At 44.0% G+C, this 244,598-nt stretch overlaps 6 protein-coding genes and 15 non-coding genes across 22 annotated transcripts; 2 read left to right on the forward strand and 19 right to left on the reverse strand.

Annotated features, from left to right (window-relative positions):
* Window positions 1-103,276: 103,276 nt before the first annotated feature.
* MRPS14 (mitochondrial ribosomal protein S14) lies at window positions 103,277-105,188 on the forward strand. The gene is made up of 3 exons (XM_072126889.1): window positions 103,277-103,431; window positions 104,589-104,756; window positions 104,894-105,188. The coding sequence occupies exons 1-3, from the start codon at window positions 103,387-103,389 to the stop codon at window positions 105,074-105,076; spliced, it is 396 nt and encodes a 131-aa protein (XP_071982990.1). The 5' UTR covers window positions 103,277-103,386; the 3' UTR covers window positions 105,077-105,188.
* A 2,882-nt stretch (window positions 105,189-108,070) lies between these two features.
* Window positions 108,071-115,773, reverse strand: CACYBP (calcyclin binding protein). Its single transcript, XM_072127673.1, has 6 exons — window positions 115,586-115,773; window positions 112,614-112,824; window positions 110,352-110,448; window positions 110,024-110,123; window positions 109,529-109,623; window positions 108,071-108,562 (listed from the first exon to the last, which is right to left on the reverse strand). Exons 1-6 carry the CDS (start codon window positions 115,604-115,606, stop codon window positions 108,400-108,402), a joined length of 687 nt encoding a protein of 228 aa, XP_071983774.1. The 5' UTR covers window positions 115,607-115,773; the 3' UTR covers window positions 108,071-108,399.
* A 10,165-nt stretch (window positions 115,774-125,938) lies between these two features.
* Window positions 125,939-126,014, reverse strand: LOC140105302 (small nucleolar RNA SNORD47). The gene has a single exon (XR_011850540.1). It is a non-coding gene; the product is annotated as a small nucleolar RNA SNORD47 (small nucleolar RNA).
* A 326-nt stretch (window positions 126,015-126,340) lies between these two features.
* On the reverse strand, window positions 126,341-126,421 carry LOC140105311 (small nucleolar RNA snR60/Z15/Z230/Z193/J17). The gene has a single exon (XR_011850548.1). It is a non-coding gene; the product is annotated as a small nucleolar RNA snR60/Z15/Z230/Z193/J17 (small nucleolar RNA).
* An 843-nt stretch (window positions 126,422-127,264) lies between these two features.
* LOC140105295 (small nucleolar RNA SNORD79) lies at window positions 127,265-127,337 on the reverse strand. Its single transcript, XR_011850534.1, has one exon. It is a non-coding gene; the product is annotated as a small nucleolar RNA SNORD79 (small nucleolar RNA).
* A 907-nt stretch (window positions 127,338-128,244) lies between these two features.
* Window positions 128,245-128,319, reverse strand: LOC140105304 (small nucleolar RNA SNORD47). The gene has a single exon (XR_011850542.1). It is a non-coding gene; the product is annotated as a small nucleolar RNA SNORD47 (small nucleolar RNA).
* A 145-nt stretch (window positions 128,320-128,464) lies between these two features.
* LOC140105325 (small nucleolar RNA SNORD78) lies at window positions 128,465-128,524 on the reverse strand. The gene has a single exon (XR_011850561.1). It is a non-coding gene; the product is annotated as a small nucleolar RNA SNORD78 (small nucleolar RNA).
* Window positions 128,525-129,285: 761 nt separating this feature from the next.
* Window positions 129,286-129,369, reverse strand: LOC140105306 (small nucleolar RNA snR60/Z15/Z230/Z193/J17). Its single transcript, XR_011850544.1, has one exon. It is a non-coding gene; the product is annotated as a small nucleolar RNA snR60/Z15/Z230/Z193/J17 (small nucleolar RNA).
* Window positions 129,370-129,596: 227 nt separating this feature from the next.
* LOC140105309 (small nucleolar RNA snR60/Z15/Z230/Z193/J17) lies at window positions 129,597-129,679 on the reverse strand. The gene has a single exon (XR_011850546.1). It is a non-coding gene; the product is annotated as a small nucleolar RNA snR60/Z15/Z230/Z193/J17 (small nucleolar RNA).
* A 415-nt stretch (window positions 129,680-130,094) lies between these two features.
* On the reverse strand, window positions 130,095-130,176 carry LOC140105294 (small nucleolar RNA SNORD79). Its single transcript, XR_011850533.1, has one exon. It is a non-coding gene; the product is annotated as a small nucleolar RNA SNORD79 (small nucleolar RNA).
* A 1,383-nt stretch (window positions 130,177-131,559) lies between these two features.
* LOC140105305 (small nucleolar RNA SNORD74) lies at window positions 131,560-131,640 on the reverse strand. Its single transcript, XR_011850543.1, has one exon. It is a non-coding gene; the product is annotated as a small nucleolar RNA SNORD74 (small nucleolar RNA).
* Window positions 131,641-163,710: 32,070 nt separating this feature from the next.
* On the reverse strand, window positions 163,711-163,785 carry LOC140105303 (small nucleolar RNA SNORD47). Its single transcript, XR_011850541.1, has one exon. It is a non-coding gene; the product is annotated as a small nucleolar RNA SNORD47 (small nucleolar RNA).
* A 1,536-nt stretch (window positions 163,786-165,321) lies between these two features.
* Window positions 165,322-165,405, reverse strand: LOC140105307 (small nucleolar RNA snR60/Z15/Z230/Z193/J17). Its single transcript, XR_011850545.1, has one exon. It is a non-coding gene; the product is annotated as a small nucleolar RNA snR60/Z15/Z230/Z193/J17 (small nucleolar RNA).
* A 222-nt stretch (window positions 165,406-165,627) lies between these two features.
* LOC140105313 (small nucleolar RNA snR60/Z15/Z230/Z193/J17) lies at window positions 165,628-165,708 on the reverse strand. The gene has a single exon (XR_011850550.1). It is a non-coding gene; the product is annotated as a small nucleolar RNA snR60/Z15/Z230/Z193/J17 (small nucleolar RNA).
* A 1,596-nt stretch (window positions 165,709-167,304) lies between these two features.
* LOC140105292 (small nucleolar RNA SNORD79) lies at window positions 167,305-167,386 on the reverse strand. Its single transcript, XR_011850531.1, has one exon. It is a non-coding gene; the product is annotated as a small nucleolar RNA SNORD79 (small nucleolar RNA).
* Window positions 167,387-171,350: 3,964 nt separating this feature from the next.
* On the reverse strand, window positions 171,351-171,431 carry LOC140105312 (small nucleolar RNA snR60/Z15/Z230/Z193/J17). The gene has a single exon (XR_011850549.1). It is a non-coding gene; the product is annotated as a small nucleolar RNA snR60/Z15/Z230/Z193/J17 (small nucleolar RNA).
* Window positions 171,432-171,512: 81 nt separating this feature from the next.
* LOC140103701 (uncharacterized) lies at window positions 171,513-174,737 on the reverse strand. The gene is made up of 2 exons (XM_072126893.1): window positions 172,791-174,737; window positions 171,513-172,550 (listed from the first exon to the last, which is right to left on the reverse strand). The coding sequence occupies exons 1-2, from the start codon at window positions 174,703-174,705 to the stop codon at window positions 171,835-171,837; spliced, it is 2,631 nt and encodes an 876-aa protein (XP_071982994.1). The 5' UTR covers window positions 174,706-174,737; the 3' UTR covers window positions 171,513-171,834.
* A 3,445-nt stretch (window positions 174,738-178,182) lies between these two features.
* On the reverse strand, window positions 178,183-178,264 carry LOC140105293 (small nucleolar RNA SNORD79). Its single transcript, XR_011850532.1, has one exon. It is a non-coding gene; the product is annotated as a small nucleolar RNA SNORD79 (small nucleolar RNA).
* Window positions 178,265-181,237: 2,973 nt separating this feature from the next.
* ZBTB37 (zinc finger and BTB domain containing 37) lies at window positions 181,238-203,850 on the forward strand. Of its 2 annotated transcripts, XR_011850355.1 has the most exons (5): window positions 181,238-181,326; window positions 187,271-188,226; window positions 188,554-188,653; window positions 189,785-201,765; window positions 201,801-203,850. XR_011850355.1 is itself a non-coding variant. In XM_072128107.1 (4 exons), exons 2-4 carry the CDS (start codon window positions 187,298-187,300, stop codon window positions 190,310-190,312), a joined length of 1,557 nt encoding a protein of 518 aa, XP_071984208.1. In that variant the 5' UTR covers window positions 181,238-181,326; window positions 187,271-187,297; the 3' UTR covers window positions 190,313-203,850. The 2 variants fall into 2 exon arrangements, 1 of the variants encoding a protein (XP_071984208.1); XM_072128107.1 differs by having other exon boundaries at window positions 189,785-203,850.
* Window positions 203,851-206,636: 2,786 nt separating this feature from the next.
* LOC140105114 (antithrombin-III-like) lies at window positions 206,637-217,898 on the reverse strand. Its single transcript, XM_072129022.1, has 7 exons — window positions 217,770-217,898; window positions 211,430-211,809; window positions 210,017-210,232; window positions 209,600-209,737; window positions 209,093-209,489; window positions 207,228-207,292; window positions 206,637-206,954 (listed from the first exon to the last, which is right to left on the reverse strand). Exons 2-7 carry the CDS (start codon window positions 211,799-211,801, stop codon window positions 206,772-206,774), a joined length of 1,371 nt encoding a protein of 456 aa, XP_071985123.1. The 5' UTR covers window positions 211,802-211,809; window positions 217,770-217,898; the 3' UTR covers window positions 206,637-206,771.
* A 5,895-nt stretch (window positions 217,899-223,793) lies between these two features.
* Window positions 223,794-232,296, reverse strand: LOC140105112 (antithrombin-III-like). Its single transcript, XM_072129021.1, has 7 exons — window positions 232,190-232,296; window positions 229,822-230,201; window positions 228,752-228,967; window positions 228,356-228,493; window positions 227,445-227,841; window positions 224,876-224,940; window positions 223,794-224,111 (listed from the first exon to the last, which is right to left on the reverse strand). Exons 2-7 carry the CDS (start codon window positions 230,191-230,193, stop codon window positions 223,929-223,931), a joined length of 1,371 nt encoding a protein of 456 aa, XP_071985122.1. The 5' UTR covers window positions 230,194-230,201; window positions 232,190-232,296; the 3' UTR covers window positions 223,794-223,928.
* Between the last annotated feature and the right edge of the window lie 12,302 nt (window positions 232,297-244,598).

The following is a 244,598-nucleotide window of genomic DNA, read 5'->3' on the forward strand; positions in this document are numbered from 1 at the left end:
AGGGGACCCATATGGTGTCACTTTCCCATATGAGAAGACTAGTTCTCTAAACCATACATTATACTCAGGGGCCTGGCACAGACTTTGCACTGTGCTTTCAAGTTATGCCACTGGTGATAGGTAAGACTGACCATGTGTGTCCACTTCAGCACATTTATTGAGGTGGATGTAGAAAGGTTTTTCAATAGTAACAGCAGGTGGTGCTGTTCTAACATTATTTCTAGAATATCTTGGATAATAATAATTATTGGTTAGTTTTAAAGAGAACCTACCACCACGAATCTACCTATTAAGGTAGATCGGGTGGTAGGTGGATCAATAGGATGTGAGGATAGCCCTTTTAAGGGCTATTCCTCACGTCCCCGCACTTTTTGATAACTTTTAGTAACTGGGGCGTGGAGTAGCCGCAGCTGGGGCTACACGGCACGGCTACTCCATGCCCCAGAAGCATCTTTACTCCTCCTACCCACAATCTTCAGCCCTCGTCCAACGAACCTGCCGCCTGCGCAAGCGTAGGAGGAGTAAAGATGCTACTGGGGCGTGGAGAAGCCGCGCCGTGTAGCCTCAGCTGCGGCTACTCCACACCCCAGTAGCCGCATAACAAAATTTGCATATAAAGCTAATAAAAGTTAGCAAAAAGTGCGGGGACGTGAGGATTAGCCCTTAAAAGGGCTAATTCTTATGTCCTATTGATCCACCTACCACCCATTCTACCTTTATAGGTAGATTTGTGGTGGTAGGTTCCCTTTAACTATATATAAGCGCATTCATGATAGCAGACTATGCCGCTGCTTTGAGGTCTGTGTAGGTCCTACAATGGGGAATTATCATTGTATTTATGCAAGTTGTTGGAGTTGCAAAATGTTTTTAACAAATCACCAGGGGAGATGCATATTATTTTTTACTATGGAGTCCTATGATATCTTTGTATGTCCTAAACTATATATAATATAGTAAAATATAGTAATGTAATAAACTACACCAAATACAGGCAGTCCCCGGGTTACGTACAGGATAGGTTCTGTAGGATTGTTCTTAAGTTGAATTTGTATGCAAGTCGGAACTGGTATATTTCATAATTGTAACCCCAGCCAAAAATTTTTTGATCTCTGTGACAATTGGATTTTAAAAATGTTGGTTTGTCATAAGAACCAGGATGAACAATAAAGTTTAATTGCAGACACATTTGGTAACTGTTACAGCTGTTTATTGTAGTCTGGGACTTGGGGGTCATTCACATGGACGTATGGGGGACATATATACGGCTGCAACCTTGCGGTCGTAAATACATCCCCCATAGACAGCAAAAGGCACACGGAGCGATACGGTGCCATATCACTCCGTACACGGGGAAAAGTTAGTACATGTCATACCTTTCCCCGTGTGCACAGCCGTGTGCCGTGCATCTCTTTGGAGCGCGGTGGGGTCACTCCTCCTCCTCTCCATCGCGGCGGACGTGTGTCCTCCTGGCTACAGCCGGACGGGAACATGTTCGCGTGAATGTAGCTTAAAGTACAGGAAATTACCAAAATCCAGAGGGCTGTTTCTAACTAGAGGTCGCCTGTAAGTCAAGTGTTCTTAAGTTGAGGACCTCCTCTATACTATGGGAAAGGATAGTGCTTCTACCTAAGTTTTCTGGCATAGAAGCGCTGAAATAATAGTCATTTCCTGCACACTGCAACTACGACTAAATCTCCTGATGTATTCGCTGTGGCTGTGGGACTTTACCATACACCGGTGCTATGTGATTAATCTCCCCCTATATCTTTATTAACTTCAGTAGGATATATTGGGGGAGATTGTAAAACCACAATAGAAGACATTTCTTCTTGACCAGGACTGCAGTGAAATAAAATTGCCTCCTCTGGCCTGTCGAATCCATTGTTTTAAGGAAAACAAATTGATCTTGAGAAAACACAACTTACTAGTGATGCCTATGGTGCTGAAACAGGAGAGTTCTTCACATGTGATGTTGGTTCAGGTGGATGGGAACACACATAAAGTTACAGTAACTGTGTAACATCATGGTGGAGCAGTGACGTTATATGAGTATATAGCACAGGTTGCAGGAGGCACACCATGCAGACTATATACAAAACACAAAATCTCCTGACAGCTTTGTCTTCATCAGTCGTCATCTGCTTGTGTCTCTGACAGTACAAAGAACATTAGGTGAGATTTTCACTTTAACCGCCCGACCCTCTCATTGCTTTTTCATACTTCTTCCTGTAAATTATGTCCAGATGCTAGTAAAATTCATTTATAGGTGGTGACAAGTGGCACTGAGATGGCGCTTGTCACTGTAATGTGTCACTTCCATCTGGCGGAAGCATCTGAGAAGTGATGATGTTTCCCTCTTCAATCCAGACAAAATTTAAAATGATCCTCCATTTGGTAATAAAGCATGACAATGCCACATTTGTCTAAAGGTTGTGTGTGGTACTGAAGCTCAACCCCGTCTACTTGACATAGGAGAGCTGCAATACCAGACACCACCACTCAGCAGTTATTGGCAGTGTCTTTGGTTGAAAGCCAACATGTGTTTTTTTATGTAGATTGGGTGACCGCCTCACCCAAGGCAGTGCCACAAGGACTCATAAATGGTGGGTTTGGACAACACTGACATTTTTAAAAAAAATGTTTGAATGCTTGAGGACTAATATTTGAAGATTATTGGGGTTACTTAGTGTCTGGACCTGACTTCTACAAAATTACTAATATAAGATTACCTGAAAAGTGCTGAAGAGAACAGTTATGGTATTTAATAAGGTTTATGCCACCAGTAGAGGGAGCTAACAAGAGGTGGATATCAGAATATCAGAGTTATGATTAATTCTGGAACTAGATTTAAAGGGGTTTTACAGGCCAGAAAAAGACCCTGATAGACCAGAGCAGCAGCGGTGTTATGATTCTCACTACTAATTTCGTCTTTTCCGGCACAGAAAGGCAAATAGAGGCAATGTTGGAGGAATTGGGGGACAAAGAAGGAGGGCATGTTGAGCAAGTAAGAAGGTGAGTTAGTGGGAAAGTTAGATTCCTAGGGATATAAGATATCAAAATGTAACCATTCTTTGACCACTATTGCACATATATATGAGTGCCCCATTACAACCCAAGACCACCAAGGATGCAGACTGTTACTCATATTAACGATACAAGACCATCAGAAATATTACAGGGAAATTACTCAACCACCATATAAAACAATATAGAATGTAGTTCAGTAAGCGAAAGCATGGATGATGCCGAGTAGAAATGTTAGGTGCAGTAGTCCTAAGATGAAAGTCCTAGTAGTCCTAGATGAAAGAATGATGATGTAGACACCAGGAGCAGGAGTGTGCAGATACACAGAGCCATGTGAGATCTATAAAGCCGCCTGTTTATGAGCACTTCTGGATAACACAAATACCAGTGTTTACGAGACTCCTCCAGACCTCCACCGCCATGTGTTTCATGGCACAGGGGCAGCAGGGATGAAGTAGAATTTAGGATCTGACTTTCTTTCTTAAGTGTCTCAGAGGGGAAGATTCCATAATTATATGTAGAAGACAATTTCAAGCGATTCATACCATAAATACATTTTATAGGACAAGCCATTTGTAAGACCCCGTGTTTCAGATAAGGTTGGAGACCACAGAATGGTTCATGGCCTACAGCTATCAGTGTAAAATAACCGGATATTTGTTTGTATCTTTTTATTTTCGGTAAGGCCGCACATGTTTTACCAATTAGACCTTAATGTTACGGTCACCCTTTTATCAGCGCAGCCGGAAGATGCATCGTCTCTACATCAGAAGAACTTGTGGTGGAACCATAAAATCTAGGAAGTTCTCCTAAAACCTCTTATATATGGTGTGACGTGCAAATTACAGTCACGGTACCAAGAAGCATTGGATTTATGGATTTAACATACAATTTAATACAGGATAATCTGTAATATCAGTGATAAAATACTGGTTAAAATAGATGGAACCCTTCGAGAGGTTTTTCACCTATGAACACTTATACTAGAGTCTGGTTGCTGGAGGGCCAAGCACTGGGACCCCAACATAATGGGGCACATTTACTAAAGATCCGTCGGACGCATTTCCGTCAGGTTTCACAATTTTTCCCCATTTGTCCTGAATTGCCCCAGGTTTTTGGTGCACGTGATTGGATTGTGGCGCATCAGCACCGGCTTGCAAACACATGCGACATAAATCGGGGGGAGTGGACGTCGGACAACGCAACTGATTCGGACAAACCACGGAACTCCGGCGGACCTCAGCGGGGGAAGCGACACATGCAGGAAATTGGACGCACAATCTTAGTGAATTGCAGCAACTCCGAATCGTTGTCGGACATTTTGGATCGGCGGCGTCAACGGTACGGGTAAGTAAATGTGCCCCAATGTGAGCCCATAATTGTCCCTGAGAACTTCATCTGAATGGAGAACTGTGTTGATGCCTGACAAGAACTCAATTCACTTCTGTGGGACTTCCAGAACAGCCATCTCCTACAGACTCATAGAAGTCCACATAAATCAAGAACGTTACTACTTCTGTGGCCTCCAGAAATAGACAAGACTCGTAGGCCACAGAACTAGCCAAGACTCATAGAAGAGTATAAAATGAAGGTGAAATATGAAAACAAGCATTTCATTGACATTGACCACAGGCGGCAGGTTCCTGCTCTTATGATTGTTGGGGGTCATGGCATTGGAAGCCCCAGCTTTCTGACAATAGGGTTGATGATATGGAGGGTACACACTCCATCTTTATAGGACCTGTAGATGTCCATGTGGGATCTCTCACTAGTAACATAAACATCAGTAAATATTAATAATGCCTATAGTGCATTATACCATAAGAAATACTGTAACCCCTAGTATCGAGTTATTCCATCAGAGTCCACTGCAAATGGTTTGATCTCCTTTGGGCCAATTATTATGTTTCAGGAAGCAGGTCTGTTCTGGTGGGCCACTCTGACCACATACAGTATGCAGTAGATGTAAAGTCATAAATGTTAAAGGGGTTGTCCATGATTATATATTGGGAACTTATCCTTATGCTAGGCCAACAAAATCTGATCAATAAGACATTGGACTAATCATCTCTTTGGACAGTACACAGAGCGTGAAGTAGTTGGCACTCTGTGTAGTGGCAGGTAATTGTAAGTGCAGACTCGGACTCCATTCTAATCAATAAGAACCACGTCTGTAGTTATGGCTTCCAACTACTACACAGACCATGGAGCCGACTGCTTCCTGGGCTCTGTTATGCCGAGTTGAGAGTTGATCGGTGCCGTGGCCGGTGTCGCTTCCTTTATTGATCCGATCCTAGTGACCTACCTGAAAGATACACCATCAATATAGAAATCCTAGACAAGCCCTTTAAGTGGATAGCCGTGGTATAGGTGAGATTCACTACTCAAAGAATTTCCAGCTACATCTCAGCTTTATGCTGTTTGTTTAACACTAGGGGGCTGTACATATACAGAATTAGCATGAATATTATGTTAGAAATCTTTATTATTCAGACACTTTTCATGGAATAATCAGCCTCTTGTATTTCTTTTTGGTAACTTTCCTCTCCAAGGTAAATTGCTAAGTGTTTTAACAATGCCCCCTGTAGGCCGGCACAGGGCAAAGGGTTCCTTTCCCCTATTTATTAGAACAGCCCCTGGCACGGCTATGGCTTATTTTGGCCATCAGAGAAGCTGGAAGCTTTGTTGTTTCAGTAAATCACCTAGGAGAATGGGGCCTACTCTCTTTCCATCGCATTCGGTGAATAATAATGGTAGGAGATTGGGATTGCTGTGCCTCAAACAGTAAATAAAACCAGAGCCAAATCTCCAGCAGGCATACAAGACATGATGTCATAAAGTGTAGGCAGGCAGCCAGACCTACTGGGCTCTAAAGCCATGCTGGGATACTTGATAAATATATGACTGACCGAGCAAAGGTCAAACTTTCAACCGCAGGATACTGAATTTCCCCCACAGACAAGTTGAGCGGGATTTCACTTTGTGACTTTTTTTTGTGATCATAGTTTATGTCGAGAAGGTATCACTTAACATTCTGCATATGTTGGGAGAGATGTGGTGCAAGAGGCAGTAATAGATTATGTAACATTGTTTCTGAAAGTCGGGAGGTTTTCTTTGTGGATACGTGTAGGTTCATGTAAAAAGGAAAAAAAGAATTTATGGATGTCTTAAAGAAAACCTCAGAACTCAATGATAAAGTTCCTAAAGTTAAGTCTTAAAGGGGTTTACCAAGTTTGATTGTTATCTCCTATCTAGAGCATGGCAGATAACAATCTGATCGATGTGGAACAAACTGCTGGAACCTCCACCGATCATAAAAACGATCCCCCACCGGTCAGATAAGTTAAGATATAGTTAAAGGGGTATTCTCATCTGGGAATTGATATTTGATTTAAGTCATCTCCCCTATACATACATTTCTTCAATTGGATGTTATTTAAAAAAAAGTTTACATGTGTGAAGATAACTTCCCATAAATGTAGCCACATTGGCTCTTAGAAAGGAGATTGTTGTCCTTGGATACAACCACCTCTGCAAATAGCTTTTGCATATGAAATGTCTGGGAGTAATGAACAGTGAATCTAACCGGACACCTCAATATTGCATGTCTGGCCACTGCTGGAAGAGTGTGGTGGTGGTGGTCGTATCTAAGGACAACTATCTTGTTTGTAAGGGACAACATGGCAACATTTATGGGAAATTGTCTTTCTTCACACAGGTAAATTATTTTTAACAATTTGAAATTGAATTATATATATATATATATATATATATATATATAATTTTTTTTTTTTTTTTTAAATTTTTTTTTTTTTTTATTTATGTGAACTGCCTGGCCAAGATATCTGGGTTCGGTTGATGATGTCCTTTTGGGGTGGGGCCAGCCGATTCATGTTTGGCCAACCAGCATGTACCTTATATACTCGAGTATAAGCCTAGTTTTTCAGCACAAAATTTGTGCTCAAAAACCCTAACTCGGCTTATACTCGAGTCAACTAAAAACATAAAGACAAAACTCACCTTTCTGACGTCACCCATAGGTCCTCTTCTGTCTGAGACAGTCTGAGACAGAAGAGGACCTATGGGGGACGTCGGAAAGATTATTTTTTCCTACTACAGGGGCTGGGCAGGCTGTATGCTACAGGGGCTGGCAGACTATATACTGGGAGGCTGTAACCAATGCATTTCCCACCCTCGGCTTATACTCGAGTCAATAGGTTTTCCCAGTTTTTTGTGTTGAAATTAGGGGTCTCGGCTTATATACGGGTCGGCTTATACTCGAGTATATACGGTATATATATTTGTATTGTTTGTTCAATAGGTATGCTATAATTAAATCATCTTTAGCCCGAAACCTGTGAGCTACAACAGATGGCAACACAAACTTGTCTACTTTTTAACACATACTAACTAGAGATGAGCGAACATACTCGTCCGAGCTTGATGCTCGTTCGAGCATTAGCGTACTCGAAACTGCTCGTTGCTCGGTATTCTCATCTGGGAATTGACATTTGATTTAAGTCATCTCCCCTATACATACATTTCTTCAATTGGATGTTATTTAAAAAAAGTTTACATGTGTGAAGATAACTTCCCATAAATGGAGCCACATTGGCTCTTAGAAAGGAGATTGTTGTCCTTGGATACAACCACCTCTGCAAATAGCTTTTGCATATGAAATGTCTGGAAGTAATGAACAGTGAATCTAACCGGACACCTCAATATTGCATGTCTGGCCACTGCTGGAAGAGTGTGGTGGTGGTGGTCGTATCTAAGGACAACTATCTTGTTTGTAAGGGACAACATGGCAACATTTATGGGAAATTGTCTTTCTTCACACAGGTAAATTATTTTTAACAATTTGAAATTGAATTATATATATATATATATATATATATATATATATATATATATATATATATATATATTTTTTTTTTTTTTTTAATTTTTTTTTTTTTTTATTTATGTGAACTGCCTGGCCAAGATATCTGGGTTCGGTTGATGATGTCCTTTTGGGGTGGGGCCAGCCGATTCATGTTTGGCCAACCAGCATGTACCTTAAATACTCGAGTATAAGCCTAGTTTTTCAGCACAAAATTTGTGCTCAAAAACCCTAACTCGGCTTATACTCGAGTCAACTAAAAACATAAAGACAAAACTCACCTTTCTGACGTCACCCATAGGTCCTCTTCTGTCTGAGACAGTCTGAGACAGAAGAGGACCTATGGGGGACGTCGGAAAGATTATTTTTTCCTACTACAGGGGCTGGGCAGCCTGTATGCTACAGGGGCTGGCAGACTATATACTGGGAGGCTGTAACCAATGCATTTCCAACCCTCGGCTTATACTCGAGTCAATAGGTTTTCCCAGTTTTTTGTGTTGAAATTAGGGGTCTCGGCTTATATACGGGTCGGCTTATACTCGAGTATATACGGTATATATATTTGTATTGTTTGTTCAATAGGTATGCTATAATTAAATCATCTTTAGCCCGAAACCTGTGAGCTACAACAGATGGCAACACAAACTTGTCTACTTTTTAACACATACTAACTAGAGATGAGCGAACATACTCGTCCGAGCTTGATGCTCGTTCGAGCATTAGCGTACTCGAAACTGCTCGTTGCTCGGACGAATACTTCGCCCGCTCGAGAAAATGGCAGCTCCCGCCGTTTTGCTTTTTGGCGGCCAGAAACAGAGCCAATCACAAGCCAGGAGACTCTGCACTCCACCCAGCATGACGTGGTACCCTTACACGTCGATAGCAGTGGTTGGCTGGTCAGATCAGGTGACCCTGGGATAGACTAGCCGCTGCCCGCGCTGCTCGGATCATTCTGTGTCTGGATGCCGCTAGGGAGAGAGCTGCTGCTGGTCAGGGACAGCGTTAGGGTGCTAGTAGATTACTGTTAGGCAGGAGTGATTCTCCAAGAACCCAACAGCCCTTCTTAGGGCTACAATAACGTTATACTTTTTTCTTTTTTTGTTTGCTTGTGGCTGGGCTTGCTGGCACTAGTAGTGCAGCTAGTACCATATTGTGAGGAATTTGCAGGGGGACTTGCTACCGTTGTGTTTAGCTCTTAGTGACACACATATCCACCCCAAAGGAGAATCCAAACGGCTTACTTACGCCTACAATAGTGTTATATATATTTTATTTCTGGTTGATCTGCTGGTGGCTGTCCTTGCTGCAGTGCATATACTAGCCAATTGTGAGGAATTTGGAGTGAGACTTGCGACCGCTGTGTTTAGTGCTTAGTGACGCACATATCCATCGCAAAGACTGAAGTGGGAAAATTTATTAGGGGTTGGATTTCAATTAGGCACAGTCTGCCATTTCCTTTTTATTTTCCTTTTATTTTTTCATAACTCAGCATCATCTCATCAGTGTGCTTTCATACTTAGCTAGAAAATAGCCATAGCAATAGGATAGCATTGTTTGGTTTTAAAAACTAAAAAACACAAAAAAAAACTAAAAAAACTAAAAAAAACACAAAAAACAGTTAAAAAAAAAATTAAAGTTATATAACTTTCATTTTCAAAATGTTTAACCCGAGGGCTAGGGGTAGAGGACGAGGGCGGGGACGTGGGCGTCCATCTACTGCAGGGGTCAGAGGCCGTGGTCCTGGGTGGAGTGAGACACCACCTGCTGATGAGGGAGCAGGGGAACGCCGCAGAGCTACACTCCCTAGGTTCATCATGTCTGAAGTTACTGGGACTCGTGGTAGAGCACTGTTGAGGCCAGAACAGTGCGAACAGGTGATGTCGTGGATTGCCGACAATGCTTCGAGCAATTTGTCCACCAGTCAGTCTTCCACGCAGTCCACCCATGTCACCGAAATCGGCACTCCTCCAGCTCCTGCACCTCAGCCTCCTCCCCCCCAGTCTGCCCCCTCCCAGGAAAATTTGGCATTTGAACCGGCATACTCTGAGGAACTGTTTTCTGGACCCTTCCCACAGTCACAAACCACTTGTCCGGTTGCTGCTGAGCAATTTTCCGATGCCCAGGTTTTCCACCAGTCGCAGTCTGTGGGTGATGATGACCTTCTTGACGTAGTGGAAGAAGTGTGTAAAGAGGTGTCCGACGATGAGGAGACACGGTTGTCAGACAGTGGTGAAGTTGTTGTCAGGGCAGGAAGTCCGAGGGGGGAGCAGACTGAGGGATCGGAGGATGATGAGGTGACAGACCCAAGCTGGGTTGAGAGGCCGGGTGAACACAGTGCTTCTGAGACGGAGGAGAGTCCTATAGCAGAACAGGTTGGAAGAGGCAGTGGTGGGGCCAGACGGAGAGGCAGGGCCAGAGCAGGTGCATCAGCGCCAAATGTGTCACGTAGTGAAGCTCCCGTGGCGAGGGCTCCCGCGGCGAGGGCTAGATTTTCAGAAGTGTGGAGGTTCTTTAAGGAAACATCGGATGACCGACGGACTGTGGTGTGCAACGTTTGCCAAACCAGGATCAGCAGGGGTTCCACCACTACTAGCTTAACTACCACCAGTATGCGCAGGCATATGAATGCTAAACACCCGAATCAGTGGCACCAAGCCCGTTCACCTCCGGCCGTGCACACCACTGCTCCTTCCCCTGTGTCAGCTGATAGTCAGCCCCCTGCCCAGGACCCTGGCACAAAAACCCCATCGTCGCCTCCACGATCCTCCACAGCATCCACCAGCGTTCAGCTCTCCATACCCCAGACGCTGGAGCGGAAAAGAAAATATAGTGCAACCCACCCGCACCCCCAAGCCCTTAATGTCCACATCTCCAGATTGCTTAGCCTGGAGATGCTGCCCTATAGGCTAGTAGAGACCGAGGCCTTTCGCAACCTCATGGCGGAGGCCGCCCCTCGGTATTCGGTCCCCAGCCGCCACTACTTTTCCCGATGTTCCGTCCCAGCCCTGCACCAGCACGTGTCAGACAACATCATCCGTGCCCTGACCAACGCCGTTTCTGACAAGGTCCACCTGACCACGGACACGTGGACGAGTGCTGCCGGGCAGGGCCACTATATATCGCTGACGGCACATTGGGTTAACTTGGTGGAGGCTGGGACCGAGTCTGACCCTGGGGCTGGTCATATACTGCCGACGCCGAGGATTGCGGGGCCTACCTCGGTCCAGGTCTCAAAGGCCTACTATGCCTCCTTCTCCTCCCACCCCTCCTCCACCTCCTCCTCCGAACTACCATCCGTGGGCATGGCGCCATCAGTCGCTAGCTCTAGGCACAGCAGCAGTGCCGTCGCTAAGCGACAGCAGGCGGTGCTCAAACTGCTGAGCCTAGGCGATAAAAGACACACCGCCCAAGAACTATTACAGGGCATCACGGCGCAGACTGATCTGTGGCTGGCACCGCTGAACCTGAAGCCAGGCATGGTTGTGTGTGACAACGGCCGTAACCTGGTGGCGGCTCTGCAACTCGGCAGACTGACACATGTGCCGCCTCCAACTGCCCGCTCACCGACTGTTGTGCGACGTGCCCACGAGGTGGAATTCAACATTAACCATGTTATCCAGAGTTTACCAGCAGCGCAGAGCGATTGTAGACTGCCAGATGTCAACTTCCACCAGAACTGGTAGTCAGGTCAGTCAGCTTCCTCAAGTCTACAATGAGGAGTGGACGTGGATGTCTGATATCTGTCAGGTGCTGAGTAACTTTGAGGAGTCAACACAGATGGTCAGTGGCGATGCCGCCATCATCAGCCTCACCATCCCGCTGCTTGGCCTGTTGAAAAACTCTCTGATCAGCATGAAGTCGGAAGCTTTGCGCTCGTCACAAGAGACGGGGGAAGAAGATTCCCTTGTTGATAGCCAAAGCACCCTCAGGTCTGTTTCTCAGCGCATATCGGAGGAGGTGGAGGAGGATGAGGAGGAAGAGGAGGAGAATGTTGGCGAGACACAAGAGGGGAGCATTGCTCAGACCTTCACTGTTCAGCGTGTATGGGCAGAAGAAGAGGAGTTGGAGGAGTTGGAGGAGGAGGAAATGGGCAGTCAGGCAGTGAGGTGAGTGAATTCTTACGCGTTGGTACTCTGGCGCATATGGCAGATTTCATGCTAGGCTACCTATCCCGTGACCCTCGCGTTCAAAGAATTTATTCCAGCACCGATTACTGGGTATTCACTCTCCTGGACCCACGGTACAAGCAAAATCTTTCCACTCTCATCCCTGGAGAGGAAAGGAGTGTGAGAATGCATGAATACCAGCAGGCCCTGGTGCACAAGCCGAAACAGTATTTCCCTTCTGACAGCGCTAGCGGCAGAGTGCGTAGTTCTGCGGGACAAGTAGCGAGGGAGAGTAGGCGAGCAGGCAGCTTGTCCAGCACTGGCAAGGGTACGCTTTACAAGGCTTTTGCCAGCTTTATGTTACCCCAGCAAGACACTGTCACCTGTCCCCAGTCTCGGCAGAGTAGGGCTGATCTTTACAGAAAGATGGTGAGGGAGTACGTAGCTGACCATACCATCGTCCTAAATGATCACACAGCTCCCTACAACTACTGGGTTTCAAAGCTGGACATGTGGCACGAACTGGCGCTGTACGCCTTGGAGGTTCTTGCCTGCCCTGCCGCTAGCGTCTTGTCCGAGCGGGTTTTCAGTGCAGCTGGTGGCATCATCACCGATAAGCGTACACGCCTGTCGACTGACAGCGCTGACAGGCTGACGCTTATTAAGATGAATAAAGCCTGGATTTCTCATAATTTCCAATCTCCACCAGGTGAAGGAAGCTCAACCTGAATAATTTATGCACTCCTCCTCCTCCTCCTCATTTTCCTCCTTCTCCTCCTCTTTGTACACTAAAGCAGAGGAAACTGGCTATTTTTTGACAGGGCCCACTGGCTCTAGCTATAGTACTTTATGCATGTAATTTTTCTGGAGGGCCACCTACCCGGTCCTCTGTTTTAAACAATTTTTGGGAGTGCCACATACAGGCACTCAATCTATTCAATTTTTCTGGAGGGCCACCTACCTGCTCCTCTGGTTTGAAAACTTTTTTGGACTGCCACATACAGGCACTCAATCTATTCAATTTTTCTGGAGGGCCACCTACCTGCTCCTCTGGTTTGAAAACTTTTTTGGACTGCCACATACAGGCACTCAATCTATTCCATTTTTCTGGAGGGCCACCTACCTGCTCCTCTGGTTTGAAAACTTTTTTGGACTGCCACATACAGGCACTCAATCTATTCCATTTTTCTGGAGGGCCACCTACCTGCTCCTCTGGTTTGAAAACTTTTTTGGACTGCCACATACAGGCACTATCCAAATTAAATTGTCTCCATAGCAGCCTCCACACTTTGTCTCCATTGCTACCTCCAAAAGTCGTCCATATAGCTGCCTCCATACATCGTCCCCTTATCAAACGAGGTGTGTCAGGCAGAAATTTGGGTTGTTTTCATGGATTCCACATCAAAGTTGTTAACTTTGTCGCCACCCTGCTGTGTTATCCACAAAATATACTGGCAAACTTTTATGATTAACCGATATTATTTCAGCGCTTCTTGCGCATCTGTTTACATTCCCCTCACCCGCCATATCCCAAACTTATAAGAACGCTACTACACTTAACTTGGTGCAGGCTGGGACCGAGTCTGACCCTGGGGCTGGTCATATACTGCCGACGCCAAGGATTGCGGGGCCTACCTCGGTCCAGGTCTCAAAGGCCTACTATACCTCCTCCTCCTCCCACCCCTCCTCCACCTCCTCCTCCTCCGAATTACCATCCGTGGCCATGGCGCCATCAGTCGGTAGCTCTAGGCACAGCAGCAGTGCCGTCGCTAAGCGACAGCAGGCGGTGCTCAAACTGCTGAGCCTAGGCGATAAAAGGCACACCGCCCAAGAGCTATTACAGGGCATTCCACATCAAACTTGTTAACTTTGTCGCCACCCTGCTGTGTAATCCACAAAATATACTGGCAAACTTTTATCATTTACCGATATTATTTCAGCGCTTCTTGCGCATCTGTTTACATTCCCCTCACCCGCCATATCCCAAACTTATAAGAACGCTACTACACTTGATCTTATACAAAAGGTTCTTAGAAGTGCTGTTTGGGGAGTAGCCTAGAGACAGGGGCTTGGATTGGCGAAAGCTCGCCTGGCTGCAGAGCGCCAGCTCCATCACAAGATCCAACTAACATAGTTTTAACTGCAGCACCTTTAATCTACTACTAGTTCACTGCCTCCATAATAATAATAATAATAATCTTTATTTATATAGCGCCATCATATTCCGTAGCGCTTTACAAATCATAGGAAACAAATACAAATGTAATGTAACAGAGCACAACATTTGTATGGAACAACAGGAGTGAGGTCCCTGCTCGCCAGAGCTTACGGTTTATGAAGATGATGGGGTAACACGAGGTAAAAGAATATTTAATGGTCAAGCCATTCTTCTTAGGGAATAGAACAAAATATAATAAATGGAATTGCTGTCGCTTGAACCACTCAGCCGTCATCTTATATACCAGGTCCAGGGTGAATGGGACTGCAGAGAAGTCTGGTGCCTGTTGGTTGCTGGATAACAGATGGGAGGACGACACAGGACGGGTTAGTAGAAGAGTTAAAACTTCATGCAGTTAATGAGTGTTATAGGCTTGCCTAAAGAAATGGGTTTTAAGAGCACGTTTGAAACTTTGGAGGTTAGGTATTAGTCTGATAGTCCGGGGCAGAGCATTCCATAGAATTGGTGCAGCTCTAGAGAAGTCTTGGAGACGCGAGTGGGAGGTCCGCACTAGGGTAGAGGTTAATCTAAGATCACTGGCGGATCTAAGAGCACGGGTTGGGCGATAGACTGAGATAAGAGAGGAGAGGTAGGGGGGTGCAGCATTATACAGAGCTTTATGAATGAGGGTTATTATTTTAAACTGTATTCGAAAGGAGACTGGCAGCCAGTGCAGCGACTGGCATGAACTGTAAGCATACATGGTCCCCTTATCAAACGAGCTGTGTCAGGCAGAATTTTGGGTTGTTTTCATGGCTTCCACAACAAACTTGTTAACTTTGTCGCCACCCTGCTGTGTAATCCACAAAAAATACTGGCAAACTTTTATCATTTACCGATATTATTTCAGCGCTTCTTGCGCATCTGTTTACATTCCCCTCACCCGCCATATCCCAAACTTATAAGAACGCTACTACACTTGATCTTATACAAAAGGTTCTTAGAAGTGCTGTTTGGGGAGTAGCCTAGAGACAGGGGCTTGGATTGGCGAAAGCTCGCCTGGCAGCGGAGCGCCAGCTCCATGCCAAGATCCAACTAACATAGTTTTAACTGCAGCACCTTTAATCTACTACTAGTTCACTGCCTCCATACATGGTCCCCTTATCAAACGAGCTGTGTCAGGCAGAATTTTGGGTTGTTTTCATGGCTTCCATGTTAACTTTGTCGCCACCCTGCTGTGTAATCCACAAAATATACTGGCAAACTTTTATCATGTACCGATATTATTTGAGCGCTTCTTGCTCACCTCCTTTGGTTCCTCTCTGCCACCCATTGGTTTGAAGCCTGAGTCCATTTAGGGTATGTCGCCATGACACTCTCTAGCCTGCTGCCGCTGCCTCTGCATGCCGTCCCCTATAGTGTCAGGGTCAATTATTGGATGTTTTAGATGCTATCTAGCTTCATTCTGTCACTCTGTCATGGCCATGCTTTTGCCCATAATTTTGGCATAATGGTGCGATTATGCAGCCTCAGAGGCATCCATGCATGCTGCCCCTACTGTTTCCTGTCCATTTCCGTGGTGTTTCCATCCTTTTCTGAGGTTCCCAGGTGTTTGGCCAAGCTTCCCTGTGCAGAGCCTTGGTCCCCTTGAAAAATGCTCGAGTCTCCCATTGACTTCAATGGGGCTCGTTATTCGAGAAAATCGGGAATCGGGAAAATCGGGAAAAGTTCGTCTCGAATAACGAGTACCCGAGCATTTTAGTGCTCGCTCATCTCTAATACTAACTAATAAGATTTTTAATTTTTACATGAGAAATAGATTATGTAACATTGATTCTGAAGGATATGTGTACATTAATGTAAAAAGGAAAAAGAATTCATGGATGTCTTAAAAGAAAACCTCAGAACTCAATGATAATGTTCTTAAAATTAAGTCTTAAAGGGATTAAGCAAGTTTGATTGTTATCTTCCAACTACAGCAATCAGATCAATGGGGAACCAACTTCTGGGACCTCCACCGAACATGAGAACGATCCCCCACTGGTCAGATAAGTCAAGATACAGTTATGTCTTATACGGGTTGTACAAAGTCAATTATTATATCCATTATTAACAGAATAGTAAATAACAATCTGACTATTGAGGGTTCTCAACCGATACCAGGAACGGATGGATGTCCCACTCTTCCTGGAGACATAGGTGGAGCAAGCTGATCGATTCAATTTGAAGGGAGCCTCAAAAATCCATAAGTCTCCTCATGCCTACACGGTGGCCTTAATTGGCAGTCTCCATAAGGAGAACTCTTTCTTCCTGACCCTAGTCACAAGCCTCTCACTTAGCTAAACCAGTTCCCTACACTGTACTGAGGAGACCCAACCAGGTCGAAACAGCGCTGTCTACAGTTGGGAATCTGTTCCTTCTGGAATAGATCTACTGGTTTCGTTTTAATCCTGAATCATGTCATAAGGCTACTTGGAGGTCATACTTGATGTCAAGGGAGCTGCCTTACAAATTAATTTAGGAGAGGTGTGGTTTTCCTTATCGCATCCTGGAATCACCCAAGTGGAGCGTCCATGGCTATAAGACTCCACACGCCTACATGGTGGCCTTAATTGGCAAAGTCTCTGTAAGGCGAACTCTTCCCGACTTCCCGACCCTGACACTCTTATAGACAGTGAGTAAGAATGTAGGAGGTAACTGAACCCTGTGCTTCACAATTTCCACCGCTCCCAGGATAATGGAGCATGCTCGAAATGAATCCATGTCATCGTGATTGATCAGATTTGATTGATGACAGATTTGATTGTTATGCCCTATTGTGTGAATAACAATTAAACTAGGAAAACCCCTTTAAATTAAATCTACCACCAGAATGAAGGATTGTAATCCACACTTACACTTCGTTATTTTAGCTTGCTATGCCCTTGTTTTTACAAAAAAAAGTAAAAAAATAAGTGAATGAATCCTAGGGGCTCAAGGCTCAATTTAATCATTATAGATTGTTTTTTTTTTAAAACAAGGGCATAAGAAGCTAAAAGGAGAGCAGGTCCTAGCAGAGGGGGCCCACACCAGTATGTGAGTGTGCTTGGTTTATAATCCTTCATCCTGGTGGTAGATTTCCTCTAAGCTGGACATACACATTGGGGGTCATTTACTAAGGGCCCGATTCGCGTTTTCCCGACGTGTTACCCGAATATTTCCGATTTGCGCCGATTGTACCTGAATTGCCCCGGGATTTTGGCGCACACGATCGGATTGTGGCACATCGGCACCCGCATGCACGCGACAGAAATCGGGGGGCGTGGCCGAATGAAAACCCGACGGATTCGGAAAAACCGCCGCATTTAAAAAAGGAAAGCGAAGCTTGCACTCACCTTCATCCAGGATAGGATCGTGAACTTCAGTGCATTTCAGGGAACTTCAGCGCAGCAGCGCCACCTGGTGGACGTCAGAGGAACTGCCTTAATGAATCCCGGCCAGACCCGAATACAGCGCAGAGAACATCCCGCTGGATCGCGAACGGACCGGGTAAGTAAATCTGCCCCATTATATTATATTAAGATCTGTGAATGACATTGGCAGACCTGGACTTAGACTAATCAAGTTGCCTTCTTACCCTGGTGGGCCAATGTTACTGTTATTACCAGGTATGTGTCCGAGAATGGGGGTCTGGGGGTCTAGGGCTGTCACCCTTACTCTTACTCTGCATTCGTTTTGCAATAATAGAGACATTGCAGATATAATAACGTTAAATCATGGGACTGGAGATGAGTTACTTCAAATCCCGGAAATTTTTGTGCTGACTTGGTTCCCAGCATTGAAAGCTTAACTTGTAAAACTAGTGAGACTATATGATTATATATTATAATAACCATCACATTTTTTTACAGCCGCGATAAAACATGAATTAATCAATCCAATATTTATTACAACCATTCAAAAATCTACTTTCTTTTCTGGAAACTGGAAATTATTTAAGTTATCTTGCGGCTTTAAATGACCATAAGGTCAATGTTTCACCCCATAAATAAAAGCTGCAGCTTCCCAGCTTCAAATTCTAACAACCTGTCCCTGAGCTCCTCCTCTAAAGAGGGGAAAATCCATCAATACCCTCCCCCTGAAGGCCCACTGCCTCTGTGTTGTCTGCCTATAAGGTAGGTTTGCCTCTGGTTAAAGGGCATCTACCACCAGAAAGAAAGACTGCATGCAAATGAGCCTCAGGGGCTCCGTGTTCCATTGGTGTCAATGGAGCCTGGGGCCCCTCAGGCTCATTTACATACAATCTTTCATCCTGGTGGTAGATGTCTTTTAACTTCCTGTATGCGTCATGACAATACAGGAACTAGGAGGGGTCAATCACAGTAAGTGCAGCACGGATTGGGCATGACAGTAGCAAAGGGAAGAGTAGATGACCTCATTATTTCTGCTTTTTAAAGCCCATTTACATCGTATTATTTCTACTGGATAACCAATTTAAGGCTAGCCTGGCATCTAATGCTTAGCCCGGGGATAAAACTTGTTGCCAAACATATATGAAGTTTTTCCGGCTCTTGTTGTTTTGTGTTATACTCTACATTGTTTTGCTGTGACCCTGATCTTTTGACAGTACCTCACCTCCATATTAGTTTTTAAATTGATCTGTCTGACCTCACCTAGTTGTCTGTCTTGTGTCTGTTGTTTGTCTGCCGTTCTGTTCTTCATACTTACCAGTGTAGGGCATGCCGCTAAGTTGTCAATTGTGTTTAATGCAGGGCGGGAAGGTAGGCAGGGGCAGTTGTCGAAAGCACAGGGCTCAAATTTCTTCCCTGTCTTGATATTTCCGTTTCTTAGATTCTGGTTTTGAAACTGGACATATAAATTACCAACTGAACTTTCGAACTTCAAAGACTATTGAGGAAATCAAAACCCTTCACATCCTTAGACTACCAGGAAAATTAGTTATTGCATGGTTTCCTGTTCACTTATAAAATTGGGGGTTCTGTTACGCTCTTCTGTAATTTTAATAAATGCATTTATTGTGGAAAAAAACCAAGGCCTGTTGCACTATTTTTTTGGTTATTTGTGCAGTAAAAGTATACAAGGAAAAGAGGGTTTTCTAAACTATTGAATATATAGCAATGATTTTATTGGAGTCTCATAATTTATCCAGGAAACATGTCTCGCTCTAGACATAGCAGGAGTTCTGCGACATATTGTTACTGTTATCAGTATGACGGAAATTACATTTCATATTCTTACTCTACACGCAAGAGATTCCATGCCAAACCATGCTAAATGCACGCAAGACACTGAACTGGAGGCTCAGCATCAGATCTCTCCATACGTAAAGCAGGATTCATTGGATCAAATGGTAAACTAATAAGTACTGCAGTGCTGTATGCATCACATCTGAGGATCTCATTCTAAAGAGACATTCTTCCTCTTAACTATATACACTGGAGATCAAAATTAGAGAACAAGATGGATATACTACCTTATAAGTATCCGACTTAATGCCCCTGCCATTTTGTTTTGCCAAACTGAAGAGGCTCATCTCTGGCTTTGTTTGGGGTGCCACCGACCCCTGCATATCGTATAATGTTTTGACTAGACTCAAGGTATATGGGGGAGTTGGTCTCCCAGATATGCTCCTTTATCATAAAGCGTCACTGCTGGCATGTTCAGTTGATACAATGACCGGCTCCTTCTCTAGGCTTTGGACCTCCTTGGAGGCCTCTCTCAATCTCCATCCTCTAATGATGTCCCTTTGGACAAACCCCAAGGTGTGACATAGCCCCTTGATGTTTTCACCGCTGCTGACTAATTTGGATGTAACTTGGCACAAATATGAGCTAACTACTATCCCGGGACCGTTCTCACCTATCTCACGTAACCCTTTCTGCCCTCTGTCACACTCAGATCCATTGACTTTTCAACTGCAGGTTGACGGAGTTATACAGGTTAGATATGCTCTCGAGGGTAGGCACTTCGATACTCTTGAATCTTGGTTCCCAACAGAGATGAAGGGGATTAGATGCAATGGGGCACATTTACTAAGGGTCCGAACACCGCATTTTCAATGGGTTTCGCAACTTTTTCCTGTTTTGCGCTGAATTGCCCTGGTTTTTGGTGCACACGAATGGATTGTGGTGCATCAGCGCTGGCTGGCATGCGACACAAATCGGGGGGGGGGGGTGGACGTCGGACAACCCGACTGATTCGGACAAACCGCAGAATTTAAAAACCAAAATGTGTCGCAAGATCAGCACTCACATGCCCTGGGAAGAAGAAGGTGAACTCCGGCGGACCTCAGCGGGGGAAGCGACACATGCAGGAAATTGGACGCACGATCTTAGTAAATAGCAGCACACCCGAATTCTAGTCGGACAATGCACCGCAGGGATCTTGACGGGACGGGTAAGTGAATGTGCCCCTATATGTCTAATCAGCTGAGGTAAAGTCACTCAGGCCCATACGAACACTTATTAGGGAATTGACACCATTAGAACACCACACCAACACCTCGCCATTTGATTTCAGTGATCCGCGGGTGGTTGTTGGACAAAAGGACAGTGACTTCTGACGTTCGTTATTAAGTGGCCTGGGAACGAGAATTTAAAAATATATACTCCAGAAGAGTGGGATAAGACGTTTACATTAACCCATAAGCTCTCCATCTCAGCGCAAATATAAGAAACAAACTTTAAAATCCTCTCCAGATGGTACCGAACTCCAGAGAAAATACATAAAATGTTTCCCTCAACTCCAGCGATGTGCTAGCGGTGCGGTTGAGGCTGTAGGGTGCTTTTTTTTACATGGTCGATCAAGATTTACATGATTTTGCACTAGCGGTTATAACCACTATTTCCGAGTGGCAGTAAAAGGCACAAAAAAACCCTCTTTTTTTACACCAAAAGTCAATGATAAATAACCCCCATAGACTTCTATGGAGAGACCATGCCGCAAAAACATAAACACATAAGGACATGTTCTACACGTTAAAAATACGGTAATCATATCGATAGCAGTATCTCATATTAAAGTCAATGGGGCCGTTTTTTAGATGCAAATAAAACTTGAACTTAAGGGAATAATTTTTGGGGAAAAGCATATATTTGAATTCCCTTTTTAAAGGTTCATCCAAATTGCACTGTTGAAAATTTTCTTGTGTTCTCTGATATCAGCCATTACAGGTTGAAGAGAGACCTCCAATCATTTTGTCAGTTTAAATGAAATATCAGAGCTCCATCCATTACTGATCATCTGCTCCTTGCAGGGTCCGTCCTCTATATTATATTGCTTTGATGTATAGAACTGTATATTACTGGCTGTGATTAGAAGCCAAAACCCCAAATTCCATCAGACGGTGTAACTATAGCAACATATCTATCCGTATACACAAAGCACTTGGGAGGCGTCCATCAGCACCCGGAGGAGGTTAGAAGGTAAGTATGTCCAGTACAGTAACAGATGTAGTGTTCAGGGAAGGGTAGAACCAGGGCTAGGAAAACACAAAGTGGGATGTTGATACTTTTATACTATAGTTAATATCCCACACATCAACACATTCATATCGAATGTTATAGAAAAACACTGCACCAACTATTCCCTTGGAAACATAACCCACGCACAATAACCTCCCTACATTTCAAGTTAAAATGCCATAAATCATAAAGCAAATTGTTCTTTGTCCTTACAGGGAATTTATCTTTTTTATCTATTCACTTTTTACCAGGTCTTCTGCTTTATAACATGCTTCCTGCATAGAGAACACTATGCTCAGCTCCTCCTGCTCTATACCATGCTGTCTACAGATAGGGCACTATGTACAATCTGCTCTATAGCATGCAGTTTACACATGGGACCCTACAAACAAACCATGCAGCTTCTCCTGCTCTATAACATGTTACCTATATATAGGACACAATGCATAAAGACCAAAGAACTTGGTGCTCACAGATAATTGTCCAAATCTTTTATTTAATCCAAGTAGTAAAAGTGAACATGCCAAGCACCTACAGAACTATGGGCTGTTTTGCACATCTGTGCTTCCTCTGGCTCCAGTTACACTCCTGCTCATGGCCGGCGCCAGCACCCGGCTTACCCGGGCAAGTGCCGGGGCCCCAGAGGTCCCAGAGGGGCCCACGGCACAAACTGGCAACATAAGTAAACTCAATTACATCGGCATACTTGTTGCCGATGTAATTGAGATAAGCGCTGCACTCACACTGCCGGCGCGGCTGACAGGGGGCGGCACCGCAAGCGGACCCACACAAAACATAATAGCATTGGCGAGGAAGATGTATTTCTGCCGCGGAGCTTCTAATACTGGACGGTGCCGACGTGATGACGTAACGCCGCCAGCGTCCCTGCTGCTGCACAGTAGACGCTGCTGTCACTCGGAAGATGTAGCAGATGAAGCGAGCTGCCCTTGAGGTAAGTTAGCGTTTATAATTTTTTTCTGGCCACCAATAATGTGTATTTTATTAATTAATGGAGCCTGTGTCTGTGTAGGGGTGGGGGGTATATTAATTCATGGGGTGCGGTGGTATATTAATTAATTGAGCCTGGAGTGGGGGGTGTATATAAATTAATGGATCCTAGGGGAGGTGTATATTAATTAATGGAGCCTGGGGGGGGGGGGTATATTAATTAATGGAGCCTGGGGGGGGATGTATATTAATTAATGGAGCCTGGGGGGGGGGTATATTAATTAATGGAGCCTGGGGGATGTATATTAATTAATGGAGCCTGGGGGGATGTATATTAATTAATGGAGCCTGGGGGGGATGTATATTAATTAATGGAGCCTGGGGGGGATGTATATTAATAAATGGAGCCTGGGGGGATGTATATTAATTAATGGAGCCTGGAGGGTATATTAATTACTGTATTCTGGCTGGGGGGGGGATGTATATTAATTAATGGAGCCTGGGGGGTTGTATATTAATGGAGCCTGGGGGGTTGTATATTAACGGAGCATGGGGGGCTGTATATTAATGGAGCATGGGGGGCTGTATATTAATTAATGGAGCCTGGGGGATGTATATTAATTAATGGAGCCTGGGGGGGATGTATATTAATTAATGGAGCCTGGGGGGGGATGTATATTAATTAATAGAGCCTGGAGGGTATATTAATTACTGTATTCTGGCTGGGGGGGTGGGTGTGTATTAATTAATGGAGCCTGGGGGGCTGTATATTAACGGAGCATGGGGGGCTGTATATTAATATTGGTATCTAAAGGTTCTACGTTTTTAATGCCACCACATGAGTTCACTGCTAAGGGGCCCAGTGAGGCGCTGTCGCCCAGGGGCCCACTGAAACCTGGAGCCGGCCCTGCTCCTGCTCTATAACATATGGCCTGTAGATAGGACACTACTTACAATCTGCTTAACTTCTCCTGGTGTAAAACAGGCTGCCTGTATATAGGACACATTGTAAAATATGCTCAGGTTTTCCTGCTCTATAATGTGCTGCCTGCAGAAAGGACATCATGTACAATCTGCAGAACTCCTCCTGCTCTATAACATGCTGCCTGCAGATAGGACACTCTGTGCAACAGGCTTATCTCCTCCTACTCTATAACATGCTGCCTGTAGATAGGACACTATGCAAAATCTGCTCAGCTTCTCCTGCTCTATAATATGTTACCTGCAGATAGGACAATGGGGCAGATTTACTTACCTGGTCCATTCGCGATCCAGCGGCGCGTCCTGTGCGGTGGATTCGGGTTCTGCCAGGATTCACTAAGGCAGTTCCTCCGACGTCCACCAGGTGTCGCTGCTGCGCTGAATGCACTGGAGTTCACCAAGCCGGGCCAAGGGAAGATAAGCGCGTGTCCAGCGCCACTTTTTTTTAAAAAAATGCGGCGTGTTTTTCCGAATCCGTCGGGGTTTTTTACGGCCCGGCCCAAGACACAGCCCCCCCCCCTTCCGATTTCCGTCGTGTGCATGCCGGCGACGATGCGCCACAATCCGATCGCGTGCGCCAAAATCCCTGGGCCATTCAGGGAAAATCGGTGCAAAATTTGCGTAACCCGCCGGAAAACCGCGAATCGGGCCCTTAGTAAATGACCCCTACTGTGTACAATATCTAATATAGTGATGTGTTGTTCGCGAACAAGCTGGCTCTAGGAGCCGTCTCTTGTTCATGAACGACGGGAGCCAGCTCCCATCAGTAAGACGATGGCTCACTTAACCCCGCCCCTAAATTTCTCACCACGCCCCCTTTAACCAGATACACTCAGGTCAAACGTGGACTGGCCTGCGGCTCCCTATTATACATGTAATAGGGAGCCGTTCAGGAGCCAGAAGAGCCAGAGAGTAGAGCCAGCTCACTAACAAGAGCCGTAATTCCCATCACTTATATCTTCAGCTCTTCCAACTCTATAAAATGCTGCCTGCAGATAGGACACTATGGGGCTTATTAACTAAGGGTCCACGGATTGCATTTCCGTCAGACTGTTCATGTGTTTCGAGATTTGCGCCACTGGGACAGGGATTTAGAAGTGGATTGTGTCACACGCGATCAAATTTTCGCGGAGCTGCGCCGGCTTTCATGCGGCAGAAATCGGGGGGGCAGGCCGTCGGACAATCTGACTGATTCAGACTGAGCATGGGATTTTATATTCAAATTGTGTCGCAAGACAATGCACTTACATACACCGGGAAGAAGAAGGTGAACTCCAGCGGACCTGAGCGGGGAAGTGACACATGGAGGATATCGGGCGCACAATCTTAGTGAAACGCGGCATAGTGCATTGTCATCAGACAATGCACTTTGGGTGAACTCCGTTGACTGACAATCTGGTCAGCTCCTCCTGCTCTATAACATGCCACTTGCAGATAGGACACTATGTAATATCTGCTTAGCTCCTCCTGCTCTATAACATGCTGCCTGCAAATAGAACACTATATGGAATCTGCTCAGCTTCTCTTGCTCTATAACATGCTGCCTAAAGGTAGGATACTGTGTAAAATATGCTCAGCTTCTCCTGCTCTTTTACAAGTGTCCTGCAGATACGATTCATTCTGGTAATATCAGGAATATATGATACCGTGGAATGAAGGGGGGGGATACTGCTTTTTGGTTTTTGTTTAAAATGATGAATGCTCCAGCATGTGTTTAGCGGTTGGGACACATATCCAGCTGATACGAGGGTCTTTAGGTAGGATGCACCTGTGCATTCACATGTAGCACTTGCCCCGCTGTGGGGTCTGTTCCACTGCGGAGCTCTGGACGTCTGCCAATCCTTCCCTGCTCTATAGGAAGCTTCTGCAACCATCGAGTTATATGACTAATTTGATGAACGTGTATAAATGCGACCCAACATGGCAGAGCGAGTTTTAGCCTGTTATGGCCATTATTAAAGGATTATGACAATTTAAGCAAATGGATTGCCCCTTGGGGGGGTAAAAAACGGACTGAATAAGACATTTCAAGTGCAGCCCTGGGACGCGTGATATAATGGAAAATAGAAAGTCATCAATCGTCTTGCGTTCCGACCCTCGTTATAACGTTCTTTTGATGCTGGATTTAAAATGGAGATTGTAATAAGTGATGATTTCTGATATAATACATTGCAGCTGCACAGAGTTCCCACTTCTCTGAATGTTACCCCCCAGAGTTCTCGAAAAGGAGGAATTCAAGTTTAATTGACTTAAGGCACACTTGAAGCAACATGGTGCCTCCATGCAACCAGGCACATCAATAGGTCCACACCCACCCGGAGGCACGCGGCTGGTCCTGATCAAATGCCCATTATCTGCTTGGAAATACAGAAGGCGGCCAGACCTTTTAACCCCATGAGAATGGTTAATGATCCCCAGCCCAAACCTCACGAATGTCACAGTTCTGATAAAATCCCTTTCAAGTCCTGTTTAGGAAACAGATGCTTTTGCAATCACGGGTCATCTGCGGTATGAGGTGTATGTCCGTCATCTTTCGCACACATCTGTATCCCATATAGGGACGATCCTATTATAACTTAATCCGAATATCATTGGATTAACACTCAACAATCAAGGGAGCAAATTTCAGGCGGCCGCAAACGAGATTGCATATATTATGCATTATTTATCATCGGCTGTCACCGTTTTATCAGCGGATACGACATACTGTCACTCGGCTAAGGAGAGTGCATGCTGGAAATGTGTTGGATAAGAAGACGTGTCTGCATTGTAATATCAATCTACGGTAAAGAAATAACACAATTCAATGTAACATTTCATAGAAAATATTGGCGCACATTTACTTACCCGGTCCTGTCGCGATCCCCGAGGTGCGTTGTCTGACCAGGATGAAGTCCGGTGTGATTCACTAAGATCGTGCGTCCGATATCCTGCATGTGTCGCTTCCTCGCTGAGGTCCGCCGGAGTTCACCTTCTTCTTCCCGGTGTATGTAAGTGCAATTGACACAATTTGAATTTTAAATCCCGCGCTTAGTCCACGCCCCCAGATTTGTATCGCATGAAAGTCGGCGCAATTGTGCCAAAATACGATCGCGTGCGTCAAAAACTCCTGTTAAATGCGGCGCAAATCGGAAATAGTCGGGAGACCTGACGGAAATGCGGTGTGCGGACCCTTAGTAAATGTGCCCCATTGTGTTAACCATTCACCCTAGCTAAAACCGTAGAAACTTTAAGAGAACCTATCACCAGGAATGTCATTTTTATCTGGTGAAAGGTTCCAATAACGTGTGCTATGCTGATTTTAAAAATGCCTTTGTCAGCAGGCTGAATCATTTCAGTACAGTATAAAACTTTATTTGACATTACCTGGCTCCCTGCCAGCAGTATGTGGTGAGTCCCAGGGCAGGAGAATGTATGTGTCTCCTCAGGGGCGTAACTACAGCGGTAGCAGCCATAGCAGCCACTATGGGGCCCGCAGTGTCAAGGGGCTCCGTCATCCGACCTGACACAATAAATAATGGAGGATGTGCACCATTATATCTATATTGTACTGCACATTGTCCAGCATAATATGTAGATAACATATACTATGATGTATATATGCAGTATCTGTGATGTGTATATGGTGTCTGTATACACTGTGTGTGAGTATGTTGCATATGGCACTGTATATATATGTATGCACATAAGTGTATTTATATGTGATTGTAACTTGCATGTGTGAGTATGGGAATGGGGGCCCTATCTCTCCTAGTTACGCCACTGTGTCTCCTCATACATTCCTCCTCTCCTCCTCACCATCCCCCTCTGGATGGGGATGTGTGGAGGAGAGGAGACTGACAAAAGCACTCGCAGGCTTCCCCTGCCCCGCCCCCTAACTCACCACACGCTGCTGGCAGGGAGCCAAATAATGTGAAATGAAGTTTTATATAGTACTGAAATGATTCCGAATGTTGACAAAAGCATTTTTAAAATCAGTTGGCAGCTGTCACCAGCTAAAAATGAAATCCATGGTGACAGGCAGCCTTAAGCACATAAGGGATCATTTTTAGAAGACCATATTCTACTATAGATCCATATTAAAAGAATAACAGTCATATTTTTGTCCATCACTACTTTCTGTATCTCTCCACAAGTGGTCTTTGGCTCTTGGACAACTCTGATGATAATTCTTTTCACTCCTCTGTTTGAAGTCTTGTGGTGAGAACTTGATCATCACTGGTTTATAGTAAAATTGTGTCCTTTCCACTCCTGATCATGGTTCCAGCAGTGCTTACTGGGGCCTTCAGTAATTTAGGAATTCTTCTGTAACCAATGTCATCAGTATGCTCTGCCCTTCATGAGATGTTTCTTGTGCGGTGCCTTGGTAATGAGACACCTTTTTTTAAGCCATCAACTGAACAAGCTGATATTATTTTTAACTCAGTGCCAGGATTGCTTTCTAATTACTAAGAGATTAGTCAGAAATATATTTACTTGACACATTCAATATTTATTTCACTTTCTGTATATTTACACAACTCACAAAAAGTTTGGGATATTTGGCTTGTGGTTGAAATTTCAAGATAAACCTAAAGTGCACTATAACCTTTATAGGTTATCTTCTTTAAAGGGAACCTGTCACCACATTTTCACAAATACAGCTAGTGACAGGTATAGCTAGTGACAGGTATAGGTATAGAGCGCTATTAACTAACTGACACCCTTCTTTAACCCTTTAACGACCCGTGACGTAATAGCACGTCAGGGGTCGGCTGCAGATGCATGGAGACGGCTCACTACACTTTGCTGCTGGCGGCTTCAAAAAGATGGTGGCGCATGGGCACCGCCATCTTAGTGATGATCCTTGCTCCCCTTGACGTCATCAAGGAATGGCGATCGGTTGCCATGTCAGTCTCGGGGCTTCCAAAGACCTGAGGCTATCTCGTTTTAACCCATTGATTACAATGTGCAATTAACACATTGGGGCAGATTTACTTACCCAGTCCATTCGCGATCCAGCGATGCGTTCTCTGTGGTGGATTCGGGTCTTCCGGCGATTCACTAAGGCAGTTCCTCCGACGTCCACCAGGTGTTGCTGCTGCGCTGAATGCACTGGAGTTCACCAAGCCGGGCCGAGTGAAGGTGAGCGCGAGTCCAGCGACACTTTTTTTTTTTTTAAATGCGGCGGTTTCTCCGAATCCGTCAGGTTTTTGTTCAGCCACGCCCCCCAGATTTCCGTCGCGTGCGTACCGGCGCCGATGCGCCACAATCCGATCGCGTGTGCCAAAAACCCGGGGCAATTCAGGGAAAATCGGCGCAAATCGGAAATATTCGGGTAACATGTCGGGAAAACGTGAATCGGGCCCTTAGTAAATGACCCCCATTGTAATGAATGAGGAGGAAAGTTCAGATATACTACCATACTGTAGTATGGCAGTATATGGTAGGATCAATCAGATAACCTAAGGTTAAAGTACCCTAGGGGGTATGAAAAATAGTAAAAATTTAAAAAAAAGTTTAAAAAAATAAAATTATAATAAAATAACCCCCCTTTCCCTAGAACTGATATAAATGATAAACAATCATAAACAATTTAGGTATCACCGCGTACAAAAATGCCCGATCAAAATACAATAGTGTTTTTTCACTGCTTTTAACTCCGTAGCAGAAAATAGCGCCCAAAGTAAAAAATGGCACTTTTTTGCCATTTTGAAAAATATAAAAAATTCAATAAAAAGTGATCAGAAGGTTGTACACTCCTTAAAATGGTAGCATTGAAAGCATCACCAAAAGTCACAAAAATTTACACCACCCACCACTCCGTACACCAAAGTATGAAAAAGTTATTAGCGCCAGAAAAAAAAATTTTGTTTAGGAGGTTTTCATTTTTGTAAACCTATACAAATTTGTTATCCCCATAAGGAAACGGCGCAAATGTGTTTTTTTAACCAATTTCACTGCATCTGGAATTTCTTTTCAGCTTCTCAGTGCATGGCATGGAATATTAAATACCATCACTATGAAGTGCAATTTGTTACGCAGAAAATAAGCCCCCGCCCCATCTCCTCCTCCCTTGCCTCTTCTCGGGATGCCATGTTACCAGAGTGACATCATCACACGTCCTTTAGCCTCATAAAATTAGCAAACTGTACATCATGCATACATCTGATCACATGATCACTGCATGCCGAATGGAATTCTACTCCTCCCTATCCTCCATGGATTGTGTCCTACAGCCAATCTGACATCTGGTGGGAAAAGACCCTCTTTTTAATCGTCAGGACCTGCTGATTGTGCTCAGGATGCAACCCCACACCCTCCTGCAGTTGATACTGCCTGAGGCAAGAGACTCAACTTGCGTCATGGCAGGTGCACCCTTGCCCCAGAATCTCAATAACCCCAGGATCACCCTTCAAGAATAGTCAAATAACGCCTCAATAGACTTGCGAACACCATGAGATGTCATTGATGCTCAAGGCCACATGACTAATTATTGTGACATTGACATTTTTGTAGGGATATACCCACCACTGTTGTTGGCTTTCTTGAGATGGGGAAATCACCATTACATGTTTCTATTTACATGTCCTACTCTTATGACACAATATCATTTGCAGCATGAATTTTTCATATTTTTCATAAATTTCACCCAAAAGCCAAATAACCCTATTTTTTTGTATTTGTATTTTTGATCATTTTATACGTTTTGCACTTTATTTATCCCACATGCTTTATTCTATACAGGCAGTCCCCTACTTAAGGACACCCAACTTACAGACAACCCCTAGTTACAGACAGACCTCTCTTTCCTCTGAAATTTCTGCTAAAGCTTGCTGGATACTTTACTTTAGTCACAGACTGCAATGATCAGCTGTAAGGTGTCTGTAATGAAGCTTTATTGATAATCCTTGGTCCCATTGTAGCAAAAAAAAAACTTTGAAAATTCAATTGTCATTGGGACAAAAAAAATTTTTGGTCTGGAGTTACAATTATTAAATATACAGTTCCAACTTACATACAAATTCAACTTAAGAGCCTGTACTGGTTTTATAGGAGATTTGCTTCCCAAAAATGTTCCTAATAAGCCAGAATAGATGAGAACTGTATTCTATAAATATAGGGGCACATTTACTAAGGGTCCGTCGGATGCATTTCCATCAGGTTTCCAGAATTTTTCCGTTTTGCGCTGAATTTCCCCTGGGTTTTTGGCGCACGCGATCGGATTGTGGCGCATCGGTGCCGGCTTTTCGGACAAACCACAGAATATAAAAATGAAATTGTGTCGCAAGATCAGCACTTACATGCACCGGGAAGAAGATGGTGAACTCCTGCGGACCTGAGCAGGGAAGCGTCACATGCAGAAAATTGGACGCACAATCTTAGTGAATCGCGGCAGCTCCGAATCCTCGTTGGACATTCCGGATCGGCTGCGTCAACGGGACGGGTAAGTAAATTGCCCCTTAATTTAAAAAGAAATCTGCTTAGGAAACAAAATCGCCTCTGATTTTCTAACATTATCGGAAAGCAGATATATGAGAACAGTAACATGTAATGTATAGCAGCCGCTTACACTTCCTTTTAATGATCGCAGAAGACGGTGCTTAAAGAAAAAGCTGCCATTGTAAAATATACCGTAGATGTCCTTATGGTGGGAAGCGCAAATAAGTTACAAATTCCTTGACAAGGCCCCAATACATAAGTTTGCAATATATCATATCTGTCATAATACAGTGACCCCACAGACAAAATGACTTTTGCATAATTATTTAAAAATCCTGAAAAGTCAGGATCGTTACGGTGGTATTTTTTGGCTTTGATGTTTCCCGCTTTGATGTTTCCCCCTATCATTCTTTTAACTATGCCCTTCCTATAGATATCACCGTCACTGCACATGTGTTGTAAGACAGTATAGGAACAGCAAAGAGACACCCAGGATAATGTACAGTATCACAGAGAATAGATGGAATCCTATACATCAAAGATGGAAGATCAATATGGCTTCTCTTGCAAATACCAAAAAAAATTAGTTGTTTGGGCGGCACCCTGGCTTAGTGGTTAGCATTACAGCCTTGCAGCGCTGGAGGTCTATGTTCAAGACCCAGGGTCAACATCTGCAAAGAGTTTGTATGTTATCTCCATGTTTGCGTGGGTTTCCTCCGGGTCCTCCAGTTTCCTCCCACACTCCAAAACATACAGGTAGGTTGATTAAATTGTGAGCTTCATTGGGGACTGATTTGGCAAGTTCTGTGCAGTGCTACGTAATCTGTGTGCGCTATATAAATAAAAATGTTATTATTATTAAAGATATAGGTGTGGTCTTTTCATGTCCATCTTTCTTATAGTTGTGTAAATCAGCATAGAAGTCCAGTGTTATTATTAAAGGGGTTGGCCACTGCTGTACATAGGTTGCCCATGTAGCTTTACTACTTTGTTGATAATCTTTGAACTTTCATTAAAGGAAATCTACCATTTATTTTTAAGCATTGTGAATTAAACATACCTTGAGAATGCTGTAGCTCCACTGATGTAGAATCATATCTTGTTTAATCTCTGATCCCAGTGTTTTTGCTCAAAAAACTATTATAAAATTCAGGACCTTGGGAAAGCTGGTGCATTCTGGCTGCTGTGTTTCACTGAGTTTCCTGAACTGTCCAGACAGGACTAATCAACCTGAGCCGGATGACTCATACACAGCAGCTGGGGGATGTTCCATTGATTGATTACTTCTGCCTGTCAGGGACAACGCAGTAAATACATAATTCTCTGGAGCAGTGCATAATTAATGCAAGAAGAGAAGTGCCGGGGCAGCCACTGGAGTGACAGAGCCTCAATATCATAATTTTATAATTGCTTTTTCAACAAAACGATTCAGTTCAGGTATTAAACAAGATATGTTTCTGCATAAGTGTAGCTGCAGCATTCTCAAGGTATGTTTGGTTCACAATGCATAAAAGCAAATAGTAGATTTCCTTTAAGTGATTCAGCATTTCTGCTACTTATCTTTGTACTGTGTGCAGACCCTTCGTGATTCTTTCTTTACTTCTCTGAGCGCTGCTGAAAAGTAGGAGCTGTAGTACAAGAGTTATGACTCATCCTGCTCCCTCCCTCCCGCTTCTTTTCTTGTCTCTGTCAGTGTGGGTGGACTGTTAGAAGAAAGACACAATGGTTGACTGGAGCAGAGACAGAGGAGGTAGCTGTGTGAAAACATGGGACCAGGTACCAGGGAAAGGCTGCACCTTTCAAAGGAGTCAAAGACACAAGCACATATACATGCAGCAACATATCTAATAAAGGATAATTATTAAAAATTGCCCAACCCTTTTAATGGAAAGGGAGAGAGTGGGCAAATAAATGGACAAGGAATAAGCGAGAGGAATAAGCCATTGACAGATTATTCCATAAAAGGTTTGTCCAGGGTTGGAAAAAACATAAAGACAGATGTGATTCAATTTGTGGAAGAAAGAAGCCTTGTACATATATGTAGTGTCTTTTCCAGCATACTGGTACTGATGGCCTATCGTGGTGCTGGAATCAGCACAGAGAACAGAGATGAAAGCACAGCTCCATTTGTTGCGTAGTGGCCGGCCCTGGGAATTGCAGCTTAACTGTTACCCATGTATTTCTATTGAAGCCGTCTCCAGCTGGGTTCCTGAATATTGGACCTTCGTATCCTAATGCTCATAAACATACTGGGTAACCCCTTTAAATTGGTTTGCGCGGTTAGGCCGCGGACACACGTGGCGTTTTGAACCCGTTTTTGGGCCATTTTTAAGCAGTCCGTTAAAAGACGTATGCGTTTTTGGAAAACGCATCCGTTTTGACCCATTTTAATTAAGATAATTGGTAAAACCAGTCAAAAACGCATGCGTTTGTTGACTGCTTAAAAATGGCCCAAAAACAGGTTCAAAACGCCACGTGTGCCGCCGGGCCTTATATGCTGCCAATTAATGATTGAAAGAAACAGATCAGTTCCAATATATTTTATATAAGCTGAGAAAGTATGTGCTTGTAGTGTTTGAGGGGTCAGACTACAAAGTTTGTTTGTTGTCTGTTTCCCTGGATACATAGAGATCTGCACAACAGCTATAGATATTTAAAACTATTGTCTAACCTTATAAGTTACAAAGAAAACTTGTTGGAAGCAGCTGTCACTATGTTACGGACAGTTTTTAAAGGCACTTGACAAGGAGGTTGTTCCAAACGCCCTGAAGAACTCAGCACAGATCTTCTATGGATATACTGGCTCTATTCCTCCTGTCACTTTATGTAATCCCAGGCAGAATAGATGATGCTGATATCATTACTTCCAGTACTACTTATTCTTATTCCTGCTGAAGATTTCTTGGCTATGTGTTTGGGGTCATTGCCCTTTTCTTAACACTTTGATTTAGTAAACTTTTTGTACCGTGGATTCTATTTTGTTTCCTGCAAGCAGGGCAGCCATCAGGAAATTCGGGGCCCCATACAGCAAAAGTGTCTGGGCCCCAACACACCCCAAAACCGAACAAGCCTCCTGCCCCCCGCAGTGACCTTTCACAAACAGGGTTTGAGGCCTGTTGCTACGACAAGGCACACTCTTCTGGTAGATTGCCAATAGGAGTCATACTTTTGGTCAAGTATATTTATTATAGTGCAAATATGGCATCAAAAACTAAAGCATGGTGAACAGTAAACATATAAAAGTGTTTAACAGACAACATATAACAAATATAACATTATAAAGTGCAATTGCTAGGGCCGCCACTATCTTTTAATGTTTTAATAAAGAATTGTGTTAATTACCAGTGGGGGTGCTCCAGTGCACCTAAGGGCTCTTTACGTCACCCTGCCACCAGTCCTGAGGTAATCTGAAGTCCTGGTACCTGTGCCTGCTCAGCAACCTCTGTGAATCACTGCATAAGGGTCAGGACTTCATATTTCCTCAGAACCAATGGGAAGGAAAAGAAGGAGCGTTCATTGCATGCCCCAAGGAAACCTAAAGTCCCAGCACCTGCACACTGATTCACAGAGGCTGCTGAGCAGGCACAGGTATCGGGATTTCGGATCACCGCAGTCCGCAGGACTGGCCGCTGGGTGACATAAGGAGCCCTTAGGTGCACTGGAGCACTCCCACTGCTCCTAAGCTGGTAATTAACATAATTCTTTATAAAAGCATTAAAGGATAACCATAGAGGCCATTTTGATGGAACTTACAGTGCTGAAGTCAGGGTCATCAGGTGCATAGCATGATACCTTCAGGTACTATGCTGTGCACCTGGTGCTCGATTCCCTTTAAACAAGGGATATATATAAAGACAAAATACTCATGTACCACACTATAAAAATAACTTTATTAGATGCATGCATCTATAAGTGTGTAGTCACAAGAATGCCAATAAATAAGCATCAGCATTCAATGGATAAAGTAAATGCAACTCGTACTGCCTCTATTATAGAGGAATAATGCTTCTATTTTAAGAGCACACAACTTAATACTGCCATATATGTACACTAAAAACATACTACAATACCTTCTCTGATAAACAAGAATGTAACTACCATAGTACTGCCCCCTATGTACAAGAATATAACTACTATAATACTGCTCCCTATGTACAAGAATATAACTACTATAATACTGCCCCCTATGTACAAGAATATAACTACTATAATACTGACCCCTATGTACAAGAATATAACTACTATAATACTGACCCCTATGTACAGGGATATAACTACTATAATACTGACCCCTATGTACAGGGATATAACTACTATAATACTGCCCCCTATGTACAGGAATATAACTACTGTAATACTGCCCCCTATGTACAAGGATATAACTACTATAATACTGCCCTCTATGTACAGGAATATAACTACTATAATACTGACCCCTATGTACAAGGATATAACTACTATAATACTGCCCCCTATGTACAAGAATATAACTACTATAATACTGACCCCTATGTACAAGGATATAACTACTATAATACTGCCCCCTATGTACAGGAATATAACTACTATAATACTGCCCCCTATGTACAGGAATATAACTACTATAATACTGTCCCCTATGTACAGGAATATAACTACTATAATACTGCCCCCTATGTACAAGAATATAACTACTATAATACTGCCCCTATGTACAGGAATATAACTACTATAATACTGCCCCCCATGTACAAGAATATAACTACTATAATACTGCCCCCTATGTACAAGAATATAACTACTATAATACTACCCCCTATGTACAAGAATATAACTACTATAATACTGCCCCCCATGTACAAGAATATAACTACTATAATACTGCCCCCTATGTACAAGAATATAACTACTACAATACTGCCCCCTATGTACAAGAATATAACTACTATAAAACTGCCTCCTATGTACAAGAATATAACTACTATAATACTGCCTCCTATGTACAAGCATATAACTACTATAATACTGCCCCCTATGTACAAGAATATAACTACTATAATACTGCCCCCCATGTACAAGAATATAACTACTATAATACTGCCCCCTATGTACAAGAATATAACTACTACAATACTGCCCCCTATGTACAAGAATATAACTACTATAAAACTGCCTCCTATGTACAAGAATATAACTACTATAATACTGCCTCCTATGTACAAGCATATAACTACTATAAAACTGCCTCCTATGTACAAGAATATAACTACTATAATACTGCCTCCTATGTACAAGCATATAACTACTATAATACTACATATATACACAGAAGTGAACATGCAAAAAATCAGTATTTATCATATACAGCTACAGAAAACACATGAGATCCTCACCTATTGCATCCAGTGACATCAGGTGACGTCTCCTCGGATTGTTCTCGTTCCTCTTCTCCATTAGTTCCACCATCACCTTGTCTCTTCCTCCACGTACACAGAATTCCTGCAGAGTTTACCACACAGACGTCTTATGTTCTGCACTTTCCCATTGTCCCTTCTTCTGCTACCACCAATACTGTGCCCCAAATACTGTAATAGAGCCCCCTGAAATATTAGTACCACACAAATAGTGCCCCATAATGTAACACACTGTAATGGTAAGGGTAATTTATTTCTTCTTTCTCTCCTACCCCAGACATAGAATGAATGGCCCCAGCCTACCCCAGACATATAATAAATGCCCCTGCCTACCCCAGACATATAATAAATGCCCCCTGCCTACCCCAGACATATAATAAATGCCCCCTGCCTACCCCAGACATAGAATGAATGGCCCCAGCCTACCCCAGACATATAATAAATGCCCCCTGCCTACCCCAGACATAGAATGAATGGCCCCTGCCTACCCCAGACATATAATAAATGCCCCTGCCTACCCCAGACATAGAATGAATGGCCCCAGCCTACCCCAGACACAGAATGAATGGCCCCAGCCTACCCCAGACACAGAATGAATGGCCCCAGCCTACCCCAGACACAGAATGAATGGCCCCTGCCCACCCCAGACATAGAAGTAATGGCCCCAGCCCGCCCCAGACATATAATTAATGCCCCCCTGCCCGAGACATAGAATTAATGCCCACTGCCAGCCCTAGATATACAATAATGCCCCCCCAGACACATAAATAATGCCCCCTGCCAGCCCCAGATATAGAATAATGCCTCCCACCATATAAATAATGCCCCCCTGCCAGCCCCAGATATAGAATGCCCCCTGCCAGCCCCAGATACAGAATAATGCCCCCCCCTGTCCCAGACACATAAATAATGCCCCCTGCCAGCCCCAGATATAGAATAATGCCCCCCGTCATATAATTAATGCCCCCTGCGGGCCCCAGATACAGAATAATATCCGCAAGCCGCCCCCCCCCTGACATATAAATAATGCCCCCTGCAAGCCCCATATATAGAATGCCCCCCGTCATATAATTAATGCCCCATGCGGGCCCCAGATACAGAATGTGTCCCCCCCTGCCCCAGACACATAAATAATGCCCCTGCCAGCCCCAGATATAGAATACCCCCCGTCATATAATTAATGCCCCCTGCGGGCCCAAGATACAGAATAATGCCCCCCCCCCCCCTGCCCCAGACATAAAATTAATGTCCCCTTTCTATAATTAAAAAAAAAATACATAATACTCACCCCTTTGGCGCAGGTTTCTTCCTGTCCTCGGTCTTCTGTGGCTTGGTGTAGAGGCTCAGGATAGTGACGTCACTGCCCCGCGCCTCCACACCAAGCCGCGGAGCTGCAGGGAGGGCCGGAGCTGACATGGTAAGTGCCAGCCTCCTCCACGCTACACAGGTTGCGCAATGACGTCGATTGCGCAACCTGTGTAGCTGCCTGTATACACAGACGCAGAAGCAGCGGTGCTGCGCTGCGTCTGTGTACTGATTAATAGTACCTGCATCGAACGATCGTACGATGCAGGTACTATACATTAAATCAAAAATTGTAAGGAGGGAGTGCGGGCGGCCCGGATCAGCGCCGGCCCGGCCCCAGACCGGCCCAGGACCGACCGGCCGCACCTGTGTGCAGCACAGACCGCACAGTCTGCGGCCCACCGGCCGGGCCCCCGGGCCCCCCCCCCCTAGTGTCTTAGAGTCCGGGCCCCATAGGGCAGTACCAGTTGTACTGCCCTATCGGCGGCCCTGCCTGCAAGTAAGGGAAATCCATTCAAAAATTAACCAGTTGTTTTCTTAAGTGCAGCACTTGTACCAAATTGACAGCTTGTGACTTATTGGGGGAGATTCAGGGACGGTTCCAGGTTGCAGTAGGCCCCTGGACGACAATGCATCAGTGGCCCCCTTTGCTGTCATACGGCAGCATTATAAATTCAGAAACTAAACAGACTCCTATTCCCTAAAATGTTCCCTAGATTATCATACCAAACAGCCCCCTTCATGGGTATTTTATATAAAGTCCCCCTCAACCCCTATGAATTCATTAGATACAGCCCCCTCATCCACATAAATTCCTTACTTACAGCCTTATGTGTGCCTCCCCAGCAGCTCTGGGCCCCGACACTTGTCTGGGTCCGGTTCATTAACGTGTTTCAGGCTCCAACAGTGCAGAGCTGAGCGCCACTAGTCTTGTGATAATGAATCTGGAAAGACGAATTCTACTTTTAGACCTTTCTTTTAGCTATTCTAAACTGTTTTTTTGGCGGACAGGCTAATTTCCATACAACCACGCCCCCTTTATAGAAAACCACGCCAGCACTGCCAGACTAGTCAGAAGACGGTCAAAAAATGGTCTAAAAGCCTTCATAAATGTGCCATCTTAGAAGGCATCTTAGACAGATTTTTTTTGCACAAAACGTCATCAGGCGCAGAAGCCATCATCAATTCCCCCTATTGTGACATTGCTACAAACAGGACAAATATTATAAAGGATACCTACCACCTGGATGAAGAATTGTAAACCATGCACACTGACATACTGGTGTGTGCCCCCTCTGGTAAGATATGTTCTTCTTTTATCTTCTTATGGCCTGGTTTTAAGAAAAAAAAAGGCTTTAGGGGCTCCAGGCTTCATTAACACTTTCGGAGCCTAGAGCTACTTAAACTCGTTTGCATAATTTTAAAAGCCTTTTTTTTGTAAACACCAGGGAATAAGAAGATGTCACGGGTGTCCCTGCGATCCATGCCTCGGATCGCAGACACACCTGTGTCCCTCTCCGGGATACTGCCCCGTCCCCTGGCCCGCACTCACCTCTCCAAGCTCCTGCTCCCTTCCCGGCTATGCCGCACGCGCGTCCCCGCTCCCTAGGGTGCTTGCGATTTGGCACTCGAAGATTTAAAGGGCCATCGCACCTCTGATTGCCGCTGGCACTTCTTGGTTTCCCATAAAGACCGGCTGCTCCCATCAACCCCTGCAGGGTCTTTGAGATCATAGCCTTAGTGAAAGTCTCCCTGCGCTGCTCCTTTTTCCTGTTCCCATTCCCACTCTGCCTTGATCTCCAGTTGTGACCCCGGACTTGACCTCTGACCCTGCATCTCTGCCGCCTGCCCTGACTGCCTGCCTGTGCCTGACTCATAGAATGCCCGCTGATTCTGTACTTCGACCTTGGCTGCCACGGCGGGCCAGTTGCACCTGTGGAACGACCGGTCGCCCCACACCACAGCAAGACCATCCTGCTTTGCGGCTCTAGTGAAGACCAGGTACCACTTAGATTCCGGTCCCAGGTGTCGGCTAGTACCACCTCCCGCGGTGGTCCAGGGGGTTTACTGACCCCGAGCCTTGACAGAAAATAAAAGAAAACGGATCTTGCCACACACACCAGTACGTCAGTGTGCTTGGTTTACTATCCTTCATCCTGGTGGTACATGTCTTTTAAGTCGCTTTTTTAACCCTGTGTTTGCCAAGTTACTGTTTTGGCAACAAAAGTCCCCAAAGTATATCTTATCCATTAGCCGGAGGCGATAGCACGTCTGTGCTGCAGTAGATACTGTATGCCTCATGTTTTCAAAAGCATATAAAACCTTTTTTAGAGACATCACAAGCGATGTGCTAACATCAAAGTGATGCTGTCATTCAGAAGGAGAGGAATTTCCCAACTCTAGACAGGCAACTGTGTAAATTGGAGGTTTGCTCTAGTGTGGCTCCAGCAGCACGCTCAGAGTAGAGATTACAGTCATCTTTTTACTAGGATTATCTGACAGTCTAACAAATTCTGCCGAACCTCCTTATGATTGAAGCCACATGCTCGGAGATGCAAACAGATGAAGCCTCAGATCATAAATAAAAAAGAATCTGCGGACACAGATGGAGCTGGAGATTGGAGAAAAGCAGGGAGTTATCATGGAAATGCAGATTTTAGTAAAATAGCCAAAGGAAAAAAAAAAATCTGCAGGATGCCCCATAGTGAGTCCCTATGTAATCTTCCTTTATTGCTGCACAAGCCTTTCTTCTTGGCCATCACCTTGATCTTCACATGTGTCCCTCACTACCATGGGGATGGAAATAATTCCCCAAAGGAATGCTTTAAATGACTCTGCAAAGGCTACACTGATTGACATAGTGTTAAGCTTACATTATCCATGGCTGCAAACAAAAAAAATAAATAAAGACGCTACTGCCGGCCAGTTCTAATTTTATGCAAAGTCGCATGAAGGTGCAAATAAATCACTGCTTATGTGATAAAATAACAACTTAAAACAAACTCACCTCTTATAGGGGATCTACTAGCAGTTTTAACCATACAAAGCTGCAGGCAGTAATAGTTATTGTCCATTCAAAAAAATATTTAATCCAGCTCCATGAAACAAATCCAACTTTATTTAACGTAATTCATAACATCCAACAGAACCACACGTAAAACCAATGAGTTTATTAAGAGTTCTTTGTGTTCCTGAAACGCGTAGGTTTAACCTGTGCTTCTATTGGATGTCATGAATTATGTTAAATAAAGTTGGATTTGTTTTAAGGAGCTGAATCAAATCTGTTTCAAATGGATATACATACATGTACAGCGAGGGGATCCATGTTCAAATTCAACCCAGCTGTGAAAAGTTTGAATGCAGAGATCAAATAACCCAACAGCCTAAGGAGACTCCCCCAGTGCTCTCCAGTATGCTCATTTTTCACAGTCCTGCTGCCACTAACTACCCAAACAAAGTTATGATTACAAATATCTCCAGAATCAATACCTAACACTGTTTTATATGGTCATAACACTCACATTAAAGGATATATTTCAGGAGTTTTGACCATACAAAGCTCCAAAAGGTGTTAAGCAGTTCCCTGAAGATCTGTGTAAGCATTCCTTTGTATATTGCTATTATTGTTGTTATTATTATTGTTAGTATTATTATTATGTATGTTGTTAGTAGTGACCGGACTGTGAAAAGTGAAGTTATAATTCAGCTCGGTAGCTCTCTGGGTGGGTCTTTCAGCCTGAAGAGCTTTCTGCTTCCTAAACTGCGCTGCTCCACAGCCCCATGCTCTCTTCTAGGGCAGGAGCTCTATCAGGATTTTGGTTGGATAGTACAGTCACTCGGAGCAGAGAGGAGGAGCTGTGGAATTACAGGATTACTGGAGTAATCTCCAGGATTACTGGAGATTCCGGATTCCCGGAGTGGTCATGGAGAGTGCTCCTCAGGAATTGGGTCACTAGCCTGGTAACAGATGCAGGCTGGGATGGAGCTGTGTCCAGTTTGGAACCTGCAGCTTTTATCCTGGGTTTAGCTGAGTGTTAGTGCTGATGGTGCACAGACACTGTTTCTCTCCTCTGTGACTGGATGTGCTCTATAGTGTGAGCTGAGGCCTAGGAGGCCTGTGGTAAGAGCAAGTGCTGTAAGATCTCTCTGGTAAGAGAGCTGGGTTCCAAAAGACTGACCTTCTGGAACTGACCTAGCCCCTCCCTGTTCAGGGGGCTTTTTATTACCCTGGTCAGGTGGTGGCTTACTCTCCAATCACACTCCAGTGTACATGGTGCAATAGAATTGGTTGACAGAATTACATCCACTTAACCCTTGCCTGTTCAGGCAGAATCTACAGCTGCTGATTACCTAGTACCCAGTGGTAAAACTTACTGGAAGGTTCATGACTCCCTCTGACAGATCCTAACCTGGAGAGGGCGTTGTTCGGAACTACTCCTCTGTCCATATATTGGCAGGGGTGATGCATATATCTCTAGACAAGACTGATCTGTACCTCCAGGTCATATCCGAGGCCTACATGGCAGTCAGACCACTTTAGTTATCTCTCAGTTCTCTCAACAGGACCCAATTACAGAAAGTGCCTTTTTCCAGTTCTCTTAGGGGTCCCCCATCTAATTTTACACATGTACTAGGCTAATGTCAATTCGCACACAAAGCCTAAATACGGAATTTACAGGCAGCGTTGACGTATCCTGATATATTGAAGCCATCTTCAGGTTCCCTGGACATAATTTTTTAGATTGAATGCTTCCATCTTGTGCTCTACAACCTACAACTGTAAACAGTGCACAAGGACTTGTACTCTTGCACTCGTACAGCTGGATTTACGACATTTCCAACCTAAACTTACCCTTCGCCTCTTCCCCTGTAGATGACATATGGCTTTAGTCATCGGGTTTATTGACCTTCTGCTGCAAATCTTGTATGAGACAGTGTTATGTTTCCGATGATTTGCTATCCGTACATTTTCATATTTTCATATTACAAAAACAAAGAAGCTGCTGAGATGGTGCTCCTGAGGGCGGCTATCCGTAAGAATCGAGAGTATACGGCATATTTTACAGCTTCAGGAAGATCAAAGGGGGTTAATGTTTTACATCTTTACTTCCCAGGTGTCCACTAACAATATAACCTACAAATACAGTGACTACAGGCGGTCCCCTACTTTAGGACACCTGACTTACAGAAGACCCCTAGTTAAAGACGGACCCCTCTGCCCTATATGACCTCTGGTGACGTCTTTGGATGTTACTATAGTCCCAGATTGCAATGATCAGCTGTAAAGTGTCCGTAATGAAGCTTTATTGATAATCCTTCCTCCCTTTACAGCAAAAAATTTTGAAACTCCAATTGTCACTGGGGCAAAAAAAAAAAATGTGTCTAGAACTACAATTATAAATTATACAGTTTCAACTTACATACAAATTCAACTTAAGAACAAACCTATGGACCCTATCTTGTACGTAACCCGGGGACTACCTGTACTACAGAACCTCGTCCGGTGATAAGCCCTCGCCCCATCTCACAACTAAATTCTGTGTCATCTAAAGTGTAAGCTGGGGTCCTCCCGTTTCCGGGAGGGGACAGGGACTGATTTGGAAAGCTGAGTGCAGCGCTGCGTAATCTGTGTGCCCTATATAAATAAAGGAATTATTGTTATATCTCGCCATAAAAAACGTGCGCCAACATGTGCCCACCATATCCCCAGTAAGGGATAACTACATGCTCCACAAAGCTGCCAAACTTTTCTCCAATTCAAGCCATATGCCTCTATAGGTGGCTGTCATCAGCCCATCATAAGTACCAGACATATGGTTTTCATTGCTGTTAGATACATTCCTACCATGATTGTCCATATTTTCTACTATTGTCCATATTCTGGGTACTCCTCTGTGATCCCAACAGCAGGTACCCCAGACTGATTGTAGGAGTAAACGGGACTGTGTATGTGTGAGATTGAAATGCATCAGCGTTACTACGGCAAGGGTTACACTATGGTCTGCTTCTATGAAGAGGTGAGCAGGTGCCTGGATGGAGGAGCAGCTGTGGATATTGTGTCCTTGGACTTTGCAAAGGCATTTGACACTGTCCCTCATAGACGCCTGATGGGTAAAATTAGGGCTATTGGTTTGGCAGAAATCATTTGCAATTGGATTGCAAACTGGCTAAAGGATCGTATCCAGAGGGTTGTGGTTATGAGTTATGAGTGGTGTACCCCAGGGTTCTGTGCTTGGCCCACTACTATTTAATATATTTATTAATGATATAGAGGTAGGAATTAATAGCACTGTGTCTATTTTTGCAGATGACACCAAACTGTGTAGTGTAATACAGTCTATGGAGGATGTTAATAGGCTTCAGGGTGACTTGGACAAACTGAGTGTTTGGTCATCCACTTGGCAAATGAGGTTCAATGTGGATAAATGTAATGTTATGCACCTGGGGGCCAATAATCCAAAGGCAAAATATGTACTTGGGGGAGTAAATCTGGGAGAGTCCCTTGTTGAGAAGGACCTGGGGGTGCTAGTAGATCATAAATTGAGTAACAGCATGCAATGTCAAGCAGCTGCCTCTAAAGCCAGTAGGATCTTGTCATGTATCAAAAGTGGTATGGACTCTCGTGATAGGGATGTAATATTACCACTATACAAGGCATTGGTTCGGCCTCACCTGGAATATGCTGTCCAGTTCTGGGCACCCGTCCATAAAAAGGATGCCCTGGAGCTGGAGAGGGTTCAACGTAGAGCCACAAAAATGATAAGGGGTATGAAGGGTCTCAGTTATGAGGAAAGATTAAAATAACTAGATTTATTTAGTCTGGAAAAGAGACGACTACGAGGGGACACGATTAATTTATATAAATATATGAATGGTCCATACAAAAAATATGGTGGTAAGTTGTTTCAGATTAAATCAAATCAAAAGACGAGGGGGCACTGTCTCCATCTGGAGAAAACAAGGTTTAATCACCAGAGGCGGCAGGGCTTTTTTACTATGAGAACTGTCAATCTGTGGAATAGCAGAGCTCAGGCGCTGGTCACAGCAGAGACAGAGGAGAGCTTCAAGAAGGGTCTAGATGCCTTTTTAAACCTAAATAACATTGATGGTTATGTTATATAGAATTGTTTCCCCTAAATCCCTTCCTCATCCAATTCCTTCCCTTCCTTGGTTGAACTTGATGGACAAGTGTCTTTTTTCAACCGTATAAACTATATATATACTATATAATTGATGCAACAATGACGCAATAATTGTGTAATTGTAAACCCCTCCATTTAACTGTGATGCCGATCAGATTGTACATAGCATGTTATAGAGCAGGAGGAGCTGAGCAGATTGTACATAGTGTCCTATCTGCAGGCAGAATGTTATAGAGCAGGATGATCTGAGTAGATTGTACATAGTGTTCTATCTGCAGGCAGCATGTTATAAAGCATGAGGAGCTGGGCATATTGTACATAGTGTCCTATCTGCAGGCAGAATGTTATAGAGCAGGATGATCTGAGTAGATTGTATATAGTGTCCTATCTGCAGGCAGCATGTTATAGAGCAGGGGGAGCTGAGCAGATTGTACATAGTGTCCTATCTGCAGGCAGAATGTTATAGAGCAGGATGATCTGAGTAGATTGTACATAGTGTTCTATCTGCAGGCAGCATGTTATAAAGCATGAGGAGCTGGGCATATTGTACATAGTGGGGCAGATTTACTTACCCGGCCCATTCACGATCCAGCGGCGCGTTCTCTGAGGTGGATTCGGGTCCGGCCGGGATTTATTAAGGTAGTTCCTCCGATGCCCACCAGGTGTCGCTGTTGCGCTGAAGTGCATCGGAACGCACTGGAATACACCGAGCCGGGCTGAATGAAGGTAATTTTCGCGACACATTTTTTTTTTAAATACGGCGGTTTCTCCGAATCCATCGGGTTTTCGTTCGGCCAGCCCCCCGATTTCCGTCATGTGCATGCCGGCGCCGATGCGCCACAATCCGATCGCGTGCGCCAAAATCCCGGGGCAATTCAGGGAAAATCGGCGCAAATCGGAAATATTCGGGTAACACGTCGGGAAACCGCGAATCGGGCCCTTAGTAAATGACCCCCATTCTCTTCTCTGCATGCTGCATGTTATGGAGCAGGAAGAGCTGAGTAGCTTGTACATAGTGTTCTATCTGCAGGCAGAATGTTATAGAGCAGGAGGAGCTGAGCAGATTGTACACAGTCTCCTCTCTGCATGCTGCATGTTATAGAGCAGGAAGAGCTGAGTAGATTGTACATAATGGGGGTCATTTACTAAGGGCCCGATTCGCGTTTTCCCGACGTGTTACCCGAATATTTCCGACTTGTGCCGATTTTCCCTGTATTGCCCCGGGTTTTTGGCGCACGCGATCGGATTGTGGCGCATCAGCGCCGGCATGCACGCAACGGAAATCGGGGGGCGTGGCCAAACGATAACCCGACGGATTCGGAGAAACCGCCGCATTTAAAAAAAAAGTGTCGCGGGACACGCACTTACCTTCATCAAGTATAGGATGGTGCACTCTGGCGGACCTCGGGGAACTTCAGTGCAGCATCGACATCTGGTGGACGTCGGAGGAACTGCCTTAGTGAATCGCCGGAAGACCCGAATCCACCGCACAGAACGGGCCGCTGGATCGCGAATGGGCCGGGTAAGTAAATCTGCCCCAATGTCCTATCTGCAGGCAGCATGTTATAGATCAGGAGGAGCTGTGTAAGTGGTTATTTAGATTAGTGAGAAAATATTTAGAATAATCAGTGATTTACATTTTTCTTTGAATGCACACTCATAGATAGAACCACCCACTGGACTCCTTAGCACAAAATAAGTAAATTTAAATGAATAGATGATAAATAGATTACATATTTTCCTAAATACTTCTGCAGTATAACATTCTGCCTGTACAATATGCAGCATTCTAATGTGATGAGCACCCACGGAGTAACAACTCACACACACATACATACATATATACTGTCTATATATGTATAAAATCTTTACACAGTCCAGCACAATACACCTCATGCTTCTACCACTCATTACGGGCAGGTAAGTGTCTCTTCTTGCAGGAGATATCAGCCACTTGAGCAGAACTTATATGGTTGTTTCTCTCCCCGGAAAGCTGCTGCTTGACAACTAAATACAGCAGCTCTCATTCCTGAAGTTGTAACACTTTGTGCCTCCACGATGTGATTTGGCAGCTGTGGATGAAAAATGTTCTACTTGTTCATTTTAACAAAAAAAAAAAAAAAAAAAAAAAATTCTATATTGTTTTCCTCTCAGCGGCAACCTCTCCAAACGGCTGCTTGGTTACGGGCCTTGATCCGGTGCCAGCTTGGCCCCCTAACTTTCCCAGCAGTTACATGGAGCTGGAGATTGAAATCTTTTGCTCATACTGAACTGATTTAGAATCAGAAGAAGTGGGTATTTGTCTATTTCCTCCCCTCTGTCCATTATTAGCCCCGGGGCAGATAACAGGTCACATGGAAAGACCTTGTCGGCAAGTTTTAAGAGCTGAAATTCTATCCGTGTCACCGAGGGCTTTGTAGTGGAAGTTCCTGTGTGTGATGCATAGCCATTAACGTTTGCATCATGACCGACCTTAATAAAATTATGATGAGGTCTTCCTCTCCTTCTGACAGAATATAAATTTTCGGTCTAATTGCAGGTTCCTTTGTATCCAGGCCCGGAGATTGCTCAGCCCTTTCATTGTTGGGGCCTACAATCGCGGTGCCCTGAACAATGAATACTAATGGGGATGGCGTCTTACAGAAGAGCGCTGAGCAATTTTAGGAGATAAATGACAAGGTGTCTATGATGGATTGGTTGATGATTAAACGGTTGGCAGAGGACGAGGCGTTCCACAAAAGCAGAATTCACAGCGGCAAAAAGTGACATAATTACGGAGACGCCATAGCCCACACGCGACAAAGATTAATGTTTGCATGAAAGGACAGGTAAATGGGTGATCTTGTTTTATGTCATGGATATTTGCCTTTGAAAGTCCACCAGCACCCAAATCAACCAAAAGTAAAAGAGGCACTTAAAGGGGCACTCCAGTCACAGCTAATTCATTGGATAATACATGGTGCAGGGCCTGAAGGGAGGAGCAGGACTCATTTTTATTGTATTTCTAGAACCTAGAGTCCTGCTCCTCCCATCAGGCGCTGCACAAGGTATAATTCAAGGAATCCACAGGGACTGGATTGTTCTTTTAAAGGGGTCATATCACGTTTGATTGTTATGCCCTTTCCACAGCAAGTAGATGACAAGCTGATCGTTGAGGGTCCAACAGTTGGGACCCCCAGCGATAAGGAAAACGGATCCTCACTGATAACAAGAACGGATCTCAATAATGGATGGGTTAACTATGTGTCCTGCCTGTCTATTCAATACTAAGAGCAGGGGCGTAACTTGAGGGGGTGCAGAGGTTGTGATCGCACCTGGGCCCAAGAGGTTTAGGGGGCCCTTATGGTGTCACTTTCCCATATGAGAAGACTATTACTATAAACCATACATTATAGTTAGGGGCCTGGCACAGACTCTGCACTGGGGCCCATCAGCTTCTGGTTACGCCACTGAATATGAGACCATTGGAAATTGCTGAGTACATTTCCGGAGAATCTCAAGCCCTCTCATAGAATGGGAGGAAGTGCCGGACAGAGCCAAGTGCTGTGCTGTGGATAGAGGATGACAATCAAACTTGGTACAACCAATTTCATAAGCCTTCTTTCCCAGTGATCTATCATTTTGGAGAAAATAGAATGCTTATCTTTATGCAAATTAGCTTCACAGTGCACTGGGGGTGGAGTTGTGCCTCTTGGTGCACCCATTTTGCACCTTATTTCTATTTGGGGTATGCAACACCAGGTGCAGCCCAGTCCATAGTGCACCAATGATCTCATTTACAGCAATTTAAAAATTTATGTTTCCTGTTTTTTTTTGTAGGATTATTTGGGAGCTGGAAGATTCCCTTTAAAAAGGAACTTAAGTTAAAACTATATGACTGGTGAAGCATTCTCATTTATAATAATAGTAAAAAAAAATGACCTTGTCAACCCCTATAATAAGACTCCTCCACCTGCCATGAGATTGTGGTTTTCTGATTTGCTTTGCTTTGAAATTGATGGACATCTCCAATATTACAACGGTGGGGGTCCGACTCCAATGAGTTGAAGGTTGAAGGTTTCTTGCATTGTTTGCCAGACACATGTCCAAACCCTTAGTGACTGCGGCTGTGTTTTGTATTCCATCTTTACTACATTACTAAAAATATGGAGCATAGCTGTACGAAGCACTGTAAACAATGAAGGGCATGGGACACCTAAAGAAACAATATAGACCCTTCAAAAAGATGATTGGCTAAAAAGGGCTATCCTTACATACGTTACATGCACCCACCACCGGATCTACCCTAATAGGTAGATTCGTAGTGGTAGGTTTCCTTTAAAGATGCACCAAATTTATGAAACCATTCTTAAATTTGGCAACGCAGTCTTCGGTAGAATTAATTTTTAAAAAGTGATATAAGTGGTGATACTGGAGGCATTTATTGGGGATTTTTTTTTAGCGTTAATGGCACAAACCATTAGCTTGGTAAAAAATATTTTAACTTCTGCAGGGCTAAATTATTGGCACAAAGTGGGGTTATTCCCTGACACCACTTAAAAAAGAGAGGAGTAACTATTACAGGGAAAGAGCAGGGACAGGGGCATCTATGCACGTTTTCATAAGAAAACTGGCGTAAAAGATGACTGAAATCTATGCTGCCCCCTATGTGCACTTCTCCTTAAATGATATATGTCCCCTAGAGTTTGCATCAGCTCTTATGCCCGTAAACAAGTTAGAAATAAAATATTGAACTGATTAGGAGGGAATAAGAAACCCAGAAGCTTTACATTCCCTATAGAAACATAATTCCTTATTTCTAAATACACGAGAAGCAAGAAAACGCGATTATGCACTTAAAGTGACAGCATTACCCCCAGTATATTAAGAGTTTATTACACTCCTCATAATAAATGTGTCCGCTGCCGTCTAGGCAACTGTATATCTATCAGCCAGACACCTATGTATATGGCAGTTTTATATCCTCATTTTAGATGTCCTATGGGTTAATTTAGAAATATCTATCAGAACCGACAAATAATCCTTCCTCACTTATTCCATAATAAGTAACATACATGGCGGCCCCATACTCCCCCATATCTCTACATACAGGCTACGCATTACCCATAAAGCTGTCCCATCCTCTCTCACATATCATAATTACAATGTAACTTTATACGGATTTACTTCTATAATTCATCCCTGATACATTTATATTCCCTTTATGGAAAAAAAATATCTGTCATTCTATTATAACCCTTTGCTGAACTTTGCGGGGCGCAGCGTCTATTGAAGCATCTTAGGTTCCTGAACCTTTGAAAGCTTCTTATCAGGATTATTAAGACTTTAACTTTGACCTTTCCCTGGTAATAACAGTTTAAAGGCAACACTTGGACACTGGACACATCTACTGACTATAAGGAGGGCTTTGTAATGTAAACATTTTTTACCTCTAAGCCCCCCCCCCCCCAAGTGGCCTGGATAACTCACCTCCTGAACCTAAACAAATGAAAAAGTTTGCTCTAATAAACTATACAAGTAGAGGGTATATGGAGGCACAATAGGTACAATGTAGACCATGCAATTAGTAAATGTTTGCAGTTGGTTGTGGTCTGATTAGACACTGGAATTTGTCCGAGAAGGTGTCCTCCCCAAATACTTCTACAACTCTATAAAAAGTTTACTTTTTTACTGTGTACTTAGATCTTTGACTTAAATCTACCATATATATTCGAGTATAAGCCTAGTTTTTCAGCACAAAAAAATGCGCTGAAACCCCATACTCGAGTAAAAAAAAATATAGGTTTTACCGGGTTTTGTGGTAAGCTTAGGGGCCTCGGCTTATACTTGGGTCAGCTTATACTCGAGTATATACGGTACTTAACAGCCCCTGTAATATCTAACCAGAAGCTCATTACTGCCCTTACTCAGAGCAGAGGAGCTCTGCTGTGTCCAGTGAAGAGATCTCACCCCCCAGTGCTCCATGTCCAGCTACAATCCTGGAATATAAATGCATTTTTTTTTTCTTAACTACTAACAGCACACTCAAAGGTACAGTTACAAGATAACCAAAAGTGTTTCAGAAGCCTGTAGTTGTTTTTCAACTGGAGCAGGCTAAAGGCTCCCACCCGCTGTTCACCAATACTCCGGGCTGTGGTGGAAGGGTTGATGGTCGCTAGACCCCATGACTGGAGTAAGTGCAATACATTTCTATACCTTATAGCTGCTCCAGCTCCTTGTGAAGTTTTCCAAAATGACTAAAAAACACCTTTAAGTTGAAGACATTAAAGAAAACTGTCAGTACCATCCCCTATCCTCCCATGTCTGTACTGCTATACATTCTCTTACATGTAGCCTGTGTTATTTCTCAAAACTGCTCCCAACCTTTAATACAATTTAGAAGCCTTTAAATCATGTCATGCACGGGGCACATTTCTCTGTTGTTACAGTGTTCAGACCAAAGTTGGGTTACAGCTACATTTGGTCTTAATACAGAATTCGGGAGCTGAAATCCTTTGAAGTTCAGCATTTGTTTTGAATCGTATAAAGGCTGATGTGTCAGGAAGGAAGAAGCGATGGGACCAGTTATCCAGGTCTTAACCTCTTAACCGGCTGTAGTGGTTCACGTAAGCAATAAACGAGATATCATCCTCATAAATTATATGTTATGTCGAAAGAAGACAAAAAACCTGGGAAAATCTGTATTTCTGTAATGTAGAAACTGAAGAGGCTGCATCCCAAAAATTGAATTTATCTTTAACCTATAACAAAATAGTTTAACCTATGGACGTTAGTGTAAAAGAGTCAAAATCTTTTAGTAATTTGCAAATTAGGTCAAAACAAGGCAAATCCTTAACGCTTAGTAAAATTTCGATGAAGATAAAAATATGAAATTTTTTTTTTCTCCGGCAGACAAATAATTTTTGGCAAAAGAAGAGTCATCCTGGATTACCTGGATGAATTGTAAGTTGTGGACCAAGGAAAGGGAGTGGTCCTTTTTTTTTTTTTAAAGGGGCATCAGGAGGAGGGCCTGATGACAAAAGATGGGTCCTTTGTGGCAGTACCAATGATGTAGGCGATGTAGGAGCTGATGACGTAGGGGCAGGCTCGAAGATGTTGTGGGCAGGGTACAGCATCGGCTTCTCTTTACTTCTGGAGACTTCCCTCAAAACGATGTTAATGCATGTCATTTATTTGAAGCATTTCTAATGTGCAAATTTTGTATCTGTTGCTCACTTGATCATTTTTGTTTTTTTTCCAGTGTATATGGTGTCCATATCCCAGTCCTGAAACTCTATAAGGTAGAAGCTCACTTTTATATAATCAGACCAACCAAACCCTTTAAGTATACAGTGTTTTCTAAATGCACACTTTATTTTATCCCAATCTGTCTTGTCGCCTTAGGTTCTCTCATACCCTTATCTAAAAGGACCAGAGGTCACTCACATACTCAACCACTTAAGCACACAAGTCTGTAAGACACCCAAATATCTTGATCATGATGGCGTCACAGTTAAAATGTCTGCCCATCAATTATCATGTATTATGCACCGTTACTGTATCACTGAAAATTGTGACCTAAAAGGGGCAATCCCTTTTTGTCAAAAGCATTGGAGACCTTTGATGATCTGGTGGCATCTTAAGTGATTATTGTCCTACAGAACCAAAACAGGAGAATTCAAGTATTACTGTATATGTTGTTTACTGAAAAACCAAGATGTGTTTGGTACACTCTTTGTAGCTACCTTCTGTTTTAGTATGTGTAAAAAAGCCCCTTTAAATTATCAAACACAATTCTTCAGATATCACTCAAAAAATCAAAGGAAACCGTGTTCACGTTCTCAATGACATTTTGCAATCTGGGGGAATAAAGGTATGTTTTCGAGGAAAATAGATATCTCAAGCTAAAGACTAACATGTGCCAAGACCTCTTGAGTCCCGAGAAAACCAGGACACATGGGAGCCATACATCTTAAAAGTGTTCTGTACAGCCATCAATGATGGCAATGCACACCTGGACCCAGAGGTCATTGTATCCAAAAAAAACAAGGAATTTAGGAGAACCTTTTTATTTATCACACAGAGAGTATTGCTATAAAATGTTCATTTTAATGGTAAATTAACCCCTATAGCTTTTGAGTTATTATGACGTGTCCTTCTTTATTGTGAACTGATGTTAACTCATAAACTGGTTTATAATTACCTAAGAAATTATGGGAAGTCCTTTAACCTGCATAACACTACTACTCTAATAAATAGTAGTGCTATGCAGGTCAAGGGACTTCCAATAATTTCTTAGGTAACTAGCTGATGCCTAATCATTTAGTAAATAAAATGTCAAATGAGCAAATCCTAATTGCATTTATATAACTCACAGAACCATAAAATATTTTTACCTAAAGTTGGGCTGGTTAACTAAATGCACCAATTTGAGCAAAACAGGACTTGCTAAAAGCTCTGTTCTTCATGTTGGGTTCAGACAAGGTTAAAGGGGTTTTCCCACAAAGAAAAGTTAGGCCTTATTCACGGGATAGGGCCTAACTTGCGGTTGAGTGGAGGTCTCAGTGCTGAGACCCGAGCAGATCACAAAAACGAGGGGTCTGACGGACCCCTTGCCGATCCTCAGACTAATGGAGTAGACAGCCATTCATGACCATTCTGCTCCATTAATCTCTATGGAGCTGACAGAAATTGCCGAGGGCCGTGCTCAATAGAGACTATTCTGATACTGATGACGCATCCTTCTGATAATTAAGATTTTTGGCCTAAACACCTCCTTAAAGGGAGTCTAACACCTCCCAAGAAATTGAATTTGTTGTAGAATTCCCCCGGTGTCCAAGTACTGGAGCAAATGACACAACTCTTTCAACTGGGGAGGTTGAAAGCCGAAAAGGCCAAATCCAAGCTAACGGGGAAGTTGTTCAGGAGATGGAAAGGTTTCTTGGCACACCATGTTTCCCCCCCAAGACAGGACAGTATCTTTCATCCATTTACTCTTACACAATGGTATCTACTGGAACAACTAAGGTGCACACTCAGAAACTGGGGCCTACCTGGATAGGGAGATGAAAGGGCCAAGGGCAGCTGATTGCATGGAAGGGAGGGAAGACACCTAGTGATCTAAGATAAGGGGACCAGAATAGCTATAGACAACCAGAAGTAATTTTAACGGACATATTCTTATTTTTTACTTTTATTATAGGAATTCCCATTGTAATTTGTATGCAAATTAGGCCCCCAGAGCACTACTATTCCTGCCTGGACCACTACCCTCTCCATAAGGTATGCTGAAGATTTGTCTTATGAGAAGAATTGGGTGATACTGGAAGAAGGCAAAAGTGATATAAAAGGAATAGCAGATTGTCAAGCACTGGGGACACAATCTTAGGGAACCAACTGCCTCATTAGCATATGGATTAAAATGGGAATATCTTCGAAATGGCATTTTCAAAAGATATCATAAAGCTATGATGGAAATGACTGCTTCAACTGCCTACTTTGCCCAATAAACATACATACTTATCTTCCCTAAGCTTTGAATGTGTGATTTATGGGATAGTAATTAAAAAGACATAAGCTATTTACAGTGTATCCTCCATATTATATGATACATCTAGTACAATTGAGAGGATTATTACAAAAAAGCCTTTTGCTCTTTCTATGGAATATTTTTGAGACACAAATGGATCCAGGAGTCCACCTTTTATGTGTAACGCTCCTTCTGCATCCACTTCTGGTTTTGGTTTAGGAAACACTACATTAAAAACTGCTACAAAAAAGCTGAGTGTGAAAATACACATATATAGGAAGTTGTGGATATTAAAAAAAAAACTTGATTTAATGCGGTCAAGGTTCAGCAAAGGTTAAGATTCCCAACCTGGAAAGGCCAAGCAATGATGGGAAAAGGAGACATTGCCTGCATGTTTTAGATTATTATGGTCTTACCCCTTGCTGTACACATATTATATATAGTCTGGTATAAGAACACATGTATATGAGACGATGCACTGTGGGCAGTCAGACACAATCCTATGTCTAGCCCATGATTTGCAGACTGGCCATGTTGCATTGTCCTATATTTTTGCATAGACCTTAGTTTATTCACTTCTCTCAAACATGACTTAATTAAACATTAAAGGGTTTATCCAGGGTTTGAAAAACATGGCTGCTTTCCTCCAGCTCCTCTCCTGACCATGGGTAGTGCATGGTATTTCAACTAAGCTTAACCCATTTCTAAGCACCTGAGCTGAAATACCAGGACAAACTATGGGCAGCTGTGAGAAGGAGGAAAGCAACCATGTTTTACAACCCCCAATAACCCCCCTAAATGTATCATAGTAAATTAGAAACTGGAAAAACACTGACCGGAATGGTGACAAAAGCTTATTGGGCATATTGGGGGGGAATTATTATTCACTTTCTGCCATTTTTCTATTTTTTGTTTCTGCACCTTGTGCGCCATATACATTTTATGTCTGTGCCACAATTTGGCTTCTTTTTGGACATCACACCTTTTTTTTGTCACTCAATTTAGGAGTAGCTATTAAATCCCAGCACTTTTAGTTTCCTGGCACTCCTTTGACACATTTGCACAAAATTTAGACGAGCAAAAAAAAAAAAGTCTCCCAACTTCTAAACCCCTTCATGAATGTGTTGTCACATTTCTGATACTCATTTATTCTTAGGTCAAATTCACACGAACGTATGCCCAGCCATAGCCGGGTAGACATATGTTAGGGGTGCTGGAGAGGAGGAGGGGTGACCCCTCCCCTCTCCACAGTGATCCATTGCACATGGCGCCGTAACATGGGGAGAGATAGGACATGTCCTATATTTTCCCAGTGTACAGAGCAGAACGGTGCCACATGTGTGCGGCACCGTATCGCTCCGTGCTCCACTGCCGTCTATGGGGGACGGATGTACGACCATAAGCTTGAGGCCGCACATACATCCCTAATACAATCATGTGAATTTGGCCTTAAGGTGCCCCAAATAAATTAAGGCCGTGCGCCACCACAGAGGAAATCACCACTAAACTTGGGCACCAAAAACAAACACCTAGTTCCATAAATAATGAATGCCCCCCTATTATATCTTTGTAGATGGTTTATGTATTTTATAGTAGGCTATATTCGTATTTGATGATAATTCTAGGGGTTTTCTGCAAAGCATTTTGGTGCTTTCGCGGCATCACCATTGTCATGTTCCCTTTCCCTCCCCTTACTATATGACTTGTTATTTTCTTTTTCTCGTTGTTGCCATTTTGTGTTTCGGTGTAGATTATTTACAATACAACTTAAAAGGGTTGTCCACTTTCAGCAAATAATTGATATTGTTTGAGTAATAAAAAGTTAAACTATTTCCCAATATAATTCTGTATCAATTCCTCCGGGTTATCTAGATCTCTGCTTGCTGTATGTCTATGGGAAGCTTCATTCTTTACTTCCAGTGGATAGAAACCGATCCCTGGTCATGTGATGTCACACAGATGCAGGGCTCATTTGTATCAGAGCTGTGTGATATAACGAGCCGTGCACCTGTGTGACATCACATGACCATGAACAGATTTCTATCCCCTGGAAGTAAACTATGAAGCTCCCCGTAGACGGACAGAAAGCAGTGATATAGAAAACCATGAGGAATTGATACAGAAAGTATATTTTGGAAAATAATGTTTCATATCAATTACTTGATGAAAGTGGAAAATCTCTATAAGAAGTTTTCCTAAATATTTCTTCAGGTTCGAATCCGCCTTTGCCTTTGGATCAAAAAATTGGATCAAAAACCTTCTGTTAAAGCCTCCTTAGATCAGATACATTTCGTGAATAGTTTCTGGAAGTATTTGGAATTTTTCTAGAACGTGCTGGTGAATTGCGAGCCAGATCCTTACTTATAACTTGTACTTTGTGGATGAAACCCCCATGTGTGGACACATAAAAAACAATAGAGATTTCAGCACTGCATGAGGTTTTATGTCCCTTTAATATGTGTTAACCACATCCATGCAGTCTTGCATGTTTACTGTGTACCAGCCCGGATTTCAATGGAACATATTGTTCTGCAAGCAAACATTCATATAAAATCCCCAACACATTTGGGATGCATTTCCTCATTCTCTATCGGTTAATATAAGATGCCTTTGAACCACATCTGTCTGGGACTTTCTTAAGAATTCCTTTTCAATGTTTATTTTTTTGCTCCTTATGTCTACCCCTCACCTACATTAAAGTCAGCAAGCTGTTTCAATCATAGATGAGGATGGGACAGTTTGGACATCGCTCTGTTTGATCTAAAGGATGACTTGCTCTAGAAAGTCTCTGGGTATTCAGCCGGTCATCAAAGACATACAGAGAAGAAACACTTGGGATAAATTAGTACTCCCGTTCCTGTAAATTTGGTACTTCATGCAGAGAATACCTCTTCAGTCTGTGTCTGCTTTGAAGAATGAAAAGTTCGGATGTGGTTGCAACTATTAAGAACGTCCATTCTGGGCGATAGATGGGACCTGATTTCTTGGAACCCAGAGGATCCACGGAACAATGCACTAGACACTAGTAACAGAGTTGCTTGGGTGCGAAGTAGCCGCAGATCTCACAGTAGCACAGTCCTAGTGTAGACCTCATCCACACCTTGTCCAGGGCCAGCATGCTGAAGCAAGAAGAGGGGAAAGCTGCACTCCTGGTGCAGGTGACAGGTCCCGGCAGGTGGTAAGGTGGTGGCATATGATGTTAGCGGCTTAGTCTGGGATTCACACTGGAATTGGAGAAGATAAAAGAACTGGCTGTGCAGTATTCCATTCTGATGGCAAGCAGACAGTTCCAATAGGCTATCTGAATTGCAATAAGTAGTCCTTTTGATTCTAGGAACCAATTCTGAGAAGCCTGAACCAGTGGTCAGCTACGCTGTCTCAATCTCCAGGTAGCCGAAGTGGGTCTAACAATATCAGCATTGTTAGTTCTGCCAGGGACATGTAACTAAAGACATTGGGGGTCATTTACTAAGGGCCCGATTCGCGTTTTCCCGACGTGTTACCCGAATATTTCCAATTTGCGCCAATAGTACCTGAATTGCCCCGGGATTTTGGCGCACGCGATCGGATTGTGGCGCATCGGCGTTGGCATGCACGCGACGGAAATCGGGGGGCGTGGCCGAACGAAAACCCGACATATTCAGAAAAACCGTAGCATTTAATAACCGAAAATGTGTCGCTTGGGAAGCGCTTACCTTCACCTGGTCCGACTCGGTGTATTCCGGCGCGATCAGATGCATTTCAGCGCAGCAGCGCCACCTGGTGGACGGCGGAGGAACTGCCATCATAAATCCCGTCCGGACCCGAATCCTGTTCAGAGAACGCGCCGCTGGATCGCGAATGGGCCGGGTAAGTAAATCTGCCCCATTGACCTGAGTCAAAGACAAAGACCCCAGAGCTTTACTTGTATTTATACATATAAGGTACTGGAAGGTTCCAAGAGGCTAGCCAATAGCCTGCTTTACCTCAGAAGAAGATTATTATTATTATTGTTTATTGATAGAGCACCATTAATTCCATGGTGCTGTACAATCAATATGGGGTTTGCATACATTACATTAAGACAAGAACAAATGCAAGTACAAGACAAGACAAGTGCAAAAACTACAGTGATTAGGCAACGCGGGACAAGGACCCTGCTCATGGGGACTCACAGTATATGCGGGGAGGGTAGATGGAGACAGTAGGTGAAGGAGCAGAGCAGTGTAGTTACTGCGTTTTGAGTTCCAGAGTGTACAAGATGCACAGGAGAAATACTGTAACAAAATTTGCAATAAGATCAACAAACATATTAATCCTTTAGTAGCAAACCAGAATAGGAAGATAGTGCTCACTAGCATACCTATTACTAATACTATTTGGTACTGTTGTACCATTATGCAGCCTACCAGGAGAATTTGTAGTAAATCTTCATCAGGTAAAGTTGAGTTAGGGTCTCTACACAGCTGGATCTCTGAGTTATAGTAGCACAGTAGGGTGATCAGTTCTTCAGTAATTCCAGACTTCAATTTAATAATGACCCAATTTGGAACATTACACCTGCCCCATACAAATAGGACTTCCGACTTGCATGCTGTACAGAGTTATAAACTTGCCGGGTATCTAGGGATCTATAGAGCAAGTTGAGGGGCGTGGACTAATGTTTGTGACCAGGGGGACATCATCACAGGTCCTTTAGCCTCTTAACATTAGCAAATTGGACCCCTTGCACATATCTGACCACATAATCATCACAGCATGCCTGCATGGACTTCTACTCCTCTCCATGCAGGTTGTGATTTCATGTGATATAATATGCTGTGATGAGATATATACTTGGTGTACAGTTTGCTGATGTTAGAAGGCTAAAGAACCCGCAATGATATCATCCTGGTCACTTGACATTACTGCTGTATGCAGAAAAAACATGGGTAGGAGCTGCTGGATTCAGCTTGAGAAGGCCACGCCCACTTTGACTCGTTATAGACATCCTTGGATACCAGGGAAAATTATTATGTTAAATATATTGGATTCTGAGGGGAACAAATTTTAGCTAAAAGAAGGGTGTCAGTTAGTTACAAGTCTTCTATGGGAACCGGCCACTAGCTGTGTATGTGAAAAATGTGGTGACAGGTTCCCTTTAAATAGTGTAATGGCTTGTTTGAAAACCAATGACAAACGCAAAAGAGTTAAATATTTGAGCACAATAAGTTGACATCTACTTGTATTACTCAAGTTCTGGAAACAATGATGACATTGTAGGATCCAGGTTACAGAATCTATAAAATACCGGCTATTTGATGGCGGGGGTCTCATAATTTCTGTCCTAAGAGAATAAAATATAAATCTTATAGATGAAATGAGACATAGCAAGAATGTCTTCCTGTTGCACAAAACATCCTAAGCCCTGCAAAATAAGGAGAATAGTTTCCATCTATAACTCCAGAGCAAATACAGTCACCAAAGAGTCCCGGGGAGCCCACAACACGCCAATATGTTGCTCCTGTATTTCCCTACAATAGCTAGAGTATATACAGTATTATCTGAATCAGAAGAATTGTGAAAAATATTAGATCAGAAGAGATTGTACACTTTAACCCACTGACGTCAATTACAATAGGACAAGACCATGTGGGAAGGGTTTGCTGCATTTTGTATAAATGATGTATGTGACCATAATCTAAAGCAAATTTAGGCAGAATAAGATCTTTTGGCCATTAGTATGGAGCACCATAAATGAAATGACCAGAGGTGATCCAGACCCCCTGGGGCATGTGTGTTAAAGTTCATCGACATTTAATCAAAATTGGAGAGACTTTCCAGGGTCCCATAAGAGTCATAAAATCTCTTGGACCCCATGGTATGATCCTATATCAACAAGAATATTTGTCACTGTATGTGCCAGTCTCATCCTGAAATAGGTGTGTGGGCCGGGTCCAGAGCTGCTGGGGGGCCCACATAAGGCTGTACATAAGGAATCCATGGGTATGAGGGGGGCTGTACCTAATGAATCCCTAGGGGGGGGTGAGGGGGCTTTATATAGAATAACCATGAGGCGGCTGTTTGGGGTGATAAACTAGGGAATATTTTAGGGAAAAGGAGACTCTTAGTTTAATTTAATGCCGCCACCACCACCACTGTAAAGGAGCCCACTGAGGTTCTGACCCCCAGGGGCCGACCGAAACCTGGGGTGGACCCGAGTTTTGACTGACACATTGGGGCTCATTTACTTACCCGGTCCTGTCGCGATCCAGCGGTGCATTCTCGCAACTAAGGTTGTGCGCCCGATGTCCACCAGGTGTCGCTGCTGCGCTCCGCCGGAGTTCACCTTCTTCTCTTCGGTACATGTAAGGGCCGGCGATTCGGCCCCTTAGTAATTGAGCCCCATTAAGTGACTATTTCACAAAAGGAGGAATGTCAAGTTGAAAAACAGGCGTGGCCAGGGGCGGATTAAAGGACATCTGATGGTAGATGTCCCAAACGTCTTTCAGGGGATGACCTCGCTTTTGTTATCTCCCAGTAGATTGGCATTCTTTTAAAAAACATCTGAAAAATAATTCAATGATATAATTCAAAAATATTCAAATGAGCCGGTGGAACTCCGGGCAGCATCACCTGAGTGCCTTTTGGCACCACCACCTGCTAATATATGCCGCCCCCTAAGTGGGAATCCTGGTTTTGCCCACCAATCATGTCGTCAGCAGATTGGCGGGTGGGACCAGGCTGCCATGAGCACGCAGGGGGCAGCATATTTCAGCAGGTGGTGGAGCAGATTGGATGCTCGGGTGATGTAGATCGGAGCGCCACCGGCTCATTTGAATGTTTTTATACAGTGCTTGTCCTAGGAGATGGCATAACGAGGTTATCCCCTGACAGATGTAAAGAGCAAGTAAGTTTGTAAACAATAGGGAAAAAGCAGCACTCCAAAAGACCACACCGGTGCTGTCCAATTAAAGGCTAGTCTTTATTACCAATCAGTAGGGTACATCATATGGATAAACAACAGAATGGATTGACGCGTTTTGACGCTATTGCGTCTTCATCATAATCCCAGATGGATTAAAGACTAGCCTTTTATTGGACAAGCACCGGTGTGGTCTTTTGCAGTGCCGCTTTTTACCTACTGTTTGCATTACTGTGGTCGTGGAGTCGAGGACCTGGCAGCGTGCACCACCACAAGGATTTACTGTTTGGAGGCTACGACGGGTGATTGGGTGCGTGAACCAGATACACTTTTTTCTCTTTTTGCAGAGCAAGTAAGTTTGGGACATCTACCATTAAATCTGATATGGTACTAGAATCAGCTTCTTGAGGAATGGAGGATGCGTCCCTTCTGCTGCTTTCACTCTGGACTTTCAGGACCTGTGGAGGACCTTTACATGTGTATTGACAGCAGGAACAGATGCATGAGGATTTCATGGGTGAAGGTTCTCTGTTTAAGATTTGGTGGGTGGTTTGGGTAACCATAGGCCTCTAGAAACCACCTATATTATAATCCACTACTGGACATGGTAAGTATAAAAGGGGGCATGATCTGGACACAAAATTTTGTGCACAGCTCTGTGTTCCGATATTCTTCTTTCATATCTGAAAACCTTGGTCTTAAATTGTGTGTAGTAACTATATAGATTTGTGACGGTCCCAGAAGGAGATCTAGTTTACTAATAGTCCTCCCCTAATATAGTGGTTAAGGCTGTACCAAATTTTTAATGAATAACCAGAGCAGGGCGTTTGATTGTTGGAAGAATGTGGTAGTTCACTTCTGGGCAGTTTTATGTGAAATATTTACCATATAAGGGAAGGTTAATGCTTGGGAGTCCAGACCTACCAAATAGCACATGTAACTGCGTGATATCAGGTCTTCTAAACCTAATGTAGTCCATTCCTCCAGAGACCATATGTTCACCATAAGTGATCTAAAGAAATGGTTGGGAGAAGATGATGTGGAAATTCCCGAAGATGGAGGCAGATTGTTTGAGCTGTATTTCTGTCTTTAAGATACTTTATAAAAAATATTTGAGGTATCACTAAATGCCCAATACAGTTTTTTTAATAGATTTCTAGAGGTGTTGGATGAGGCCACTGCAAGCCAAATGCATTGATGCCTGATGGACTAACTGCGGTTTTACTGTATAGAAATATTTCTATAGGCAGCACATGGACAGACACTGTAAGAGCAGACATCTTCCAAGCTAAAAATTGTTCTCCAAGTGCTTAAGGACACAGTCTATTGTAGATACCCTCCATCCTTCCCATCTCTAAACCTCTGAGCCGAAGGTTTGTACAAGGCTTTCCTCAGCTTAGGAAGAACCTGTCTTACTTCTGGTTTCCATCCTGCTTGGTATGCCAGTGTCCACCAAGGATCCATAATCATGGTTGCAACCCGTTCTATAAGGAAAATCCAGGGTTGTCTCCCCTGAGCTGTCCAAGCCAGAAGGCTTGGCCAAATAGAGGCACATACAAATATATCATCTCTCTGTGGGGTCCTGGCACCCAAAAGTTATTTGTACACCTAGGTGTCATTTTCTGTTTGGCACAGAAAGGGAATATTGACCAGTTGTTTCCTACTGCTTAGGGTAGGTAGCGCAATTAAGCAGGGTTAGCTGGGAAGGAGTTTAGTGTCAGGGCCCACTGTCTTTGTCTGTCCATTTCAAGACCCTGCATAACAAGTAGTAGGGAAGATTCCTAACTTTGAACCATTCGGGAAATATTTCTCCTTTTACACACTAGGCCCTTGTGCAGTAGGACATGCAAGGTGGGGGGGGCAATAAGGTTTTAATGTACATCCAACTAAACAACCATCTGGGTCCACCTGGTTGGTTTTCTACCTCATCTTTTTTATAACCAGGATGAGATCTACCTCAACTCCAAATGTAACAGTAGCATGGATGGTATTTTATCCACATCTCTCTTCCAGCAGCCACCACTATCACACTAATTCATAGATAGATAATAGAGGTGCTACATTTGTTTATGTGTACAAACACCTACCCCCCGGGGGGGAGATAATCACCATAACAATTCACTGGGGCACATTTACTTACCCGGTCCCACAGAGTTCATGAAAGTGTATTGTCCGACGATAACGCACTGTGCCGCGATTCACTAAGATCGTACATCCGATATCCTGCATGTGTCGCTTCTCCGCTCAGGTCCGCCGGAGTTCACCTTCTTCCTCCTGGTGCATGTAAGTGCATTGTCTTGTGACACAAATTGAAAATTAAATCCCGCGCTCAGCCCGAATCAGTGGGATCGTCCGACGGCCCGCCCCCCGATTTCTGTCACATGAAAGCCGCCGCTGCTGCACCACAATCCGATCACGTACTGCAAAAAGCCAGCGCAAACCCCTGTTAAATATCTCTCAAAGCTGCGCTAATCCCGAAAACCGTGAACAGTCCGACGAAAGTGCGATCCACGACCCTTAGTAAATAAGCCCCATTATATTCAGAAAGATAGCACAAATGATAAGTATAAAACCCCTTTTCAGGTATCTTCAAAAGATACTTCATTGGAAAGGATCGTTCCCGTCCCGCGGCCATAAATATCGTATTATGATTAAAAATGGAATCTTCAGCTGCCAGACAAATATCTGAGATTTGGGCAGCAGTAGGCACTGCCAGGCTGTTCATCATATTACTGATTTCCATCTACAGTCACACAACATAAAGCAGTCTTCATATCCTCTCTGTACACTTCATTTCATAGACAACAACCTTATCGGCAAACTTTACATTTGCAGCCTCTCTCTGCACATTCATTTCATGCAACATCGGCTATCACATTATATCTATAAACCATTGTATTTCCATGACAGCTCCCAACACAAATACAGAGGGTGTTCAATATAAGACTCCGCTCTAGTGTAGACAAGCTGCCACTCACCCGGCATTACATCCGCCAATGCAAATTATCCTTCCAGTACAACTTACTGATCGCTCAACAAATTGTGATGTTAAAAAATGTTCATTATGTTAATATTATTTCTTTCATGGCGTCTTCTGTCATGCACAACTAGCACATATTCCAACATATTCAAGACCTATTTGTAATTTTTTCCTCCTTTAGAGGAATGGTCCACTTTCAGTAAATAAAAGATATTGGGGCACATTTACTATGGGTCCGCGGACCATATATCTATTGGGTTTCATGTGACACAAATCGGGGCAACAACCCGACTGATTCGGACTGAGGGCGGGATTTTAAATTCAAACTGTGTCGCAAGACATGCACTTACATGCACCAGAAAGAAGATGCTAAACTCTCTCGGACCTGAGCGGGGAAGCGACACATGCAGGATATCGGGCGCACGATCTTGGTGATCGCGACGGATTTCATCCTCGTCGGACAGTCCGGATCAGGGATCGCGACAGGACCGGGGAAGGAAATAGTGCCCCATTGTTTATACAGTGTAATGAAAAGTTATACAATTCTCCAATCTACTTTCTGTATCAATTTCTCGATCTCAATAGGAAGCTTCATTGTTTACTTCCTGTGGATAAATTTCGGTCCCTGGTTATGTGACGTCACACAGGTGCACAACTTATGAAATCACACAGCTCTTATTACTCTCTGTAATACTTACGTGCACCTGTGTGACATCACATGACCAGGGATACAAGGAGTCGTGCACCTGTGTGCCATGACATGACCAGGGATATAAGGAGTCGTACACCTGTGTGACATCACAAGACCAGGGACATAAGGAGTTGTGCTCTTGTGTGACATCACATGACCAGGGATATATGGAGTCATGCACCTGTGTGAAATCACATTAACAGGGATATAAGGAGTTGTGCACCTGTGTGACATCACAAGACCAGGCATAAGAGGAGTTGTGCACTTGAGTGACATCACATGACCAGGGATATATGGAGTCACGCACCTGTGTGACATCACAAGACCAAGGATATAAGGAGTTGTGTACCTGTGTGACATCACAAGACCAAGGATATAATGAGTTGTGCACCTGTGTGACATCACAAGACCAAGAATATAAGGAGTCGTGCACCTGTGTGACATCACAAGACCAAGGATATAAGGAGTTGTAAACATGAGTGACATCACATTACCAGGAATATAACAAGTTTTGCACTTGTCTGAGAACTATTATTTACAAAAAAAGGTCCCTAGGGACCTCACTGAGACCCATTGGTCTAAAACGTAACTTTTAATATATTTGAAGCTCTTAAAAAGTATTTTTTGGATTGTTGAAACCTATTTCAAGACATACACAATAAAATTCTACAAATCCATGGTGTACAGTGTATTATTTGTGTACAAATCCCAAATGAGAGGAGTTTAGTGTTGTGTCAGTACACTACAGAAGAGAGAGCTCCAGGGGTCATTCGTGAGTAGATACTGGCTGTGCGTTCAATCAGTGATGTTTTTGTTAATTCTGCAACATAGTTGCTTTAATTAGTCTGGCAATATGCTCTCATTGGCTGACTTCCAGGTAGCGATGCACTAGTCTATAGAAACACTGGAGTTCTACCTATCTATAATTAATGCCGCTCCTCACTCTCTAACGATTATTGGATATAGATACTTGTCCCTATACACCATATCAATGCTGTCTAAAATTTGACTGATAGCCCCCCCGACATGTTTCGCCAAGCTGTTGGCGTCCTCAGGGGTGCCGGGGCTATATGTGAGTGTTGGGAATCAGGTGTCGGGCTATAAAGACTCCGTTTGTGATGTCAGAAAAGCCCGACTTTTCCTGGATAGGTCATCCACGGGGTTTATAGAACTTGGTCCAATAGGTGATACCTAACCAAGGTATGCAGAGGAGCGATTGGATTGTAGTACTTACGTCCTAGTTTGTGCGCCGTGCATGTGGTCCGACTTTGCTTCTTTTCACCAACCGGGTAGTAGTACCGCGCTTGCGCTAGTACTTATGAATCCGTCCGTAAGGAAGTCCAGGTGCGCATGCGCCTGGACTTAGATTTGTCCATTGTATGGGTCGAGAAAGCGCATGCGCCTGTACTTAGACTGAAAGGCCCTACATCGGGCTGTCTCAAGTGTTTACTTGGAAACTTAGTTTCTTTACGCCGGATGGTAAGTATTGGGCATCTGTATCCGCATGTTAGAATGTACTCGATGTGGATCAGGTCGTTCATAAGGTCGATCCGATCCATATCCAATCTTATCAGTAGAAATCGTTATGTTTAATTTGGACCAATGTCTATAATAATACGATATAGAATAATTATAATTCTCAGTTGACCCCATTAAGGATGAAAGGAATTCCAACAAGACATTTATCTCAATAGGTTAACCCAAAGGTGAACCCCTCGTTTAGACCATTGGGGCTCAATGAATTCAATCGGTCTATCCATCTCGCCTCCAGTTGTAACAGGCGTTTGTCCACATTTCCTCGGCGAGGACCCATTTTGATTTGATCTATGGCCCAAAACTTAAGGTGATTTTTGTCGCCTTGGTGTGTTGACCTGATATGTTTAGCCAATGTTGTGTCCTTATTCGTACGAACTGTACTAAGGTGTGCAGATATTCGTCGTCTCAGTTCTTGTGTGGTCTTACCCACATATAATTTGGGGCAGGCACACTGTGCTATATAGACCACACAAGTACTTTTGCAATTTAAAAATTTGTTCACAGTGAATGTCCTACCGTCCACTGTGAACTGTTTGGTTTTAATCATATACTTGCAAAAGCTGCAATCTCCACATGGGTAGGAACCCATCGTAGGGGATAGCCAAGTCTTCTTTACAGGATTTTGGGTGGAGAAATGACTGTGAACTAATTTGTCCCTAAGGTTCGGGCCACGGCGGTATGTGATATTTGGATATTTACTTATAACACTGGTAAGTTCGTCGTCGGCCTGTAGGACGGGCCAGTATCTCTTCAGGATGTTTAAGACATCATCAGCATAAGCATCATATGTGCCTATGCATCTGATCAAATGGTCTTTCTTATCCTTCTCATTCTTGTCCATAATGAGGGTGTCCCTATCCATCAGTTTTGCCCTACGGTAAGCCCGCTTGAGGGTTCGTTTAGGGTAGCCCTTCTCAATAAACCGATCATAGAGGAGTTTACTCTCTCGCTCGAAATCTGTTTCATTGGAACAGTTCCGTCTGGCCCTAAGGTACTGGCCCACTGGGATGCCACTCTTCAGTGCCTTGGGGTGCCAACTTTTCCAGTTAAGGAGACTGTTTGTGGCAGTTGGTTTCCGGAAGATAGTGGTATTTACTGTGCCCTCCAAGTTTATACTCACCGTGAGGTCCAAAAAATTAATGTGCGAGGCATGGAATTCAGGTGTGAATCTTATGCCTATGGTGTTCTGATTCACTTGTTCAACAAATTTGTTAAAGATGTCCTCATCCCCATCCCAAAGGATGAGGACATCATCTATAAACCTTCCCCAAAAAAGGATGTGTTTAGTAAATAAAGTGTTTTGTTCAGTGAAAACATGTTCCGCCTCCCACCAACCTAAAAAAAGGTTGGCATAGGTAGGTGCACAAATTGTATCCATTGCGGTACCCTTCACCTGATGGTAAAGGGTACCGCCAAACAAAAAGTAATTGTTAGTAAGGAGGAACTCAAGTAAAGTGAGAGTGAACTTACTGTGATCAAGAAATTGTGTACCTTTGGTGTCCAGAAAACGTTTAACTGCCTGAAGGCCTAAATGATGTTGAATGTTTGAATACAGGCTTTCTACATCCAAACTGGCCAAATGTGTACCAGAGTTTACAGTGATATTTTGGAGTTTTAAGATGACATCCTTCGTGTCCCTTAAATAAGAGGGGAGAGTTGTTACAAATGGTCTTAATATTATGTCCACATATTCACTAATACCCTGTGTGAGGTTATCCGTCCCTGACACTATAGGGCGTCCTGGAATTGGTGTGGTTCTTTTATGGACTTTTGGTAAGGCATAAAACGTGGAAAGGGTTGGTTTTTGGTTTAAAAGATATTTATACTCGTCTTTCGAGATATAATTTTCTTCCAAGGCCCTATCCAGTATTTCCTTCAATTCTAGTAAAAAGTCTGTAGTGGGGTCCTTTGGTAAGATCTTGTAGGTTTCTTGGTCGCTTAATAGTCGTTTGACCATCTCTACATATTGATCTTAGTCCATTACCACAGTATTACCCCCTTTATCAGAGGGCTTTATAACCAAGTTGTTATTGGATTGTAAGTTCACCAGTGCCCTTTGTTCCTGTTGGTCGAGGTTAGATGCTATATGTCTCTTGTGTGGGCGGATTTTTTTAATGTCCTTGGTCACTAGTTGTACAAATGTGTCTACCATGTGAAACTGTGCAAATGGGGGTGTCATTTTAGAGGTTGGTTTCAAAGTTGTAAGTGGTGGGTTAATTCCCTGAGGGGGGCAGTAGTTTTCATCTTCTAAATCTTGGAGTATCTGTATTGCTCTCTCATCGCATCTAGCCATGTCTAATTCTGCATTTTTCTCCTTCATGAAATGTTTATGCAGGGCTAATTTTCTTGCAAACAAGTTTATGTCTTTAACCCAAAGGAAACTATCAAAGGAGGGTACTGGAGTGAATGATAAACCCTTTCTGAGAAGACTTAGTTCAAAATAGTCCAATTCGTACGAAGACAGATTAATTACCAGTTTGTCTCCATTATTTATGGCTTTTAGGTTGTCTCCTGAGTTAGAATGACTCACTTCCCGTTGAAACCCCATTTTTCGCGGTCCCGAAGCTGCATGTTCGGGGCCGTTGATGCTAAAAAAGAGATCTTTGGTATTAGGTTTGTATTTAAGACCATTGGGGTAGGTAGATTTAGAGAGTACCGTATATACTCGAGTATAAGCCGACCCAAGTATAAGCCGAGACCCCTAATTTCAACACAAAAAACTGGGAAAACCTATTGACTCGAGTATAAGCCGAGGGAGGGAAATGCATTGGTTACAGCCTCCCAGTATATAGTCTGCCAGCCCCTGTAGCATACAGCCTGCCCAACCCCTGTAGCATACAGCCTGCCCAGCCCCTGTAGTAGGAAAAAAAATAACACTGTACTCATCTTTCCGACGTCCCCCATAGGTCCTCTTCTGTCTCAGATTGTCTCAGACAGAAGAGGACCTATGGGTGACGAAAGGTGAGTTTTGTCTTTATGTTTTTAGTTGACTCGAGTATAAGCCGAATTAGGGTTTTTGAGCACAAATTTCGTGCTGAAAAACTAGGCTTATACTCAAGTATATAAGGTAATCCCCCAGGGGCCCACTGTCGGGGTAGTAGTATACATTTGACTGGGTTGAAGTTCCAAAGGAGTCGGTGCTCCAGATGGAATCTGAGGAGTCGTGTTTGTCCCATTTTGTGGGGTCCTTAAATGGATTGTTGGTACTAGTGAGGATACTGAAGAGGTGCCCATAGAGGATGAGCCTTGTGATGGATAGGTAGGTGTTTGCCATTGATCTGGTCTTTCGCTGTATTGTTTGGGAGATCTTTTAGGTTTTTGTCCTACTTTACGATTAGAATATTTGCGTTTCGTACTGTTTCCCTTTCTGTACGTATTTTGGTCAGATTGTTTGTTCTCTGAAGACGAAAGGTCTGATTCCGATTGATCAGTGTGTGTCGTAGGATGTCATCTTAAAACTCTGGTACACATTTGGCCAGTTTGGATGTAGAAAGCCTGTATTCAAACATTCAACATCATTTAGGCCTTCAGGCAGTTAAACGTTTTCTGGACACCAAAGGTACACAATTTCTTGATCACAGTAAGTTCACTCTCACTTTACTTGAGTTCCTCCTTACTCACAATTACTTTTTGTTTGGCGGTACCCTTTACCATCAGGTGAAGGGTACCGCAATGGATACAATTTGTGCACCTACCTATGCCAACCTTTTTTTAGGTTGGTGGGAGGCGGAACATGTTTTCACTGAACAAAACACTTTATTTACTAAACACATCCTTTTTTGGGGAAGGTTTATAGATGATGTCCTCATCCTTTGGGATGGGGATGAGGACATCTTTAACAAATTTGTTGAACAAGTGAATCAGAACACCATAGGCATAAGATTCACACCTGAATTCCATGCCTCGCACATTAATTTTTTGGACCTCACGGTGAGTATAAACTTGGAGGGCACAGTAAATACCACTATCTTCCGGAAACCAACTGCCACAAACAGTCTCCTTAACTGGAAAAGTTGGCACCCCAAGGCACTGAAGAGTGGCATCCCAGTGGGCCAGTACCTTAGGGCCAGACGGAACTGTTCCAATGAAACAGATTTCGAGCGAGAGAGTAAACTCCTCTATGATCGGTTTATTGAGAAGGGCTACCCTAAACGAACCCTCAAGCGGGCTTACCGTAGGGCAAAACTGATGGATAGGGACACCCTCATTATGGACAAGAATGAGAAGGATAAGAAAGACCATTTGATCAGATGCATAGGCACATATGATGCTTATGCTGATGATGTCTTAAACATCCTGAAGAGATACTGGCCCGTCCTACAGGCCGACGACGAACTTACCAGTGTTATAAGTAAATATCCAAATATCACATACCGCCGTGGCCCGAACCTTAGGGACAAATTAGTTCACAGTCATTTCTCCACCCAAAATCCTGTAAAGAAGACTTGGCTATCCCCTACGATGGGTTCCTACCCATGTGGAGATTGCAGCTTTTGCAAGTATATGATTAAAACCAAACAGTTCACAGTGGACGGTAGGACATTCACTGTGAACAAATTTTTAAATTGCAAAAGTACTTGTGTGGTCTATATAGCACAGTGTGCCTGCCCCAAATTATATGTGGGTAAGACCACACAAGAACTGAGACGACGAATATCTGCACACCTTAGTACAGTTCGTACGAATAAGGACACAACATTGGCTAAACATATCAGGTCAACACACCAAGGCGACAAAAATCACCTTAAGTTTTGGGCCATAGATCAAATCAAAATGGGTCCTCGCCGAGGAAATGTGGACAAACGCCTGTTACAACTGGAGGCGAGATGGATAGACCGATTGAATTCATTGAGCCCCAATGGTCTAAACGAGGGGTTCACCTTTGGGTTAACCTATTGAGATAAATGTCTTGTTGGAATTCCTTTCATCCTTAATGGGGTCAACTGAGAATTATAATTATTCTATATCGTACTCTTATTATAGACATTGGTCCAAATTAAACATAACGATTTCTACTGATAAGATTGGATATGGATCGGATCGACCTTATGAACGACCTGATCCACATCGAGTACATTCTAACATGCGGATACAGATGCCCAATACTTACCATCCGGCGTAAAGAAACTAAGTTTCCAAGTAAACACTTGAGACAGCCCGATGTAGGGCCTTTCAGTCTAAGTACAGGCGCATGCGCTTTCTCGACCCATACAATGGACAAATCTAAGTCCAGGCGCATGCGCACCTGGACTTCCTTACGGACGGATTCATAAGTACTAGCGCAAGCGCGGTACTACTACCCGGTTGGTGAAAAGAAGCAAAGTCGGACCACATGCACGGCGCACAAACTAGGACGTAAGTACTACAATCCAATCGCTCCTCTGCATACCTTGGTTAGGTATCACCTATTGGACCAAGTTCTATAAACCCCGTGGATGACCTATCCAGGAAAAGTCGGGCTTTTCTGACATCACAAACGGAGTCTTTATAGCCCGACACCTGATTCCCAACACTCACATATAGCCCCGGCACCCCTGAGGACGCCAACAGCTTGACGAAACATGTCGGGGGGGCTATCAGTCAAATTTTAGACAGCATTGATATGGTGTATAGGGACAAGTATCTATATCCAATAATCGTTAGAGAGTGAGGAGCGGCATTAATTATAGATAGGTAGAACTCCAGTGTTTCTATAGACTAGTGCATCGCTACCTGGAAGTCAGCCAATGAGAGCATATTGCCAGACTAATTAAAGCAACTATGTTGCAGAATTAACAAAAACATCACTGATTGAACGCACAGCCAGTATCTACTCACGAATGACCCCTGGAGCTCTCTCTTCTGTAGTGTACTGACACAACACTAAACTCCTCTCATTTGGGATTTGTACACAAATAATACACTGTACACCATGGATTTGTAGAATTTTATTGTGTATGTCTTGAAATAGGTTTCAACAATCCAAAAAAAACTTTTTAAGAGCTTCAAATATATTAAAAGTTACGTTTTAGACCAATGGGTCTCAGTGAGGTCCCTAGGGACCTTTTTTTGTAAATAACCAAGCTATGTGTACGGACCCAGTCACATAATGAATCCACGTTCAGCATCTACTGTCTGAGAACTAAGTATCCTTTAGAACTCTGTGTTGTGTAGTTCACAACTAGAGATGAGCGAGTATACTCGTCTGAGCTTGATGCTCGTTCGAGTATTAGAGTGCTCGGAACGGCTCGTTGCTCGGACGAGTATTTTCCCTGCTTGGGATCGAGCATTTAATTAAGAAAAGACAGTGAAGAACAGTGAAGAATACAATTAAAACAGTGAACACAGTGAACACAGGATAATTTAAGTGAAGAACACAGTGAAAGAACACAGTGAAGAACACATTGCAGATGTTCGGAACATCTGCTCACTTAGCCGAAGACACGAGCGCCGACGCTGGATCAGGCATGCAGGAGCGGAGGCTGAAGTGGAGCGGGGCTGGAGCGGGCATGGAGGAGCGAGCGGGCATCACCCAGCAGGTATGGAGGAGCGGAGCGGGGGCTGGAGCGGGCATGGAGGATTGGAGCGGGCATGGAGGAGCGGGCATCACGGAGCGAAGCGGGGCTGGAGCAGGCATGGAGGATCGCAGCGGGCATGGAGGAGCGGGCATGGAGGAGCCGAGCGGGGCTGGAGTGGACATGGAGGATCGAAGCGGGGCTGGAGCGGGCATGGAGGAGCAGAGCAGGCATGGAGGAGCGGGCATCACGGAGCGGGGCTGGAGCAGGCATGTAGGATCGTTGTGGGCATGGAGGAGCCGGCATCACGGAGCGGGGCTGGAGCGGGCACAGAGGAGCGGAGCGGGCATCACCTGAGCGGGTATGGAGGAGCGGAGCGGTGACTGGAGCGGGCATGGAGGATCAGAGCGGGCATGGAGGCAGCGGGCATCACGGAGCGGGGCTGGAGCAGGCATGGAGGATCGGAGCGGGGCTGGAGCGGGCATGGAGGAGCGGGCATCAAAGAGCGGAGCGGGGCTGGCCCGGGCATGGAGGATCGGAGCAGGGCTGGAGCAGGCATGAAGGATCAGGGCTGGAGCGGGCATGGAGGAGCAGAGCGGGGCTGGAGCGGGCATGGAGGATCGGAAAGGGCATGGAGGAGCGGGCATCCGGAGCGGAGCAGGCGGAGCGGGGCTGGAGCGGGCATGGAGGATCGGAGCGGGGGCTGAAGCGGAGGCTGGAGCGGAGCGGGGCTGGAGCAGGGCCAACAGCACAGAAAGAACACAGTGAAGAACAGATTGCAGATGTTCCGAACATCTGCTAACTTATCGGAAGACACGCGTGCCAAGGGTGTTCTTCACAATAGTATGTGAAGAACAATATGTGTGAAGAACACGTTGCAGATGTATGGAAACATCTGCAATGTGTTCTTCACTGTGTTCTTTCAATGAAAACATCTGCAAACATCTGCAATGTGTTCTTCAGTGTTTTTTCAATCTGTTCTTTCAGTGAAAAATGCTCAAGTCTCCCATTGACTTCAATGGGGCTCGTTATTTGAGACAAGCACTCGAGCATCGGGAAAAGTTTGTCGCTCAGTCCAAATCAGCCGGATCATCCAATGTCCCCCCCCCCCCATTTCTGTCGCATGAAAGCCAGCACATTTTTTTGCATTTTTTACTTTTTTTATTTTTTGATTATTATTTAAGAGATTTTTTAAATTAATGTAACTTTTTAGCTCACCTGCGCCCAACATGATGTGAGGATTTTACTTGATAGAATGATTTTATTAATAGCATTTTTTAAAGTAATTTTTCCAATTATTTCTTTTATGAAGAAGTAAAATTGTGTAAACCTTTACCAAAATAAATAATTCTGTACAGTGTCAACCATTACCATTTGCCAGAGACAGAGCCTGCATGTACTTTTGCGGTCCCCTGAACCGTGGCACCTAGAAACACAATCTGGTGACCTTTTAAAGGACATCTACCATCAGAACAGTTGATGGTAGATGTTTATACTCACCTCGCCGTTCTGTGCCGAGGTGCAGTAATCTTGTTTTAGTATGCCTGAGCAGGTCACCATTTCATAGAAATAACCATTTTAAAATATCTGATTAGCAATTATGAATGGCCCTGGCCTGGCAGGCTCCGCCCACACAGTGGTCACCGGCTCTCCCTCTGCAATTCTCACACTAGGGTAGTGTGGTGGCTCAGTGGTTAGCATTACAGCCTTGCAGCGCTGGGATCCTGGGTTCAAGTCCCATCCAAGTCAACATCTGCAAAGAGTTTGTATGTTCTCTCTGTGTTTGTGTGGGTTTCCTCCAGATCCTCTGATTTCTTCCCATACTCCAAAACATACTGGTAGGTTGATTAGATTGTGAGCCCCATTGGGGACAGGGACTGATTTGGCAAGTTCTGTACAGCGCTGCATAATCTGTGTGCACTGTGTACGGACCACCCCTTCAATTGTCTTTTTAGCTAAATGCGTCAGAACAAAGTCAATCAATGCAAAATCATGTAATTAATTATTTTATAGACGGCGGCAGCATGTGCGTTTTGTTACGGCGCGGTACAGAATGCGTACATTAAATACATCCAGTCTACCCAAACCACCAGCAGAAACATTTCTTCTAATAAATGGAAAATTCATTACTGAATGGACGTCCTGTACATATAGATGTGAGCGGAGCGGTGATTGCATCCAGATACAAACAAGAGTCGTATAATCCGGGATACGTAAGGAAGCCGACATTTGAGGTTTCTGTCTATTGTATATTTACAAAGCACTTGGCTGCTTTAATCACTTTCCAAGGACATATAAGCGCTTTTCAATTACTCTAATACAACAAAATATGGAAATCTTTAATATGTTCGCCCTTTCTGCAGGACGGATTATTTTAGCGTGATTTATCCTTTTTCAGATGGTTTCTATTAGGGTCACAGAATATTATTCTAGTCATTTTTCATCTATTGTCCTGTCCATTCTAAACCCAAAGCAAAAATTGGGGTGGAACAAATTTGCCACTAATCTTTCATATTTTGTATAATGTCCCCTATACTAGTTTAAAGTGATTTCCGTTATTTTGTAGCATGTTATTTTAAGGTCAAACATTTGGTGTTGATAAATTTTATAAAATATATTTTTTTCAGGTACAGAGCTCCGAATCATTGGCATAAATAGGTTTTCAGGGGGAAAACTTCATGGTTACAGCATTCGATCTGAGCCAATGTCTGGCCTCAGTGGAGTGAATTTGTGCATTGTGTGGATAACAAGACTTATGGCAACTGGAGTTTATTCATTGAGGTCTACATAGAGGTCACCTGTAAATAAGCTGTGACATCATCTATTGTCAGTAGTGATGTAATGATGGGTCAGTGTTATTTATATAGAGGTCATTGTACAGGGAGGAGGAGGAGATAAGCTGTGACATCATCTATTGTCAGTAGTGATGTAATGATGGGTCAGTGTTATTTATATAGAGGTCATTGTACAGGGAGGAGGAGGAGATAAGCTGTGACATCATCTATTGTCAGTAGTGATGTAATGATGGGTCAGTGTTATTTATATAGAGGTCATTGTACAGGGAGGAGGAGGGGATAAGCTGTGACATCATCTATTGTCAGTAGTGATGTAATGATGGGTCAGTGTTATCTATATAGAGGTCATTGTACAGGGAGGGGGAGGAGATAAGCTGTGACATCATCTATTGTCAGTAGTGATGTAATGATGGGTCAGTGATATCTTTATAGAGGTCATTGTACAGGGAGGGGGAGGAGATAAACTGTGACATCATCTATTGTCAGTAGTGATGTAATGATGGGTCAGTATTATCTATATAGAGGGGAGGGGGAGGAGATAAGCTGTGACATCATCTATTGTCAGTAGTGATGTAATGATCGGTCAGTGTTATGTATATAGAGGTCATTGTACAGGGAGGGGGAGGAGATAAGCTGTGACATCATCTATTGGCAGTAGTGATGTAATGATGGGTCAGTGTTATCTGTATAGAGGTCATTGTACAGGGAGGGGGAGGAGATAAGCTGTGACATCATCTATTGTCAGTAGTGATGTAATGATGGATCAGTGTTATCTATATAGAGGTCATTGTGCATGGAGGAGGAGGAGATAAGCTGTGACATCATCTATTGTTAGTAGTGATGTAATAATGGGTCAGTGTTATCTATATAGAGGTCATTGTACAGGGAGGGGGAGGAGATAAGCTGTGACATCATCTATTGTCAGTAGTGTTGTAATGATGGGTCAGTGGTATCTATATAGAGATCATTGTACAGGGGAGCGGGAGGAGATAAGCTGTGACATCATCTATTATCAGTAGTGATGTAATGATGGGTCAGTGTTATTTATATAGAGGTCATTGTACAGGGAGGAGGAGGAGATAAGCTGTGACATCATCTATTGTCAGTAGTGATGTAATGATGGGTCAGTGTTATTTATATAGAGGTCATTGTACAGGGAGGAGGAGGGGATAAGCTGTGACACCATCTATTGTCAGTAGTGATGTAATGATGGGTCAGTGTTATCTATATAGAGGTCATTGTACAGGGAGGGGGAGGAGATAAGCTGTGACATCATCTATTGTCAGTAGTGATGTAATGATGGGTCAGTGATATCTTTATAGAGGTCATTGTACAGGGAGGGGGAGGAGATAAACTGTGACATCATCTATTGTCAGTAGTGATGTAATGATGGGTCAGTATTATCTATATAGAGGGGAGGGGGAGGAGATAAGCTGTGACATCATCTATTGTCAGTAGTGATGTAATGATCGGTCAGTGTTATGTATATAGAGGTCATTGTACAGGGAGGGGGAGGAGATAAGCTGTGACATCATCTATTGGCAGTAGTGATGTAATGATGGGTCAGTGTTATCTGTATAGAGGTCATTGTACAGGGAGGGGGAGGAGATAAGCTGTGACATCATCTATTGTCAGTAGTGATGTAATGATGGATCAGTGTTATCTATATAGAGGTCATTGTGCATGGAGGAGGAGGAGATAAGCTGTGACATCATCTATTGTTAGTAGTGATGTAATAATGGGTCAGTGTTATCTATATAGAGGTCATTGTACAGGGAGGGGGAGGAGATAAGCTGTGACATCATCTATTGTCAGTAGTGTTGTAATGATGGGTCAGTGGTATCTATATAGAGATCATTGTACAGGGGAGCGGGAGGAGATAAGCTGTGACATCATCTATTATCAGTAGTGATGTAATGATGGGTCAGTGTTATCTATATAGAGGTCATTGTACAGGGAGGGGGAGGAGATAAGCTGTGACATCATCTATTGTCAGTAGTGATGTAATGACGGGTCAGTGTTATCTATATAGAGGGCATTGTACAGGGAGGGGGAGGAGGTAAGCTGTGACATCATCTATTGTCAGTAGTGATGTAATGATGGGTCAGTGTTATCTATATAGAGGTCATTGTACATGGAGGGGAGGAGATAAGCTGTGACATAACCATTTGTCAGTAGTGATGTAATGATGGGTAAGTATTATCTATATAGAGGTCATTGTACAGGGAGGGGGAGGAGATAAGCTGTGACATCATCTATTGTCAGTAGTGATGTAATGACGGGTCAGTGTTATCTATATAGAGGTCATTGTACAGGAAGGGGGGGGAATAAGCTGTGACATCATCTATTGTCAGTAGTGATGTAATGATGGGTCAGTGTTATCTATATAGAGGTCATTGTACAGGGAGGGGGCGGAGATAAGCTGTGACATCATCTATTGTCAGTAGTGATATAATGATGGGTCAGTGTTATCTATATAGAGGTCATTGTACAGGGAGGAGGAGGAGATAAGCTGTGACATCATCTATTGTCAGTAGTGATGTAATGATGGGTCAGTGTTATCTATATAGAGGGAAGGAGATAAGCTGTGACATCATCTATTGTCAGTAGTGATGTAATGATTGGCCAGTGTTATCTATATAAATTACATTGTACAGGGAGGAGGAGGAGATAAGCTGTGACATCATCTATTGTCAGTAGTGATGTAATGATGGGTCAGTGTTATCTATATAGAGGTCATTGTACAGGGAGGGGGCGGAGATAAGCTGTGACATCATCTATTGTCAGTAGTGATATAATGATGGGTCAGTGTTATCTATATAGAGGTCATTGTACAGGGAGGAGGAGGAGATAAGCTGTGACATCATCTATTGTCAGTAGTGATGTAATGATGGGTCAGTGTTATCTATATAAAGGGAAGGAGATAAGCTGTGACATCATCTATTGTCAGTAGTGATGTAATGATTGGCCAGTGTTATCTATATAAATTACATTGTACAGGGAGGAGGAGGAGATAAGCTGTGACATCATCTATTCTCAGTAGTAATAATGCATCAGCGTTTTAACTAGAAACTTAAGTTTCGGTACATATTTCTGTCTGACAACACCTTCCCTTTAAAGCCCAGTCAACTTCAATTGCAGGATTTGTGTAGGAAAGTTTTTTGACTTGTGAGGGACAGTACATCCAGTGTAACATTAATATCACATTACATAGAAGCATAATATTTCATAAGTTCATAAATTCCGCTGATACAGAGGCCGATGTAATGCAGTCGTATAAAAAATCCATTCATCTTCAGTGTTTATCCATCACTCCCCTTTCTCCTGTTTAGTTACAGCTCAGAGGAGAAAAAAATCTGTAATAATACAATGGTTGAAGGATAATCCAGAGGCTAAATAACAGCATGTTTTCTTTTCCATTATTGATTCAATTAAAGTGCACATTTCTCCAGGCCTGCGGACAGATCACACTTTGAACCATGTAATCGTTTAGAGCCTCGCGCTATTATTTCTAGATCAAAGAGTTGAGGTTGTTGCACAAGACACCAAGTCTCTAGCACGTAATTTATTTCTTTGGATCTTACCCTTAACAAAGAATTCGATTGGAGAAGAAGCATGAAAAGTGCCAGATCTGACGTACGACGCGGACCCTCCTGGCGATATACATGAAACAATTACTATTAGAAAGTACAACGTTCTGAAGGCGGACTTCATCATAGGAACATTCCATTGATTCCATAAAGGAGATAACATCAAAGTCAATCTTAGTCTGAGACATGAAAGCTGAGTTTGGTCTGAAGTTTGGGTTTTCTAACATCCTTCATTTTCAAAAACCAGATTGTAAGAAATTTAGTCTGGATCGCACTAATGAATTTGTGGTCTCAAGGAGAAGAGGTAGGAACAAGTCCCCTTAACTGGTGTAATGTCCACTAACACTAAGACATGGAAAGGATAATTATTGTATGTTGTGTGTATGTTGTCTACAGGAGTTTTGACCATATAGTGTAAGATGTTGGCCCTGGACATCTGTGTAACCATGAATTTATATTCCATGACTATCGCTAGACTGCACTGGTGTATGAGATCTCTGGGTACAGCCCCTCCCCTCTATTCTGACTACAGGAAGTGGCAGGCGTCTGGTTAAATATTACAGCAAAGAGGCAATGCAGAGAGCAAAAAATTCAGCAACACAAGAACATGACGCACTGGCTACTGGGGCAGGTGCTGTGGTTATTGCTACTGTATGGGCATACCTCTGACAGGGGTGTAACTACAGCGGTAGCAGCCATAGCAGCTGCTATGGGGCTGACAGTATCATGGGTGCCCCGGCATCTGGGGTGTTTGGTGTGAATATGCTGTATTTGTGTATTTGTGATGTGTATATGCTCTAAATGTGTATGCGTAGGTGATGTGTATATGCTGTATGTCTGTGTATATGGTGTGTATACACTGTATGTATATTTTTTACGAGGTATGGGGGCCCCATTCAGAAGTTCACTCTGGGGCCCTACCTCTCCTAGTTACGCCACTGACCTCTGATCTCTAAAGGAACAACAGAACAATATTAAATTTGTAATAAGAAGGTGAAATAGATGATAAAATGAGGAACCTAACATTTTTGTGTTAGTTCTGGCTGGTAGAAGCTGCCATATCCTCCAGATGGAAGAAGAAGATGAAAGAGAATTTCTCCGACCAAAAAGGAATACTCACAATTCTAGACTCAGAACACAGCACCAAGCTTTGTTTCACTTCTGTTTTCAAGTATTTATGTACTTGTAGATGTCTATATGACAGGACCTCGGGTGGCTGGCAGGACCTCGGATGGCTGGCAGGACCTCGGATGGCTACCGCCACAGGAACACTGGACCGCCACAGCATTTCAGGACCGCCACAGGATGCCAGGACTGCCACAGGATACCAGGACCGCCACAGATAACAGGACCGCCACAGGATACCAGGACTGCCACAGGATACCAGGACCACCACAGGATAACAGGACCACCACAGATAACAGGACCGCCACAGGATAATAGGACCGCCACAGGATTACAGGACCGCAGGAACACCACAGGAACACGGGAACACCACAGGAACACAGAGGCATCTGGAAACGCTCAGGACTTTCTCTTCAGCAGAATGACCTGTAAGATCCGGCAGGGGATGCTGGGAGTTTCCAGAGTATATAGCAGAGCCAGGATGCTAGCGCCAATTAGGAAGACGCAGGCCCTTTAAATTCCTGGAGAGTGTGCGCGCGTGCGCCCTAGCAGCGGGAACGCGGGACCTAGTTGGAGCAGGTGTGACGGCCCAGACAGAACCACAGCCTGGAGCCTAAAGAGGTAAGTACAGGCCGGGGACGGGGCAACACATACAGGGGAGCATGGTTGCACCCGCGATCCGAGACATGGATCGCGGGGTCACCTGTGACAACCAACATGCAAAGATAGGTCCTAGCATTTTCTCAAAATGCATAGGACATCAGGTTATTATATATATATATATATATACACTTACCGGCCACTTTATTAGGTACACCATGCTAGTAACGGGTTGGACCCCCTTTTGCCTTCAGAACTGCCTCAATTCTTCGTGGCATAGATTCAACAAGGTGCTGGAAGCATTCCTCAGAGATTTTGGTCCATATTGACATGATGGCATCACACAGTTGCCGCAGATTTGTCGGCTGCACATCCATGATGCGAATCTCCCGTTCCACCACATCCCAAAGATGCTCTATTGGATTGAGATCTGGTGACTGTGGAGGCCATTTGAGTCCAGTGACCTCATTGTCATGTTCAAGAAACCAGTCTGAGATGATTCCAGCTTTATGACATGGCGCATTATCCTGCTGAAAGTAGCCATCAGATGTTGGGTACATTATGTGGTCATAAAGGGATGGACATGGTCAGCAACAATACTCAGGTAGGCTGTGGCGTTGCAACGATGCTCAGTTGGTACCAAGGGGCCCAAAGAGTGCCAAGAAAATATTCCCCACACCATGACACCACCACCACCAGCTTGAACCGTTGATACAAGGCAGGATGGATCCATGCTTTCATGTTGTTGACGCCAAATTCTGACCCTACCATCCGAATATCGCAGCACAAATCGAGACTCATCAGACCAGGCAACGTTTTTCCAATCTTCTACTGTCCATTTACGATGAGCTTGTGCAAATTGTAGCCTCAGTTTCCTGTTCTTAGCTGAAAGGAGTGGCACCCGGTGTGGTCTTCTGCTGCTGTAGCCCATCTGCCTCAAAGTTCGACGTACTGTGCATTCAGAGATGCTCTTCTGCCTACCTTGGTTGTAACGGGTGGCGATTTGAGTCACTGTTGCCTTTCTATCAGCTTGAACCAGTCTGCCCATTCTCCTCTGACCTCTGGTATCAACAAGGCATTTCTGCCCACAGAACTGCCGCTCACTGGATGTTTTTTCTTTTTCGGACCATTCTCTGTAAACCCTAGAGATGGTTGTGCGTGAAAATCCCAGTAGATCAGCAGTTTCTGAAATACTCAGACCAGCCCTTCTGGCACCAACAACCATGGCACGTTCAAAGGCCTCAAATCACCTTTCTACCCCATACTGATGCTCGGTTTGAACTGCAGGAGATTGTCTTGACCATGTCTACATGCCTAAATGCACTGAGTTGCCGCCATATGATTGGCTGATTAGAAATTAAGTGTTAACGAGCAGTTGTCAGGTGTACCTAATAAAGTGGCCGGTGAGTTTATATATATAGGCAGTCCCCGGGTTACGTATAAAATAGGTTCCGTAGGTTTGATCATTGCAGCCTGGGACTATAGTAAAGCACCCAGAGAGCTTCACCAGAGGTCACAGTGGGCAGAGGGGTTCGTTTGTAACTAGGGGTCATCTGTAAGTCGGGTGTCCTTATGTAGGGAACTGTCTGTATATACACACACATAGGTAGCCCTACCATAAGCCTAGGTAGTATGAGAGAAAGTGTATGGGTAGAACAAAGCAGAGGTAGAATAAAGAACCCTGAATGTTCCTAGAAACAGGAGGTAACATCCACTATGAGTCAGTGAGGAATCTTGTCCATATGCGCTGACCACCCACGATAAGGAAACTTCACAGCTACAAAGCTGCCGAGGCCTGTGGGGTGTTACATTCTGTGCCACATACCATGCAGATTAAAAAACAGGATACACACACTTTCTAAGCTTATAGGGTAACAGCAATACAACTTTTTATTTTATTGTATGTTTTTACTTTTTTGCTCATTACAAATTATGATATTTTTAAATATAAACAAATCACAGTAATTTGGGCAATTTATAGAATAGGTTTGAAGTCAAGACATATCACATTGGAAAGCACCTAAAAATCAAGTCCTCAGGCTGGGGTTTATGCATGGTGTCAGGATTCAGGGGTAGTGGACCCACTGAACCACTGCGGTTAATGACGTAAGCCGACACATGGGATCGGAGTCTAATTGGTTCCCGGTTTTCACCATAGCCTGCCGCAAAGTGGGTTGGACTTGCTGCGGCGTGGTACCACCAGGTCGTTCCACAGGCGTGACTTTGTCCACAGTGGTGGCCAAGGCGAGGTACAGAGTTGTGAGGCAGAATTGTAGTCAGGAACAGGCAGGAGGTCAAGACAAGCAGCATAGGATCAAGGTTAGAGGCATAGCAAGAGGTCAGGGCAGGCAGCAAAGGAATGTAGTCTGGAACAGAACCGGGGGTCACAACAGGAAATCTCAATACAAGCAAGGAGCATACAGGAAAGCTTTCTCAATGGCACGAGGCACAAAGATCCAACAGGGGACATGGGAAGGGGCCGCGAATATAACAGGGAAGAAGGCCGGCCAGTGCCAATTATCGGTGCGCTGGCACTAGGAGGCGGGGAGACCGCGAGGAGACCGCCGGTGAATGTGGAGAGGTAAGCAGGCCTGTTGCAGGGAAGAGGGGGCACTTGGAGGCACACGGGTGCGCCTGCAACCCGGGATATGGGTCGCAGGAGCAACCGTGACACATGGTTGCCTGTAGCAGTACAGGTTGCATATATGGTCGGGTCCATCCCTACTGACACGGTGCTTTACCAGGCACAGTCTGCAGCGTCTCCTGAGATCTTCATCTTGCCAAATTCATGTGATAGACAGAGTAATTGCCTGCAGACTGAAATTTGCGATTCAAAGATGGCCGGACACAAGATGATGTTCTGTCTTCTAATAGACAATGCGGATGAGGTAATAAGAGGTTGGCAGATTTCATGTCAATACAAACCAAGTTCAATCATCTGAATTGTTTTGCCCAGCTTTAAAATTCTGCAGTAATAAGTTACTACTGGGAGAAGTTGTCATGATGTTCTGGATGGTGTGGAGCAGAATCATCGACGAGTTGCCACTTTTACCTAAGTCTGATTGGTAATGTAGTCACTGGGAAACCATCTAGTTTGTGAAACAGCTAATATGATGCCTAATATGATGTACAAAATGTAATTTTGGCAGGACTGCTTTCTGATTATAAGCCGGCAGCAAGCTGAACTGTTGTTACATCTTATTTCAATTGGAGGTGTCAATCGTTGAGTATAGGGGAGGTGCAGTAGCAGGCACAGCCCCGCCTCTAGTGCCCAAGAAGCTAATTTACATAAAAATAAAAATTGTATTTTCTCTAAAACTGAAAATAACTGGGAAGTAGGGACAGTATTTCTATAAAGTTTGTAAGGAACCTTAATGCAGTTTTTAATTTCCAGCTTAACTCAAATTGAAGACCATATTCTTAAAGGGGTTGTCTGGAGGTCGAAAAACATGGCTGCTTTCTTCCAAAAGCAGCACCACAACTGACTACGTTTACACGTTTGTGCTGGTATTGCAAATCGTCACTGGCAAACTAGATTACCCATATCCAGACACATATATTGTGTGTTTAAAACGTAACTTTTATTTTTAGGCTCTTAGTAGTGCCAAAATTAATGGCAAAATAGGGTGCTCAAACAAACGCAATAATTAAAAACACAGTGTCACACATACTCATAGTTGTGGCCAGGCTAGGTGAACTAATGATGTGTCAATAGCGGTACTATATATAGTTGTTGTACTTGTGGCTGTACTATCTGAGTCGCCGCAAGGTATCCCTCTCTGATTAGTAACACTCACTCCTGTGTAGATAACAGTTGCTTATGAAAAGGTGACAGTCACTTATTTTACACCTGTGTCGTAGCTAGAGGTCAGGTATGTGACGACCTCTACGGCAGGTGTATAGGAGGTATTACAAATCGGAGTACTTATTGTATATGATGGCAACTGTGCCAACTCAGGATTACTATCGCAGACTGGGAGCTAATCCTAATACTGTGTTGATATCTAGTAAAGAATCACAGCTGCAGACTGTGAATATATATTTCCATTCATCCACACTGTAGTACCAGAATACCCCCAGAACTCTATTTGGACACACTCAGCAGACTCAGTCACAGCCCATTTTGTAATTGGTTATATAGCACACATACACACTTGAATCCCTGGTGAACTAAACTGTACGTATATAGCCCTGGCTACCTAGAGAGTGAGACACTGCTAGTTAAAAAGTAGACTATATTAGCCCCCCGACATGTTTCGCCAGGTATACTGGCTTCATCAGGGGTCTGGGCTAATAATGAACGCGGCGAGATACCGCCGAGTATATAAGGACTAAGTCCCTCCCATTGAGTACAACGCTAGCCAATGAGGATAGAGAGTAGAGATCGACCTCCCATCCAGTGAGACGTAATAGGCTTGTTCCTATTCTAAATCATTATAGGCTTATCCCTATGAGTGACCAATAGGCGTGTGGGCAGGGAAGCCCATGTCTGCCGTGTAGCGAGGAGGGAAAGTCGGCACGCCCACTAGGTGGGCGGGTCCCATCATGTCACATGTCTATTAGCGCGGTCAGCTGACCAATAGCTGTTTATGTCATGTGATCGCGTCATGTGATGGATCTCCGCGCATGTCATCTGACTTACACTCATTCCATAGAAGATATCGATGTTACACAAATGGGATTACGCTGGTAAGCTTCTGTCCACTTCATTTGTGAATACAGAATAATGCATGGGGATGAGTGAGAACGTGTGGCGCTATAGTGGCAAAATTTTATGGAGTATATAAAGTGAATGCGGCAAAGCCTAATTCTATATGGGGATCAGTGAAATATTGAAATTGCTAGAATTATATTCCACAAATTTATGGAATATATCTTACAATAGGCATGTCATATCAGGTTGTACATAAAGAGTATTGTTTACATTGGGCTCCCATACAGTGTATTCAAATGCCTATATGTTAATATGGTATAATAAGAATATATGTAGCAACATATGGGGGATATCTAACCTATATTTGATGGAGTATATGGTGGGGAGAGGGAATTATCTTACGCCTATGCTAACAAAAACTGTCAAAAGAGGATCGCTAGAACTATCAACCCATATAGGCATGGTCTGTATTGGAGAGAATCACCACGGATAGCAATGGGGTAAGACATAGTAATACTCCAAGAAGAAGTGTATTAATAGAAAGTATGGTAGTCCAATATCAATAAAGGGAGAGAGCTAAGACCTAAGGTTTGAGCAAAACTGGTATGACATATATGAAAGGTTATAGCTATAGGATAGTAATATTAATGCATATTGTACTTACAAGTAGGCTACAAAGGTAAAACCTTCATTTAGGCCTATCGGGCTCAGGGATTTGAGGCGATGTATCCATCTAGCCTCTAATTGTAAAAGTTTCTGATCAATATTACCCTGACGTGGTCCTATGTGAACCCGATCAATAGCCCAGAATCTAAGAGTATTGGCTTGTCCTCCATGGTGGAGTCTTATATGCCTCGAAATTGGAGTGTCTTTGCCTGTCGTAATCGAGCTTATGTGACTGGAGATTCTTCGTCTCAGTTGCTGTATAGTTTTACCAACATACAAGCGTGGGCAAGTACATTGGGCCACATACACAACCGCTGTGCTCTTGCAGTTAAAAAAGTGCCTGATGTGAAGAACCTCGTTGTTGGCTGGATTCAAAAATGTCTTGGTTTTAGGCATTAGGTGACAGAAGGAGCAGGAACCGCACGGATAAGATCCGGTAGTTGATTTCTTAGATTCCTGGGTTGAAGGTGGAGCTTCCATGAAATGACTGTGTACGAGGACATTCCGTAAATTGGGGCCCCTACGATACGTAATCGTTGGTCTATCAGCTAGTCTCTCCTTCAGGTCCGGATCCGCGGTAAGTATTGGCCAGTATCTGTGGAAAATCTTTTTAATGGTGTCCGCATATGCATCATAGGTACCAATGCATCTGATAATTTGCTGGGTAACTTGTGGCCTCTTATTTTGGAACAGAGTATTCCTCTCCGTGCCTTTAGCTCGAGAAAAGGCCCTGTATAGACATTTTTTGGGGTAACCCCTATTGCGAAATCTCCTATATAGATTATCACATTCCTTCCTAAAGGAGATGTCGTCGGAGCAATTCCTACGGGCTCTCAGGTATTGCCCAATGGGTATCCCTGATTTTAGAGGTGGAGGGTGCCAGCTCTGCCATTCAAGAAGATTGTTGGTGGAGGAAGGTTTCCGAAAAATGTCAGTCCTAAGGAAGCCTTGTGGGTCTATGTAAAGGGTCAAGTCCAAGAAATTAATTTGGCTCTCATGGATTTCTGAAGTAAACTTCATCCCTATATGGTTGTGATTTAGCTGGTCGACAAAGTCACAAAAAAGTGATTTTTCGCCTTCCCAAAGGATCAGTACGTCGTCGATATACCTGCCCCAGTATAAAATATACTGGGTGTAGTGGGATAGTTCGTCAGAGAACACAGTGGTATCCTCCCACCAACCAAGAAAGAGGTTCGCATATGAGGGCGCACAAGTCGCCCCCATTGCGGTCCCTCTAACCTGGTGGTAGAAGGATCCCTTAAATAAAAAATAATTCCTGGTAAGTATGAAATGTAGGAGTTTCAATAGAAATTTGTTGTGTTCCCTAAACTGCACTCCCTTCGTGTTCAGGAAGTATTCCACAGCTTTTAGCCCCAGATCGTGGTCAATGTTACTATACAGTGACTCCACGTCGAGACTGGCTATCATGGTCTGTGGGGTCAGTGTCAATTCCTGAACTTTCATGATGGTATCTTTCGTGTCTTGTAAAAAGGAAGGGAGCGCGGACACAAAAGGCTGCAGCATTCTATCGACATATTCACTGCAGGATTGTGTAAGGCAATCACACCCCGACACGATTGGTCTGCCTGGAATGGGCAGGCGTCCTTTGTGCACCTTAGGTAGGGCGTAGAATGTCGCAATCGTGGGGTGTGCCTTAAAAAGGGCCTTATATTCATCAATACTAAGCAGATTATCCGTAACTGCGTCTGTTAATAATTTATTTAGTTCTTTCACATACTCTTGTGTGGGGTCCGTCTTAAGAACTTCGTAGGTATGTCTATCCGACAGAAGTCTATAGACCATATCTACGTAATCTTTTGTGTCCATGATAACTGTGTTGCCCCCCTTATATGAGGGTTTCACTGTTAGGTCAAAGTCCGCTCTTAATTCCTCCATAGCCGCAATTTCTTCCGTACTAAGATTATGGAACTGTTGTTTTTTATCCATTTTTAATTTTTCAATGTCGTTGGTAACCAGTTGCACAAAGGTTTCAATATTACGATATTTAGAGAATGAGGGGGTATGTTTAGATCGTGGTTTCATATCAGTGAATGGTGCCCTCGCTGGGGGGGGGCCCGAATGATTTTCTTCCTCCAGAGTGAGCAAAGCTTCTAGTGCTTGTGTCTCTCTTTGTTTGAGTCTCTTTTTGTCCGTGTCTTCTTCTTTGTGCATTTTGTGAAGAGCAAGCTTGCGTGCAAATAGGTTCACATCTTTGATCCATAAAAATTTGTCGCTCAAAGGTGTAGGCGTGAATGTGAGGCCTTTTTGTAGGAGCGAAATAGTGGGAGGTGCTAGTGTTTTCGAAGAAAGATTAATGATAAGATTGTTAGGGGGGTTTGATACAGCGGGGCTAATCATTTCCCGTTGTATCCCCATTTCTCTCGGTCCCTCAGTTGTATGTTCGGGACCTGTGCTCCTAAAAAAGGAGAAGGAAGAGACACATTGGTTAAGTGCGGTAGAATCGAGGTCTGTGTGTTGGGAGGGGGTGGTTGAACTGGAGGGGCAATCGTGCGTTGTGGTTCCGTAATTCTCCTGAAATCCATATTTTTGGATAATATGTTCGTAGTGTTGGGAGGGTATTGTTGAGTAACTGATGGTGATGGAGAGAAGGAAGTGGATGGCTGTGTACCAGTGATTGTGCTGGTGAACACTGGGGAATTGTTTGTACCCGTACATTGTGCTATCTGATTGCTGGGGAGATTATCTCTATTTTTTGTAGTTCTCTTATTGCGAGGAGATCTACGATTCTTATAGTTTTTGCGTTTGGTCCCTCCTGTATGAGGAGATTGAGCTATGGTTGGGTCTTCTGTACTGGAAAAGTCGGATTCAGAGATATCTGTATAGAGTGGTCTAGGAGTGTAGCTTTTATTGCGCTTCTGATTAGTTCCCTGTCGGTACACTTGACCTGTTTCAAAGTCTTTTCTGTCCCTCAGGTATTTTTGATGCTTCTTCTCTTTTATGTCTTTAACAAGGGTGTCTATGTATTTCTGAAGTTTATTTTCTAGACTCACAAAGTCCGGATGTTGGTTAAATGTTTGTATCTCCTGTATTTCCTTTTGTAATTTATCCTGTAGTTTAAGGAGATGGTTTTTTTCATATGCATGTAGATATTCTATCATGCGTAAGGAATTATCCGTTAGAACGGTCTGCCATCCTCTTAAAAATTCAGGATCACCCTGATGTGAATTGGGGTTTATCTGTATTCGGAGACCCCTGTATACCAATTTTTGACTTAAATAGGTTTCGAAGCTCACAACTTCCCAACTTGCTCTGATATATTGTTTATAGGTTTTATATATATCGTTAAACGCTAGATGGATATTACTTTGACTTATGGGTAGGTCCTCCGTAGAGAACACTTGAATGGCTTGTTGGGTTATGCTTTCCAAGTTCAGAGCTTGTGATAGGAATCCTGCCATAACATATAGCCAATTTGGCAAGATAAGACACTCCAATAAGAGATAGGATAACTGGGCTATTGGGTACTGCTATTGCCAAGACAATAGGAAATAGCAAAGAAGGGTTACAATCTCAATATGCATGCAAATATCTACACTCCCGACGAGGGAGGGAAGAATATCATGAAGGAGCAGTGCTCCAGGGTCCAAAAAATGGGGATTAAACCCCTAGCTAGCGAATATAATACAAAAACCAAAGGACCTTATGTGTCGGCAGGGATGTGAGACTCAATGATATTTACAAATTTGCCACTGGCAAACTAGATTACCCATATCCAGACACATATATTGTGTGTTTAAAACGTAACTTTTATTTTTAGGCTCTTAGTAGTGCCAAAATTAATGGCAAAATAGGGTGCTTTCGAGGCATATAAGACTCCACCATGGAGGACAAGCCAATACTCTTAGATTCTGGGCTATTGATCGGGTTCACATAGGACCACGTCAGGGTAATATTGATCAGAAACTTTTACAATTAGAGGCTAGATGGATACATCGCCTCAAATCCCTGAGCCCGATAGGCCTAAATGAAGGTTTTACCTTTGTAGCCTACTTGTAAGTACAATATGCATTAATATTACTATCCTATAGCTATAACCTTTCATATATGTCATACCAGTTTTGCTCAAACCTTAGGTCTTAGCTCTCTCCCTTTATTGATATTGGACTACCATACTTTCTATTAATACACTTCTTCTTGGAGTATTACTATGTCTTACCCCATTGCTATCCGTGGTGATTCTCTCCAATACAGACCATGCCTATATGGGTTGATAGTTCTAGCGATCCTCTTTTGACAGTTTTTGTTAGCATAGGCGTAAGATAATTCCCTCTCCCCACCATATACTCCATCAAATATAGGTTAGATATCCCCCATATGTTGCTACATATATTCTTATTATACCATATTAACATATAGGCATTTGAATACACTGTATGGGAGCCCAATGTAAACAATACTCTTTATGTACAACCTGATATGACATGCCTATTGTAAGATATATTCCATAAATTTGTGGAATATAATTCTAGCAATTTCAATATTTCACTGATCCCCATATAGAATTAGGCTTTGCCGCATTCACTTTATATACTCCATAAAATTTTGCCACTATAGCGCCACACGTTCTCACTCATCCCCATGCATTATTCTGTATTCACAAATGAAGTGGACAGAAGCTTACCAGCGTAATCCCATTTGTGTAACATCGATATCTTCTATGGAATGAGTGTAAGTCAGATGACATGCGCGGAGATCCATCACATGACGCGATCACATGACATAAACAGCTATTGGTCAGCTGACCGCGCTAATAGACATGTGACATGATGGGACCCGCCCACCTAGTGGGCGTGCCGACTTTCCCTCCTCGCTACACGGCAGACATGGGCTTCCCTGCCCACACGCCTATTGGTCACTCATAGGGATAAGCCTATAATGATTTAGAATAGGAACAAGCCTATTACGTCTCACTGGATGGGAGGTCGATCTCTACTCTCTATCCTCATTGGCTAGCGTTGTACTCAATGGGAGGGACTTAGTCCTTATATACTCGGCGGTATCTCGCCGCGTTCATTATTAGCCCAGACCCCTGATGAAGCCAGTATACCTGGCGAAACATGTCGGGGGGCTAATATAGTCTACTTTTTAACTAGCAGTGTCTCACTCTCTAGGTAGCCAGGGCTATATACGTACAGTTTAGTTCACCAGGGATTCAAGTGTGTATGTGTGCTATATAACCAATTACAAAATGGGCTGTGACTGAGTCTGCTGAGTGTGTCCAAATAGAGTTCTGGGGGTATTCTGGTACTACAGTGTGGATGAATGGAAATATATATTCACAGTCTGCAGCTGTGATTCTTTACTAGATATCAACACAGTATTAGGATTAGCTCCCAGTCTGCGATAGTAATCCTGAGTTGGCACAGTTGCCATCATATACAATAAGTACTCCGATTTGTAATACCTCCTATACACCTGCCGTAGAGGTCGTCACATACCTGACCTCTAGCTACGACACAGGTGTAAAATAAGTGACTGTCACCTTTTCATAAGCAACTGTTATCTACACAGGAGTGAGTGTTACTAATCAGAGAGGGATACCTTGCGGCGACTCAGATAGTACAGCCACAAGTACAACAACTATATATAGTACCGCTATTGACACATCATTAGTTCACCTAGCCTGGCCACAACTATGAGTATGTGTGACACTGTGTTTTTAATTATTGCGTTTGTTTGAGCACCCTATTTTGCCATTAATTTTGGCACTACTAAGAGCCTAAAAATAAAAGTTACGTTTTAAACACACAATATATGTGTCTGGATATGGGTAATCTAGTTTGCCAGTGGCAAATTTGTAAATATCATTGAGTCTCACATCCCTGCCGACACATAAGGTCCTTTGGTTTTTGTAAGGTATTGCAAATCAGCTCCATTTATCTATATGTTGCAATACCGCTTCAAACCATGGTCAGGTGTGGCGCTGTTTTTAGAAGAAAGCAGCCATTATTTTTCAACCTTTAAGTCTATTAATATCTGCATGACACAAGATACAACCCCATCTCTGATGTAAAGTCTAGAATCCTTGCCGCCATTAAAATCCATCAAACAATTCTCAAAAACCAGTACTAAATGAATACAGCTCTCCTCTAGTACATTACCTGTCACACGTCCATTACATAAGATTTAGGTCATCTCTAATATCTGTGATGGGTTGGACAGTCCTTGTTCTGATGTTACTACAACACAGATTTGATGTAGTTACTGTACTGAATCTTTGGAACAAAGATTAGACCTTTCAGTCTCTATATAAGATATGAGATTATGGCTAATCGTCCCTGACCCTATAGCATCATTGTTCAGTAACCCATCATATCTGTCTCTGCAATCTGTCTCCCCAATTTTTATTGTGAGTTAATATTTTATATCAAAATGCAGCGTTGAATGTGACCATCAATGTACAAATATTAGAGGTAGTAAGAAAAATTTGGATCCATAATCTCGTTCCAATTTAAATTCCATTGGGAAGGATTTTATCTCCAGTTCTCTCTTAACCATCAAAGGATTATTATATAGGCTGTTTGGGTGGTAGCCCAGGGCCCGAGCCTTCTAGGGGGCCACCCAATCCACCCACCAAATTTTATACTGAGAATGACCTTCACCCATGAGATCCTCATACATCTGTTCCTGCTCTCATTATACAAGTACGCAAGAGCCATTTCAGGACCTTTGAAGGTCCTCCAAAAGTCCTGAAAAGCCAGATTGAAAGCAGAAGAAGGGACACATCCTCCATTCTCCAAGAAGCTGATTCTAGTACCAGATGTAGGAAGTGATCCCAGACTTGTAGGGGCTATAATATTCATACAGCCCAGGGCCCATGGCAGTCTTAATCCACCCCGGCTCTTGACTTATTGGGGCAGATTTACTTACCCGGTCCAGTCACGATCCAGCGGCGCGTGTTCTCCGACGCTGATTCAGGTTCTGCCGGGATTCACTAAGGTCATGCGCCCAATGTCCACCACGTGTCGCTGCTGCACTGAAGTCCGCCGGAGTTCACCTTCTCCATCTCGGTGTATGTGAGTGCTATTCTTGCGACACAAATTCCTTTTTTAAATTCTGCGGTTTTTCCGAATCTGGCGGGTTTTCCGGCGGCCACGCCCCCCCCCCCCCCCCATTTCTGTCGTGTGAAAGCCGGCGCTGATGCGCCACAATCCGATCAAGTGCTCCAAAATCCCGGGGCAATTCGCCGCAAATCGGAAATATTCGGGAAACCCATCAAAAATGCACAATTCGGACTCTAAGTAAATGAGCCCCATTGACTTGCAGAAATCTATGAATGGTAAAAAAAAAATTAACTAAGGATCTACTGGTTTTAAAGGAAACCTACCACTTGAAGTGGCAGGTATAAGGGGGAACTACCGAGCACCAGCTGAGGGTGAGCTGGTGCCGGAGCTTAGTTTTGTTAGTGTTTTAAACCGCAGCATCGCGGTTTAAAACACTTTTTAAACTTTATGGCCGAAGCTGCTTCGGCGCAGGGAGGTACTCGCTCGGCGCACCATGCTCCTTCACTTCCTATGTAGCCGCGGGCACGGTTGCGCGCATGGTGCCCCTAGCGCGTACCTCCCTGCGCCGAAGCAGCTTCGGCCATAAAGTTTAAAAAGTGTTTTAAACCGCGATGCTGCGGTTTAAAACACTAACAAAACTAAGCACCGGCACCAGCTCACCCTGAGCTGGTGCTCGGTATGTCCTTCTTATACCTGCCACTTCAAGTGGTATGTTTCCTTTAAATATTCCTAAGCACCTCCAGGGGCTAAGTAATCCGTTACCAGTGCTGTGCGTCTGAACCCCAGTAATGTAGATATGTGGATGGTTAATCCTATATTCACTAATATGGGACTACTGCAAGAAATCAGCAGTAAATTATGGCAAAATTATGGTTAAAAACCATATGCAAAGCCACATAAAAAAATGAACCAACCATAACAGAAATCTGCATGAAATATATGCATCAAACCCTATTTTCTGCGGATTTACATGTGGTATTTGTATATGACAGGCCGCCACGTGTGCAGTTAGCCTATGGCAGCTATGTTCCGCACCTTTATGGAAGCGAAGGCATCACTGGTCTGTCATGTGCACTAAGGCTCCATTCACATGAAACACTTTAGGTGACTTTTAGGCCCGTTCCACACTTGCGAGTGTGATGCGATGAACTCGCATCACACTCGCAACGCAAGCTGCCGGGAACGCACGGCCCGAACGCTGCACCGCGGGAGTGAACTCAGCATCTAAGAAATGGATTACAATCAGTCAGTACTTCTCCCCTTTAAAGGGGGTAACAATTATTGGCACAACCCTAAAATACTTTGAAACGCTAAGATTAAGAAATTCCAAATTACTTTATTATATTGTATTATACAGTAGTAACTTTTTAAAAACTGTTTAACTACTAGTGCGCCTAAATACACAGGACTGCCTGGTACACAGCACCATCTAGTGGCACATACATGTATAGCATCTTCTAGGACACTGAATCCAATTGTACATAATACTTTATATAGACAGAGGTCCCCAACCGCCGGTCCGCGGACCAGGACCGGGCCGTTGGGGTCTATCAGCCGGTCCGCGCAGGGGGCCGCGGCTCTGCTCCCCCCGTTGAGTTGTCGGCTCAGGCTCCAGGCCAAGGCCTCGTCCACAGGGAGCATCCCCGAGCTGATGCCATTGTTGCACCTCACACAACACACGGGGCCCCGGGAGCGCCCGCGGGTGAACTGCTGCCTCCCCACTGGCTACAAGACGTGACCGCTGTGCTGTGCCGCTACTGCCGCGGGGGCTTGTGGGTAGCACCGCGCACTCCCACGTCCTCTCAGTTGGCTCCGGGGACAGATGGCGCCCACAACCCGCCGCGTCTCCTCCTGCACGGGGTGGGGGAGCAGCTGAGGGAGGGGAGGCTGCCTCTACACACAACCTCACCCCACCCTGCCTCCACTACTACTGCGGCACCCCATGTCACCTGCCGCAGGTGCTGTCACACACACTGGCTGATAACAGCGGGCAATAGCTGACTAGCTACATGCCAAGCTCTCTGCCATCAGCAGCATAGCCTGCACCCCTCATATATCCCCCCATACACTATAACCTATAGATGAAGGCTGTGACCTTGGGGTCAGGGTAATGTCACATATATTGACCTTCTATGAGAAGCTGCAGGTCGCTGAGCACTTCTCACTGCATCTTATGTCACCTCTTGTTTGGCTCAGTTCACACTAGAAGGCAAGTGCTGGTCACTAATGGGTGAAATCTTCTGCAGTCACATGCACTGATGACCCCCCCACCCATAGGATCCTTTGTATAATGTATGGGTGCGACAACCATAGCCCCATAGATCACAGTATATACCCTGGAGACCACCTGCCAGGCTGTGTCATGTCCACTGATGGCCCATGCAGGGATACAACATAAGAGAGGTGAGGGTAAGCAGCTGATCGGTGAGGGTCCAGCTGCTAAAATGGAACTCCCTAAAAATCTGGAGAACGTGGGGTCTTGTTCTTACTAATGGTTGAGAATGTGGCCTCTATGAGAGTGTGAGAATTTTTATAGAATGTAGCTCACACAGAAATGTGAACCTGTTCAAGCTGATGTTTTATGAGTTATGAGTCAGTACGGGACCCCCTCTCTCCAGAATGCTGGGGGGCAAACAGTCGGACCTTCACCAATCACATCATTCTCACCTGTCCTGTAAATAGGGAATAACAATCAAACTTTATACAATCACTTTACACTGGTTTCACATTGAAACCTTTTTTTTAATCAATGATTTTTTCACAGAACCCATTTTGCCCTATGGACACACACAGATTGGTTTTCTCTTCCTGGACTCAGTGATTTGTCACTGATATCTTACTGACCCATTCCTTTCAATGGGCTTTTTTAACACTTCAGTTTTTTTTCCTCTGATCCAGTGTTGTCAGTGAACACAAAAAGAACAAGTGAAAAAAAACTGATGTGTGAAAAAGCCCATTGAAATGGGTCACTAAGGCATCAGTGGCAAATCATTGTCCAGGAAGAGAAAACCAATGTGAATGTGTCCATAAGCCAAATGAGTTCAGTGTAAAATCCCTGATGTGAAAAAATCCACCCTAACACAGCAAAACTGCAGCTCAACTCCCCCTGGGACCTAGCATCATAAGGGTGCGTTCACACGTTCCTTGGCGGTATTCTGTATGCATTTTATACTACATGGCGATACGCTGTATGCATTTTGCATTGCTTTATTTTTACACCAAACCGATATGATGGATCTGGTCCGGACACTCCCTGATATCTTATATTATAAGCTCCACCCCTCCATAACCCCACCCCATATGACCAAAGCCCCGTCCCCACCCCACCGGGCCATGGAAAACTGGTCTAGCTTAAAGCCGGTCCCTGGTGCAAAAAAGGTTGGGGACCTCTGATATAGAGGATTCAGTTGTGGACACTCTGGACCCCGTAGCAGCTATTATGGTTGATACCCCTGTGGTTATACTCCAACTATGGGGGCGTTACCAGAGCCCATCTATGCTGTAGCTTCACTGGCTCTTACACTGTACAGGAGCACTTTCTACTCCCCTACTGTGTGAGATTACAGCAGGCAGAGGGAGAGGAAAGTGATGAGGTAGCAGTGGGAGGGGCAGATGGATAATAATTACAATTACCATTGCTGACTGCATCTATAATTAAGTGTCCTTAGTTTATCTGGTATGAATTTGAAGGTAGATTTTCTTTAAATTGTTGGCTAGACAGTTCTGGGTGATGATGAAGGGTGGGCCCATTATTTGGCCATTATTTTATCTGCTGGGCCCAAGAAACCCCATTCCAACACTGAGCAAAAAGTTTGGCTTTACCCTGGATTCATGGTAGAATTTTTTTTCTAACTTTATTTCTATGTGAAAGCATCTGAGGATATTTACTTAGTTAGCGGGTTTAAAAAAAAGTTCAATCAGAGAATGCATAGACAGTCCCGAGGAGAGACAATAATGATATTTTACCGTAAAAAGACATTGAAGTCATTTTTGATGTCTTAGACAGACCCTGCTATGAAATGCTCCAGAGCTCGGCTATTCTCCAGATCAAACCTTTTGTTCACAAAAAGGAACTTTGAGGTTTGAGATCAGACTATCCTACAAAGTACAGATTTCCAGCAGGTTCCTGAGATTGGTGGTATAGGCACAACCTAATCTTCAGATACCCAGGTAATTCCATGTTTTACATTGTAGAAAACACTGTACTGTCAAAATTGTAGACAGGAATAGGAAGTGAACCCATTGGGGCAGATTTACTTACCCGTTCCATTCGCGATCCAGCGGCGCCTTCTCTGCGGTGGATTCGGGTCCGGACGGGATTCACTAAGGCAGTTCCTCCGCCGTCCACCAGGTGGCGCTGCTGCGCTGAAAAGCATCAGAACGCGTTGGAGTTCACCGGCTCGGGCTGAGTGAAGGTAAGTGCAAGCTCCGCGACAGATTTTCCGTTTTTAAATGCAGCGTTTTTTCCGAATACGTCGGGTTTTCGTTCGGCCACGCCCCCCGATTTCCGTTGCGCGCATGCCGGCGTCGATGCACCACAATCCGATCGCGTGCGCCAAAATCCCGGGGCAATTCAGGGAAAATCGGTGCAAATCGGAAATATTCGGGTAACATGTCGGGAAAACGCGAATCGGGCCCTTAGTAAATGACCCCCATTGTGATAAATGGAGGATGGTGCTCCGAATCTACTTCCCTATTTAAAAACCTCAATGGTTGTTAATTCAGCCGTGACCACAGAAAGTGCATGCGGTCAAACTGTGCCAAATTATACACCTTCCATGCAGACTCATCAAGCAGCTTTGCTTTATTAACTATTACCATAGAGGTGGTGTAATCGATGGCGTTTGGGCTGGAGAAATTTGCAGTGAATTAGTTAATGATAGGTTCCCGGATGCTGCACAGCGAGTCATATTATCTCACAATCATTATCTGTGCGATTACAGTTAATTAAACTTACAGTCTCCCTATAGAAAACTCTTCAGTTTTATCTGGTTGCTTAATGAATGTCTGTGTTTTTTCTATCTAATTGTCCTATAATCATCAAATCAAACTTGAAATGGTTTTGTTTCACACAAGAATGCGTCATCTCCATCAACAAATATTAATATGTTTCACTCTAGAAAATTATCTCCTAAACGGATCTCTGGCAATTATAAATGAGACAATACTATTCTGCAGACACAAAATGCATTAGCTCGGATAGTGTGTACACAAGTAGGGAACGGGTAGCAGATCAGCACAAAGTCAAAAAAATAAACACTGCAAAATGCATGTTAAAGGGGACTTCTGGGTGATGAATATTCAGGACCTTCACGATAGGATATCAAGGTTTGAGTCTAATATTTAGCACCCCAGACCTGTCAGCTGACAGCAGATGCACCAGCTAAGGAAGTAGAGGCAGCTAAGCTGTAGTACACCAGTTTGTTTGCAGAACGGAGGTTTGTTCTCTTTCTTAAAGGAAATCTATCAGCAGAATCTATCATGATAAAACAATGATACTAAGGGCTCATTCAGACTGCCAGGTGCTCACCTGGACCGCATCCCGGGCGAGCATAGGGCCGGGTGGAGGAGGTGGGAGGGTTTAGCACTCTTCACCCCTTCACCCTCTGTCAGCAGACAAGCGGACGGGCCGCAAATCTACCAAACTAAAGGCCAAGTTCTATACTTTGCGGCACGTCACCCAACTTGGTGATGGTGTGGTGACATTGTGAGCTCACCGCACCATCACTATTAGACATAGAAGTCTATGGGGGCTGTAATATAGTCGCAAATCATGCAACCACATCAATACCCCCTAAACATAAGCCCTGAAGGGTGCCCCCGACTGTATAAGGCTGCTGCTGCTCAGTCCCTCCCATAGCTGAGCCTTTATAGGGCAGGCACTGGGCCTGCACTTCCTCTTGCCCGCGCCATCTTCAAGCTGTCCCTCCCTCCCTCCCTACTGTTACTTGGTTTTTGTTTTTTGATGTTTTCGGTTTTCAGTGATCATCTCAAGTCACAGCTGACGGAAAATGTGAATTGATGTGGATTTTGCCCGGAAGTCGAAGTGCTGATTCGGGAGTCCGGTTGAGCAAACCGCTTCGGGCAGCGATGGTTTACAAAGAGATGGATGAAAATTGGGGTTAATTTTTTAAAAGTATTAAGTAATAATTGTTTTCGGAGATCATCTCAAGTCACAGCTGAAGGAATATGAGAATTGATGTGGAATTTGCCCGGAAGTCGAAGTACTAATTCGGAAGTCCGGTTGAGCAAACCGCTTCGGGCAGCTATGGTTTTCAAAAGAGACGGACGGAGATTGTGGTTAATTTTGAGTATTAAAGTAATAATGGTTTTCGGTGATCATCTCAAGTCACAGCTGGCGGAAAAAAGAATTGATGTGGATTTTTTCGGAAGTCGAAGTGTTGGTTCGGGAGTCCGGATGAACAAACCACTTCGGCAGCTATGGTTTCCAAAGAAACGAACAGAGATTGCGGTTGATTTTGAGAATATTAAAATAATAATAATTGTTTATCAGCAATAAATAGCTGTGACCTTTTCTGCCCAACAGGAGCCTCGTGTCATCATTTCTTAGTTATGTTTAGTTATAAATGGTTTATGGGGTTAATGTTACGGGTAGGATTATGTATCTTTACTAAAGTGCCTTAATGTGGAGTTAAATGGGTAATGTTTACTACCTCCCAGTCTTCATGTGCTACTGCAGGTTAGTAGGACAGTGTATTCAGTAGCATTTATACAGCATATGTTGATAATGTCCTATCTTGTATAAATATGAGAGAAAATACAAATCGTGGTTTAAAACTTAGCTTTTACTGAATTTGTTTAAGAGTGAACAAGCAGTAATCTGGCTTATAAGAAATTATGTCGACGCACGGTTGCCCATCTGAAAAAAATAGGAAAAGACAAAGCAAGTGTGAGCTGAGTGGCTTCCTTCTTAAAGTTAAGGTGTATTGATATGGCTTAGAGTGAAAAGGGAAGCTCACCTCCGTGGGCTGCACATCTTGATATGTAGCAGGTTAGGGTCTATACTCAAGTATCCGAGGTTTCCTCGGTGGAGGTGCCAAAGAACAAGAGGTCAGTGGGATAATTATGGGCACCCTATGTCCATATAGAGTATAGAAAGAGAAAATGAAAAGAGAAGGAAACAAGGTGTTGTAACTAGAGGCATGGGAGGCAAAGGTCAGGCATGACTGTCACTCTCCCTGTTAATGCCCTGAATTCAATTTCTTGTATACCCTGTTAGCCTAAACTCGGGGTTGTGGCCCTAATTGACCACGAACCCCGACTGGAACCTTACCCTAGTCTTCTGGCCCTGTTATTGGACCTAGTCTAGGGGTATCGTCCCAGTCAATTCAGTGTGTACAGACGGTATAGTAGATGTTCCGTATGTACAAAAAGTGTATTGGATGATCCTTATGGCACGTCTGACTGTAGGTTTACCAACCAATTTGTTTCCTCACTAGGGAAATCACCACATTACCACTATAACGCAAGGGATTTTTGTATCACCCTAGCACCAACTACCAGTATAGTGCAAGGTAAGAAAATACACTGTATATTACATAATATCACTTTTTGCATACTGTTTGTAGGTTACACATACCTGAACATATACCAGTTACATTGTTTACCATATTTTTCCCATTAGGGTGCTTCCAATGCGGACCTTATTATCCCCTGATGAGCCCAAAAGGGTGAAACAGGCCCTGTCGGGATTTGGTTGCGCAATTGCCCTTTGGATATACCCCTTGCCATAAGGATCATCCAATACACTTTTTGTACATACGGAACATCTACTATACCGTCTGTACACACTGAATTGACTGGGACGATACCCCTAGACTAGGTCCAATAACAGGGCCAGAAGACTAGGGTAAGGTTCCAGTCGGGGTTCGTGGTCAATTAGGGCCACAACCCCGAGTTTAGGCTAACAGGGTATACTAGAAATTGAAGTCAGGGCATTAACAGGGAGAGTGACAGTCATGCCTGACCTTTGCCTCCCATGCCTCTAGTTACAACACCTTGTTTCCTTCTCTTTTCATTTTCTCTTTCTATACTCTATATGGACATAGGGTGCCCATAATTATCCCACTGACCTCTTGTTCTTTGGCATCTCCACCGAGGAAACCTCGGATACTTGAGTATAGACCCTAACCTGCTACATATCAAGATGTGCAGCCCACGGAGGTGAGCTTCCCTTTTCACTCTAAGCCATATCAATACACCTTAACTTTAAGAAGGAAGCCACTCAGCTCACACTTGCTTTGTCTTTTCCTATTTTTTTCAGATGGGCAACCGTGCGTCGACATAATTTCTTATAAGCCAGATTACTGCTTGTTCACTCTTAAACAAATTCAGTAAAAGCTAAGTTTTAAACCACGATTTGTATTTTCTTGGATAATTCATAGTGGGTTTAACCGTTTCTACCAAGCATTTTGGGTTGAAACACTTTTGGATACTCTTGTATAAATATGGAAGACTCCCAGTTGTGAGGGCAGCTTAAAGGAAATCTACCATCAAAATCCATCATTATAAACCAGGGTACCTTACTCATAGATCCAGACAGCGTGACTATGGTAATCTTCTTATATACATTATCAATGGTCTCCATCCTTACAAAATAAACGTTTTAAATTATGCTAATGAGTCCGAAGGGCTCTGGGGGATGTTTCCGTGCTGCAGCTTCACAGGGTGTTACAATGTGCAAAGCAGGTCTCCCTTCCCCTTGCACTTTCTGCTGCTAGATTAAACAGGCAGAGGAAGGAGGCAGAGAGCAGGGAAAGGTGAAGCATGTTCTGCTGATTGTTTAGTACAAGAACAGCAGCATTTAGAAGAAAAAAAAGTTTTTTTGAATATTCAAATAAACCTGAAGTGCTTTGCAGAGCACCTGTAAGCTTGTCTGTCGTCTGGCAGGGGATCAGTCAACTAGTTGATTGTAAAGCAACTGTACTTTTCTGAAATTTGGCAAAAGCACCTTTGGAATATTTATGTAATGGGCATTGGGAACCTGTTCTTGTTGAAAAATAGTCATACTGACAGGTTCCCTTCAAGGTACAAGGCTCCCAACTATAAATGATGCCACCGATGAAGTATGTTATAACTGTAAGGTTAATCCAGCGACAAAGGTGACCTCCACTACATTTCTAGTTGCGTATAGTGTTACCTGTCCCAAATCTCAGTCAATGAAGCCAATTTACATTGCCAATCAAAACCGCAATTCACAAGACTCCAAACAATCAATGGTAAATAATGAAACTATGGCTGATCTTGATTCTTTACCGCCATAATAATCCGATAATGGAAATACAACTTGTAGTAGGACTAAACGGGTGAAGTTCAATTTCCTGAAAAAGTTTTATAGGGGAGAAGCTCAGCAGTCGCGTACAGTGTATTTTCATGTCACCTGGGCAGGTTACAGGAGACCTGTAAGGCCAAATTCACACAACATCTACTGGATTTTGAGATTGTCATCCCTATATTGCATCAGAAAACTTTGGGTTGAGCTTCAGTGTTTTCTTCTGCATTTTAACATAGTATTTGTATATATTGCGTTATTAATGGCCTAAGGTTTGTGGGGAAAAACATACTTTTAAGAAATTATTTGTGTAGGTACACGTTATATACAGCGGCAGAATACTTTCTATGTAAAATACACACTAAATATGGACAGTCTGTCATCTGTATCATAATTTATGTGGTTATTTTCATAATTAACAGTGATCTGCTATTTATTTGTGTTAAAACTACAACTCCCAGCATGCCTCAACAATGTGCGGCTGTCAAAGGCATGCTGGGAGTTGTAGTTTTACCAGACGTGGAGTCTCCTAGGTTGTAAATCGCTGTAAATTTGTAGTTATCGTCCTTCAGAGATGTGTGAGGTTTGTCATGTATTAGTGCGGTGCTGTGTAGTTACATCCAGCAGCAGTCATACAGAAGGCGGCTCCTGGAATAGCTACAAGGACGCGCTACTGTCAGGAACAATAAAGCTACGAGCGTTTGAACTGACAGCGGGGACAAGATGGCAGCGTCCGTTCTGGGATCAGTGCTGCGCAGCGCCCGGCAGGTTAGTGGAAGGACAGAGGGAGAGTCATGCATCGTGATATACAGGGGCAGGAGGACAATGTGTGGATGGTTATGTATCATGATATACAGGGGTGAAGCTGTAGCTTGTCTTACCAACCTGGTCGGTGCCCTGGTCAGTCCCTTCCGCAGGGTGAAAGTGCCTTGATCAGTGCCCTCTGCAGGGTGAGGGTGCCCGCCGCAAGGTAAGGGTGCCCTGGTCAGTGCCCTCTGCAGGGTGCCCGCCGCAGGGTAAGGGTGCCCTGGTCAGTGCCCTCTACAGGGTGAGGGTGCCCGCCGCAGGGTAAGGGTGCCCTGGTCAGTGCCCTCTGCAGGGTGAGGGTGCCCTGGTCAGTGCCCTCTGCAGGGTGAGGGTGCCCGCCACAGGGTAAGGGTGCCCTGGTCAGTGCCCTCTGCAGGGTGAGGGTGCCCGCCACAGGGTAAGGGTGCCCTCTGCAGGGTGAGGGTGCCCGCCACAGGGTAAGGGTGCCCTGGTCAGTGCCCTCTGCAGGGTGAGGGTGCCCGCCACAGGGTAAGGGTGCCCTGGTCAGTGCCCTCTGCAGGGTGAGGGTGCCCGCCACAGGGTAAGGGTGCCCTGGTCAGTGCCCTCCGCAGGGTGAGGGTGCCCGCCACAGGGTAAGGGTGCCCTGGTCAGTGCCCTCCGCAGGGTGAGGGTGCCCTGGTCAGTGCCCTCTGCGTTAGTGGTGCCCTGCGCTATGTGATGGCCCTCTCCTTTGTGGGGCCTCCTGTAGCACTGCCCTGGTATTGCCCTGTACACTTTACCAACACCTCCTTAGTTAGCAATTCCTTACTGTAACAATGCCACCCGCACAGTAATGTTGACGTGCCACAGTTAGGACTCCTCTACACAATTAGGATGCCAGCAGTTATTGTGATATGACAGTAGCACCCAAGGAAAACTTGTTTGTTATTGTCTTTGCTGGCGGCAGGATATATAAGCCACAACCCCTCCAGACTACAGGCCGTTATACTGCATCTCGTGTCACAGCCCCCGGATGGGAGAGCAGGGTCACTGAAACAAAAATTACTAATTGACTTTTTTCCATTATTGTGCAGATGTTCAAATAGAAGTCAGTGTAATAAAGCAGAGTATGTCTTACTTATGTCCTGTTATGATTATTTTTGCTTAACCCTATGCAGTTGCTCTCGTTCTCCCCGGTCACCTGTTCAAACCAAGTAAGATGTTACTATGTGGACTGGAGGATGTTGCGAGATGTGAAGAGGAGGAAGATGGCCTTTGAATATGCAGATGAGCGGCTGAGGATCAATGCCCTGCGGAAAAACAACATTCTCCCTAAGGAACTACGGGTAGGATATGGCTAAAAACTTGTTGCTCATGGGGGTGCACATTGTTCTGAATTCAATGACCTGTTCTAAGGATCGGATGTCAGAATGTTAACAAAGAAAGGAGTTTCTGGGACTAACTCTTCCTTCTTGTTTTGCAGGAAGTGGCAGATAAAGAGATTGCGGCGCTACCAGTGGACAGTTGTCCTGTACGGATCCGCAACCGTTGCGTCCTTACCTCCCGACCGCGCGGCGTGAAGAGGAGATGGCGCCTAAGTAGAATTGTATTCCGCCATTTAGCTGATCACAATCAGATGTCTGGTATTCAAAGGGCCATGTGGTAGACAGCGGGATACAAAGTTATTAATTCCTGAATTCTATTGTCTACAATACATCCTGAAAACCATTGTCTTTTTTTATATTGTGTGCATGTTAAATGTAAGTCGCTCTTCAATAGCTGTGCTCTGTGTTGTTTCATTTTCTTTCAAGTGGTAACTAAGTTTCCCATTTAGCCCAGTGTCTCACAAGCGATTTTGTTCAATCTTACATGTTTCATGGGCCTACCAAAAAAACTGAGGCAAACGCTGAGCATTTGGACTCCTGCTCGTGTGCAACAGCCTTATGCCTCATTCACACGATCATATAGGAGTCCCTGATCCAGCCACATCATTTGCGGCCAGATCTTGGCCCCCATATAGGTCTATGGCACCCAATCTCACCACACTGTGACCACTCGGCTTTAAATAGAGAGGAGGCGATGAGTGCTAACTCCCCCTCCCATCGTGTGCTACCCCTGGGATCTGGTCCAGGCGAGCACACTGCTGTGTGAATGAGGCCTTAGAGACAAAACCATCTATATTAGTTGCACTGTGAAAGAAGGGGCAAACTGCTTGCACAGGTATTTGTGTCCATGCCGGATGTGTCGCACGTGACCCTTTTGTGGCGTGCTACATGCAACACAAATTTCTGCAGTGAAGGGGGCTTTCTGGTCTGGCCTGCCGCCAGCACCCGGGCAAGTGCTGGAGGGGCCCACTTGGGCCCCCAGATCAATTGTACCAGTATCACTTCAAGACACTGGTACAAATGATCACCATCCGGCTTGATTACTTTTCTGCCTCTATGCTGCGCTCCCGACAAGAAGCACAATCCAAAACTCACCTTTCCTCGTTCCCCCAAAGCGGCGCTCTGCACTGTATGTGACGGCTCTGAAGCCGGCGCACATCATAACATCAGATCACGTGTGTCGGCGCGTACACCAGGCACATGCCGAAGAAAGATGGCGGCTGCAGGTGCTGCTTCGGGGAAACGAGGAAAGGGGAGTTATTTTTCTTTCCCGGAGGTGGGGCAGTGTGTCCACAGGGGGAGGGGGGGGCAGTATGGCTACTGGAGGGCGACCCACGAAGGGGCCCACTAAGGCTCTGTCGCCCATGGGTCCACTAAAACCTGGAGTCAGTGCTTAGTTGGACCATGTGCCAGATTTAACAAGCAAAGCCCTAGAGAATTGTGTCGCACTCCCTATGTTAAAGGTGCACCAAATAAAAAAGTGCTGCAGGGCAGGGAGTGCCAGATTTATGAAAACGTGCACCATGAATCTGGCGCCTCCTGCACACTACACAGGCAAACTGCACATAGTACAGACTGCACTGTTCTTAGTAAATGTGCCGCATTGTTTTCATAACATGAGTAAAGAATCACGGAGACAGAGTTGATGAGGGGGGTATGGAAAGGGCTCTGCTACTTCCTTTTCCGGACCTGCACCCAACTATCAGAATCCAGAAAGTGGGCCCTTCTTGGACCCCAGGACAACACTTAGAATGTAAGTGATATCCTTCTCATGGGGACCCCTCATTGTATGAAGCAGATCCCATCTGAAACTGGACGTAGCGGTTATTTTTTTTTTTTATTAAAGTAAATCTACCAATTAAAAATCCATAATTATAATCCAGGGACGCTTACTTATAGATCCAGGAACCGCGACTGTTACTCATATGTTATCCATGGCCTCCTATTTTCTAAAATCAACTTTTACAATACATTTTCAAATTATAATTTCATAATTATAATCAACTCTGGGAGGGAGTGGTGATATCACAGACCCTCAGAGCTGTAGCTTTACCCTCATCCTGCACTTCCTGCTGCAAGATTACACAGGCAGTCGGAGAAAGCAGAGGGTTGGCAAGACATGTTCTGCTCATTGTAACAGTCAGTAAATCTGCAACATGGTGGGACTCATTAGCATAATTATAAAAGTTGATTTGAAAAGGAAGGCAGCCAGGGATAGCAAATATAGATCCAGACAGCGTTTGAGTAAGTGTCCCTGGTTTATCATGATAGATTTTGATTTTGCAGATTTACTTTTTTCTGGGAGTCTTCAATATTCATACATTATCAACGTATGGCAATAGAGAACCTTCCTGTGTAAATGGATGCTACGGAATACACTGTCCTACTAGCCTGCAGTAGCAGATGAAGGGCTTATTCAGGCATGTCCACAAAAACTGCGGATGTGTGATCTCCGTGTGCAGTCACACATGTGATGTCGATGTGCTGACCGCACATGGATGGCATCAGTGTGACCTCCATTTTTGTGTTTTTTTTTTAATCCATTGACAGTTCGTGGTCCGTTTGCAAGAAAAACTAAATAGCGCTATTTTTTTCTCACTGTCAACACATCCATGAAAAAGAATGGACATGTGAACAGACATACAGAAATCAATGGGTCAGTATTTGAGACATGAAAAAAAAACGTAAAGCATCTGGACATCAAATCCGTGCAATGTTGGCCATGTATGGTACTACCACAACACAATGGGGCTCATTTACTTACCCGGTTTCCCGCGGCATGTTGTCTGACGTGCAAGTGCTTGATCTTGCGTCACATTTCATTTTTTAAATTCCGCATTTTTTCTGAATCCATTGGGTTGTCAGATGGCCACGCCCCTGATTTCTGTTGCGTGAAAGCCGGCACATGTGCCAAAATCCCGGCGGAATTTGCGCAAAACGGAAAAATTCGGGAAACCCGATGAAAGTGCGGCCGCGGAGCCCTTAGTAAATGAGCCCCATTTATCAAAACTAGCACTGCTCCAGAAGTCTAGCCCATTATTTTTTTACACTTAGTTCATGCTGCAGAATTGTGCTGCACGTCAGTAATAAATTTGGCGCAAACTCAGACTAAGGAGTAACAGTCCCTTTCGGTGCATTTTTTTCTGTCTTGTCGGACGCAGAGCAGCCGCGAGACAAAACTGGCGCAGACATTATAAATACATGTACAAGAAGTCTGCATGTTCTTTTCAGTGCAGAAGACTCTGGTAAAACACAAAACGACTAATACAATGACATATTTGGCAGAGTTTATTATACAACAAAAGAAAAGACATGTACAAATATTTCGAAACAAAATAATAAATTCCAGACAAAATATCTGCAGTTAGATCCCAGAAGGCTCGTGTTACAGTAGAAACGTGCACCCTGACCGCAATGGCGGGAGGGTTGGTTTTAGGATTCATAGTCCAATCAGAAGGGGCTGTAGAGCAGCACCAGGTGCATGCTGGGAAGTTGCAGGATTGTAAACAATGGATTCTGTAGAGATCAACTCTACTGCATGTAAAGCGATGCCTGTCCCTGTACTATGAAATTGTATAAGGCGAAGGGGCGGGAGCTTCTCCCTTCAGAAATCCATGTCGCCCTTCAACTGTTTCTCCCGAGATTCCGCCCAGGCTTTATTCAATGTTCTCTTCATCTCATCATCTCCTTCATCGTAGATCTTCTTCAGGACATTCATTAGACCGGCACTGGGGTCTTCTGCTGCGTCAGGTTCAAGGGATGGTTTGCTTAAAAAAATAAATAAAGTTAATTTATTCTTAAAATATAAGGAGATTGGTGGGGAAACTAAAACACACAATACAAGTAGTGATCAGGATATACATTGTAGCTAATGTCTGCTCTCATCAGATCTTTCTCTCCGTTTTCTTCTACCCATGATGTACCAGGAAAGTATCACAAGTGTAGCTACAGACTGTACTATCTCTGCCTGCTGGGAGGACAGTGCTATGACCCATTTCACTGCAGGCGGTCCCCTACTTAAGAACACCAGACTTACAGAAGACCCCTAGTTACAAACGGACCTCTGGTAATTGGTAGTTTACTGTACTTTAGTCTTAGGCTACAATAATCAGCTATAACAGTTATCACAGGTGTCTGAAATTAAGCTTTATTATTAATCCTGGTTCTTATGACAATCCAACATTTTTAAAATCCAATTATCACAGAGACCAAAAAAAATTTGTCTGGAGTTACAATGATAAAATATACAGTTCCGACTTACATACAAATTCAATTTAAGAACAATCCTACAGAACCTATCCTGTAGGTAACCCGGGGACTGCCTGTATATGCTACAAATCTAAGAGATCCGTGTTCAGCTAGGAAGATTCCCTGTCCTCTCCATCATTGTAGTAGTAGCCTCTCTGATCATCATCATTACTGTGATAGGAGTCTGTGCTGTCCCCTGTGAGGTACATTCCACAAAGTTTCATCAGGAAGACAGATTAAGACCTCTGGATGTTACCAAAAGGCGGTCAATATGACATTACATCTCCTAACTGAAACGATGGATCCCCACTTTATGTTATCGTCAAGCATGGAACAAACAATGGGAAGTGCAATGACAGTATTGGAGTAAACAGAATGGTCGCTAAAATCTATGAAAAACAGAGCGCTTCTAGTTCATAGATATAAGCCCCATGGCGCCTGGTACTCTTATCAATTGTGAAGATTCCATAAATATCACTACTCACTCTTTTTCCTTTGTTTGCTTCTCCACCTGCGTCAGATAGTCCCATTTGCTTTCAGATCTCTTTTTCAGCATGACAAGTACAGTGTCAGTCTTCACCTGCCAAGGAAGCCAGCACTGAGGTTAAGTCTCTGATCACTGGGACCCACAGTCAAAGCAAGAACATGGATCCCCAAGACCCATGTGAATGGGGAAGTAGTGTGGGGTGCTGAAAAGTACTTTCCCTTGTAAAGTTTTAAGAAAAAAGCCGCCTTCATGTGACTTCCCTGTGTCCCGATAGCTTCTGGCGGATGGAGGGGACTGGGCAACCATCCCTTCCGTTATAGCCACAGTGGTCGGAGGAGCGTGGGGATGCCCAAATGGCTTTACAGAAACTTTACCAGGATAAGTACTGTATGGGTAACCCTATTAGGGTCTTTTATGTACAATAGTAAAGTTTTGTGATAGTGGCCAACCCCTTTAAATCAAGGTTTGCAGCTTTTAAGAATCCTGAACTCACTTTTCTTGAGCTGTTCTCAGGCACGATGGGTTTCAGCAAGTTGTTCACAGTCATGGAGTGATTCTTCCCATTCAGATCCTTCACAAATAATTCAAAAGACCTGCAAAAAGGCAGAAAACAAATAGTCTAAATATCCAATGATAAAAGCCACATACTACACACGGATCCCCAGTCATATTATACAGGTGGGGAAGCCGCTAACTTACCCCACCCTACAGCAATAACATGATACAAGAAGACTTATATATTCATTCTTACAATGCAGTATTTATCCATACCGGTATATAACCAACCTCAAACACACAGTATATGAGAGCCCCACACCTACCGTTCTGTGAACTGCACTTGTACATTATCAATGGGGATATTCTGAACTCCTTTCAAGGTTATGTACATTTTCACAAACTTGTCTGATTGATCCCACCCTGCATAAGAAGAAGACGGTGGTTAGGGTCTTACAAGCCATAAAACATTAGCACAGTAAGTTAAATTAAGATCAGGAAAGGATCCTAAAGAAATATTAGATTTTCTAGCCTCTGAAGACTGCATCAAAGCAGCAGCTGTCATCTAAGCTCCTGTTACATTTGCAATATCTATATATCTATATATATATATCTATATATCTATCTATACATCTATATATATATCTATACATATATATCTATATATCTATCTATACATCTATATATATATCTATCTGATCACATGATATCACAGCAGCCTCCATAGAGGGTGGGGAAGAGTAGAAGTCCATGGAGGCATGCTGTGATTTCATGTGATCAGATACATACATAGGGTAGACATTGCAAACTGTGTAAAGGACCTTAGATGACAGCACTCTGGTCACTGGAAATCCTTAAAAGAGGCATTGGACATAGGGATGAGTAGAAGGGAGGGGCCAGTTAAGCATGACACGCCCACTCTGATGCAAGGCATTATAACAAAGTTGATTTATGGAGTTGTAAGGTAAAAAAATTTTTTTTAGCTAAAACGGGGTTAATAGGGCTCTATGGGAACCGGTTACTAGACGTATTTGTGAAAATGTGCTGACAGGTTTTCTTTAGATACAGATGGGGTCTAATTATTTGGTGATCTTATAATGAGGGTCTGCAAGTCTACCACGACTGCCCTATAGTGAAATGGTCCATTCTATTAGCTTTTCTAGGACTTCTGCTTTCAGGATGGACCGTCCTGAAAAGTTTACTTAGTAGAAGGATGTTAATGGAAATTTGCAACCCGCTTTCTGTTCATTTCCAGGGGTCCCTAATAGGGCTGTGGAGTCATGAAAAAATGGACCAATTCCACTAACATATAATTATTATACAAATTTCGAGATTTCCTTTAAATGTCTATTCTATTCCTGATCAGGGCCAGGCTGGAGCAACAATTATTGATCCAAGGGCCACACCATCACACTGCTCAACTTTAAGGGGAAGCACAAAATACAACACAAATGCCAACCCACAAATGATAAATGCCACAGTACAGCAATAAATACCACCCAGCCACCAGATACTACATTCAGCGCAGTGCAGAATAGTGCATACAGTACTGGAGACCACATAGTAGTTTTATGCTCTGGGGGTCTCCAGTATTTTAAGCCTGCTAATACTGCAGGCCCCCATATAATAACAACACTGGAGACCCTATGGAAGACAATACTGGTGACCCCAGAGCATAAAACTAGTAATACTGGAGACCCTAGAGCAGACAAATATTGGAGACCCCATAGAAGAGAACACTGGAGACCCCTAGAGCATAAAACTAATAAAACTGAAGACCCTAGAGCAGATAAAAAATTAAATCCTCTCCTTTCCTGGCTCCTTTTCTTCCCTCCATGTGCTGCTCTGGACCGGGGACAGTACAGTACAGCTGACAAGTACTTACCACTCCTGGGTCTTGACATCAATGCATACAAGCAGTGTCAGGATTCAGGACACACACTGGAGCGACAGAAGAGGACCTGGGAATAGTGAGGACTTCTCAGATGCACTCACCGCTACTCAGCCTTCTGGACCGCTGAAAACTTCCATTAGTTACATGTTACATCAGTTATGGAAGTGCTCATTGGACTCTAACTGTCAGTAGGGCACGGACTGCAACTCTGGTTTGAGAGGCTGCATGAGGCCTGTTTATCACTGTCCCCCCTTTCAGTTGAGATAGATGTGGCTGCACTTTATGTACATGCTCAGTAGTAAACCTCCTCTACTATAGATTACAGGCACTGGGAAGGATTGTCTGCATTTATCTCAAGCACTGCTAGCGTGACCAGAAAAACAGGACTGTGGAGTCGGAGACCATTTTGTTGGAGCTGGAGTCAGAGCTGAAGTTCAGGGAAATTGAGGAGTCGGACGTTTGGCTTACCGATTCCGCAGCCCTAGACCCAACAGTCTGAACCCCAAAAACTAGACACTTCATTAAATGTCCTTAATTATAAATGCCTTCAATGCACAGTGTACAAAGGACATGGCAATTTGTGAAGACCATGTGAGATTCCCTTTCTGCCTGAAAGGTATTGGGAAATGGAGTCACCAAGAGGTTCTGCAGGAGCCCGCAATACATGGTCTGTATACAGTGCACCCATACTTACCGTAATTGTTAATTTTCACTGTGTAAGTGCTGGCCATGGGAGGGACGATGGCCGACGGCTTCTGAACATCCGTAGACTCTCCCACCTGTTGCTGCTGCCTGTTGGCAATTTCTGTCTCTAGTTTGCGCTGCTCCACAGTCAGCACATCTTGGACTCTCCTCCTGGTGGCCTTCTCCAGCAGCTGCTTCACTTCTTCTAGATCCTTCTGGAGCTAAATGTGAAAACATCACATGAAATTTAGAAAATCAAGTCCCCACTGTGCACAATCTGTATACTCCTATATGTCATCCATTGTCATCCTGCAGAAGTGTCGGGGAGCAGCAAATGGATCAAAGCAGTCGGGGAGAGGGGAGAAGTTTTTAGCAATTTTATTGCCAGGAAAACCCTCTTAAAGGTAGCAATGACCATACAAAGTTGAACACTGTGTTAGGTATTATAACTGGAGATCCAGTAACCAAACTATCGTGTGTCGTTAGTAGCAGCAGGACTGTGAACAGTGTACGTTTATATTCCAGTTTGTAGGGAGTGTCCTCACACTGTTGTGTTTTTCGCATTTAAATATTAATATCTTACCAGGAGCCTCCTACTGCTCTTACACAGAGCAAAGAGGAGGAGCTGTGCTGTTCTCAGTGGAGAGATCTCATACCACAGTGCTATAAGTCCATATACAAACCTAGGATAATGCATTTTTCACAGTCCTGCTGCTACTAACATCACACAGAAAGGTAATAAAAAAATATAAATAAATTCATTTTGTACCGTGTTAGCCAGTTCAAGAAATTCCTGTTGCTTTTGATAGGTCAAATAAAGTCACCTTCTAGAGATTGTGATACCTTTTAATGGGTAACTGAAATATAAGATGTTACCATTAAAGGTACCACAATCTCAAGAAGGTCACTTAAATCGACCATGAAAAAAGCAAAGGTATGGCAACACAGATCTCCAGGGCATATTCCTACTTCCCCTCGCTGTAGTATTGAAGTAATGAGGAACTGGGGGGTTTGGGACCCCCTGTGCAATGACTGGTAAAGGGACAAATAATGCATATAGGGGTTTTGCTTGAACATCCTAAGAGTATTCCGGATTTCCAGGCCCACCTGCATTATCTGCAATGAAGGTGCCACGGGATATAGAACCTATGCCCAACCGTATGTCACCTAGTATCCAGGCTAGAGGTGGCCAGACAGGGTCCTAGAGCCTCCTGTGTTATTTACACTTTTCCCCAATAAATGGTCACTCAACAGAAGTTATTAGACCAATAAAATGGTTTGTTTTGGTAGGCTCTGCACTAGGTATAATTCAATGAATCAGCTATTAAAGGGAACCTGCCACCACATTTTCAACTGTAGACAGCGCTGTACAATGGTTGGGTCTCTTCAGTACAGCTTAAAGGGGTTGTCCGAGAGTTCTGAAAAAAAAACTATAAGTGGTTGTGAGGGCGCTGCTTAAAAAAATAAAGTCCTACTTATCTTCCGGTGCCCGCCGGAGCAGCGCTGCATTCTGTTTCCGGCCGGCCGTGGCCGGGCACGCCTATCCGTCCCTATTCACAGCATTGTGTATGGGGGCCGGAAGGTTGTCTGGTCCGACCGGAAGCTTAATCCAGATACCGGAGGACACCGGAAGGTAAGTACATCTTTATTGTTTTAAGCAGCCCGCTCCCGGCCACCTATTGTTTTTTTAAGAACTCGGACAACCCCTTTAAGGAACTGGTTTCCTACACTGTACTGAAGAGATGCAACCAGGTTGAAACAGCGCTGTCTACAGTTGGGAGTCTGTTCCTTCTGGAATAGATCTACTGGTTTGGCTTAATCCCACATCATATATTAGACTTCTGGTAGGTCATGCTTGGTGTTAAAGGGGCTGCCTTTCAATGTAGCAAAAGGAGGCATTGTTTTCCTTATCCCCACCTGGGAAAATGTATTTGCATATTTACCACATTTTCACATAGACAGCAAGTGTCAGGTTCCCATAGAGTCTTATTAACTAACTGACACCCTTCTTTTAGCTAAAAATCGTTTCCCTCACCTCCCCATAAATGAACTTTATCTTATATTACCCGGCATCAGAGGGGGGGTGTCCTGCTCAGCTAGCCCCTCCTCCTACTCCTCCCCACGCCACATAGAGTGTGAAGACACCAGAGTGATGTCATCTAAATTCCTGTTACATACATGGGGTAAACATTGCAAATATAACAGGACTGTAGATGACATCACCCTGGTCATATGACATGAAGTGCCTATTGATGTAACAGTTCTCTCTCAATGTCCCATACAGCAGCATGTCCTAGCAGTGAGACCTGTCAATCAGGAACAAGGAGGCAGGGCAGTGCAAGTAAAATTTGCTATTCAGAACTCACTTAGTGTCCTTAGACTTAAGAGTTGCTTATAACTTTACAAACTGATTTAACATTTCAGCCATGGGAAGGAACCATTTAGGGATAAGGGCAACGCTTTATAAATCATAGTTTTAATTAAGTATTTCTCCACGGGACATCACTGCCTCTAACATCACAGGAGACATCCAAGACTGACGCTCTACTAGACAGTGGATGAGATGCTGGAGATACCTCAGCGCTGAGCTCAGCAGTCTTATAACACTACTTTAGCATTGTGACCCCAATTCTCCAGCTTGCTGGGAGTCTATTTTGATGACTGTAGGGGGTCCCAGCTGTTGGATCTGCACTGACCAGATTGTAATCCCCTAGTCTGTGGATATAGGGATAACTTGCAAACTTGATCCAACCCTTTTAAGGAAATGTATCCATTAAATGGGCTACCCATTGGGCAAAATCAGTTATGTATCATTCAGCCCTTGCTATGTAGCGGGTCTTCTACCTATGACACCCTACAGGACATATATTTCTATAAGATAACAGAATGACAGCCCGTGTGAGGATCATGTGTCCAGCTCCTTCTTATATAAGAGCGCTGTGACGGCCATGCTAGAAAATTGGACTCCCGCGGCTTCCTTACCTCGAGCAGAGCGGAATCCATAGCGGCAAAGGCGATCTAGTGTGGGAGACCCCGAACGATGAATGAACGGCAGCAGGATGCACAGCACTCTGGAACCTTCCTCAGCTGACCGTGACGTCACGAACCAACCTACTAGTGGGAGTTATTTTGACCCTTCTAGAAAATACCAGATCGTCGGTATAATCGCGGCCATTTTTCCGAAGATCAAAAACCACAACGAAGTAACACGAGAGGACACAGAAAAATGGCGCCAAAAGGAAAAAGGAGTTGAGCCGAACCTCTAGTGTTTACCGCGCAGACGGCCTGGTCACGTGATCGTGATAAGGCTAGCGGGTTAGTGCGGCGATAGTTTTAGTCAATGTGCACGCGCAACCGAACTTGCGTGCTCGTATTACCGCACTGTGTGAATCTCATCCTATGTTTCACACACGAAATATAGAAAAATAATTATCAATAAATATTACTAACACCGAAAATTAGAGGGGTTTTACAGGATACATGACGGTTTCTTCAAGAGCCACACCCGTGCCCATATTGTGTGTGCCATTGCACCTCCGCCCTATTCACTATAATAGAGCTAAACTGCATTACTAGACAAATCTTATGGGCATGAGTGGTGCTGTGTTTCAAGGACAGTACCCTGATCTAGGACACCCATCTAAGGACATTCCACTTTCGTTTTTTTTCTACAATATTTTTTAGAAAGTGTTTTTTATGATTTGGTGCCAAAATCTAGGTTTAATGGGCGATATTTATCGAGGCTTTTACACTAGTTTTCTGGCAAACAAGCCATGAAATAATCGCAATGCCTAGCGAACAAACACGCATTTCGATTGTTGCCCGTTTAACACCTCAATGCCAAGTGGGTGTGGAGTGGAGGTACACGGGGGGGAGGGGGGGGGGGTAGTATATTCACTATAGCCTGCGACCATTCAAGCCTGAACAGTCACTAGCAATAGCGCAATCCTACGCAAGCGCTAACAGATTCCAAATACATCACGAGGCCAGAGCCACATGATGTATCCAGCAATACCAGAGCATATGTGTCCCCCAAAGAATGGTGCAAATCTGCATCTAAACTCCCATCTAAAGAGGTTGTACCAATTTTACATGTTATATATACAATAAGGGATAACAAGCTGAGCAGTGACTGCCCCCAATCACAAGAATCAGATCCCTCACTAATGGGTGGTGTAGCAGGACAAGTATGCATCCTGCTGCTTTGGGGACAACAGGATCCCTGTTCTAGATCACACCAGACCCTGGTAGATCTATCCAAATATGTGAACTTATAACAACTCTTAAAAGAAACCTGCAAATCAGACCAATATTCAAGTAAATTTTCTTTTAATTACACTCAAATAGAGATGAGCGAGCACTAAAATGCTCGGGTACTCGTTATTCGAGACGAACTTTTCCCGATGCTCGAGTGCTCGTCTCGAATAACGAGCCCCATTGAAGTCAATGGGAGACTCGAGCATTTTTCAAGGGGACCAAGGCTCTGCACAGGGAAGCTTGGCCAAACACCTGGGAACCTCAGAAAAGGATGGAAACACCACGGAAATGGACAGGAAACAGCAGGGGCAGCATGCATGGATGCCTCTGAGGCTGCTTAATCGCACCATTATGCCAAAATTATGGGCAACAGCATGGCCATGACAGAGTGACAGAATGAAGCTAGATAGCATCTAAAACATCCAATAATTGACCCTGACACTATAGGGGACGGCATGCAGAGGCAGCGGCAGCAGCGGCAGGCTAGAGAGTGGCATGGCGACATACCCTAAATGGACTCAGGCTTCAAACCAATGGGTGGCAGAGAGGAACCAAAGGAGGTGAGCAAGAAGCGCTCAAATAATATCGCTACATGATAAAAGTTTGCCAGTATATTTTGTGGATTACACAGCAGGGTGGCGACAAAGTTAACAAGTTTGATGTGGAAGCCATGAAAACAACCCAAAATTCTGCCTGACACAGCTCGTTTGATAAGGGGACCATGTATGGAGGCAGTGAACTAGTAGTAGATTAAAGGTGCTGCAGTTAAAACTATGTTAGTTGGATCTTGGCATGGAGCTGGCGCTCCGCTGCCAGGCGAGCTTTCGCCAATCCAAGCCCCTGTCTCTAGGCTACTCCCCAAACAACACTTCTAAGAACCTTTTGTATAAGATCAAGTGTAGTAGCGTTCTTATAAGTTTGGGATATGGCGGGTGAGGGGAGTGTAAACAGATGCGCAAGAAGCGCTGAAATAATATCGGTAAATGATAAAAGTTTGCAAGTATATTTTGGGGATTACACAGCAGGGTGGCGACAAAGTTAACAAGTTTGATGTGGAATGCCCTGTAATAGCTCTTGGGCGGTGTGCCTTTTATCGCCTAGGCTCAGCAGTTTGAGCACCGCCTGCTGTCGCTTAGCGACGGCACTGCTGCTGTGCCTAGAGCTAGCGACTGATGGCGCCATGGCCACGGATGGTAATTCGGAGGAGAAGGAGGTGGATGAGGGGTGGGAGGAGGAGGAGGTATAGTAGGCCTTTGAGACCTGGACCGAGGTAGGCCCCGCAATCCTCGGCGTCGGCAGTATATGACCAGCCCCAGGGTCAGACTCGGTCCCAGCCTGCACCAAGTTAAGTGTAGTAGCGTTCTTATAAGTTTGGGATATGGCGGATGAGGGGAATGTAAACAGATGCGCAAGAAGCGCTGAAATAATATCCCTAAATGGTAAAAGTTTGCCAGTATATTTTGTGGATAACACAGCAGGGTGGCGACAAAGTTAACAACTTTGATGTGGAATCCATGAAAACAACCCAAATTTGTGCCTGACACACCTCGTTTGATAAGGGGACGATGTATGGAGGCAGCTATATGGACGACTTTTGGAGGTAGCAATGGAGACAACGTGTGGAGGCTGCTATGGAGACAATTTAATTTGGATAGTGCCTGTATGTGGCAGTCCAAAAAAGTTTTCAAACCAGAGGAGCAGGTAGGTGGCCCTCCAGAAAAATTGAATAGATTGAGTGCCTGTATGTGGCACTCCCAAAAATTGTTTAAAACAGAGGACCGGGTAGGTGGGCCTCCAGAAAAATTAAATGCATAAAGTACTATAGCTAGAGCCAGTGGGCCCTGTCAAAAAATAGCCAGTTTCCTCTGCTTTAGTGTAGAAAGAGGAGGAGAAGGAGGAAAATGAGGAGGAGGAGGAGTGCATAAATTATTCAGGTTGAGCTTCCTTCACCTGGTGGAGATTGGAAATTATGAGAAATCCAGGCTTTATTCATCTTAATAAGCGTCAGCCTGTCAGCGCTGTCAGTCGACAGGCGTGTACGCTTATCGGTGATGATGCCACCAGCTGCACTGAAAACCCGCTCGGACAAGACGCTAGCGGCAGGGCAGGCAAGAACCTCCAAGGCGTACAGCGCCAGTTCGTGCCACATGTCCAGCTTTGAAACCCAGTAGTTGTAGGGAGCTGTGTGATCATTTAGGACGATGGTATGGTCAGCTACGTACTCCCTCACCATCTTTCTGTAAAGATCAGCCCTACTCTGCCGAGACTGGGGACAGGTGACAGTGTCTTGCTGGGGTGACATAAAGCTGGCAAAAGCCTTGTAAAGCGTACCCTTGCCAGTGCTGGACAAGCTGCCTGCTCGCCTACTCTCCCTCGCTACTTGTCCCGCAGAACTACGCACTCTGCCGCTAGCGCTGTCAGAAGGGAAATACTGTTTCAGCTTGTGCACCAGGGCCTGCTGGTATTCATGCATTCTCACACTCCTTTCCTCTCCAGGGATGAGAGTGGAAAGATTTTGCTTGTACCGTGGGTCCAGGAGAGTGAATACCCAGTAATCGGTGCTGGAATAAATTCTTTGAACGCGAGGGTCACGGGATAGGCAGCCTAGCATGAAATCTGCCATATGCGCCAGAGTCCCAACGCGCAAGAATTCACTCCCCTCACTGGCCTGACTGTCCATTTCCTCCTCCTCCAACTCCTCTTCTTCTGGCCATACACGCTGAACAGTGAAGGTCTGAGCAATGCTCCCCTCTTGTGTCTCGCCAACATTCTCCTCCTCTTCCTCCTCATCCTCCTCCACCTCCTCCGATATGCGCTGAGAAACAGACCTAAGGGTGCTTTGGGTATCAACAAGGGAATCTTCTTCCCCTGTCTCTTGTGACGAGCGCAAAGCTTCCGACTTCATGCTGATCAGAGAGTTTTTCAACAGGCCAAGCAGCGGGACGGTGAGGCTGATGATGGCGGCATCGCCACTGACCATCTGTGTTGACTCCTCAAAGTTACTCAGCACCTGACAGATATCAGACATCCACGTCCACTCCTCATTGTAGACTTGAGGAAGCTGACTGACCTGACTACCAGTTCTGGTGGAAGTTGACATCTGGCAGTCTACAATCGCTCTGCGCTGCTGGTAAACTCTGGATAACATGGTCAGTGTTGAATTCCACCTCGTGGGCACGTCGCACAACAGTCGGTGAGCTTGCAGTTGGAGGCGGCGCTGCGCTGCCCTGAGAGTGGCAGCATCTGTGCTGGACTTCCTGAAATGCGCACAGATGCGGCGCACCTTCGTGAGCAAATCTGACAGATTGGGGTATGTCTTGAGGAAACGCTGAACTATCAGATTTAACACATGGGCCAGGCATGGCACATGTGTCAGTCTGCCGAGTTGCAGAGCCGCCACCAGGTTACGGCCGTTGTCACACACAACCATGCCTGGCTTCAGGTTCAGCGGTGCCAGCCACAGATCAGTCTGCGCCGTGATGCCCTGTAATAGTTCTTGGGCGGTGTGCCTTTTATCGCCTAGGCTCAGCAGTTTGAGCACCGCCTGCTGTCGCTTAGCGACGGCACTGCTGCTGTGCCTAGAGCTAGCGACTGATGGCGCCATGCCCACGGATGGTAGTTCGGAGGAGGAGGTGGAGGAGGGGTGGGAGGAGGATGAGGCATAGTAGGCCTTTGAGACCTGGACCGAGGTAGGCTCCGCAATCCTCGGCGTCGGCAGTATATGACCAGCCCCAGGGTCAGACTCGGTCCCAGCCTCCACCAAGTTAACCCAATGTGCCGTCAGCGATATATAGTGGCCCTGCCCGGCAGCACTCGTCCACGTGTCCGTGGTCAGGTGGACCTTGTCAGAAACGGCGTTGGTCAGGGCACGGATGATGTTGTCTGACACGTGCTGGTGCAGGGCTGGGACGGCACATCGGGAAAAGTAGTGGCGGCTGGGGACCGAATACCGAGGGGCGGCCGCCGCCATGAGGTTGCGAAAGGCCTCGGTCTCTACTAGCCTATAGGGCAGCATCTCCAGGCTAAGCAATCTGGAGATGTGGACATTAAGGGCTTGGGCGTGCGGGTGGGTTGCACTATATTTTCTTTTCCGCTCCAGCGTCTGGGGTATGGAGAGCTGAACGCTGGTGGATGCTGTGGAGGATCGTGGAGGCGACGATGGGGTTTTTGTGCCAGGGTCCTGGGCAGGGGGCTGACTATCAGCTGACACAGGGGAAGGAGCAGTGGTGTGCACGGCCGGAGGTGAACGGGCTTGGTGCCACTGAGTGGGGTGTTTAGCATTCATATGCCTGCGCATACTGGTGGTAGTTAAGCTAGTAGTGGTGGAACCCCTGCTGATCCTGGTTTGGCAAAGGTTGCACACCACAGTCCGTCGGTCATCCGGTGTTTCCTTAAAGAACCTCCAGACTTCTGAAAATCTAGCCCTCACCGCGGGAGACCTCGCCACGGGAGCTTCACTACGTGACACATTTGGCGCTGATGCACCAGCTCTGGCCCTGCCTCTCCGTCTGGCCCCACCACTGCCTCTTCCAACCTGTTCTGGTCGAGGACTCTCCTCCGTCTCAGAATCACTGTGTTCACCCGGCCTCTCAACCCAGCTTGGGTCTGTCACCTCATCATCCTCCGATCCCTCAGTCTGCTCCCCCCTCGGACTTCCTGCCCTGACAACAACTTCACCACTGTCTGACAACCGTGTCTCCTCATCGTCGGACACCTCTTTACACACTTCTTCCACTACGTCAAGAAGGTCATCATCACCCACAGACTGCGACTGGTGGAAAACCTGGGCATCGGAAAATTGCTCAGCAGCAACCGGACAAGTGGTTTGTGACTGTGGGAAGGGTCCAGAAAACAGTTCCTCAGAGTATGCCGGTTCAAATGCCAAATTTTCCTGGGAGGGGGCAGACTGGGGGGGAGGAGGCTGAGGTGCAGGAGCTGGAGGAGTGGCGATTTCGGTGACATGGGTGGACTGCGTGGAAGACTGACTGGTGGACAAATTGCTCGAAGCATTGTCGGCAATCCACGACATCACCTGTTCGCACTGTTCTGGCCTCAACAGTGCTCTACCACGAGTCCCAGTAACTTCAGACATGAACCTAGGGAGTGTAGCTCTGCGGCGTTCCCCTGCTCCCTCATAAGCAGGTGGTGTCTCACCCCGCCTAGGACCATGGCCTCTGACCCCTGCAGTAGTTGGACGCCCACGTCCCCGCCCTCGTCCTCTACCCCTAGCCCTCGGGTTAAACATTTTGAAAATGAGAGTTATAACTTTTTTTTTTTTTACTTTTTTTTGTGGTTTTTAGTTTTTAAAACCAAACGATGCTATCCTATTGCTATGGCTATTTTCTAGCCAAGTATGAAAGCACACTACTATGCCAGATGAGATGACGCTGAGTTATGAAAAAATAAACGTAAAATAAAAAGAAACTGCCAGACTGTGCCTAATTGAAATCCAACCCCTAATAAATTATCCCACTTCGGTCTTTGCGATGGATATATGCGTCACTAAGCGCTAAACACAGCGGTCGCAAGTCTTCCTCACAATTGGCTAGTATATGCAATGCAGCAAGGACAGCCACCAGCAGATCAACCAGAAATAAAATATATATAACGCTATTGTAGGCGTAAGTAAGCCGTTTGGATTCTCCTTTGGCTATTTTCTAGCCAAGTATGAAAGCACACTGATGAGATGACGCTGAGTTATGAAAAAATAAACGTAAAATAAAAAGGAAATGGCAGACTGTGCCTTATTGAAATCCAACCCCTAATAAATTATCTCCCTAGTGGCATCCAGACACAGAATGATCCGAGCAGCGCGGGCAGCGGCTAGTCTATCCCAGGGTCACCTGATCTGGCCAGCCAACCACTGCTATCGATGTGTAAGGGTACCACGTCATGCTGGGTGGAGTGCAGAGTCTCCTGGCTTGTGATTGGCTCCGTTTCTGGCCGCCAAAAAGCAAAACGGCGGGAGCTGCCATTTTCTCGAGCGGGCGAAGTATTAGTCTGAGCAGTTTCGAGTACGCTAATGCTCGAACGAGCATCAAGCTCGGACGAGTATGTTCGCTCATCTCTACACTCAAACCTTTGAGATAGGGCAGACCCACACTCATTGAAGCCAGTGGAAAAGAGCCAATTTCATTTATTTATACTTTTTGACATTTGTTTTCCCACTGATCTCCTTGAAAAAAAAAATCATTTACTACTGATCAGTTCAAAAACTGATTTGTGAAAAGCCAATTGAAAAGAAATGGTTCTTAAGGAATCAATGAAAAAGCACTGAAGCCAGGAGAAAAAAAAAATAAAATCTGTGCCCTCAGAATGGCTTCAATGAAAAACTGGTGTGAACAAAAAAAAAAAAAAATAAAAAGCCATTGTGAGTTTGCCCATAGACTGAATATGGAAATAAAATTTTGCATTAGCCCCGTTGTGACGGGGACATTGGTGCCTAAATGTGTAGATGTACAGTTGTGCACCTTTTTTAAAATGACAAAATCTTTGGAAATAAAATTTCAAAGCAATTTATTTTGTTTGAAAGTTAAGATTTTTTTAATTAGCAAATCTGAACTCAAAGTTACAGAATTTTACAGCATCATTTCATCATCCTCTCCCCAAGATCAGCTTACAGAAGTCCATGCACCCTCTGCATTTATAGCCAAATCTTTCCTAGGCTTTTGCCTTCAGCCAACAGGCTGGAGAGAGCACATTTCCAACACCTACAGGACCATGGTCCCCGTGTAATTAAACAGGACATTTTTCCTGATTTCAAAGAAGCCAGATCCTCATTTAGGATTTTCATCAGGAAGGACACATTTGAGTGCAGCAGCTATGGGATACAATTGCTGCTTAATGACTTATGGAATATCCTGCTGAATGAACCCTATAAAACAAGCCCCAGAGATAATACATGGGCTTTAAAGAACATTTATTGAAAAAAAAAAAATAAAAAAAAAAATGCATGCTTGCATATTTGGGAGTAGGAGTGTCAGTTTACACCATTTCAGTATGATTACATTCTAGATTTTAACTCTTAATAGGCCTCATTTATGTGAAGTGGTCAAAAAGCTCTGAGTATCCACACAGGAAAACCTTTGAAATTTTTGGTAGAGTAAAACTGCAGCAAATACAGGTTCCAGGATAAAGTAATCAGTTAAACTACAAAAAGGGTCTGATGAATTCAGAAGAGGAAGCTGCAGCATTCTCATATACATTAGTGACAGTGTCACGCTTGGGGGTCCATCACTTGCTTTGCTTTTTATAGGACAAGCATATGTGAACAGCAACTTTCACATAACCCAGGGACTGCCTGTATTTTATGTACTAGATAAGAACAAGCCTACAGAAGCAAAGATAAATTTGTATGAGAAACAAAACTGTATATTTTAGAATTGTATCCCCATTTTTTTGTCTGAGAATTGGATTTTAAGTGTTGGGTTATCATAAGAACCAGGATTAATAAACCTTAATTGCAGACCTGTGATAACTGTTATAGCTGATTGTAGCCTAAGGATAAAGTGCTGCAAATTACCAACATCCAGAGGGCTGTTTGTAACTAAGGTTTGTCCAAGTCTTTAGTTCACTGTTCTTAATTAGGGGACTGCCTGTAGTATCCCAATTACTGAGGGCTTACACATAATCAGGGTCATCATATTTCATAGAAAAAGCCCTTACGAACACAATTCGTATATATTGTATTGTGCAGTGATTACAATGAGATTGTGTCCAGTTAATATTTGACACAAGTTACTCAGTAAAACTAATTTCATGTGCAATTGCACACATGCAGTTCAAACCAAATTTAACCAAAATGGTTAAGGGAAATTTCAGGTTTCTTCAATTGAAGACCCAAAGGAAGATCCAAGTTCCAGACACATGTGAGCCAGTTGTTACATCAAGAAGCACAAGGACAGCTTTAGGTTATAAATAAGCCATTTATTACAACTTTGACACTTTGTTCCAACTTTCTCCTTTAATCCAGATGGCCATAAATCTTCAGTTTCTGAAAACAAGAGATGCCAGTTAGTAAATATCCAGAAAATTTTGCAATGCCCAGCCAATTATATGGGGATGTCAGTCCTTTAAGATGTCATCTCTAGCTCAGTGAGAGAGTTCAATGTGATCATCATCATTCAAACCCATTAAATACAAAATTTGGCAAGAATAGACTAATGACTTACCATAGGAGTATATAGATCTTGCCCTTGTTGTTCATATGTGTGCTACACTACAAAAGAAAAAAAATTTGGTCAGCCAAATAATCCTATACATAATCCTCGTGGGGAGATATAGCAAACTGTTTATGCCAGAAAAGAGCTGTATCGGATATGCTGTGGGCCACATTTGCATGCACTAGACCATTTTAAACAGTTTTCCAACTTGCTTAAAGAGTATTGCAGTCTTGCAGGAAATGGCCCATGAGCCTCAAATTCATTGTGGTGCTGCATATTAGCCCAACCTAAGGTGGTCCAAGCACAACCCCCCACCTCATACTTTAAACTATAACTAATAGCTGACACATTAATACATCTCCCCGAATTAAGTTGTTGCACAACACAACTTAAAGGAAACCTACCACTTGTAGTGGCAGGTTTCTGATGGAAAGACCAGGCACCAGCTCAGGCTGAGCTGGTGCCGGAGCTTGTTTTTGTTAGCGTTTTAAACCGCGGTATCGCGGTTTAAAACACTTTTTAAACTTCATACCCGGCGCAGGGAGGTACGCACTTGGCGCTCCTTCACTTCCTATGTAGCCACGTGCACGGTAAGCGCGTATCTCCCTGCGCCGGCTATAAAGTTTAAAAAGTGTTTTAAACCGCGGTTTAAAACACTAACAAAAATAAGCTCCGGCACCAGCTCACCCTGAGCTGGTGCCCGGTCTTTCCATCAGAAACCTGCCACTGCAAGTGTTAGGTTTCCTTTAAAGGGTTGCAGAAAAGTTACTTCACCAACCGATTATAACTTGCTTCAAAGTAATGCAGCAATGAAGCTGTAGCACATGTGCGCCCACCCAAATTTTACCTGTTCACAATATGCAAGTCAACCCCTTTAAGCAAGGCTAACAAGGTTTAACCTGAGCAATCTCACTATAGCCTCAGAAAAAATATGGAACGGATAAAGGTGTTATCAGTTTAGTTCATATGGCAGAATATTTTCCTCATTGGCTGTAGGAGTGTTGACTTAACATCTGTTGTGATACTGCCAAGTAGTCTGCATCTTCATTACAGACCAGTAACTGAGCTACAATACCACTAGCCTCTAACCAAGTCAAGTTGTACTTACCAAGACATGAATGCAGTGCCCTCAAGCAAGCCAGTCAGATTACTATGGAAGGAAAACCAAAAATTTATGAAAATTAAGATCAAGTCACAGCAATGCTACAGGTTCAGTAACAAGCTTGTGGTTTCCCCATTAGAAAGCCCTTCTCTTGTCTATATGCCCATACAAGCAGACCTAGTGGTCAACTAGTTGGCCTACTTTGAGAAAAGTCACAAGATGCATCAGATAGGAGCGAAAGACAAATCATTTGTTCATCACCAGTCAGATGAACTATGAAATCATCACGTGATCCTGTGCTGTACAAGCCCTTTAGGCATGTTCTCAATGCAAGCCCATTAAATTTTAGTAAAAACCCAAGTACTACCAAACCACCAAGTGGGTAGGTGACAGATTCAAGAGGAAAGGATCAATTAAGTTCTATGTCACACATACTACCTTAGGGCACATTCACATGGCCATCTGCGGGGACGTACATGCGTACATAGACTGCAATAGCAGTGCAGATACGGTGCCACACGTGTGGCACTGATCCAGCCTGCACACTGCAAAGAGCATGCTGTATCTTTTGGCTTGTGTGGCCGTGCGCCGCTATTCTCTTTGGAGGGAGGAGGGGTCAGCACCTCAGCACACCCCCGCTGCGGGCATCCCGCGTGTGAATGGACCCTTAAGCCGATGGCAAGATGTACTCACCTGGATATCAAGTGTCCAGGATTGTGGAGTAAACCAATCAATCAATAGAAAGATGAGATCTGTAGACAGAAGTAAAAGGATTACATAATAGAACAATTAACTGGAATCTGAATAGAAACTGCAAGTACATGTCAAGCATAGCTGAAAGTCAGATAGAGCTAATACCAAAACCTCCATGGGAAAGTCAAGGTGGTTGAAGCATCATCATGTAACAGTATAAGATTTGACTGTCCATGCAGAGTCCTTGAGTTACAGAACTCTAGGAAAAGTCACATCAGTAGTTACTGCAATCTGGAGACCACCCCCTCCATTATACCTGGGGTATATGCAAAAATTCAAATTGGAATCTCACCTTATGGATTGCATCTCCAGCAATGACTGCCCCTACAAGATTTAAAGGAGATTAGTACATTGTAAAAGACACAAGCTTAGTAATGATAGAAGATGCACCGTCAGTAATAAAGGTCATCTTTCATTCTTATTCAGAGAGATTCCCATTGATTATTAAATCATCACAGGGTCAGGTAAAGATCTGCAGATAATTCTATGTACTCACACAAGTGATCTTCATTCTGTAAAATAAAACAAAAACACATTTTAGAGACCTCATGCAATTAAACACATGGGTATAGCATCCAAGGTGGTCAATAGAAAGGAGTCACATGAAGTTTTGTAGCAGTTGCACACTCCAAGGCATTGACGCATGCAACTACAGGGATAATTGTCTTGGAGACATGCGCTTCATCAGCACTTCTGGAGGTCACACTACACACTGTCCAAGACTGCTGAGAACTGTTCAGCGGTACAACCCATTTTAAGGGTTTTCCCCCCCAAAGTAGTTGGGCCTAACCCACAAATCACGAGTACAGTGGCCCGACAGGGTCCTTCACAATCCAAGTCAGCTCCATGAGATTTCTGGAGGAGAGGTGGCGGGGGGGGGGGGGGGGGAAGCCATCTGCCACTCTGGGTCTGAAGGAGTTACCTCCGACCCCTCGTTCTTGTGATCTTAGGGAGGTTGCATCATTGATAACAATCAGCAAGTTAGGGCCCAACTTTGGTGGGAAAACCCTTTATTCAGGAATTGAGCCATGAAGACTGGCTGCGTGACAAGTCAAAGCTTAGACCAGAGCCCAAAGCAGCAGTTTTAAAAACGCTTAATTACACTTATAAAAGTTGCCATCAGCTAACAGCAATTTTGTTTTAGCATGTAAAATCCAGGCGACCAGATCCTTAGTGCAAGGCCAACTTGGCTCAATAGCAAAGTGGTTTTCAAGACTACATCCAGTAAGCATGCAGGTTTCTAAAGTGTGTAGCCCGAGTGCAGTCTTACCTAGTCCAGAGTCCATGAGATTCTGAGCTGTGAAGATTAAAAGGGCAAGGATTACAATTCAACAAATAACTGTAGACTATATTTGTCATTGTGGAAGGTGCTCAGAAAATATAGGAACGGTTCTAGTTGTAATCATCCTGATCATTTGGCAGAATCAATTTCATCACTGCAACCACACAACAACAAGTGCCATTAATTTCACCATACCCAGACTTACCAGCTTTAGCCATGTGGTACGTTCATTTATTAACCTAAAACAAGAGAAATTGGTCAGTGGTGCCAGTTATACTACACCTATACATGAACGGTTCAGGGGTCAGGTCAGTATTAAACTTAGTCCACACATAATTTCAGGTCAGACATTTGGAGCATCACAAATAACCCCAATATTGAGTTCTAGATTAGTGGATGAGACATTGTACATGCAGATGCATTAAACCCAAGGCTACATCACAGCCCTATTTGTAGGAAAGGCTGGGACTTCCCAGTCGGCTGGAAGTTTACACAACTACATAGCTGCGCCATTGCAGGCAGATACCAAAGTTTAGGGTTTTAAACCCATGAACAAGACTTGATCTTAATCTACAGGATATTAGCAATTACTGCACATGAACTTTATCGAAAAGGGAGTAGTTTAATATCTTGTGTATTGAGGTCAAGTCTAGCTCATAGAACTCCCATTTAGTTTTATGAGAAGTTTACTCACCAGGTCCCTCAGGCAAGATGTTCCACATGCAGGTCCTGAAATCAGGAAGATTGAAGGTTTAGTTATTTAGAATTTGGATAAACACATGAGAACAATTCTGGTTACTGTTCTCTTTAAGATGCAGCTAGAGACCTTGAAGCAAAGTTTCTAAACCAGCTTCTATACTTTGTAATAACCAATAAACAGGTTTTAAAGGGGTTTTCCCACAAACACAAGTTACACCCCATCATCACACCCAGCCAGTTCCAGCGGCTTCATCGAGATTAATGGAGCAGAACAGTTATGTGGCCTTCTACTCCATTACTCTGGTGATGTATGTGGGACCTCCACTAATCAGCAAGTTGGACCTGTCCTGTGGTTAGCGCCGTGTTTGTGGGAAAACTCCTTCAAGGGATTTTGCTCTTGACTCATTTATCCCCCATTGTTAGTCACAGGAAACATCAGATAGGAGCGAAAGACAAATCAATTGTTCATCACCACCAGTCAGATGAACTATGAAATCATCATATGATCCTGTGCTGAACATCTACAGAAACCTTTAGCCTCCACATAAGTGCCTGCTACTACCTACTGAAGCAGCATGTTCTCAAGTCCCATCATATTAATGACTGAATAGACAGAATACTTACCGAATGGAGTAACAAGTGATGGAATTCTTATTTCCCCAGAATCACCTTAGGGGAAAGAAAAAAAAACCCATTACAATAGATTCACCAGCTCATAATGTTATGGTATATTTAGTGACGACACATCAGATAGAAGCGAAAGACATAATTATTGTTCAACACTGTTCATCTGCTGAACTATGAAGTCATCATTGTGTCTTAAGATTTATAGCTAAGGAATGTTTAATTATTGTTACACATCTTGATGGCAAGTAGCCTAGAGTGATATCTTAAGTTAACAGGAAACTTTACTTGTTCCCTTGCTACAGTGGCTGCACATTTGACATTAGTGTTCTGTTTTGTCTGTCAAATTAATTCTGTCCTGTCTAGTTGAATTAATAGCAGCTTTTTAACAAACGAAAATATGTACAGCCATCAACCAATGCAACAGTTAGTTCCACCGCCTATGCAGCAAGATTATGGGGAAAGTCTATCACAAGCACCAAAAGCATGTAGACACCAACCTTCAGGTACACGATCCACCATCTTTGGTTACAGCTGCCATCCTTCCCCTAGGAAACAAGATAAGGACATAACTACACAGTCCACACTCCAGTACCCCAAATCATTTTACTCCTCTGTATCAGTATGAAGGCTATCCCTCATTCTTTTTCAGAGAGATTCCCATTGATTTGTTAATAGATCATCATATACAGTAAAATGAGAAGTTCATACATCATGATCAGCAAGCTTACCTGTATCGCTGACACATGCAGGAGTGTATAATCTAGAAGGAAAGAACACACAATGTTACAATATTGAAGTATCTGTTAACAGTCAAGCAGATTGTTGACTAATGCCTCAGAATGAAGTATTGGTGGTAGCCATCTCGTCATCCAGACAGTCAAGAGTAGCAAATAGGAGTCATCAGCGGCATTAGATCTGAATGGAGTGCGACACTGCTGATACCACAGGATGCACAAGTCCCACAGTATTCCTTAGATTCATGACTCATCTCAAGCAGTCAGACCCTCCAGGAAAGCAATTGTGACCCTTTTAGAGACCAAGTGCCTAAACTAAAAGCCAAAGCCATGCATTTTAAAGTGCAAACAAGGCAATTGAAGCAGCAATTTACTGCTCCCTGCTCTGTCATTACTTGATAACAACTGCATCCCAGTGAAAATTATTAGAAACGAGGACAAATTAATGGCCTCCTGGACAGGAACTACAATGATAATCCAGATCTGTCAACACCCTTTTCATCCTTCTGTAGTTTCAGGCAAGCACTGTCACTTTAAAAATGGCACTAAGCATAGCAAGTCCTGGGCTGTATGAAGATAACTGTTATCTTCTGGTGATGCCCACAGAGGGCATCTCATAGGTTCCCCACCACTATAAGGACAAGCCAGTTTTGAAGATCCCACACCAATCAGATTTGACATGTGATCTTGCAAACTGGAGTAAAGTGCAACATTTATTAAAATGTTTTAATAATTCTTTATGTAGCGCAAACAGATTACGCAGCGCAGAACTTGCCAATCAGTCCTCGTCTCCAATGGGGCTCACAATCTAATCAACCTCTGAGTGTGGGAGGAAACCAGAGGACACCCGAGGAAACCCACGCAAACATGGAGAGAACATACAAACTCTGCAGATGTTGAGCCTGGGACTTGAACCCAGGTCCCCAGTGCTGTAATGCTAACCACTAAGACACCATGCTGTTTTAAGCCATTTCAAGGCTACATGCCCAAAACATGTAGCAAACTTTTCTACACATGTCCTTAGTTACTAAAATGAAGTTTTGGAAAGATACAGCCATGTTTCTGAACGCCCTAGACAACCCCTTTAAAAAAGGAACCATTACTATAACAGATGTAATGACAAAATTCAACTTACATTGAGAAGTCTTGAATCCATTTCTATAGATGGGCTCCTAAAAACAAAAGAAAATTGTAAACCTCAATACTTGACAGTGACAGAAAATGAGGCCCTGCCATGACACCCCAAAAAATAAATTCAGGGGTGTATTTTGCAAATGCAAAAAAAAAAAACATGCATTAGTGGAAGCACTGTAAGCTATACACAAATTATAGCTGTCACAAGAGCCTGATCAGAGTGTTGGGATTTCATCATTCTGTATCTGATGTCCCTACCAACACTACTATCATCATAGTCAGGCAAGTCATAGGAAAGGCAAAAATCAGAGTTAGCTGTAAAGTTTATTCCCAATAATAAGAAACCAAATATTCTAGACATTAGCCATTGCAGAGAGCAAAGCATGGCCGCAGTATACAGCGGGCACAGGCGCAATCCAGCAGCATCCACTGCAAGTACAAGTGAGATGCAGCACCACAAGGATTGCACGTGTAGAAAAGGACAAAATGAGTAAAGTTGTAAGAATATTGAACGCTTTAGCGTCCCGCAGCTCCCACTCCCAGCGACCACTCACCTCCGAGAGCAGAGAGAAGGACGAAGAGGAACATACAGCGTGCGGCAGCGGCTTATATACGGCGCCGAACACCCGGATATGACGTCTTTGCGTAGCAGAACCTGGGGGAGGAGTACGTGGCCTCTCCGAAATCTACCGATGGGCGTTTCCTTTTTCCGGAATTGTCGCCCGCACGCTGTAAAGGCGCCATGTTTTTGGTTAGAAAAGGCGAAAAACATTTTTAAAACTGTCCCGAATTCATCAAATAAGACTCAAAAGTTATGACTATTATGTCGAACCAGACATATATATTTCCCTGCTCCAAACTGGCAATCATTGCTTGTTTACACATGTAGGGCTAGTGTACTGGGGGTTAACTTCGGCTCAATCGCATATGCATTTTTATAGAAACGCAAGCAAGCCGTAAGGCCGCGGTCACACGATCCGCTAGGCGTCCGTTCATAACGCGACGCTAGCGCACAGGGGGCGGTCCTCGGCCCGACCGCACATGCTTTAACAGGGATGTTAACGCATGTGTGTTCGGGCCGAGGACCGCCCCCTGTGCGCTAGCGTCGCGTTATGAACGGACGCCTAGCGGATCGTGTGACCGCGGCCTAACCAGAACCCCCCCCCCCCTTCCTTTTTGCATTTTCATTTTTCACTCCCCACCTTCAAAAATCTGTAACCTTTTAATTTTTCCATGTACAGAGCTCTGTTTGGGCTTGTTTTCTGCGTAACAAATTGCACTTCATAATGACAGTATTTATTATTCCATGCCGTGTACTGGGAAGAGGGCAAAAAATTCAGATAGCAGTGAAAATGATGAAAAACCACATTTGCGCCGTTTTCTTGTGGGCTTGGATTTTACAGCTTTCACTGAGGGCCCCAAATCACATGTCTATTTTATTCTGTGGTTCGGTACGATCACAAGGATACCAAATTTGTATAGGTTTTATAATGTTTTCATAAAAAATTAAAACCTTCTTTACAAAAAAATAAAAATTCTTCATTTTGCCATGTTCTGGCACTATTAACTTTTTTATACTTCAGTGCACGGAGCTGTGGGTGGTGGGGCCCGCCCCAAGTACAATAGCCCTACACTTGTAAACGCAGCGCTAGCGGTACCTTTGACCACACCCCGAGGGCGCGTTCATAGCGCGACGCTAGCACACAGGGGGTGGGGCTCTGGGCGATCGCATATGCGTTTCCAGAGAAAGGGTGCGTTCACACATTGCACGTTTTGAAACGCATTACAACAGCTGAGAAGAGTTACCTGATTGCTGTCAACAAAATTTATGCGTTAGGCCCCTTCCACACTTGCGTTGCAGATCACGTCAGAGTCTGATCAGGCTGCGATCAGGGTTTGGTCAGTGAAAAGTTGACAATTTGCATCAGAGTTCAATTAGTTTTCACTCAGTGCGCGTTCACACGTTGCATTTTGTCCTGCGTTTTCATTGCGTTTGAAAAGCATTACAACAGCTGAGGAGAGGTGATTTACCTACTTCCATTACTGTATACATTTGATAACGCAATGTTAACATATCTGTTAACAAAATACATATGTTAACACATTGTTAACACATATGTTAACATTGTGTTTACTATGCTTTTTGTAAACAGAAACATTAACAGTAATGTAATTAGGCAAATCACCTCATCGCAGCTGTTGTAATGCGTTTTAAAACAGCGCATTGTTTGAACGCGCCCTTACAGCACGTTCACACTTTGGGTTTTGATTGCGTTTTCATTGCGTTTGAAACACATCACAAAAGCTGATGAGAGTTAATTTGCCTAATTACATTACCATTTACGTTTGTTAACACAATGTTAATGCATGCGTTAACGTGTTGTTAATGCATACGTTAACATCGTGTTTACGATGCGTTTTGTAAACGGAAATGTTAACAGTGATGTAATTAGGCAAATCACCTATCCTCAGCTGTTGTATATGCGTTTCAAACGCAATGAAAACGCCCTCAGGCCGGCGCCACACAGGGCGCTTTGTCTGCGCTTGCAAACGCAAACGCAGACAAAGTCGCGCCCACCGGGGCGGTCCTCGGCCCGATCGCATCGGCGTTTCTATGGAAACGCCTGCGATCGGGAACGAGCCGCCGGTGTTTCGCGTTAAATTAACGCAAAACACCGGCGGCTCGTTCCCGATCGCAGGCGTTTCCATAGAAACGCCGATGCGATCGGGCCGAGGACCGCCCCGGTGGGCGCGACTTTGTCTGCGTTTGCAAACGCAGACAAAGCGCCCTGTGTGGCGCCGGCCTCAGAGTTTGTTCAGTGTCTTAGTTTTTCACGCGAAGATAACACGTGTGAAAAGGACTCAGGACTAAGCTCTATCTTTTCTATGGCCATTGATGTGTGAAATTGAAGTGTGTCTCCTCCTCCCCCTGTATGTGCGGGCCTGCTGTTCTGTGCATACGAGTAGCTGCGCGCCAAAGATTTTTGGTAGGAGAAAAGAGGCTACTGGAGCATGGAGTAGCCGCGACGTGTAGCCTCATATCCAGCTACTCCACGCCCCGGTAGCCGCATAAGAAAATTTACATATCTGCCTAATAAAACTTATCAAAAAAGTGTGGGGACGTGAGGTTTAGCCCTTAAAAGGTCTATCCTCACATCCTATTCATCCACCTACCACCCGATCTACCTTTATAGGTAGATTCGTGGTGGTAGGTTCCCTTTAAAGGAAACCTACCACTTCCAAATAGTACTTGTAAGCTTCAAATACCGTGCACCACCTCAGGGTGAGCTGGTGCCGGAGCATATCTTCGATATTTTCATAAACCATTGTAATTGTAAGGTGTTAAGGGACCAAGTTGTCAAGCCACAGAATTCCCTTTAGCAGCGATAGTTATCCAGACCCGTCTCAGGGCCATCTACCCGGCGACCAACAGACCAAACGCAGATGAGCTACAGAAGTCAATCCACGGGGACCAAATCATAGTATATCTCGAAATCTGGAGGTCTGCCAGATGCTCCATGGATCTCATCTCCTCCATCCTCATTATGTTATTCAGTACCTCAACCCACTTAGCTCTGGTAGGGCTCATTGTAGATTTCTGTAACCTAGGAATAATTTGTTTCATAGCCGTAATGCAGTAATACAAGGCAAACACCGCTTCCCATAAGTCCCAGACAAGACCACCATGGATCCCCCCTCCCTGCTTTACATCTCCAGCAGATGTCTGAAGTATTGGGGAACATCCCCATGTAACTTCGCAGGGGTGCGGTACCACCTAGTGACTATCTTAAAAAGTTTGTTTCCTGTATCTGGCAGACAGAGCTTATGTGTCAGGATAAATGCTTTATCCCACTCCTCAGGGAGACATGTGCGATTTAGCTCCTTTTCCCAAACCCTGCGGTAAGGTACATCAGATTTCTTTGTCCTGTCTCCTAGCAGCCATCCGTAGATCATAGAAATTCAGGGCCCGTTCACACGTTTTGGTTGCGTTTTCATTGCGTTTGAAACACATATACAACAGCTGTGAGGTAATTTGCCTAATTACATTACCGTTTACGTTTGTTAACACTTTGTTAACACATGCATTAACATCGCGTTTACTATGCGTTTTGTAAACGGAATTCGTTAACAGTGATGTAATTAGGCAAATCACCTCTCCTCAGCTGTTGTATATGCGCTTCAAACGCAATGAAAACGCAGGTCAAAACGCAACGTGTGAACGCGCCCTAAATGTCAGGGTACAGAAGTTGTCGATAGTAAGTGTTCTGTGGAGGTTGCAGCTAAACCCCTTAATGGGGCCCAAAGATTGCTACTCAAATTAAAGGCTTTATCCAATGAACCACTTGCTCGCTTTGAACCCTGTAATTTCTGCCTTGGGGTCGGGGACACCATCATGGATGTTCAAAAAGTAAATGAAAGTATATAAACCTGTACCCTGATAACTTAACCCCTTAAAGGGCACCTACCACCACGAATCTACCTATAAAGGTAGATCGGGTGGTAGGTGGATGTATGGGACGTGAGGATAGCCCTTTTTAGGGCGCTGTCCCACGTTGCGTTCGCAAACGCAGGCGCATTCAAAACCGCGCCCACCGGGGCGGTCCGCGGTCCGATCGCATCGGCGTTTCTATGGAAACGCCTGCGATCGGGAACGCAAAACACCGGCGGCTCGTACCCGATCGCAGGCGTTTCCATAGAAACGCCGATGCGATCGGACCGCGGACCGCCCCGGTGGGCGCGGTTTTGAATGCGTCTGCGTTTGCGAACGCAACGTGGGACAGCGCCCTTAGAGCTAATCCTCACGTCCCCGCTAGCATACCATAAACTTTATTGCCCTAATATGTTAATTTAATTAAGCGGCTACCGGGGCGTGGAGTAGCCGGACACGAGGCTACACGGCGCGGCTACTCCACGCCCCAGTAGCTGCTTTCCCCCGCCTACCCTGTGATCTTCGGCGCGCAGCTCCTGGCAGCTGCGCGCCCTCGTCCGAGAAGCCGGAGTTCTGCGCATGCGCAGTAACTCCGGCCTCGTTCCCGAGATCGCGCATCTTGGCCGGAGTTACTGCGCATGCGCAGAACTCCGGCTTCTCGGACGAGGGCGCGCAGCTGCCAGGAGCTGCGCGCCGAAGATCACAGGGTAGGCGGGGGAAAGCAGCTACTGGGGCGTGGAGTAGCCGCGCCGTGTAGCCTCATGTCCGGCTACTCCACGCCCCGGTAGCCGCTTAATTAAATTAACATATTAGGGCAATAAAGTTTATGGTATGCTAGCGGGGACGTGAGGATTAGCTCTAAAAAGGGCTATCCTCACGTCCCATACATCCACCTACCACCCGATCTACCTTTATAGGTAGATTCGTGGTGGTAGGTTCCCTTTAAGGACGCAGCCATTTTGTAGCTTAAGGCTCAGACCGATTTTTTGGATTCTGACTTGCTTCGCTTTATATGGTTATAACTTTTGAACACTGTTACTTATCAAAGCGATTCTGAGATTGTTTTTTCCCCACATGTTGTACTTCATTTTAGTGGTAACTTTTGGCAGATAAGTTTTGCGTTTATTTACAAAAAAAAAGAAAATATGATACATTTTTTGAAAAATTTGCCATTTTCGTAATTCTAAATCATTGCGTTTTCAGGCAGATAGATTTACCACCTAAATAAGTTGCTGAATAACATTTCCCATTTGTCTACTTTACATTTTCATAATTTCTGAAATGTCTGGATAATTTATTTTGATGTCACGCGGCTTACAAATAGAATATCGCTTTTCCGGATTTTCAGAATTGACTATTTTGGGGATAAATACAGTTTTGAATGAAATTTTACATATTTAGCATCAAAACCCCCTATATAATCTACCCATTTTCAAATCTGCACCCCTCAAGCTATCAGAAACAGCTTTTACGAAGATTGTTAACCCCTTGAGATCTTCATAGTAATTGAATCAAAATGGAGGTGAAATTTAGAATGGGCAAATTTTGTCAGTTATACGTTCATTTAGCCCTAAAATTTACACATTTCCAAAATATAAAAAGAGAAAACCCACCATACAATTTGTTCTGCAATTTCTCCTGAGTACAAAGACCCCCCACATGTGGCTGTGACTTGTTTTATGGGGACACAGCGAGGCGCAGAAGGGAAGGAGGGCGCTGCAGCTGCCAGGATTTTAGTTTCCTCATTGGCCCCTTTTGAAGGCTATAAAATTTTTGCTTTTTCGTTATTGGGGCCATGTGACGGCATTTTTTTTGCGGGACGAGATGCTTTTTCCATTGTTACCATTTTGGGGTTAGTATCACCTATTGTTGAAAATTTAGGAACTTTTTTTGAGGGCAGGAGTAGAAAAGCATCAATTCTGTACTGGATTTTTTACTTTTTTTTTTTTGGTGTTCACCGTATAGACTAATAATCCTGTTATCTTTATTCTATGGGTCGATACGATTACGGGGATACCAGACATGAATATATTTTCTTACGTTTTACTAAATTTGTCAAACAAAACCCTAATGTGGGGAAAAATCTATCATTTATGTATTGCCGTCTTCCAAGTGGCATAACATTGTTACTTTTTTGGCTACGGAGCTGGTTGATGGCTTGTTTTTTGCGGGACATGTTGTACTTTGCACCAGCATCATGTCTGAGTACATATGGTTTTTTGATCGCATTTTATAGCATTTTTTGTGGGATTGAAAAGGTAAAAATCATAATTTTTGGAGGGTTTATAACAGTTTTTTTTTACGGCGTTTATCGTGGGGGTTCAATAATAATTTACTTTTATTCTACGGGTTGTTACGGACGCGGTGATACTATATATGTGGGGTTTGTGTTATGATTTAGACTTTTTTTTAGTTATATGTCTCTTTATATGTTTTGGGGGTTTGGGGCATTTTTAGTGATTTATGACTTTATTTTTTTATTGAAAAACTTTTTTTTTTAACTTTTTCACTTTTATACCATGGGACATGAAGAAGCAATCATCTGATTGCTTCTTCATGATAATATTCTGCAATACTGATGTATTGCAGAGTATTATCAGTGTCAGCCTATACACTTGCATAGGCTGGCACTGTGCCAGTAAGATGACGTCACAGACGCCATCTTACCGGCAATTCTTGCAAGTAACTCTGGGGTCCAGATCGGACCCCAGAGTTGCTATAGCAACGATCGGCGCCCCCCGAAAATGGTTCGGGGGGGCCGATCGTGGGGGAAAGACCCCCCAGATGCATGTTAGATGCCGCGGTCGCGCTGACCGCGGCATTTAACGGGTTAAGCACCCGCAATCGGAGACAACTCCGATCGCGGGTGTTACACTGGGGTGCCGGCTATTAGTTACAGCCGGCACCCCGTGTTTCCCGATGCCGGTTCGGCTCTGATTCAGAGCCGAGCCGGCATAAGCGCCGTGGCGGATATATCCGCCACTGAGCGCTAAGTCACTGCGCTCCGTGGCGGATATATCCGCCACGGAGCGTGAAGGGGTTAAACACATTGTCAGCTCATAGAACTAGATGGATCATAATGTGTCTGTTTAGAAAGTCCCCGCCCACACCCTGGGAATTTACCTTGATCATCATTTAGTGAAATTGTACAGTAAGGGGTTAAAATCATCTTTGTGTAAACATCAATAGGGGATAAACATTTGAGAATTTTCTTTTGTGGGAAATACTAAATTACTTAGAGAACACAAGGCATCATGGGATCTGAGGGCAAACAAGCTAGCCTCAGGTTAAGGGCATAGACTGACAGATATCTGTCTTCAACCACTTCACCTCTATAGAGAAAGATTTTTGTCAAACGCTTTAACAGAAAAGGACAAGCCGCACAGTAGGTCTCGTTCAGTGATTTTAAAGGAATTGCTTATAATAATTTGGTAAAATCATTGTAACTTTATCACGTATGCGGTGAAAGCATAACTGTAAACACCAACGCAAAAGAGCGACAGTGGTCACATGTGCCGGAAGCATTGCATTCATAACACAATGGAGGGTATAGCTTAGCCTTATCACACAATACAATTATCGCATTATCGCATGCAATTGGTAACCAGCCCCTGATGTATTGTTTCATTTATGAACACAATGCTAGTGGCATATGTCACCATGGCCTAAGGGGGCTGTCAGTGCTTACTTGTACAGTTTTTAAACTCATGCGTTTTTGTAGGTTTTCCATGCATTTGGTTTTAACCTGTTTCACAGCTGCTTACACTTCCAGAAAAACAGATGCAAGCCAGCCACATGATAAACATGAAAAACCGCATGTGCAACAACCCTGCCAATGCATATGGCTGGCTGGTGTTGTGAAAGTGTCCCTCTCCTTAGGGTGTTACCACACATGGCGTTTTGAAACAGTTTGTCCGTTTATTGCGCAAATTCAGAAAGCCTGTCAAAACCGGATGTTTTCAAAACCAATGCGTTTAACGGATTGCTTAGAAATGGACAAAAACTGTTTCAAAACGCCATGTGTAGCATCACCCTTATCAGGAGCTGTCTAGTGAGCCTGCACAACTCCTCCAGGGACTCCAACATTAAAACACGTGGCATTTTTGGGCCGTTTTTCATCAGTCTGTTGAAAAACATGGTTTTTAAAAATTCATCTTTTTGAAGAGGCATCAGTTTTTCCAATCATAATTGGAAAAACTGATGCATTTTAAAAGGACTGTCATGGTGAGGGCGCCGCCACCTCGTCACGTGACTTGGGGTGCAACTGTATGGGTTAATTTAGCCTACTCAAACTTGCACTCACCTTTCACTCAGGACACAAATTGAGCATAAATCACACCTCATACAGCTCCAGCACCAGAACCGCTGCCACCACTTATTGCATTTAGGGCACATTCACATGGCCGTCTGCGGGGACGATTTTCCGTATTTTCAGAATTGACTATTTTGGGGATAAATACTGTTTGAAATTAAATTTTACATATTTAGCATCAAAACCCCCTATATAACCACCCATTTTCAAATCTGCACCCCAGAAACAGCATTTACAAAGATTGTTAACCCCTTGAGATCTTCATAGTAATTGAATCAAAATGGCGGTGAAATTTAGAATGGTCAAATTTTGTCGGTTATACGTTCATTTAGCCCTAAAATTTACACATTTCCAAAAGAGAAAACCCACCATAAAATTTGTTCTACAATTTCTACAGCGACCCCCCACACGTGGCCGTTACTTGTGTTATGGGGGCACAGCGAGGCGCAGAAGGGAAGAAGCACCCTGCAGCTGCCAGGATTTTAGTTTCCTCATTGCCTCCTTTTGAAGGCTATAAAATTTTTGCTTTTCCGTTATTTGGGCCATGTGATGGCATTTTTTTGCGGGACGAGATGCTTTTTCCAGTGTTACCATTTTGGGGTTGGTATCACCTATTGTTGAAAATTTAGGAACTTTTTTTTGAGGTCATGAGTAGAAAACCATCAATTCTGTACTGGATTTTTTTTTTTTTCGTGTTCACCGTATAGCCTAATAATAACGTTATCTTTATTCTATGGGTCGATACGATTACGGGGATACCAGACATGAATATTTTTACTTATGTTTTACTAAATTTGCCAAATAAAACCCTAATGTGGGGAAAAATCTATCATTTTTGCATCGCCGTCTTTTAAGTGGCATAACATTGTTACGTTTTTGGCTACAGAGCTGGTTGATGGCTTGTTTTTTGCAACAATATCATTCTGGAGTACATATGTTTTGTTGATCACTTTTTATTGCATTTTTAGTGGGATATAATACGTAAAATCATAATTTTTGGCGGGTTTAACTTTTTTTACGGCTTTCATCATATGGGTTCAATAGTTATTTAGTTTTATTCTATGGATTGTTACGGACGCGGTGATACTATATGTGGGGTTTGTGTTATGATTTAGACTTTTTTGAGCATTATATGTCTCTTTATATGTTTTGGGGCTTATGGGCATTTTTAGTGATTTATAAAGTAATTTTTTATTGAAAAACATTTTGTACATTTTTTTACATGATCCACCATGGGATATGAACAAGCAATCATCTGATTGCTTGTTCTTGATAATACTCTGCAATACTAATGTATTGCAGGTTATTAGCAGTGCCAGCCTATGCAAATGCATAGGCTGACACTTTGCCTTTAAGATGATGTCACAGATGCCTTCTTAAAGGCAATGCCTTCAGGCTTCTCTGGGGTCCCGGCCGATCGTGGGATAAAGACCCCCAGAAGGCATGTTAAATGCTGCGGTCGCATTGACCGCGGCATTTAACGGGTTAAACACCCGCGATCGGAGCCCACTCCGACCACGGGTGTTAGCCGGGGATGTCAGCGGTAGATTACCGCTGACATCCCGCAGCTAACTATGCCGGTTCGGCTGCTGTACACCGCTGAACCGGCATAGTCTCTGCGCCGTAGCTGTACTGCGCTGAGCGCTATTCGCGGGACTCAGCGCAGTACAGCTACGGCACAGAGCGCTAAGGGGTTATACAGTTCTTAGTTTCCAAATCCCTAGATGCAGGGGTGGGGGTAGGTGCAGAGAAAAGGTGACCAAATGGCTTTTGAGGTCACCACAGAACATTCTGCGGGTCAGAGTTTCAGGTTGTAAGGATCTCCAGGATGTTGTAAAGGAGGCCTGGACGCTTCAATAGATGCCACATTTCAACAAAGTTTGTAATTGCCCTGTAGTTAAACCAACCTTATACATTCACAATAAATATCTCCTTGACAGACTGCATAAGAACAGCCCCAAACCACCCTTGGGCTGGTGCCACACGTAGCGCTTTGTCTGCGCTTGCAAACGCAGACAAGGTTGCCCCCACCGGGGTGGGCCTCTGCCTGATCGCATCTGCATTTCTATGGAAACGCCTGCGATCGAGAATGAGCTGCCGGTGTTTCGCGTTAAATTAACACAAAACAACGGCGGCTCGTTCCTGATCGCAAGCGTTTCCATAGAAATGCCGATGCGATCGGGCCGAGGCCCACCCTGGTGGGCGCGACTTTATTTGCGTTTGCAAGCGCAGACAAAGCGCCACGTGTGGCGCCGGCAGGGCCGGATTATAGGCGGGGCTCTAGCCCCGGGGCCCCCACCATCTTGCCCCCCCAGGGGGCCTCCACCAGTTTGCACCCCCGCGGCTCAACTCCTCTGCCGCCACCTCCCTGAAGCCCGGCTGCCCCCCGCCACAGGTGACTTCCAACTGCCCGCCTCCACGGCATAGGTCACCTCCTCCCCACCCACCTCCATGTCCGAGCCTACCGCCCCCGTCCATCCCCCTGCAAGGCCGAGCTGCACGCCCACTGCACAGTCGACCGCCAACACGCCTGCCCATCCACCTGCGCTACAATGTTAGTACTCCCGCCGCCCCCCGCCCAAAAAACGCCCTCCGCAACTCCCTCCGTCACAACCCCCTTCCCCCCCCCCCCCGCTGGAAAAAACGCCCGCCCTCCGCAACTCCCTCCGTCACAACCCCAATCCCCCCCCCCGCTGGAAAAAGCACCTGCCCTCCGCAATTCTCTCCGTCCGCCCATTCCCCCCCCGGCTGGAAAAAGCACCTGCGCGAACACTGCCGCCCCACCTCCGCCGAACAAGCAACCCTGCCGCCCCTCGCCCGAAAGAGCACCCGCCCTCCCCAGCTTCCCCCGTCTGAAAAATGCACCCGCGCACACCCCCCCCCCCCCCCCCCGGCCGAACAAGCACCTGCAAGACCCCCCCACCGGCTCGAACACCCGCCTGACGCTGTGGCCAGTAACCCTTAAAGGTAAGTATATAAATATGTATTTGTGTGTATATATAATGTATATACTGTGTATATATGCATCTACCGTATATATGTGTATATACTGTGTATATATGCATCTACCGTGTATATGTGTATATACTGTGTATATATGCATCTACCGTGTATATGTGTATATACTGTGTATATATGCATCTACCGTATATATGTGTATATACTGTGTATATATGCATCTACCGTATATATGTGTATATACTGTGTATATATGCATCTACCGTATATATGTGTATATACTGTGTATATATGCATCTACCGTATATATGTGTATATACTGTGTATATATGCATCTACCGTATATATGTGTATATACTGTGTATATATGCATCTACCGTATATATGTGTATATACTGTGTATATATGCATCTACCGTATATATGTGTATATACTGTGTATATATGCATCTACCGTATATATGTGTATATACTGTGTATATATGCATCTACCGTATATATGTGTATATACGCATCTACCGTATATATGTGTATATACGCATCTACCGTATATATGTGTATATACTGTGTATATATGCATCTACTGTATATATGTGTATATACTGTGTATATATGCATCTACTGTATATATGTGTATATAATGTGTATATATGCATCTACTGTATATATGTGTATATACTGTGTATATATGCATCTACTGAATATATGTGTATATACTGTGTATATATGCATCTACTATATATATGTGTATATACTGGGTACATATGCATCTACTGTATATACTGTGTAAATGTGTGTATATGTGTATGCATGCATCGACTGTATATACGTGTATATACTGTGTAAATGTGTGTATTTGTGTATGTATGCATCGACTGTATATACGTGTATAATGTGTAAATGTGTGTATATGTGTATGTATGCATCGACTGTATATACGTGTATATACTGTGTAAATGTGTGTATATGTGTATGTATGCATCGACTGTATATACGTGTATATACTGTGTAAATGTGTGTATATGTGTATGTATGCATCGACTGTATATACGTGTATATACTGTGTAAATGTGTGTATATGTGTATGTATGCATCGACTGTATATACGTGTATATACTGTGTAAATGTGTGTATATGTGTATGTATGCATCGACTGTATATACGTGTATATACTGTGTAAATGTGTGTATATGTGTATGTATGCATCGACTGTATGCATCGACTGTATATACGTGTATATACTGTGTAAATGTGTGTATATGTGTATGTATGCATCGACTGTATATACATGTATATACTGTGTAAATGTGTGTATATGTGTATGTATGCATCGACTGTATATACGTGTATATACTGTGTAAATGTGTGTATATGTGTATGTATGCATCGACTGTATATACATGTATATACTGTGTAAATGTGTGTATATGTGTATGCATGCATCGACTGTATATACGTGTATATATGTGTATATACTGCGTAAATGTGTGTATATGTGTATGTATGCATCTACTATATATACGTGTATATACTGTGTAAATGTGTGTGTATTTGTATGTATGCATCTACTGTATATACGTGTATATACTGTGTAAATGTGTATATACTGTGTATCTACTGTGTATGGGTACATTCACACGAGGTATGCCCAACATGCGGGCACCGCCATGTGCTGGAGAGGAGGAGGAGGTGATCCCTCCTCTCTTCATAGAAAAAAGCGTTGAGCGGCCACACACACGCAAAAAGATAGAGCATGCTCTATCTTTCTGCAATGTATGGCACGGATTGGTGCCACACATGTGTGGCACTGTACCGCTGCCGGGCCGCCATTGCCCTCTATGGGGACGTATATGAGGCCGCAAATTTGCGGCCGCATGTACGTCCCCCCAGACGGCCGTGTGAATGAGCCCTAAATATGTATATACTGTGTATATATGCATATACTGTGCATATATGTTTATACTGTGTATATATGTATATGCTGTGGATATATGCATAGATGCATATACAGGCAGTCCCCGGGTTACATACAAGATAGGGTCTGTAGGTTTGTTCTTAAGTTGAGTTTGTATGTAAGTCGGAACTGTATACTTTATCATTGTAATCCCAGCCAGAACTTTTTTGGAATCTGTGACAATTGTATTTTAAAAATGTTGGGTTGTCATAAGAACCAGGATTAACAATAAAGCTTCATTACAGACACCTGTGATAACTGTTACAGCTGATCATTGTAGCCTATGACTAAAGTACAATAAATTACCAATATCCAGAGGTCCGTTTGTAACTAGGAGTCGTATGTAAGTCGAGTGTTCTTAAGTAGGGGACCGTCTGTACTGTACTTATACACGCATAAATTTATATGCACATATATAGGTGCACCTTTAAATATATGTATATATGATGTGTGTTTTTATATATGCTATGTATATGCTCTATATAGTGAGTGAGTGTGTGTGTGTGTTTGTTGCTGTGCGTGCGTGTGTGTGCGCGTGTGTGTGTGTGTGTGTTGCTGTGCGGGCTGAGGTGTATGTTACATGGGACTGCATATCTGGTAGCGGTGAAGGTAGATATAAAGATGTGTTACAGGGGGGCGAGGCGGCTGTATGTAGCTGTGTTACTGGGGGCGAGGCGGCTGTATGTAGCTGTGTTACTGGGGGCGAGGCGGCTGTATGTAGCTGTGTTACTGGGGGCGAGGCGGCTGTATGTAGCTGTGTTACTGGGGGCGAGGCGGCTGTATGTAGCTGTGTTACTGGGGATGAGGCGGCTGTATGTAGCTGTGTTACTGGGGACGAGGCGGGTGTATGTAGCTGTGTTACTGGAGGCGAGGCGTCTGTATGTAGCGGTGTTACTGCGGGGATAGTGGATAGTGAGCAGGAGGACGTGTGTGCACGCTACAATCAGTGGGGGCCTCCACCAGATTTTGCGCCCAGGGGCCCCCACCAACCTTAATCCGGCCCTGGGCGCCGGCCTTCCTGTAAGGAAGGAGTGTGCTGGTTGGAGAACCACTGCCACCTCATGAGACCTGCCAGGCTCTGGACACATCCCCTGTGCCCATAAAGCATCCTGAATTACACCTAAAATACATCAGCCATGCAAATCTAATGACAAAACAGGCACAACACTGAAAACAAACATGATGAACTTTATTACACCATTTTGCAGAGGCAAGCGCTGCATAATTGTGTGCACTATACAAATAAAGATTCAAAATGACATTAGATAAAATCTCCCCCGCCCTGTGCACTTAGTAGGGTTACATTCACAGGTGCTTTTTAGTGAGCACATGCGTTTCAATGGAAAAGCCTAGGCAATTGGGCCAAGCACCAGCCAAATTCTTTATTTATACAGAATTGAGAATTTTATCCAAGTTACAAATTGACAGTTCATGCAAAGTAACATTAGACTGCTTGATGTAATGCAACCACTATTCGGAAAAGGTGTTTCTCCGCCAGGTGACCACAGAACAAGTCTTTCTGCAAAAAAAAAAAAAAAATTAACCCTTGTTAAAATTTCACTATATGGTATTTCAGCCCACTAGATTTAACCCTTCAGGGTGCAGTCACACATTGCAGTTAAAACTGCATCACAATTAGTTTTGCGTTGGTTTTAGGTGGTCTTATTTTAACAAGCGAAAGACATCAAATCAACAGGTGAATGAAATTTGTGGAACAGCTTTCTCTTTCAAAATTAGATTCACCAATTTAGTTCATGTCTTTCACCTGTCAAATTGACAAAACTGCACCCAAAACCACCTCAAAACTGTGGCAGTTAACCACAACGTGTGACTGCACCCACAGGCTGTGTTCAGTTGTAGACAAATTTGTATTGCATTAACCACTAGAAAATGTAACAAGATGTCAATTAATGTTGGGAAAACAATGTAATTAGGCAAATCTCAAAATCATTGCATGGAAGAAATGCATTGAAGAGTTTTGCCCAATTAAATGGCCTTTTAACGTTCAGTTTAAAGGGAACCTACCACCACAAATCTACCTATAAAGGTAGATCGGGTGGTAGGTGGATCAATGGGAGGAGAGGATAGCCCTTTTAAGGGCTAATCCACATGTCCCCGCACTTTTTTAGTAACTTTTATGCAAATTTTATTATGCGGCTACTGGGGCATGGAGTAGCCACATCTTAGGTTACATGGCGCGGCTACTCCACGCCCCGGTAGCCACTTTACCCCTTCTACTCACCATCTTCGGTGCGCATCTGTTTGTAGCTGCGCGCCCTCGTCTGACGATCCTGCAGTCTGCACACGCGCAGAACAGCAGGCCTGCGCGGTCACTGCTCCGAAGCCGGGGCTGCACAGAGGGTGGTGACAGCTGCCATTTTTGGTTTGTTTTTTAAGCATGCGTTCAGTCAATTTTAAAACGCATCAATTTGAACCCGTCATTAACCCTTAGGCGCACCTGGATGTTATAGTACATCCCTGCGGCTAGATACTTGGCACACCGGGATGTAGTATAACATCCTGCTTCTGGCACCAGCTCATGAACAGAACCAGCACCAGAAGCAGCGGCTGTCAACGCATGCCAACACCATCGATCGGAGCAGACTTAGATCGTGGGTGTTAAATCTGAGCTTGGAGGTGTTGCTGGTTTGGAGGGGGGGGGGGGGAAAGAAATCTACTCCTTCCCCCTCTGGCCTCTTTAATTCCCCTTCCCCTCCTTTCCTCTCCCTTTCCTTTCTGATCCTCCCCTCCCCACAGGTTTTTCCTCTTTCATCCATAAACTGATTGTTATTACTGTGCCTCACCGTTTAATATTATAGACAGATGTTCGTGACTCATTAGATAATTTCTGTGTATATTGAATTGTCTTTATCACCTAGTCGCTCCCTAAGAGCGCTGTTTGTAAAGAAAAATTTTCTACTTTTATTTATGTTTTGTTTATGAAAAATTCTCAATAAAAACGTAATACGAAAAAAAAGATCGTGGGTATTAACCCCTTACATGCTGCGGCGTATAAGGGTGTTCCTGCTATGGATTGGATCTCCCGTGCCACTTACCGGGGAATCTGATCCTCTTCTGCGCAGCCCCAAAGTCTGCCAAGTGCTCCAGGGCTGCCCGATCTCCTTGGAAGTCAGACCCCTTCTGGGTCTGACTAAACTGTCAGAGCATGCTCTACAATAAGATAGTACTGTAGAGTAGTGTATTGGATTTGAACCAGCGATCAGAGCATCGCTGGTTCAAGTTAAAGTATGTACAAGGAGAAAAAAAAACAAAAAAAAAAAACAAAAAAAAAAAACAAAAAAAAAAAAACCACCCTATAGGTCAGTGATGGCTAACCTATGGCACTGGTGCCAGAGGTGGCACTCAGAGCCCTTTCTGTGGGCACTCAGGCCATCACCAGAGATGACTCCAGGTATCTTCTTGCAGTCCCAGACAGCCCAGGACTTGCTGTGCACAGAGCCATTTTAAAGTGACAGCTCTACCTGGGACCATTTTCTGCTTTATTGGTGTCAGGGTGCTGGTATCAATGAAAACTGTGACAGAGAAGGGAGTATAAATCACAAATTACATTTCTGTGTTGGCACTTTGCAATAAATAAGCGGGTCTATGTTGTAGTTTGGGCACTCGGTCTTTAAAAGGTTTGCCATCACTGCTATAGGTCCACAATAAAAAAAATGCAATTTATAGCCTGTACAATGTGACATAGCAAATCTGAGCTGCATGACACCTCCTTCCCTTCTATTCCCGTCTGTGCGCCCATACAGCAGGTTACCACCACATATGGGGTATCAGTGTACTTGTGAGAAATTAAGATTTAGAAACCTACCGGTAAATCAGTTTCCACTAGTCCACCATGACGGCCACCTGGAGGATGCCCTTTGACCTCTGTGGGAACAGGAAGGAGAGAGGTTAAAAGTCCCCTCCCAGCATCCTCCCACCAGTGTCTATCAAATAACCACACCTGGAATGGATGCAACTGTATTTATTAGTATGTTAAGTCACACACCTGAATACAACAAAACAAAAATATTAGGGAGGGAATAAATAGGCCGTCATGGTGGACTAGTGGAAACTGATTTACCGGTAGGTTTCTAAATCTTAATTTCCACCACGTCCCCCATGACGGCCACCTTGAGACTTATCAAATGAGATGATAAGCTAGGGTGGGATAACTGATTGAAGCACCTTCCGAAGGCCAAATCTTTATTTTTAGGAATGTCCAATCTGTAATGTTTAATGAATGTATTTTGGGAAGCCCAAGTTGCTGCCCTGCAGATTTGGTCTAACGTAGCTCCCCTTCTTTCTGCCCACGAAGTAGACATGGCTCTTGTGGAGTGGGCCTTTATGTTCGATGGAACTGGTTTGTTCTGTAGGCTATAGCACTTTGAGATTGCCATCTTGAGCCATCTAGCGATCTTGACCTTAGATGCCTTTTTTCCCTTGTTGGGCCCCTGGAATTGAATGAAGAGGTTATTATCTACTCGCCATTTCTCGGTGGATTGAAGGTATTTTAATACCATGCGCCTTACATCAAGAGTATGCCATTCAGCCTCCCTGGAGGATGTCGGATTATTGCAAAAGGATGGTAGGATAATTTCCTGGTTTCTGTGAAAATCCGAGACCACCTTTGGAAGAAAAGCAGAGTCAAGAGTTATAATAATTCTGTCATCTAAAATCTTTAAGTAAGGCTCTTGTATAGAGATGGCTTGGAGTTCTCCTAGTCTTCGGGCTGAGGTTATAGCTATCAGAAAAACTGTTTTTAGAGTCAGGTTTCTGATATCAATATTTTCTATTGGTTCGAATGGACCTTTAGTTAAGGCATTGAGAACCAAAGTAAGGTCCCAGGTAGGGATTTTAGTAAGGACCTGAGGATGGATCCTAGAAGAGGCGGTTATAAATCTTTTTACCCACCTATTGTCCATAAGGCAGCAGTCATGAAAGGCACCAAGGGCAGACACCTGCACTTTTAAGGTGCTTGTGGATAGACCCTTTTCTAATCCAGCTTGCAGGAACTCCAACACCTGAAAGATATTAGGGTTATCTTGTGATGGAGGTTTATCCCCACAAAAAGATAAATTTTTTCCATATTTTATGATATATGGCAAATGTCACTGGTTTTCTACTCGCCTGTAAAGTGTTCACCACCTTTGATGAAAGACCCTTCCTTAACAGGAGTTCCCTTTCAGGATCCAAGCCGATAGGTCGAAGTAGCTCGGCCTTGGATGAAGAACGTTCTCCGGAGGAAGTAGGATGGGTTCCTGAAGAGCCATGGATCTCAGAAGAGGGTACCAACTCTTCTTCCTCCAGTTCGGGCAGATTAGTATTACCCTGGCTTTGTCCAGGTAGATCTTGCGTAGTACTCTTGAAATCAGGGGAATTGGGGGAAAGGCATATGCTAGTGGCTGGTCCCAAGTATGGCTGAATGTGTCCAGAGTCGAGAATGGTTCTCTTGTGTCTAGAGAATAAAAAAGGTTGCATTTTGTATTCTCTCTTGAAACAAACAGATCTATGAGTGGTTTCCCCCATAAGGTGATCAGATGGTCGTAAATCTCCTGCTTTAGGCACCATTCGTTCGGTAAGAGTGTTTTTCTGCTCAGGAAGTCGGCTGTTAGATTCTCTTTTCCACGAAGATGGGTTGCAGAGAGAGAGATTGGCAATTGTCCTCTGCCCATTTGAAGATTTTCTGTGATAGGGCCAGTAACTCCGGAGACCTGGTTCCCCCTTGTCTCCTCAGATATGATACAGTGGTGGTGTTGTCGGATAATATCAGGAGGTGTGAATTCCTTAGGCGAGACCTGTTGGATCTCAGAGTTTCCCAAACCGCCCGTAATTCTCTGAAGTTGGAGTATTTGGCACTGATTTCCTGAGTCCATTGACCCTGTACCAGTTGATCCTGAAAACAAGCGCCCCAACCTGACTTGCTTGCATCCGTCTGGATGGTAATCAGGGGCTGTTGGATCCATGGGACGCCCCTTCCTAAGTTCCTTGTATCTAGCCACCACAGAAGATCTCGTCTGACGCTCAGCGGGATCTGGTCCCTTTTCTCTAATCCTCTTGGTGATCTGTCCCAGGATGAAAGGATCCAGCTTTGGAGAGATCTGGAATGGTTTTGGCACCATGATACTGCTGGGATACTGGCTGTCATCTTCCCTAAAAGCTTCATCGCTGTCCGGATTGAAACGTATGTTTTTTTCCCGAATGATAATACGAGGTGTCGGATGTTGTCCTTCTTGTCATGCGGAAGAGAAGATATTTGACGACATGAGTCTAAGATTACTCCTAAGAATTTTATCTGGGTAAGGGGGGAAAGACTTGACTTCTGAAAGTTGACGATCCACCCCAGGCTTGTGAGTGTAGAAATCGTGAAATCTCGAGACCTGACTAGGTCTAGGCTGGTATTGGCTATAATCAGGAAGTCGTCTAGGTAGGGAACGACAGACACATCCTGATTTCTTAAGAAAGCCACCACCTCTATCATCAGTTTGGAAAATACCCTGGGAGCAGAAAATATTCCGAAGGGTAGTGCACAAAACTGAAAGTGGTGAGTTACCCCTTCCAAGGAAAGAACAGAGAATCTTAAATATTTCTGAGAGGAAGGGTGGATAGGAACGTGAAAATAGGCGTCCTTTAAGTCTATGGTGCACATAAAGGAGTTTTGGTGGATGAGGGGTATAGCAGATCTTACCGACTCCATCTTGAAGCGTCTGTATATTATGAAGTGATTTAATCCTTTCAAGTTTATTATGAGACGGTTCGATCCGTTGGGCTTTTTTACTGTGAACAGAGGGGAGTAGAAACCTTGTTCCTCTTGATTGAGTGGAACTCTCAGGATGGCCCCCAGTTGTAGCAGGTTCTGGACCTCCTGCCAGATTGTGACCTGTGTAGAAGGAGAAGATGAGGATGGATAGAAAAATCTTTGTGGGGGAAGACGGGAGAATTCTATTCTGTAACCATTTTTTACAATGTCTCTTGCCCAGAGATTTGATGTAATCTTCTCCCACTGAGAAGTATAAAACTTGAGTCTTCCCCCAACCCTGGCGTCACTGCTTCTTACTTTTGGATGGGTCACTGTTTGACGAGAACAAGAAGCCACGACCTCTGCCTCCCTTGGAATAGCTCCAACGGCCTTGTTTGCCCTTCCCTCTGTAGCTCTCCCTTTGGTCCCTGGGGCCACGAAAAATTTTTCTCTTTGTGTCGGGACGATTTTCTGGAAACCCCATCTTTTTGTCGGTAGCTTTCTCGAGAATGACATCGAGGTCCGGCCCGAAGACAAACTCGCCTGCAAAGGGGATTCCACACAATTTTGTTTTGGAACGTATGTCCCCTCCCCATTGCTTTAACCAAAGCACTCTCCTTGATGCGTTGGATAGGGCCCCTTCTTTAGCTGAAAACCGGATGGACTCCGCCGAGGCATCAGCTAGAAAGGCTGTTGCTAATTTAAGGAGAGGAATATTCTCTAGGATAACTTCTCCGGGAGTATGGTCTTTAACGTGGTTTTCCAGCTCCTTCAGCCAGAAGAGTAGTGTTCTGGCTACCGAGGTAGCCGTCAGGTTAGTCTTCAGATTTAGCATAGATGTATCCCATGCTTTCCTGAGTAGTGCCTCGGATTTACGATCCATAGGGTCCCGTAGTTGCCCCGCATCTTCAAATGGTAAATCCATCTTCTTGGATACCTTGGAGACTTGTACATCCACCTTAGGACATGCGTCCCAGATGTTCGAATCATCAGGCTCGAACAGAAGTCGTTTTTTGAAATTTTTGGAGACCGTTATTTTCTTTTCTGGTTCTTGCCATTCTGCTGTAATCAGATCCTTCAAGGTATCATTGACAGGAAAAACCCTTCGTTTTTTTAGACCTCAGTCCTCCAAAGAGATCCTCTTCGACTGATCTAGGCGGGATTAGATCTTCAATATTTATATTCAAAATATTTTTATCAGATTTTTTCCTTTTGATTATAATAACACAAGAAACATAGACAGTTATACAGATGAAAGTACTCAGCATGTAAAAAAGAGAACACACAACCTTGAGGCAGGGGTCACGCAGGACCACACAGTATATAGACATTGGAAATATATCCTGTTTCGGGCCCGAAGGTCCGTTCTGAGATGTTTGTGGATAGTATAATCGTACATAGGAGGTCAAGCATGGCTGCCGCCCTGCCAGTTATGCGGAAAATGTAACATTATTCATAACTGAAGCCATAATAGGGAAGGAACATTGTTATTAAAGTTGTGGATAGCAGCAAAGGAGACCCCACGCAACCTTGTCATGAGGCTCCATTCATTATGCTGCTCTCTGATGACATCACCCCATATGGCTTTGATAATCTAACAGATATATAGGAACTACAATAACAAAATAAGAACAGTTTTGAGAAAGAGAAAGAAAAGAGAAAAAGAGAAAATAAAAAAAAAAAAAGGGGGGGGGAAGAGGGGGAAGAAGATAGAGGGGGGGGGGGGAGGGGGAGAAAAGAAGAATAAAGGAAAGGTTCAGGATAGGGGGGGAAAATGAGTGGAGAGGAGAGGGGGGGCAGGAACACACATCCAGGGCTAAGGATTGACACAGACAAATACCCAGGCGACATGGACTACAAATTGAACCAGTCTTTAGACAAATAAGTTGTTATACTCCGTAGTCTCTTTGAAGAGGAACCACGGCTGCCATAATTCCCCGAACTTCCCCGTTGTCTGATTGACTTCTGCGGTAAGTTCCTCCATACGGCATATGTTACTCATCTCCCGCACCCAATCAACGAATGGCGGGGTAAGGGGAGACCTCCAATAGCGTGGAATAACTGAACGGGCCGCGGTTAGGAAAAAGCGTAGAAGTCCCTTTTTTTGGGAACGGAAAGTTCCCGGAAGAACTGACAATAGGCCGATCTTAGGATTGAATGTGACCTTACGTCTGGTGACCGCAGTGTAGGTGCTAGACACTTTCTCCCAGAAAGGCTTAATTTTGTCACATTCCCACCACACATGAAGCATGGATCCACCATCACTCCCACAGCGCCAGCACACTTCTGGGACAGCAGGATAGTACCTATGCAGCATTTCGGGTACACGGTACCATCGAGTGAGAATTTTGTAGTTTTTTTCTTGTGCAGCGCAGGCAATAGAGAGTTTATGTGTGAAGGTGAACATTTTTTCCAGATCTTGGGGAGTAAGCTCCGTATTCAGCTCCTGTTCCCACCTGCCGATGTATCCCGGGTCGCCTGTGAGTCTTTCCGACTGTAATAGGGAATAAATTTGTGAGATAGCGTGGGGTTGGGGAGACCGTGAACTGAGAAGATCCTCAAAGGGCATCCTGCTCAAATCAAATGCAGCCCGTTCGCTTTCGACAAATGATCGCAATTGAGTATACTCAAACCAGGATAACCGAACATCCGGACATTTGAGCTGCAAAGCCTCAAATGTGGGAAAGGATCCATTCTCCATTATGCTACCCATACGAGGATCATTTGTATAGTGCCAAAGTAAGGAGTCCCTGTCCTTCCCCGGGGCGAACGCAGGATTGTGAAGAAGTGGCGTGAGGGGACCACGATTACGGGACAAAAGGCCCTTACGCAAAATTTTGTGCCAGGCTTCGATCGCTACACGGGGAAACCTTGCATGTTTTGCTAGGGATTGAAGTGCATGTTTACCTATCCAGGGAAGGTATCCCAGGGGGACTGAGGAGAATTTCTGTTCTAAAGCAACCCACTGCTTTGTCTTGGAATGAAATTGCCAATCTACGAGGCGTTGAAGAGTAACAGCCCAGTGATATATCTGTAGATCCGGGAGACCTGCCCCCCCAGCTGATTTAGGCCTAGTAAGTACCCGCCACCCTATCCTTGGTCTGTTGGATCCCCATACAAACCGAGTCATTGCTGATCTCAACCTCTTAAAAAAGGAAGGGGGTGGTGCTATTGGGGCCCCCTGGAAGAGATACAAAAACCTAGGAAGAATATCCATTTTGAGCACGTTTATCCTTCCAAACCAGGACAGCCTCTTTTTATCATAGCTTTTAAGATCTCTCAGAATGTGCTCCAATAGAGGGGCGTAATTAAGATTATATATCTCATCATAGGAAGGGGATATCTGTATACCCAAATATGTAATGTGATCGGTACGCCATCGGAATGGGAAGTTATCAGCCACGTGCTGTGCCTCATCTGGCGGCAGAGAGATATTTAGTGCTTCGGATTTAGTGTAGTTTATCTTGAAACTACTCAGGCGACCGTACCTTTCGAACTCATGGAGTAGAGCCGGAAGAGAAATTCGGGGCTGCGAGACGTACAATAATAAATCATCGGCGTATAGGGCCGCCTTGTATTGTGCGTCCCCTATGCATGCTCCATGGATGTTCGGGTTTTTCCTAATTGCTACCGCCAGATGTTCCATCACGATGGCGTATAACAAAGGGGATAGTGGGCACCCCTGTCTAGTGCCATTGTTAATCAGCAGAGGATCCGAAAGGGATCCATTAACCCTAACTCTGGCCGATGGACTAGTATAAAGAGCTACTACCTTGTCCACAAATCCCGGTCCTAGACCCATTTGCTTTAGTGCCTCTTTCATGAACCCCCAGTGGACCCTATCAAATGCCTTCTCCGCATCGATAGACAGGAGGCATAATGGGGTTTTAGATGATTTGGCCCAAGAGATCAGCAAAGCGGTTTTATTAAGATTATCCCGTGCTTTCCGCCCAGGCACAAAGCCGACTTGGTCGTTATGTATCACAGATGGCAAAAGTGGGCCTAATCTATTGGCCAGGATTTTGGAGTATAATTTGATGTCCACGTTTATCAAAGAGATGGGTCTGTAGCTACTAGGGGCCGTAGGGTCTTTGCCTGGCTTCGGTAATACACTTATATGGGCCTCCAACGATTGGGGGGCAAATGGGGTGCCAGTAGATATAGAGTTAAACACCCTGGTGAGAAATGGGGTGAGGGATTCTCTCATGAGTTTATAAAACGCGGGCGTGAACCCATCAGGTCCAGGACTCTTGCCTGAAGGGGTTTCCCTGATAGCATGATGCACCTCCCCCTCTTCTATTGGTTGCTCCAATGATTCAGTAGAATCACTAGTGATCCCCGGTAGCGCGGTGTCAGAAATATACTCCTGTATGCGATCTAGAAGGGCCCCCTCTCCCATATCTGCAAACTGTGGCCGGATGTTATATAACGCATCATAATAACTACGGAAGGTCTCTACAATCTCCCTTGGGTTATGTGTAAGCCCCCCATTAGCAGTCTTTATTTTAGGCATGAACGTTGCAGCACTGCGCGGGTGTAGAAGCCTCGCTAGTGGCCTTCCACATTTATCGGCATATTCATACAAATATCGGGAAAATTGAGTTCTATGATGAAGGTGGGCCTGGTCAAGTAGTCCCCTCAATGTCTCCCTTTTCCCCGTAAGTTGCGCCAGGAGGTCAGGAGCTAAGGAGGATTTATGGCGGGACTCCAAATCACTGATCTCCCGTGCTAAGGATGTGATTTTCGCACCCTTCTCCCTCTTCAAACGAGTGCCATGCCTAATGAATACCCCGCGGAACTCCCCTTTAAGGGTTTCCCACACCAAGGGAAGAGGTGTTGATTCACCCGAGTGTGTTGCTAGGAAATTATCCATAGAGGACTTAAGTTCGGTGACACATAAAGGGTCCTTTAGCAAATTATCATTAAGTCGCCAGTTCCAAGCCCGGCGCATTGAGTTAGGCAGTGACACTGTGAAGAAGATAGGAGCGTGGTCGGATAGAACTATGTTGCCTATTGTCGCCGTGGGCTGCCATTCCAACATCTTGTGACTGACTAAAAATGTGTCGATTCTACTATACGAGCCATGGGCAGAGGAATAAAAAGAGTAGTTTCTGTCTACAGGGTGTAGGATACGCCACACGTCTATGAGGCGTAGAGCATGAAGGTCGCGTTTCAAGGAGTGCATGTGCCTAGCAGAGACATTGCTACGTCCCGATGAGGTATCTAAGGTGGGATCCATTGGGAAATTACAGTCCCCCCCTGTAATGAGTGTGCCCTCAGCAAACTCTGACAGACAACGCAGGATAGATCGACAGGCAGGTATGGCCTGGGTGTTTGGCAGATACCAATTGGCCACTGTGAAAGTCATATTTTGAATACCCAATTTAATAAAAATGTACCTTCCGTTGGGGTCTATTCTAGTGTCCATGACTGTGTGCTGAAGAGACCTATGAAGGCCAATAGAAACGCCTTTAGAGCGAGCATCTGGGTTGGCACTATGATGCCAATCTGTGAAATACCGGTCGCGTATGGTGGGAATGTGCCCCACTTTAAAGTGGGTCTCCTGTAGGAAGAGTATCTGCACCCGTTGTTTATGCATCCCGTATAAGATTTGCGATCTTTTCTGTGGGACATTGAACCCCCTAACGTTGAGGGATCCCACCTTTAACGTAGCCATTCGATGTATTACTGCCGCCAAAGGATTAGTTACAAGGGATCACTTGCTACAGAGACAAGAGGACAGGGGTGAGGAGGTAAAGGAGGGTAAGATTTGCAGAGAGAGGAGGGGGAAAGGAGTAGATAAAGAAGACAGAGACACAAAAATAAACAGGAGGTAGGGTAAGGGGATAAGTGTAAGTCTGCACCTAAGTACAGAACAATTGGGGCAATATAAAACTACGTCACGAACAAGCCTGCTGCTCGTAACACCCCAAAGGGACGGTGAATTTCCATGGAAGGCGCTCCCGGGGCCCAGAAGCTACCAGCCCATATATTTTGAAAGAACATAGGAAGGAGGTGAGTGGGGAAGAAAAAGGTGTCCCCCCCCCCCCCTCTCCACCCCTCTTAACTAGTCATCACCCAAAGACAACCAGGTGCCTATACCAAACATCAGTTAGTACATATGCAAATCACAAGGACATTTAAACAAGATAAACGCCCTCAAATACCAAAATAACAATGGAACCTCTCGAGACGGTATCATCAATGACAGTCCACGACCTGATGCCTGCTATGAAATTAAGGAACATTAGGTAAATCAGATAATAACAACACTGTGGAATAACTTACAACGTCCATAGCTGAGGTATACTGGGTCATCAGGATGTGGAGGCCAAAAGGCTCAGAAGAAGGCCCAGAAGACGGAAACTTCGACTCTCACCAGAAGAAGCCTCATCTCGGAGGTTGCGGGTCTGGGCCCATTTGATGATCATCCCGGTGATTCATGGATCGCCTACGCTGCCTTCGCCGTGGATTCCTCTGTGGTCTCGGGGGTGGTGCCCCCTAGGTTTCAACCGGCCAATCCAGAATGTTGACGGGAGGGAGACCCAGGGCCTCAGTGAAAACCGGGATATCGCTAGGATGGCGGAGAATATGCGTCTGGCCATTCTGACGCACTTGTAAACGAAAGGGGAATCCCCATGAGTATTGAAGTGCTTTCTGTCGGAGGGAATCCAACACAGGACGCAATGCTTTGCGCTTCATCAAGGTTAGCCTGGATAGATCTGGGAGGAATTGCACCATAGAACCCTTGAAGCGTATTTCCCCTTGTTCCCTGGCACAGTTCATAATGGATTCTTTAAGTTGGTACCGATGGACCCTGCAGATTATGTCCCGTGGTCTATTCGGATCAGGGGATTTAGGGCCAAGGGACCTGTGGGCACGGTCAAGCTCTAATGGTGTATCTGCCGGAACGCCCAGGACCACGTTAAAGAGCTCTTGCAGGCTGGAATGTATAGCAGAAGGGTCAATGGATTCGGGGAGGCCCCTGACCCTAATATTATTCCTCCGGCCACGATTTTCCAGATCATCAAGGTGGTCGGATAACGCCAGAAGCTGGGAGGAATGCGAAGCCAGCTGTGCCGAGTGAGCCGCCAGCCTTTCTTCAACATTACGTTGGGAGGTCTCCGCTGTGGACACTCTCTTCAATATGATGTACTTCGTCCCTGAGGGTAGATATTTCAGATCTGTAGGATTGTTCGAGCCTGGAGACATAGGACTCCATGTCCTCTCTAGTGGGTATTGTGCGGATGTGCGCTCGCAGGGCTCTGATGTCCGCCAACACTTCCATATCCAATGAGATTCTCTGGGGATACATATGATGTTGGGACGCTTGATCCATTACAGGAACGCCACATTGTACTGAAGTAGTTGAAATAGAGCCAGCAGCATGCGTTGAGGAGGGGCACAATGCTGGAGAGGGCAAGGACACCTCATAGTTGGCTTGTTGTCCTGACCACTCAGGAGCCATTGGATTCAGTCCCTGAGGTGACATGGGCCACAGGGTCGGGGGCACCACATCCACAGGGGGGGGGGGGGGGGGAGCGAGGCTTGTGAGGAACCCCAGTGGGGTGATAAAGCCAATGACTGGCATGGTGAGGGAAGCTGCTCTACTGCCTGAGGAGGGCGCACTGTAGTGGATGACATGCTGGCCTGCACTGTGTGCTTGTGGGGCCTGTCAGCCAAGGCTGAGTCGCTTACCCAGCTGCTGGCCATGGTCTCTCCATCTCTTTGTGGCGCAGGGGATCGTGCGCCTGCGTCACCGGTCCCGTCCTGATGCGCCAGACTTTCGCGCTCCTCTGCGCTCCGCGGCGCCATCTTGGCCGTGCCACGTGGAGACCCCGAAGTGCCCAGAGTTACTGGCGTTAGTGGCCGTTCTCCTCGGCCCGGGTTAGGGGAATCCAGGATAGAGCGTTCCGGTTGCGGGGCCACCGGAGCTCCTGGCCGCGCAGTGGTCCCCGCCTCCGATGCGGCCAGAACAACGAGGTCCGCCGCCATTGCCGGAGCGCCGACCGCAGCTGCAGGAGAAGAGCGGCCCGTCATATAAGTCGCGATGTGGCGGGTCGATGGCCTGGATAGTGGGGTGGAAGCAGCCCTGGCACCTCTCCTCTTCTTGGCACCCATGCAGGAGGTAAGATGTGGGGTGAAGACGGTGATTTGAGCCGATTTCTCTGGGCCCAGCACGGGAGCTCTCAGGAGACACAGCCTTACGCTTCCATGGCCAAACCACGCCCCCTATATCTTCAATATTTAGAGTATCCCTTACTGCTTTGAGTAGTCTATCCATTTCTTCAATAGGAAACAGATACCTGGCTTCAGATTCTTGTAAATCAGAATACGTTATTTCTGAATCTCTATAAGAACATGACGGAGATTCGGAAACGTCCGAATCCGATGCTGGAGTGGCTAAATCAGGATCCATACGGGCTCTTTTAGGGGAGGGACCCTGAGGAGCCTGAGAGGTTGAGGCGAGCGATACAAATTTTTCTTCGATAAACTCCTTAATCTCATCCATAAAGGAGGTTTTTTCGTCTCTCAATAACTTATCTATGCAAGATTTACATATCGGTTTCTTATGCGTATCAGGTAATTTGCTAATGCACATATTACATCTTCTGCTCTGAACATCAGATGATTTTGATCTTGATTTCGCCACTTTGCCCCCTTTCTCCTGCTTCTCCTCCTTGCCTTTCCCCTTTCCACCAGATTCCTCCTGGAAGGGAAGGAGGAGAATTTGTTGCAGGAGACCAAAACAGATACAAATATATACACATGTAACATGTGGAGGACACCTCCAGCGCACTTACGAGTACCAGCGGGTGGAGAGAGCCTGCATCTGCCTCTTCAGACATGGCTGTGACGGCAGGGAGACAAAACACACGGCTGCACAAGAGTCCAGAACAAGACCTTGAACTTAGACCTCAGATCAACATGTATCCGCAAAAACCTGACTTAAATACCTTCTAGGGGAGCCCATCCCCCTGTTGAAGGCTGCAGCCGGCGTTCATGCTCCGGGACCCGGCATCGGAGCGTCACTTCCGGTCGCGCCGGAAGTCGTCATCTGACTCCGCGCGACACACCGGGATTTCTGATTTAAGGCGCACGGAGCGCCACCGCTCTCCCTTAGGCGCCGCTGCCAGCGGGACGAGCGGTGCTTACCAGGCCGGACGGGGATGACCAGGGAGGGCCGGAGCCGCCCGTGGACCCGACCTGCGTGGCTTGGTCGAGGACCGCGCGACGGTTAGGGTTTGTGTCCCCCCTTACACCTGGATGATGCAAGGAGAGAGCTTCTCTCCATCCTGACCCTGTGGGAACAGGAAGAACACTGGTGGGAGGATGCTGGGAGGGGACTTTTTAACCTCTCTCCTTCCTGTTCCCACAGAGGTCAAAGGGCATCCTCCAGGTGGCCGTCATGGGGGACGTGGTGGAAATTGGGCATCACACTGGAGTCTTTTCATTTAATCCATTACAATGGTAAAATTTTCCACATAAATTGAATGTATTGTCAAAAAAATATTACACCTATAGGGTTAACAAACTTAAGTGTTTTTCATAAAAATTCTAGTTATTTAGGCCTCAGTTAAATAAAAGTTGAGCAGGTCCATCTAAATATTAGTTTTGGGGATTTTCCCAAAAATGTGAAACACAGCACCCAAATTCTGAGCCTCATAACATTCTAGTGAAATATGTGGAATCTTAAAAAAACATCCAACATATGACATTTGGGAAACGCAAGTTACGAATTTGGGTGCTATGATCTGCATCAAGCGTAGAGAATCTAGAACTTTAAATTTAGCAAAAAAAATTATTTTCAGTTTTTTTTCATAACCAAACACGAAAGATATCATCCAAATTTTTTAAAACAAATTGAAGTACAATGTGTCACGAGAAAAACAATCTTATATTGTTCCAAAGCTTTTACACAGAACCACTGTCAGCTCACAGAACTAGATGGATCATAAAGTGTCTGCTAAGAGTCCCTGCGCACACTCTGGAATCTTACACTGACCATCACCAAGTGAGAAGCTAAAACAGCAATAAATCTGAGTATGAGCTTTGTAAAAATCACTAGGGGATTGAGATGTGAAAAGTTTTTCATAGGAAAATCTTTTTAAAAGGAGTATTCTAGGAATATGAACTTCTGATAAGTGAACACTGTATAAATTGTGACATCAAGTTTTGTTTTCTAATGTTCAGTTTTTCAGATGCAGTTTTTAGAAGAGGAACAACTCTTCCCAATGCCATGTTATCACCCATCTACACCAGCTTTTGGCTTCAAAACTGCACATATCAACGCACCCTTAGGCCGCGGTCACACGTTGCGTTTTAAGTTTTTTGATGGACTGCCAAAAATGGGTTAGAGTTGTCCAGTTAAGTTGGACCCCTCACAAAACATGCTAGGAACTCCACAGGATATTTGTCTCTATGGCCCTGAATGAGAGATATAGCAGAATATGGTGCTCAAACTGCACAGGTGCTTGTCACTCGCCCTCTGGTGTAAAATCATGGCTGGCGCCAGCACCCGGCTTACCCGGGCCCATGGCACACACTGACAACATAAGAAAACTCAATTACATCGGCATACTTTGCCGATGTAATTGAGGAAAGCGCCGCACTCAGTGCCAGCGCGGCTCATAGGGGGACGGCACCGCAAGCGGGCAGAGACAGATCACAATTGCATCGGCGCGGCCAATGTATTTCTGCTGCGTCTAATGGTGTGCAGGACGCTGGCCGACGTGATGACTTCATGCCGCCAGCGTCCCTGCTGCTGCACGATAGACGCTGCTCTCACACAGGAAGATGTAGCAGATGAAGAAGATGGGAGCAGCCCTTGAGGTAAGTTAGCGTTTATTATTTTTTTTTAATGTGTATTTAATTAAATTAATGGAGCCTGGGGGGGGTATATTAATTAATAGAGCCGGGGGGGGGGGGGGGGGGAGGGTATATTAATGAATAGAGCCCCGGGGGGGGGGGGGGGGGGTTATTAATGAATAGAGCCCAGGGGGCTGGGGTGTATTTTATTTGATGGAGCCTGGCTGGAGGGGGTGTATATTAATTGATGGAGCCTGGGGGGCTGTTTATTAATATTGGTTTCTTAAGGTCTGCGTTTTTAATGCCACCACATGAGCTACGGGGCCCAGTGAGGCACTCTTGCCCAGGGGCCCAGTGAAACCTGGAGCCGGCCCTGTGTAAAATAGAGCCCATTGTCAGTGGGGACCCATACCAGAGACCCCTAGAGATCAGCCAATCAGCTACCATCATCCAATGACCATAGTGCACTACATAGTGGCTGCATTTTGTACTGCAGCTTAGCCCTTTTTCCACTCGAATGTGGCCACATGCAGAACCATCTATAAGGAAAGTACACAGAATGTCTTAATTGTGAAACATCTGGCCAGTCAAGATAAACATTTTTAGAATAAAATATTGGTGATAATTGGCCATTCCCAACCCCATATGTTCATATACATAGCTCCCAACCATCCTGGATTTGGCAGGGTAGTCCTGGCGTTTGGGCACTGTCCTGGGTGGTTGGGAGGATGTACCGGCTTGACCCCACCCCACTAGAGCTGCAGAGCAGGGACCAGGATCAGCTCCTGCTGCTGTGCTCTATAGCAAGTGTTTGGAGGTAGCTGCTGTCCTGGATGGCCCCGTCCCCTTCCTGTCATCTCAGAGCTCCCGGGAGAGCAGGAAGCAGGAGTGCATGGGAAGGTGAAGAAGCAAGTAGCAAAGGTATTTTGTTTAAAACCCAGAACAGGAGAGGAAGGGGGGGGGGCACAGAAGTACATGGATGAAAAAAAAAAATTAAAGGGGTATTATATCATTAAATTACTTCTCAATATAGGAGTCTCAGGATGCATCAGATAGGAGTGCAGTCTTACCTAGTCCAGAGTCCAGGAGATTGACCTGTGAAGAAGGACAAGGATTACAATTCAACAAATCACTGTTGATTATATCCGTCAGTGTAGAAGGTGCTCAGAAAATATAGGAACGGTTATAGTTGTAATCATCCTAATCATTTGGCAGAATCAATTTCATCACTGCAACCACACAACATGGGCTATGGTGAAATTGATGGCACAACTTACCAGCTTTAGCCATGTGGTACATTCTTTTATTTATTAACCTAAAACAAGAGAAATTGGTCAGTGGTGCCAGTTATACTACACCTATACACATGTACGGTTCAGGGGTCAGGTCAGTATTAAACTTAGTCCACACATAATATTTGGGTTATTTGTGATGCTCCAAATGTGTGACCTGATAATTGAGTTCTAGATTAGTGGATGAGGCATGTAAAATCTGCTTGGTTTTGGGGTGCCAGTTAATATTAAATTAACAATATTCAATAGATCTTTATAGGGGATTTATTAAGGGTACAATACAGGGGAATACACATAGAGGGTAAACTAACTAAGGGACAGAGAGATGGTAGGGAAGGAAGTGCTCCAACTAAAGATCTGTATACCATCTTATATACAAACACACAGACCACACACATATGCCCATCATCCCACCTCCACCACTGTCTTGGCCAATCCAATGATGTAGAGTCAATACATTCTTATCACACAACTAGCAGGACAAGTAACTTGAGTCTTTGTTTCCCACAGGATCTGGGAGAATGTCCAGGGGGCAATGGCCTCCAGGTGTAATAGCACAGTCCATTGTTATCACATGCAGCTGTCTCTGCAATCTTTATTAGGGGCAATGTAGGCATTTATGGGTTAGTTCTTCCTCTGTCCACAAAGACCCTTAAACTGTCTCAAGCCACATCATGTCATATTTCCAACAAGGCATTATACATGCAGATGAATTAAACCCAAGGCTACATCGCAGCTCTAGACTAGGACTTCCCAGTCGGGTGGAGATTTCCACAACTATGTAGCTGCACCATTGCAGGCAGATACCAAGATTAGGGTTTAAACCATGAACAAGACTTGGCCTTAAGCTACAAGATATTAGCAGTATCTGCACTTTGACTTGAGTAAAGTTCATTATTGAATATCTTGTGTATTGAGGTAAAATCTAGTTAATCGAACACCCATGTAGTTTTATGAGAAATTTACTCACCAGGTCCATCAGGCAAGATGTTCCACATGCAGGTCCACTAAGGCATTGACCTGAAATCAGGAAGATTGAAGGTTTAGTTATTTAGAATTTGGATAAACACACGAGAACAATTCTGGGTGCTGTTATCTTTAAGATAAAAGAGACCTTGAAGCCAAATTTCTAAAAAAAAAAAATTTATCGGCCAACTGGACAATTGCCAGGATATACAGTGTCAGCCCTGGACCAGCTTCTATACTTTGTAAAAACCAATAAGTAGGTTTTAAAGGGGTTTTCCAACAAACAATTGCTGTGCCTGGCTGTAGCTTCATAGATTAATGAGCAGAACAGTCATGTGCGGCCGTCTGTTCCATTACTCTGACCAAGCAATGAGGGGGGTCTGACGATGTATGTGGGAGCTCCACTAATCAGCAAGTTGGCCCAGTCCTGTGGATAGGGCCCAACTTGTGTTTGTGGGAAAACCCCTTCAAGGGATTTTGCTCTTGACTCATTTATCCCCTATTGTTAGTCACAGGAAACATCAGATAGGAGCGAAAGACAAATCGTTTGTTCATCACCACCAGTCAGATGAACTATGAAATCATCATATGATCCTGGGCTAAACATTACGTGAACTATAGCATCCACACAAGTGGCTGCTAGCACTGGCTCATAGGCTGCAGAAACAAGAGAGTTGCCTCAACTCATATCCATGAATTGACATCTTGCACACTTACAGTATAGACACTTCCTGAAGTCCTTAGCCCTCGGTCACCTGCAAAACATCATATTCTATTACAACAGATTCTCCAGCCCATGATGTTATGTTTTATTTGGTGTAGACACATCAGAGAAGCGAAAGACATAATTATTCTTCAACATGGTTCATCTGCTGAACTATGAGGTCATCATTGTGTCAGAAGTTTTACAACTTATAGAAATGTCTGAATAACCTCACTGGTGAAATAGTAAAATGAAGATACATACGATACAGATAGTTTCAGACCACAGGGTCCTGGGGAGGTAGGGAGTTTATAAAGTGGTATTATAGAGACCATGTTGGTGGTTAATATGGGCCAAAATGCAAAACGATAAGACATTGGACAATGTTGAACCATTCTGGAGCTATTGTACATTTGCAGTGATGTCAATGTTTATTGCCTGTAGCAGCTATCTTTATTGTTTGTTAGAATGGGGTGGTTTGGGAAAAGGGAGAAAGGTTAAAAATATTTGATTAAAAAAAAAAAATAAAGTATGAATAACCACAATAAATTTTGTTGCACAGAGTTTGCAGGAAAGTTCATAGAGATAGGAAAGAACATGGTCCTTGCTACAATGTCTACCCATTTGTATTAAGTTAATGCTAATTATTAAGCAGCAACTAATGTGAGCATGGAGCAGGATGGAAGCTGGGTAGTGTGTAGCCATGACAGGCTGGGAGGGGGTTGTGAATCTAACTTCTGACTGAAGTCCAGATTCATATTCTGCAGACTTGATCCATAATGTATGTTACAAACCAGAACATTATGGTATGGTATCACTATTCACCATCTTTGGCCAAACAAAGGTTGTAATGAGAGGTGCACCTGGGGATGTACAGGTCAGTTAGCTTGCCAAGGTAATTAAGGGCACTTATTTTGTGGTCTTTACTCCAATTTTCTTTTCTGCCTGACAGAAGTTGGGGTTATTTGCGAGGAATTTTTTGCCAAAAATTAAGGAGCATGCTGGATACCCAGAGTGGGTGCAGGACCAGTAAATGGCTCTATCAGGAGGACCAAGGGAGAGCAAGACCAAGCCACCCACCAGACTGAGCGCCCGCAGCTCCCAATGCAGAACCCAACCATGGAGAGGTCTTATTGCTGCATAGGATGAGTGACAAGCACAAGTGGATCCAGCCAGAAGAGGGCTGCAGCAGTGAAGTTGGTGACACATGGTGCAGCTGTAATGACAATGCAGAGAAGATTCTGGTTGGAGGTGGTGGACGACAACACAAGCAGTGCACCCACCCCTGCACGTGGAAGGAGAGATGCTGATCCCCAGGGCTCACGGCAACACCAGGAAGTAGACCTGCAGTTCAGCTACTGCCTGTAAAGGAAATCTAGTTTTCTATATTTATGATTATTGTAACTATTGCTTCTCTGCATCGAGGTAAGTCATTGGCTGGAAGCCTGGAATTTTTTATGTTTTTTTAACTATTGTATTTTCAGGATGTAAATAAAGCTTGAACCATCACCATTTTCAACAATTTTTATTTTAGATATGCAGCCAATTCCCCAACCACATCAAGTCAGTCAGTCATGTTTCAGTGTTCTGTTTCTGATATCAGATTGCAACACACCCCCATTTGGGAAGCCCATCTGACAAGATACCTTGGGAATATAGGGATTCATTTTAGGACACCAACCTTCTAGTACAGGATCCACCATCTTGGGTCACAGCCGCTATCCTCCCCCTAGGAAACGAGATAAGGACATAACTACACAGTCCACACTCCAGTACCCCAAATCCTTTTACTCCTCTGTATCAGTATGAAGGCTATCCCTCATTCTTTTTCAGAGAGATTCCCATTGATTTGTTTATAGATCATCATATACAGTAATACGAGTTCATACATCATGATCAGCAAGCTTACCCGTATCGCTGACACATGCAGGGACACACCATCTATAAGGAAAGTACACAGAATGTCTTAATTGTGAAGCATCTGGCCACAGTTAAGATAAACAATGTTCTAGAATTAAATATTTGTTTCAATTGGCCATCCAAACAGAGTGTGGGTCCCCTTAGAAATAACATGGGGGTCATGGTGGTAGGAGATGAGGAAAGGGCCAATCTACTGAATGTCGCCTTCTCAACTGTCTTTACCCAGGAAAATCCCCTGGTGGAAGACACAATGAGGAATAATGTTAATTATTTTTATAATGTCAACAGTTTAACCCAGGAAGAGGTACGGCGCCGCCTCGCAACCACTAAGATAGATAAATCACCTGGGCCAGATGGCATACACCCCCGGGTTCTGCATGAATTATGTACGGTGATAGACAAACCTTTATTTTTAATATTTGAAGATTCACTGAGGACTGGTTATGTTCCACAGGAATGGCGCATAGCAAATGTGGTACCAATATACAAAAAAGGATCAAATAGCGATCCTGGAAACTACAGACCTGTGAGTCTAACTGCTGTGGTGGGGAAAATATTTTAAGGGTTTATTAGAGATGCTATCCTGGAGTATCTCACTGTGCACAACCTTATAACCCAGCGTCAGCATGGGTTTATGAGAGATCGGTCCTGTCAGACTAATCTGATTGGTTTCTACGAGGAGGCAAGTTCCAGACTGGATCTGGGGGACGCTGTGGATGTTGTATATCTGGACTTTTCAAAGGCATTTGACACCGTGCCACATAAAAGGTTGGTATATAAAATGAGACTGCTGGGAATAGGAGAAAATCTGTGTATTTGGGTAAGTAATTGGCTTAGTGATAGAAAACAGAGGGTGGTCATTAATGGCACATTCTCAGATTAGACTGACGTTACCAGTGGAGTGCCACAGGGGTCAGTATTGGGGCCACTTTTTAATATTTTTATTAATGACCTTGTAGTGGGTTTACACAGTCAAGTTTCAATATTTGCAGATGATACTAAGCTGTGTAAAGTAATAAATACTGAGGTCGATAGTTTAGCATTACAGAGGGATCTGTGGAAGCTTGAGGAGTGGGCAGAGAAATGGTTGATGAGGTTTAATGTAGATAAATGTAAAGTTATGCACTTGGGCCATGGTAACAAAAAGTATAATTATGTTCTAAACGGTCAATTACTTAGTAAAACTGAAGCTGAAAAGGACTTGGGGGTATTGGTGGATGGTAAACTTAATTTTAGTGACCAGAGCCAGGTGGCTGCTGCTAAAGCAAATAAAATAATGGGATGTATCAAGAGAGGAATAGATTCCCATGATAAAGACATAGTTTTGCCCTTATACAAATCCCTGGTCAGACCACACATGGAATATTGTGTACAGTTTTGTGCACCAGTGTATAAAAAGGATATAGTAGAGCTGGAACAGGTGCAGAGGAGAGCAACCAGGATTATTAGGGGAATGGGGGAACTAGAATACACTGACAGATTACAAAATTTGGGATTATTCAGTTTAGAAAAAAGACGACTGAGGGGAGACCTCATTACAATGTACAAATACCTGAACGGACAGTACAAGGATCTCTCCAAAGATCTTTTTATACCCAGGCCTGTGACCAGGACAAGTGGGCATCCTCTACGCCTAGAGGAGAGGCGATTTTACCATCAACATAGACAAAGGTTCTTTACTGTAAGAGCAGTAAGACTGTGGAACTCTCTGCCACAGGAGGTTGTTATGGCGGACTCTATGTACATGTTCAAGAGAGGCCTGGATGACTTTCTGGAGAGAAAAAAATATCACGGGTTATGGGGATAAAACATTTATTTAATTCTTAAAGGTTGGACTTTATGGACTTGCGTCTCCTTCCAGCCTTATATACTATGATACTATGATCCCCCCCAACCCCATATATTCATAGACAGACCTTCCTGGATTTGGCCGGGTAGTCCTGGCTTGACCCCACCCACTAGAGCTGCAGAGCAGGGACCAGGAGGCAGGATTGGCTCCTGCTGCCGTCATAAATCTCTGCTGTGCTCTATAGAGGTAGATGCTGCACTGGATGGCCCCGTCCCCTTCCTCCATCTCAGAGCTCTAGGGAGAGGAAGAAGCAGGAGTGCAGGGAAATGAGAAAAGGCAAGTAGCATAGGTTTTTTATTTCTATACCCAGAACAGGAGAGGACCACAGAAGTACCGTATATACTAGAGTACAAGCCGAGACCCCTAATTTTACCACAGAAAACCTATTGACTCGAGTATAAGCCGAGGGTATATGCAGCATACAGCTAAAAAAAAAAAATAAATAAATAATATACTCACCCTCCGGTGTCCCTGATGTTTGTTGCGGCTCCTTCACTCTTTCCATCTTCTCTGACCGGCAGATAGCGCTGGCCGTTGCACGCTGATGACTTCATCAGCGGCGACAGCGTTGCATCACAGTGTGCGAAGGCTGGCAGATCGCATGGACGTGACTCTGCCGGCTAGAGAAGATAGAAGACAGAAGAGGAGACACGGGGAGCCGCGACGAACATCGGGGACACCGGAGGGCGGGTATTAAATTTTTTTTTTTTTTTTTTTTTTTTAACTTTACTCGTGTACAAGCCAAGGTTTTTCAGCACATTTTTGTGCTTAAAAATTTGGCTTATACACAAGTATATACGGCAAATGGAAAAAAAAATTATATGGGTCTTTGTCCCCCTTTCAATAGCCCAAAATGTAGGTGTGCATATACATCTTTGCAGAAAGTTTGTTTCTTTAATATGCAGGTAAGAGGCCTCCAACCCCACCTCCCATTATTAAATTACTTCTCTATATAGGAGTCTCAGAATACATCAGATAGGAGCGAAAGACAAATCGTTTGTTCATCACCACTAGAGATGAGCGAGCACTAAAATGCTCGGGTGCTCGTTACTCGAGCCGAACATTTCCAGATGCTCGAGTGCTCGTTTCGAGTAACGAGCCCCATTGAAGTCAATGGGAGACCCGAGCATTTTTCAAAGGGACCATGGTTCAGGAATAAAATGTGTTATTTAATTGAAAAATAATGTCTTCTGATAATTTGCAAACATCTGCGATCTATTCTTCACTGTTCCGCGCGTATATTATCTCCCGACAAGTTAGCAGATGTAAAGAACAGTGAAGAATAGAATAAAAACAGTGAACACAGTGAACACAGGATCATTTAAGATAAAAACACAGTGCAGAACACAGTGCAGAATAGATTACAGATGTTCGGCACATCTGCTTACTTGTCGGGAGATACGCGCGGAACGGCGCGAACAAAATAGCATGTGAAGAACAATATATATGTGTGTGAAGAACACATTGCAGATGTTTAAATACATCTGCAATGTGTTCTTCACACATATATATTGTTCTTCACATGCTATTTTGTTCGCGCCGTTCCGCGCGTATCTCCCGACAAGTAAGCAGATGTGCCGAACATCTGTAATCTATTCTGCACTGTGTTCTGCACTGTGTTTTTATCTTAAATGATCCTGTGTTCACTGTTTTTATTCTATTCTTCATTGTTCTTCACTGTGTTTTTTTTAATTAAATGCTCGATCTCGAGCAGGGGAAATACTCGTCCGAGCAACGAGCCGTCTCGAGTACCCTAATGCTCGACCGAGCATCAAGCTCGGACGAGCATGTTCGCTCATCTCTAATTACCACCAGTCAGATGAACTATGAAATCATCATATGATCCTGGGCTAAACATTACGTGAACTATAGCATCCACACAAGTGGCTGCTAGCACTGGCTCATAGGCTGCAGAAACAAGAGAGTTGCCTCAACTCATATCCATGAATTGACATCTTGCACACTTACAGTATAGACACTTCCTGAAGTCCTTAGCCCTCGGTCACCTGCAAAACATCATATTCTATTACAACAGATTCTCCAGCCCATGATGTTATGTTTTATTTGGTGTAGACACATCAGAGAAGCGAAAGACATAATTATTCTTCAACATGGTTCATCTGCTGAACTATGAGGTCATCATTGTGTCTGAGAAGTTTTACAACTTATAGAAATGTCTGAATAACCACAATAAATGGTGAATTAGTACTCACCGGTAATTCGGTTTCCATCTAGTCCTCCATGACGGCCCACTTGGAGGATGCCCCTTGACCTCTGTAGGGACAGGAAGCAGAGAGGTTAAAAGCCTCCCCCCCGCATCCTCCCGCCAGTGTCTACCAAATAACTACACCGGTGGAAGGTAACAAAAAAATTTTTTATTTGTATGTTAAATATTCACATACATCTTATGGTACAGTAAAACCATAGGGAGGGAAATATATAGGCCGTCATGGAGGACTAGATGGAAACCGAATTACCGGTGAGTACTAATTCACCATTTCCAAAACGTCCTCCATGACGGCCCACTTGGAGATCTACCAGATTAGTAGAAACTCTAGGGTGGGATAACTGCCTGTAGAACCTTCCTTCCGAAGGAGAGGTCCTGTGAACTTGGTAAATCCAGACGATAGTGTTTAATGAATGTAGATGTTGACGCCCAGGTGGCCGCTTTGCAGATCTGCTCAAGTGATGCGCCTCTTCTTTCGGCCCAGGAGGCTGACATAGCCCTGGTGGAATGAGCTTTTAGATTAGAAGGAACTTCCTTCCCTTGTAAGGTATAGCATGTGGAAATGGCCGACTTAAGCCATCTTGCTATTGAGATCTTGGAAGCTTTTCTCCCCTTATTTTTCCCCTGGAATTGAATAAATAAGTTATGATCAATGCGCCAGGGTTCTGTAGCCTGCAGATAAGCTAGTACAACCCTTCTTACGTCTAGAAGATGCCATGAGGCTTCGTCATTCGAAGAAGGATTTTCGTAGAAGGACGGGAGGGTAATCTCCTGGTTCCGGTGGAAATCTGATACCACTTTGGGAACGAACCCGGGGTCTAGAGTAAGAATAATACAGTCAGGAAGAATGCGCATATAGGGTTCCCTGATGGAAATAGCCTGGAGCTCCCCCAACCTCTTGGCTGTGGTAACAGCAATCAGTAGAGTAGTTTTTAGCGTTAAATTTTTAATGTTAGAACTCTCCAGAGGTTCGAAAGGAGGTCTGGAAAGAGCGTCTAACACTAGGGTGAGATCCCACGTAGGGGTCCTCCTGAGAACCTGAGGTCTGATTCTGGAGGAGGCCGATATAAAACGCTTGACCCACCTGTGGTCCGCTAAGGGGAAATCGAAAAAGGCTCCCAGGGCCGAGACCTGCACCTTCAAGGTGCTAGTGGATAGGCCCAATTCCAGGCCCTTCTGAAGAAAGTCCAGGATCTGGAAAATATTTGGGTTGAGTTGAGATGGAGGATTATCCCCACAGAAAGACACAAATTTCTTCCAAATTTTGTGATATATGTTAAAAGTAACTTTTTTCCTACTTGCCTTGAGTGTGGTTACCACCGCTCTGGAGAGGCCCTGTGATCTTAAAAAATCGGACTCAGGATCCACGCCGCCAATTGTAGCTTCTCCGGGTCTGGATGGAAGATAGGACCCTGACGTAGAAGATCCTTCCTTGGAGGCAATATCACTGGTTGTTGGATGGCCAGGGATGTCAGCAAAGGGTACCAGCCCTTTTTTGGCCAGTTCGGGCAGATGAGTATTACCCTTGCCTGGTCCATAAGGATCTTCCTGAGGACCCTTGCGACCAAGGGAATAGGGGGAAAGGCGTAGGAGAGAGGTTCGGTCCAAGGATGACTGAAGGCGTCTAGTCGATCCTTCGGCTCCCTTGCCTCCAGAGAGAAGTATAGATGACACATTGAATTCTCCCTTGTGGCGAATAAGTCGACTTGCGGAGTGCCCCAGAGCTCTGTCAACTGGCTGAAGATTTCCTGATTTAAGCACCATTCGTTGGGAGAAATCACTCTCCTGCTGAGGAAGTCTGCCTCCGTATTCAAAACTCCTCTTAGGTGAGTTGCGGAAAGAGATAGTAGGTTTTCTTCTGCCCAGAAAAAGATGGTGCGAGTCAGGGAGGAAAGGGCTATTGACCTCGTACCTCCTTGTCGCCTTAGATAAGACACCGCCGTGGTGTTGTCTGTTAGGATATGGACATGTTGATTCTTCACTAGAAGAGGGTTGGACCTTAAGGCTTCCCAGACGGCTCGTAGTTCCCGATAGTTTGAAGGTTTCTTTGCAAGTGACGGGGTCCAGGGTCCCTGGGCGTAATGCGAAGGGAAGACTGCTCCCCAGCCTAGGCTGCTTGCATCGGTCGTGATGGTCAGACACGGAAGGCAGTGCCAGGCAACCCCTTTCTCCAGATGTTTTGTTTCCAACCACCATTGCAGATCTCTTTTTACCGAGGATGGAATGATGATTTTCCTGTCCAATCCCGAGGTTCTCCGGTTCCAAGAACGGAGAATCCAGCTTTGCAGAGTACGACAATGGCTCTGGCTCCAAGCTACGGATGAAATGCAGGCCGTGAGGAGACCCAGGATTTTCATTGCTCCTCTGATTGTAATGGAGGTCTTCCTCCTGAATGAGCGAATCTGGAGTCTTAACCCGTCGGCTTTTTCCTGAGGGAGAAAGGACATCATGAGAGTAGAGTTCAACATTACCCCTAGGAACTTCTTGTGAGTAGAGGGAGACAGATCGGATTTTTGGAGGTTGATTATCCACCCCAGATCTGAGAGTTTTCTCATGGTAAAATCTCTTGCTGTGATAAGATCTGATCTGTTCTTCCCTATAATCAGAAGGTCGTCTAAATATGGTACAATAGACACCCTCTGTAGCCTCAGGAAAGCAACAACCTCCACCATGACTTTTGTAAAAACTCTCGGAGCTGAAGAAATACCAAAGGGTAGAGCCCGGAATTGAAAGTGGAGGATAGAACCCTCTGGAGAAAAGACTGAAAATCTGAGGAACTTTTGAGAGGAGTGGTGAATAGGAATGTGGTAGTAGGCGTCCCGAAGGTCTATCGTGCACATATAGTGGTCGGTATATATAAGCTGAGTAGCGGATCTTACCGATTCCATATGAAATCTCCTGTAAGTGATGAAGTTGTTTAGGGATTTCAGATTTATAATCAGCCTGTTCGACCCGTTTGGTTTCTTGACCAGGAATAGTGGAGAGTAGAAGCCCGACTTTTCTTGGTCCTGCGGAACTGGAATCACCACTCCGGATTGAATGAGGGATGATACCTCCTGCCAAATAAGAAAATGGGTAGAAGGAGAAGTATAGGATGAAGGCGAGACAAATCTTGAGGGGGGGTAGGTACTGAATTCTATTTTGTAACCGGAACTGATGATGTTCAAGACCCAAGGATTTGAGGTGATATTTGTCCATTGAGTGATGAACTGTAGAAGACGCCCCCCCACTCTGGCGTCATTGCTTCTTTCCCCCCCCCCCCCCCCGAGTTGTCTGGAGGATTGGAGAACAGAAACCCCCTACCTCTGCCTCCCTTAGGGTAGCTCCAGCGCCCCTGTTTACCTTTCCCACAAAAGGAATCTTTAGGGTTCTTGAAGGGGCGAAAGGAAGGTTTCCTGGAGGATGTCTTGTTTTCTGGAAACCCCTTCTTCTTATCAGAGGCTTTTTCTAGGATGTTATCTAATTCAGGACCGAAAACGAAATCTCCTGTGAACGGGATGCTGCAGAGTTTTGATTTTGATCGTATATCGCCGCCCCACTGTTTCAGCCATAAGGCTCTTCTTGCTGCGTTTGTTAATGCACCTTCCTTTGCAGCGAAGCGGACGCCCTCGGCGGAGGCATCTGCTAAGAATGCCGTGGCGGATCTTAGGAGCGGAATGCTGTCCAGTAAGGATGCTCTGGGGGTACCTTCTCTAATATGTGATTCCAGCTCGTTCAGCCAGAAGTAGAGGGTCCTTGCAACTGATGTAGCTGATATGTTAGATTTTAAACTAAGCATCGACGTCTCCCAGGCTTTTTTAAGAAGCGCGTCAGATTTTCGGTCCATAGGATCCCTAAGCTGAGCGGAGTCCTCGAAGGGAAGGTCTGTTTTTTTGACCACCTTTGTCACCTGTACATCTACTTTCGGAACAGAGTCCCAAACTTTAGAGACCTCTTGATCAAAGACGAGGCGTCTCTTAAAGCTCTTAGAGGTTAGGATCTTCTTCTCTGGGTCTTTCCATTCCTCTGTAATCAACCCTTTCAAGGTTTCGTTAACCGGAAAAACACGTTGTTTTTTAGCCCTTAGGCCCCCGAACAACTCGTCCTCCCGAGACATACAGGGAACTTCTTCTTCGATATTCAAAGTTTCGCGGATTGCTTTCAAGAGGTTATCCAGATCATCTATCTGGAACAGGTGACGAGAATCCAATCTCTGACTGAAGTCCTGGGAATCTTGCTCTTCAGTATCTGCCAGGGAACAAGACGGACCCTCTGAATCATAGATTTCTTCATCTGATGAAGAGATGTCCGCCAGTCTAGGTTTTTTAGGAGGCGGATCTTTTTGTGTAGCTGACGCCACAGATGCTGTCACTTTATCTTCAATAAAGGATTTTAACTCATCCATGAAAGAAACTTTTTCAGACCGCATAAATTCATCAATACATGGTCTGCATATAGGTTTTACATATGATTCGGGCAAAACCTGGAGGCACATATTACATTTCCTAGCAGGGGTCCTACTCTTGATAGAACGGTCGGACTTGCTGGATTTCTCAGACCTCTCAGGTCTGTCCTCTTTGCCTTTCCCCTTAGACCCTTGTTCTTTATCCTAAGGGGGAAAGGTGAGGAAATTTAACTAACTTGGGGCTCAATATGTATCATAGATACCATAAGACCATACCATACAGCACCACTTACGTGACCAGAAGGGTGGAGTAGGCCCAAGTCTGCCTCATCAGCCATAGTAAGGAAGTCTGGGACGGCACAACCACAGTACACTGTAACACTACGAGTGAACGCCAAAACTAGCAACCCACCTCGTTAAATACCTTATCGGGGAGCCCATCCCCCATGCAGGTGTCGGTACAGCGGTACAGCAGTCCTCCGTGACGATTCGGCCTACTTCCGGTCGCGACCGGAAGTCGTCACGGAGCGCAAAGGACGCCTGGGAACGGAGGTTCCCCCAGGCGCCACGCGTCCTCGCGTAAGCCCTGCTCGGCCGCGGGTGAAGACGGAAGATCCGGATCCACCTAGAGCCAGGGACGAACCCCCGGGGAAGAGTCCAGCCGTGGCCCCGATCCGGAGGGGAACTACGACCTGCAATAGGCCGGCGTAACCCCAGGTAAGTGCTCTCTTGTATAGGAACAAAACGTCCCTCCCCCCCCCCACTTGGAGGAGAGAGAGACCCTCTCTACCTGCCCTCTGTAGGGACAGGAAGACACTGGCGGGAGGATGCGGGGGGGAGGCTTTTAACCTCTCTGCTTCCTGTCCCTACAGAGGTCAAGGGGCATCCTCCAAGTGGGCCGTCATGGAGGACGTTTTGGAAATATTATTGCACAAAGTTTGCAGGAAAGTTCATAGAGATGGGAAATGTAACATGGTCCTTGCTACAATGTCTACCCATTTGTATCAAGTTAATGTTACAAATTATTAATCAGCAACTGATGTGAGCATGGAGCAGGATGAAAGCTGGGAAGTGTGTAGCCATGACAGGCAGGGCTGGGGAAGTTTTGACCCGAACTTCTGACTGAAGCCCAGATTCATAATCTGAAGACTTTAACCCATAACGTATGTAACAAACTAGAACATTGTGGTATGGGTCCGCTTATCACTATTCACCATCTTTGGCCAAACAAAAGTTGTAATGAGAGGTGCACCTGGGGATGTACAGGTCAGAAAGCTTGCCAAGGTAATTAAGGGCACTTATTTTGTGAGCTTTACCCCAATTCTTTTCTGCCTGCCAGAAGTTGGGCTTATTTGTGAGGAACTATTTGGCAAAAATTATGGAGCATGCTTCAGCTGGATACCCAGAGTGGGTGCAGGACCAGTAAGCAGCTTTGTCAGGAGGACAGAGGCCAAGAGGGAGAGCAAAGACCAAGCCACCTGCCAAACTCCCAATGAAGAACCCTACAATGGAGAAGTCTTACTGCCACATGAGTGACAAGATATGGACCACAAGTGGATCCAGCCAGAAGAGGGCTGCAACAGTGAAGCTGGTGACGCATGGTGCAGCTGTATTGACAATGCAGAGAAGATTCTGGTTGGAGGAGGTGATGGGCAGCCAACCACCACAAGCAGTGCACCCACCAGTACTAACCACTTCCAGGAGGATACTTCTGCTTTGCCACCAGGCCAGCAGAGTGGGATTTTTGGAGATTAGTGCAGTTACCCTGGCACCCAGCTTCTAAGCAGAACAGGTGAACTGAGGTTGAGCTGGCTAGAACTTTGGCTACTATACTGCAGGATTATTAGACGTGGAGCTGCCCATTTGTTCTGGGTCCTCATGGAAGAACTGCCATTCAAGAGATTGCTGTGGCTCTCCAGGGAGTCCTTAGAAGAGTTTTGCTGAGGCACTGCCATCCCCAGGGCTCACTGCAACACCAGGAAGCCGGCTTGGAGTTCAGTTACCATCTGCCCGTAAAAGCTTAGAGTATTCTATGTTTATGATAATCGTAACCATGTATTTCTTCTCTGCAGTGAGGTCAGCCATTGGTTGGAAGCTTGGACCATTATCATTTTCAACTATTTGTATTTTAGAACAAAATACCTAGTGGATAAAATAGGATTCATTACAGGACACAAACCTTCAGGTACACGATCCACCATCTTGGGTCACAGCTGCTATTCTTCCCCTAGGAAACAAGATAAGGACATAACTACACAGTCCACACTCCAGTACCCCAAATCCTTTTACTCCTCTGTATCAGTATGAAGGCTATCCCTCATTCTTTTTCAGAGAGATTCCCATTGATTTGTTTATAGATCATCATATACAGTAATGTGAGAAGTTCATACATCATGATAAGCAAGATTACCTATATCGCTGACACATGCAGGAGTGTATAATCTAGAAGGAAAGAACACACAATGTGACCAGAGACTTCACCATTGTAACAGAGTCAAGAAGATCTGTAACTAATGCCTCAGAATGAAGAATTGGTGGTAGCTATCTCGTCATTCAGACAGTCAAGAGTAGCAAATAGGAGTCATCAGCGGCATTAGATCTGAATGGAGCAAGGCACTTCATACAAGATGTTCCTAGCACCTGTGTTGCTTTTAGACAGTGGGGACAGTTGAGCAAAACTCAATGTGAGACTCCAAAATAAAACTATTTTATGAACCATCACATTCAGTACAAGTACTGCCTCTAGCACTGCAGTTTCCAAAACAGTAAAACTTATGGGCACAGGATTTAGGAGAATTTGACAGATGGATGATGGGCAGAGAGGATAAAATATATATACGCAAGAAGAAATCAAGCAGCACACTTTGGGTTAAAGAGGACCTGTCATCCATAACAAAAGCACAAGGAGCCGCTTACTAAAGTAAGCAGCTCCTTGCACCATCTACGATGCAGTGTTATACTGCTAGCGTTCTCAGAACCCTCCGATAATGCTAGCAAACATTACTGCAAAGTAGCTCAAAGCGGTCCAGCATATCCATAACAGGCGGGGCTAGAGGTGGCAACTGCTGCTGTAGCCTCACAGTCACTGCCAGCCTATGGAGTGCAAGGGATGGTCTGATGAAAAGGCGTTTCTATTGTACCTAGTTACCAGGTGAAAAAAGCTGCAATGTTTCTTAAGGGCTACTTGACCATAATACAGCTTGGAATAAAGTTTAAAGCTCATTTCACCTGATATCTGGACTGGAGCAAAGCTATTTTTTTCTCTAGACAGATAAAACCGTCCCCACAGCAGCCTACTCCAGATCCCCTTCTTTCTTGTCCCACTGAAAGTAAACCAATTTTTAATAAGCGCCCATACTGATTAGAAGATACTGACTATACAAATGCCGACACCATCTCACACACTAGTAGTTATTCAAGTTGGATGTCATACCTTACAGGTGATGATATGCTCCTTCAGGAAGAGAACTTCATCACCACTCCTGGCCATGGTTCATCACTGCTAAATTTTCACACTGTGCCTGTAAAAATACTACAGTCACATACAGTATCATGTCACCTTGATAACAGGCTTACATACAGGAACCTCCAATTATTAATATATGCATTGGGTTTTAAAACCTATTGCTAACAAAAAACAAAACAAATGATGCATATGTTTAAGTCATTTATATAAGCAACATGGGCTTTTTTTAAAATAAGGATTCATAATGTAACACATGTAATACAAACCAGCACACAGAGGACACCGACCGCGGCGCGGGACATCGGCAGCGCCGGAAAAGGCAAGTAAATGTTTATTATTAACTAGACCACAGTAAATTTTAAAACCTGGATAACCCCTTTAACCTCTTGGACCCTGGTGCAACTGCAACCTCTGCACCCCTCAAGTTACACTCCTGCCATTCATTCACCATTAAGGTCTCCGCTCAAGCCTTTAATATAAGAACAGATTTACCATTACTTGTAAGCCAAGTTTCTCATTCACACCACTGAAAGTGAAAACTGTGGTGGCTGACTAAACTGTTTTACCATCGAAGCACATACTAGTAGTACTGGTGGTGTGGGCCAATCAATCATATTCCAACAATGAGGGTACAATTAGGTTTAACAAAGCACTGCAACATCTGAAGAGGTTTGCCTAATTAAATTGATGTTAGCAGGATCACTTTGTAAACACAAATGTCTTCAATTTAATAAGGCTTATATCTTGACAGCTGTGGCAGTAGGTTTTAATGTGTTTTCTTTAAACACCACATGTGAATGCATCCTTAAAACAAAACCACCATAGGATGAGCACAAAAGTCAAACCACCACCAGTTGTCTCTTGGCATACAACACTACATGGGCATCTGAGCAGTGGCATAACTAGAAGCTGATGGGCCCCAGTGCCAAGTCTGTGCCAGCCCCCCCCCCCCCTATAACTGTAGGGTTTATAGTAATAGCATTCTATATGGGAAAGTGAAACCCCTAAACCTCTTGGGCCCAGGAGCAATCACAACTTCTGCAGCCCCTCAAGTTACACCCCTGCATCTGAGAGGTGCACTTCCCAGAACAACTCCCCAAAGCTCTATATAACATTCACATTTGAGCCAAGACCTATAATGTCTAGTCCAACCCTATATCCACCTGAGACAATTGCACTCTAGTTTACCAGTGTCCAAAATTTCACTGCATCTAATAGATCTGTAAGGACAATGACAGCAAACCAATGCAACTCAGATCTCCACCCTATAGGCTACAGAAACACTGTAGCTAAATGTGCAACAGGAAGAAAAATGTATCAAAAAAGTTATTACCTTTCCAAAATTCTGAAAGTCCCTACCAAATTTTTAACCATAGATAGGAATAAAAAGTCCAACAACTTAAATGTACCTGCATATTACATGAAACATTGCACAAGGGAAATGGTCTTAAAAAGTACAATGCATTATCAGAGAGAGAGAAAAATTCAATGCGCTCAGCTACAGCACCACCCCCGTCACGACTACATCCCTCTCCTACCTTCCAAAGACGATTCAGAAAGCACAGCGTACGCGGTTTATATAGGCATCAAAAGTGACGTCAAGAATGTAGCCCATCCCAGGGGCGGAGCTCAAATCTACCATTGGCTTTTGGAGATGTCGCCAACACAAAGTTGGGCGCCATGTTTTTGGTTATGATTAAAAAAAAATAAAACAATTACAAAATAGTAATTTTCGCTAAGACTTGGTAGTTTATTATTCTACAAAGTCTGAAAACTTAGTTCTCAGATAAAAAATAAATACTTAGTCCTTTTCCCCACCCAATATGGATGCCAATCACCCTCTCACCAGACGGATGCATGGTTCACTTCCGGGTGAGGAAGGCAGTAGAGTGAAGGTATTTGACATAGCACTTCCGGAGCGCTGTGTTCCGGCGGTGGCCCCGTCCCGGCCCGTCCGCGCCCCCCGGAGGTAGGTGGCTGAAGGGAGGGGAGAGGACTCGGGGGGGTTGGAGTATAGAGCGCGGCATTAGGACCCCGCACCACATCCTCCCGGGAGGGGGAGTGACCAGTCTATAAGCAGCCCGCCCACTGCCACCCTCAGCAGCCCGAGCACTACCCCAGGGGTAACCTGAGTGGTGGCAGCAGCCCTCACCCCTGCTCATCACATCTCAACTTCCTCCATGTCTCTATAGGGTGATCTGATGGTTATGTGGAGCACTCAACTCCCAATATTTACTATCAGAGCCTGCTGGGAGTTGTAGTGCCACAGCATATCACATATTGCTATAATAATGTTAATAATTCTGATAATAGACCTTCCCTCTAAGTAAAATCTCGTCTTCCCCCCCTGTACTGATGTGGGACCGCACCCGTAGTGGTGGTTATGGGCGACGCTTAGAACATATTCGTGTTTTTGGGGTCATCACCCCTGAGACTGTTTATCTAAGATTCTAACTATTCCGGAGCATCTGTTCTACAAAATGTGTGTTGTGTTCCTCTGTTATTGCTCCAGGAAATGATAACAGAAGTGACATCTGGGTGTTACCAGGTAAAGGTGCGGCACTACTCTGCAATCGCACAAATCTGCGTGTTTAAGAAGGGGAGTGGTAACATCCTGGGGAAAAGTTTATTAAAATATTTCCATGAGGAATAACCGAGGAATGACACAGATACAGAGATCCGGGCTGTGTAATGGATTTGCTAAAAGAGGCGAGTCAAAGAGGGTGGGAGTTCCCCTTAAAGGGGGTTTCCTCTGATCATAGCGGGGGTTTAACTGACGGGTTTAAGTGATCTTGTAATACACAGGAGGGACTTGTACTCCCCATTCTGCCCGGGCAGGATCCTCTATGACAGTGATGGCAAACCTTTAAGAGACCGAGTGCCCAAACTACAACAAAGACCCGCTTATTTATCGCAAAGTGCCAACACAGAAATGTAATTTGTGATTTATACTCCCTTCTCTGTCACAGTTTTCATTGATACCTGCCCCTGAGGACACCAATAAAGCAGAAAATAGTCCCAGGTAGAGCTGTCACTTTAATATAGCTCTGTGCACAGCAAGTCCTGGGCTGTCTGGGACTGCAGGAAGATACCTGGAGTCATCTCTGGTGATGGCCTGAGTGCCCACAGAAAGGGCTCTGAGTGCCACCTCTGGCACCAGCGCCATAGGTTAGCCATCACTGCTCTATGACATGACATCAAGGGGTTTGTCGACTCTCAGCAAATATTATTTATAGGAAAAGTTTCCAATATACGGTACTTTCTGTATCAATTCCTTCTAGATCTCTGCTTGCTGTCATTCTGCAGGAAGTTTCTTTTTTTCTTTCCTGTGGATAAACGCTGTCCCTGGTCATGTGATGTCACCCAGTTGCACGGCTCATTATATCCCTGGTCATGTGATGTCACACAGGTGCACGGCTCATTATATCCCTTGTCATGTGATGTCACAGAGGTGCAAGGCTTGCTATATCCCTGGTCATGTGATGTCACACAGGTGCACGGCTCGTTATATCCCTGGTCATGTGATGTCACACAGGTGCACGGCTCATTATATCCCTGGTCATGTGATGTCACACAGGTGCACGACTCATTATATCCCTGGTCATGTGATGTCACACAGATGCACGGCTCATTATATCCCTGGTCATGTGATGTCACACAGTTGCATGGCTCATTATATCCCTGGTCATGTGATGTCACACAGGTGCAAGGCTTGCTATATCCCTGCTCATGTGATGTCACACAGGTGCACGACTCGTTATATCCCTGGTCATGTGATGTCACACAGGTGCACGGCTCATTATATCCCTGGTCATGTGATGTCACACAGATGCATAGCTAGTTATATCCCTGGTCATGTGATGTCACACAGGTGCACGGCTCATAATATCCCTGGTCATGTGATGTCACACAGGTGCACGGCTCATAATATCCCTGGTCATGTGATGTCACACAGGTGCACGGCTCATTAAATCACACATCTCTGATTACTCACTGTGATATTACGAGCCGTGCACCTATGTGACATCACATGACCAAGGATTGGTTTTCATCCACATGTAAACAATGAAACTTCTTGTGACGGCAAACAGAGATCTGGAGAACAATTAGGAATTCATCCAGATAGTAAATTGGAAAACTGAATAACATTTTATTATATTAACAATAACAATTTATATGTGGAAACTGGAAAACTCCTTTAATGTTTTTACATATAAAACAATTGAACGTCAATGCCCGATCCTTTGTTCTCCAAAAGATGTCTGACTAGGATTATTCCTATGTGAGCATGCATGTGTACGGTAGAGTGGCGAGGAATAGCCGTCTTCGGCCTTTCTGAACAGTGGATTATCTCTTGTAAGGCTGCGTTCACACGTTTACAATCGGCAATCAAACCGCTGAGAAGAGGAGATTTACCTAATGGCATTACTGTTTACAAAATGCAATGTTAACACACACGTCAACATTGTGTTAACACAATGTTCACGCATTCACAATGTATTCGCACATTAATGTTAACAGCAATGTAATTAGGCAAATTATCCTCTTATCTGTTTTACGCAATGTAAACGTCATGTGTGAACGCAGCCTAAGAACAAAGGTTTGGGGTTGTGTCTATTCAGAATAGCAGATGCTATTTTCCTTATTACTATTGGTATTGTGTCGTGGTGTGTGTATGTGTGTATATATATCTATATACACACACAGTATGATGCGCCACCTCTCCCGCAGTGTATAACATAACCCTACGAGGTGCTCGGCTGTGTCCTCTCTATGTAGATGTGTCTCTTCCCTCCATCTTATTTGTATGCATTATTGTCTGTGAGCGCAGTCTGCAGGAACAGAGCGGCGGATGTTGTGACATCTTTTGTGACAAAATTATTCAGCGCCGAAGCCGGCATCCATTATATCCAAGCGTTTCACATTTTGACTGTCTAGGAGTAGTTTTTTTGTTTGCTGCGAAGATAGTGAGTGGTAGATGTGCGACTACCAGCGCCCCCATCTATTCAATCCGTAAAAAATTCCATTGATTACAAAATAAGTGACAATTTTCTTCCCACACCTGCCGTGTAAGAGCCAGGAGAGACGTCAGGGTTCAGGTTTTTTCTTTCCTTTGTTTTTAGCAGCCAGTGTTTTCTATGACTGCTCTCCCTACTGACCACGGTTTGCATATTTGGCAGCAGTAGTGATGTTTAAGGGATAGTCAAGAGATTCGTAAATATATATATCTCCATTGGGGGGTATAATAATAATTCTTTATTTATATAGCGCACATAGATTACGCAGCACTGCACAGAACTGTCCCCAATGGGGCTCACAATCTAATCAATCTACCAGTATGTTTTTGAGTGTGGGAGGAAACCGGAGGAAACCCACGCAAACACAGAGAGAAGATGCAAACTCTTTGCAAATGGATGGGACTTGAACCCAGGGCCCCAGCGCTGCAAGGCTGTAGTGGTAACCATTAAACCACCATGCTGCCCAATAAATATACAAATAAGAAAGGCTCTATACTGACTTATGTCCAGTCCACCCGTCACCATTGGTCTTTGTATACAGAGGCTCGGCACGGACATAAATAGTACAATGCACACACCGGCAGCCGCGATACAAATGTGGGTCAGACACTTCTTAAAGGAAACCTACCAGTTCAAATGGTCGGTGTAAGCTGTAAATACAGAGCACCAGCCGAAGCAGCTACAGCTATAAACATTAAAAAGTGTTTAAACCAGGATGCAGCGGTTTATAACACTAACGAAAGTAAGCTCCGGCACCAGCTCACCCTGAGCTGGTGCTCTGTATTTACAGCTTACACCGACCATTTGAACTGGTAGGTTTCCTTTAAATACATGTGCAAGCAGTTTGCACTAGAAAGAACGTGCAGAGTGCTACAGGAAACTGGGGCAGGGGCATTAGTAGATTTTGCCCTCTCTGGCTTCCTCTTTTCGTTCTCCCTCTTGTCCAGGGGATTTGCTTGTAGCACGAGGCCTGCTAATAACTGCAGGAGGGAGGGGAGAAGGAGGAAGAGGGAGAGCAGATAATGATGTTGATTCCAGTCTTGTCACAGAAGACCCCTATGACCCCCTATGCAGTTTGCTGACAGAGATCCAGATATTCTTTTAAAAGTGAGTGGAACCACGTATGTTAATGATAAAAGCAGATTGGTCAATAGTAAAGGCTAAAAATAGCAAAAAGGCTATGGGAACTTGTCATTAGGTGAAAAAGTGTGGTCCTGATGATGGGTTCTCTTTAGGCTTCCCGAAGCAAACAGGGATCTAGAAAGTTTTGTAGAAATTGAAACAGAAAGTATATTGGAGAATAGAGTAACTTTTCATATAAATTATTTGCTCAAAGTGGACAATCCCTTTAAAAGAACAGAGTGGCACATTCACTTACCTCTCCAACGAAGTTCTACGAAAGGGCATTTTCCGTGTCGCGATTCACTAAGATCGTGCGCCCGATATCCTGCATGTGTCGCTTCCCCGCTCAGGTCTGCCGGAGTTCACCTTCTTCTTCCTGGTGCATGTAGGTGCATTGTCTTGTGACACAATATGAAAGTTAAATTTCATTCGCTCAGTCCGAATCAGTCAGATGGTCCGACGGCGCCCCCTGATTTCTGTCGCATGAAAGCAGCGCAGCTGCACCACAATCCGATCGCGCAGACCCCTGTTAAATACCTGTCCAAGCCGTGCAAAACCCAAAATGTCCGATGAAAGTGCAGCGTGCGACCCTTAGTAAATAAGCCCCAATAAGGAGAGTAGTAGCAGTCCTGAATTTTATCCGTTAAAGCGCTATTTGTCTAACTTTACAGTAATCCTGCCCATAGGACCTAACTTGAATTTGTGGGAAAACCCCTCTAAGAAGGATAGATCTATTAGTAGCCAGGCTTTGGTAACTTAATTTAAAGGAGTTGTTTGGAGGTGGAAAAACATGGCTGCTTTCTTCAGAAAACAGCGCCACGACACCTGACCATGGTCTGTGCTGGTATTGCAGCTCAGCTCCATTTATCCCTATGCGACTGAGCTGCAATACCAGCACAAACCATGGTCAGTTGTCGTGGTGCTGTTTTCTGAAGAAAGCAGCCATGTTTTTCCACCTCCAAACAACTTCTTTCATTGACCAAACATGCATGAAATCTACACTTCCAATCCTATTTCAGTAAGAGGTTCATTTACTTTTTCTCTTCGTTTAATTATATGTATTTGTTTTATTACCTTTTCTTAGTATTGTAATTTTTTTAACTGAAACCTCTGATTTATTTCTTATGCCGTGTTTTGGCAAGATTATTGCCAAAATGTTTTATCCGTGACTGTGGTAATCTTCTACTAGGGCAGTTCCAAGAGCCCCTCAGTGCTGTGGATTCACTGGCTGTTACACTGTCCAGAAGCACTTCCCCTCCCACTGTGTGCTGAAACTTCCTTTGCTGCGGTGAGATTACATCGTGCTGAGGGAGTGGTGAAGTGCTGAGGGAGTGGTGAAGTGCTGAGGGATTGGTGAAGTGCTGAGGGAGTGGTGAAGTGCGGAAGGAGCAGAGGGAATGGGGAAAACTGTATCTGCAGCACGGAGGGGCTCTGGGAACTGTCAATACGCTAGTCTCTCTGTGATCTGGCTTTACAGACTGTTACACTGTCTCGCCCTCCCCCCTGCTCCCTCAGCAATTGTGCTGTGTAAACTTCCAGTGTAACGGTGTGTGTATATTCAGATCATAGAGGGGCGAGTGTAGTCCTTCTGGCTCATTAGCATAAATTTCAAAGTTGAGTTTAGAAGTAAGGTGGCTATGAATAACAAATATAAGAAGATTACCACTGTCACGGTGCCCGGACCTATGAGTGAGTGCCCCTGGTTTATCGGGATGGGTTATAATGGTAGATTTCCTTTTAAATGTATAATTTGTGTTCCCTCCTCTCTTGTAGGGTTGAGTGCTTACGAGAGGGGCAGCCATGGAGAAAGGAGGCAATATCCAGCTGGAAATCCCTGAGTACAGTAACTCAGTCCTGAACCACCTCAATCAGCTGCGGATGCAAGGGCGCCTGTGCGACATAGTGGTCAATGTGCAGGGCCAGTCTTTCCGAGCACACAAAGTGGTCCTGGCCGCCAGCTCGCCCTACTTCCGAGACCATATGTCCTTAAACGAGATGAGCGCAGTGTCGTTATCAGTCATCAAAAACCCCGGGGTCTTTGAGCAGCTGCTTTCCTTCTGCTATACAGGCCGCATTTGCTTGCAACTGGCCGACATCATAAGCTACCTGACCGCTGCAAGCTTTTTGCAGATGCAGCACATTATTGACAAGTGCACGCAGATCCTTGAGGGCATCCACTTAAAAATAAGCTCCCCCGAATCCGAGGAAGAGCTGACCCAGAGTAGACCCAAGCACCAAGAAAGAGTTCAAGATACACACCGGGTCAGCCAGAGTTTGACACGCTCCATAAGTCCACGACACAGCACTCCAAGACCCTCTGTGAATCGGAGGGGGCAGGTGAGCACTGTACTGGACATTAGAGAGTTGAGTCCCGCAGAGGAGTCCACAAGTCCTCAGATGGTGGAACAGGGTTCAGATGTGGAGGGCAGGGAGCCCATTCTTCGGATAAACCGAGCCGGACAGTGGTACGTAGAAACGGGGGCAGCCGACCGAGGGGAACGGAGTGACGACGACGTCAGGGTGATGGGGGCCCTCCGGATCAAAACGGAGAACCTGGATGAGTGGTTGGGTCCAGAAAACCAACCTTCTGGAGAAGATGGGAGCAGCGCAGAAGAGGTGACCGCCATGGTGATTGATACAACTGGACACAACGCTGCCGGAAATGAAAGCTACAATATGGGGTCATCCAACACCAAAGTGTCCAGGCCAACAAGCAGTGAGATGGACAGGTAAGTCCCATACACATTGGGTGACTGGTCATCTCATGTGGAGGAGAGGGTCCTGATGTTGCCTAGTGTCAAATTATTGGGGATAATGAAGAATTGGGCATGTTAGATTTAGGATGTCTGATGCTTTGTTCTTAGAGGAGGTTAGCCCCCACCAGCCACGTATACGGGAGAGGCCTGGTCCATTCTCATCACTGAGAACAATTCCCAGTATGTCAAGCCTGAGGGAATAGGCAGTCGAGACATCTACTATCTTATTGAGCTTCATGTTGTCTGAAATACTAATACCGTGCAACAGTTTCCAACTTATTTTGTTCCTCTTTATTGAAGATTTAGCCCCTCCGGTAGCGTGGGCACCATGCCGGAAAGACACCGAGCAAAGAGCGAGTCTCCTCGGAGGCTGGAGGAACCAAAGCAACATAGCAATCAGGTTTGTGCTTTCTCTCCTTTTAACCCTTCTTATATTTTTCTATGGTGTTGGGAGGTCATCGATATGAGACTGTAGGGGTGCTGTGTCCCTAAGGTCCATTCCGTGTCTTCACTGTGTACCTAGGCATCATACACTGCAGAGCATATGTGTCTGGTATTACAACTCAATCAAATTTACTTAAAGGATAATTACTTTTTTTTTAGGTGTTCTGATGGTAGATGTCTAAATGTACATGCTCGTCCTTTAATCTAGGGGATGGCAACATCTTTGATCACTTTGGGGGCGTCTGGTTTAGTGTAAAAAAGTCTTTATAAAAATATCTAGAGGAGACGCAGGCGCTCCGGCTACGTCACCAGGTGCCACTCGGCTCCGCCATATGATTAAGTATATTATTTTTATTTTTTACTATTTTTCAACACCCCCCCCCCCCCTCCACCAAATAGGGTGGTTTAACCCTAGGTTGTCTGATTGATCTTACCATATACTGTCAAAGTAAAGTGGATTTTGGATGTGGATTTTGCACATCATCTGTTACAATGTACCACTGATCAGGGAAAACTACACAGCCTCGGGTCTCAAGACAGTGTCTTTCATGACGACAGATCATTTCTCCTGGGACATTATGGGGAGTGACGATGTAAGCCAAGATGGTGGTGCGATCAAAGGGTTATCACCTGTGTCATTTGTTACTGGTGGGTGTTTACTGCCGTATGCTGCAAACACTCAGCTTGTATGGAGAGGACTCAGCTGTCAGTAACTGACGTGTGACATACTAATAATTCACTGCCTTCTTCCTTCTAAACTCTACTTTTAAAATTATGCTAATTAGCCAGAAGGACTACACTAGTCCCTCTATGATCTGGCTTTACAGACTGTTACACTGGAAATTTACACAGCACACTTGATGAGGGAGCAAGGGGAGGGTGAGACAGTGTAACAGTCTGTAAAGCCAGATCACAGAGGGGCTAGCGTAGGGACAGTTCCCAGAGTGTAACAGCCAGTGAATCCACATCAACTTTTAAAATTATGCTGTTAAACTGTGCAGGTGCACTTCCCCCTCCCTGAGATGTATCATGTTTTATGTCAGTTTTCCTATTCACCTTTCTTCTCTCTGTTCTCTGTCCCATATAGGGGGATGAAGGGGGAGTGATTGGCGTGAGCGGTTACGTTGAATATCTCCGTGAACAAGAGGTGTCTGAGCGATGGTTTCGATACAATCCACGACTGACCTGTATCTATTGCGCCAAGTCTTTCAACCAGAAGGGCAGTCTAGACCGCCATATGCGACTTCACATGGGGATCACTCCTTTTGTGTGTCGGATGTGCGGTAAGAAGTACACCCGCAAGGATCAGCTGGAGTATCATATACGGAAGCATACAGGCAACAAACCCTTCCATTGCCATGTGTGTGGGAAAAGCTTCCCCTTCCAGGCTATCCTTAATCAGCACTTTCGGAAAAACCACCCTGGCTGTATTCCTCTCGAGGGTCCTCACAGCATTTCCCCCGAGACCACCACAGTTGTTACTTCTAGAGGTCCAGCCGGGGAAGAATCACCACCTCGCGAAGAAGCCGGAGGAGTGGCACCTTCAGCAACGACCGACGTGGCTTATGGCGGCGAGACGGCTCACGGTTCTGTGTCCACTACCGGACCAGACTAAGGAAAAAAAAAATTCTATCTTTATTCAGGAGGACACAAGTAGACTAATCTCCTCCCTTTTACCTCAGCAAAACTTCACAACATTTTTATCCTTCCTTTTTGCTCCTCTCTTCTTTTTTTTTTTCTCCCCCAGCTTAAGAGATTTGTCTCCTGGGGCAGAAATTTGGGAAGTTTGCAAAATTTCATTGCCAAATTCAGAGAAATTGTATTAGCTTCCTTTTTAGACCTCAAAAAAACCCCGAAACGACTGTCTGTCTATCTAAGGAAACGAGCTACTGTTTTATAAGTGAATATGCCCTTTCCTTTACCAAGTCCGGTCATGACTATGGAAGACCACGGCAGACACAGGAGCATTTCATGGCGTCGCGGCAGCGGTCATTGAAGCCTTTTTTTATTATTGTTCTGAATCATGTTTGGCAGAAAGTCCAGTCCTGGCCTTCGAAGAAGTTTGATGGTGCTGTCTTTAGGAATATTAGTAAGGTGCTTAAAGATACTTCTGTAGCGGAGTCATAGACTCTACTGTGCATGTAAGGCAAGTGTGAATTGTTACGTGATGCTAAGAGATGGGAGGAGAGGAGGCAGTGATGCAATAAGTAACCCTTTAGATATCAGGGCGGTCTCTACTCTCTTTAGGGACCCCTCTGAGCAGGGCTGGATTTATGTTTTTAGTACACTCCATCCCATAGCCACAATTAGCAAGTAAAGCACGCCATAGAAGCATGTATACTGTAACTTTGCCAAAGTGATGGTAACAAATATTAGTGCCAATACGTTTTGCCTCTATGGTCACAGCATCAAAGACTTCCTTTTTTTTTTTTAACCAATGCATTGGGTGAATTGTCCCATCCCCACCGCACCTTCGGAGCTCAGTTTTTTTCCAATAAAGGGCTCCCAATTACACCACTCCAGTGGGAGCTTAGGCCACTTTCACACGAATGTTTGCTATGCTTGGGCCAGGGCGTAGCACATGATAGGCCGGAGTGGCGGAGGGATGAGCAGTGCATGGCCCTATGCAGGGGGAAAGATAGAGCATGCTTTTTTTTGTTATGGTCTGGTACGGTGACACATGTTTGCTCACCATACCAAAGTCCGGCTCCATACGCTTCTATGGGGACGTATTGTGTGAAAGCGGCCTTATACAGAACGTCTCTCTTTCAAGGCATATAGAATAGTCTTGATTGGAGAGATATGAGTATACCCTAATAGGTAACATATCAGTGCTTGGCATATTGCAATGTTCAAAATCTAACTGCCTGCAGCCACCACTAGAGGGCAACAAAGAGCTCAATGCATACTGAATACTATTTGATGCCAGGCGGCAAGAATATAACTGGCAGGGGATTTTCAGTGCACCAAAAACTGAGCTGCGACTAGTCTGACCCTCATGAAGATAGTGATTATTATGTACTGTAATTTCTTATTGCTGAGATAATCGTACGTCCCCTAGGTGAGTCGATATTACCTTGCTGGTAAGGGGGGGGGGCAATGACAAGGATGAAACCTAAATCCAGCTCTGCCGCTAAAGTAAGTGATGCCGTTTTTGGGTTTTTTTGCCTTATCCGCTGCCTGCTTTATTTTTCCTATTTTAGGTCGCACTAAGCAATTTTTGGACGTAAAACGGAGGCTTTCCCACCCAACTACAACTGGACTAAACCATGTTGTTGTTTGTCAGCGGAGGCTCCAATGTCCAGATACTTATTTATATGACTAGAGCTCTAGATCTCCCTAATGCTCCATTCACACTTTCTACATTTTAGCGAATGAGGTCGATGCGCTTCATCGACCTTTACAGTTTTGGGTTTTCTTTTTATTGAGCTGAAGATTGAATACGCTTTAACACAGCGGTTTGTTTTTTCCAGTATACATCTTCTTATATGCCGTAGGTTTGGGTCTATAGGTCTCCCGGCATGTAGGAGGTTAGTGACAGTATTTCATATATTTATTTATTTTACTTTTTACTTTTTTTGTTACATACATCACACAGTTTATATTACCGAGAATCGTTGTTTTGTACTGTTATATGTTACGTCTGATGACAATGCAAGTGATATTCAGAAATGTCAGAACTTTGGCAGAACTTTGATTGGTTGTGAGCTATAACCAAATTTATTACACGGAGGGGGTGCTCCCTGTTTGCTAAAATAAGTTTTTTTTTTTTAATTTAAAAATGATAGAAAATGGTTTAAAACGGACAAAAAAAAAGTTATCTTGCACTTACACTGTCTGCTTAGTCTTTGTATACAGATGGTGGCCATCTTGAACTCTGCAGTAAATCGGAAAGGGGTGTAAGGTGAATAAGGAATATTTCCAGCAGCTTTTTAGTCTCTCCAAACTGGGACACCCCTGTATAGTCATCCCATCCTGTGTGGCTCAGGTCTTTGAGGCCTAGTGATAAGCAAACCCATTCAGTTTCACCAAAACTGAATTTTGTCCAGTTACAGCAACGGCAACACCTGCGATTGGTTCTGGCGCCAAATGATGTGCGCGCCACCATTTTCCCTAGAATCGTGTCTCTTCTGATGTAATCGGATAGAGATGATCCTAGGGCAAATTGCGGCATTTAAAGGGCAGTTTGCAGGTATTACCGTTGGGAATGAGCTCAAACTACTGGCTGAAATCCGGGTTTGGAGACCCGAACCCACAATATTCGGCATTGAGCTGAACGTTGCGGCCCAGGTCCACTTAAAATGAGTTTTAGCAGTAAAAAAAACAAATCGAGATTAAGTTTGGCTGCAACCAAGCTCAGTCCGTGCGGTGGTCAAAATTCCCGGAACAACCACAGTGCTGAGGATGGGACTCTGTGTGTCAAAGTAGTATTAGGTGGGAGGGATAATAGTTGTAATTACATCCATCAGTGGCATAAAATGTCTCACAATTGTCACAATGTACGTGACAATTTTCGACAAAATTTGCAACATTTGCTAACCTACTTCACTTTCCACTTTAGCTTATCTCTACTACATTTATCAGGTGAACCCAGATAAGCAAGACAGACGTATGTGTCTTTTCTCAAAGGTTAGGTAGAAATTTGCTCAAATAGGAAAAAATTTAGTTGCTTGAAAATGTGCAACTTTTCACCAAAAAGCCTCAAATCCAATGCAGACATTAACATCTCATATGCCACATTTTTCTCAATGTCTAAGCAACTATGATAAAGATGACATACAAGAAGTCAGTCTAAAAAAACTTGCGCAAGAAGCCCACTTAATGATAAATCCCCCACACAGAGTCTTCTTTCCTGCAAAAAATCAACTGATAAACTTCATTAAAGGGGTATTCCCACGAAGACAAAAATACTGCATTTCGCAGATATAATTCCAACCTGTACCTATCAGTCCTGGTGTTTATATTTTGGTTGCCCCTGGATACGACCATAAACTCCTTACTATGATCGGCAGATTCCTCTGGCTTCTCTTGTACTTTAAGGGGAGGGGCAGCACTACAGAGACAGGCACTTCCTGTCCAGCAGCAGCTGTAGAAGAGACAGCAGCAGCTCTACAAACAATATAAGCTGGAACTGAGGGATGGGGCATAGCAGTGCTGACTGTGTGTAGAGCTAAGTGTGTCATTGTGTCTTATATCCATCTCATGACTTTAATCTGTCTCATTTCTCTTTTTCTATATGTCAGACACTAGTAGAATCTTCAGAAGCTAAATGGAAGTGTAGCTAAACCCTGTACCCTGATAATCTAAGCACATTGTCAGCACACAGCATCTTGCAGCATAGAGAATCTTACACTGACCATCATAGGAGCAAAACCAGCAATAAAACGGAGTAAAATTGCAAAGTAAGGGGCAATTACTTAAACATAACTAGGGGATTAACATTTCAGAACTTTCTTTCATCGGCAAACCTCTTTAAGGCACAGAATGTTTGTGGGGAAGCAGGGACTCCTTGAATCCTATTTCACTGTGGTCGATCTGTGAACTTGTCCGACCCCGGTCACTTGCAGCCAGTCTAAATAGTTATTCCAGGTTTAAATAAAATGATCTTCTATATGTAAGATCCATCTACCCCTGGACGTGGCCGGGGACGTCTTCTACATCTGTCACGAGGTTGTTGTGCAACTTAGTCCCATAGAAAATGAGGTTGAGCTGCAATATTAAGTACAGTCGCTGTAAACATATGGCATTGTGTTGCCCCACAAAGGACATTTATCATCTAACCACAGGTGGGGGCAAATGCCAATAACCAAGCGCCAGGCTATTGCAACACCCTCAGTGTGCTACCATTGCTAATTCATGACCACCAGGACTCATGTCTAATTTCCACTTAGTCGTGAGGCTACTCCATAACATACAGTGACTTACAGTTTATGTCTGGCTACCTCTATCACATAGGGGGACGTACACTATTATGGGTTCTGTCAAAGTATGAAGTCATTCTGTTCATATAGAAGAAACTTGTCGGTGAGTAATGGCTTCCTCTACACCAAGACAAGCTCTTCTCCGCTGTTTTTACTATCTTTAGAGGTGAATTGCTTTATTTCTAGCGTGGACGCTATGGCTTTATTTAGACTTCTGTGAAGAGTGTGTATGAAATGGTGGTATCCAAAAAAAAACAAGACCCTAGTCCTCTGGAAGCTCAGGGTTTTGACTCCTTTATTTACCACTTACCCTTCAGCTCTAGGTTTTGGTATTGTGCAATGAGAAACTGGAGCTTGAGGACTCTGCTGCATGGATGTTTTATTTTTTAAGCTTTGGTCTTCTTGATGATTTCTAGTTACGCTTTACATGACTGGCTATGGGACAACAAGGAGGCACTCAATTTTCTGGGCTTGTAAATGGGCCATGGAGAGTATAGTAACAACCCCAATTTAATGCAGTAAAAAAAAAAATTAAAAAAACACAGCCTCCTGCAAAAGTTCTTGCAGTAACATCCAATTTTGTACAATTTTGTAAGAAGCACTTTAAAAGGAAAGTAGCCTTGCTTCTTAAGGCAATAAAGCAGCTCCAATACAGGTTCTAGGTTCTTCTAATCAGGTGCTAGAGCATTGTAGTCCCGTCATCATTTCACAGCGTCGGTGGGTCTAGAGTGCTAGTCCGACAACATTTCAGTGTATGCACAAAAACGTAAAGGTCAAAGGATGTGATGGATGGAAAAAGCACTTAAAATGGCACTTAACCCGTAGGGAAACAGTTACCTGGGTAGGGAGGGATGTATATAGCATTAGTGGAATCAATTAAAATTATTATTCTTCTTATACGACAGGATTGTCTCATATGGGGCAGGGGAAGTTGTGGTTGGGGGTTCAGACTCATAAGGTCCATGTAGTAAGATAATAGACCTAATGTGGAGGCCACAATCTCACATGGGACCTAGACCTCACCCAAACCCCTTATTGCAGCCACGTAGAGAAAAGGAGGTGTGCAGTCTTTGATTAAAGTGAATGACGGATTGCTGAACGTTTGAAAGCTAAGACCTCTCAGCGATCTCAGAAGAATCGTTAGGAGGGGGTCACGGATGGAGTCCTCAAGGTATTTCTCCCATGTGGCCTTTCTATAATCCAATGGATTGCTTTATAAGTGCACAGGATCAAATATTTGGCCTATAGAAGATGTGGGAGGGCTAAGATACCAAGCACTTCCAACTATCATAAACTTAAAAAGAACACCATTCCTAAGGTTGGTTGGTGTTCACCATTCAGGAGGTCCAATGGGCAAAAAATGTGCCACCACCAGGGTCGGCAAAGCATCTGTTTGTACCTACTGTACCTTACTCTGTCTTCTAGTATAGAGAAAGAAGGAACCGATACAGACTCCATCCATGTTTTTATGGCTTTTTTTTTCATCCATACTTTGATAATATTGTAAATATCCTCTAATTTTCGGAAGCTGTGGAGCTATAGGAGATGGATGGATGGGAGGCCGCCACAGTTTTAATTTTGGCATAATAGGGCTATTTCTTGTGGACTTACTGTAGATTGAGTTATCACTGTTTATTACATGTTGTTATTTTTCATATTTATTTTTTGCATGTCATGGCCTCTCCATTATCCTGCTTGGTTATTAGTGGGAGGTCCTTTCTAAGGGTGGAGGCCAACCCTGAAATGCATAATTTTTACATGTCCTGTAAATACAGCAAGGTATTTGTGTATACCTTCAGGTCTTCCTGACCCTGATAGGACATCCGTAGATTTACTGGTGCTTGAAATGTGAAAATATTTAAGGGTACCTGATGCCCTTGTATATTAAAAATATTGCTATAACACTGAGGGAGCAAGTGCTCCCACTTAAGGGGGTTTTCCACACTTTTTAAGGCCTATAGTCAGGTATCTGATTAGGAACCCACACCAACTTTTAGTCGGCTATCTCACCCATTAAAAATCAACACCAACCTCTAGTCGTACAGTCAGCTTCTTCCAGCCATTCTGTAGATGGTGTACCCCTACCAAAAGGGTGGAAACCCTTTAAAATAGCCTTCCTAAGAGATCTCTTCCATTTATCTTGTTGACCCTGGAAGGAATAGCTGGAAGGGGACAATGCATTCAGCAGGTAGTCAAGGAAGGCGTTTTGGCACCTTAAGTGTGAACTTTTTGAAATTTGTGAAAGCTTTGTGCTTGTTTTAACCAAACAATCCTAATGCGTACCTCCAATGAAAACAAATGACAGCTCTGCTGTATGTGCTGAAGGCCTCTGCCCACTTCCTTATACCCTTATCAAGAGGTTGTTGTTCCTTTTTTACATATCTGAGCTCTGCTGAATAGGAGGAGCTGTAGCAGGAGATGATGACTCATCCTTGTTCCCCTTGTCTCCCCTCTTCCTGTCTCTCTTCCTGTGAGGACAGACTTTGAGAAGAAATATACAGTGGAAGACGCCATAAGGATGGCCTAGAACAGTGAGAAAGAGGGATCTGTGTATATTTTCAGAGGGCATCATGTTAAAACCGCGAAAAGCTGACCCTTTCAAAGGAGGCAAAGGCAAAGTTACATATAGATGCAGAGATATTTATAATGCAACAGAATTATTAAAAGAGTGGCCATCCCCTTTAAAGACTGACTGCAAAAATTGTGTTTGTGCTGCTGGAATAACAAGACTTTTTTTTAAGTGCTCTCTTCCTTCTTGCAGATATGTTATTTTAGCTTTTATTTGTTTCTTTGTATCTGTGAACAGCTAAACTAAACAGGGAGTAAGTTAAGGACTGCAGTAACTTGTATCCCCCTTATAGGTGAAAGAACACCTTTTAGTTACAATTTTTCAATTAAACTAACCCACACTAACTAAACATATTTTTGAATACAGCAGTACAAAAATCCATATATTGTTCCTCCCCATACCTGTTCACGACGTTCCAAAGTCCAGTCGTAGAGTTGATTCACTATCTAGAGATATTTGTGTTCTTACATCTCAGAAGAGACTTGCGGAAGTTAAATCGGCTCCCTCATTCACTCCTCCCTCAAGAATACTCTTCAGCGGGGTCACACACAGCCAGCATCCCACTCATTCCGGAGGGAATGAGATAGCTGAGTCACTCAGCTGAAGAGAAAGGATGCTCTGTATCAATTGGGAAGCTGGAGAATCTGGAGGAACATGAATATGCCAGACTCCGCTCAAAGGAATAATTATGATTGGTCTCACATGTGGTTATTTTCATAGATGGCGTTGGCGACCTTTACAAATGAACTGTGGAACTATACAGGCATGAGGAGGAACAATATAGGGATAGTTGTATTTCTGTATAATAGCAGTTTTTAAAGATATGTTTAGTTACTGTGGGTCAGTTTAACTGGCAGGTTCCCATTGAGTCTAAAACATTTATCTGCACACAAAGATGCTTATTCTAATACGCGGATTCACTGTGTTCCTACAGCTAAACTAAGCAGGGAGGAATAAAGTACTGCAGTAACTCTTTTTAAGTCTAAAAACAAGGATCAGCACAGTAAGATGCTTATGCTGGACATGTGGATCACTGGAGGTAGCGACATTAGGATATATTCCACTTTCTGGGCTACAACCAAAAATCTAATTTGATCCTAGATTAGGGAACAAGGGAAACCATTCTCAAACCTTTGCCTTTTCTTATGGAATCTGCTTAAAAAAATACCGTACTAAACTTCTATATGGTGCGCTAGTGGTGTACCTTGTATACGAGCATTTCTCAGTGCCCACCTAAAACCTGGGGGGCCATAATGTCAGTCCTTAGATCCTCACATTTCATTTATTATATTATTGGCCATTGAAGTCATTCTTCTACCTCTTGGAGGACGATTTATAGATGTTGTGTAATGCTTAATTTCTCCTGCGGGGGAGCTGCAGGATTATTAAACACTTAGTGCCAGGTTACAACTGATTGCTCTTGGGGAAATTTTGTGATCAAATCATTGTCTAGGCATCTTTTACAGAGGTTTTCCAAAAAAAGTGAATAAGACCTGTTCAGGGGGGGGGGGGGTCTACAGAACTGGAGTTGAGACGAGGATATTGATGTATGTCACCTCAGTCGTTCCCACAGCCAATTGAGACACTTAGTTTTGTTGTCGCCTTTACAGCAATACATAAACCATGTGTAGTTATATATAGCAGCGGACTCGTCTAGTAACGCAACGTATGTGAAACTAAAGTGAAGGACATGCTCCGGTCATGTATGGTCAGACGAGTAGGTCAGTGTCGATGTACACAGGAGGATATTGTACACAGAGGATATTTCATTATAAGTACAGGCGGTCCCCTACTTAAGAACACCTGACTTACATACGACCCCAAGTTACAAACGGACCTCTGGATGTTGGTAATTTGCTGTACTTTAGCCTTAGGCTACAATAATCAGCTATAACAGTTATCACAGGCGTCTGTAATGAAGCTTTATTGTTAATCCTGGTTCTTATGACATCCCAACATTTTTAAAATCCAATTGTCAGAGACCAAAAAAAGTTTGACTGGGGTTACAATAATAAAGTATACAGTTCCGACTTACATACAAACTCAACTTAAGAACAAACCTACAGACCCTATCTTGTATGTAACCCGGGGACTGCCTGTATTATAGAATTTAGTTTTAAGCTATTAGTGAAGGGAAAGGGGTGTATGGGGAATAATATGGAATTTTGGGTTGCGTCCTTGATCATCTGCGCAACATGTAGCATGACTTATCCGTGAATTTAGCCACTGTGATATTTAATAATCCAGATACATTTCAGTACTGGAGTGGAAGGGAACTCCACTCCTTTTTCCAGAATACACTGGATCCAGTTTCTGTTTTACCTCTAACACTTTGGTTTCCGATCCCAGAGTTTTATGGTCCTGGCAGAAGGGATAAGCTCGAAGGCACTGCTGCTTAGTTTTTAGAAGTCTACCAGTCTTAAGGACCTACCACCAGGATGAAGGATTGTAAATCAAGCACACTGACATACAGATGTGCGCCCCTCTGGCAGGATCTGCTTTTCTTTTATCTTCTTATGCCCTGGTTTTGACAAAAAAAAGGCTTTTAAAATTATGCAAATAAGCCTGAGGAGCTCCGGGCTCCATAGATAAGCCTGGATCCCCTAAGGCTAATTTGCATAATCCTATCCAACAAGGGCATAAGAAGCTTAAAGAGGAGCAGAGGGCACACACCAGTATGTCAGCATGGTTGATTTACAATCCTTCATCCTGGTGGTAAATGTCCTTTAAACTTTGATAGGGCCTAACTTTTGGTCATGGGAAAAACCCTTTAACATCAGGCTTAGGAGTCCAGTGGGTGGTCCTAATCTGATTGTAATGTGGAGGTGCTGCCAGAAACCACCCAACCCTTGTCCTTTGAGCTATATCTGGCATTACAGTCTCGCTTGAATAAGCCTCAGGCCCCATTCACATGTTGTATTTACATTGCGTTAACATTATGTTAACGCAATGTATAATTTATGTAACAATCTGCCAGTGCTGTGTTTGCATTGAGTTACCATTGTGTTTTGCTGTGTTACTAATATGTTAACATATTTGAAGCGTGTTAATGGTTTGTTAACAATGTGTTAATGTACCATTAACGCAATGTAAGTGCAAAGTGTGAACATGTCCTGAGCTGCAGTGTCAGTGCCAGCCGAAAGATGTGAATGGGCAATAAGCTAAAACTGTATAGAGTAACTTTTCTATGAGTTGGTGGACTGCCGGTGCATGTAAGTTCATGTTGGTGGAGATCTATGGGCAGCAATATCACCAAGATAAATGATCCATCGCTGTGTGGTCTCCAATCTTACAGAATTTGATCTCACACTGCCAATATATTGAGGGATTGGTTTTCCTAATTTGTCTTTTTTTGTCATGCAGCATGTTATAGAGCAGGAGGAGCTGAGCAGATTGTACATAGTGTCCTATCTGCAGGCAGCATGTTATAGAGCAGGAGATGCTGAGCAGGTTGTACATAGTGTCCTATCTGCAGGCAGCATGTTATAGAGCAGGAGGGCAGATTGTACATAGTGTCCTATCTGCAGGCAGCATGTTATAGAGCAGGAGGGCAGATTGTACATAGTGTCCTATCTGTAGGCAGCATGTTATAGAACAGGAGAGAATGAGCAGATTGTACCTAGTGTCCTATCTGTAAGCAGCATGTTAAAGAGCAGGAGGAGCTGGGCAGATTGTACATGGGGTCCTATCTGTAGGCAGTATGTTATAGAGCAATAGGAGCTAAGCAGATTGTACATAGTGTCCTATCTGTAGGTAGCATGTTATAGAGCAGTAGAAGCTGAGCAGATTGTACATAATGTCCTATCTGCAGGCAGCATGTTATAGAGCAGGGAGAGCTGAGCAAATTGTACATAATGTCCTTTTTGCAGGTAGCACGTTATAGAGCAGGCAGAGTTAAGTTGAGTGTAAATTGTTCCCTATCTACATGAATCATGTTACAGGAAAAGCTCAGCAGATTGTACTCATTGTCCTATTTGCTGGAAGTATGTTGTAGAGCAGGAGTTTGTATTGGGTAGTTTCCCATAATGAGTGCCACAACTCTGAAACTCTCTTAAAATAAAGGCTTTCATGACACATACTCTGCTCCTAATCCTTAAGAGCAGAGTATTTAATTCAGTAAATTACAAGTCATACTGAATTCTTACGACAAAATCATTTTTATCAATCTGTTCTGCTTCTCCTGCTCTATAAGATGCCGTTTGCAGACTAAATTTTCTTTGTTACATGCCAACACCAGGTTCCAAAAAGTTCTACTTTCATAATAATAATGTTAGTCATTGCTTTTGTATGGAGTCATTCTTGGACTTGAGCGTCTAATATTTGTGGGTGGTGATTTAGTGATGAGACTTGGTCCTGTCTGATGTCTCCTGTAAAATTCAGATACATAATCAATAATATGATAATTTTCTCTTTAAACTGGCTGTAGACATGAGACCAGTTTTACAGGTCAGTGACAAGGTAGCATTTTTCACACTATATTACAGGCCATTTATAAAGCACCGGATTTTGATCAAAGTTGATCACAATTGAACCTTATGTCGGGTTCGGTTTATTGGAACCGCAATGGGTACAGACATGGTGCCCTTATCAGGCTTGTGTAAAACTGGTCTAAGGTGCCTGTTCATAGGTTTATGATCATGAAAATGGTGCGGAATCCCTGACACAATGAAGGTGAATCACACAAGAAAACCTCATGGGTTGGGCTTAGAAAGGGGTCGGCCCATTTACACTTTTTTTATTTACATGTTTACTACAGTGATTTGGAATAAACCAATGCATTGGGTAATGTCATCCTTATATTTTATATACAAGTCATCTGTAGAATCTTACCTGTCATCCTTCAGCTCTAATACATTTCTTCCATATATCTAGTACTGTCTCATTCTAGTGAATATCCTTTATGCCGATCCAGGTTCGGTTTATTGTAACCGCAATGGGTACAGACATGGTGCCCTTATTAAGTTTTTGTAGAACCGGTCTAAGATTCTTGTTATCAGGTTTATGATCAGGAAAATGGAATTTAATGGTGCATATTTTATAGGGAATCTCTGAAACAGTGACGGGAAATCACAGAAGATAAACCTCATTGGTTGGATTTAGGAGGGGGTCAGTGTTTTTTCACTTTTATTTGCTTATTTACCACAGTAACCTGGATTATACATATGCATTGGGGAGCGTCATCCTTATATTTTGTATACAGGTCATCTGTTGATTCTTACCTGTCATCCTTTAGCTCTAGTAGATTTCTTCCAGTCTCATATATCTGATACTGTCTCATCCTAGAGAATAACCTTTATGCAGATCCAGGTTTGGTTTATTGGAACCGTGATGGGTACAGACATAATGCCCTTATCAGGTTTTGGTAGAACCGGTCTAAGATGACATGGCTGCATTTTAGCTGTCATATTACAGGCCATTGCTGAACCACCAGATTTTGACCAAACTTGATCACAGTTGAACCTTATGCCGATCCAGATTCAGTTTATTGGAACTGCAATGGGTACATACATGGTGCCCTTATCAGGTTTTGGTAGAACTGGTCTAAGATGCTTGTTCGCAGGTTTATGTTGATGAAAATGGATTTTAATGGTGCATATTATATAGGGAATCCCTGATACAATGAAGGTGAATCAGACAAGAGAACCTCATGGGTTGGGCTTAGGAGTGGTCCAGCCCATTTTCACTTTGATTTGCATATTTACTACAGTATCCAGGATTATACAAATGCATCGGGTAGTGTCATCCTTTAGCTCTAGTAGATTTCTTCCAGTCTCGTATATCTGATACTGTTTCATCCTAGTGAATAGCCTTTATGCCGATCCAGGTTTGGTTTATTGGAACCGTAGTGGGTACCGACATAATGCCCTTATCAAGTTTGTGTAGAACTGGTCTAAGATGCTTGTTCACAGGTTTATGATGATGAAAACGGATTTTAATGGTGCATATTATATAGGGAATCCCTGATACAATGAAAGTGAATCAGACAAGAGAACCTCATGGGTTGGGCTTAGAAGGGGTTCATCCCATTTTCACTTTTATTTGCATATTTACTACAGTATCCTGGATTATACAAATGGATTGTAGAGCGTCATCCTTATATTTTGTATACAGGTCCTCCTGTAGATTCTTACCTGTCATCCTTTAGCTCTAGCACATTTCTCCCGCTCCCACATACCCGGTACTGTCTCATCCTAGTGAATAACCTTTATTCTTTTATATTGACATTTGCATGCTTAGTCTGAGAATTGAGGATAATTTATTCAGGACGTCATATATTGCCGCATACGACTACTCAAGTGAACTCTTTTTTTTTTTTATTTTATTTGCCTGACTGATGCTTTTGTGTTTTGAGTATGTTTTTGTAAGAACCTGACATCCATTTATCACTTATTTATAATGAACACAGTTTTTATTGGACTCTAACTCTTCTACGACTGTGAAAATGTATGCTTTTCTTGTAAGAAAATAACTCCACACGTTAGGATACTGGGCTTTTTTTTTTTTTTTTTCGAGGGGGAGATGTCTTTTGAATTTCCATTTAGAATGGGGGGAGGGGAGAGACTGTACTTCCATCGACCCCTGACATTTATTTTGGAGCTTTGTATCCAGGCGTCTCACAAAGGGGTTTTAAATTGGCACAAAAACTGAATAAAAGATATATGTGAGTGCAAGTTTTGCTGTCATGTTTTTATTGAACTACACAGTTTTTATCCTGTGCTCTTGCGTGCGTCTTAAAGGGGTTTTCCCATGAAGACAAGTTAGGCCCTATTCATTGAACTTGCTGATCAGTGGGGGTGTCAGCGCTAAGACCCCCGCAGATCATGAAAACGAGGCTCCTCCATTAGTCTGAGGAGCGGCGAGGGGTCCATCGGACCTCTAGTTTTCATGATTTGCGGGGGTCTCAGCACTGAGACCCCCACTAATCAGCAAGTTAGATGGATAAAGTCTTCATGGAAAAACCCCTTTAAAGGAAATCTACCATCAATATCAAGAATGATAAACCAGGAAGATTAACTCATAGATCCAGTGGTAATCTACTTATATTTGTTATCCATGGCCTCCTTCCTTCTAAAATCAACTTTTAAAATGTTGCTAATGAGCCAAAAGTGCTATGGGGGGTGTTACCAGAAGCCCTCCATTCTCCAACACAGGCTGTTACTCAGCCTCCCCCCTGCTCCCTCAGCACTTCCAATAATCTTAGCAGCCGTGAGCACACAGTGGAAGGGGGAAGTGCTCCTTTAGAGTGTAACAGCATGTGCACCCACAACATGGAGGGGCTCTGGTAACACACCGCAGAGCCCTTCTGGGTCACTAGTATAGTTTTAAAAATAAGAAGAATACCTCAATCCTGGATCTAGGAGTGTCCCTAATGGTAGATTTCCTTTAAAGGGTCACTCCAGTCCAAAAGTAAGGTAGAGCACCCAGAGATGTAGGCTCCTGGGTAAGAGAAAAAGCATTAAGTAGATGCAGCCTTTACAGTCTTTACTGTTTATGAAACCATACACAACACACTGGGTAACCAGGGTTTGAAGCCGAAAAGTAATCTGTAAGGAAGGTATAAGGACCCCCACTTTCAGCGAGGGCAAAGATGGGATGTATTTAGGCTGGAAATCCAAGGAAAAGTTCAAGCAAGTTATATATTGAAACACATTGAACACATTAGTGGGTCTGGTGCAAAGGTGTCAAGAGCGGGCTCCACGAACAGCGAATCAGGTCTTTGAAAGTCCTAGTTTACCATAGGACCAAGTAACACTCAGAATCCGGATACATGTAGAGAACAATGTCACAAAAGTTCTTTATTTCTATTGCTACTGATAAATATTTCACTGCTACTTTAGGCTACCAGGGACTTATCTCCCAACATAACAAAGGATTGGGCATGTTGAACTCCAACATGTCCATATCTTTGAATATGACTACTGCAGAGAACATAATGGCAATGCATAAGTCCATGTGTACAGTGGAGACCAAAAATTTGGACACATCTTCTCATTCAAAGAGTTTTCTGTATTTTCATGACTTTAAAACTTGTAGATTCACACTGAAGGCATCAAAACTATGAATTAACACATGTGGAATTATATTCTTAACAAAAAAGTGTGAAACAACTTTGTCTTATATTCTAGGTTCCTTTTGCTGTGATTACTGCTTTGCACGCTGTTGGCTTTCTCTTGATGAGCTTCAAGAGGTAGTCACCTGAAATGGTCTTCACATCACAGGTGCCTCGTCAGGTTCAATAAGTGGGATTTCTTGCCTTATAAATGGGGTTAGGACCATCAGTTGTGTTGTGCAGAAGTTAGGTGGATACACAGCTGATGGTCTTACTGAATAGACTGGTATAATTTGTATTGAGGCTAGAAAAAAGCAGCTAAGTAAAGAAAAATGAGTGACCAATATTACTTTAAGAAATAAAGGTCATTCAGTCTGAAAAATTGGGAAAACTTTGAAAGTGTCCCCAAGTGTGGTTGCAAAAACCATCAAGCACTACAAAGAAACTGGCTCACATGAGGACTGTCCCAGGAAAGGAAGACCAAGAGTCACCTCTGCTGCGGAGGATAAGAGTCACCTCTGCTGAGGAGGATAAGAGTCACCGCTGCTGCGGAGAATAAGTTCATCCGAGTCACCTGCCTCAGAAATTGCAGGTAACAGCAGCTCAGATTAGAGACCAGGTCACTACCACACAGAGGTCTAGCAGCAGACACATCTCTTCAACAACTGCTAAGAGGAGACTGCGTGCAGCAGCCTTCATGGTAAAATAGCTGCTAGGAAACCACTGCTGAGGACACGCAACAAGTACAAGGGACTTGTTTGGGCTAAAGAACACAAGGAATGGACCCTGTTGGGGGTTTATTCAAAATTGAAGGTATTACAGCAGCTGCTATTCCATCAGGTTTGCGTTTAGTTGGACCATCATTTATTTTTCAACAGAACAATGACCCCAAACACACCTCTAGCCTGTGCAAGGGCTATTTGACCAAGAAAAAGCGTGATGGGGTGCTATGTCAGATGTGAAGGCAAAAGGGCAAACATGTGCTAAGCATCTCTGGGAACTCCATCAAGACTGTTGGAAGACCATTTCAGGTGACTACCTCTTGAAGCTCATCAAGAGAATGCAGAGTGTACAAAGCAGCAATCAAAGCAAAAGGGACCTAGAATATAAGCGATATTTCAGTTGTTTCACACTTTTTTGTTAAGTATATAATTCCATGTGTTCATTCATAGTTTTGATGCCTTTAGTGGGAATCTACAATTTTTATAGTCATGAAAATGCAAAAGACTCTTTGAAGAGAAGGTATGTCCAAACTTTTGGTCTGTACGGTATATGGAAAGGGATCATTTTTATTCTTTAGTTCCTTGTAAATGCAAATTAGCCTCAAGAACGAAGTAGGCAATGTCTTCTCGACCAAATGTAATGTTTTTCTTCAACCTCATAAAAAAACCACATAAAGGCCTATAACATGGCTTTTATTATAGTGTCAAATATTAAAATCTCCATTAGATAAACAAGTGAAAACAATGGATCGTGCACCTTTAATAAAGCAACAGGGCAGCGCGGTGGAAGTGTCTTAAACTATGGTCATCGTTCAACGTTCATTACATCCAGGATTGGACACCCGACCCATGAATACAATGGCATTGAGTGCAACTTCTCGAATGAAGACCAGGAAGGGTCTGTTGGCTCTAAAAGTGATCCTCCTTGGGCTGAATGAACGTCCAGCCATCAAAACAGCACTTGCAGCAGAAGCCTCGCTGCCTTCTTCATTGACCTGAAGAATAAGATATGATGTTATTGTTTTCCTAGTTCCTTTAGACCAAATTATCTTGGAACACACTATTATTCTCAAGTTTGTGCCTCTTATTTACGTTTACCTAAGTGGTTAGAAACACTCATTTAAGCTGATAAAAATTCAGGTGAAAAGAGTGTTTCTACCCATTTAAGAGAACAGATATAAGAAACAAGGAGAAACCAAGGTAAACTTTTAATAAAGGATTTTAGCCTATAAAAATATCTCATGTACCCTTCATATGTGTTATCTTACCTCTAAAAACGCTTTGTGAAATGCATCTGACACATACAAATCCGCTCTTCCCTCAGAAACAATCCCTATAACATAAAGAATTTGATATTTTTACAAGTTAAAATTTCAATCTGCATTAAACAACCACGAGCGCTAATATTTAGTTTGCTTTAACCACGATATAGCAGGCCAAAACGATATCGAGCTAGAGAATGTTGTTTATTACACTTTGTTGGTCTCTCGTTAAAAATGCCCCCTTTCTGTAGGCCTCTCAATTAATTTCTTTTTTCTTATTCCCTGAAACGTATTCTACCGGTTCTTTAGCCAATCCCACAGCTTTCCACGTCTGGGGCCCCAAGCTTGTGTCTCCCTTTAGATAACCCTATCTTATGCCAGTAGGTAGCGCCCCCACCTAATGCCCCTTTTCTGTCTTATCTGACCAGAAAACATACTGGGGCTCATTTACTAAGGGTCTGAACGCCGCACTTTCGTCTGGTTTCCCGAATATTTCCGATTTGTGACGAATTGCCCCGGGATTTTGGCGCACGCAACCGGATTGTGGCGCATTGGCGCCATTTGGACGGATTCGGAAAAACTGCGGGATCGCAAGATCAGCACTTGCATGCACCGGGACAAAGAAGGCGAACTCCGGCCGACCTCGGCGCAGCAGCGACACCTGCTTAGTGAATCCCAGCAGACCTGATTCGGCGGCGGACAACTCGCCGCGGGATCGCGACTGGACCGGGTAAGTAAATGTGCCCCATTGTACACAGTTCTGAAGACGGCAGTCAAGCAGCTGAACAGCTTCTACATCATGTTTCTTTCATGGCCCAACCTGTTGGCTTCATCCAGAAAATTGGTTGTATCAAGTCAGTGCGGCGGGAAGTTTAACACTAAAATCCAGCTTTCCTTACCTCCTTCCATGTGATTGACAACATGTGGCAGACTGCAGTAGATAATTACAGTAAAGGAGGCGTTCTAAGACGGAGAGCTTGACTTCAGTGTTAAACTCTCCGCCTCCTTGACTTCATAAAACCAATTTACATCTCACTTCTCACATGTTTTTTTGGATGCTGCCGCCACACCGGGCCTTAAAAGAAACACGATCTAGAAGCTGCTCAGCTGCTTGACCACATAATGGTGTTGGTTTATTAAGCCAATTTCTGATGACAGGTTCCCTTTAAGATGGAAATCTGTCCCAGTGTACACTTAAAACAATTATACAGTTTGTAGACAGTTTATGGTAAATTTTTCTGCAATATATAAAGCCATTAAATAGGAGACCAGACAGTGTTAAACGTGGCTAGATTTATCATTTAGCATTAGACACTACAGGGGAGATTTACCAGAAGTGTCAGAGAGCAGAAATATTCTAGTTGCTGATGGCAACCAATCAGAGCTCAGCTTTCATTTGCCTACAGCTGTTTATAAAATACAAGCTGAGTTCTGATTGGTTACCATTGGATAACTATAACAGTTTTACCTCAGACGCTTCTAATAAATCTCCCCCTTTGTGTAGTTTGAGTTAAATCCTTCTTTCGCATTCTATACCCATACATGGGCACAGGAGCTGGGGGGCTCTGGTGTCTGCGTTGTTTAATATTATATGGTCTGGGATCTGTGTATTATCTCTATTATTATATTGTCTGTGATATTTTGTCACTGCTTTGTTCTACTCTAAATTACTTCTCATTACTTGGGTGCATTGTTTTGAGACCAAAAATGGTTGTGCACCCCTGGTGTAGTCTAACCTTTGCCAACTTCATAGATTTCCCTCATCATGTCTATGTCAAAATGTATATAATTAACTTTAACTTCTGTGCCAGTCCAGTATATACCAGGTATTTTACACATTGGTCACATGGTCACATCAGAACACAAGTTACCTGGCAGCCGCGCTGCATGTGGGTCAAACAGGTCCACCAGACCCAACTTCTCTAACTTCTCCTTAACGCTGAAACTATCATCAATCCTGAAGCGAGGAACATGGACGGATAACTCCATTACTGAAGCTTTATTCAACCATTCAGAGAACTTCTCCAGGGACAGGTTTTGCTCCACTGTTTCGAGCGGTGTATCTTCATATGGCAGTACCAGCACCATTGAGATATCATCACCTTTATAAGGCAATTCAAGAACCTGGACTGCATCACCCTTGTAGGCACCATAGCGGAATTTACCCTCCTGATACATGGTAGGAACTTCACAAGGCTCATCTCTGCCTGGGATGTGAAAATCTGCATTTTGTGTATTTACAGAGTCGAACTTTGACTTCCACAATCCCTGAAAAAAATGAAAATGATTAAACCAAACAGAACCAGCCCTTTGTTTCGCGGTTTGTCCGCTGTACAAGAAAACCTCTTAACATGGGAACATTTTATGTCATTGTGCACCTTAAAGTAGATGACGTTCACCAAAACCAGGATGGTATCTTCTGTGATGGCACCTTGCGGGATCACATTGGTGATTTTTTTCTCTGTTTTATTGGCCACCCAATTGTTGATGATTTCACGAGAAAGATCAGCTTTTTCCTAATATGCAAAAAAAAAATGTAATAAATAAAAAGATAAATACGGGGCTACATCCTCTCTTCACGAATTAGATTTTCGGTGGCAGATTTTCCGTTCCACCATATTGGTTATTTTTATTTCATAAGACCGCCCTCATATCTGGAAAATTTTAATATCATTTTGGGTGGTCGTCTCAAATTTTGTTCAATCACAGAGCGGTAATCATATGGTGTGATGTAATTATATAATCCGAGAGATACAAAGATGTTGAAACCTATGAGATCCAGTGGCACCACGCACCTTGAAGTTCAGGGGCCATAGTTTAGCCCCATAAACTGCTTCGCTGATGTCCTGATATGTCTGATTGAAGGACAAAGACTTTTCTCCAAAGAGACGGTTGGTTGATACCAGCTCTGAGGATTTGTTGGCCTTTCGGTATAGTCGGCAGTTCAGTTTAGCAAAGAAGAAATGGATCTGATCGGAGGCCTTTTCGGAAACTTTGTCAAAGTGGAAAACCTTATAGGGAGTAAATGTGATGACATTCTTATTCACATGATATAAGGATAAGCTGGAAGTAAATGTTGGCATCATTCCACATCCTTGCTTCTTAGAAAGGATACAAGAAGAACCACAGTTTTGTCCCATCTGACAAAATAATAGGCACAAAGGTCCATCAGAAGACAACCAGTCATGGAGGTGACTGCTGGGACAATCATATGCCCATAAGGTCTATATTTATAGACAGAATCACAACACATTAGACCTTTTAGGTGAAAGCAATATCATGGAAACATATTGGAGAAGTTTTAATAGGGCTTGTGCGCCAGTTTTCTGGTGTTCAAGCACTGAAATAGGCACAATTCCTGGTCTATGGACAGAAATTGTGCTTATTCCCCCTTATGCAACCTCCAGGCCAAGAGGTTGCACCTACAAACTACCTATAGACATTCTGGGGCAGATGTACTTACCCGGTCCATTCGCGATCCAGCAGCGCATTCTCTGCGGTGGATTCGGGTTCTGCCGGGATTCACTAAGGTAGTTCCTCCGACGTCCACCAGTTGTCTCTGCTGAGCTGAAGTTCATCGGAATGCACTGAAGTTCACCGTCCTACGCTGGGTGCAGGTAAGCGCGTGTTAAGCGACACTTTTTTTTTTAAATGCGGTGGTTTTTCCGAATCCGTCAGGTTTTCTTACGGTCACGCCCCCGATTTCCGTCCCGTGCATGCCAGCACCGATGCGCCACAATCCGATCGCATGCGCCAAAATCCCGGGGCAATTCAGGGAAAATTGGCAGAAAACGGAAAAATTCGGGTAACCCCCGTAAAAACGCAATCACAGTTATACACCAGGCCGGGCCTGGCATAGAACTTCTCTGTGTCGCAACCCCCACTAGTTATATCAGGAGGATGGAGCCTCCTGATAGATCCGGCAGGTGATGGATTGGGTTTACATCATATGCTAGCACACCTTGCGCCATCGTATGGTAGTTCCCCCCGTTATTTATATCTCTTTTTTTATTATACACATTTTTCTTAAAACCTTTATGTTTTATAAACTTCTATCCAAACATGTTCCAGATTTCTGCGCTAGCAAATGGAACACATATTCCATTCCATCTAATTTTTTTTACTCTGTAGACTGGGGCATAGTTTTTATTTTACTGCTACAGGTCTATTAGGCCGTCTTACAATGCAAGTAATAATTCTGTACTCACCTCCATGAGTTGTTTCAAAGTATTATCACAAGCCCCAAGCTTTGCCATGGTGAAGGCCTGCGAGATGCTGAGTGGTGACATAAAAAGGTTCTCTGAATTGGCCTTAGAATCGGCTACAATTTTGTAGAAGTCCATCGCAAATCTGGAATTTGACTTGGAGAGTTCCCAAACCCTAGGATTTGTATATTCAGGGATCTTCTCTGTAGGAGCAGGCTCCTGTGTCTGTTCCTCCATTTCTATGATTTCTTTTCGATAGATACACATGGGGTTCAGAGGAATGTCTTTTGGTTTTGCAATACAGATATCAGGATATTTGGCTTGAGATGAGACCAAGCCCAAAAGGCTTAAGAGTAGCAGCGGAAGGAGATGCATCCCTACAGCTGAGGTGAGAAGGTAGCATAAAAAACATCACACACAACATTACATAGTTAGTACAGTTGAAAAAAAGACATGTGTCCATCTAGTTCAACCAATGAAGGAAAGGACATGGATGGAAGGGAACACATTTTTATATGTTAATAAAACCATTAATGTTATTTTGCAGTAAGAAGGCATCTAGGCCCTTCTCGAAGCTCTCTGCTGTCTCTGCTGTGATGAGCTCCTGAGCTCGGCTATTCCACATATTCACAGTTCTTACAGTAAAGAAACCTTGTCATATCTGTTGATGTCATTTAACCTGGAACATCTTTCCCCCATATTTTTATTTTGAACAATTTATATATTTTGTTAGTTTTCTCATATTGAGACTAAATCTTTTGCTATCTCCTCATCACTGAGAATCTCCATACCCCTCAACAATTTTGTGGCTCCTCTCCTGCTCCAGGACTGGTGACTGGAATCGTATATTCCAGACGAGGCCAAACCAATGCTTTGTAAAGTGCTAATATTACATATGATTGCTCTATTTTGAGAATTTAGTTATCTACATATAATCTACTTTATATTTATGCATCAATAAATCTATAATCTATCTATAAACTATATCACCGCTCATATTTATCTTCTACAGCCCCATATTACAGATTGCCTTACCATACTACTTTTTGTAAACTACAATGTGTTATTATTGTGCAGGGATAAAGGAGCCTCTTACTGACTGTGACTGTTCATAAAACAGTTTTATTTTGGGGCCCCACTTCTAGTTTTGCGCAGGGCCCCACTTTGTCTAAAACTGGCCCTGTGTCAGGTGCTACAGAACCTCATGATACACACATCAGGTGCTATAGAAACTCATGATACACACATCAGGTGCTACAGAAACTCATGATACACACACCAGGTGCTACAGAACCTCATGATACACACATCAGGTGCTACAGAACCTCATCATACACACATTGGGTGCTACCGAACATCATTATACACACATTAGGTGGTACAGAACATCATGATACATACATCAGGTGCTACAGAACCTCATGATACACACATCAGGTGCTACAGAACCTCATGATACACACATCAGGTGCTACAGAAACTCATGATGCACACATCAGGTGCTACAGAACCTCATGATGCACACATCAGGTGCTACAGAACCTCATTATACAACACATTGGGTGCTACTGAACATCATCATAAACACATTAGGTGCTACAGAACATCATGATACATACATCAGGTGCTACAGAAACTCATGATACACACATTAAGTGCTACAGTACATCATGATGCACACATCAGGTGCTACAGAACCTGACATGTGTATCACTAAGCCCATCAAGCAGGGCGGTGGGCCACAGCCACAGCACATTTGAGATCGAGGTGTGGAGCCCCTGAGCACTGTAGCGCCCAGAGCAGGTGTACGCCCAGGTCCTTGCCATTGGTCATGTCCAACCAATTATGGCGCACCTAGGTTCATTTGAACAGGGACCTGCCATACAGCTTATGTTCGTTTTGGAATTTGGGGTTTAAAGGAAACCTACCACTTCTGATGGCATGTATTAGATGTAAACACCGGGCACCAGCTCAGGGTGAGCTGGTGCCGGAGCTTACCTTAGCTAGTGTTTTAAACCGCTATATCGCGGTTTAGACACATTTTGATTTACAGCCCGAGGTAGGTTTCCTTTAATGCTAGCTAGAGTAAGAAAAATAATTATAGGTCATGTGATTGTTTTTTAAACTCAGCATCATCTAATTTGCAGTGGCAGTGCCAGGTATTACATTTTTCCCCTTTTAAGCACATAGGACATTACTAGTACTTCCAAGAATTTCTACAATATGCTACCACTATGACCACTGTAATAACAGATACCAAGAGGAAATGCATTCCATATTTGGACCTAACACTGGTCTTTGCCAAAGGTTTAAAGTCTCCCAAAATAAATGTCCAATATTTGTCTTTAGGTCAAAGACCGAGCAAACCTCCCTCTACATCTACAAATAAGCCAAAGATTCTCAGCCTGTGAATTATTTGTCTCCACTGTTCTCTCACAGAAACCAAAATGTAGGAGCTTGGTTCTCATAAGATTAGTATAGGAGGCCGTTCATAGTGACCCAAACTGCCAGTGTGGACAGACCATAAGATTCTTTTGGTAAAAAAAAAAGAGACTCAAAGAATTCTTTAAGTTTGATTTCTTCCCTTGTGTATGCCCCTATTTTTTCATTTTGGCCAATTGTGTAATTCTGTTTATTTTGTTCTAAAAATCTGAGGCTGTTTTTTAAGTGGTTGGATTTATTCACTATTTGAAGCAACTTTCTGGACAAAATCTAAACAAGACCCTTTCCATAGGAAAGATCAGTAATAAGTTATCTTTGGGGATGCAAAACTTCAATGAGAACAATGGGGCAGATATACTTACCCGGTCCATTTGCGATCTCGCGGTGCTTTGTCCGACGTTGATTCGGAGCTTGCTGGGATTCACTAAGGTCGTGTGCCCGATATCCACTAGGCGTCGCTGCTGCGCTGAAGTCCGCCGGAGTTCACCTTCTTCGTCCCGGTGCATGTGAGTGCTATTCTTGCGACACAATTTTGTTTTTTAATTTTCGCAGGTTTTTCTGAATCCGTCGGGTTTTCCCATGGCCACGCCCCCCGATTTCTGTCGTGTGAAAGCTGGCGCCGATCTGCCGCAATCTGATCGCATGTGCCAAAATCCCAGGGCAATTTGTCGTAAAACGGAAATATTCGGTAAACCCAACAAAAATATGCGATTCGAACCCTTAGTAAATGACCCCTAATTGTCTACAAGTAGCTGGGACAGCCACTACACTGCAGATAGAGCTGTCTGCTTCTGGCTCAATCCATCTTGTCAAAAAGCTATGGGGCCGATTGACACTTCTTAAAGGAAATCCAATCAAAATCCATCATGATAAACCAGGGACAATTACTCCAGGCACTGGGATTGTGGTAATCTTCTTATATTTGCTATATATGACCTCCTTCATTCTAAAATCATCTTTTATAGTTATGCTAATGAGTCTGTTACAATAAGCAGAGCAGGTCTCCCCTCCCCTTCATTTCCTGCTGCTGCAAGATTACACAGGCAGAGGGAGGAGGGTGAGCATGGGGGCAGTGCTTCTGAAGCTACAGCACAGAGGGGCTCTGGTAATGCTCCCAGAGTCCTTGTTGCGCAGTAGTTTAATTTTAAAAGTTTACTTTAGAATGAGGCTATGGATAACAAATATAAGATTATCACAGTCACAGTGCCTGGATCAATAAGTGTCACTGGTTTCTTTAATAGATTTTGCACACACAGGGGCACATTTACTTACCCATCCCGTCGCAATCCCTGCTGTGCGTTGTCCGACGAGGATTCGGATCTTGCACGATTCACATAGCTCGTGCACCCGATTTCCTGCGTCCGTCGCTTCCCCCCTTCTTCTGTGAGTACTGATTTTGTGAGACAATTTAGTTTTTAAATTCCGCGGTTTGTCCGAATCAGTCGGGTTGTCCAACGCCCCCCCCCCCCCCCCCGTTTTGTGTCGCGTGCAAGCCGGCGGCAAAAACCAAGGGCAATTCAGGGCAAAATAGTAAAAATTCGGGAAACGCAACCAAAATGTGGCATTCGGACCCTTAGTAAATGTGCCCCAAAGTCTTAAATTTTTTAGCAAACGTTAATGTTTTTGAGCAGTTTTCCTTAGTCTTTAATTTGAGGTCACTGGGTCTGAAAGGGTTACTCAGAGTAGCTAACGTAAGGCCCCTTTCACACTTGCGTTTTTCACGCGCGTTTTCTGCGCGTGCTTTTGACGCGCAGAACTTGTAACCAATGGGTCTTTTCAGACTTGCATTCTTTTTCACGCACACACGCGCGTTTTTTTTAACGCGTTTAAATCTCGACATGCTCTACTTTTGCAAGTCACGCGCGTGAAAAACGCACCATACAAGTCTATGGAGATGCATCAAAAACGCATTGCACTCTGAGACACTTGCAAGTGCAATGCAAGTGCAAAGGGTTTTTTCACGCATCAATTGCCATAGAAAAGATAGAGGTCAGTCCTGAGTCCATTTCACGTGCATTTTCTGCGCGTGAAAAACGCATTGAAATTGCATTGAAATTGCATCAAAAACGCGCGTGAAAAACTGAGACACTGAACAAACTCTGACTGAAAACTGATTGCACTCTGATGCAAAATGTGCGTTTTTCACTGACCAAACCCTAATCGCACCCTGATCAAACTCTGACGTGATCTGCAACGCGAGTGTGGAAGGGGCCTAAGGCCTCTTGCACACTAGCGTTGCGTTTCACGTCAGGGTGCAATGCGTGAAAAACTGACGTTTTGGCTGCGTTTTTGTTCCATTTTTCCTTGGAGTAATTTGCGTTTTTTTTCCGTTTTCGGCGCATTTTTGACGCGCGATTCAATGGGAGACTCGAGCATTTTTCAAAGGGACCATGGTTTGGGATTAAAATGTGTTATTTAATTGAAAAATAATGTCTTCTGATAATTTGCAAACATCTGCGATCTATTCTTCACTGTTCCGCGTGTATATTATCTCCCGACAATTTAGCAGATGTGAAGAACAGTGAAGAATAGAATAAAATCATTGTACACAGTGAACACAGTGAACACAGGATCATTTAAGATAAAAACACAGTGCAGAACACAGTGCAGAATAGATTACAGATGTTCGGCACATCTGCTTACTTGTCGGGAGATACGCGCGGAACGGCGCGAACAAAATAGCATGTGAAGAACAATATATATGTGTGTGAAGAACACATTGCAGATGTTTAAATACATCTGCAATGTGTTCTTCACACATATATATTGTTCTTCACATGCTATTTTGTTCGCGCCGTTCCGCGCGTATCTCCCGACAAGTAAGCAGATGTGCCGAACATCTGTAATCTATTCTGCACTGTGTTCTGCACTGTGTTTTTATCTTAAATGATCCTGTGTTCACTGTGTTCACTGTTTTTATTCTATTCTTCACTGTTCTTCACTGTGTTTTTTTAATTAAATGATCGTTCGCGAGCAGGGGAAATAATGTTATTCTGGTCACCTAGCAACCCTTACGTTTAAAACGCATTGCACTTGCAATGATTGCGAGTGCAATGCGTTCTTGATGCATCTCCATAGACTTGAATGGGGCGTGAAAATTGCGCGTGACTCGCAAAAATAGAGCATGCTGCGATTTTGACGCGCGTGCAAACGAACGCAAGCACGCGCGTCAAAAACAACGCTAATGGAGAAAGACCCATTGAATACAATGGGACAGAGTGCAATGCGAGTTCTGAGCGTCAAATGCACGCGCAGAACTCGCGCGTGAAAAACGCCAGTGGAGAAGGGGCCTAAGTCTTTATGACCTAAAGGGGTAAAAAAAACACACACACAAACAAACACAACTTAATAATTCCCAATAAAATAGTAAAAAATTGGCCATTACAAATAAGAAAAGATCATCTTGTTTACCTGATACTACACATATTACCGTATATGTCAAAATGACAAACAGGAAATTAATTTATCATGGTCATTTTGAGTTCATTTAAAAATGAAAAAAGTACTATCCATAAGCATAAGGCTTTTGGGCACGCGGCGCCCCACGGGAGCGGTACAGTGCCGCACACGTGTGGCACCATACCGCTCCGTACCCCGTGAAAAAATAGGACATGTCAATAGGACATGGCATTTTTCAGGCCATGTATCCCTATGGAGAGGGGCGGGGGTGAGCAGCGCTCTCCCCCTCCTCCTCTCCCCGCGCGCTGCCGTGTGCCCGCCGTGCTATGGTACGGCGGGCACCGGTCGTGTGAATCCAGCCTTACTCCAAATAAAACTTAAAATGACATTTGTTAAAAAAAATATTTGTTAATATTTATCTGACCCTGTGTCACAAAAAGAAAATTACCTAAATATGAGATAAAATATTGTAAAATATGGTAAAAAAAAGACCCCTTTTTACCTGGCTTTGGTTCCTCTGCTCCTCAGTGATCAACCCCGCACCGTGAAAAGCAAAATGTCCCCACAGTACAGGTACTGAACGTCCCTCTACCCCCCTTCCCCGGGGTCAGGGACGCCAGGTGAAAGGTGCATGACCAGCCAGTTAAAATCTTAGCCTTTGCTTTGGGTGGGTTTTATCTTTAACTCTTATGTTTCTGGATGATCTTTAAAAACATCAGGGAATTACTTCTCAAACATATTCAGGCAAAGTCCCCAAAATTCCCAGGAAATTAAAGCAGATAACAACAAAACTTTTTCAAGGGTTTGTCCAAATTTCATGCTCATATTAAATCCTTGTTAAATGTTCTGTTATTTTTTGCATATTTTAAATGTAAAGCTCGATCTTCTGTATTTTCCTATACTAGTCAATTTAAACATTATTATTATTTCAGTGAATGTGAGTCCCGGAGATAGCCAAGAGCTGTGCTCAGCAATCTCTGACACTCGTCTTGCCATACAACCTATTAGTGAGAATGGGCCCCCCATTCTGTAGATTCCAGGGGGTCTTAGCAAATGGACCATCCCAGATTGATTTAGGGAGAATGTGAAAACTTGGTACATCCCCTTTAAGAGCCTTCTATCTGGAATATAGGGATTGTCAGCTGGTGGAAAAAAAATAATGGTCGCCTCTCATGAAATTCTAGGAGAGAAATTTTGATTTCAAGATTGATTTCTTGTTCTTGAGCAAAGGGTGTCGGCTCCCATCAATGAGCCGATGGCTTACTTTATCCCGCCCCTAATCGTCTCACCACGCTCCCTTTAACCAGATACAATTGGGTTAAAAGTGGAGTGGGGTGATTGATTGGCCTGCGGCCTATATTTAATAGGGAGATGTTCAGGAGCCAGAAGAGCCGGCTCCTCTAATGAGCGGAGCCTAATGATCCAGCTCACTAAGAAGAGCAGTAATTCCCATTATTACTTTATTTCCCCCCTGGTGTAATAGAGAGATATAAAACAGTTTCCCATAGCAACTAATCACATCACAGCTTACATTTCAAAATGGGCTTATAAAAAATGAAAGCTAGAATCTTATTGGTAGCTGTAATGTACTGTTGTACTGTTGTACTCACATCATGGTAAACATGGTGAACAAAATCTTTTTGATATTTTTTTTCTCTGTGTGATTCATTTAAAATCGCACCAGTAAATTGTGTCATGTTCCTTCCGCATTATGAAGGGATTTTGCGGTGCACTAGAAATCTGTGTGTGAATGCGCTCTTACATTGACCTTTCCATTGTGATTTGTAGGAGGGAGACGACGTTTAACATTTGCTTTAGCGCTTTAACCACGTCCCATCGGACAGTGACAGTGTAAATAGCTCCATAGCTCGGCCTGGTTACTCAGTAACTGAGAGGAGCCACTAAACAGGTAAATAGACATTCATCTCCGCTCTCATCTATGGAAGTTAGGCCCCTTCTCCACTGGCGTTTTTCACGCGCGAGTTCTGCGCGTGCATTTGACGCTCAGAACTCGCATTGCACTCTGTCCCATTGTATTCAATGGGTCTTTCTCCATTAGCGTGGTTTTTAACGCGCGTGCTTGCGTTCGTTTGCACGCGCGTCAAAATCGCAGCATGCTCTATTTTTGCGGGTCACGCGCGTTTTTCACGCCCCATTCAAGTCTATGGAGATGCATCAAGAACGCATTGCACTCGCAATCATTGCAAGTGCAATGCGAGTGCAATGCGTTTTAAACGTAAGGGTTGCTAGGTGACCAGAATAACATTATTTCCCCTGCTCGCGATCGAGCATTTAATTAAAAAAACACAATGAAGAACAGTGAAGAATAGAATAAAATCATTGTACACAGTGAACACAGTGACCACAGGATCATTTAAGATAAAAACACAGTGCAGAACAGATTACAGATGTTCGGCACATCTGCTTACTTGTCGGGAGATACGCGCGGAACGGCGCGAACAAAATAGCATGTGAAGAACAATATATATGTGTGAAGAACACATTGCAGATGTATTTAAACATCTGCAATGTGTTCTTCACACACATATATATTGTTCTTCACATGCTATTTTGTTCGCGCCGTTCCGCGCGTATCTCCCGACAAGTAAGCAGATGTGCCGGACATCTGTAATCTATTCTGCACTGTGTTCTGCACTGTTTTTTTTATCTTAAATGATCCTGTGGTCACTGTGTTCACTGTGTACAATGATTTTATTCTATTCTTCACTGTTCTTCACATCTGCTAAATTGTCGGGAGATAATATACGCGCGGAACAGTGAAGAATAGATCGCCGATGTTTGCAAATTATCAGAAGACATTATTTTTCAATTAAATAACACATTTTAATCCCAAACCATGGTCCCTTTGAAATATGCTCGAGTCTCCCATTGAATCGCGCGTCAAAAATGCGCCGAAAACGCAAAAAAAAACGCAAATTACTCCAAGGAAAAATGGAACAAAAACGCAGCCAAAACGTCAGTTTTTCACGCATTGCACCCTGACGTGAAACGCAACGCTAGTGTGCAAGAGGCCTTATGAAGATAAACATGATATGAATGGGAGGCACATGGGGCCCTAGTTTGCCCCCCAGTTGCTGGTTCTGGGGAATTGGGGACTTGCATTATCCTCCTCTGTAAATGGCACATGGACAAATGCTTTTCTATGGACCCAACGCAGTCTGTGGAGTATGGGCTCTGCAGGTGATGATGATATTGGGGGAGATTTATGAAAGGCGTCTGAGGTAAAAGTGTTTTAGTTTCTCCTGGCAACCAATCAGAGCTCATCTTTAATTTTGTAAACAGCTGTGGGAAAATGAAAGCTGAGCTCTGATTGGTTGCTATAGGCAACTAGAACAGTTCTGCTCGCAGACACTTTTGGTAAATCTCCTCTATTATGTCTCCTGCTTTAAGCAGCTCCCTAATGCAGCCTGGAGCTGGAGACGCTATGTAGTGACATCATGGCGCCTCTTTCTCTACACAGAGAAGAAGAGGACAATCTGAAGTCAAAACAGTTGAATATTAGTTTTTGTGGTTTTTTTTATAAAGCGTATGTGCAACACCCCTGCAAACATATAGGCAAGGGGGTAGTTGTGAATAGGGCCCTCTCCCTGTCAGGATCCATCTGGTGAGCCTGCGCAAGTCAGTCTGTGGTCTTACCGCATGGCTGCCCCCCCCCCCCTCATTGTACATACTGGCCCCCCTCATTGTAGACACTGGCGCACCCTCATTGTGCGTACACACTGCCCCCCCCCTTATTGTACACACTACACCCCTCCTCATCGTACACACTGGCCCTCCCCTCATCGTACACACTTATATATATACTTTTTCCTTTACCAAGGACTGTGCCCAAAGGATGGACTCTTTAGCCTAGACCTCCCTGAGAGACTTATGGTCGGTTACTCCAAAGGGTGAAGACACACATGGCGTTTTTGGGCCGTTTTTACTTAGTGCGTTTTCAGATCGTTAAAAACGCATGCGTTAAAAAACGCATCCGTTTTTTTAAAAACACATGCGTTTTTTGAAAACGCATGCGTTTTTGTCCGTTTTTCCGAAATTGCGCAATGAAAAACGGACAAAAACGCATGCGTTTTTAAAAAACGGATGCGTTTTTTAACGCATGCGTTTTTAACGATCTGAAAACGCACTAAGTAAAAACGGCCCAAAAACGGCCCAAAAACGCCATGTGTGTCTTCACCCAAAGAAAAAGTTTAGATTTGTGCACTTATGCCTTCCCCTACAGGAAAAAGACATTATTACGTGCCTATTTTTGCCAACAATATATATTGCCTTCTCTTTCAGGTGAAAAGAACTCTATCTATATATTGTTGATGATGCCACTATGCATTTTGTGCCTTTTCTTTCACAGGAAAATGGACATTGCTATTTTTGCTACAAAAAGTAGCTATACGGTTAAGTAACTTTCTGTAACGTTTCAAGCCATGTACCCATTGGGCTGTTTAACCAATGAGATTGATAATGTTTGCATAAATGCTGTATTACTACTGTATGTTAGTTTGCATGTAACCTTTTTGCTTTGCAGGTATGTAGCCAAGACTGTGTCGGATCGTCTTTGTCAAATCCTGACCACAGGCTTACTGCTAAAACCTGAGCTCAGTAATTGTGTGGCCTCTTTAAACAGCGGGTCCTTAGGGGACCGGGGGGTTTAAGTAAAGACACCTAGACGTCATATATTAGGGTAAGACCGTCAGACAGCAGGTATACAGTATGTACCATACGTACCATTTTATGTTGATAATTATGCCACCTAGGTGATGTATCTGCGGACAAATTTCAGACCTTGGTGCAAGGAGTGGATTACAGGACATGACACCCAGGCCCGGCGCCAGCACCCGGCCAACCCGGGCAAGTGCCGGGGCCCCGGGGTACTGGAGGGGCCCACTCGGGCCCCCGGATCAATTGTACCAGTGTCTCTATGAGACACTGGTACAATTGATCACCATCCGGATCGATCATTTTTCTGCCTCTATGCTGCGCTGGTCGGGAGCGCAGCATAGAGGCAGAATCTAAAACTCACCTGTCCCGGTTCCCACGATGCGGCGCTCCGCAGGGTATGCGACGGCTTTGAAGCCGGCGCACATGATGACGTCATCGGGTCACGTGTGCCGGCTTCAGAGCCGGCGCGTACGGGAGGCCCAGGCCGAAGACAGCTGCAGGTGCTGCGCCGGGGGAACCAGGACAGGTAAAATACTTCTTTCCCGGAGGGGGGGTTTCAGTGTGTCCGCAGGGGGAGGGGGGAGGGATGGGGTCAGTGTGTATACAGGGGGAGAGGGGGGGGGGGTCAGTGTGTTCGCGGGGGGGAGGGGGGGTCAGTGTGTATACAGGGGGCGAGGGGGGGTCAGTGTCTCCGCGGGGGGAGGGATGGGGTCACTGTGTATACAGGGGGAGAAGGGGGTCAGTGTGTCAGCGGGGGGGTCATTGTTTCAGCAGGGGGGGGGGGGTTCAGTGTGTCTGCAGGGGGGAGGGGGGGTTCAGTGTGTCCGCAGGGGGGGGTGAGGGGGTCAGTTTGTCCGCAGGGGGAGGTTGGGGGGGTCAGTGTGTCCGCAGGGGGAGGTTGGGGGGGTCAGTGTGTCCGCAGGGGGAGGTTGGGGGGGTCAGTGTGTCCGCAGGGGAGGGGGGGTGGTCAGTGTGTCCGCAGGGGAGGGGGGGTGGTCAGTGTGTGGGGAGGGGGGGGAAGTGTGGCCACTGGAGGGCGGCCCACGGAGGGGCCCACTAAGGCTCTGTCGCCCAGGGGCCCACTAAAACCTGGAGCCGGCCCTGATGACACCACACCTTTCCTTAGCAAACAGTTGGTTTAAGAGCGTTAGCTACCAACTATACAACCCTCATCTATGTATCTAGTCCGACACCTACTCCGGTGCCTGTAGCTAGGACCGTGGGTGGTTTGTTTCCCCTGCACATAGCCAGCACTATGTGAGAGAGACAGTGTGTGCAGCACACCATTAGTGCTGTCACAGAAACCAATCCCCGGAACTGATTCAGGAGACTCTAACCCAGAGCTGCAGCTTCCACAGTTTGGACACAGCTCCATCTCAAATATCCCAGCCTGCATCTACTACCAGGCTTGTGCACTATTCCTGAGAACCCCTCTCCACGACCAAACCAGTACCAAAATCCAGATCTGCTGTTTAACCGTTTTGGCCCGTTGCCTGCTACTTGTTGATCAATAAAGAACCGTGAGTGGATTTGCACAATGTTGCCGCCTCCTGATCCCTGGATGCGGCTGTCTACCACCACAGGCTTCCCCATTCATTACCCAGGGACTCATCCTACAGACACTTAGGCGTTGCCCCAGGGAGAAACCAATACAGCAGCCTCTCCCTCCTTATTTCTTGCACACACCACCTGCTGAAGACCTGCCAGTTTGTAGGTCAGCCCTCCGGTCCCTATACCAAGCACTGTGACAACAGTGTGCAAATTCAAATTAGCCTCAAGGACGAGGTAGGTAATGTCCAACCAAACCAGGGTAGAGTTTGTCTTCAACCTCATAAAAAAATGCATAAAGGTCTGTAACGTGGCTTTTATTGTAGTGTCAAATATTAATATCTCTAATAGATAAACAAGTGAAAACTATGGATCGTGCACCTTTAATAAAGCAACAGGGCAGCGCGGTGGAAGTGTCTTAAACTATGGTTATCGTTCAACGTTGATTACTTTCAGGATTGGAAACCCGACCCATGAATACAATGGAATTGAGTGGAACTTCTCGAATGAAGACCAGGAAGGGTCTGTTGGCTCTAAAACTGGTTCTCCTTGGGCTGAATGAACGTCCGGTCACCACAACAGCACTTGCAGCAGAAGCCTCGCTGCCTTCTTCATTGACCTGAAGAATAAGATATGTCATTATTGTTTTCGTAGTTCCTTTAGACCAAATTATTGTCCTTCTTTGGCTATTTTATTGTAAGGTCCTCCAACATACTGAAGTGTTTGCCTCTTATTTACATTTACCTAAGTGGTTAAAAACACTCATGCATGGGTTACCATGATAAAGATTCAGATGAAATGAGTGTTTATAACCTTTTAAAAGAACAGATATAAGAAACCAGCCCTAAGACATCAGGCTATTTCTCTGATGGATGTTTCAGTGAATGTGAGAAGAAGCATCGACAGAGGAGAAACCAAGGTAAACTTTTTTATAGATTTTAGCCTTTAAATAATAATTCAATTATCAAAAAAAACCCATAGTTTTGCATGGACTTCATGGTCCTTCGACATTATGGGGCACATTTATTAAGGGTCCGTCGGACGCATTTCCGTTGGGTTTCCATAATTTTTCCGGTTTGCGCTGAATTGCCCCCAGTTTTTGGCGCATTGGCGCCGGCTTTCATGTGACACAAATCGGGGGGTGTGGACGTCGGACAACCCGACTGATTCGGACAAACCACAGAATTTAAAAATTAAATTGTGTTGCAAGATGCAACCGGAAGAAGAAGGTGAACTCCGGCGGACCTCAGTGGGGAAGCGACACATGCAGTAAATTGGACGCACCATCTTAGTGAATTGCGGCAGCTCCGAATCCTCGTCGTACATTCCGGGGGACGGGTAAGTAAATGTGCCCCTATGTATCCTTCATCTGTGTTATCTTACCTCTAAAAATGCTTTGTGAAACCCTTCTGACACATACAAGTCCGATCTTCCATCAGAAACAATCCCTACAAAATAAAGAATTTGATATTTTACAAATTATAATTTATTTAAAAAAAATTTCAGTACAGGGTTATACATCTGCACTAAGCAACCTTCTGCGCTTATATTTTGGTTGCTTTAACTTAACCATTTAAGGCCTTAAAGGTAAAGAGATAGAAAAAAGGCAGAGGCTCCAATGGTTGAGCCAGAACCCAGCGGGTCCCTGCTTCCAAAGGACAAAGAGTTGGTAGCCAGTGAGTGTCTGTCTCTGCACAGTACCAGCTGCTACAACAATAGTTCCGCTAGTACCTATATTCATGCCTCCCAATTCTCACATTTTAATTGGCTATACAAAAGAGGGACTGCAGGAAGATCTTCCATCAAAATCCAGCACTTGCTGTGGTAATCCTTTTATATTTGTTATCCATGGCCTCCTTTCTTCTAAAATCATCTTTTATAAAATTATATGCTAACAAGTCAGAAGGGCTCCTGGGATGGTGTTTCCAGAGCCCCATTATAGTGCAGATTCACAGGCTGTTCCACCGTGCACCAGGGCCGGAACGAGGGGTAGGCGATCACCTAGTGCGTTACCCTCGCCTCCCATCTTGGAGCGCCATCCCACCCCCCCCGTAGTGACCAGCAATATGCGTATCTTTAAGATACTCATATCGCTGGTTGCTGTGCGCAGCCAGGCGCCCCCCTATAGGAGCCAGACGCCCCCTATAGGAGCCAGACGCGCGGGACGGACCATGCGGTTCCAGGGACTACAGGCGGGTAAGTATTATTTTATTATTTTTTGGGGCATGGCTATATACTATAGGAGGGGGGGCATGCTTTATAATACATACTATATACTACTTAACCCTTTCAATAGCCTGAACTTTCATAGTCGGAAAAGAAGCAGAGTGACAATATCTTACAATATCTTCATACTAACAAATGTCATTTATTTTTCACCCATCAGATTGAAACAAGTCAAATTTCGTTTCTGGATATTCTCTTGACAGGTGATGCAATTACTGGTAAGATAATAACAAGCCTTTATTGAAAGCCCAGGGCTGGGGACACTACATTACATGCAACAAGTTGCCATCCTCACCATGTTACTGGGAATCTTTGTATTGGTGAATATGTAAGGTTACATTCACACAACCGTTGGTGGATGTATATACGGCCGCAAGCTTCCGGCTGTATATACGTCCCCCATAGGCCGGCAATGGGCGCACGGAATGGTACGGAGCAGCACACGTGCGTTACCGTACTGCTCCGTACCTGGGGAAAAGATAGGACATCTATTATGTGGCCGTATATCTATGCTACGGCATGGTGGGCCCATGTTAGTGTGCATGCTCCTTAAGAGTGAAACGGTGTGGTTCTAAGAGTATTTCTTTCTTCATGGAAACTGTAAATATCAGAGGTTGCGGTTGCACCTGGGCCCAAGAGGTTTAGGGGGCCCTTATGGTGTCACTTTCCCATATGAGAAGACTATTACTATAAACCATACATAATAGACGGGGCCTGGCACAGACTTTGCACTGTGGCCCATCAGATTCTAGTTACACCACTGGTAAATAAAGACTAGGCTATCAATAACAGGTTATAACACTATTACCCTTAATAGAGCCAAACACATAGCTCAGTCCAAAACCAGGGAGAATTATCTCTTTTCAAAAGCTGAACCGCAAAATAAAAACTCACGTCTCGTTTTCAGTACAACTTATACTACCCAGTATTCTGGTATAATATCTATTGTTAGGAATCATTTACATATTTTGAGAAGGGATTCTGAAATAGCGGCCATTTCGGATCAAGACTATAGATTTCTAGCCAAACCATTGGAAGTATGTGGAGCACATTTACTAAGGCCTTTGCGCGTCTCTAAGTCGACAGGTAAGTAAATGTGCCCATATATATATATATATATAGGTACAAGTTGGCTCTACAATAAAGGTCATTTCACTTGTGGTCAGAACAGATGCAACTTTTGCTCTCTAATCTCTAAAGATACTGGGGAACATTTACTAAGGTGCTTGCGCCAGTTTTCTGTACACATTATTTTCTGTGCAAACTGCTTGTACAGGTATTTAAGAAGTGTCCACACCACATTTGTGTCACACGCGACCATTTTGTTGCGCGGCTGCACTATTCTTTGTGCAAAACACATATTTCTGCATTGAATGGGGCGTTCCGGTGCTCACTTGGACCCTGTGCCAGAGTTAACATGCTAAGTAAAAGAAGTGTGTCACACGTCCTATGTTAAAGGTTCACCGAAAAAAGTGCACTCGGTCGGGGCAGTGCAGGGGGCGCCAGATTCATGAAGAACGTGCGCCAGAAATCCTGAATCTGGCACCCTCTGCACACTACACAGGCAACTGCACATAGTACACACTGCACTGTTCATAGTAAATGTGCCCCACTATGTTTGTTCGATACGTGACTAACAAAAGCCAGTCCAGTATGTAGCAGGTATTTTACACATTGATAAAGCAGCGTACATCAGTGGTCACATGAGCATCAGAACACAAGTTACCTGGCAGCCGCGCTGCATGTGGGTCAAACAGGTCCACCAGACCCAACTTCTTTAACTTCTCTTTAACGCTGAAACTATCATCAATCCTGAAGCGAGGAACATGGAGGGATAACTGGGTTTCTCGAGCTTTGTTCATCCATTCTGAGAACTTCTCCAGGGACAGGTTTTGCTCCACTGTTTCGAGCGGTGTATCTTCATATGGCAGTACCAGCACCATTGAGATATCATCACCTTTATAAGGCAATTCAAGAACCTGGACTGAATCATCCTGGTAGTTACCATAGCGGAATTTACCCTCCTGATACATGGTAGGAACTTCACAAGGCTCATCTCTGCCTGGGATGTGAAAATCTGCCTTTAGTGTATTTATAGGGTCAAACTTTGACTTCCACAAACCCTAAAAACAAGGAGAAGGATTAAACCAAACAGAAAAAGTTTTAATTTTGCTGCAAAACATCTTGTTTTTGCTTCATTATATATCATTTTTGTACTGTACTATAATTAATAATAAATGGAGAAAAAATGGTCCTATTTTTTAGGCGACGCCGGAGGTCGATAGCCCTGAATGGCATAGAATTGGACTTTACAACCACCCCCCCCCCGCCCCCTTTGCTTTTTTTTAATTAATTAATTAGATTTTCTGTCCCCTGATCAATTCTGATACATGATCTCCTATCCTCAGTATGTCTTAGCTCATCATTACCGGACATAGGAATTGGTGGAGGTCCAACCAGATTCATGTGCAGTTCACCTGCTCTACCTTTAGACACTGGACACAGCCCTTTGTTTCTATGTTTGTCCATTGCATAAGAAAATCTCTTAACTTTAGATATCTTTTCCTTTTATGGTTATCTCTATGGCCTGACCCATGACCATGCCTAGAAATGGGAACATTTTATGTCATTGTGCACCTTAAAGTAGATGACGTTCACCAGAACCAGGATGGTATTTTCTGTGATGGCACCTTGTGGGATCACATTGGTGATTTTTTTCTCTGTTTTATTGGCCACCCAATCGTTGATGATTTCACGAGAAAGTTCAGCTTTTTCCTAATAGGCAAAAAAATAAATAATACACAGATGAATACAGGGCTACATCCGCTTTTCCGAATCAGATTTTCCGTTCCACCATATTGGCTATTTTTTTTCATAAGACCGCCCTCATAGAGGGCACATTTCAATATAATTTTGGGTGGTCATCTCAAATTTTGTTCAATCACAGAGCGGTAATCATATGGTGTGATGTAATTATATAATCCGAGAGAGACAAAGATGTTGAAACCTATGAGATCCAGTGGCACCACGCACCTTGAAGTTCAGGGGCCATAGTTTAGCCCCATAAACTGCTTCGCTGATGTCCTGATATGTCTGATTGAAGGACAAAGACTTTTCTCCAAAGAGACGGTTGGTTGATACCAGCTCCGATGATTTGTTGGCCTTTCGGTATAGTCGGCAGTTCAGTTTAGCAAAGAAGAAATGGATCTGATCGGAGGCCTTTTCAGAAACTTTGTCAAAGTGGAAAACCTTATAGGGAGTAAATGTGATGACATTATTATTCACATGATATAAGGATAAGCTGGAAGTAAATGTTGGTACCATTCCACATCCTTGCTTCTTATATAACCTCTTGAAAGGCTACAAGAAGAACCGAAGCTTTGTCCAATCTGACAAAATAATAGGCACAAAGGTCCATCAGAAGACAACCAGAGGTGGAGGTGACCGCTGGGACAATCATATGCCCATAAGGTCTATATTTATGAACAGAATCACAACACATTAGAACTTTTAGGTGAATGCAATATTATGGAAACATATTGGGGAACATTTATTAGAGCTTGGGCCCCAGTTTTTTGGCTTACAAGCACCAAAATAGGCACAATTCCTGGTATATCGGAGGAATTGCGCTTATTTCTCCTAATGCCACCTCCATGCCAAGAGGTTGCACCTACACACTACCTATAGCCATGTTATAGCACAATTGTATGCCAGACACAACCCCCCTGGTTCCAGCCTCCTGATATATCCGGTGGGTGATATACAGGGTTTACATCATACGCTAGCACACCTTGCTAGCTTTTTCTTTAATTAAACACATGTTTCTTAACCTTTTATGTTTTATACACTTCTATCCAAACATGTTCCAGTGTTCTGCACTAGCAAATGGAACAGATACAGTTTGAGGACATTAGTTGTTCTCTTCTAAAAATTTTTACTTTCCTGTGTAGACTGGCGTATAGTTTGCAGAGTCACATCACTAAGAATAAAGAATGTAATCAGTTGTATCATTTTATTATTATTCCAGGGCCGATCGTTGCATTATTTTAAAGCTACATGTATAGTAGGCCGTCTTACAATGCAAGTAATAATTCTGTACTCACCTCCATGAGTTGTTTCAAAGTATTATCACAAGCCCCAAGCTTTGCCATGGTGAAGGCCTGCGAGATGCTGAGTGGTGACATAAAAAGGTTCTCTGAATTGGCCTTAGAATCGGCTACAATTTTGTAGAAGTCCATCGCAAACCTGGAATTTGACTTGGAGAGTTCCCAAACCCTAGGATTTGTATATTCAGGGATCTTCTCTGTAGGAGCAGGCTCCTGTGTCTGTTCCTCCATTTCTATGATTTCTTTTCGATAGATACACATGGGGTTCAGAGGAATGTCCTTTGGTTTTGCAATACAGATATCAGGATATTTGGCTTGAGATGAGACCAAGCCCAAAAGGCTTAAGAGTAGCAGCGGAAGGAGATGCATCCCTACGACTGAGGTGAGGAGATACATAGTTAGCACATTTAAAAAAGACATATCTTCATCTACTTCAACCAAGGAAGGAAAGAGAAGGGGTGAGGAAGGGATGGTAGGGAACACAATTCTGTTATTTAGATGTAACAAGGCATCTAGGCTCTTCTTGAAGCTCTCTGCTGTCTCTGCTGTGATGAGCTCCTGAGCTCGGCTATTCCACATATTCAAAGATCTTACAGTAAAGAAGCCTTGTAATATCTATTGATTAAACCTTGTCTTTTGATGTCATTTAACCTGGAACATCTTTCCACAATATATTTTGTATGAACCCTTTACATATTTATCTAAATTAATCATGCCCCTCCCCCCTTAGTCGTCTTATTTCGAGACTAAATGTATCTAATGTCCTCATAACTGAGACCCTCCATACCCCTTATAAATTTTGTGGCTCTTCGTTGTATCTACTCCAGCACCAGGGCCTCCTTTTTTATTATGGACTGGTGTCCAGAACTGAACTTCATATTACAGGTGAGGCAGAACGAATGCTTTGTATAGTGATTATACCCTCTTAATATGGCATCCCCAGGAATACAATGTAATCTAAGAGAACATCATATCATATGTACTTGTCATGACACTTGTCTTTGTAACACCAACCCTATGAGAGAGGACCAGTATCTTAAACAATATATTATGGTTGGTAAGGTTACATATTTTAGCTTGGGGTCCTGCAACTACAAGTGATGTTTCTGATCACAAATTTGTAAAAAAAAAAAAAGGATCAAAAATTTAGACACTCCACCCAAGCCCTGGCTGACCAGTAAAGGAGCCAGTGGTCCTTGCCATTAGTCATGCCCAACCAATTATGATGCACCTAGATTCATTTGACCAGATAATTTTGACCTAGAGCCTTTGTTCTATCTCTATGTCTTGCAAAAATACCAGTGACTGCCTGCCACCAAAATTTTGGAAACGTTAATGTTTGTTACCTAGAGTAAGAAAAATTATTATACGTCTCTCAGATTGCTATTTTTAAGGCACCAGCATATGGTCTCACAAGGGGTCTGAGGATCTTATCTCGTTACCTAAAGGCAGTCAGGCTAACTCTGGAGAGCACCTGAAAAGCTGTGCGGCCCTCCTTAGAAATGCCACCCAACACCATTACTGACCCTCTGCCAAACAGGTCATGCTGAAGGATGTTGCAGGCAGCAGGTCACTCTCCACGCCGTCTTCAGACTGTCACGTCTGTCACATACGCTAAGTGTGAATCTGCATTCATCTGTGAAGAACACAGGGCGCCAGTCCTGGTGTTCTCAGGGAAATGCCAAGTGTCCTGCATGGTGATGGGCTGTGAGCATGATCCCCATCTGTGGACATCGGCCCTTATACCATCCACATGGAGCCGGTTTCTAACAGTTTTCGCAGACACATGAAGGTTTGTGGCTTCTGGAGGTCATTTTGCAGCGCTCTGGCAGCGCTCCTCCTGTTCCTCCTTGCACAAAGGCGAAGGTAGCAGTCCTGCTGCTGGGTTGTTGCCCTCCTACGGCCCCCTCTACGTCTCCTGGTGTACTGGCCTGTCTCCTGGTAGAGTCTCCAGTCTCTGGACACTACCAAACAGACACAGAAACCCTTCTTGCCATAGCTCCATTGATGTGCCATCCTGGATGAGCTGCACTACCACCTGAGCCACCTGTGGGGTTCTAAAGTTTGTCTCATGCTACCACTTGTATGAAAGCACCATCAACATTCAAAATTGACCAAAACATCAGCCAGAAAGCAGTGGTACTGAGAAGTGGTCTGTGGTCCCCCACCTGCAGAACCACTCCTTTATTGAGTGTGCTTGCTAATTGCCTGTGAAATTTTTTGCCAATCAGTGTTGCTTCCTAAGTGGACAGTTTGACTTCACAGAAAAAAAAAAAACACTGCAAAAAAGTTATGGCCCTTAAACCCCTACATCTGAAAATGAGCTAAAAATGTGATAAAATATTGTAAGAAAGACCCCTCTCACCTGGCCCTAACTTCTTCTGCTCCTCAGTGATCACCTCTGCACCGTGGGAAGCAAAATACCCAATGTCCCCACAGTACAGGTACTGAATGTCCAAACAACCGCTCCCCCCCCCATCCCCAGGGGTCAGGGACGCTGGGTGAAAGATTAGCCTTTGCTTTGGGTGGGTTTTATCTTTAACTCTTATGTTTCTGGATAAGCTTCGAAAACATCAGGAAATGGCTTCAGGCAAAGTTCCCGAAATACTCAGGAAATTACAGCAAATAACAGCACAACTTTTTAGAGGTTTTGTCCACATGAGCAAATTTCATGCCCATGTTTAATTCATGTTTAATGCTCTGTTTTTTTTTTAACATACTTTAAATGTAAATCTCAATTCTGTATTTTCCTTCAAAAGTCAATTTAAATATGTATAGTGTTTGCGTCTAATCCATATTTTTTGGTTGTCCCAGAGATATCCAAGCCAATTTCTTGTCTTGCTATACAACCCATTAGTGAGAATGGGGCCCCCCTTTGGATTCCTGGGGTATAAGCCGATGGACCATCCCTGATTGACTTTAGCGTGAACTTGATATCTCCTCTTTAAAGGGCAGCGTCCACCCAGATTCTGAGTGGAATATAGGGATTGTCATCTTGTGCAAAAAATAATGTTCGCCTCCCATGAAATCCTATGAAATTTTTGCCAACAATTATTCCCACAGAAATCCGCCATGTTTACATGTTTTATTTTCCCCCTGGTAAAACTGTTTCCCATAGCAACTAATCACATCACAGCTTACATTTCAAAATGGACATGTGATAAATAAAAGCCAGGATCTGATTGGTAGCTGTAACCTGCTGCGACTCATATCATGGTAAACTGATTTAACAAAACCTTATTAATAATTTATTTCTCTTTGTGATTCATTTAAAGTCAACATTAAATTGTGTCATGTTCCTTCCACGGTATGTAGGGATTTTGCAGTGGGCTAGAAGCTTGTGTGGGAATGAGCTGGATTAACCCCTCATTTTGTGTCATACGTTGTAGGGACACGTCAGGAGGACTCTGACTTGTCCTCACAGCATATGGCACGGACTTATCCCGTTGTATGCCTATATAGTGGAATACAATGCTCAGGGACCCCTCTGAATGGGGGGGGGGTGTACTTCAGCAGAAGCCTACAATTGGCTGCTGCCGGTGAATGGGGTGTTCCCCACAGGGCTGGGGGGAGAGATCCATAGTCGTCTATTACCTTCGCTGAGCACATACGTAGAAGACGTAGCGTACAGGAGGAATAGTGGTCAGACGGAGGCAACAACTATGCCTCCATCTGCCACTATTTGTCAATGTATACACTAAGCCTATACGTCAGGTGCTTAGCGTGTACATAAAAAGTGGTGTGAACCCAACCTTACATAGACTTTTCCTTTGTGGTTTGTAGGACGGAGAGTGATGTTGAACTTTTGCTTAAAGGACATCTACCACCAGATTACTGATAGCAGAGTGTCCTAATTAGACTCCTCGTTCAGCCTAGGGCAGTGATGGCGAACCGTTTGGAGACCGAGTGCCCATGCTACAGCCAAAACCCACATATATGTCGCAAAGTGCCAACAATTTAAGCAGTAACTTATTGATCCCTGCTGTATCACATGGTTTTATCATATTGGCGTCCTGAGCTCACCAATACAATATAAAGATGGAGTAAATTGGTTTATAGCTTTTCTCGAGGGTCCCCTGAGGAGGAAGAATCAGGAGACCCAGAGCAGGAGCTCCAATGACAATCCATCTCTATCCAGCCCTTCCCGCTCCTTCTGTAGTCCTGGTAGCCAAGGATGTGTCGCTTTAAAATAGCACTGAGCCTGGCACGTCCTGGGCTGTATTGAACCACAGGAGAAAGCCTTAAGTCCTATCTGGCAAACTCTGTGTTGGGGTGAAGGCCCAGGTGCCCACTGAAAGGGCTCCGAGTGCCACCTCTGGCACCCGTGCCATAGGTTCGCCACCACTGGCCTAGGGGATGGGGGGAACATTTTGAACGTTTTCAGGTATCTTTATCAATGAAATAATACGTTTGCAAAACAGCTGGAGGCGCTCAGGGGCTGAAGGGGCCCGAGCGCCTCTCGGCTTCCCCGACTTCTAATTTATGCACGCCCCCGCTGCAAGCCTCTTACTGCTTGTGGCCGGGGAGATCCGAACTGGCCAATGAGATCAGAGCAAGGGCGTGGAGAGAGTGGTGCATGTGCTCTCTCCTAGTTCCCTGGCCAGCAGCAGGTGGTGTGCAGCGGGGGGCGTGCATACATTAAAAGCTGGAGAAGCTGAGAGGCGCTTGGGCGCCGTCTGCCTGAGCGCCTCCAGCTGTTTTACAAAGTTCATGTTTTATTAATAAAGATGTCCAAAAACGCGTTCCCATCTGTCCCCCACCCTCTCGACTGAACGAGCAGCCTAATTAGGACTCTTTTCCACCAGAAAACTGGTAGTAGACGTCCCATCGGACAGTGACAGTGTAAATAGCTCCATAGCTCGGCCTGGTTACTCAGTAACTGAGAGGAGCCACTAAACAGGTAAATAGACATTCATCTCCGCTCTCATCTATGGAGGTTATGAAGATAAACATGATATGAATGGGAGGGCACAGTTTGCCCCCAGTTGCTGGTTCTGGGGAAGTGGGGACTTGCATTATCCTCCTCTGTAAATGGCACATGGACAAATGATTTTCTATGGGCCCAACGCAGTCTGTTGTTTCTACAACCTGTGTATGAGCCGAATACCCGAGCTGCAGTCCTCAGGTCCTATCCCTGCTCGTGTCTGCGGCTCCAGACGTCTTTTCTACTGTCATTGGCATTTGCACGGGCCTCGCACGCCGATGCTACATAATAGCTCCTTTTCTCTCGTGCCCTCACATATAATACCCCCTATGTGTAGAATGTTCTTCCCTCCTGCCCCAATGTATATTTTATATTATAATGTATATTATACTATATATTTATAGTGAAGCCTCAATATAAGACCCCCCCCCCCCTCTTTAAGACCACCCCTCACCCAGAGCAGATTCCTGATTCTATCTTATATGATGTGTACGTTTCCATCAAGGTTTTTGTGGTCTTTGAAAAAGGTTTTACTGTATAAATAATTGAATTGTGTAGAAATTGACCTGCAGAGACTATTTTTAATCTAAATAATTTTTCTTTAATGAAAATTACCGGCAAACAAACAACAAATTTTACCCCTTCTCATCCAACCCGTTCCCTTTCTTGGCTGAACTTGATGGACATGTGTCTTTTCTCAACCATATAAACTATGTAACTGCAATGATGTGAGTCTTACTTAATCATGACAGATTGATCTCCAGCCCTGTCCTCATCAGCACCCACACCTGTGTTACTGGAGACATCACTGAAATGATGTTAGCTGCTCCTTTTAAGGCGCCTGCAATGAAGTGGAAATGTGTTTTGGGGGGGGAAAAGTTCATTTTTTAGGCAAATATCGACTTTGCAATTAATTGCTGTTAAGCTGATGACTCTTTATAACATTCTGGAGTATATGCAAATTGCCATTATAAAACCTGATGCAGTAGACTTTGTAAAAATTTACATTTGTATCATTCTCAAAACTTATGGCCATGACTGTACAGTAAATTACCAAAATCCAGGGGTCCGTTTGTAACTAGGGGTCGTCTGTAAGTCGGGTGTTCTTAAGTAGGGGACCGCCTGAAGCACAAGCTGCCCCATTCTAATATGGCGGTTTGGCAGCCGTCTCCCATGACGGCGCATGGACAAGGTTTTGGTGCATGTGCAGTACAGATCCATAGACGCCTGCCCGCCAGCACCGCTGCCACCTTGGACACCCAAACAGCAAGTAGCATATGTATTTCTATGTATGTATACATGAATATATTTCTATCTGCATTCATATAGCTGTGTGAGGGCTTATTTTCTGTTTTTTTATTATTCCATGCAGTGTACTAGGAAACTGGAAAAAAATGTGATGAAATTGGTGGAAAACCGTATTTGCATCACTGTCTTGTGGGCTCAGATTTTAATACTTTCACTGTGCGCTCCAAATGATTTGTCTCCTTTATTCTTTGCTTTGGTGCGATCACAGTGATACCAAATTTATAGGTTTTATTGTGTTTTAATACTTTTTCAGTGATTAAAACAGTGTACGAAAAATAGAAAATTGTTTCGCCGTCTTCTGCCGCTAGTAACTTTTCATACTTTGGTGCACGGAGCTGTGTCAGGAGACATTTTTTTGCTAAATGAGCCAACGTTTTCATTGCTACCATTTTGAGGACTGTGCGACCTTTTGATAACTTATTACATTTTATGTGCTGTAAAATGGTGTAAAAGTGGCATTTCGGACATCTGGCTATCTTCCGTTATGGGGTTCACCGCCGGTACTAGGCATTTTTATATTTTGCAGGATTATAGGATGCAGCGATACCTAACGTGCTTGTGATTTTTACTGTTTATTTAGTTGTATATCAGTTCTAAGGAAAGGGGGTGATTTGAATTTTTTAGGTTTTTGTAGTATGTGGCATTTTTACATAGGATTCACTACAGTGAGCCACTGGCCCATTGTAAAGAATCTCCAGAAGCCATATAGCAGTGGGGGCGAACCTATGGCACGGGTGCCAGAGGTGGCACTCGATGCCCTTTCTGTGGGCACTCAGGCCTTAACCCCAGCACAGAATTTGCTAGACATGACTCAAGGTTTCCTCCTGCGGTCCAAAACTATTTTAAAGCAACACCTCCTTGGCTGCCAGGACAACACATGAAGCAAGATGGTATGGACAGAAATGGATTGTGGTTGGAGCTCCTGCTCTGGGTCCCTTGATTCTTCTTCTTACAATCCAAATTTTCTTTCTATTGTATTGGTGGCCTCAGAACGCCAATACGATTAAGACTTATGATACAGTTGGGACCAATAGGTTACTGCTTAAATTGTCATCTTGGCACGTTGCGAAAAAAAAAGTAGGTTTTGGTTGTAATGTGGGCACTGTGTCTAAAAGGTTCGCAATCACTGCCATATAGCATCGGGTCTGACACCTAAGTATATAAACGTCTATTTGTATAAATATGTTTGTACAAAAATCTATATATTTTTTTTCAGGGGAAGGGGGGCCCCATGCAGGAGTTTGTCATGGGGCCCAGCCTCTCCTAATTACGCCACTGATGATTAGGTCACTGAGTGGGGCAATTTGATTATTAGCTACTGTAGGGGACACTATGATTTGGTCACTGTGTGGGGCAGTGTAATTATTAGCTACTATAGGGGACGCTGTGCTCTGACTACTGGTGTGAGCAAAATAACTATTGTGAGTGTGTGCGGGAGAGAGGGGGCACTGTGAATAGGCTTCTGCAGGGACACTTACTATATTGGCTACTGTGGGTAAATAGTTAATATAGTGACTACCGTGGGGGAACGGTTACTATATTGGCTTCTTTGTGAGGTTATAATAGTTATCTCTATCCATATAATTTTTGTGTTAAGAAATCTGCAGAAACAGGTTGTGGCTGGAAGAAGCTCACATGGTGGCCTGGAAGGCTCCTCCTGTCAAAAACATCATGTGTTGGTCACTAGATTTATCAGAAGTGCTGTGACTTTTCGTCTCCTGAGGGGGACCTTCATGGAGTCATACTACATCAGATTTTTCATCCAGCATCAGTCACGGTGATATATCTGATGCAGTATAAGAGTAAGGAGCCAGAGCCGCACAAAAATGTGTGTGCAAATCCATCAGACTATTGGCAATGTAGTCCACAATACATACTTCGGGAACAAGGGGAGAGTCCGTTTGGTACCACTGAGGGAACACACTGGTTCAGATAAAGCAGCCTGGAAATGGGACATAAGATACCAAAAATTATTGCCGATGTGGTCCCTCTTCTCCTAAATGCTTTCCATAACAGATATGGGAAGAGATACCTGGAATCACTGACCGACTGCTTCACCTTAAGTGTGAGGGGGAGTTATCAGCAGTTATTCCTCCCTGCTGCGATCAGGCTGTTCAAAAAACAAGTCCCAAATGGGAGTAAGCTGTGCCCCCCACCAGGGCTGGGACAAGGCATTTTGGTGCCACAGGCAGACACTCAAAAGTCCAGATATACAACATCTACAGCCTCCCCCAGGTCCACTCTGGAACTTACCTCCTCATAAAAGCCAATCAGATTAGTCTGTCATAAACCCATGCTCATGCTGGGTTATAAGGTTGAATGTGGGTCCTGCCGCTCCATTCACTACTATAGGAGGATGAGAGATTGCTGAGCACAGCAATTTCTTAGATTGTTTGAGGATGTCACACTCGGGGGCAGACTGGCCATCCTGGTCGTCCGACTTGTCTGAGGACTGTCTCCCCCACTACCCGATCTAGCAGCAGGGCCAAGATTTAATCGCGCTTCAGCAAAAACAAAATGTGTGCTTAAAGGAAAACTACCAGTACATACAGGTCAAATTAAACTACACAATCACCTATACTCCTCTTCATCTTGATCCTTCTTGTCTACTTGATCCCCTCTCGCCCACATGGTGCCCAGCTATAAGAACCACACTGAGGTTCTCCTGGGTGCCCACCAAGGGACAGAAAACCACTGAAGGCGAAAGTGGGTTTCCTGACCCCGGAGGCGGACTCTCTCTCTGGTTGGGTGGTGTGGCGAGGGGGGAAAAACACTTATAAAAAGCAGTCTGGAGCGTAAGGATCGGATGTCCGACGCTCCGGGCTGCTAATTGTTCACGCAGGAGGCATGAATAATTAGCAGCCCGGAGCACCGGATATTGCCAGTGATAGTGTTTGTGTGTGTGTGTGTGTGTGTGTATGGGACCACTTTTAGAGTTTTTCCTAGGGACACTTGAAATTCCCAGTCTGCCCTGTATTTTCTCAGCAGGCATAGGTGGTATGGTCACTAGTTTCATTGTGATCCTTTGCTGAGACATTATGGAATTGAGGTCATACACATTCTATTGTACCATATATAATTGAAGAACCTCATTATACGCTACCACTAAAGCCAACAGGATAAAATTTATACAAAACAAACAATTTTTTTTTTATATATTTTATTAAACCTCTGCAGGGCACAGTCACAGAACAATCAATAAGATTGGTGAATATCACAAGCTCTTTTTCAAGCAAAATGCATCAAAAAGTTAAAAAGTTAAAAAAAAAAAAAAAAAGAACAAAAACAAAAACGAAACAAAAAAACAAACAAAAAAAAACTAATTTAACTCCACCCAAAAAGGTGATTAATAGCTGCAGAATGTCTCTGAGAGACTGGTATGAGCCAAAGAACAAGGAAATTATTAATAATAATAATCTTAAACTGAATCCAGCCTGAAAGAATATAATGCGAGTTGGTAACGGTTGCGGACTGCGGCCTGTGACGTGCGGGGGGGCTTCCGGTTTTCATAGAGGTTGTGGTGTTATTAGTAGATATGTAATAGCACATATAGAGATTTGTGTAATCCCGATTCCCTATTGGCACAGGCTCAACGAGTCAGAACAAAACCACTTGAGTAATTTATGCAAATTGGAGACTATTTTGCTTAATCTGAAATATATCCTTTTTTTATGGTTGGGGTCACAGATTTACATTCTTGATGTAATAAAATGATAATGAACAGTTATTTATTAGAAGGACAACAGAGTCATTGATAAAAGGGATGGATCATCTTCCATGCTTTTAGGTCATGTCTTAAAGGGATAGTCTGGGTCTAGAACACTAGAATGCTCCACTCTATTCCACAGGCTAAACCTGGTATTGCAGCCTCGTCTGAGCTGTAGTACCATGCCCAGGCCATATGGCGCTGTTCTCATAATAGAAAAAAAAAATCATCTATATAATGTAACCCTGGTCCATATCTTTAAGACGTGACCATCGTTTTAGAGGGCGATGATAAATCCATTTACAAATCCTGGTCTTGCTCCAAAAGTTAGATCAGATCTGTGCAGCAGCTGGGTAACCGTCATTACATTTCTGTGCATCACATTATCAGGTAAAGCCTGTACCATAGGGAACGATTTTGCTGCCTTATTAGGAAGGCGTCTCCAACCTGAAGCCCCCTACACCTCACAGACGCGCGATGGGTCTCTTTAGCACAAGCCGATTACTCCGCAAGATAGAAGTCAGTCTTGTGATGATGATTAAATAAACTTTGCTACAAAGTATCGTATAGAATTCTGCAGAAATTTAGCAGATTACAATTTTTTTTTTTACTATATATAAAATCAGGGTCTTGTATGTAGAATTGAAAAGGTGGAGAAAAAGAATTAAACGCCTTTTAATGCATTTTGAGTGCACTCACCGGTGACCTATAGGGGGAGCCATTGTATCTACTGCACCAGAGACCTGCGACCACTTAGTGGGCCTCACTAACTAAAGCCAACTTTGCTTTAAAAGGTTTTTCACAAAAGAGAACATTGTAACTTGCCATTCACATTTATGGCTGGGACTTGGTTTTTGCCGGTCACCCTAAGTTTACATCTGCAGCCCCATCAGACTAGTGATGAATCCTATGTAAGGGTCTTCTCAGTACTCTCAAAACGCTTTTGAATGTACATTCTCATTTCTAAGGACACAATATCACAGAGGGGGAGACGCCGCACTTTTTTTTTAAGATTTAACATTATCCTGCAAATAGCTGCTTATATGGAGGTGGACTCTTATGGTTATCGCAAGCTGTGCACTAAACCAATTTTACAGACCGACCATGGGAGTCCATGCATCAATAGTGATATATGATACATGGAAGCCCTTCTTCCCAGCAAAACTGTGGAGAAGAGGAGACTTCTTACATCATATATCACTAGGACACTATGGGTCGCATTCCCAATACATGAAACCATCGCTCTTATAGAAAATCCAGCTTCCTCCACCTGTGTAAGATTACCCTGTATACACAGATACAAGAAGACGCCCCCTGCAGGATGATAAGCTGAATAACAAACCAATACAGGATCTTCTACACAACAATTAGTGACTGATTCTAGGAGGGTGCAAAACTAAACTACTGAAAAATATCCCCCCCCCCCCCCTACAACACAGATGGGGGACCACCAGACTAAGACTCACCATGACTCCCCTGTGTAGCATCTGAAAGGGCAGGGCCTAAATGTGATCCTGATAAGGAAACGGCAAATACAGACAGTAACAGATTCCCAATTCCTTCCGTATTGGGAAATGGAAAGAGCGTATTCGCCCCGTGTCGCCAGTCACATCGTTGTAAGACATAAGAAAACAGCTAAAGCCGTAACATTTCCTATTAACCATACAAAAGCAGCAGAATACTAACATCTATACGCACAGAGATCGGTCCTTTCCACCTCCGTATCCACTGAAAGACCTGTACGACCCGGCTTCATTAACCCTTGCGGCGCTGGGAGGGGCCGTCGCTGCGATCTACAGGTCTCCCTGATGCAGTAGAGGAAACGTTCATCACAAGACTGGAGCCTCCGGCGGGTGTAATGCGGCCGCGCTTCTAGCATGCGCAGGTCCCAATCACTGCGCGCGCTGCCTACCAGTTGAGGGCTTCCCCACGTTTCTACATTATTGAGTTATAACACCATTAGAAAAACAGCAACTTCACAGAAGTTATTTGCTAAACAAATTCGTCTGAATGCATTTTCATTTTCTTATTTTTTTTTCTCTTCATAGAATTGATGAGGCAGCTTCTAGGGATAGGAGACCGGTCCGGCGAGCCAAGGAGACGGGAATTAATTAGGATAAGGAGCGTCAGAGAGAAACCATCCTAATGTCTGCGAGTAGTAGAAGCTTCAACTAGGCTTCAGCCTTACACAGCCAGTAACATCGTTACCGTTCTGTGTATACATCCTTATCAATAGGGAGATTGATTGGTTATCAGCTTTTATAGGTTATCCGCGGCCTCCCTTCCTTCTAAAATAAACTTTTATAATTATGCCAATGAGCCAGAAAGGCTGTAGGGGTGTTACTAGAGCTCCTCCATGCTGCAAATTCAAAGGTTGTTATATTCTGAAGGAGAACTTCCCCCTCTCATTGTGTGATCACTGCTACCAAGATTACAGAATATGCAGGGGGAGGGCGAGACCGAGATGTGCTGCTACAGTGTAACAACAGCTTGCGAAGCCAGAACACAGAGGGCCTCTGTAACACGCTCGTAGCCTGTCTGTCTCATTAGCATAATTCTTAAAGTTGATTTTAGAAGGAAGGAGGCCATGGATAACGTAAATAAGAAGATTACCAGTCACACTGCCTGGATCTACGAGTCCCTGGTTTATCATGATGGATTCTGATGCCGATTAAAGGAAATCGAACATCTACCACCAGGATGAAAAACTGTATGCAAATGAGCCTGAGGGGCTCCAGGCTCCATTAACACCTATGAAACCCACAGCCCCCCATGCTCATTTGCATACAGTCCTTCATCCAGGATGAAGATGCATCAAAGAGGTCTCCAATATCCTTAACTATATCACAACCGTTCCTTCCTTCTCTGTTGACAACAAATGGGAATGCTGAGATTTGATCTCCCTACTCCTACTATTATCCCTACTAGGAGACTGTAAGTCCCTGCTATAAATGCAGCCCGGTAAATGTATATATGTATGTAAAACAGGCTACATAGGGGAGCGTCCGTACATGATGGTGTAAGTGGATCCCCATAAAGGCACATAACTGCTGAACGTAACCTTAGGGGGATGGTTCGTACCAGCTCTTAAGAGGGATTAACCAGGCAGGGAATAAAATGACTTGAGAGAATATTTCCTACAATTCCTGTCTACTAAGGCAACCTCATAGCCTTAAGCCAGGCAGAAAACTAATTCTGCATTACCTCCGGGAGAAGATAACAGGGACATAGCACCAAGTCAACAAATATTTTAGAACCTGATTTTTTACGCTAGCGATCGGTGAATACGAAGCCACGCTCCGGCTCAGTATAAATCAGATCTCCATGCACCTAGAAGTTGCGCTCATCCCCCCAAAAAAAAAAAGAAAAAAAAGAAACCCTTAAAACAGATTATATGTGCTTGCATATAATTGCAGACATACACAAACACACATAAACACTATGGTATTTTTATTTAAATTAAAAAAAAAAAAAAAGTTAGCTTGAACTCCAAGCCAATACATGTAAATATCAAATGTGTGACCAGCAGGTCCGAAATGTTCAATTTAATTCAATGTGAAACAGTATTATTAAACGCGGTGCCTCCTCCTGGCAATAAGGAAAAAAAATCAAACAGGCGCTCCTTTCCAAAAAGCACCTTCAAGTATGGAAAACCTCAACTGGTAGGCAGAACCGAGGACCTAAAAAAAAAAAACCCCATCTAAACGCTCTAATAAAACGTACAGAGATTGTACAAAGTCTTCTCTTAGGATTCTTTCCAAATAGGATTCGTGGAACGTAACGCTGAGGCGGACAATGACCCAGCAGGAGTTAAAGATTTTTAGGAGATACTGGAGAGAGAGGAAAGGGGAGGGGAGAAGAAAGGAGGAAAAACACTAAGAAAATACAAAGAACAAAAAAAAAAAAAAGTCATTAATTCTCGCTTTTTACCCCACCAGAACGATGTGGGAAGGTATTACATAGCCAGTGGTCTGTCAGTCACCCCCCAAATAGGATAATAAAAGAGAGGTTTTTTTTTGGTTGTTCCAAATCGTCTGATTAATAAGTTCTGCTGGTCGTTGACTACCGAGAACCTCCTATGCAAATGACACTAGATGGCAGCACTGAGCCCAAATAGCAGAACTGGGTGCTGTGCCCGAGTCTTGCCACTAACATCACACATGCCCCGACTATCACAATGGGACCATAGGGTGCAAGCATGAGCAGAGCTCTACTCACTACTACGGGACCGGGAGGTGGATACTTCACCCTCGCTCTGTCACTACTAATGGAGCACCTGGTATTTGTCCCCTCTATGTTGCTTATGGGAAAACTCCTTTGTAGGAATAATCCTCTATTTTTATTACACCAATGCACTTATAAGGGTGAAGATTTGCAATTTGTGTGATAACTTCCTGTCTTGGGTCTACGGTTCTTATGTATCTCTATAGTAGCCGACTACAAAGAATAACCCTGTGCAGTCTGATCACAGAGCCGTCCATCTGTCTCGTAAATCAGGTAAGAGGAATTAAAGGGGTTGGCCACTTTCAGCAAATAATTGATTTTGTTTTTGTAATGAAAAGTTACACAATTTTCCTATACTTATACTTTCTGTTCCAGATCCCCATGGTATTTCTAGATCTCTTCTTGCAGTCGTTCTATAGTAAGCTTCATGGTTTACTTTCTGTGGATAAAGAAACGGTCCTTGGTCATGTGATGTCACACAGGTGCACGGCTCCTTATATCACACAGACCTGATTACTCCTGTAATATAACGAGCTGTGCACCTCTGTAACATCACATGACCACAGATACGAGCGTGCACCTGTGTGACATCACATGACCACAGAAACGAGT

The sequence above is a fragment of the Engystomops pustulosus genome, chromosome 10 (assembly GCF_040894005.1).
Source record: "Engystomops pustulosus chromosome 10, aEngPut4.maternal, whole genome shotgun sequence".
Taxonomy (NCBI): Eukaryota; Metazoa; Chordata; class Amphibia; order Anura; family Leptodactylidae; genus Engystomops; species Engystomops pustulosus.

What these genes read in the sequence shown, in the direction of transcription:
- LOC140103701 (XM_072126893.1), bottom strand. Translation starts at nt 174,705, where the DNA reads ATGGACAAATATCACCTCAAATCCTTGGGTCTTGAACATCATCAGTTC. An exon ending in GGCAAGTAGGAAAAAAGTTA is followed by an intron (nt 172,551 to 172,790) that starts CTTTTAACATAT and finishes CCAGAATCAGAC; the next exon opens with CTCAGGTTCTCAGGAGGACC.
- ZBTB37 (XM_072128107.1), top strand. Translation starts at nt 187,298, where the DNA reads ATGGAGAAAGGAGGCAATATCCAGCTGGAAATCCCTGAGTACAGTAAC. An exon ending in ACAAGCAGTGAGATGGACAG is followed by an intron (nt 188,227 to 188,553) that starts GTAAGTCCCATA and finishes TCTTTATTGAAG; the next exon opens with ATTTAGCCCCTCCGGTAGCG. An exon ending in CAAAGCAACATAGCAATCAG is followed by an intron (nt 188,654 to 189,784) that starts GTTTGTGCTTTC and finishes TGTCCCATATAG; the next exon opens with GGGGATGAAGGGGGAGTGAT.
- MRPS14 (XM_072126889.1), top strand. Translation starts at nt 103,387, where the DNA reads ATGGCAGCGTCCGTTCTGGGATCAGTGCTGCGCAGCGCCCGGCAG. An exon ending in TGCTGCGCAGCGCCCGGCAG is followed by an intron (nt 103,432 to 104,588) that starts GTTAGTGGAAGG and finishes AACCCTATGCAG; the next exon opens with TTGCTCTCGTTCTCCCCGGT. An exon ending in TTCTCCCTAAGGAACTACGG is followed by an intron (nt 104,757 to 104,893) that starts GTAGGATATGGC and finishes CTTGTTTTGCAG; the next exon opens with GAAGTGGCAGATAAAGAGAT.
- LOC140105112 (XM_072129021.1), bottom strand. Translation starts at nt 230,193, where the DNA reads ATGCATCTCCTTCCGCTGCTACTCTTAAGCCTTTTGGGCTTGGTCTCA. An exon ending in ACATGCAGCGCGGCTGCCAG is followed by an intron (nt 224,941 to 227,444) that starts GTAACTTGTGTT and finishes TTTATTTTGTAG; the next exon opens with GGATTGTTTCTGATGGAAGA. An exon ending in TTCACAAAGCATTTTTAGAG is followed by an intron (nt 224,112 to 224,875) that starts GTAAGATAACAC and finishes CTTATTCTTCAG; the next exon opens with GTCAATGAAGAAGGCAGCGA.
- CACYBP (XM_072127673.1), bottom strand. Translation starts at nt 115,606, where the DNA reads ATGGATTCCGCTCTGCTCGAG. An exon ending in AGTGAAAATTAACAATTACG is followed by an intron (nt 110,449 to 112,613) that starts GTAAGTATGGGT and finishes CTTCTTATGCAG; the next exon opens with GGTGGGATCAATCAGACAAG. An exon ending in CAAGTGCAGTTCACAGAACG is followed by an intron (nt 110,124 to 110,351) that starts GTAGGTGTGGGG and finishes GCCTTTTTGCAG; the next exon opens with GTCTTTTGAATTATTTGTGA.
- LOC140105114 (XM_072129022.1), bottom strand. Translation starts at nt 211,801, where the DNA reads ATGCATCTCCTTCCGCTGCTACTCTTAAGCCTTTTGGGCTTGGTCTCA. An exon ending in ACATGCAGCGCGGCTGCCAG is followed by an intron (nt 207,293 to 209,092) that starts GTAACTTGTGTT and finishes TTTATGTTATAG; the next exon opens with GGATTGTTTCTGAGGGAAGA. An exon ending in TTCACAAAGCGTTTTTAGAG is followed by an intron (nt 206,955 to 207,227) that starts GTAAGATAACAC and finishes CTTATTCTTCAG; the next exon opens with GTCAATGAAGAAGGCAGCGA.